We start from the raw sequence: 240,894 nt of genomic DNA, 5'->3' as shown, positions 1-240,894 counted from the left end.
CCCTGGGGGTCAGCAGGGAGGATTGGGAGGGGATGAAGGTGTTTGGTTGAGGAGAAGATTGGGCCCGGGAGCAGGAGGGAAGCAAGGGTGAGGTGGGCCCAATTCAGGCCAGGGTCCCTGGTAAGGGAGGAGCCCAGGCTGACACCCAGCCTTCCAGGGAGGGATAGGGGTTTGGGGACAGCGGTCTAGAGCTTTTGGACACGTGGAGCCCAGCAGATCTGCCTCAAGGGGCTGGGAGAGGAGGGGCTGGAGCAGGGGGCCTCCCCAGGGAGCCAGGGCTTGCTGCACCCTTCGGCCGTGAGATCCTAGGCTGGGCAGCTAGACCAGGTCTCACAGGTGATGAATGAGGCTCAGGCTGGGGCCTGGACCTGCACTTGGCCTGCTCTGTGGACAGCCTGCTTGCCTCAGTTTCCTCAGCTGAAAATGAGGGTAACACCCCTCTCTGGACAGAGGCAGGCCGTCCAGGAGCAGGGGCAGGCCCGTGGCCGGCACACGTGCACACAGTGCGTGCACAGCTGCCCTCACCAGGTGTCACCTCTCTCCCTGCCCCCACCGCTCTGTCTACCGTGAGGCCGATGCCCAGGTAGAAAGGCCCCTCTGGACACCCGGAGCAGGGAAGACATGGCACTCCAAGCATCACGGCCGGCAGCTGGGAGCGTCCATGTGGGCGCTGTGCAGAGGGGCCTAGACAGCTGCGGTGATTTCTCTGTTACCTCCCAGGGCTGCAGGGCCCACCAGAAAGGGATCACAGAGCAGAAACGGGGAAAGCAGGGGCGAGCGGACAGGATCACGCAGGGCCAGTGTTACAGGCCTGTCTGTGCGGTGACCTCAGCTCACCTTGTTCTCCAGAGTGGGTGGGGCCTCAGAGAGGGAGGTGCAGTGTTGGAGGTCACACGCGACATCCCTGTGTCCCTCCCTTGGCCATGCCGAGACCCCGGTCAGCCCCTGAGGAAAGGCAGCGCACCCTGGGGGGATGGGAGGCCCAGCAAAGGCTGGTGGGGACCAGGCAGGCCCTCTAGCCACCAACTTGGCTCTTCTGCTCCCACAGCTTGTTGACGTCCAGGTGACCAGCCTCTGGACCTCTCTGGGCCCCTGGCCTCATCTGAAGGGCGGCGGTGAGAGCGCTCTTCCCAGGGACGAAGCTGCAGGGAGCTTAGCCCGAGGCGAGGTTTGGCTGCCTGCCCAGCCCTCATCCCCTCCTTCCAACAAGCGCACAGCGGTGCTCCTTGACAGCTCCTCCCTACCCTGCTCTCAGGCCGTGATGCAGGTAGGTCGCCCCCATCCCTGAATCCCAGAGTTCAGACCTGGTCAATCAGAGCCTGGCACGTACCCCGGTCAGCCTATGAGATTCCGTGAACTTTGCCAGACTGTCAGGGAGAGGAGCTGTCTTTCATCTGGGGCTAGGCAGACAGGCCCAAAGCCAAGGCTGCTGGTGGCCACTAGGGGAGGAGGGGAGCAGAACCAAGGTGGAGAGGCTCCATCCTCGCGACATAGCTGGAGCTCTTGATCCGACTGCACCTGAAGGCAACGCCGCCTCTGGACTTTTTAGCTACTTGAGCCTCTAAGTTACTTCCTTGTTTCTCACTTTCCACCCTCCCTTCCTTTCCTCTCTTCTGGCTCTTTCTTTTTTTTATTCTCAGTTTCATTTGAGTCGGGTTTTTGTCCCTTGCAGCCAAAACAGTCCTGAAAATACCCATCGTATGATTTCAGGCAACAGTGCCAGGTGACTAGACTATTACTCTCTGCGACCCTCTCACCCAGGTCCAGCATCTTAGCTACAGAACCAGAGTGCGAGAGCCAGGCCCTGCTTCCTCCCCAGCCCAGCAAGTCCCCAACCCTTACCCCAGCATGAGAGGACACTTTCATGGGTGTCTCTAAGTCCCAGACACCCCAGGCCCCACAGCCTGGGCATGATGAACACATCATCACCCCACCCACTGGGAAGCCCCCCAACTCTACACCCACCCCACTGGGGAAAGAACAGCACAGACACGTGGAGAAATTCTGAAATAAGCTTCTGGGTTTTATTCAAAACAGCACTGGTGGCGGCTGCCGCTTGGTTTCTCTATCCCGGGCCATCTGGGCCAGCAGGTACCAGCGCCATCAGCAACTAGGAGGGAAGTTTATTCACACCATAGAAACTGTACAGCGACTGGGAGTGCGATAGTCACAGCAGCAGGGCTGGGTCGAGGGCTTCCAGGAGGAGGTGGCCTCTGTCTCCTCCCTAAACCCCAGCACGGCCCGGGCTCTGCCAGGAACACTGATTATTGCGCAGAGACAAAAAGAGTATGTGTACCTGGGCTAAACAGCGGCTTCTAAGAACCCAAGCCCTTACACAGCGCAGCAAAGGGGGCCAGAGGTGGCCCTGGAAACAGAAAGCTCCAGTGGGAAGATTTGGGGGGAAGACAGGCAGACAGGCTGGTACTGTGCACACTTCGTCCACTTTTAGGGGGCTGCCTGGTGCAGGAGGAGGCCCGGCAGGGGACAGGAAAAGGGTTTGGCTGGGTAGACTATGCCCCATCTGGTCTTGGGTCCCTTTGTACAGGTGTTGAGGGGCCCACCAGCCACCACACTGCAGAAGCCTGCAAACAGACAGCTTGGGGTGTCCAGCACCAGGGTCCTCACTCTCCGCAGGGCCAGGCCATGTGGGTTAGGGTAGGTTTGTGCTTTTGTGATGGACAGGCCACAGGATCAGGGAGGGCCGAGGGGCTATTCACCCAACCCTTAGCCATTTGGGTTTTTCCTGGCCAGTCACAGCTTCCCTGGTCCCCCATCGCCTGTAGCTCCCAGGAAAAAGGCCAAGTGCCTGGGGTCAGCATTTGGGACCCTCCAGGAGCCAGCCCCATCTCCCACAACTCCCTCAGGCAAAACTTCTATGCATCGTGTTCAGCTATGCCCACCTCCAGACATACCCTGCTCTGTCCAGCCCTCACACCATCGCTCAGGCGATGCCTGGGTCACTCTTCCCACGTGTCTGCTGGTTCTGGGGTCACTCAGTTCAGGGTAAAAGGATGGCTCTATGTCAGACTCGCCCGGGATGTGTTCCCTGCCCAGCCACTTATAACCCGGTGACACCAAGAAAGTCACTTCCCTGGTCTGTGCATGGAGCAGCAGTGCACACGGCTCAGGGCCACCATGCAGAGTAAACAGGATGACACCTGAGCCCAGAAGACGGAAGCCGCTGACCAGTGTCAGATGCCATCCCCTTGGACGCCAACCCATCCTCCACACGGTCCTCTCAGGTCCCACTGGCCACCTTCCGGCCCCCAGCACACACGTCCCTCCAGGAACACGCTGCCGTGCGCAGCCACTGTGTGCGTGACCTCCCCTCCGCCTCGATGGCTGGCGCCAGCATGGCGCTGGGAGGGAGGGCGAGGCAGAGCCGGGCAGGCTGCCCGAGCCCTCCTCTTCCCCAGACGAGCGAGCGCCCCACCCCGTGATGAAGCCGTGGGCGTGGCAAAGGCAGCCAGCGCAAGGCTCTCTGGGGCAGGCAGGCGGCTTGGGACTCGGGCCCGGCCTCCCTCACCAGCCAACAGGCCACTGGGGGCGGGAGGGGACGCGACCCCAGGCCCAGCCAGCCTCCCACCCTGGAGGCTCCTGTCCTGGGAGGGAGCACAGCGTCTGGGCATCGCCTTGTGTGTCCTCATAGCGACCCCTCGACGAGGACTGCCCACCACGCCCTTCTGGGCGAGGGGGGGGGGCTCCAGAAGCTCAGGGGCAAAGCCAGGTCTCAACGCGCCCCCCCTGCAAGAGGCCCGCGGCCAGGCTATGGTTTCTGAGTCCACCTGCTCTGAAACTCAGGGTCACTGTTGCACGTTCCAGGCTCAGGTGCCCGAGGCCCCGGGGGATCCTGGGGTGGCCCCTTCACCTCCCTGGGCCTTGGTTTCCTCAGGTGTAAAGTGGGCCTGGCAACCCTTCCCCCCAGCAGCTCTGGGGGAAAGGCTCTGCAGGCCACATTGCCCTCTCCCTGTGCACGATGCCCAGGCCCCAGGGGGCCCTACGCTGCCCAGAAGACACCCAGAGCCCGTCAAGCAGACCCTCCCCACAGCTTGCAGCCCAGCCCAAAGCCAGGTCAGGGTTTGGGAACAAGGTCAAGGGCTCCTCAGCGGGGCCCAGCTGAAGCCACTGAGACGATCTCACACAGGCAAAGGGCCTGGTTATTCCTGAAGCACAGTGGGTCCCAACTTGCAGCCTTTCCCACCCCATGACCCCTGCGTGTCCGCAGACCATTCCACCACCACTTCCCAACCTTCTTCAGACTGACTTCAAGTCCGTTCACTGCTCAGAAACTAGCCTTGACCTCAGCAATATGTCTGTGAAATCATGGGGTCAGTGTACTGTTTTTTTTCTAATAAATACTAAAATAAATGCATAACTAGTCAAATAAAAAGTACCCGTCCGTGACCCATTTGGGAAGCACTGCAGCTTTGGGAAAGTGGGGCTGATGGGTATGAGACAGAGACCCAGAGACAAGCAGCGGGAGTGGGGGGGATGTGGTCTCCAGGTGTCAGGCTGGGCGTCACCCCTGCCTAGAATCCTGTCAGATCTGCTTCACCCTGAACTCCATGGAGGGTGGGGAGAGGGGCAGCAGAGCAGCTCAGGGGACAGGGGGTTGTGAGGGGAGGGGGCGGTACAACCTCCTGGAATGGCCGTGGCTCAGGGACCACCTGGGGGATAAAAGGCAATAAGTAACCAGCCACTGACTGCCCGAGCCCAGGAGCCCCAGGGGCAGCCCGACCAGCACAGACCAGGTGGCTTCCCTTGACCTTCAAGCATCTCATCTGCTTAATGCCTCCACCTTTCCTCTCCCTCCTGCAGCCTTGCTGCCCTCAGCCTCCTTGGGGCAAAGCCACCCGGGCCAAGGACCTCACCTGAGGCAGAGGCCCCTGCCCAGCCTTGGAGACGCCCTTCCCCCCACCCCTGCCCTAAAAAAATACGACTACTCGCCCCTGGTTTTTCTGAAGAAAGACACCTAACTGGTTGACTAAGAGAGTTTGTGTGTTCTGGGGCATCTACAAAAGACTGTCACAACAACTAGACGCTCGGGAACAAGACAGACACCCCAACACGTGGACGGGCAGGATCTTAGCAGCGTTTCTTCTTTAAAGGAAAAAAATGCACCCTGAATCCCACCTCTTCTTCTGGGCCTGTCTCCCTGGCCACGGGGCCCTCGGAGGCCTGAGAGCCCTCTCCAAGCTACTCTCGGCCCAGGGGAGACGCCAGAAATCACGGCTGCCGACGCCCCGGCAGGACCTTCTGCCCTGGAGTGGGTCTGGCCTGGGCCCCGTCTGTGGGTCAGGCGAAAGCCCCGTCTGGGCCCGGACCCGCACTCCCCACCTTCAGCACTTTCTGGAAGTCATAAGCTCTCAGTAGAAAAAATAAATAAATATATATGTCTGTCTCTATGTATATGAATATGTATACACGTATATGCACGGGCAGGACCACGCTGAGCCCATCTGAGCCTCGGCAGCCCGGACCCTGCTCCTCCCCCAGCCCCGGCGGCTCGGCGCGGCGGCCAGGTCGCGGACGAAGTATTGCTGTCTGCCCCTGGCTCCTGAGGTAAAGAAGGTGAGACGGGGCGGGCGGGCGGCGGCCCTCATCTCCTGCCCTGGCTCGCGGCGTCCCCGGGCTGTGGCTCCCCCGGCGGCGGCTGCGGCTCGGGCGCCCAGGGGCCCCGGGCGGCGGCCGGATCGGCCTGGCACGGCGGGTCCTTGCGGCGATCGGCGGCCCAGGAGGGGCTGCGGGCCAGGCCTTGGGGCCGGGCGGCGGCGCGGGGATGGCCGGGGCCGGCGGTCAGGCTGCTGGTACTGCTGAACCTGCGCGCGGGCGGGAGGCCGGGCGGCGGGGGCGGCGGCCCGAAGAGGGAGGTGAGCGAAAGGCTGCTGAGCGTCTCCGAGTGCTCGCTGCCCGCGCCCCCGCCGGCCCGGCCGCCCGCGCCCTCCTCGTCCGACGGGTCCATGGAGTCGTGCTGGGTGCAGCCCGGGCTGGTGGAGCCCCCGCTGCTGTGGCTGCGCTGATGCGCCCGCAGCCCGCTCAGGCTGAACTGGCCCCGGCCCCGCAGGCTCGGGCGACGGCGGGCGGCTGGCGACGGGCCGGCGCGGAGCCCCGGGGCGGGCGCGGGCGGCCCCAGGGCGCGTCGCGGGCTGTCGCTCAGGGTCAGGCTGTCCTCCAGCGTGGTCTGCAGGCTGCCCGCCGAGCTGCTGCGGCTGCCCTCCAGCGACGTGTTGCTCCCCGTAGCCTGCGGGGAGGTCACAGGGGATGGGGGGCCGCCCGGTGTCCCGCAGCCCGCCCCTCCCGGTGACACGCGAGCACGCCCAGTCCTCCTTCCAAGCCCTCAGGAACTCCCTCGGATCACACGCGGCATCCCAGGCTTCCCCTTCGCCCAACCACCACCTGTCTGAGCTCCTGGGTGGCCCTCCGACGCGGCCCCCTGCCCCACCCCACTCCCCGACCCTTGGGGGACAGTCGGCGTCATCCTTCTCGGACCCCATCAGACCCTGGCCCCCCCGCGGGTGGCGTAGGCTCCGGGCTCACAGGGGGTAAAAGCCCTTGGGCCCCACCCCACCCCTCTGGGACCTCACTTCCCACCACCCTCCCCCTTGCTAACCGGGATCCTCCCGGCCCCACCCCACTGCCCTACCCCCACCCGCACCTCTGCTCTGGCTGCCGCCTGGAAAGTTCTTCCCGGCTGATACCCACCTGCTTTACCCCTCACAGCCTTCCCAGCCCCTCCGCGCCCCGGCTCCCCGCACAGCCCCCTTCCCTGTGCAGCGTTCTCCCTGGCCCGTATCACTATCAAACAGACTGTACTTTCCATGCATTTCTTTCGGTGTATCTTCTCTCCTCTCACATCCCTGCAACACACTAAACACTAAACTGTAAACCCCAGGAGGCAGGGACTCTGTCATCGTGCCGCCCACTGCAGCCTGCAAGCCTAGCACCAGCCAGGCACGCAGCTGGGCTCAGGAGTCACCGAGGGAGCAAACGACTACCTGCCGGGGCCCTGGGCCCCGCCCTCCCTCCACCCTCCCTCCGCCGCAGGGTGCCTCTCCCGGGGACCTGGTCCCTTCCCCCAGCACCCGCCCACAGAAGAGGGATGTCACGTCCGCAGACCCTTCTGCTCTGTGCTCTGGGCCCTGTGGGTGCCCAGGTGGTGGCCCTGACCAATCCAATACAGGTGGCCCTGCAGACCAAGACCTGCCATCGCCCAGACCTGCCCCCCATCTCCATTCCTAGTAATCACACCCCAACCCCCTCAGAGCTCCACCACCCCCTGCAAAGCCTCCCAACGCCCCCTCCTCCCCATCCCCTCAAGCTACACCCCATGACCATCCTTCAGGGCCCCGCCCCCCCCACCTCCGGGCCTGCCCCACCCTCTTCTGTCCCCAGATGCCCTGGGACCCGGCTCTGCCCATTTTATCAGCCTCTAGGGCCACCTCCTCCCTCAAGTCTCAGCACTACCCCCTCACTTTCCCAAGTGCTCCCAGCACTGCCGTGCCCTGTGCCTTCGGCTGGGCCCACCCCCTCCTCCTCCACCTTGGACTTAAGGGCCCCTCAGATGTCCCCTGACAGGAGAGCTCTCAGAGCTGGGAGTGCCATACCTGCTGGCGGAGGGTGCAGTTGACGCTTGGCAACCGCAGGGAGGCCCAGGAGCCCTGCAGGGCAATCTTGGGGAGGGTCCCGGCACCAGCGGCCTTCTCCTGTCCTTTCTGGCTGGCGGCCACAGCAGGGTGGAAGAACTCGGCCGGCATGGGCAGGAGTGGGTTGGAGGCATCCGGGGAGAAGGGGCTCGGGGGCGCTGCTGGGGAGGGAGAAGAGGGAGCTGGGGAGCAGGCTCAGGCCCCTGAGGCGGGTTGGCAGGAAAGGGCCACTTAACAAACTGGCTGTGAGACCGCGGGCTCCCTCTCTGAGCCTCGGTGTCCCCTTTGTGAAAGCAAGAGAGGAACACCGAGCCTGCCCGTGTGAGTCCTGGGAGGATGGGCACTTGGCAAAGGCACAGTTTCTGGAGCCAGGCAGACCCAGGCTCAAGGCCCCCTGGGTTCCTTCCTCTGTGAAATGGGGACCAGCTGCCCACCTCGAGGAGTGGAGAGAAGGCTATAAGAGCAGGAGGCAGCTGTGGAGCTCCCAGCCCCGTGCAGAGCACTGCTCACTGTGACAGTCACCCCCCAGGTCCTGACACCCAGGAGGTCTGGCCAGGCCTGGGGGCCCCCCTAGGACAGCAGGCAGGATGGCAGACCAGACAGAGTGCTGGGGATGGGGAGGGGCAAGGAGAGGGCGAGGGGGAAATGAGAGCTGGGGCCGGTCTTCGGGGGCAACCTCTGTCCACGGTCCCCTCAGTGCCTTCCAGGATGAAGATGGAAGCCTGAGTGTCCCCAGGTAGGGGGATTCCTAATCTATGTCTTATTATGTAAGAAAAATGCTAATGAACGGTTAGGTAAAGAAGATGGGATTTCGTTGGATCAGAAAGGCTCTTGGGTCCTGTGCCCCAACTTTTGGTTCGGGAAGTCTGGGGTCTTGGCCCCTCAGCCATGATGTCCAGTCCAGAGGCCGTCAGCTTTAGGGAAGGTCCTCGGAAGTCACTCCACCCCCAGCTCCTGGAAAGCGCTCAGGGCCAGGCCTCCCAGAATAGCACTTGGGGTGAGCTCAGGATCTGGGGGCCCCTCTTCTGCTGAGCTCACCCCTCTGCCCCCTTCCCCAGCCAGTGCTGTGAAGCCAGATCCCATCACCCTCCAACGGGACTGGAAGTGAAGGTAAGTCCGTGATGGACCAGTCAACTGAGTCCTCCGTCCTCTCGCCCAGAACCCAGCCACAAGCCCAAAGCGCAAACAGAGGATGCTGAGGGTGGGGCTTTGTACGAAAGGGCTGTTGAGGACAACAGGCTTTCTGTTGTTCAGCATCACCTCGTGTGACGATCTGTGGGATAAACACCTCTCGAATTCAGCTCTAGAAAAACCCTTCAATAATTAGGCAGCTTTCATTCTGCTTGACGAGCTCTGTGTGCCAACGTGTTTCCTCTTTCACCACAGCTCCTAGGACACTCAGCATGAATCTTCCACTAGCCTAGACTTCTGGTATAATTATGATCTCATTTCTATCAGGCCTGAGATTCCTATCTTTTATTATCAGTTATCCATCTCGTTCTTTCTGGACTCAATATAATAGTCTAGGCAAAAACACCAAGGAAAAAACTCAGCCCGCCCCCTCTGAAGCCAACACCCGAGATCAGGGCTGTGGGGAGCTGACGGGGCTCCCACCCCTCACCTTGGTTGCTCTCGTGTTTCAGCCAGGACCGGACGGGGTTGAATGGGATCGACTCCATCTCACACAGGAAGTTCTCCGGATCCGACGAGACAGCCGTGTTGGATAAGGGGAAGAAGCATTCACCCAGGTCCCCTACCCGCATCGGCTCAGGCGGGTCCGGCTCACCCTACAGGAAAAGGGAGGTGAAAGGGGCAGGATGGTGGAGGGGGGACAGCCTGCCACAGCTGCTTTCATGCCCTTGCTCTTCAGCCCTTTGCTTGGTCGCTCTCACTGCCTGGGATGGCCTTCTCGCCTCGGCTACCTGGCCAGCAATCATCATCTTCCAAATCCCGGGTGAAAGGGCCCCGCCTCCAGGAAGCCCTCTCTGATGTCCCAGGCAGGTAGCAGTTTCCCAGTCACTCCCCTCATGACTCTGAGATCCTTGAGGGTCTTCCTTGTCTCTGTAGCCAAGTGCCTAGTTCAGACCCTGGTCAGTAAAAAAGCCAAGTCTAGGCGGGTGAAGGCACCAGAAGCCTGGCCAAGCGGCTGCAGGGCCTCCCTGTGAGCATGACCCTGGGCAGGTCCCTTCCTGTGGCTGAGTCTCCGTTCTTACAGCCATAAACGAGAGAGTAACCCCTCCTTCTGGGGCCTGGCACCCAGAAGCTGCCAGCCTTCCTTCCTGGCACTCCCTGGGCCCTAACCCTTCTCAACCCTGCAGCCCAAGGCGACCTCTGCACAGTAAGCTCCTCAAAAGCTGCCTCAATGTCCCCTCCAAGGCAGATGAGCCCCTACGAACTGTCCTTTGAGTCCTAATAAAACAGCACCCATCTAAGCCCAACGAGGCCCTAGAAACTGTGCACCCCAACATACTGTGTGGAAAACAGTGCAGGGGTGCAGGAGATACAGGAAGGAGCTGTAGGAGCTGTCAGCTGTCAGGGAGGGGATGGGGGGCAGGGAGGGGCTGGGAAGATCCACTCCCCCCATCCCAGCCTTTCTGGAGCTGATGGAGGACAGCCCTGGGGGGCAGTGGTGCCAAACCCAGGCTGCCCCAGGAGTCAGGGGTCAGGGGGACCGAGGCTCTCTTAGGGCAGGGCCACTGCACCCCAACCTCAGGCCAGGGGCTCCCTCTCTCATCCCTGAGCTGGGGCAAGAACGACTTGGCCTTGAGGTCACAAGCCAGGTGGCACACCTCCCCTGCCCGAGTCTGCAGGATCAACATAGTGGCCCTTCCAGCCCTCCTGGCCTCCTCAGACTGACCGCCTCTAGGGCAGAGGTTGGGGACCAGCCCCAGGGCTGGCTTCCCTGCTCTGCCTTGCCCGGCTGTGTGACAGGACAAGCTAACTCACTTCTCAGAGCTCTCATGTCCTCACATGTGAAATGGAGCCACATTATCGCTGCCACACAGAGCTGGGGAATGGACACACTGAGTGCAAGTAAAGTCTGGCGCACAGTAGGTGCTTGCGCCTGTTTCAACTCTTCAGCCTTAAGGCCCCCTTGTAAGTTTGGCCCGCCAGGGACAACTCCCATTAAATGGATCAAAAACATCCAAGCTACAGTGAGTGGCCAAGGCCACTTGGATGCTGTGATTGGAGCCCTGGCTGGCCTCGTTGCTGTGTGGCTTCAGGTAAATCACTCTGCCTCTCTGTTCCCAGCCCTCATCTGATCAACAGGAGACGAGGGCCCAGCACACAGTGGGTGCCACTTAAGTGGTGAGCCAGGAAGGAACAGTGTTCCGGCACAGCAGGCAGAGGCCAGGCTCAAGGACAGACCCGCCTGCCCAGGAGCCCACTGGGCGCTCACCTTGCTGTCTCTGGGGCCAGGTGGGCAGGCTGCGGGGTCCTCCAGACTCAGGTCATCGCCAAGCAGGATGGACGAGGACCTGTCTGAGTTCAGGGAGAAGGCCTCTGTCTCGGCCAGCTGCACCTGCAGGGAGAGGCGGCAGCGTCGGGTCCCCCCTGGGGCTGGGATGGGGCAGTCCGGTCCTCCAGAAAGATGCAGGGCAGTGGTCAGAGAGGACCAGAGATCTGAGCACAGACAGCATGTCCACCTTGTGCAGGAACCCAGCCTGGGCAGGGGGTGGGAGATGACACGAGGGTGTCACAGCCTGCAGAGTGCCACGCCTGGGCTGGGCTGGAGGGCAGGTGAGCTGCCGTGAGCTGTGAACCAAAGCTGGTCTGCTTGCCCCCAGGCCAAGTGCCACTCGAGGCTGGCTGGGTCTAACTCACCCGTGGCCCTGTGCAGGCTACCCGCACGCGCAGAGGTGTTTGCAAGCCCGGAGGACCCTGGGGAATTTGAAGCCACTTCAGGTTAGGGGGGTTCCCAGGGGCCGGAACACCCCTGGGGACGAGCTCAGGGCCCCACTGGGGAGAGGGGAGAGGGCCCGCCTGAGCCTGCACAAGACAGGCCCAAGGCCACTGGACGCCCTGGGATGCCCATCCGGGAAACTCCACCTGGAGTTTGTCACAGAAAAGGCAAACTGCACCAGAGGTGACACACGGGCTTCCTGCTGGCCCCAGCAGCCCATCACCAAGGTGGGCCCTTTCTGAGCACCCACTGTGTACAGACACAGAGTGGGGCCTCGCAGCTCCTGAGGCCACGCCACAGGCCTGCACTGAGCCGACGGACAGGCCAGCCCGGGCTCGGGGAGGCAGGTCTGCCACAGCCCCCGGGCAGCATCGGCCAAGTCGGCCCAGCCAGGCCTCCGCCCAGAGCCGCTCTCCCCTCCGGCTGGTCCCCCACCCCGAGGCCCCAGCTCCCTCCGGGGCTGCCACTACCTCCTGCTTGTCATGGTGACACTTCTCGCAGCTGGCCGGGGAGGAGTAGTGGTGGAAGATGGAGCCGGACAGGTTGTCGATGATGGTCAGCTCCCCCTCCAAGGAGTCCTTGATGATTAAAGAGACGCTGTCCAGCCACAGGTTCTCCTAGGCGGACGGGGACGGGGTGGGGACAGGCGGGATTATCGGCCGGGTCGGGACGGCGGGGCGGGTGGGCACAGCTGCCCTCCTGGTTCTCTGCCCGTGGCCTGGGCCCGACCCCTCATCACAGGGTCGCCCCTTCAGTGGAGCCGAGCAAGTGGGGCCCGAAACGACAGAGCTTTCTGCCCGAGGCCCCCGCCCAGCTGCCCTCCCAGCCCTCTGCGACCCCGCTGCCCTCTCCGGGCCCCGCCCACCTGGGCTGGCGAATAGCAGTTTCGGATCAGGTGGCCCTCGGCGTCGCCCGCGCTACCCGCCCCTCCTGGCCCGCGGCCAGGCACGTGTGCCCCCGGGGAGCCGGCAGGTGGCCGCGGGCCGGGGCCCAGGCCGTAGGCAATCTCCAGCTCCAGCTCAGCGTCCATCTCAGCGTCCTCCTGGGCCTCCTTGTTGCTGTCGTCCAGGTGCTTCATGAGCACGGCCACCACCACGTTGATGAGCACGAACTGGGCCGTGAGCACGAAGCTGACGAAGTACAGCGGCGACACGAACTGCAGGCTGCTCAGGCAGCTGCGCTCGTCATGGGTGCAGTCCCGCAGGGTGTCCTGCACCCGGCGGGGCGGGGAGGCAGTGGTGAGGCCCGGGGGCCTCCAGGCGCAGGCCTCATCTCTGTCCTCACGAGCCCCTCCCCACCCAGTCCAGGCCAGACCGCGGGCCAGGGCCGAGGAGCCTGCGCTGGGTGATGGGCAGTGAGGCCAACGCCGAGCGCCTGACACCCGGAGGAGTGGTGCCCGGAGCCCCTGGCCCTGGTCGTGGGCCCCCAGGACCCTCTGGCCCTGGGCAGAGTCCTGTCCCCTAGAATCTGAGCACTGACCCCAGAGCAGCACTTAGGGGCAGACAGAGACCCTGGCCTCATCTCCACCTCACTGTGCTTCAGGGTCCCGGGCAGGTCCCTCTGCTTCTCTGTGCCCTGCACCCCCCTCCCGCTGGGCAGGCAGAGGGCCCGGGAGCCCTGGCTGTCAGGACCCGGAACCCAGCCCAACTCTCCCTCCCCAGCCCACCCACGTGTACCTTCATGATCCCGTTCCAGTTGTCGCCAGTGGAGACCTGGAAGAGCGTGAGGAAGGCCATGCCGAAGTTCTCGAAGGTGGCGTGCCGGCTCATGCCCTCACACGGGTTCTCGTCATTGCAGACTGGAAGGAGAGTGGGGTCAGCCCGGGCCGCCCTGCACTGCTGCCTCGGCCTCATCTCAGAATCCCACGACAACCTCAGAGGTGCGTGCAGACTGTGCCCAGCCCACAGATGGAGAAACTGAGGCTCAAGGAGGTGCCACACAAGGTGGGACTCAAATTCCGGTGAGCCTGGCTCCTCCCTCCACCCAGGTATCAATTCCTGAGAGAGACGATGGGGTGGGTAAGGACCAATGCCCAAGGGAGCCCCACTTTCTGGAGCCAGCCCTGTGCAGGGCTGGGCTGGATGTGGGCTGTGTTGCCCTTGGTCTGTGCCCTGGCCACTCTGCCTGCTGGGGCGGCACTGGCTCTGGATGGGCACCGGCAGGTGGAGCCAGAAGGGGTATCCCTGAGAGGCCAGACAGTTGGGGGGCCCCAAGTCGGCGGTCCACTGCACAGGCCTGGGTGTGCCTGCGGACCCAGGCTAGCGTCTCTCAAAAGCTGCTATTCACACTGGGAGGGGCACGTGGATGGCTGAGGGTCGCCCATCCATCCCCCCCCAGGCCTGCTCTGGGGGCATCTCCCCAATACAAAGACCTTGACGGCACAGTCTGGTGGGGGAGTGTGTCTCAGGCCTCCCCACCCCTGCCGAGGCCCTCCACCAGACCTGTTCCACGAAGCCCCCAAGCCCAGGCCTGCTTCAGGCGTCACGCACCCAGCTTCCCGAAGAGCTCCACTCCCAGGGCAGCGTAGATGAAGAAGAGCAGCATGAAGAGGAGGCCCAGGTTGCCCACCTGTGGGGACAGCAGGTGGGACTCGGCAGGGCCTGGGGAGGTGGCGGGCGGCAGGCTCCAGGCAAAGGACCAGCCTGAGGCTCGGGGCAGCTGTAACATTTCACCAGGCTCTGTGTCCGTGTCTGCCACCCGTGCACGACCTCCTGGAGGGCAGGCCAGGTCCGGCACAGAGCACAGGACAATAATAAACACGTGTGGAGCCTTTGCTGTGAGAGGCCCAGTTTCAAGCACTCCACGTTCATTACTGCACACAGGGATCTATGAACTCTCTTTTACCCGCATTCTTCAGGGGAAGAAACAGATGTACCGAGAGGTGAAGTACTTGCCCAGGGCCACATCGCTAATAAGTGGCAAGACTGGGATCAAGCCTAGCAGGCTGGCCCCAGGGTCCATGCACACAGTCGCTACACCTGTGTGTGGTTAGTACCATCCCACAGACGAATGGAGAGAGAGAGGAAAGGAAGGTGCAGCAATAATGCCACCTCCTCCACGAAGCCCGCCTGGATTCCTTCAGGCAGACCAGGATGCAGTCTGACAGCATGAGAGTAACTGGTGTGTCCCTGTCACTGTCTCTGCCAGTCTGGGAAGTCCTTGAGAGCAGAGACATGGCTGGATTAATTCAGATCTGCTTCCTCAGGCCAGCATGGGCCCCGGCCACAGAGCGGAGTGAACATAGGAATCATGCAAGACTGGGGGCCCCGGAAGCCTCCTGCAAACGCAGCCACCCCCATCCCACAGCTCCTGTGGGAGAAAAACATCGCAGATTCCAAACCTATTTCAAATCTATCCATAGTCCAGAGACCGCCTTTAATTCGTGTTATGGATGAGATAAGGGTCAAAAACGTTCCTGCCCTAGAAATGAAGTATCTCTAAGAACCCTCAGAAGACCCGCGTGAATAGAACCCGAGGATGTCTGCGTTAATTGCTGAAAAATAAACCACGTTAATCACAGACTCTTAATGCTTCTCTGCTGCAGACAAGGGTTTCCTTCCAATCTGTGCTACAATCACACCAACAGTGTCTAATTAAATGATTCTCATTCATTAATGAAACAAGCACTTATTGAGTACCTCTGACGCCAGACGTGAGGCCCCGACTGCCGGAAGGAATCCGGCAGGGCCTGAGCCTCAGCGCAGCTTCCCACCCTGTGCGGGCCCAGGTCAGCATTTCTTCAACCTCACCTTTCCTACCAGCTCCCCCTCTTCCCTGCCCTCAGCATCTCCGAGTCTGCACGGCTACAGCAGCCTCCTCAACGGCCTCCCTCCCTCCAGCCTCTCCCTCAATCCATTCTCCTCACGGTCACCAGAGCAACCTTCTTAAAGGCAGCTCTGCTTGAGGCCTCCCTTATCCAGACCCTCCCGTGGCTCTCATTGCCCACGGGACAAAGCCCAGGCCTGCTGTCTTGACATCTAAGGTCTGTGTGATCCAGCCCTGCGGACCCCCTCCCAGCCTGATTCTCCACCCCGACTCCAACCACACAGAAAACAGACCCCATTTGCATATTCTGTTTCCTCTGCAGGGAAGACCCTCTCTCTGTCTTTGCCTGTTAAATGCCTCCTCCCCACCCCCAATACCCAGATCATGGGTCACCTCCTCTGAGAAGCCTTCCCTGATGCCTCCTCCCTCTGAGTGCCTGAGGCAAAGCCTGGAAGGATGGGGCTGAAGTTTCATTTTCGTATCACTTTACACAGAACCCAGGAAATGTCCAGGGTCAGCTAGCAGATGCTGAGGGGTAAGCCCCTCACCCCAATACCGCATGGTTCTTGGCACACGCATCTCTTAAAGTATAATTACTGTCACGTGTCTCCTACTCGAGGCTGGGACCTCCTAGGCATCTCCACGTGCCCTATGCCAACTCAGTGCTGGCCTGGGAGCCACCCTAGCATGGCCAGGGGTCAGAACAAGGGGAAAGGGGTAGGGGAAGGGGCAAGGAGGCCAGGCAGGCTGGGGGCACACTCGCCACCGCCGTTTTCATCCTTAGCAGACGCTTGCCTGGCGCTTCCTATGATCCAGGCACCGTTCAGGGCTTTTTAAGTTTGAACCATTTTAAACCTCACAACACGCCTTTGAGGTCAGCGCTGATACCATCCCCCATTTCACAGGCAAGAAAACCAAGGCACGAGAGGTTGAGTCACACACCCAGGCTCTCACCGGGGATGAGGCTTTGACCACAGGTCAAAAGGGCTTGAGTCTGGGCTCCAACCCACTTCCTGTCTACACCCTAACCCCCCAGCCCAGCACTCACCCCCCATCTCCCATGAGACAAATTCCTCTGAAGGGATTTCATGTTAGGAAAGACCACAGCTCTCTGAACGAAGGCCCTTGCTTTCCACCCAGACCTGCTGTAAGCCGTGTCACTTTCCCTTTGCAGCTAGGCTGCTGGGAAGCTCACACCAAACTCAAGAACGGAACTCATTAACATCCCTAGCCCAGGTTCCTGAGAGGGTTAGCTTTGCTTTCACCTGCCCTGGGCTGTTAATCTTTTATCCTCATTTTTAGCATGCTGTATCCGTGCCTTTTACTTTAAGACACTTAAAGTTCCTTAAGACTAGGTGAGTCATAATGAATAAATGAATGCATATGAGGTTCACCTCAGAGTGAGGTGAGACCACACTGAGGGGAGGGGGAGCTGGGACTGCAGAATTCCGAGGAGGACGAAAGATGCATCCTCTGTGGCCCTGACCCATCTCCCCTCCGGTCACCAATGTGGGGGGCTTTCCTAACTTCCCAGGGTTCTCACCCAGGTCAGGGTTTCATGCTGTCCCCTCCTAGAATGTCATATCTGTCACCTCTCCATCCACATCACCACCTCTCCTACCAAGCCACCTTACAAGGTCAAGCTCAAAGTGCCCTGACGCCTTCCCTGATTCCCCAGTGTGAGGGCCTCTCCCCACACCGCCCTGAGGCCTCTGTCTTCCCCTCCAGGCTGGTGACTCCTCAGGGCAGAACATGGGCGCTCAGCGGCAGCCCAGGGTCCGGTACACAGCAGGCGTGGGCAAGCGCTTGGCGAGTCAGGGAAAAAGAAGCAGAGGGGACCCCGCCCATCTCACAGCCCCTGGCTCACATTTGCTTCTCTGGAGGTGGGACTCTGCCCTGGCTCCGGGCAGCTCTGGAGAGAAGGGAAGTCAGGGCCCATGCGCCCCAGGGCCCCAGAGAGGGGCCACAGGAGCAGCTCTTACCTGGGGCAGGGCTTGCACCACGGTGTCCAGCAGGGCCCGCATCCCCGTGGCCATCTTCAGCAGCTTCAGCACTGTGGGCGACACCCAGCCCGGCCCACTCAGCCCGGGCCAGTGGGGACAGGCGTGTGCACGTATGTGCTCGTGTGTGAATGCAGGAGAGTGAGCAAGTGGAGGAGCGTGAAATCAAGGACGACAGCTCTGCGATGCCGTACTACAAGCACGTGGGTTCAGCTGAACAGGGCAGTGAGGCCACAATGACCGACGCGTGAGTGGCCCTGGGGTCTCTCCCTTTCCCTCTGGCTGGAGAGGGCCCCAGTATTACTGCTGAGTTTCTCCACCTGCCCCCTCACCACTTCAGAATCTGGGGGCAACATGCAGGGCAGGTGGAAGGGTGAGCATTGAGGCAGGAGGCTTTTGAAAGAAGTGTGAGGACAGCCTTGGGGAGAAAGGGAGGCTTCTGGGAGAAGGAAGAGGATTTCAAGGACAGCGCGTCCCAGGCAGTGCTGGAGAAATGCTGGTGAGGACCCAGTGTCTTCCCAGCTGCACTGGGTTCCTTTCAACCGAACCTGAGACTGGACCACAAGGACCAGGGTGTTATATGGAGGGGGTGTGCGGGGTGCAGTACAGAGCTGTCAGGACAAGGGTGCGTGTGTGCCCACGGGACGGTTGGTTGAGTGTGTGTCAAGTATGGGCTCCTCCTGGCTCCTGTTCCCCTGCTCAGCAGGAGGCCCGTGCTGCCCCGCAGCCCTCCCCCACGGGTCCCTCACCCCGGGCGATGCGCAGGACCCGCATGATACGGATGATGGTGGGGTTGATGGGCAGCGCCGCGTTGATCTCGATCTCCTCCAGCGTGATGCCCATCACCGACAGCAGCACGATGGCCAGGTCCAGCTGGTTCCACCTTCGCGGCCGGGCAGAGGAGGTCAGGAGTGAGAAGCAGGGTGAGGGGCACTCGAGGTTAGATACGCCCCAGCTGGGAGGAACTTCCCAGCTCTCCACCCTCCTGCCGTGGCCCAAGGGGATCCCTAACAGCCCCTCCAGATCCCAATGGTTCCAGCTCCTTCTCTGCCCCCCACAGCCTCTGATCCCTCAAGCAAGAGGCTGACCAGGCTAAATGAACATCTCTGGCCTCTGCGGGGAAAGAGGAATGGGCTCTGACTCCTAGGTCTGAATCTTGAGCCAGATGCTCCCCCTGTGTGGCCTTGGGCTAGTCCATCAACCTCTCTGAGCCCAATGTGTTCCCTCTGAAAAGGACTAGCATGAGATATGGCCGGCTCTGCCTGTGGGGTATGGAAGATCCACAAGAGATGGGCTGAGGAGGGCTTGGCAGAATGCCCTGCACCCATCAGGGCTGTAGGCAGCACACACCTGGGGTCCCTGGCCATCAGTGGCCAGACACTTATTGGTTCCCCTCCTCCAGCTGCTCCAGGCTTCCCCAGAGGTCAGGACTGCTTCCCCATCCTGCAGCCCACTCTCTGCTGCCCCAGCCCAGCTGCTCACCGGTCCTTGAAGAAGCGCCTCAGACCAAATGCCACCAGCTTCAGCACAGCCTCCAGCACAAAGACAGTGGTGAACATGTAGTTGCAGTACTTGAGGGCTGTCTCCAGAGACTGCAGGGGCAGCAAAGAGAAGCATGATCCAGGCCCCATGACCTGTCCCCCACCTTATTCCAGCCAGAAAATCTCTGCCTTTTAAGGGGAAAATTTACTCCATTCACATTTAATGCAATGATTTACATATCTACTTTCATGCTTTCCACCTTACTTAATGTGTACGATTTACTTTACATTGCTGTTTTCTTTTCCTTATTTCTGCTGGCTTGGTCCAATTGCCACTCTATGGAGGCAGTATGGGGTAATGGTTAAGGGTTGTGGTTAAGAACCAGACTGCCTAGATTTGAATCCAGACTCAGCACTTACTCCTTATTCACTGTGTAACCTTAGCAAGTCACTTGACCTCTCTGGGACTTAGTTTTCTGATCTATGAATTGGGGATGATAATAGCACCCCCCTCAGAAAGTTGCTATAAAAATTAAATGAGGTAATAGCCCAACACCGGACAGAATAAATACTTGGTAAATGTGAACTATTACTATTCTATTTCTTCATGTTAATTTAGAAGTTCTACAATTACTGTTCCATTCCACCAGTGGTTGCCTTCCTTTTCCCTGCACTTATAATATTCCTCTCCTACCATTTAAAATAAGATACTAATTCTTCATCTGAAGGCTCTGCTCTCCCCTCCTTCCCCCACTCCAGTAAGTCTTTAAGAAGACTTGCCCCTACGTACCCCTCACGTGTCCCTCACGCATACCGCCTGCAACTAGCTGGGAACTGGTCACCTCTCCTACCGCAGTGTTTGCCCCCAGCGGTCCTGCCCCTCCCCCAGGCTCCACATGCCCCGTAGTGGTGGAGCCAGCTGGCAGGCCCTGAATGCAAAGCAAAGCTCCAGTCCTGCCTCCACCGCTCACTGGCTGAGTAACTTGAGCACATTTTATCTCTCTGAGCCTCGGTTTCCTCATCTACAAAAGCCTCCCCCAGGCACACCTTAGGATTGCTGTGAGGATTAGAGAGTTAATATCTGCAGCGTGCCCTGCAGAGTCACACTGAACATACCACAGCTACCGTCACCCATGTTCAAGCCTGGGTCCAAATGCCATCCCTCCTGCCCTCCCCCCCGCCCCGCCCCGCTCACCAGGATCGAGTGACCTCTCCCTCCCACTCCTCTGTCCTACCAGGCCCTGCGCCTCCTGAGCACAGGACCCCCGGTGGGGACGGTTCAGCCCCTGGGGTGGGGCCTTGCTGAGGACCCAGCCCCACCACGTGGCCTTGGGCCAGAGGCCGGGCTCACCGTGGGCTGGTTGTAGTGCTCCAGGGACATGGTGACCACGTTGAGGCAGATGATGCAGGTGATGAAGATGTCCAGGTAGTGGCTGGTGCACATGGAGTGGATGAGCAGCCGTGTGGGACAGTAGGTGGCATAGTAGGGCAGCCGCTGGGCCTCTGCAGGGGGTGTGGGGCGGCAGGGGGAGAGCGGCACAGACCACAGAGGGTTGGGGCCACGGTGGAGGCAGAGCACACGGAGCGCGAGGTGGAGGGGCAGGAGGAAGCCAGGGGGAGAGGTGCCAGTCTGCCCCAGGCCCTGGGAATCAGAGTTAGGTCTCTTCCCCCAAGCCAGGGCGCCTTGAGGGAAAGGGGTAGGACGTGAGGGAAGGTGGCAGAGAGGGCGCTGATTCTCCCCATCGTGCCCACGTGGGGGGTCCGGTCTGCTGGGGGCGGGGCATCAAGGCTCTGCCCTTGCCCTCTTCCTGGACTGAGCTGCCAGGGTCTCGTGCAGGTGGGCAGTGGGGTCACCATCAGACTCTGGGCGGACACCGAGAGGAGTCAGGTCACCTGGACAGGTGGATGCTGGGGGAAGGGCAAGGCCAGGGGCCTGGGGGCCATATTCTCTGTTCCCTTCTGGCTGCAAAGGCCCAGTGGCCGGGGTCACGCCCTGGCCTTGGCCCCTGAGCCCCGCCCCCCGCGTCACCCACTCACTCCGGCGTTTCTTCTCCAGGCGCCGCAGCCGCTTCTCCTCGCGCCGCCGCGCCTCCTCGGCCTCCTGGTGCTGCCGGCACTTGTGGAAGTTCTCCACCACGACGCCCACGAACATGTTGAGCACGAAGAAGCTGACGATGAGCAGGAAGGAGATGAAGTAGAGCAGCATCCAGGGGTTGTGGTTGGGCACCGGCTGCGGGGACCAGATGGGGCTGAGGGAGGCTGCTCGGGCCGCGGGGGGCCCACCGTGCAGGGCGCGCCCCACCTCGCCGAGCCTCCGTGCGGTGGGGGCACCGGCCGCAGCCTCCTGGGCAGCTGGGAGATTTGAAGGAGGCAGAGGTAGGAAGTGCCCACCCTGCTTGGCACAAGTATGGTGCTCAGCAAAGAGAGCCCTCCCCTTCCCCGCCATCTGTCTTCTTCCTCTCACCCACCATCCATCCGTCCCCCATCCACTTATTCATCCGTCCACTCATCATCCGTCCATTTACCCACCCACCCACCTCTCCATCCATACACTCATTCCTCCATCTACCCATCCATCCACTCACCATCCGTCCATTTATCCAACCATTCACCCATTTATTCATCCATCTAGAAACAAGGCAGGAAGCAAAGCAGCCAGCAGAGGAGAGAGCGCAACCCTGATGGAGTCTGTGTGTGTGTGCGCGCGCGCGCGCGTGTGTGTGTGTGTGTGCGTGTGTGTGTGTGTTGGTAGGGGTGGCAGGCAGGAGGGTACAGACTAAAAAGTGGAGGAGGATGTCTCCACGTGCTCTATTCCCCCCACATCCCCAAGTCCCACCTCTACCTCCAGCTCTAGAGTCTACGGGGTGAGGCCCGAGAGGCCAAGAGCCCGAGCCTGCTTACAGGCCTAGGCGCTGCCCCCAGCCCCGATTCCTTCACTGAATGGGCCCTGTCGTGACCAAGACAATCTCCCTGCTCCTTCTCCCGTGGCCCCCACAGCCATGACACTGCCAACCCTGGTCAGCCGCGTGTCTTGCCTAAAGTCCCAGCCTAGCCCCAGAGGGGATCCCCACTCTCAGGGGGATCTTGGGAGCGAGGGCTCAGGCCTCCTCTCGGGCCCAGCCTCCTCCCTGACCCCTTCCACCTCCCACTCCTAAATCCATCCTCACCCAGCAGCCCCGCGAAGCTCCCGCAAGCTCACCTCGCTCTAACCCCTTCACTGACACCCACTGCGCTCAGCTACGCTCCACCCCCGGAGGCGTGCACAGGTCTTCCTGACCTTCCCACCCTGCTTCCCCGCGCCAGCTGCCTCCTCCCACACCCTCAGTTCTCCACACACGGGCTCTGCAGCCCTCCTGGCGGGGCCAGCTCGCAGCGCTCGCCCTGCACAGAGCAAGGCAGACAGAGCAGTGACTTACACCAGCCAGGGAGCGGCCCTCGTGGGGCAGGGTGCAGGCCAGGACGAGGAGGGGCGGGCTGTGGCTGACAGTGGGAAACCCCAGCTTCAGATCCCGGGGCCCCAAAGACACCGTGTCCCTCCCCGACTGCCCGGGCCGGACCTGGCCCAGCCACGCCCACCTGCTGGTCCACAGCAACAGCGTCCAGTCCATTGTACATGATGTTCACCCAGCCGTCCTTGGAGGCCAGCACAAAGAGGGACATCAGGGCCTGGAACCCGGGAGGAAAGGGTACAGGGGCAATGGGCGCAGGCAGTTCGGGCTGCGTCTGCCCCCTCCACAGCTCTGGGAGGCAGAGGGACAAGACCTTCCCCAAGTCCAGGGCAGAGCTGTGTCCTCAACCAACAAACCTTCTCTGAGGGTGCCCTGCGGGCCTGCCATAAGCCCTGCAGGCACTGCAAGAGAGTGAGACTGGGCCGGGAGTCCTGGGCTCCAGTCTCAGCTCTGAAATTAACTGCACAGGAAAATTCACGAGGCCTTTTCCTCTCACCCACGGAACGGCGCTAACACTTCAGTGACTGCCTGCCATGCTGGCTGGGAGGGTCAGCGGAGACTTTAAACTGGAAGGTTCCTGACAAACATGTGGGACCCTGCCACCATCACGCCAAGCTTGCCTCTGGCACCTGAAAACAGGAGCTCGTGAGAGAAATCAGGACCAGCCCAAGCTCGGCCACTCACTGGCTGTGTGACTTAATGTCTCTGGGCCCCGGCTTCTTCGCCTGTAAATGGCAATAATTGCTCCAACTAACAGATTTTAGAAACAGAGGTGATGCCCAGGAGACAGCCAGCCAAGGCTCCTACACAGACGGCAGGCCGAAGCATCCTCAGGATAGGTCTCCTGCCCTGAACTGGCCCCTCCTTCCGGCCCACCCAGGGCACAGACCCATCCTCTTCCCTTCCAGGCGGGAATGGTGCTGAGGGCTGCCCGGAAAGGGCTCAGGCCCAGGAGGAGGGCAGGGCAGGGAACAAAGAGGGAGCCCTCCCTGCCAGGGAGGTACACGGAGCCCTCACACACCAAGGGGCAAATGTCCCCGTGAGCCCCTGGATCACAGAGGCCTGAAGTACAGACGGCCTGGGACCTTGGAATCACAGACCAGCTGTCACTGATCCCAATTTACAGATGAGGGCACTGAAGCACAGAGAGGGTCAATACTGGCCTGAGGACACACAGCTGATAAATGGCCCCACAAGGGATCCAAGGTTTCGGGCCATGCCATAACCTCCCACGTGGCTCTGCAGGCTGAGAACACCCTACTCAGGGGTCCCCAGGCATCAGCCTGGCATCAAGCATGCCCAGAACGGGAAAGAGCTGGGGATGCTCCGTAGCGGCCCGGCCTGGGCCTGGCGCTGAGGTCAGGGAGTCAGGAGCACGATCATAAAGGGCCCCCAGTGGCTTTCCCTCAGCTCCTGGAACATCTCTTTTAAAACATTGTCTCGGGACTTCCCTGGCAGTCCAGTGGTTAAGACTCCGCGTTTCCAATTCAGGGGGCGCGTGTTCAATCCTTGGTCGGGGAACTAAGATCCCACATACTGTGTGGGGAGGCCAAATGAATAATTAACACTTAGAACAAAATAAAAATCTTTTAAATTAAAAAAATAAAACATTGTCTTACCAACCACTGAGTTGTTAAGAACTTGAAAATGTACTACTTCTGGAGAATCTGGAGGGGTGGGGTCACTGGGACCCAGTTCCTGACTCCGTTTCCCGGCCACTCACTGCCCCTCTGAGGCCCCACAGCTCCTTTCCCAGGGGCCCCGGGGAGTGGAATCCCTGGGGATAAGCGCTTCCGTGGATACAGTTGGACGGTCCTCAGCAGAGAGGCCCGGGCCCTGGGCCACCCAGAGTTGGATCCTTGCTCCCTTCCTGTGTGACTGGGGAAGGCACTCCCAGGCTGGTCATACCCAGTCACCTAGGTGGGCCCTCAAGAAACAGGAGCAGTTTGGGGGTGGGGGGAGCTCTTTGGAGGCAGCCAGCGGGGGGCTCTCATCTGGGACACGACTCAGATGGCCGAGCCTGGAAGGCCCCCAGGAGAGGGGACCAAGGGCAAAGCAGGAACTGGGCAGGGGCCTGCCTGCCAGCTGGAGCAGGGACCAGAGGAGATGGGTGATGGGAGAAGAAACCCACCCTGGGCCAGAAGCTTGATACACTTTAGTCTCTGCCACAGCCTGTATGGTGGCCTGTAACATTCCCATTTTACCAACAGGGAAACTGAGGCTCAGAGAGGCCACACCTACAGTAAGTGGCAGAGCCAGGATTCACACCTGGTCTGGCTGACTCCAAAAATGCCTGTCTGGGCACCCCCCCCCGGCAGGGGGTGGGGGCCAGGAACCAATGTCCACTAAAGCACTTCCTAAATGCCAGGCACCTGCTGGACACTCTGTATTCACGGTCCCTCAGCCTCACGCTACCTGCCAAGTGAGTTCTACCCCTACCCATTCTGCAGAAAAGGAAATCAAGGCTCGCAAAGCAGAAGCCCTGGCAGGGGGGGGACTGGAGCCTGGTCTGTAATCCCAGGGCTGTCGGCACCAAAGAGCTGTCACCCCAGCCACCGGGGATGGGTCCGGTCAAGAGCAGAAGGAGGCACTCACCTGGCCCAGATTGTCGAAGTTGTACTTGTGGTGGACCCAGCGGTAGTTGGCGGCCACGCAGTCGGAGCGGTTGGTGATGTTGCGGGTGTCTATGCCCAGACAGTGGTAGAACTTGCCCTTGAAGAGCTGGGGGCAGGGACACGGGTCACAGGGTTAGTGACCATCTTGCCAGTGCTCCCAGGGGGTGGGGGGGGAGTGCAAATCAGAAGAGGGCCCCGCCCCTCGGGGTCACTTCCTCCTTGTACGGCCTGAGCCAACCACTCCATCCCACCGTCTCTCCAAGTCCCCCAGCAGGAAGCGGGGCTGCTCGCATCCCATCTAACGAGTGAGGAAACTGAGGCCCGGTGGTGTCAGGAGATTTTCCCAAAGTCATTTGAGGTTTAAGAAGGGGCAGAGCCAAGCTTCACACCCTGGTCTGTCTGATTCTTACTCTTCCACAGACCCCAGAGATCAGACACCAGTACCCACACTGGGGATTCGGGCAGTGACTCCATGCGAGGAAGTTGCCTGTACACCCCCGAGAGACAGAGCGACGTAAAGGGACGCTCTCTAGGGACCCAAGCCCTCTCCATGTCAACTGCCTGGAAGGGACAAGGCCACTGTCCACACAGGGTCCACACCAAGCCCGTTCTGCCCAGGAAGCCACGCTGTGAATCTCTCAGCAACCCCAAAGGACACCTGTGCACGGGGTTCCTCCAAACCTACAGCCCCAGACACAGGACCAGGTGGGGAGCCTGGGGGCCTCAGCACAGGGTTCAGACCCTCAAGAGATAGGGTCTCAGCAGCAGCTCAGACCGCAGAAGGCCCAGGTCACTCTGCCACCCCCCAGCACACACTCTGTTATCTGCCCCACTACTCGCTGTCCCCCCCGAGGCCTCATTCTACACCCGGGCTAGGCCCCAACCCCAAATCTGAGTCAGCTCAAGGCCCTGCCTGGGTCAGAGACCCTCCATGACCCCTACCCCAGAGGAGCCAAGCCCCAGCTCCTTAGCTGCCATTCCAGGTCTCTCCCCACTCGGCCCGGCTCATCTCTCCATGCCAGCCGTAGCCCCGGGGCTCTCTCTCCACACGTGCCCTGCTTGGTCCCGCCTCCCCACACGTTGCCCATCTGCCCCTGACACACCTTCCCCCCGCCGTGACCTGCCCAAACCTCCTGTCTTTCAAGGCCCAGTGCCAAGGCCACCTCCTTCAGGCGTTTTCCCCACTGTCCCCAGCCCACCCCTGGGCTGCCATTTACCCAGCCTGCCTTGCAGTCAGCCATCTGGGCCGTGTCTGTCTCCCTCCCTGGAATGGGAGCTAACTGCTGGCAGGGACCATGGCTGCTCCACTAGGGCCACCTGGCACAAGGTCTGGAGAGCTGGGCAGGAGTGTGGAGCCTCTTCCCCGACTGCAGAGCCCACCCCATGCCCTGCCCCGCCTGGGTGCCCCTCACCTGCACCCCCAGGATGCCGAAGATGATGAAGAAGGCACAGCAGATGAGGACGATGTTGCCGATGGGCTTGAGGGAAGAGATGAGCGTCTCCACCACCAGCTTCAGGCCAGGCGCCCGGCTGATGACACTGCAGGCAAGAAGGGGTCAAGGGTACCGTTAGCCGTCAGCCAGGCCTGAAGACAGCCCCTGCTAGGCCCAGAGTCACCAGAGCAGAGGCTCCCAGGCTCCAGATCTATATGAACAGCAAGGCACTGTGCTTTCACCCCAACCCCTTGGGATCCACACCACACCCTCCTCTAGATATTAACGCCCAGAGATGGCAGTGAGCCACGAAGGACTCACAGGGAGTGGGTAGCAGCCCTGGGGGCCACATTCAGCCCCCGCCTTCCAGCACCTGCTCCAGGCTCCTTCCCCAGGAGCGGGGCCCACAGGTGTGACCCTGGCCCTGCTCAGCTGGTGCTGGGCACAGGCTATGGAGGACTGAGTGGGTGTGGGTGGCCAGACTGAGGGGTTCACCTAGACCCTGGGGGCCTCCCTGGACAGTGCAGGGTGCCCCCATCCTCGGGTGCGAGGGTCCTCACCGCAGGGGTCGCAGGGTGCGCAGCAGCCTCAGGACCCGGAGGACCCCCAGGATCTTGGCTCCCCCGGCCGAGGCCAGGGACACCACAATGTCGATGATTGACACGAAGACAAGGAAGCCATCCAGCACATTCCAGCTGCTGCGCAGGTACGCCTGCTCACCGAAGTACAGGCCCAGCGAGACCACCTGGGGGAGGGGCGAGGGGCGGGGTCAGTCAGACTCCTCGGGAGGGTGGAGCGAGATCAGACGGGCGAGGGGCAGAGCCAGGTAGGCATGGGAGAGCCGGGAGCAGTGGGCTGGAGCAGACACGTGCCCTGCCGCCCCCTCTGAAGGCGGGCTGTAGGTCTCCCTCTACCCAGGGAGCCACTCCCTGAAGCACCCCATTCCCTTCTCCCTGCACATCTGGTTAACCCAACTTGAAGCCATGTGCTCTGGGAAGCATCCTAGACAGAACCCTACCGCTGTGCCCTGCACCTCCAGCAGGTACCTCCACGACACTGGAAATGGGCTGTGAGCTCCTGGGCAGCGGGCACGAAGCTGACCGCATCCCGCCTTCCCCAGTCCTAGGAGCCCAACCCAGTGGCTGGGACCAAGTCGGGGTGAGCCTCCAAGGCCACCTGTGGAATGCTGTTGAGGGGCAGGTGAGTGACAAGCGGAGCGGGGCTGGGCCAGGGGGAGGAGAGGTCCCAGGTGAAGCCAGGTACCTTCAGTGTCATCTCGCCCACAAAGATGGCTGTGAAGATGTAGTTGGACACAGTGAGGAAGATGCGTTCCTGAAAGAACCAGGAGATGCCATGGATCCAGGGTCTCCCGGGATTGGTCTGCCTTCAGCCGAGGGGCACCCAGGAGACGCCGCCGCTTCACAGTCCAAGGAGGCGGCCCCTCTCCAGAGGCAAGCTCCCGGCCACATCCCCCTCCATGGCATCCCCCTCCATGGCATCCCCCTCCATGGCTCTCCATGGAGAGCATCGCTGGGCTCTCCAACCCTCCCAGCCCAGCATGCTGTCCCTCAGCAGGCCCTGGGGACCTGTCCCTCTGCCGCGCTCCTTCCACCGCCCGAAAGCCCCAGCCACTCACGGTGCTGCCGGCCTCAATCTGGGGCCGCTCCAGGGCGATGGTGATGCAGTTGAGGAAGATGAAGGCCAGGACGACATAGTCGAAGAGCTTGTGGGCGATGATGGTCTGACACAGGACGCGGAACCTGGGCAGGGTGGGCAGGGGGCCACGTGAGTGTCAGTTTGCCCCTTACCCTGGCCAGGAGGAAGGCCCCAGGAACACATGAGAACCAGGGTGGCCTGGAGGAAGCTGACCCTTCTTTTCTCTGGCCACACAACAGGGGGCGGCTTTAGGTCTCTGCTCAGGATGCCCACCTGAAGCCACCTCTGCTGACCACACTGCAAGTTCCTGGCACCCGCCTAGCCCTGGCAAAGCTTTCCAAACACTGGCCCGAATCTCTAAGCCTTGTCCTCCGGCTGCATGGACACATTGTCTGATAGCCTCAGCTTCTGCCCCCAGGCCTTCCCTCGGGCTGCTGCCTCCACCTGGACCAGCCTCCCCCTCCTTACCACCCCTTCTTCATCTACAGAACGCTGTCTGCCTCCAAAGCCCAGCACAAAGGCCTCCTCCCCCAGGAAGCCTTCGGATGCCCCCCTCCAGATGGAAGCACCCCAGGTTACCGGAAGATTTATCCAACCTGGTGCCCAGCACAGGATGGCCTAGACTAGAGGAGATGCCCAGGAAAGCCCCCACACGAACCCCTTCCTCCCCAGCAGACCCCCCACTACAGGGCCGGAAGGCCCGCCCCCTACCTCCCCACCGCGCCCTGCCAATGGCCCTGCTTGGCTTGCCAGAAATCTCTCCCTCCCAAACCTGTCAACCCCCTACTCTAACGCCACCCTGAGCCTGGCCCTGCCCACCTGTTCTCGGGGGAGAAGAGGTAGACAGACCAGTCCTCGCGGACTTCGCACCAGTCAGGCTTGTAGACATCAATCATCTTGCGGACGCGGAAGCACAGAGTCTGGCAAGGGGAGGACGGGGTGCTGGCGGGTCAGCGCTGCCCAGAGCCGCTCATATCCACCCACCCTGCCCATCCAGCAAAGTGGGGCCGCTGGATGACCTCCGAACTCTCCCAGCAAGACCAGAACCCTCACCCCACCCAGGGCGGTCAGGGAGGGCTTCTCTCCCAGGGGCGGGCCCAGCTCAGAGGTGTTCCGGCCCCGCCCCCTCTTCACCCACCTGAAGCCCTCTCCCCATGGCCAGGGTCCCCCTTAGGCGGGACCCCTGTCGGTCCCTCCCACTCCAGCGCCACCTCTCGACCACTCCCCGTTGCGTCCCAGCTGACCTCCTCGTGGTACCCTCCGTGGCCCCCAGAGCCTCGCGCACTCACGTAGTCCATCTCCTCTTCGTCCTCCCCGGGATCCCGGCGGTCGTCCATCTTGGTGAAGACGTCCTTGGCGATGCTGGGCATCCTGCCATTGCAGTCCTCGTGCCCGGGGACCGGGCCTGCCGCCCTCCAGGCAGTCCGTGGGTGGGTGCCCACGGCGGGCACCAGCTCGGCCAGGTCCACCGAATCTCTGGTGTCGAGGGACAGCGTCCGGCGGTGGTGGCAGTGACGGTGCGCCAGGTGGGGACCATGCTGCGCTTGGTGGGCGTGCGGGGTGTGCGGGGCGTGCAGGGCGTGCGGGGGCGCGGCCCGCAGCGGCCCCTCCTCCCGGGCACCTTCGCAGGCCCGGGCACCGCCGCTGCGCTCTGCCGCTGAGAGCAGGGACTCGTGCTCCGCCGATGGGGGCTTGTGCTTGAGGCTGTTCCAGCTGGAGCGACGGCTGGCCCAGGCCCCACTGCGGCCCCACGGCCCGTGATAGGAGCTCCGAGAGCTGGACTGGGAGGAAGCCCGGGGCTCCGGTCAGCGCCACCACACACACCCACGGTTGTGACTGAAGGGAGCCTGCACACCTGCTGAGGCCCAAAGAGGGCTGCCCACCTGGCCAGTGGGGGACAGAAGGGGCTAGACCCCAGAGGTCCTCTCCTTGCTCTGCCTCTCACTCCATCCACATCTACAGACACATGGGCACCTCCCCTGTGTGGCTATGTCCCTCCTGCCACCTCCCTTCCCTTGATAACAGTACAGTAAGTCAGGGCATCTTCCCATTTTATAGGAAGGGAAACTGAGGCTCAAGAAGGGCTGTAACTTGGTCATGGTTACAAAGTTTGGCAGTGGCAGAGGCCAGATACAAGCTCAGGTCTGCCCAACCCCAAGGCCCGGCTCTTAACCCTACACATTGCTGCTAAAACAAAAACCCACCTCTCTACACCAGACCCACAGGCACTATTCGTTCATTCACTCACTCATTCCTTGTTGCCAGGTCCTGCTCTGTCCCTGGGCACCCAGGAAAGCAACAGACATGGTCCCTGCCTGTTTCTGGCTGGGCAGTCTGGTGCCCTAAGCCTAGGTACCAGTCTGAGGCTGGACTGGCAGACACTTCTCAGGGTCCCTCAGCACACACCCAGCAGGGAGTAGCCAACCAGAGCACCCCACGAGGACTCACCAGGGAGCGCTGGTCGTAGCTCACCCTCCCCAGTGACATGACACTGCTCTTGCGGGAGCCCAAGGCCATTAGCACGGGGTCTGGCTGCAGTGAGAGGCGGGGGGCGGATGCTGCAGCCCCAGTGGGGCCCAGATGTCCACCCAGTGGGAGATTGGGGTCCAGGTGCCCATTGGGGGTCATGGGGATTGGGCAGAGCTTGGGATCTGGAGGGTTCAGATAGAGACAGAGGGAGGAGCAGACAAGAGGACAGAACAAGAGCAAAAGAAGCCATGAGACAAAGAAACAGACAGGGACAGTAACAGAAATGAAGAGTTTTTCTGGAGAGACCTCCTCCACCAGGAAGTCCTCCTGCTTGGACCCCATCACATGTGCCTCCCCTCTGCCCCATTTGCAAGGCTCTCAGCTTTATTTTTGGATGAGTGGATCCCTTGCCTTCTGTGTTCAGGGCCAGCTCCGAGCTTCACCCAACATAGGAACCTCACTCCCATGCCCAGCGCAGGAAGAAGGCAGAGCCTGCTTAGCCCGGTTACTGAGAAGGACACAGCCTGGGCTGGGAGGTTTCTTCCAAGCTGTGCAGTGGTGCTAAACAAAACCCAGGCACCCTGAGGCCCAAGGCTCTTCGCTACAGGCCAGCTGCATGGAGGGGTGAGGGTGGGCTGCAGCCACCCCTGTGGCTGGAATTCAGGAGAGCCATGAATGCCACTGACCTTTGGAGATTTAGCAATTCTTTCAATTATAAATGTAACCAGCAAACCATAGAGAATTAGCAGTCCCGAGCCTTGGCTTGAGGGGAAACCAGATGCTGTGCCCTCTGCCCAACTAGATCTGGGGAAGAGTCCTGGCCTCCTAGGTGACGAGTGGAGGTCCGTTTACCTCCGCCACTGTCCAGGCCCTCCTGGAGCTTGTCAAACTCCTCCATGTTGGATGAGCTCTGGTCCTCGTCCGAGTAGGAGCGATTGGCGTCGCCCTGGGAGACCGTCCCTCACATTGGAACAAAAGTCAGCTTAGCCCTTCCCTCCCTCCTGAATTTTTCAATGGGTGTTTTCACCCCCCCCCACATTTTACAGATGGGGAAACTGAGGCTCAGAAAATGGAAGCGAGAAGCTAACGAGGACCTAGGCCACAAACCCACATCTGCCTGATTGTAAGTGTCCCCAAAGCCTCAGAAAATGAAGGAGGCAGGATCCAGAATCCCAGATCTTGGGGACTTTAGGATCTCAGAGATGGAGAAGCCTAGGCCTACACCCCTGGGGGAGAGGCAGGGATCCTAGATGCAGATCTCCCCCCACTTGCATGCCTCCTGTGATGGGAAGCTCATCACCTCACTGGCAACCCCCTCCTCTGGAGACCTGTTGCCTGCTAGATGTTTGAATCGCAGTCCTCCTCCATCCAGACCACCCCCCGCCCAGTCTCGTGCAGGCCCCAAAGGGGTGCTTCCTCCACCAGGGCCACAGTCACCTCCGCCTGGAAGCCCTCCACCAGGATGGCCACCAGCAGGTTGAAGAGCACATAGTTGCCGAAGGTCATGAGGGCAACGAAGTAGAGGGAGGCCCAGGGGGAGGTGGAGGCCATGCCATTGTAGAGGACGACGTTCCAGTCCTCCTGGGTAAGGATCTGTGCGGGGAAGGGGGAGGACAGCTCAGGCCCCCCAGCCCACTGGGTGTCCTAGGTGCAGGCACGTCGCAGCCCGTGAGCACCTACAGCATCCGCTCACACACGCTCGGGCACACCCAGGGTCCTCGAAAACCACGGCCCTAGCTGGGGGCAGAGCCGCAGAATCGTGCACGTGCATGTGTGTGTGTGCGCGCACGCACACACACGCACACGCACACCTCTTCCTGCTGCCCGGCCCGCCCACACCCTCGAGGCCTACGTCACACACTCCTGCCCTGACACGTGCGCCCCACGGACCGGTGCTCCCTCCTGGCTGCTCCCCAGCCCCACCCTCTCAGCACCGTATCCCACCACCCAGGGCACAAGCCCACACTGCCTTCTCCCCTTGTTCCTTCTGCCCCCACCGCACCTGTGTGTACACACCCACTCAACCATGGCCACAGTACACATGAGGAAACAGCCTCGGGGAAGAATCCTAACCCCACAGTCTCAGGGCAGGAGCGAGGGGGCGGGGACGGGCAGCGGGCAGTCAGTCCAGCTCCCAGAGCCAGCGCTGCGCCAGCCTGGCCACCGGAGGCCGGGGTTGAGGGGCCTCCTTGTCAGGCCACTGCTCTCCCCTGGATTCTCTGAGGCTGGGGGCACCTCCAAAAGGTGATCCTGGGAGAACTCCCTTCCCCAGACACCCATGGACGCATGCTGGGGCTCACCTGGAACACCGTGACAATGGCCCAGAGCAGGGAGTCGAAGTTCTTCCGGTCGGGGACGGTGTCTCCCGTGTCCGTGCGGAGGCTGAACTTGCAGCCAAAGATATGCATTCCAAGGATGCTGGGGGAGAGGCAGAGGAGGCTCAGGGGACTCACACACACAGAGCTCTCTGCCCACCCACCTTGTTTCATTCTCAGAACCACCCACTAAGATGGGAGGGGCCAGTGTGGGTCCCATTTTACAGACGTGAACACAGAGGCTCAGAGGGGCAGTACTCGCCCGGAGCCATAGGGGATTAAGTGATGGTGCCAGGATTCGTATCCAGGCCTGGGGTGTTGCCTGGAGAAGCTCAACCAGCCACACTCCCCCAGGTTTCTGCCCATGGGCCTGGCAGGCCCCGCAGGTGTGGCCCCAGGGTGGGCGGGACTCACCTGAAGATGAAGATGAAAAGCATGAGCAGCATGCAGAAGGTGGCCACGTTGTCCATGGTCTTCATGAGCACCACGAGCTGCCGCCGCAGCGCGGGCATGAAGCGCACCAGCTTCAGCACCCGCAGCAGCCGGAAGGTCCGCAGCACCGACAGCCCGCCGTCCGCCTGCCCCACAATCTCCCAGATGCTGCAGCCCGCCGGGCAGGGGTGGGGAGGGGAGAGAGGCAGGAAGGGTCAGAGGGAGGCCGGGAGGAGACGAGGGCAAAGGAAGAAGGAGAGGCCAGGTGGGCGGAGAGATGGACAGCTTCCCTTCCTTCACTCATTCATCCAATGGGTATTGTTTGACAGGTCACTGCGCCTCGTGGCACCCTGAAGCCAGGGCTCTGAGCCTGGATTCCACGGACCACCCCCCGCAAGAAGTCTATGGCCCGTAAATACCACTGACCTCTGTTTGAGATTTAACATTCTTTTGATTATGAACGTCAACAACAAACAGCAGAGAATAGCACTTCCTGCGACCTCGTGGCCGATCGAAATCACTGATACTTTTCTATCACATGACAGCCGATACAGGTGTTTCCAGATATTACTTATCCTCATCCTTTCTTTGGAATGATCGTAGTCACGGACCCACTGCTGTATCTTGCTATTTAATGAATTAATCCAGAAGTGCATACACTGCTATATCACAAATTTTCAAATATTTTGATAACTGTATTTCAGTGTAATTAGCTTCCTTTGATCTTATGTACTTCATTTACTGGCTGGGGTCAGTGCATTAAATCCCCCTCCCACCCCGTTCTGTTTCTAGGCCCACAGGCTAGGGGCGGGATTGGGGGGGGGAGGTCGGCACCTGATGATGACAATGATGCTGTCGAAGATGTTGTAGGGGTTCCGCAGGTAGTCAAAGAGCCCGAAGGCGGCCAGCTTCAGCAGCATCTCCAGGGCAAACATGCTGGTGAAGACCACGTTGCAGATCTCCAGGATGTTGGTCAGCTCCTCGGGCTATGGGGGTGTTGGGGAAGGGAACGGGGACCCGGTCAGGCCAGAGGGCTGCCGGGATACCCATCAGCTCTAGAACCTCCGGGAAGGCCCGGCTCTGCCACCCCGGCTCCACGACCTGCAGGTCAGTGTCCTTGCCGGAGCTCCATCCTCCCCCTGCACTTGGCCTCAAGAAACCTACAGCTCTGCCTCATCTCTGCTGTCTTGAGAGGTCCACTGAGATGGGAACACATGGGGCTAACCTTCCACCAAGTTGGCAATGATGCTGGTAGTGCACACTAAGGGCCACATTATGATACCCATTTTACAGATAAGGAAACTAAGGCTCAGAAACAAGCCAGAGGTTACACGGCTAGACACAGAGCAAGACAAGAAGGCAAACCAGTGGCTGCGGAAACCCCGTTTGCCCACGACCCTAACCCGTTTTGGGAGCACGTGCAGGACCTGCCCTGTGCACTTCATAGGCGTCATGTAACTTAGTCCCTCACGAGAGCCCATTATGCATATGAAGAAGCAGGTTCAGAGAAGGCCAGTCCCCTGCCTGAGACTGCACAGTTAGTAAGGGGCAGAGCCAGGGTTTGAACCCAGGCAGCCTGGCTCCAAGTCTCCACCCTTAACCCCTGCCTGTGCAGACCTCCCTACACAGCCTTCCCCTCGCCTCCTTCCTTCCTTAGCAATGGCCATCTCAGGATTGTGGGTGGCTGGAGACCATCTGCCCTGGGAAGGGAGGACAGAGACCGCGTACCTACTGTGTGCCACCACGGCTCTCAATCCACCTGACCACCTGGTCAGTGGGGCTTACTTCTCCCGCTTCTCAGAGGAGGACACGAAGGCCCAGAGAGGTTAAGGGTCAAAGTCACCAGCTGCTCAGAGGGAGACTGGCCCCTCTGGCCGCAGATCCAACCTCTGCCCCTGGAGCTGTTTACTTGCTGGTTATTAGCAGTAGGTGACACCCCTGCAAGTGGGACCACGCAAGGAACCCCAGTGTATGAAACAGGCCACCCTGTTGGCCACGACTGGGGGTGGGGTTCCAGGTCCTCCCCCCAACAGCCCGGGCCTCAGTTTCCTCATCCATAAATCGAGGGAATGGAGTAAGATGAGGGCCGTACAAGGCTCCAGTCCCTTCTCTCCCTGCCCCTCCCCCAGCCCTGGCCCCTCCGCCTGAATCACGGAGAAGGGAAGGGCCATTTGTTAGGCCTGAACACGTGCCCGTGTTGAGCTCAACCCCAGCACAGTTACTGACAGTCAATCTGTGAGGCCACTGTTAGCAGCTCCATTTTACAGATGAGGAAACTGAGGCTCAGAGAAGGGAACTGCCTTGCTCAGAGCCACCCGGCAAGGCTGTGGCAGAGCCAAGTCAGACTCCGAACTGCTCTCCCGGTGTCCACACCCACACCTCCCCGAACCCGTCCATCCATCATCCACTTGTTCATCACTGCGTGCACTCCACAGGTCTCCCAAGCATCGTCAGGGGCTGGGCTTGTGCTACCCGGGGTGGGTGGTGGTGAATGAATCAGCACATTCTTCCTGCCCTTGAGCAGCGCAGGCTCCGCTGGCAAAGCCCATCCGCAAGTTAACAAACCACTCGGCGGGGATGAAAACAGAGGGACCTTGAGGGTGGTTTGGGGGAACAGGGCAGTGCAGTCAGGAGCAGCTTCCTATAGAAAGTGACATCTCAGGGACACCTCAAAGCTGAGAGGGGGAGTGGGTGACAGGGAGAAGAGAAGGTTGTCCAGGCGAAGAGACCAGCCCGAACTCTGGGCTGGGAGGCGGGAGAGTTCCCAGCATCAGCACCGCCCACCCCAGCCCAGCCACCCTCCCCCCAACGCCCCACCCCCCCACCCCGCACCGAGCAACAGGGCCTCAGGCACCTGACTTTGATTCCACTTGGGCCAAAAGGAGAAGAGAAAAAAATATCAACCCAGCCCTCCCGCTTCCCGCCTGGTGCCTGGGAAATCTAATAATACTGCCGGCTCCTCTCAAGGCCAGATAAAAGGAGAAGGCACCATTTCCATCTGTAATTACATCTGACTCACAGAATGGTCCCAAAAGGGGAGTGGGTCCCTGAGAGAGGCCCCCAGTGGGGGAGGGGCGGGGGCCCGGCATCCCTAGTTGAGCCAGGGCCCAGATGCTACTCAGAGCCACCAATTTCCTAGGCCCCCAAAACAGAGGTGAAAGATTTGGACGCTGACGGCAGTCACCCTGCTCTGGGCCACATGCACTGCACACACACTCCCGCCCACCTGAAACAGATGCGGAGCCTGCAGCTCTGCTCTCCCCGAAAGGTAGGTCACCCACTTGCTCCCCTCCTCCCTCGCAAGAGCTGTTTCTCTAGTCGAGCGCACACCTGTTAATCTTTTTCTAATGGACCATCCATCACTCCTACGAGCATTTTTCTGAGAGAGACAGCGAGCGGGAGAGAGAGATTGACAAATACACAGTGAGTGAGAGACCAAAGGGGGTGGTAGGTGGAGAGGGACAGGGCAGCCACGAGAGAGATGGAGAAAGACTCGAAAGAGAGGTGGACTGATAGACAGACAAATATAGACCCAGGGAGTGAGAAGCAAATGCAGGGTGTGGAGAGACAAGACAGAGAGAGAAAAACAGAGACAAACACATAATGAAAGACCAAGATCATGGCACTGTGAGTCAGAGACAGAGCCAGAAAGTGAGAGAGAGCAGGCAGACAGACAGACAGGCAGAGACTGCAGAGAGGTGGCTGGAGATGGCAAAGGCCCACCCCATGGAAGAGGAGGTGCCGAAGGGCAGAAAAACCAGGTTAAGCCAGAGGCAGGAGGATAGAGGGCCGCTGAGGAGGGGCTGCAACCTGAAGGTGAGGCCAGAAGCAGAGGGAGACGGGGCAGGGGCAGGGCCAGCTCATCCCTGCTGGACGCCAGGCTTGGGAGGCCCAGCTGCCCAGCCTCTGGCCACTTCTGCAGGGCCAGATAAGGGCCCAGCTGGACAGGGGTCTCTAAGCTGCCCCCAGGGACCCCTTGAGCCCAACATCGTCCTCGTGATAACAACGGCAGCCAGTGTTGAAACATCTCCCATGTGCCAGGCGGTGCTGAGCACTTTCTACGGGTTATCCTGTCTAAGCTCAAACATTACCCTATAGCATCCACATTTTACAGCCAGGAAACCTGAGGCTCAGAGAGAAGTGACTGTCCCTGGCCACAGCCAGGCAGTGGTAAAATCCGATCTCAAACCCAGGTGTCCTCCCTCTGGCCCGCCCCACCTCCCCGTGGCCCAGGTGCCCTCACCTGCACCACTCTTCTGACCTCAGGCTCCAGTTCAGCACGGACAGGTCACTGCCCTGCTTACAAGCCTTCCATGGCTCCCCACTGCCCTAAGGATAGAGCCAGTCTCAAGACCCTTCATGGATTGACAGCCCCTGGCCTCTTGGGCTGTCTGCCCTGCCCCATGGGCACATCCTCCTTGAGGGCTCAGGGTCTTTCGTAGGAATGCCCATGCTCCTGCGTCTGTTCCTCCTTTGTCTAATGAAATCCCAGTCATCCTTTAGGATCCATCTCCAGTGCCATCGCCTCCAGGAAGTCTTCCCCAACTGCAGTTCACGTTGGTGTCTCTCTCCCCTAAGTCCTCACAGAGCTGGAACGTCAGGTACTGAGCCACTCCATCTTCCTCTTCCCAGAGTCACCCCAGATCTGGCTTGGCAGTGACTTGCTGAGACTGCTGAAAAGAGAATAAAGCCTGATCCTCTCTTTGTTGTCCGACGTGGTAAGCATCCTCTAGCTCCAGGACAGCCTGGTGCAGCTCCGGAGGAGTCATGGGCCGGGACGGGCGAATGCTGGGAGAGGGAGGGGCTGAGAGAGCCTGCTCCCAGGAGCAGTGCCTCCCCACCCCTTGCCGTCGGCCTCCTGGAACCTCCAATTCAACCTCAGCATCTCAGCTTCTCACCGCATCACGCTGGGCAAGGCAGTCCACCTCTCTGAGCCTCGGTTTCCCCATCTGCCCAGTGGGGACAAGACACTCACCCCGCCTGCCCTGGGGGCTGCCGAGGGGATCACACCGGGAAGATATGTGACAGCAAATGATGACAGAGAAATCTGGCTGCCCAAGCCGACCCCGCCCACCTGCCTGTCACGCAGCCTCAGTCACAGACTGTTCCGGGCCCACTCCCCTCCAGGGCTATGCCGACTTCTGCACCATCTGGGTCCACCTCATGGGTCACACACAGGTCACTGCCTGGCTGACCCCCACTTTCCCCTGTCACCTCCTCCTAGGCCAGTCCCTGCAAGGAGTAGCTGTGGCCATGAGGAACCTGGTGACACTCCCTTGTGATTTTAGCAGCAGTGGCCACCTAAAAACCACGGGCACCCACAGTCTCACCTCATTCGAGCACCTGTGACCACAGAGGCCGGGGTGGCCCCACTTCACAGATGGAGCCGGAAAGCAAAGCCCAGGCTCTGTCCTGCCCTCACCACCGGCCCCCCTGGGCCCCCACCCGGTGGCCACACCAACCTCCCTGCCGGCAGGGGCCGCCACGATGCCTCCCTCTGCAGTCACTTGCTTTGCGGGAGAGGGGCTGCGAGCTTTCACCAGCCTCTCCTCCAGCTGCCCCCTTTCTCCCTGACCCCTGGCAGCCCTGGGCCGCCTCTCTCTGCAGGCAGCACCTCAGGGGCTGCTCAGAACAACCTCAGGGGCGGAGGGCTTCCTGCCAGCAGTGTCTGGGAGCCAGGGGTGTGGAGCAGAACTTCTCGCGCCCCCCACAAGCAGGCTCTGCGCAGAGCTTGGCCAAACAATGGCTGCCGCTCGGAGCTGCTTTAAAGAGAGTATTTTTTAAATCCTCCCTCCCCCTCACTTTTTCCTTAATTAATAATTTTTTGAGGCTCCAGACACCAGCTGGTAAACTTACCCCGAGGGTGGTGGGGTAACGCTCCAATAAGTATCACAAATCTTTCCTAACGAGTGCGCACCTACTGTGCGCCAGGCTTCTTAACGCATCGAACCCTCCCAGCTACTCCGGGAGTAGGGGGTTTCTGTGCCCATTTCCAGATGGGGGACACTGGCCGCAGGAGGCCAAGTGACTTGCCCAAGGCCACCCTACCAGTCGACAGCAGAAGCAGGGATGGAGCCCAGACCTGGAGCGGCAAATTGCAGCTCTCTGGCGGTGGTCTTCAGGTGCGGCCGGGATTGGCGGGGGGGGGGGCGGGGGGTGGGCAGAGGAGGGTTGTTAAGACCTGTCTTGAGGATGGTTGTGAGGACTCAATACACCAGGCTGGCTCGCGGCCTGGCACTTGGTGCCAGGGAGCCAATCCCTATGACGGAAAGGGCACGAAGTTAGGGCACCTGCTTGTGGATGAGAAAGCCAGGGAGGATCCTTTGAAGGGGCAGAGAGCACCTGCTGAGGGCAACCCAGTGGGGGGACCAAGAGGGGTCCTACGGTGCCAGAGAGAAGAGGCTCCCCCGTCTGGAGGCTAGAAAGTTTGCCCTCTTCCCTGGTGGTGCAGTGGTTGAGAGTCCACCTGCCAATGCAGGGGACACAGGTTCGTGCCCCGGTCCGGGAAGATCCCACATGCCGTGGAACGGCTGGGCCCGTGAGCCATGGCTGCTGAGCCTGTGCATCCGGAGCCTGTGCCCCGCAACGGGAGAGGTCACAGCAGCGAGAGGCCCGCGTACCGCCAAAAAAAACAAAAGAAAGTTTGCCCAAAAGGACGTGGCAGAAGAAGTGAGGGGGGACAGGCCAGGCAGGAAGACCCTGAGGAGGCTTGGGCAGGGACCATAGCCTGGCCTGAGGCTGGGGCTGCGGAGAGAGGGAGAAGCTGGACCCAGAGGATGGAGCCACCCTGGCCACCGTGTCTGGCCGTGAAGGGGTGGCTGGGAAGGCAGGAACCAGTAGTACACTGGCAAACGGGCCTCTGAAAAATATCGCCCTGATTGGCAGCGTATGTCAATTTCCATGGTGTAAATACTCCCACCATGGCCAGTTTCAAGCTACCAACTGTTTATAACGACGGGCTTGCAAAATCCTTGAGTATGAGAAAACTGGCTCTTGCGAGCTGGTTCCACAAGCCACCGGCAGGGATGGTGCTCAGGCCCTGGTGTAGCAGGACTGCGACAGGCGCCCTTGGCGCTGCCCCACCCAGAAGCTAGAGCCAGCACCCCAACAGTGCAGGTTCCCTGTGGGGCCTTCCCCGGGGAGGCTGGGCCAGGCAAAGGCCAGAAGGCCGGACCCTAGGCGAGGGGGTCCAGCCTGCCTGTCTCACCAGCTTTACCCTGCAGACAGCCTCCCCAGCCCTCCCCAGAGACACTTAGTTAAGCCGGAATAACTGGCAGACAGGCAGCCCCGCGCAGAGCGTGGCGGCAGCCCCAGGGGCCGCATCTAAGTAAATTGAATGAAGACAGCGCCTGGTGAGCGAATGAAGAGGGAAACGAGAGTGTGGCCCCCCCACGGGGCACAGCGGGGGAGAGGGGGCCTGCAGAAAGAGGGCCACGGGGAAGCCAAGGAGGCGTCAAAACCCTAAACCCTGCGGTGGTGTCAGTCTTGCCACACAAAGATGTGGGTTCAAATTCGGCCCCTGACTGGCTATGGGACCTTGGGCCAGTGACATCCCCTCCCTGGGCCTCAGGGTCGCCAACTGCCAGACGGAGTGCCTCATAGGAAAGGGGTGCAGCTTAAGGGAGGGACCCCACCTAGCAGCTGGGGGACAGTGGGAGGCAGAAAATGATGTTTTTCCAAATGGATCCAGGGCTGGACTTGTCCGGGCTGTCACCCGGGGTGTGACCTATGGATTGGGGACATCTGTGCGAACCCCCCAGAGCCGTCCATCCTGTGTCCCCACAAAGACCCTCTTGTACACATCCTGCCTGTGCTCCTGCTACTTCCCAGAAGCCATGCCCTCCTCCATGTGCTGTCCCCCATTGGGGACCCTTTCTCTGAACTCATCTCACCTGTGAACCCCCAGCAGTACCCCCGATGGCCTAGGGGGCCTGGGACACACCAATCAACGCAGCCAACACCCTCCCTGCGCCCCACGCACCCAGAGCTGAAGACAGAAGAAACCACAGGTTTGGCCGAGAAGGGAGATGGGGGACAGCCTCCGCAGGGCACCCCTGGGGCCCCTCAGTGCCGTGGGGCTGTGGTGAGGCGGGGAGTAAGTGGGGGACGTGAGGGGCAGGAGGGCGTCCCACCTGCGGAAGGTATCAATATGCCGCAGATGGAGCACAAAGGGCCTTGAATATCAGGGGAAAGGTCTGAATTTTCTGCCAAGGTCAGCGGGCGCTCTGGAAGTTTGGGGACAGGGGCGCTCCCAGTCTCTGGAAAGACCACTCCAGCCGTTTTGGAGAGAAGAGACGGGAGGGTCACATGGAGAGGCGACAAATGGAAGTTAGGAGTCTGCAGGGACTGGCGGGGGATGGGTTGTGGGGGACCTGGTGTCCACGCTGGGAGGCTCAGAGGGAAAGGAACCACATCCCCCTGTCCACACCCCAAGGGGCCATTCGGTCACTTGTTGACCCTGAGCTCCACCCCCTCTGTGCCTGGCCCTGGGCTGGGCACTGAGGTCACGTGGCTGAAGGGGACGCAGGTCAGGGGAAGACAGACAGACGGCGGGCGTTCGACAGGCCCCGCGGGCCCCGCCTCCCGACACTCGCCTGCTGGTGGTGCTCAATGCCCATGCTGACGGTGTTGACCAGGATGGCCATCATGATGCCCCGGTTGAAGTACTTGCTCTCCACGATGCCCCGCAGCTTGGCTCGTGTCTCCCGCCACACGTCTCCGCACAGCCAGGCAGCCCCATCCTCCTGCCCCTCCTCGTCCTCCTTCTCCAGCTCCAAGGAGGCCCCGTCCTCACCGTTCCGGGCTCCGGGCTCGCCGGCCTCGTCCTCGCCGCCGCCCGAGCCCCCGGAGCCTGAGCCCTCCTGGCCCGAGTTGCTGCTGCCCAGGCCTGAGGGCGGCCGGCCCGCCTCGTGCTGGCAGCGGGGGCAGCTGGCGGGGTCGGAGGCCAGAATGGCAGAGACGGGCTGCACCGGCGTGTGGAGCGTCGAGTCCGGGGGGCTGTGTCGGGGGCACAGCTCTGGAAAAGAAGCCGAGGCCGGGGTTGGTGCCTTGGGTCCCGCAGGAGGCGGCCCCCGCGCGCACTAGGCCCGGCCCAACCTGGGTTACCACTCGTGTGTGCCCACAGGGTCTGCCTGGAAGCCGCCAGCCCTGCCTGGAGGCCAAGGGGCTCGTGGGTCCTGGGGAAACAGCTTCACCCTCTGGGCTTCGTTGGCCCCCGAGGAAAAGCTGGCACCAGGAACACCCACACACCGGGGCCACGGGGCGGATCCTGTGGTTAATACGCGGGATGAGCCCAGAGTCGTGTTCTGCCCTGTCACTTCCCGCCCCGTGGCCCCAGTCTGGTCACTGAAAGACCCTTCAGAAACCCCAGCCCCTCCCCACCGTCCTCTTCATGATATCATGGAGCTTGGAAAACGGCTGAAAAGGCCATTGTGGAGGGTAGACACCCCTCAGAGGAAGCCAAGGTGGCCTCGGCATTCCTCAATTCTCCCGCCCGTGTGGGGGGCCTATCACCAAGGAGGAAGCGTGGAGCCGGGGCAGGGGCAGGCCCTTGCTCTAGAAGCACCACCCCTACGACTCCCCCCGACACAGCTGAGTCGGGGTTAACCCTGGGAGGGGGCAGGAGCTGTCATCCCCCCAGCTGCCCAGGGAGAGTGCGAGAAGCTGGGCCGGTCTTGGACCCACGTTCTGTGATCCGTGAACCATTTCAAAGGGGTGTCAGAGGGGCTCTTTCTGGATAGTTTGGTTCCTTCTTTATATTTGTCTGTGTTTTCCTAGAATACACAGGTTTGGCTTGAGGAGCAAAATATAAATAAATGACGTTAAAGGGAAAGAAAAACCTGTAATGTCTACCGTCCATTTCCACACTTGCTTCCAAACACCTCCCTGTGTCTGGACAAGGCTCTCTGACTCAGTCACCCTCTAGACCGGTGGGGCAGCCGGAAGCCCAAGGGTGGGCCACGTCAGTGCTGGAGGTCACGGCAAAGCCCTTCCCAGCCCAACTGTACATGGGGCTGGGCCCCCTGACACTTGTTTCCCAAGGAAGGGAGATGGGGGAGGCACGAAGGCCCAGGGCAGGGGGCACGGCCTCCCTCTAGAAGCCTGTCTAGGGCTTCTCTCCACGAGGTTTCCACGGAGAGGGCGATGGGCGGCAGCAGGAAGCCCTGAGCTGTAAACACCCCTCCCCGCGTCATCCAGGAACGCGGGGTGCCAGCCTTGCCCGCCCCCAGCTCCCCTGTCCACGTGCTGGGCCAGCCCACGGGCCACCTGGAGCCTCCAAGACCACGCCTGGACGGCTGGCCGCCAGCTTGCCTCCGAGAACCTCAGGTTCCCAGAACGTGAGACCTGCAGGGGCAGGGCCTGGGGGTGGCCGGCTCCCACAGCGCACGGCCTCATCCTCACTCCACGGCGGGGAGCCGGGCCGTCCACCGTCACAGCTGCGCCTACTCTGGGCTGACACCGGCTGACTTCCTTGTGGGCACTGCCTGGGGGCAGGACTGGGCCTGGGGTGGGGCCCACCTCCTGTTCCTGTGGCCCTTTGCCTCCTCCTACGGGAGCGGTTCACGTCCCGTGAGAGGTGGGCTCAGCAGAGCCTGCAACTCTGACGTCCCCAATGCCGAGCTTTGGTCACTGACACTGTGACCTTAAGGGACCCCCTTCATCCCTCTGGACGTTAGTTTTCCCATCTGAACACTGAGGCTAATACTACTCACTCTGCTCCCTTCGCAGGACTGTTTTCTAGAACAGATGAGGAAACAAATGGAAACCCCTTTTTAAGTCTACGCAGCTAACTCTCTGGAACCGTCTACAGTGGAGAAGGAGAAATGGCCCCAAGGCAGGAGCAGATCACAGTGTTCGTGTGTCCCCAGCATGCCCCGCCTCTCCCTGCAGGGCTGGCCACGGCCCTTTCATTCCAGGTGCCTGACATGCTGCTCAGGTGTGCTAGCGAGCCGGCAGGCGGCCACAGGAACCCATGGGGGATCAGCGGGGTGAGAACGGAGACAGGCTACAGTGGTGGAGGGATTTTATAGTTTCACAAGACTAAGGACAGGCTATTGTTCATTCTTTCAAGCGTGGTTCCCAGGGCGGAGGTTGAGTCTCTGTGCACACGTGGGATCCGAAGAAAATTCCTCCAGGGCAGGGCTAGGTCCCCCAAGCGCAGGGCTAGCCCAGGCCAGGCACCAGCAGGTGGTCAGGAAAGGGGGCAGGGAACCCGGGAGTGTGGACTGGAGCTACCAGGGGAAGGTCCGGGTTCTGAACTTGCTGGATGCCTCTGCTTGTGCTGGGAAGGCAGGGCACGTTTGCAAACAGTGCTCTTTCTGAGTCCCCAGCTAGAGGCACACGAGGCCTGCACAGGGCACCCTGGAGGTCAGGGGAGGTGGGCCACTTACTGTAGTGCCTGGGCTCCTTGACGTGGGGCTTGGGCTTGGTGGAGCCGGGTGCCCCCGGGGCCTGGCGCCGCCTCTGCAGGGCCTGGTAGAGGCCCAGGGCCCGGCGCTTGGCCTTGCGCAGGATGTGGCAGACGTACTGGAAGATCTCCTCGTAGCAGTCGCCGGGCTCGGCATAGCTGGCCACCGTGCTGGAGGACAGGTCACGCTGCCGCTGCTCCAACATCAGCCGGTGTTCCCGCTGCTTGGTCTCCGAGAACTGGGTCGCTATGACAACGAGGCACAGGTTGATCATGAAGAAGGAGCCCACCTGTGACCAACGGGAGGAGAGGACAGGGACAGAGGGGACGGTGGGGTGAGAGGAGGTGGGAGCAGGGGCGGGAGGGTGGGAGAGGGAGACGGAGAAGGAGAAAGAGAGACGGGGAGACGGCGATGGAGACGGGGAGACGGCGATGGAGACGGGGAGACGGCAACGGAGACGGGGAGACGGGGAGACGGCGACGGAGACGGGGAGACGGCGACGGAGACGGGGAGACGGTGATGGAGACGGGGAGACGGCGATGGAGATGGAGGGACGGAGGCAGGGCGAGAAGCAGAGGGATACAGAGGCCGAAAGGAAGACCGGAGGAGGGGCAGGGGCGGATCCCAGACATGGAACAGGGAAAGAGACAGCCAGAGACAGGGGGGTACAGACAGACAAGGGCAAGGAGGGACACCAGGGGAGAGTGAGACAGGCTCAGAGAGGACAGAAACGGAGGGTGTGGGAAGCACAAAGTGACGGGCGGGTGGGGACAGGGAGAGAGGAGGGGAGGGCGGAGCGCCCAGAGAGACGGAGAGGCACGGGCACAGATAGGGACAGGAAAAGAGCGCTGAGGCCTTGCTCTGGGAGGAGGCCGGGGCTCAGGACAGCGGTGGCCCAGGCAGCTCCCCAGGCCCCCCTGAGGCCTGCTTCCAAGCCCTCTCCCCTCAGGCCCCTAGGCCTTGGCCACGGCTGCCCTCCCACCTGGGACATCAGCGCTGAGGGCAGGGAGGGAGGCACAGCCCCCCTCAGGCTACCCGGGCCCTGAGTCGCACCCCAGCCCTGCCTTCACTACGGCCCTGACTTTGGGCCTCCAGACAAGAAAAGACAAGCTTCCCTCAGAAAGGGCTTAGCTGGGCATCTTTATCTGGGCTTGGATGGGGAAAGGCTACCTGGCTAGTGCTAGGAATCTGCCACCTCAAGTCCCAGGGCCCAGCTCCAGGGGCCACCGCAGGCAGAAGAGCCCCAGTTTCCAGAGGCAGGCGCCTCCCAGGCACATGCTAAGCCTTTGAACAGACTCAGCGGCAGACTCGCACCTGCCAGAGGGAGGGGGCAGTGTGCGTTTCACCCTTCTCCAGGCTGCCTGCCAGAAGGTTCCTGTAGGCCGCAGCCCCAGTCACTGATCCCCCTTCCTTCCTCTCCCCCACAGCATAGCTGGGGAGCTGGGGCTCAGGAGGGGTTGCGGGAGCGGGGGGGCTTCCTGGCCCAGAGGACTCTGAGAAAACCCCCTGCCTCTAGAGTAAGAAGATGCCTCACTCATTTGCTCTCTCCGCATTTCCTGGAGACCTGCTCAGCAGGCCTGTGTGAGGGGCGCGGACCCACCCCGTCCGCTGGGAGCTCACACCTGGCAGCCTCTACCCAGCCCGCCTCTGTGGCTGCTGTCCCTGGGTGACCCGGCAGCTCCCCATTCCCTCTGGACCTCCATTTCCCCATCAAAAACATAAGGCTCGGATGAGCTTAGGACTTCTGCACTCAGGAGTCCTGGGGACCTGCGTGCAAAGGCTGAGGACCCCTCACCGGCTGTGTGGCCCAGGCCAGACACCTCACCTCTCTGGGGCTCAGGGTCCACAGCTGGGAAACAAGCAGGTGGCCCTGCGTGGCCAGGGTTGTGAGGGTAAAAGAACGGCACAGTCGCTCAGCCTCTGCTCGCTGGATGCTGGAAAACTCAGCCTCCCCAGCCTCCTACCAGCACCCTTTCTCCCGTGACAGGGCCCCCCGGGCCCAGTAGTCGCAGCAATCATAGCAGCAGGACACGTTTATTGAGCATGTACTGTGTGCCAGGGGCTGTGCAGCCGCAGGCTCTGTCTCCTCTAACCCTCCCCAGGGCCCATGAGCCAGGTGCCATCACTGTGAGCTCAGGGGGCTAAGGGTCCTGCCCAGGGTCATGCTGGGAGTTACCAACCCCAGACTCCACCCCTAAATCCATGAGGAGAAGCCGATGAAGCGTCCTCCAGCCTCTCTCTGGAACTCAAGGCTCCTCTCGCAACCTCAGTGGTTCACAGTCCCCCCACTGCAGGATTCCGTCTGGCCTCAGGGTCTCTGTGAGGCGCCCCCTGCCCAGAAGGCTCTTCCTCTGGCTCTTCCCCCTCCAGCCTTTAAGGCTCAATTCTGCCATCACCTCCTCCAGGAAGCCTCTCCCTTTCCCTATCCCTCCTCCAAGCCGGGTGAGAGGCCTCCTGTGGGCTCCCTCAGCCTCTTGGGCTTCCTTCGGTGGTGGCTCCTAAGATGCAGGCTGGTACCTGTCTGCTGTAGCCCATCTTCCCCCACAAGGCTGTGAGCTCCCAGGGGACAGGGAGGGCCTGACTCACTGCTCAGTACCCAGCACTCGGCTCAGGGCCTGGCGCAGAGCAGGCTTCCCCGAATGTGCTAGGGAATGAACAAGCCAGTGGATGGACGGCAATGCTGAACAAAGCCTGGGCCCCTCTCTTTCTCTCTAGGGCGTCTCCTCATGGGTCCAAGGCCCCAGCACCCCCAGGAAGGCATCAAAGCTAAGCCAACAGTGGGGGTGTCTCAGGTTGGCTTCTGAGCCCCCGGGTCAAAGTCCCAGCAGCCCAGGATGGGCTGCTGCCCTGGAGTCCCAAGCGCGCTCTCTCCCACGGCCAGGAAACCAGAGATCCCAGCCCTGCAGCAGCAGGGGGCCAGCAGCGACTCTCCCAGGAGGGAATCACCTTGACATCTGGGGACTGCGCTGTGGCTGAAGCTGCGCCCGGGCGTGACAAGGTGGATGAGCTCGTTCTGGGGAGACCATGCAGGGGAAGGCGGGAGGGGCCGGCCAGACAGCGGGCCCTCTCTGGGGGCAGAGAGAACACCCCTTCCTCTCCAGGTCTCCCCCACAAGACAGAGCTGCCCGAGAGCTGGGAGTCCCTCCGAGAATTTCAGGGAGTTCTACCAGTTCACAACCAGGCTCAGCCGCCCCTCCAGACCCTGCCCGGGAACCAGCCCCGGGCTTCCGTTTCACAGCATCTCATCTTCCCACCCCAGGAAACGAGGGAGGTGCTGGAGCCCTTGAGACGCTCCCATCCTGAGGCTGCATCCCTACTATGGTCATAAAAGGATGTATTCCCAAAGACTACGAGGCAGAGAAACACAGGCAGGAGCAGCGGGTGGACTTAAATGCCCAGAAATGAGAAGAGAAGGCAATCGGAAGTGATGGATGCCTCCACGGCCACCCCGACGAGCTCCCTCAGCCACCCGCTGCTCGGCTGCATTTACAAACCGCCCCTCCTGCTCTCTCCCACTCAGCACTCGGGCTCTGCAGGGGCACCCTGGGGACTCCCAAAGAGCCCCGCCCCCACTCTGGGGTCCCCTGGCCCATGGGTCCCTGAGCTTTTGCCCAGAGAGCCCCAGCTCCCCTGACACTTACTATGATCAGCAGGATAAAATAGATGAAGTTGTAGAAGGAGTGCGCGTCCATCACGTAGTACATGATCTCCACCCAGCCCTCCAGGGTAATCACCTGCAGCCAGGACGGAGCAGAAGAGGAGAGCGAGAGCCTGAGACGGCTGAGCCTCCAGGAAGGCGGGCAGCAAAGGGGAAGCTGCCCCAGACAGAAGCCCCGCTGCGTGCCGGGACACTCGACACGTGTCCCCCCTCATACTTCTCCCAAGGGCTCCACGGGGCAGCCATCCCCATCCCCAACATGCAAGTGAGGAAACGGAGGCTCAGAAGGGTAGGACACTCGCCCAATGTCACACAGCCAGGAAGGAGTGGACGAGGGACTTAACCTGGTGCCTCTCGCTCCAGAGCCCCCCACCTTCCAGTCTTCCACACCAAGGCAGAAGGACTGGAAGCAGGGGGCCCTGGGCTGCGGCGCCAGCTCACCCCCTGGGCCACTCTCTGAGCCTCGGCTGCTTCTTCAGTGTGTGGGATCAACAGAGCCCACCTGGCAGGGTCAGGGCGCAGCTCAGGTGAGCCCGGGACGGGGGCTGTGAGAAGCCTGGAGTGACTCTGTCGCCCATGCGCTTTCCCAGAGAGGAAAGCAGAGGAGCCTTGGGCGAGACGAACGCCCAGCGCCCCCAGCACCGCGGTCTTGTTCGCTTCTGGCAAACGCACAGAGCGTTTGCCAGGTCACTGCCACCCACCCTCTCGGGGCCGAAGGGACCCAAAACGCAGCTGCTGGGCTGTGATCACATCACACCTTGCAGCTCTGAATTCTGTGATCCTGTTGCTCCCCAGAGCGAAGCGTGCCAAGCAGACCCCTCAGCGGCTTCTCAGCCACCACCCTCTGCACCTGCCCCATCCTTCCTTCTGACGACAGCAGGAAGGCAACCTTGACTGAGCACTCACTGCACACCAGGCTCGGCTGGCATCATCTGGTTTATTCTTCTCAGCCACTCAAGGTCGGGGGGCAGCTGTTATTACCCCCATTTTAGAGATAAGAAAACTGAGGCACAGAGGCATCAGGCAATACACCCGAGGGCCTACAGCCCTTTCTTCGAACCTCAGTTGCTCTGTCTGCAACATGGGCTGATAGTGCCTGTTGTGCCAGCAGGACGGGTAGGTTTCAATGACACGGGTGGCAAACCCCCAGCACAGAGCCCCGCCTGCCAGGTGAAGCTGCTCACCCCACCCAGCATGGGGGCCGGCGCCAGGCCCGAGGGCCCCACCTGGAAGATGACGATCCAGGCGTAGCCGATGTTGTCAAAGTTGATGGCGCCCTTGTGGGGGTTGGCGCTGCCTGTGCGGCACACATTGTAGTAGCGGTTCCAGTTGACACAGAGCCCACTGGCGTTGAGGTCCTGGCGCCCCGCCCCAAAGTCATAGACGTCATCCTTGGACAGGCAGCACTCGCGGCCCTGCTCCTTGAGCGGGGGAATCTCGTGGCAGCCCATGATGCCGTTGTCCCCCGACAGGGAGCAGATGAAGGGCATCTCGTCGTCCTCCTCCGGCTGGTAGTAGGGGGGCAGGGCCACATCCCCTTGTCTGTCCACAGGTGATGGTGGGGAAAGAGGAGAAGGGGAGGGGTCACTGCCACACAGCATGGCAAGACTGGCCCAACATGCCATCATCGCCTCCAGGCCTTCGCACATGCTGTTCCCCCTGCCTGGGACACCCTTCCCCCCCTCTGCCATGGTCACCAAAACTCCCACCTGCCCACTGTGGGCAGTTCCGGGGTCCCCCCCCAACACCAAGAGGGAGCCTTCCCTGGGGGAGCCTCAGGGAAGACTGGGCCCTGCACTCACCCCCGTTATTGCTCTTGGGGAAAAATGCACCCAACTCCCCTGGGCGGCTGGAGCTCTTTTAGGGAAAGGACTGGGTCTCAGCATCCCTAGTACCCACACACTGTGGTCGGAGCAGAGTAGGTGCTTAATATACAAATGCTGAATTTTGCTGATTCAACAGATGAAGGTAAGATACCTTCCTGCCCCACCCTCTCCCATCTATGTGACCTTGGGCTGGTCACTTCCCCTCTCTGGACCTCAATTTCTTCATCTGTAAAACAGAGATGACAATGCCTGCCCTGCCCATCCTGTAGAGCTAATCTATGATTCACTGCAATCCCAATCAAAATCTCAACATGATTTTGTCTATGAAACCTGGCCAGATGGTTCTAGGATTTATATGAACGGGAGAGCAGTCAATACAATTTTTTAAAAGAATAAAGATGAGTGGAGCGCAGTCCTCCAGGAGAACAAAATACTCTACAAGTATGATTATTATTAGAGTGTGGTATTGCAACAGGAACAGAAAGAATTGTGGAACATCACAGAGCACAGGGACAAACCCAGGTATAAAAGACAACTTAGTATATTATAGAGACACCTTTTGAGGTCCATGGGGAATGGAAGGACTAGTCAGTAAATGGTGTTAAGACATTTTCTATCCATGTGGAAAATAAAAAAGTTAGATCCTGGGCTTCCCTGGTGGCGCAGTAGTTGAGAGTCCGCCTGCCGATGCAGGGGACACGAGTTCGTGCCCCTGTCCGGGAAGATCCCACATGCCGCGGAGCGACTGGGCCCGTGAGCCATGGCCGCTGAGCCCGCGTGTCCGGAGCCTGTGCTCCGCAATGGGAGAGGCCACAACAGTGAGAGGCCCGCGTACCGCAAAAAAATAAAAATAAAAAAAAAAATAACAGTGAGATCATTTTACATCCATCCAAACAGCAAACATTTCAGGGCTGATAATATTGAGTATGGGAAGAGTGCAAACACGCTAATACACTATTGGTGGGAGTGTAAGTTGACATGACCTTTTTAGAGGGCAATTTGGCAACAACACCCATTAACAATTAACATGTAGACATCCAACCCAAATACATATGGTCCCCAGACAGTTTAATAAAGGCACTACTGCAGTTCAGTGGAGAAAGGATGGACTTCTTCATCAGTGGTGCTGGGACAATCGGTCATCCATATAAAAAATGAATCTTGACCCCAACCACAGGTCGTACTAAAAATTATTTGAAATGGAATATAGACCTAAATGTGAAAGATAAAAACAAGAAAGCTTCTAAAAGAAAACACTGGAGGACAGTTGGTAACCTTGGGTTAGGAAAAGATTTCTTAAACTGGATACAAAAAGCATACTAGGAAAATGATTGCTATCTGGTCTTCATTACAACTGAGAGCTGCTGCTTGTCAATCAAATGACACCATTAAGAGAGTGAAAGCAGAAAAAGAACAAAAAGAAAAAATTTTTAAAAGGAAAAGAAAAAACAGAAAAAATATAAAGGAACAAAATTTTCTAAAGAAATAAAAAAAATATTTTAAAAAGGAAAAACAGAGTGAAAACAGAAGAAAAACAAAAAGAAAAAAGAAAAAAATTTTAAAGACAATAAAAGAAAAACAGAAAAAATATATAAAGGAACAAAAAGAACTTTTTATTTAAAAAGAAATAAAAAGGAGAAAGAAAAAAATTTGAAAGAAAAATAACAAAATTTAAAATATTTTTTAAAAAAAAGAGTGAAAACAGAAAACTTAGACTGGAATCAAATATTTGCAATATATATATATCCACCAAAGGACTCAAATCCAGGATATAAAGGTCTGCTACAAGTTTATAAGAAAAAGAAAGGCAATCCAACTTTAACATGGCAAAAGACCATACAAACACTTCACAAGGAGATACACCAATGGCTGATAAACACACGGAAAGGTGCTTATTACCACTAGTCATCAGGGAAATTCAAATTAAAACCACAATAAGGCACCTCTGCACTCTCACTAGAATAGTAAAAATTAAAGGACTGACAATTCCACATGTTGCTGAAGGATGTAGGGCAACTGGAACTCTTAGACTTTGCTAGCGAACGTTTAGTGCAACCATCCTGGAAAACAGTTTGGCAAAATCTACTAAAGCCGGGCTTCCCTGGTGGCGCAGTGGTTGAGAGTCCGCCTGCTGACGCAGGGGACACGGGTTCGTGCCCCGGTCCGAGAAGATCCCACATGCCGCGGAGCGGCCGGGCCCGTGAGCCATGGCCGCTGAGCCTGCGCGTCCAGAGCCTGTGCTCTGCAACGGGAGAGGCCACAACAGTGAGAGGCCCGCGTACCGCAAAAAAAAAAAAAATCTACTAAAGCCAATAAACATATGCACTCCCTTAACCCAGCAATTCTACCCCTGAGAATTTACCCAAGAGAAGGAATGGCCATATCCACCCAAAGACATGGACAAGAGTATTCATCAGTCATAGAGCCAAAGAACCAGAAACCGCCCAGATCAACGGGAGAATGGAAAAACACATAGTGGTATATTCACTCGGCAGAATCCTCACAGCAGTGAAAAAGAAGGAGGGACTTCTCTGGTGGTCCAGTGGGTAAGACTCCACGCTCCCAAAGCATGGGGCCGGGTTTGACCCCTGATCAAGGAACTAGATCCTGCATGCATGCTGCAACTAAGAGTCTGCATGCCACAACAAAGATCCCCCATGCCACAACTAAGACCCGGCACAGCCTAAATAAATAAATAAATAAATATTTTTTTAAAAAAATAAGTAATCTAGAGATGATTTTTTTTAAAAACATGAAAAAGGAAATACACAAGCAACAGCTTGGATGAACCTCACAGACACTGAGACAAAGATGCAGACACAAAAGGTAACGGCCTATATGATTCCATCTAAAGAAACCTCAGAAACAGGCAAAGGGAATCTATGGTGATAGAGGTCAGAATAGCTGCTACTTTGGGGTGAGGGGGAAGGTGACTGGGAAAGGGCAGGAGGGAGCCTTGCTGGGGACAGTGAGTTTCTCAGGGTAGATTTACAGTGATGTGCAACCCAGGTTAAAACCTCACTGAGCACTTAATAGCTGTGCCTGCTACTGAGTGTAATTTATACCTTAACCAAAAAAAGTATTTTAAAAAAATGGACACAGGGGCATACCTCGGTTTTTTTGAGTTTTCCTTTATTGCACTTCTTACAAATTGAAGGTTTGTGGCAACCCTGTATCGAGCACGTCTGTCGGCGCCATTGTTCCAACAGCATTTGCTCACTTTGTGTCTCTGTCACGTTTTGATTATTCTTGTAATATTTCAAACTTTTATTATTATTATATTTGTCGTGGTGATCTGTGATCAGTGATCTTTGCTGTTACTATTACAACTCACGGAAGACTCAGATGACGGCTAGCATCTTTTGGTAATGAAGTACTTTTTAATTGGGGTATGCTCTCTTTTTAATATTATTGCACAATCAATAGACTACAGTATAGTGTGAACATAATATGCACTGAGAAACCAAGAAAGTCGTATGACTCGCTTTACTGTGGTGGTCTGGAGCCAAACCCGCAATATCTCTGATTTGACTAGACATTATGAGTCTAGCCATTGATCACAAAGATCGCAAGCATACACGATGCTCCCTGCAGGCTTGTATGTAAGAGCAAAAACTTGGAAACCTCGCAAGGTCCATCAACAGAAGCTGGCTCGCCAGCTTCTTATTCATTCGTGGAATAAGAAACACTGATGAAAAACACACTCAAGACACGCTGCCAGAGCCATTCTCAGTTTTAAAACCTGTCTGGGGTGTAAATAGTCGTGTGTGTGCATTAATGCCTAGACAGAATCGGCAAGAAGGGACCAGATGCTTTGCAGAGGACACCAGACCAGGGCTCAGATTCCGGGCCCTGCCACTTCCTAGCTGGGTGACATCGTCCTGATTCTGTGCTCATCAAGAACACTCCGAATGACCACCTGGGGTCTCCTGAGGGGCTCATGTGCCTGGAGGGATGCTTCGCGCACACTCCCCGCGGGGCAGTCACAGCGGGCTTTAGAGTCAGGGGAACCCAGGTTCTAATTCTATCTCTCACTTCGCCAAGCTGGGTGCCCTGGAGCAAGATTCTCCTCTCTCAGCCTCCGTTTCCTGGTCTCCACAAGGGATCAAAAGTCAAGCATCACCTCCACGGCCCCTGTCACACAGAAGCGCTTCATCCTTGCTAACCAAGTAAATAAACTGGTCTAGAGATACCCAACAACCAAGAAAATAAACGCACAAGTGACATAATTGCAGACAGAGATAGTGCCAAGAAAATCAAGCAGGATAAGGCAATAGAGGGTCTGGGGGAGGGGGATGGTGAGGGAAGGCCTCCAGGACAAGGCGACATCAGGGCTGAGCTGGGATAATGAGAAAGCGGCCATGTTGGAATGACCTAGAGAAAGATCCATATGGCACGGAGGGGCCTGGATGAGACCTGAACCCAAAGCTGAGAGCTCATACCTACCCGTCTCCATCTTTGAAGGCCAGACCAGGAGAAGCAGGGTCCTCCTCTCCTGCTGCCCCAGGCCCTGACTCAGGGCCCACCTCTTCCAAATGACTCACACAGTGAGGGCACCCCTGCCCCCCACAGGGCTCTTACCCACAAGGATGCCCCGTCCCTGATCTACCCAGGTACCCTACTGTTCCCCCACAGTGATGGGCGGGTCAGTCCCCTTCCCCAGGCTTCCCCCTGGCTCTCCAGCTTAGCTCCATCCTCACAACCAACAATCAGGCCAAGAGGGAGGTCCAGCCCATGCCCGTGCAGTGTCCCCAGGGACAAGAACCGTCCCTCCTGCAGTCCTCGCTCCCCAGGGGCAGGAACTCCACCTTCTGCTGTGTCCTCGGCCCGAGCACGGGCTGGGCAAGAGCTGCCACTTGGATGAGTTTGTCGAGTGACAGGATGAATGAAAACGCTTTTTTACTTCAGTCTCCCTGGGGCCTGGCACACAGCAGGAGTGCACTAACGCCTATCAGTGAAACAAAGTGAAAGTATAGCCCTGTCCAAACACATATGGGCATGTATGTACACTCAGAGACGCTGCTTATCCCTCGTCGCTGAGATTCAGTAGATGTCACATTTCTCAGATAACTCAACGCAACTCCTCCAAGAGCGAAAGCTTGATTTCTGTTTACACAGCTTTGGACAATCATCTCTCGGAGGAGTTGCTCACCCCACTGCTTTTAGACACAAGTGGGCCGAATGCGAGCTGACCTTTCCCTGATGACTCAGTCCCCGATAGGAACGTCTGTGCTGTAATTAGAAAGCCAGTTTCCATGTCTGCTTTGAAGGTTTTCTGTCTCTATTCCTTGTTGTCCCCACTTCTGCTTGGATCTTAACCGCCCTCTTTCCTCTTACCCAACCTCCTTCTCGTTTGCTGCTTCCACTCTTTTGGTCCCAAGTCCCAAGTAAGTTAAAACTATGTGTTAAGTAAGAGTCACTAGGTACTGAATTAGCATCTAAGGGCCTATCTTGGGCTGGGGCTTTTTGATACCAATTCTGAGAGCCCAGAGGACTTCTGTGCTCATTCTGGTGTCCAGCCATTCATGAGAGACCTACCACCAACGCACCTGGGCACATCCCTTAATCTCCCTGCACCACTGGAAATAAGGATCGGGACCAGGTCTCAATGTGGAGACCTTCCTAGCCCTGAAACATTCAGTGCCACTGATGCCCCAGCTAAAGCTGGCCAGGAGCCCGGGGCAGGCGGGTACAGGGTGGGGGTGGGACTGCACTCACATTGTGAAGTTCTCCTCCAGGAAGCAGCGGTTGCGCAGCAGGCCCGCCCAGAGCTGCACGCCGATGATGCCAAAGATGAAGAAGACAAAGAAGCAGAGCAGGAGGACATTCCCCAGCATGGGCAGCGTGTCCAGGAGCAGGTTCACCAGGATCCGCATACCTGAGAGAGGGAAGGGTGGAGGGATGGGCAGACAGGGGCAGAGGTCCCAGAGAGGACAGAGGGAGAGCAGGGTTAGAGGAACAGAGAGGGGGCAGTGAAAGGAGAGGTGGGACATGTGGGCAGGGGCTCCTTACTGTCCTCAGCCTGCTCAGTGGCCACCAGACAGACTTCCTCCTTGGTACCTGCCCCTCCTCCCAGAGGCCACGGAAATGGCTCTGGGCCCCACGACACTTACACTAGATTCTGGGTGAAGAGGCAGGCATTTGTGGAGCACCTTTTATGTGCCAAGCGCCCTTCTGGGTAATGCACAAATATGATCTATGTGCCAAGCGCCCTTCTGGGTAATGCACAAATATGATCTCCTTCGTGAGGGTGGTAATATTATCCCTATTTTATAGAAGAGGCAACTGGAGGTTCCTAGAACTGAAGCTGCTCGCCCAAGGTCACACAGATAGGAAGCAGCAGGGTCTGGATTTAAACCAGGTGTCCTGACACCAAGTTAGCACTCTTTCCACAACCCTCAAGTACCCGGAGGCCTAGGACTGAGGCCAGCTCATCTCCCTATGCCCAGAATGGGCACAGTAGGAGCCTAATAAGTGTCCTTCATCTCCGGGGCAGTCAGTGGTTCCCTGACCTTGCCAGGACACATCAGTACCAGCCAAAACCACCCTGCTGACCCGCCCACTGCATGATGGAACCGGGCAGACCTCTCAGAGCCACCTACAGAAGAACCCTGGCCAGCCGAGGGACTCAGACCTGGCCTGATGCCAGAGGAAGAGGACTCTTCCTTTCCTAAGAAAAGGCTGCAATGAACAACCCAAGGCAGAGGCAAAACAGAAGGTGGGGAAGTGGGAGTGGAGACAGACATCCCCAGGGAGGGCGACGCGTGACCTGAAGCGGGCTTCAGGCAGGCATGGGAAGGGGGCAGAACGTGTGCTCCTGGGGAGGTCTGACATCCTGAAATGCCTCAGGTAGGGAAAGCCTGTGGAAAGCACATAGAGCTTTAGAGAGATTTACAGAGATTTAGAGAGATTCGGGTTCAAATCCTCACCCTGCTAGCCTCTGGGACCTGTGGGACCTGAACCAGTCCCTTCCCCTCTTGGAGGATAAGGTCCCTCAGCAGACGGGCCCAAGAAGACAGCAACCACTCTGCAAAGATTCCCCAGCTCAGGGCCCACAGCCAACTCTCAGCAAACTCCGGGGCTCCCGCCCCACAGAGGAAGTGGAGATGCTCAGCTTCCGGCACTGCTCCACACACTTACCACCCTTCACGTCTGTCTCCCCATCCTTCCCTTCTGCCCCTCCTGCCCTGGGCTGACCCATCTGCACCCTCCGTGCCCTCTCTCTCCCCGCGGGCTCAGTACCCCGGCTGTGAAAAGGACCCAGCTCTCCCAAGTCTGGGTGACATCATCCGCACAGCTTCAGTAACTGTCTGCATGTCACCCACTCCCTCCTGACTCCTCAGGAGTCACTGGAGAATCCGCAGGAATGCAAGCCCCAGACAGGTGGGTCACCTCTGTAGTTTTGCCCAGCTCCCTTTCCCAGTCCTATGAAAACAGCACCGATTCCCCCATTCCAGTCCTGTGGTTTGGGTGGGCTGACATGGAGATCACATGACCTAGGCCTGGCCAATCAGCATAGCCTGTTCCTCTAGCCTCAATGATTGGTCCAGGATGGGCACGTGACTCCATCCAGGACCAATGAGAGTCTGCACTGAGACTTCTGCTGGAACTACAGGAAAAGAGATGCTCTCTTTCTGCAGAGGTTACAAGCTGGGAGGAGTTAAGCCTGGAGCTGCTGGGGCCATTTGCCTCCCGGGAATAATGCCTGCCTGGGGTTGAAGCCAGCCCAAGGAAGGCAGAGCCCAGGACAGAGAGGGAGTGATTCCTGATAACACACTCTACAACACAAATCTGGGCACGTCATCATTATGTATGAAAAGTGCTGGCATTCTTATCAGTTACAGAAGCTGTGGTTTGTGGACCCCTGGCAGGTTGGGGGAGGTCCATGGAAGGACTACGGAAGGTCCATGAACCTTATGGAATTGCTGTAAAGTATGCAAGTATGATGCCATGAATTTTTCTGGGAAGAAGGTCCACGCAAGTGTCTGTGGCCCCAAAGAGTGTCAAGAGCTGGTGGGTCACCCTTGAGCGCACCCCCCCCCAAGATCCTGTGATTCCTGTGAACCCTGCCTACCTCTGTAGCCTCATCTTCCTCTCTGCCTCCCTCCGTCCCCAGTGTGCATGCTATGTCTAGCAATATCAAATTATTTAAAGTTCCATAAAGCTACCATGGGATTTCACACCTCCATGCTTTTTTATTCATGCTGTCCCCTCTTTCTAGAACACTCTTCTGCCTCTCTTGTGCCTGGCAAACCTCTATTCAGCCACCACATCTCAGTTAAGGATCTGCTTTCTCTCTGTGAAGACTTCCCATACCCTTTCTAAGCCCCTCTCCCGCTCTTCTGTTCTGGGCAGCCTCAGCATCTCTGACCCAGCCTAGGATGGACAGTTGGGCAGGTTGCACAACCTTGGAGGTACCGTTTACATCAACATCCAATCTTCTTCTAACCCTAGTGTGTAGTCATCTGTTTACCCTCCTGTCTCTTCCACTTGGCTCTAACCTCCTGGGGGCAGGGCCTGTGTCTATGTCACCTCAGTGTTCTTGGAACCCAGCAGGTCCTGGCCCAGAGCAGAGGCTCAGCCAACATTTATTGAATGACTGCTTGTGAATGAATGATGTGCTAAGTCATAGGGAGGGAGTGGAATATTGGAGAGGGGAGGATGGAAGGATGGTGACAAGGAGAACAGTGGCCCTGTCCAGATTTTTATTTATTCCAGGAGTGATGGCTGAGGTAGTTTTTTTTTTGTTTTTTGGGGTTTTTTTTTTTTTTTTTGCAGTACGCGGGCCTCTCACTGTTGTGGCCTCTCCCGTTGCGGAGCACAGGCTCCGGACGCGCAGGCTCAGCAGCCATGGCTCACGGGCCCAGCCGCTCCGCGGCATGTGGGATCCTCCCGGACCGGGGAACGAACCCGCGTCCCCTGCATCGGCAGGCGGACTCTCAACCACTGCGCCACCAGGGAAGCCCCTGAGGTGGTTATTCATGAGGGTAGTTATTTGGGATTTGCATCACAAGCTCTGTATGGAGTGATTTCCAATCAATAATTAATGCCCACCCCCATCCTCCCTCCCCACAAAACTAGGTCAGCCTCCTCTTGGGAAAGGCAGTGGGGCTCCTTTGTAAGCTCCTGCTCTCCAATTGAGAGCAAGCCAGGGTGAGTGAAGGCTCAATACCCCACCTCGCCACGTCTGCCCCCCGCCACTGCACGGTAGCCAGGGGGTGTGCAGAAGAGGGAAGCGAGAAAACAGAGCAAGCACCCTGCAGTCCATCCAAATGTTAATTCAGTTGCAGGCCTTTCTGATGCCCCATCATTCATTCACTCATCAAACACTTATAAATACTGTTGCATACGAGGCACGGTGCTGGGCACATGGGGAAACCAAAATCCTCATTTTTTTACGCCCTCATTTTTTACCCCTGCTGGTAGAGCTTGCAGTCTACCAGCAGGGGGTCAGGGGACCACAGTGTTGGGGAAACGGACCATGCCTGGGCAGTGAGGGCAGCTCCAGGCCCATTCCTGGAGGGGCTGACTCGAGCTGGGCCCTGCAGGATGCCGGGAGCTGTGGCAAAGTCGCAGAGGGGTGACCGTTCAGAGAGGGCATCCAGACTGTGCTTGGGGGGTCTAAGGAGGGCAGGGCTCTCTGTTAGGTGGCTGGTCAGGGTGGTCCATGGGCAGATTTCTAAACAGGGCGAGCGCTTGGTCAGCTCTGGGCTTTAAAGGGGAAGGAGTAATCCTGGAGGACAGGACAGAGGCAGGAGGCAAGCACGGAGGGCCAGGTGGCAGCTGTGAGAAGGGGTGAGATCAGAAAGGCCTGGAGGAGGCAGCTCCTCACCATCCCAGCCCCGCTTCTCCATGTCTGCTCCCCGGGCCCAGCCTGTGTTGCTCAGTTAATTACATTTCTCAGTTCTCCAGGACATTGAAATTCTGAAACGCTCCTGAGAACCTGCCAGGCTGGCTTCCCTGAATGGCAGCCCGGTCCCTCCTCCCCTCCTGCCACCCTCTGCTGAGCTGGGCCGCAGCTCACTTCACAGCCCCCCTGGGGCCCGGGGAGTCCCAGGGCCACAGAGCCACCACATAATTAGCTAATTAGGGGCTCAGAACGAGTTCATCACTTCCGTGCCAGGAAACAGGGGCTATGCGATTAGGGAGCCCGGGAGGACCCCGTGAGAGCCCAGCTAATCCTCCTTTTATGCCCATGGTCAAGTAAGTAATTAGCTAAGGCAAATCCGATGGTTCCACTCTGCCCTCATTTCCCCTGGCACTGTGTACAGGAGAGAGAGAGAGACAGACAGAAAGTGAAACAGAGAGAGAACTGTAGACAGAACAGAGATGGAGAGAAAGAGAGACAGAGAGAGACTGCCTTTAAGACCCATCACCATCTGCCTCGGACCATCCTTCCTGCTCGTCTCCCTCCAAACCGTCCCCCAGCCAAAGCCTCCTCCTCCAGGCAGTCTTCTCTGATTCTCACTCCCAGATACTTAGGAAGGCTTCCTGCATCTAGTTCCCCCATGGCTCTCCTTTTTCCTCTCTCAGGATGAGCTTGCCTGGTTCTGCTCTCTTAGTGTGACTTTTGAGGCCTTCAGCCTGGGGTGGGGACCAGGTGTGCCTGGGTGAGGGCAGGCTGCAGGCGACCCACGAGCGTGGTTGAGGGCCCTACTTCCCTAGTTAAGAAGGGAAAGAGGACCCCGGAGTCCTCAGAACATTCAATGTAGCCCCTGCCCTGATGAGCACGCAGGGCATCAACCCACAGCAGGACATCTGGGCCCCAGTCCTGGCTGGGCGTCCTTGAAACAGTTTGCCCTCTCTGGGGCCCAGAGGCCTCATCTACACAAGAGGATGGGGGTTCCTGTCCAGCCTCAGAAACACCCCAAGGCCAGGACACCTCCGAGTGGGGTGCCCCCAAAGTTAGAAGCGTCCAGCAGCCCAGCCACCCCCGTGGGGAAAGTGTACATCTTCATCCCAACTGCCCCCCATCCCCCCTTCGCAGGCCCCCACAGCCTGGCTCCAGTCTATCTCCCAAGCCTCGCCCCCCACGCCCTCCACACCACACCTGAACCCGCTGCTCCAGCCAGACAGCAGACGCGCCTGGCACCCTGACTCCCCACCTCCGCACACTCTGCCCCCACTCACACCGCCCCCCACTCTCTGCCACAAGGGGTCCTTTGCTATTGTGTTGCCGGGGGCAACGCCAGGGGCACTTCCCACGGCAGGACGGGGTCCATGCTGGAGCCAGACTGACCCACTTCCAGTCCCTGGAAAGCCCAGGTTCTGGGTCACCGCCGGGCCCTCAAAGTCGCCCAGAAGTCCATCTCTCCTCCATTTTTAAAACTCAGCTGCGTGATCGCCTCTTCTGGTCCCCAGGCTGAGCTCGTGCTCCCGCAATGAGCTGCCACAGCCCCGTCCTCCCTCCGTCACAGCACTTGTTACGCTGTCGGCCTTCATCGCAGCTCTGCCCTCCTCTCCCCGCCGGAAACCAGGAGCGCAAGGCCCACCGGGGTGTTCCGCATCCTCCGACCCAGCCCAGGGCCTGGCACAGAGCGGCCCCTCCAAGGAGGGCAGCTTGAACGAATGTAGGAGCGATGGCCGAGTGGATGGATCATTTCAACAAGTGTTTAGTGAGGGCCGACTACGTGCCAGGCACTGTTTTAAGCTCTAAGGATGCATCCGTTTAAAAAAACACACAAAAGGGACTTCCCTGGAAGTCCAGTGGTTAAGACTCCTAGCTTCCACTGCAGGGGGCAAGGGTTCCACCCCTGGTCCTGGAACTAGGATCCCACACACCACACGGCACGGCCTAAAACACAGAAACACACACACACACACACACACACATGCACACACCCCCCAAATCCCCTGCCCTTGTGAAGCACACATTCTAGGTAGGGGTAGGGAGAGACAGAGAAACAGCAAACGTAATAAGTAAGTACATTTCCTCATTTGTTGGGTGGTAAGTGCTACGAACACAAAAAGTAGAATGGGGGAGGAGATGGGGAGGGCCAGGCTGGGGCCGGGGGTCAGGCTGGTATAAAATGGGGGCCAGGAAAGGCCACACCAGCAAGATGCATAGAGCAGCTGTGCGCACAGCTGGGGGAAGAGCTCTCCAGGCAGAGGGAAGAGCCAGGGCAAAGACGCGAGGGAAACGGGGCTGCCTGCAAGTGAATGTGAAACTCTGGCTTCGACTCACTCTGAGTGTTGTGGGCAGAAGAGACACATGGTCTCCCAGCTGCTGGGGAGAAAATGGACGGTGTGGGCCAGGGAGGAGGAAGGAGGCCCGTTAGGAGGCGCCAGCCTGCAAGATGGTCTACAAACACACCTGTGTGACCCTGGCACATGCGGACGCATCTCTGGAAAGGGTACCGGGCCTGTGGGCTGCATGGCCAGGAGGGTGACAGTGGCCACATGGTGGCTGCTTCCCGAGGGCAGCCCCTGCCTTCCCCTGGGACAGAAATAGGGAGCACTGAGGGGGCGCCCAGGAGAGATGCGGCCTCTGCCCGGTGCCCTCCCTGCTGAGATTGCCTGGGCCAGACGCTGGGCTTCCTCCGTGACTCTCCAGGGTGGGGACCAGGGCTTCTGCCCACCTGTCCTCTCCACCCTGCCCGGCCCGGCCCAGCCACTGCTCACCTGCCATCCTGATGAAGCAGAAGTGGCTGGTCCTGACGTGGCAGTGGAGGGGGTCATGGCTGGGCTCAGGAGACCTCTTGAAGGTTGAGTCGAGGGTGGGATGTGGATGCGGGCGGTGGAGAGGAACCCAGGCATCTCCGAGGCTGGGGGCCTGAGACTAGAGGCACGGAGCAGCCCTCAGTAAAGATGGGGGTCCGCGGGGATGGGTGGGGTCTGGGGTGCGTGGTGTACACCCATGTGAAGTTGCTTCGTAAGATCTCAGGGTCTGGGGTTCAGGAGAGAGAAGTATGGCCTGGAGCGTCACGTGGGTGGCATCAGGGTAGAAATGGTCTCTAGGTGGCATTTAAAGCCAGGAGCTGGGGGAGATGGATGACAGATGGGCAAACTGATGGAACTGCTCAACCTTTTCACCCCTTCTCGCCGGGGACCCCCCAGACCAGACCCTCCGCCCTAAGGAAAGCTGGGCAGCAGCGAGGCAGAGGGCCCTGGTGGCCGTAGGGGGCCAGGAGGAAGACGGGGGTGTGCTTCCTGACAGGCATCTCCCCTGGGGGTCCGGGGTGCTCTCTGCAGACAGGAACTGTCAGCCCACATTAGCGGGGCCGCTCTGCCAGGCCCGGGACAAGGGGCGCCGAGGCTGTGCTCGGCCTGGGGGCTCCCCTCTCTCCCTGGTCTGGCCAGGTCAGCGGAGGGCACTGAGCAGCCGGGAGAGGCCGTGTGCTGCCCGTGCCGTGGCCGGTGCCAACTAATCAGGGGCACAGTGGGCACCGGGAGGCCGGGCCAGGCAGCATACGGCTGGGCTGCCGAGGACACAGCTACTGGCCCCAGCCCAGCCTGGGAGGGGCCTGTGGGCTGAAGAGGGCCCTCAGTGCCCACTCCTGAGATAAGAGACAATCCCCAGCAAGGAGTCTGCAGCCCTGCACCCTCCACCTCAGGGGAGGCCTTGGTTTCCTCCCCAAGGCTGTCAGGGCTCACTCCCTAGAGGGTGGGCCTGGTCCTGTGCCGCTGAAGGTACCCCCCCACTGGGTACCTTCCTGCCCTTTTACTCCTTCTTCAAACGTCCTGCGCCCCCTTCTGTCTGAAGCCTCCTCAAAATACGTCGTTAGTGGCCCTTCCCCTCGGCCCTGATGCTTCCATTAGAGCACACGTCCCCCGCCCAGAGCTCCTGGCTTGAGTGTCTGCCTACAGAGACGGGGCTGCATCTGAGTCTTCTCTGTGACCCCACAGCTGACCCAAGGCCCGGCCCCATTGCCCCTTAGTGGATGCTACTTTGGGTGAACGGATGAATGGATGAATGAATGCATACACAGTGCCTCTCTCCCTTCATCTTGTGTCCTGTCCACGAATCACTCCTTCCTGATTTGCAGAACAGAACTTGACCCCGGCGGAGGAGGTGGCGGTAGGGTGCGGGGGGCGGGGGGTACCTTCACCCCACCCCCACCCCAAGCATCTCTCCTCTCACAGTCCCGGCTGCTCTTTACTGTTCGCAAGCCAGGTTCTCATCAGATGTTCTGGCCAGATGCTCTCCCGCCCACCCCCACCTCTTCTGAAAGGCAGCAGCCCTGGGGAAATCGGGCCCCTCCACTGCCTCTTCTCTCTTCTCTCCCCACCTTCCTCCTCCCTTCCCTTCCTTCCTTGGGGGCTTCCAGACCTTTCTTCCTCAGGGCAGCTGGGGGACTCTTGTGGGATCCAAGGACAGACAGTCTGAAGTCCAAGGTCCTGCACCCCAAGTCCCATTAAACACACGTACAGAGTGGAAGTGCTGAGATTCTCAGTCAAGCTCTGTTTCAAGGTCCCCCAGCCCCACCGCCAATAGATGCGGAGTATGAGACCCCCACGTGATCAACGTACGGTGTTTGCACCTTCCCTGGGCACCTTCTAGGAGCAGATGTCATAAGGATGTTTTGCTGCCCCACAGCCTAGCGAGGAAGGGCTGGGACCCCATTTTATGGATGGAGAAACTGAGGTCCGAGAGGTGGAGCCACTGGCCAAGATCCCAGGCACAAACGCTGGTCTAACTGCTCTGGATGCAGCGGTCTGTAGCCTCAACACTGGGACCCTCCCTCTGTGAAAAGGGCAGGGATGGGGCAGTTCACAGGGCACATGTTCCACACCTGGCACTGCAGATTAACCCACATGATGGTGCTGTGTGCCATCCCCCTTGTGCAGACAGGGGTCCGAAACAAAAGAAGAATCTTCCCCCAGGTCCTGCAGCTAATTAACACAGGACCAAGCTTTGAATGCTGGCAGGGTGACTCAGACACCACGCTCTGCACTAACCATTGCGCCATCCTCCTTCCTGCCCTGACTCATCCCCCTCGGGCTGCTTGGGGCCTGGCACCACGAGAACTCTGCACCCTGACAGTGAAAGGCGTTCGGAGGTCTGGGGCACACCAAACTTGGGGGTAGATGGGAAGAGAAGGGGCCTTGAGGGCATTACTTCAGCCCACGGGGCCTTTCTACTTTGACCTTGGATGTGGGCAGGGGTCTTTCCTGATGCCCTGCAGATGGAGTGGGCGGCTGAGATGGCTACACACTAAAAGGAAGGGAAGGAGGTTGTGAAAAGGAGCAAAAAGCTCTGGCCAGCTGTGTGGCCTTGGGCAGGTTACTCAACCTCTCTCTGACTCAGTTTCCCCATTTGTAAAGTGGGCATCACAATGGGACCAACATCCTAGGGCTGTTATGAAGGTGAAATGATACAGCCCATGTAAAGCACCTGATAAATTTTAGCCATTTATCATTAATAGGAAATCCCTAGAAGATGTGGAATGCTCACCTTCCACCTCCCCATGACACGCAGTCCTCTGCCCAGCCCCACTGTTCCCAGGACAGCTCCTGCTCTCCACCTTGGCACATGCAATTCCACTCCGTCTGCAGGGACCACCCTCCCCAGCCCTCTGTGTCCTTGTTGAGCATCTTCCAAAACCAGCCTCTGCAAAGAGATCCTGACGCCCCCACCTTCCACCCCCAATGCTCCCAGCACCTTCTTCATAATAGTAGCACCTGTTGGCCACTTACTGCATACAGGGCTCCGTGCTAAGCTCTCTACACACCTGAGGGCATTTCATCCTTACAAAACCATATGGAAATTGCTATTATTAACCCCATCTTATCGTTGGAGAAATAGAGGCCCAGCGTCCCACAACAGGCAGGAGAAAGAACTAGAACCGGGGCCTGTCAGCACAGAGTAAGTCTCCAGTCCTGCCTGCAGCTGGGGCCGGACAGAAGCCTCACCCACAGCACTGTCAGCTCTGCCTCCCTGTCCCTGGGCCCTGCCCAGCCCAGCCCCATCCCAGAGGCCCCTGCACAGAGGTGGCTTCTTGCTGACCCAGGGGTTGTTAGTTGGACTGGGCTCCAGGAAGGGGGCAGGGGCCCAGGCGAGGATCAGCATCCCCAGCAGCTGCCTCTGCGCTCCCCAGGCCTCCCTCCCAACCCCCTGCACAGGCTGGGCAGGGTGTGCAGTGGCAGGGTACAGATGTGGGCCAGCAGCTCAGACTCAGCCGGCTCAGGCTTTAGCAGAACTGCCCTAGTTTCTTACTGGAGAAAAAAGCATTTTCATATTTAAATGGCTTGGCCAATGGGCTTTGGGAGGCACTGCAGCTGATTGGGGGGTGTATAGGCTGGGTGAGGCCTGGAGTCCGCTGGTGCCAGGAGGGGGCGCTTTCAGAGATAATCCAGCCCCATCTTGCCAAGGCCCAGAAAGGGATAGCAACTTATGAAAGGTCACACAGCGAGGAACCAGAACCCAGCCTCCTGACTGGCAGTCTAGTGCTTCTTCTCTCCCTCCCTAACCTCCTCCCATGCACTATCTCCTGCCCTTTATCCACCAACGGTTCAGTGGCCAGGACAGACCTGGCAGGAGTAGAGTGGAGGGACATATTTTTAACGAGGTTCTGTAAAGAGCACCACGACTCCCAGGTGCCCCAACCATCCTGGACAAAGTCAGAACCACACATCTAATCAGTTCCTCCTCCTCCTTTGTGCAAATAGGGAAACTGAGGCCCAGAGACACCCAGGGGCTTCCCAGGTCACACAGCAGGCTCCCTGCAGAGCTAAGAAGTAGAAATTACATTCCCTGACAACCCAACTCAGTCTTCCTCGTTGGTCGTGTTTTTAAACTACAGGCAGCCGCCCCCCTCTCCACAGCTTTGCAATTAATAACCCATAATTTCACTTTGCCCAGTCCCAATTCTCTAGCCTGCCATCTAGTGGCCACATGGAAAGCTACAGGCTATTGTTGAAAAGAAGACGTCCCAGGGCAGAAGGGCTCTAAAGATAAGTAAATGGGAGGACCTGGAATGTTCATGGAAACATCTAAGAAAAAAGAAGGCAACCAACCAAACTTCTCGAAGAGACACTTCTCAGACTCTGTGCCCCGCCCCCCATGCCACTCATTCCCCAGTGACCCTGGGCAGAGCTCCTGGCACCTGGGAAGGACGCTGCCCCTTCTGTAAATGAGGGTCTGGATCAGAGGACCTGCTCCAACAGCCTGAGGCTCCTGTTAATCAAGTTGCTCATGAAGATGGATTTATCTTAAGGTCCCTTTCCAGGGGGGCGCATCGGTTCTATTTTGGATCCTGGAGCGCTGTGCCTCCAGGTTCTGAGAAAGCAAGATTCGAGATTCGTCTGTCAGCTGAGAGGCAGAATCAGCTCGGAGTGGAAACAGAACTGCCCACCTCAGGCCACCCTGGGCCTCCCAGCGAAGCCTATTAGAAGGAAAGAGGCCCCTAAGGAAAGAGCCGAGCTCCTCTCTGGGCCCTTGGGGCTACCCAGCCTCCAAAACCGGAACCTCCAGGAGCGCAGGGCCCAGCCCCGCCCTTCTCCAGAGAAGTGAACGGACTGGCTCTGGGGACCTGGAAGTGACCCCTACAGCCGGGAGCTGCAAATGAGCTCCTCACGCGGGCAGCGAGAGAGGGCGAAAAGGGCAGGGAGGAGAGGCACGTGGGCCCACACCCCGCACACGTGCACACACATATACATACAGCACATGGTCTCTCATAGATACAGAGACCCTCACACCCACACGCGCGCACACACGCGCACAGGTGTACAGAAACCCACCCGGAGAGAGAGGCCCATACCCTGTGTGTGTATCCTGTCTGCCCCCACCCAGACCATCTCTTCTGAAATGTGCTGTCACGTCGCTGCTCCCATGCCTGTCAGATCCCGAGACCTGACGGGGGACGCAGAATGCAGGATCGTGTACAAACGCCCCTGTGTGACCCCGGCACAGGCACCCGCATCTCTGGAAAGGGTACCGGGCCTGTGGGCTGCATGGCTAGGAGCGTGACAGTGGCCACACGGTGGCTGCTTCCTGAGGGCAACCCCTGCCTTCCCCTGGAACAGAAATGGGGAGCACAAAGGGGGCGCCCAGGAAAGATGCGGCCCCTGCCCTGTGCCTTCCCTGCTGAGGTTGCCCAGGCCAGACGCTGGGCTTCCTCCGTGACTCTCCAGGGTGGGGACCAGGGCTTCTGCCCACCTGCTCCTCTCCACCCTGCCTGGCCCGGGCACGGCTCACCCACACTACCAGAGCAATCCGCTGTGTCCACTCCACTCTGCCAGGCGTTTCTAAAACACTCCCTTGCCAGGTCAATCCCCACGCTCCGCTGGGTCACAGCTGACTCCACCTCAGACCCCCAGTGCCCCCCACTCTGCCCCTCCCTGCACCCCCATAAGCTCCACATGCCTGGCACCCCTCCGTCTGAGCACTGACTGCACAGAACAGCTACTCGATAAACTTGGCCAGCGGGTCCACTTCACACCTATTTACTGAGCGCTTTCCACACACCAGGCATAGTTCTGGGCGCTGAGGGAACAAAGTCTGCCTTGTGGTCAGTTTCCCAGTAGGAGGTGGCGCCTGAGAGAGAGGAACATGCACCCCTGGGCAAGGTGGGCTGGTTAGAAACAGGCTCCAGTTTAGTCCCTCCCACTAACCTGCTGTGTGACCTTGGGCTGGTCATGGCCCTCTCTGGGTCTCATTCTCCACACTTGTTAAAAGGGGTAAAGATGGTTTTGAACAAGTTAATCTTTAAGGAGACTTCTAGGCTTGGTGGCAAGTGGGAAGGACAGAGACAGTCTGCCACCTAGGGTGGCCTCTCTGGATGTCCCTTCCCTGCCCCCGAGGGAGTCTCCCCAGGACAGTGGGAGGGACAAAGGTGATATAGCTGAACTGCCCCTCCCCCCCCACAGCTTTGGTTCTCACCGCTCACCCCCAGCCCCACCCCCATCTCTCAACCCGCCCCTCAGGACCTTCACAGCAACTCTCAGGGGCCCCTGGAGTTTCCCATCATGTCAAGGCTCATGTGTGGGGAGGTGACCTTGTATATGCGACCTTGAGACTCCAGCACTCCAGGACCCCCTATGTAATTCACACAACCTGTGCCAACCTGCCCTCCCAGGTCACCTTGCTCCACAAATATCCCAGAGCACAGCCTCCACTGCCCAGCCAGGCCTGTCCGGGCTGACCAACACGCTCTGTGAGCCCAGAGTCAGGCTGGCCCCACAGGCACTCACAGCGGACGGCTGCAGAGAGGCGGGCAGGGCGAGTGGCAGGGACCCCCAAGGCCCCAAGCCTGGGTATTGGCAGAGTGGGGTCAGTGGTGACTGTGGAGGAGGACGAGGTGCCAGGAGCCCTCTCACCTTCTGCAGATTGGGAAACTGAGGCTCAGGCAGGGAAGAGAAGCAAGGGGTCAGACAGAGCCAGGGAAAGAGCTGGGCTTAGGACAGACATAACTCTGCTCAGATCCCTGCCTTGCCCCTGAATTGCTGTGTGACCTTATGCAAGCCACTTAACCTCTCTGAGCCTCACATAGGTTGTTCAGAGGGTTAAGTCAGCCAGCGGCATGTCAAGAGCCTGGCACACAGGAGGTGAGTAGATGCTCATAAAAGTTCCTGACCTTCCCCATCAGGCCTGAAGCCCCCTGCAGGCAGGGCCCTCCCCCTCTCCTTCCCTAGATCCCCATCCCATTCGAGACACAGGGCAGTGGAAAGAGTCAGGAGACCTCCTGGGCAAGTAACCTCAAGTCTCCAAGTCTCAGTTTTTTCATCTCAGTTTTTCATGAGACTAACCCACCTCCCGCCAGGGGGACTGCAAGGCTCCGAAGAAATCACAGAGATGAAAAGCGTTGAAAGCTGGATGATTCTGGGCAGGTGTCAGGGGTTTTTGTTATCAGATAACCTCTCTCAATACTAGGTGGGCGGACAGATGGACGGGCAGCCGGTCAGATGGGGGAGTGGGTGGATGGACCTGTGGGGGATGAACCTATGGAGGGGGTCAGTGGATGGGTCGGGAGCTCGAGCTCCAAGTCAGCACAAGTGGGGGGTCTGGGAGCCCCTCCCCAGTGGAATGCTGCACAACGCCCTCCCTCAAACCAAGCACCTTCTTTTCACACACCTGCCACCTTCACAGTCCCCCCACAAGGAACCTTGTCCCCAAAAAGCCAGTATTTGCTGCAGTCTGAGTCCTTTTGGGACCCAGAGGCACCAGGGCCACCTTCCAGCATCTTCAGGCCCAAATAGTGCCCCGTGAACCCCTGGCAGCAGGGCCCACATCTGTCCAGTCACTGAAGGATCCCGTGCCCAGCACAGGCCTGGCATGGGGAGATGCCGGTCAGTCTCTGCTGAGTGAGTGAGTGCCCTGGGGCAGGGCAGGGGACACCAACTCACTGGGCACACGGTTGATGGCTTTGAGGGGCCTCAGGACACGCACGGTGCGGATGGCCGACAGGTTGATGTTCTGGAGGTCCAGGGAGTACTCAACCATCCTGCGAAGAGAGGGGAGAAGAGTGAGGCCCAGAGCACGGGAACAACAGGGCCACGGCCGGGCCAGCCACGCCCACGCCTGCCTGGACAGGGTAAGAAAAGTGGTCAGAAACCCGGCTAAGCCCCAGTCAGCCCTCTGGCCTTGGGCTGTCTCCTTGGGCCCGTCTCCTTCTCTGTAAGCCGCGCAGGTGACATCCACCTCGTGGACTGCCCTGAGGGTCCCGGTAGATGCGGCCAGGGGCAGAGGGAATGGAGGGGCAGAGACCCTGCGGCCCCACCGCGTACCCAGCACTGTGTCAGGCGGCTCCTGCCCGCGCTTCCAGGGCAGCCTCTGAAACAGGGAGGATTCGCCCCATTCCTCAGAGGGGAGCACGGAGGAACTGCCGAGAGGCCCCCAGGCTGAGCCCAGACGGTGACTGGACATCACAGTCACAGCAGCAGCAGCGTCTGCGAAGATTTTGCTGAGGGCAGAGGCCGGAGTGGAGCCCCAGTCCCTCCGTCTCCCCAAGCCCCCAGGGGCCCCCCAAGCCAGGGTTAGACGCCCAGATTTATGAAGAGATGAGGCTGTAAGAGAGGTGACATCACGTGTCCCAGGTCACCCAGCAAACGGGTAGAGGCTCAAGCCAGGAGTCACACCAGTTCTGCCCCCCTCCACCCCCTCACACCCATCCCCCACTCCCCAACTCCCAGCTCAACGAGGCCAGGCGCAAACTGTACTTGGTCTGCAGGAATAACCCCTCTCCTGGGCACGCAAGGCGGCCGGCTCCAGCCTCGCAGGGCCCACTCCCGGCCTTTCTCCCACTGTCCCTTCTGCCTGCAACACCTCCATCATCTCTGTCCATTGAAACCTTCCTCAGGTTCTGTGCAGATGCCCCTGGAGTCCTGGAAGTTTCTCCACACCTGTGTCCATGATGAACCAGGCCAGTCTAGGTGCTGACTCAGACCGGCCCCTACCCTCAGGCGTCCGCACTCAGGCAGCGGAGAGACCGAAAAGCAAAGACAGCACTGGAGCCCTCACCACTGCCTCAGTTCTCATCCTCGGGGCCTCACCAAACAGGTCCCCCTCCCCTTCCAGTCTGCCTCCTCCAGGAGGCCTCCCCAGATCTCCAGGGGAGGCAGATCTCCGGTGTCCCCTCTATAGTTTCCTGCACGTCCGTCAGACCCTTCCTGCTCAGTTGCTTCTTGCCCCCCGTCTCCCCCTCTGAAAGACAGGCCCCAGGGGCCTGCAGCCCCAGCCTGACCCCAGACATCCCAGTCACCGGACCTGGGCCCCCCACCCTGAGACTCCGGCACTGCTGCCAGCTCCACCTGTTGCCGCCATCAGCGGGAAGTGAAGGCTTTTCCTACACACCCTGCAAACCTGTCCGACTGTTGCGGAGCCATCGCCCCCTCCCGCTGCTTGAAGAGTAATTGAGTGAAAGCTCTGTCTCCCTGAAATGCCTCCATCCATCATCTCCCGGCTTTCTGGGGCACAGGCTCCGGCTCCCATGCTTGTGTGCTCTCTCTCTCTCCTTTTTCACACACACACACACACACACACACACACACACACACACACAAATGCAACACGGAATCAAACGTCTGCACACAACCATTGGTGCGCACACACGTACACACTCACTCCTTGGACACCCTCAGCCACACTCACTCCTACCAGGGCCCAAATTCAGATGAAGGGACATGACAAAAAAAGTGACAGAGACCTAAGAACTGGAGACGGAGACCAGGGGTCCCGAGGAGGGGGCAGGAGGGGGGTCAGTGGGGGCAGCAGCTAGGCAGAGAGGGTGAGGGCTGAGGCGCCCAGGGGTAGTGGGTGATCTGGGAAGGGGGCGCCGAAGGCGTGGGGCGGCGTAAGGATTCCGCGCGTGGGTGAGCCACACCGTCATGTTCGTATTTGGTGGAAAGAGCTCTCCAGGCAGCCCGGGAGATGTGTGTGATAGAAGCACTGCGGGGGCAGCACACACGGGCACACAAACAGGCTCTCACACTGGCGCGCACACGCGCACGCGCGCACGCACACACACACCAGGCCTAGGAGAGCCACCCCATGGCAGGCAGCCCCTCCCCCAGGCCCCAGCCTCTCAAACTCAGACCCTCTTCCTTCTCTGCCGGGTTCTCTCCCTCCTGCCAGTGGGCTCGCTTTATGCTTTGCTGGGTGTGCAGGAGGTGGGAGATCCCAGCCCACGCCAGACTGAACCCACCCAGGTACTGCGTCCCAGGAGCCCCTGAGCACACCTGCCGAGACCCAGCAAATCCCAGCCCAGGATTTCTTCCCATCCCGTGAAGTCTCACCACAGAGACAAACAGGTGCCTCACAGACGATGGGTAGACAGAAAAGCGAATGGTTTTTGAGGGCCTCCTGTGTGTGTTACCTGCGTTAGCCTGCTCGAGCCCCCTCTACATTTCTCAGATCCCACCTCATCCCTCTCTCTGCTGCCCTGGACCAGGCCGGGCCCACGGCTACAAGCCACACCAGGGCCTGCCTGCCGCAGGAGCCCTCAGGACACTCCTGCCTGGTCCCTGACTCTCCCGCCCCACGCAGCCACACGGGCTCTGTGCCCCTCCATCCCCCCTCAAGGAACCCATAGCCCACCGTCTGGGACTACTGGTTCTTAATTAAGTTGGGGGCACCCACCATGGCCCCTGCCCCAGGATAGGCTGGGAGGCAAGAACGGGAAATTACAGATGCGCTGTGTAGTCAGGTCCCATGGTGAGGATTCAGGTTCACCTTCCTTTCTCTAAAATAAGTGGGGCGGGGGGCCGGCCTCTGGGTCCTGAGTGAGATACAACTTATGGCTGGGTGTCACCGAGGCCCACAGTTACCCAGAGTTAGTAAGCTTTAGGGTCTGAACGCCTCCTAGATCCCACCTCATGGGAGGCTGATCTGACTCTTGTCCCCATCTCTGAAGGGGACGAAGCAGCCACAGCCTGACAGACCCAGAGCGACACAGTGACCCAGTCCCTTCCCTTCACCTCTGACCCGATCCTCTACTACAAAAATTCCCCTAAGAATTAATCAGCCCTCAGGGTCCCCACTGAAAAGCCCTCAAGAGAAATTTCTGGGAGAATTTAGTGTCAAGATCTTAGCTCTGAGCTTCCTGGCAGTTGAGTCAAAAAGAGAAATGTGATGAGTCACTAAGTTCTCAGCAGCAGGAACGGTCTTGGCTTTGGGGGGTTTTGTTTGTTTGTTTGTTTTTTGGCTGCACCAGGCGGCTGGCAGGATCTCAGTTCCTAAACGTTTCTCCCAGGTCCTAACTCTCTCTTCTATACTTCATAAACCTATCTGGGTGGTGGGGGAGGGTGTCCTGCTGCAGCCGCATCTCCCGTCTGGGGGAGCGAGACCAGCTGTAAATACTTTTGGTGATAAAGAGCAAATAGGGGTTTCCCTGGTGGCGCAGTGGTTGAGAGTCTGCCTGCCGATGTAGGGGACACGGGTTCGTGCCCCGGTCCGGGAAGATCCCACATGCCGCGGAGCGGCTGGGCCCGTGAGCCATGGCCGCTGAGCCTGCGCGTCCGGAGCCTGTGCTCCGCAACGGGAGAGGCCACAGCAGTGAGAGGCCCACGTACCAGATAGCAGGTGCGCAGTGAGGAATCCAGTAGTTCTCGTTCCCTGAGAGGAAGAGGATAGAAAGCTGGACATTGGACAAGGCCGGGGAGAGAGGAGCTGAGCGAGTAGCCGGGAGGTAGGAACTGCAGGTTTAAGTCTCTGCCCTGGGATCACGCTGTCCTGACGGTGACTGTGCACCGACAAGCCCAACGCGGGACAGTCACTGACAGCTCCAGCACCCAGCCCTCTCTGCTGACAGCTGCAGCAGCCCCCTGCTTCCTCTCCACACGGCCCATCCTCCGTTAGTCCAAACCTCCTAAAACGCGAATCTAGGGACTTCCCTGGTGGTGCACTGGTTAAGAATCCGCCTGCCAATCCAGGGGACACAGATTCGAGCCCTGGTCCTGGAAGATCCCACGTGCCGCGGAGCAACTAAGCCCGTGCGCCACAACTACTGAGCCCAAGCTCTAGAGCCCGTGCTCCACAAGAGAAGCCACCGCAATGAGAAGCCCACGCACCACAATGAAGAGTAGCCCCCGCTCGCCACAACTAGAGAAAGCCCGCGCGCAGCAATGAAGACCCAATGCAGCCAAAAAAACCCTCGAATCTAGCTGTGTCACTCCTGGCCTTAAACCCTCAATGGCTCCCCATTGCCCTTCAAGGCCCTGCAGTCTGGCCTCGGCCCCCTCCCCCCACCCCTTGCCCCTACTCCATGCACCTCGGGCACCAGGCCAGGCCCGCCGAGCTCAGCAAACACGCGATTCTCTGCCCCCTTTGCTTTGCGCGTTGCCTGTTCTCCTCGCTCTCATCCTTCAAGACGCCCTCCTCCATGAAGCCCTGCTCACGCCCTCCCTGCACGGCAGGCTGAATCCAACCCTCTCTGCTCTGGCTCCTTCCACACTCTGTTCACACCTCCTGTCTAGTTTGGGTTCCCCCAAAGCAGACTCAGCCAGGGGCTTGGGAGCAGCCGCTTATTCGGGGGTGATCCCAGGAGGCACAGAGAGAGAGAGCGGAGAGGGAACAGCCAGCGAGGGGCTGGTCATGGGCAGGTTACCCTGCAACTGGGCCGCAGTCCCAGCAGGGGCCCCCGGCGAGGGCGGGGCTGCAGCATTAGCCATCGCCTGATCGGCTGGATGCTGGACGCTGGCCGGCTCCTCTCTCCTCAGACGCACCCCGCTCCAGCCCCGCCACGCAGAGCCGGCGCCCCGGGAATCTATGCAGCATGAAGAACGCCTGTGACAGAAGCAGCCACCTTCCACCTCCTTCCTCCTCCTCCCCGCTGGATGAAAGCTAAGGGAGCATCCCCCACCTCCAAAAAAAAAAAGAGAGTGAAGAGGGCCGCTCTGCGGGTGAATAACCACCCGGCTGACTTCCCTTAGGCCCCAAGTAAGACATCACTTGCGGGAGCGAGAAATTAACCCTAATTACACAGTTACTTTATGGTGCAGCGTCAGTGCTAAAAGTCTAAAAACAAAATCAACAAAAACCCCCACTGCCTCCTGCCAGCTCCCAAGTGCCTAATTAGGTAAGTAATTTTGCTTTAAAGCGAGCACTTTCGTCCTGACATCACCCCAGGAGGAGGCTGACTGCACCCAGCTCCCGGGTGGCATGTCATCTGGAGAGGGGGGCTCGGATGTGGCCGTGCTGAGGTGGGGACCGTGCCAGGGTGGGCAGGCAGGGCGGACATCTGCTCTCCAGGGACGTCCCCATGGATTCCTGCTGAGAGTCCACCCTGCCCCACTGCCAGCTCCCCTGGCTCCCGGGACAGGCCCGGAGACCCAGGCCTGGTCAACCAGTGGACAACCATTCCCCGGCCACCACGACTGGCTCAGGATGGGCCATGAGGGGCAGCCAGTCCTTGAGCTGGGACTGCAGGGAAGAGGTGCTCTTCCTGGCTAAGCCACCGCCAGGAAACCCGGAGGCACTAATGACCATCTTGCCTCCGTGGTGGCCCGAGAGTTTTGCCAACACAAAGGAAGGCCGAGGCCAGAACTGGAGAGAAGCAGGATCCTGACCATACGGTTCGAGCACTCCCTGCAGCTGCACCCGGATCCAAGAGCTGCCCTCTATTCTTCCCAGGCACGTGAGCCAGGACCTGCCCTCTGGGCCTTGGGGGTCATTTGAGTTGGGTTTCTCTCACTGGCAACTCAGAGTCCTGCCGATTCAGAGGGGTTTCTAGAGCACTCGCCATGTGCCAAGCACTTCACACCCCTTCCCACGGTGGGAGGACGGCGCCCAATGCAGATGAGGAAGCTGAGGCTCAGACAGAACCCAGGTCACCCAGCTGAGTAGTGGGGGGACCCAAGAGCTCTGCATGACCCCTCCCCACCTCATCAGTCATCAGGCCAGGCGTGAGCACCTCCCACAGCTGGCCAGGTGGCCAGTAAGTACCAGTAAACTGGATCAGCAGCACGTGGAGTGGAGCCAACAGCCATGGGGCAGTGCTGCCCCATGGTTAGAGCATCGAGCCTGGCTTCCGATCCCAGCTCTGCTGCTAGCGCACCATGTGACCTTGGGCAAGTCACTGAATTGACCTCATGGGGGTGTGGGGAGGGTGAAATGCGTTCACATACGGGTTCAGTGCCTGGGACAGGGCCTGGCACAAGAAAGAGCCAACTATTATTATATCACAGCCTCATTTGCTGCTTCGGTCCACACTGGCCCACGAATCACATGATGCCTGCTTAAACCCTTCCCTGGATCCCACCTCCTGCCGGGGAAAGCCCAGGCAGGAAGGGCCTCCGGAAGTTCTCTGACCGTGACCCCAGCACTGCCCACCGTTTGCCCTGCAGTCCAGAGACACCCACCATCTCAGTTTCCCAGAGTGCACCATGCTGTTTCCAGCTGACACGCCTTTTCACTCGCCAGTCCCTCTACCTGGAGTGCCCTTCCCGGCTGTCCAGATCCCACCCCCAGGCAGAACTGAACTGTCCTGCTCTGTGGCCCACTGTGCCTCTACTAGGGCAGCTCTGGCCCTGAGGGGTGCTGTCGTTGCCCCTGTTTCTCAGGGGCAGCTCAGAGTCCTAGCCGAGTCCCCAGCCCCCCGCCCAGGGCCTGGCTTGGAGGCGGCTCCCTCGCCAGCTTGTCAAACAAATAACTTGAGGGACAAGATCAGAAAAGAAAAAAAGAAGCTTGGAGCTGACAAGAAGCACCATAAAATGACTGAGACTTAACATATTTCCAGGAAATACCCCTCCCAGGAGATGATTCTTATGTGTTGCTGATAAAAATAGGGTGTTTCCTCAATCTTTACAAGGGACCCACAGGGGCTTTCTTAAAATGTAACGTAAGATGTAGCTAATGGAAAGGAAGCTGAGATGCTGGAAATGGCAGATCATCTGTCAGGAGGCAGTTCTGTGATGACTCAGGCCTGTGTTGCTTGATAACTAGACCACCAGCCTATGCTACTGTGCTGGTACCCAGCACATAGTAGGTGTTCAGTGGAGGGAGAGAGGAAGGAAATAATGGAAAGAGAGAATTAGGGAGTGATAACATTAACCCTTGACTTTGGCCAGCGTGTGATGATTTATGGGTCATTTTTACCATATATCCTCACACGAATCCTATGAGACCAGAAGAACAGGGTTGCTTTAGCCCCTGGACAAAGAAACTGATGCACTGAAACCAACTCAGGCCAAGTTCAGAGTAAAGGGGGAACTGGGGGCCACAAAGGAATCTGGGGACCTCAGCAGTAGGAGACCCTGGACCATCTCTCGACAAGGCTCCACTCAGGTGGCAACACTCCAGTGACTTTATCTCTGGGTAGAATTGCCAGATACATACAGGATGCCCAGTTAAGTCTGAACTTCAGGCAAACAACGATATATAATTTTTTAGCACACATCCCAAATATGCCTCCCGCAAAATTCAGCTCCCTTACTCCAGGGTAGTCTTGGCACCACGGTAGTTGGGCACAGCCGCTGGAAACCAGACAGAGATTCTTTCGGCTCTACCACAGCTTGAGGGAAAGGTCCCTCTTCCGAGACTCACCCCACATCCTTCTGAGAGTCCTCCAGGGGAGATCAACTAGAATATTTTGGCCTCTGAAAAGGTAAAACCCTTCGTATTGTGAGTGAGCGTGGGCTCTGGGGACGATTGTACCTGAGCACATCCCAGATCTGGTCCATACGGGCTGTGTGACCTGAGGCAGGCTGTTAATCTCTCTGAGCCTCCATTTCCCCATCTGGGAAATGAGGTTAACAACCCCAAGTTCTCTGGACTGTGGGGATGTAAGAGAGCCCAGCCTAGTCAGGAAACTTTAGTTCTGGTAACCTACCTAAGCAGCAGTGGCTTGTGCCTACCTAGAGCACCCTTCTCTGCTTGTAGGGTAACAGTCCTGGGATTTTCCAAGTCCATCCTCCCCACTCTTAGGCCACGTGGTATGAGAGACGTCGACCCCACACCCAGCGCCAGGGGATGGGTCTTGACCTAGGTCTGGCCAATCAGAGTGCGGCCGCATTTAGGCTACAGTGATTGGTTCAGGGATCCAAGCCAAGGAGGCTCTGTTCCGCCCTCGTTGGAGTGGCTGAGAAAGCAAAGGTGTCTTTCTGTTGAACCAGAGGGAGGAGGCTGGGCACTCAGGGCTGTCCGCCGCCATCCCCCCACTGAGAGGAAAGCTGCCAGGGATGGAGGTCAACACAGAGGAATGAGAAGAGCTGTGAGACGGGAGGACACGCTGCCTGGTGACATCTTTCAGGATTCTGGATTAAGCGTGCCCTGAAGTCAGAGACCCCTCGACTTTCAGTAAAGGAGATGATAAGCTCCCTTAAACAAGGTTCGGCAGGCTCCTGTCCATATAACTGAGAGAATTCTGAATGATATATGATCGACTGGTGTCTGGCTTGTCAACCTGTAGCCTGAGAATCTCTGGTGATTTACCCCCTACCCCGCCCCCCATGACATCTAGCATCCTGTTTCCATGGAAACGGACCAGAGCAGTGATCATCACTCTCTCCCTCCCTCCCACTTTTCTCCATATGCAGATGAAAAAGCATCCACACCAGGATTCTCCCTGGAACCTTCCCAGGTCCACACCCACCCAAGGGCCATTTCGGCTACAAGAAAATGACCCCAGATCCCCCAGCTCTGCAGCGACTGGACACAAAGATACAAAACAAACATGTCATGGAGCCTCTCCGCCACGCTGGCTCAGGGCCAGGCTCCAGGGACTCCAGGTCAATGGCTCAGCCTCAGCCCTGCCCCACAGCATGCAGGCCTTGGAGCAGACAGACCTGTAGAGCCCAGGATAAAGCAGGGTGTAAAGTCAGCAGCAGAGCCAGGAGGATGCCCTAGGCCTGCTGGCACATGGAGTGCTTCCCTGACCCAGAGATCACGCACACAGAGCCATGCAGGAGGGAGGCCGGCAGCAAAGGCTTCTGGAAACAGCCCAGTGGTGACTCTCTGATGCTGGTAACCACAGCGGGTCTGCTGGTGGGCGTGGGCCTCTGTGGAGCTTACACAGGTTGGTAATTGACTTTAGATTTCTCAACAGATCATGTGCACCCAGGTAGTGCTCCCAAGGCTCCAACCAGGACTTGGAGACATGGTGGGGCCACAGCTTTGGCCAAGAGCAGACAAAGAAACTCAGGCCCTAGGAGAGGCGTGTGGCAGACCCGGAGAGCTGCCCACCCAATACGCTTTCTCTCGTCTTCCAATCTTGCCTGGCCCCAGGGAACGATTCTTGGTTGACTTACCCAAATTCAATGATGTTTTCTATTTTCCTAGCTTCCCTTGCAGCTAAGGATGGCCATGAGATCCAGTTCTGGCCAAGCATGCTGGGACAGGGGAAGGATCTAGATCTAGATCTAGATCTAGATCTAGATCTGCAGAAAAGAAAATGCTGTTTTCCAGATCCAAGTAGACAGGTGCGGCTGGCATAGCCCTGTCTCCCTTCATCCTTTCTGCCTTCAGTGCAGACACGATGCCCACAGCTTCAACAGCCACCTTGTGACCATGAGAGGAAGACCTGGAAAATCACAAGGACATCAGCCCCCACATCACAGAGCCATCACTGGTAACCACTGACCTCAGAACATCATGTTATGTCAGACAAAACACCCCAGGATTTGCACAAGTCACTGTTGGTCATATGTTCTGTTACTTGCAGCCAAATGCATCCCTGACAAATACAGCCAGCAAGTTACACAGAACCAGGATTTGGTCCCAGCCCATGGAGCCAAGCTGCCTGGATTCAACTCCTGACTCTGCTCCTTACCAGTCCATGACCTCGGGCAGGTCACTCCCTGTCCCTGTGCCTCATCTGTGAAATGGAACTGACCACAGTCCCTCCCTCGCAGAGCTGGTCTGAAGATGAAGCCAGATAATGCAGAGCATCAGGCCCAAGCTGAGTGCTCAGCAAACAGTAGATGCCCTTATTTTTATCACCTGGATAATGCCTAAGAGGATTCAATTCCCTTTGCTTTTTAAAGTCCCACTGATGGGGCACTTTGGACAATAGGAACTCTCAGCAAGCAGTCACAGAGGGGACACGTCTGCCTGATCTTCCTAGAAAGCTCTAGTCCAGGGATAAGGAACAATCCTTACTGACATTTTGTTTCCCGAGAGCCTGGAAGAGTCAGGCTGGAGAAACTGTTCCCCACGCACTCTCGGGAGAAGCTGTTTCCAGGGTGGGATAGATCCTGGTCCAGCCTCTCCTTCTCCCTCCCTGGCCAAGGTGCAGAGTTCCAGACATTACTGCTATTTGTGTTAATATTATTCACGATGATAGAAAGTCTTACAAGGAGTCCCCACTGTTCCGTTGACACAGCACATCTGCTTGTCATGAGCATTAATTCAGATCCTGGACACAGATCAGAGATGGAGCCCTCCCCATGCCTCTCCTCGTTCCTGCGGCTTCCAGAAGTGGGAGTCATGCTCTCCACTTGAAGCACTCCCAATGAGGGGCTCTGTGAGGGTCAAATGAACTAGACCCACTTGCATCAGGGCCACCTGGGCATTTGCGTATAATGCAGATTCCTAGGCCCTCCGTACCTGCTGGGTCTAGATCCCTTGGGTGAGGCCCAAGAATCTATATTTTAACATGTGCCCCAGTAATCCTGTCACTCTCTGAATTTTGAGGAGCGCTAAGAAGGGGTCCAAGGCTGAACGTATGTTTGAGGACTGGGGAGGGTGCACATCCCTCGGCTGCTCCATTTTCTACACCGAGGTCCTTTCCAGGATACCATCATAGTCAGAAGCTTTCAAGGGACATCAGACTCAAGGCCATTACTGTGCCCTGCACTCTTCCAAGGCGGGGCCCACACCAGCCATGCCCTTGGCAAGGGCTCTGGCTCAGCCTCATTCTGGAAAGGTCCCTACAGCCCAGCCCTAGAGCCCTGGCTCAACCCCACCACAGACACCAGTCATCAGAATTCTTGGGGAAGGTTTTAACAGACGCACCCAGGCCCCTCCCCACAGACGTCAACGGCCACTTCATGTTGTTGCTTAGGGGAGGCGGTAGTATTACCAGCTTGACGCAGCAAGGGAGATATACAGATAAAGAAAACCTCAAGTTCAACAAGAACGTCATTGAATATTTCCCTGCCTCCTCATGGACTATAATGCAGAAAAGCGTAGCTTAAACAAGACAGTGAGGTAGGTTCCCCTATTACCCATGGATTAGTGGGACTTTGTCACACACTGGAAGAGAGTCTCTAGTGAGGTGCCACAGGGCTCACTGTCCTGGGCTGATCAAACACAGGAAATAAATGTAGTGAGTGACTGAATCAAGACTCCAAGATATCACTATAAGGTGAAATTAATAACAATAAATGCAAAGTTTGGTATTTGTGGTTTAAAAAAAAGATCAACTGTGTTTAGCTCCAGGGTGGGAGAGACCTGGCTTGGAAAGTGAGCACGACCCAGGGGTGGTAGGTAGCACAGCCCCTCACAGGTCACCATGATCCCACATGACCCTGGGGCAAGGGCAGTCCCTTCTCTCCCCCCATAAGTCATCATTGGAAAGTTGGGGTCCTGCTCCCCAGCCAGGGACCAAGACAGCCTGAAGTATGTCCAGCAGGTGAGGCCACCCACCTGTCCTTTGACACATGATGGGAGATGCTGGGGAGACTCAGGGAGGATATGAGCTGCTTTCCAATTAGTGAAGGCTGCCATGAGTCTGCGGGGAGGCACCTGCCCACGCGCTCCAGGCCCCTCTGTGTGATCAGGCCACTGCCCCCGTCTCTGGCTTCATCTCTCAGCACCCACCCATGCCCCAGATTCCTGGGCTCTGACAGACACCCTCCCCCACCCCCTGCCTGGTCAGCTCTTGCACACACCCCTCCCCACCCCGCCCCCGGCCCAGCCTCTCTTCCTCAGGAAGCCGTATACTAACCCTCCCCCGCCATCTAAATCAGGCCCCCATTCCACACCCTCATGGCCCTTCTATACTTCTTTGCAACAACATTGGTCCCAATTTCGAAGTTATTTAGAACTTTATTATCTGTTTTGTATCCATTTTCTAAATCGGGAGCTCCATGAAATCACAGCAGCATCTGTCTTGTTCCTCTCGTGTCCCCGCTGCACAGCACCTGGCGTGTAGTAGGTGCTCAATAAATGCTGATTTTGTGAATGAGTAAGTGAATGAATGGTCCCATCAGGTGGGAGCTACCGGAAGACAAATTTCAGCTTCGTGAAAGAACTTCCTAGCACATTAGGCTGTCCCAGTTTGCAATCGGCTGCCTTGTGAGTTGCCCCCAGTGGCAGCACACAAGCAGGGGCCGAATGGACGTGGAGGTGAAGGCTCTGACCTCTAAGGAACCTTCCAGTACAGGGGTACAGAACCTCCATCGCTTGAAGAGGGAGCCAGTAATTTGGGGAAGAGGAGGAGCAGGAAGGAAGAAATCAGCCTCGGGATGACAGGCCGGTTACTCGGGAAACAGGACATTTATAGCTGCGAGCTTGGGTGGGACTGGGGGGGCGGGGTTGGGCTCTGGAGTCCAGGCTTGCGGCTTCCCATCCTGCCCTCTGCACCCACACCATCCCTAGGCACAAAGGACAGGAAGGACCCAGGACAGGGGTAGGTCTGGGTCACCAGAGCTCCCAGCATCCCACACGGGGCTGTTCGTGACTCACAAAATGTCTTCATTGAACCCGCCCCCTAAGCCAGGACTGGCTACGTAATTTGCAGGGCCCAGTGCTAAGCGAAAACGTAGGGCCGCTTGTTCAAAACGTATTAAGAGTTTCAAAATGGTGAAAGCAGAGCATTAAAGCAAGCATGGGGCCCTAGGGGACTCCATATGCACCCAGCCCTCCCTGACTCTCAGGAGGATACTGGCCAGTGGACCCCACCCCAAGGACCAAGAGAAGACATCAAACGGAGACCTCGCCACAGTGCTGAAGCCAGGCCAGCTCCTCACTCTGCCCAGCTTAGATCTTCCTTGTCTTTATTTATAAATATGAGCAGACGGCGAGGGGGAGTCACTAAGCAATAGAGGAGACTCTTCAAGTCAAAAGGGCGGAGTGGGGGCACCTCCTTGGCGGTCCAATGGTTAAGAATCTGCCTTCCAACGCAGGGGACGCCGGTTCAATTCCTGGTCCGGGAAGATCCCACATGCTGCGGGGCAACTGAGCCCAAGCTCTAGAGCCCACAAGCCACAATTACTGAGCCCATGCGCCGCAACTACTGAAGCCAATGTGCTCTGGGGCCCGTGTGCCACAACTACTGAGCCCACAGGCTGCAATACTGAAGCCCGTGTGCCTAGAGCCCGTGCTCCGCAACAAGAGAAGCCACCGCAATGAGAAGCCTGCGCACCGCGAAGGAGAGTAGCCCCTGCTCACTGCAACTAGAGAAAGCCCGTGCACAGCAACGAAGACCCAGCACAGCCAAAATAAATAAATAAATAAATCATGCAGTACTGACTTAAAAAAAAAAGACTTCCCTGAAACAGGAGTTAAGAAAAATTATCCTAAAACATGGAAATACAGCAAAGGGAGGGCAGTATTTCTCACAGTGTCATTTAGAGCATTATTTAACAGACCTATCTAAGGATTATTTCATCATCTAGGGGAATATACCTTTGTTTGATTCACTCTTTACCATTAATTAACAATTTGGCTGCTGTGCAATTACATGTAAACTCAGAAATATTTGTAAGTGATTTCTGAGAGGGAAGACAGCAGAAGCAAGAAGAACTACAATCCTGCAGACTGTGGAACAAAAACCACATTCACAGAAAGACAGACAAGATGAAAAGGCAGAGGGCTATGTACCAGATGAAGGAACAAGATAAAACCCCAAAAAACAACTAAATGAAGTGGAGATAGGCAACCTTCCAGAAAAAGAATTCAGAATAATGATAGTGAAGATGATCCAGGACCTCAGAAAAAGAATAGAGGCAAAGATCGAGAAGATGCAAGAAATGTTTAACAAACACCTAGAAGAATTAAAGAACAAACAAACAGAGATGAACAATACAATAACTGAAATGAAAACTACACTAGAAGGAATCAATAGCAGAATAACTGAGGCAGAAGAATGGGTAAGTGACCTGGAAGACAGAATGGTGGAATTCACTGCTGCGGAAGAGAATAAAGAAAAAAGAATGAAAAGAAATGAAGACAGCCTAAGAGACCTCTGGGACAACATTAAACGCAACAACGTTTGCATTATAGGGGTCCCAGAAGGAGAGAGAGAGAGAAAGGACGAGAGAAAATATTTGAAGAGATTATATTCAAAAACTTCCCTAACGTGGAAAAGGAAATAGCCACCCAAGTCCAGGAAGCGCAGCGAGTCCCATACAGGATAAACCCAAGGAGAAACACGCCGAGACACATAGTAATCAAACTGGCGAAAATTAAAGACAAAGTATTGAAAGCAGCAAGGGAAAAACGACAAATAACATACAAGGGAACTCCCATAAGGTTAACAGCTGATTTCTCAGCAGAAACTCTACAAGCCAGAAGGGAGTGACATGATATACTTAAAGTGATGAAAGGGAAGAACCTACAACCAAGATTACTCTACCTGGCAAGGATCTCATTCAGATTCAATGGAGAAATCAAAAGCTTTACAGACAAGCAGAAGCTAAGAGAATTCAGCACCACCAAACCAGCTCTACAGCAAATGCTAAAGGAACTTCTCTAAGTGGGAAACACAAGAGAAGCAAAGGACCTACAAAAACAAGTCCAAAACAATTAAGAAAATGGTCATAGGAACATACATATTGATAATTACCTTAAACGTGAATGGATTAAATGCTCCAACCAAAAGACACAGGCTTGCTGAATGGATACAAAAATAAGATTCGTATATATGCTGTCTACAAGAAACCCACTTCAGACCTAGGGACACATACAGACTGAAAGTGAGGGGATGGAAAAAGATATTCCATGCAAATGGAAATCAAAAGAAAGCTGGAGTAGCAATACTCATATCAGATAAAATAGACTTTAAAATAAAGAATGTTACAAGAGACAAGGAAGGACACTACATAATGATCAAGGGATCGATCCAAGAAGAAGATAAAACAATTATAAATATATATGCACCCAACATAGTAGCACCTCAATACATAAGGCAACTGCTAGCAGCTATAAAAGAGGAAATTGACAGTAACACAATAATAGTGGGGGACTTTAACACCTCACTTACCCCAATGGACAGATCATCCAAAATGAAAATAAATAAGGAAACAGAAGCTTTAAATGACACGATAGACCAGATAGATTTAATTGATATTTATGGGACATTCCAATCCAAAAACAGCAGATTACACTTTCTTCTCAAACGTGCACAGAACATTCTCCAGGATAGATCACATCTTGGGTCACAAATCAAGCCTCAGTAAATTTAAGAAAATTGAAATCATATCAAGCATCTTTTCTGGCCACAACGCTATGAGATCAGAAATGAATTACAGAGAAAAAAATGTAAAAAACACAAACACATGGAGGCTAAACAATACGTTACTAAATAACCAAGAGATCACTGAAGAAATCAAAGAGGAAGTCAAAAACTACCTAGAGACAAATGACAATGAAAACATGATGATCCAAAACCTATGGGATGCAGCAAAAGCAGTTCTAAGAGGGAAGTTTATAGCTATACAAGCCTACCTCAAGAAACAAGAAAAATCTCAAATAAACAATCTAACCTTACACCTAAAGGAACTAGAGAAAGAAGAACAAACAAAACCCAAAGTTAGCAGAAGGAAAGAAATCATAAAGATCAGAGCAGAAATAAATGAAATAGAAACAAAGAAAACAATAGCAAAGATCAATAAAACTAAAAGCTGGTTCTTTGAGAAGATAAACAAAATTGATAAACCATTTGCCAGACTCATCAAGAAAAAGATGGAGAGGACTCAAATCAATAAACTTAGAAATGAAAAAGGAGAAGTTACAACAGACACCGCAGAAATACAAAGCATCCTAAGAGACTGCTACAAGCAACTCTATGCCAATAAAATGGAAAACCTGGAAGAATTGGACAAATTCTTAGAAAGGTATAACCTTCCAAGACTGAACCAGGAAGAAATAGAAAATATGAACAGACCAATCACAAGTAATGAAATTGAAACTGTGATTAAAAATCTTCCAACAAACAAAAGTCCAGGACCAGATAGCTTCACAGGTGAATTCTATCAAACATGTAAGTGATTTCTGCCCAATATGAAAGATAACCCCAAAGGTTATGTTTTATGACCTTATAAGGCTGTTAGCCAGCTTTGATTCTAACTGCCTCTTATTCCCACATTTTTTCTCCAGTGCCTGTCTTCCTAATTCTGCTGATTACCATCCTGCTTGTTCCTCATTAATGAGTTGGATAAATCTGTGATACAGGTTCCTTCTAAGATTTGTGTGAGGGTAATTTTTTTTTTAACTTTTTGGAAATTACACTTTGACTTTAGGATCAGGAAAGGACTTTTAAGAAGGCTGGCTTGTATCTATAAAGAGATACGAGCGAATAATGCATCCATTAAAATAAGCTGCTCTGAAAAATAAATTCAAGAGCCAGAAGCAATCCTGGGAATTAAAAAGACACAGAGGAGAGGAACGCTTCCATTAGGGGCAGTAAATGGAGAAAAGGACATCGTTAGTGATTCAGAAGGCCGAGTCAAGGAATTCTCTCCAAGTACAGATGAAATCTGTGAGAGAAATGAGGAAAAATGCAGAGAATAGAGGAGGGAAATAATCGCTTACTGGGAATTCCAGGAGAGAGCAGAGAAGGATGGGCAATCACCAAAGAAGATACAGAAGACTTTTTTTTCTGACTTGAAGGAATACAAGAGTCTTGAGTTCCAAAAGGCCCCACAGGGAGCAGTTCTTCACTTACACCTGCCCTTGTGAAATCTCTGAATTCTGAAGGTGAGGAGAAAACCTACAAGCTTCTAGCAAGGAAAAAGCAGGCTGTCTCCCAAGAAAAAAGAACCAGATCTATAGTGGCCTCAGCTGCAATACTATGGTGTTGATTGCTGGTATCATGGGCAGGGTTCTGAGGGAGAAAAACTATGACTCTAGAACAGTACAGACAAAAACTGCCCTTCACCCACAAAGATCAAAGGAATATATGTTTGGACAGGCAAGACTGAAAGACGGCACTATCAAACACCTTTTCTTTTTAAAAAAAACTACTTAAGGATGTCCTCCAGCCAAACCAAAATGAGAATGAAGAATTTGACAAACGGGTGACACATCTCCCAGCATAGGAATCCCAGCATTAACCTCTAGTTTGGTCTAAATCATCGCTGATAATGTGGTTGTGAAACTGAATACAGCTCTGAGGAAAGGATACTCAGAAGAGCTGCCACATTCTAAAGAACACCAGTGAGTGAACCGCTGCCCTTCAGGACTCATCTGTGGAATTCAGCATATACTTGGTGATAGCAATTCCCCATCTCAGCCATGTGCCTGGCCACCCTCCCTGCCCCTTCTCAAGGGCATCACACACGTATGCTGGCATGCACACATATGCAAATGTACATGCTCTCACAGATACTGACACGTGTATACATTCACACACACACTCGTGGGCCTCCAGCCTTTTTGTCTCCCCCCTTCTCACCTCTGCCATATTGACCATTACTGGGCATGGTTAACACCTGCTCATCCTTCAGCTCTTATGTGTGTGTCACCTCCTCAGGCAAGTCCTCAAGCTCCCGAGCCTGCAGCCTGGCCCAGAAATGCTCTCAGAAAATCATAACATTTTCCCAGAGCTCTGGTCTCAGCGTGCGGCACGTTCACCCATGTGGCTGCTGGATGCCTCTTTCCAGACGGTAGTTGGGAAGGACAAGGCCTATGTCTGGGTTTGCCATCCTCCATACCCCACATCAAGGACAGTGCTGACCCTTAGTAGGAGCTCAGTCAACCCCTGGCTGTTGGATGAATGTGTGAATGGGCCACCAGCCTGGTTTGACCCAGGAAAGCAAGGACAAGGCACAGAGCAGAGTCCAAAATGCTCCAAACAAGCTGAGTTGTCACCTGGCCTCTCTCTGACTGTAGCTTAAGTCTTGGCAGAAATAACCACAGTTTGGAGTCAGACAGTACTTGAGTCTGTGCTGGATCTCTGACTTGCCGAGTGATCTAGATTGATATAATAATAATAATAGCTGCGATTTCCCTGGTGGTCCAGTGGTTAAGACTCCATGCTCCCAGTGCAGGGGGCCCAGGTTCGATCCCTGGTAAGGGAACTAGAACCCGCATGCCGCAACTAAAGATCCCGCATGCCTCAACTAAAGATCCTGCACGCGGCAACGGAGCTCCCGTGTGCACAGCCAAAAAAACAAATAAATATTTTAAGTAATAATAGCTAACATTTATTGGGTGTTCACTTTGATGTAGCTACTATTCATTATATTATCTCCATTTCACAGATGAGGAAACTGAGGCTTAGAGAGGTTAAGTGGCTTTCTCAAGGTCGTAGTTAGTATAAAACAGACCCAGTATCAGCTGACAGTGCAGGAAGACACATGATTTACCCGAATGGGGAGGTATGAATGTCTGTCTGTCCAGGCCATTCAGGGAAGGGACATAATTCCTTTCTTTGCAGGCATCCAGGAAGGACCCAGACAATACCACACAGCTTCATCAATATTACCAAGAAGCCCCAGGGATTATTCAAATTATGTCTGGCATGTACCAGAGGCTAGGACCTACCCTGCCATGACAATGAAGAAATCCAGTCGGTTCCATGTGTCCCCAAGGTAGCACTTCTTGCCAAAAATGCCCAGGGCCACCATCTTGAGCACCATTTCCATGGCAAAGAAGACAAAGATGAAGTCATCAAAGACCTGCAGGGGCAGGAGGAAGGGAAGAAGCAAGGGACAGCATGAGGCTCTGGAGCAGGACCCAGGGTCAGAGCCATGCTGCGAGGTGTGAACGTGGGCACGGACACGAGGGGCCAGGGAAAGACCTGGAAACTTCTTCTCCGAGGCAGGGAGAGAACCTCAGAGATCCTCATCCAATGGAGTCATTTCACAGACGAGGAGACTGAGGCCCAGAATGGGGAATGAGCTTGCCCAGGGTCATCCAGCCCACTCTATTTGTTCCCTAAACGCAAGCGTAATGACAAGGGACCCAGATGGGAGTGGGGCAAAGGGGGTCTACCTGATAATCGCCATGCCCTGGGCTAGACACTTGACCTCTTCGATTCTCACAATGACCCCATGAATGCTCCCATTTTACAGATGAGGAAACTGGAGGCCAGATTGTTTAAGTGACTTGCCACAGGTCACACAGCAGTGAATGGCAGACCAGAAATGACACTCGGGTCTATCTGACTCCAAAACCTACATGGAAGGAGCTTTCTCAAGACAGGCCTGACACCCCAGTGGGCACAGGTCTCAGTGCTGCCTTCATCCCCTCAGAAAGGAGGCTCCCAGTATGTCCCTAGTCATGGGCTCAGGTGAGTGTATATTTCCTGAGGACGGGGCCTAGGTGGACTTCCTCTTCCCAAGATCAATGAGGGCTACAGTCAATTCAACAAGTGGGTGCTGAGCACCTTCTGTGGGCAGCACACAGGCTGGGTGCTGGGGACACAGAGGCGAGTGCTCGGTAAACTCACCACCTGGTAGGGAAGCCAGCCTAGTATCCACCGAGGCTAACTGGTTCTCACTCTACCCAGGGCCCTGGGGCTCGCTGAGGAGCATGTTACCCACTTGGACCCCAGACCCACCCCAGAGATTCTAATTCTACCGGTTTGGGATGGGTCAGGGGTCTGGATCTTTGACTAGTGCCCCAAGGGAACCTGAGGCTTTGGGCTGCTTGGAAACTGCTGAGTCCTGTGGGAACACAGGAAGCAGAGGGCAATTCCTCCCAGGAGGAATCTGACTTTCTCAGGGAGACAGAATTGGATGTTTACACATCTGTAAAATGGGTATAAACCTAACACCCTGCACTATGGGTGTACGTGTGCCACAGGGGCCAAACGTCAGGCCTCCATCTGGAACCTCGGTGAGATGAGAACAGGAGAGGTCCAGGAGGCCACTCCTAAAGGCATAGACAGAGTTATGGAGCTTGGCCTTTATTCCATGAGCACTGGGAGCAAAGGGCAGGCTTTCTGCAGGGAGAGTCCAGTCACTTGTGCTTTACTGGATGGGGGGTAGGGGTGGGGAGAACAGGAGGAAGCTGACGGTGGGAGATAAAGGGCGCGTGGACTAGGGCAGAGACCTCGAGATAGAGAGGATGGAAGGGAAACGGGTAAGACCAGCTGGGAGTGAGGAGGAAGAGGACAAGAGAGAGGGCAGGCCACGTGGTGAAGATGTGGCTGGGCAGGGTGGGGCGGGGCATGGCGAGAATGGGCGGGGCATGGTGAGAATGGGCGGGGCATGGCAGGAGGGGTGGGGCATGGCAGCCGGCCTCACCTGTAGGATCTTGCAGCGTTCTGACAGGCAGTCCATGTCGTCGCACGGCTGGTACATGCCAAGTGTCACGCAGTTCAGCAGGATCACCAGCATGCTGATACATTCAAACCACGTGCGCACAAGTCAAGGACAAAACCGCTGGGGGACCGTGTGCACCACCCACCACAAACACAGGGCCACCCCATTTCCCTACAGGTGCCTCCCCTGATGGGTCAACGCCCACATTTTCAAAGACCTTGGAGGCCTTGGAGCCGGCCCACCCCTCTCACAACAGACAGGGCCACACGTGCCAAATCCGCCAGGGAACCCAAACCCCACCAAGCCACCGCCTGCCAGGACGCCCCACCGCCTTGCCCCAGCCTGGGAGTTCCCCTCAGACCCAGAAAGGGAGAGGTCCCCAGAGGCCCAGCTGGCGAGCCATCTCCGGACCACCCCAGCCGCCCTGTCTCTGACCACCTCCCTCTGACTGTCTTTGCCTCCCTTCTCTGACCGTCCTTCGTCTCCACAACCCACGGCCCCGCCATCTCTGCCCGACCCCTGGAGCTGAAGCCTGCAGAGGGCCCGCCCAGTGTGGCTGAGATTGGCTGGACACCCTGTCCTTCTCTCCTCTCCTGTGGCTGCGTTACAACTCATGACCAGACTCAGGCACGTCTGTGCCTAGGCCCTCCCCAGTCCCTGCACCAGGCGGGGTGGGGCTCAGCCGCCTCGGGCCTGTCCAGGCAGAAGGTCTCCTGCAGCCACCAGCCTTGGGCAGGGCCTCAGGGGCACGTGCTTGGACCCAGACGAGTGGGCTCCCCAGGCCAGGCCGCTCTCCTCACTAACACCCTCCTCCTTCCTGACTGGCTCCTGCCCAGTCTTAGAACACAGCCCACTGATGTTCAGCCCCACCCCTCCCAATCCACCTAGAGTCCTAGAACCGGGGTTGGGGGGGGGGGGCAGAGCTCGAAGGGACCTGAGGGCCTGGGTCATTCATAAGTTATCTTGCTGATATGCTCATGGTCTTTATCGACTACTAGAACCGACATTCCAGGGGGCCGGGGGGTTACATTCACAGCCCTGACAGGGACAGGCATCTAGGAGGAGTTCAGTAAATGTCTGTTGTGATTCAGTCAATCTCTCTAGGCGCTGCCCACTCTGACGCCCAAGATTCTTGAGTGTCCTCAAATGAAAGCCCTGGACCATCAATTTCAAAGCCCTTGCCCTGAGCTCAGATGTAGCTATGGAGGCCAGACCCCTAGCCAGACCCCATCCAGTGCAGGGGGCGGGGCGTACCTCTTGCCTGATGGAAGACTGACCTGGTTTCCTTGGCAACGAACTCCCTCCCATCCCCGGCCCTTGCTCACCTTGGGATGCTGCCTTCCCTCCCGCCTTCCCCTCAGACCCTCCTCGCCCCAGCCCTGCTCCTTCCTGCCCCCCCCCAAACCTCTGTCACTCTCCTGCCACAGCCTGTAATTAACGTCAGTCGCTGCCAGGGCCCCCTTCTAGCCTGAGCATCGCTCCAGCAGCAGCTTCATCATTAATTAAGTTTTTTGAAGTTCAAAAGTTCTAATTACCAGCGAACGTCCCCCACCCCCTTGCCTTTCCCCCCTGCCTGTTGTGCTCGCTCTCCTTCCAGCCACCTCTTCTGCTCCCTCTGCCCTTCCCGCCAGTTTCATGTTCAAAGTGCACTTGGCAGGTGTCTTCCTGGCACTCCCACTTCTTCCTCACCAAGGCCCTGAGCAGTGGAGGTCAGCAGGCCCATTTTACAGATGAGGAAAACTGAGACTTAGAGAAACAAGGGGCCTCTCCTAGGTCACACAGCTGGAAAGCACTGGTGCTGAGGTTCACACCAGGCCTGCTCTCCTCTGTAACGGAGGGCCCATCTCTGCCTGTGTCTTCACCACCCCTCCCTGAGGCCCCAGCCCATCCTCAGCGTCTCTCACCTGGACCCTGCACAGTCTCCCCGATAGCTTCCAGCTCTGGTCTCTGCCCCTCCAATCTGCCCTGCACACAATCCCCAGGCGCTTGCTGTGTGGCCAACACTATCCGAGCTCTTTGCAAGTGTCACTTCATTTAATCCTCCAGCACTGTTATAAGCCCCATTTACAAGTGAGGAAACTGAGTCACAAAAGGGAACACAATTTGCCCAAGGACCCCAGCTGGGAAAAGGCAGAGCTGGGATACAAAACCAGAGCCTGCTTTCCTTGCCCCCAAGCTATTTCATCTCCGCCAGATTCATGTGTCTGAAGCACAGCTCTGAGGCTACCTCTCCCCTGTTCAGAAAGCTTCCATGGCTCTCCATCACCTTCCCTGGTCTGACACTCAAGGCCTCCTGCTTTCTGACCTCACTGAACTCTTCTGGCCTTACCTCCCACCAGCCTTCGCATGCATTGCACTTCTTGCTGTCCCCAAGCATACGCTTTGCATGTATTTTCTTCTACCATCTTTACTAGGCAAACTCCTACTCATCCTTCAGGTGACAGCCCAGGTCATTTGTCACCTCTTCTTGAAGCTGCCCTTGAAGCACCTTTCCCCACGCACAGAGCGGTGGCTCAGCGCCCTCTCCGGAAGTGCTCACACCCACCTGGTCTAGCTCGTATCACAGTAATGAACTTGGCACTGATCACGACTACTGTATGCCAGGCCCCTAGGGGCATGGCCCCAACGCTCATCACAGCCCACTGGGGCAGGTGGAGAAACAGTCTGGAGAGCTGGAGTGACCTGTCCAAGGTCACACAGTCAGTAAGGTCTGACTTAGTGGTGCGGGAGCCGCCGCCACGGGGGTGCCTCTGTGGCTCATCCCTCGAAGGGGCTTCACCTCCAGATTGCTCAGCTTCAGACACTCAGAGACGGACAGTCTCAGCCCTGCCCCGAGGCGCTGGGGGAAATCCCAGGTGGCACAGCCTGGGCCCTTTCCAGGAGCCCATGAGGCTCAGAAGTCAGGCCAGAGCTGGCATCGCTGCCCGTGGTTCCTGACACGCTCGCCACTGGCTTGGGGATCAAAGGCACCAGCCCTCCTTGAAGTTAAACCAGACCGCATGGTGCGGGGTCGGAGAGCGTCAGAGGGAGTAAAGGTCGCGGGCTGAGCAACGTGGTGGCCTGGCCCAACGCCCAGTGCTGCCATCATTAGTCACAAGCACGGAGGAGCTCCAAAAGCCATCAGGCAAAGCTCCGGGGCTCTGGGACAATGTGAGGGAGGACAGAGGCCCAGAGAGGGCGGTAAGGGATTCCGGGGAACAGCGCAGGCAGGGGGCCTGAGTGCCAGCTCCACGAGGGCAGTGGCTTGCTTGTCAACGGCCCTGCGTTACCTCCCACAGCGAGGCTCAGGGCCCCTGTCTGGCACCTGAGGCTCTGCAGTTAGGACCCTGCCCCCTCGCCCACTTCGTCACCCAGACTTGCATCCCTCTCTGGGTGACCTTTGTCACAGAACAACCCCATCCAGGTCCTCAGAGAGCCCCTGACCCCATCCCCCACTGCACAGAGGGGACACAGAGGGGCAGAGAGCATCCAGCAACACGGCGAGCCTGGATCAGAAGTGACCCTCTGACAAGAGACTCCCCGCCCGCAGGGGTCCGTGAGTCACGGCTGGATTCCAAACCCTACCCAAAAATCTGCGTGTGTAGCAGCCACTAGGCACAGGTCCCCACTCCCCTCCCAGCTCCACCCCTGCCCCCATCTCAGCCCCACCTCCTGCCAGCCCCGCCTTAGGACCAGGCCCATCTCCCCGCACCCCCTGCTCTGCTCTCAGTGCCTCCTATGGCCCTCAGAACTGGGGCCTCAGAGCCCAGCAGTGAATTAATGCGCACCTACTGAGCCCCTGCTGTGTGCCCAGCACCAGGTTAACGACAGGATCATGGTAACGATGGCAAACACATCTCAAGTGCTCTTGAGTGTTTGTCTGCCAAGGAGCTTTCTCATCAAACAGCACGTATTATCTCATTTAAACCTTACATGCCAGTCCAGGCCCTCTTCCCAGGGCCCCAGAACACAGAGCCCATGTAGCCATGGACTGAGGCCCGGGGCTTGTCATCTGTGTGCAACAGGGGAAGGCCCGGTCCTTGTCAACCTCTTCTAGAACAGGGTCCAGAGTTTCCCATTCTTTGGCTTTGGGGGGAAAATAAAAAAGCCACCTCACCAGCAAAGGACTGAAAATCCCCGGCTGCTGTTATCTGCAGTTTACTTAACATGACCTTGAGTAAGAATAAGAGATTCCTTCACAAACCCTTTAGACAATGGCTGTCTTCCAAGTGCTGAACGTTCGCTCACAGCCTTTAAATACAATCAATCAATTCAGGCCTGGCAACGCAGAGAGTCGCCCTGCAACTTCAGCCAACTCCCCCCAGCTGGCAGGTACGACTGTTACCCCCATTTTACAGATAAGGAAACTGAGGCACCAGTGCTGGCTCCAGGGCTCCAGCCACAGCCACCCAGGGTCACATGGCTGGTACGTGGCAAGGGCAGGATTTGAACCTGCTTCTGTTGACTCCAAACCCCCTGTTCTCGGCCACATGCTCTCTGGCCCCAAGCACAGGGCCTGGACTGGCATGGGCTCTGTGGAGTATTTGCTTTTCCCTTCTCGCCCACACTGGCTTCTCCCGACTGGGCCTGGGTCAGCAGTGCGGGGTCAGGAAGGGGGACAGTCCACCCCCGCCATGGCTGGGAAGGAAGGACCTGTGTGCAGGAGATGGCAGGAGGGGAAGCCAGTGAGGAGAGGGTGCTGGCCTCAAGGCCCCCAGTAAGAGCCGAGCTAGATCAGTACCATCTCCACCCCATGCCTGGCTGCTGTCTTAAGAAGGCCGGGGTGTGATCTGGGAGGACAGGGTCACCAGGGAAGCCACAATGCCGGGGGCCCCCTCAAACCTGCCACTTCCCAAAGAGAAGAACGACCAGCTGGGCAGTGTCCAAAGCCCCAGCAGGCCCCTCAGGGCAGCCTCCCTCTCCAGGAGCCAGAGCCAAGGCCTGCACAGTTACCATGGCAACCACCACCCTCCATCCTGTAGGCCCAGCTGACAGTCATGGTTTCCGTAATCTGGGGGGCTCTGGGAAGGTGGGTGGGGGGTGGGAGTGCTGGGTTTGGCTGGGGCAGCCAAGTTTGTTTTAATTTTTGTCAAATCTGAAATCAGATCCATTTCCCAGGGTGCACCTCAGTTGTCTAAATAAATCAAGTGGAGGAAGGGGGCCGGGAGCTGCATCCTCGTGGGCCAGCCCTTATACAGGATCCCTCCCATATACATCCCCAGGGAGTCCAGGGATGGGCACGCAGACCTCGGCCCTTCATAGACCTGAGGTTCCAGATCCCTGTTCCCGGGCCAGCTCTTTGGTCCTCCGAGGCCAGGTTCACAAGCATCCATGGAGCGCCTGCTGTATACCTGGCCTGTGCATCACTGTACTGAGATGAGCCAGGCTCACTCCTGCCCGGGAGATGTCCAGAGTGCGTCCATGTTCCAGGACCCGCTGTGGTGTGAGGCCACGTCGTAAAAGTGGGTACCATTTTGAATGTCAACTATGCTCCAGGTCCTGGGCTTTAAAGAGGATATCCATTCACTCATTCGTTCATTCATTCGACTGGTCTTTATGAGCAGCAACCACTCTGGAAAGCTGCTTGGCAGCATTTATTAAAACTAAACATTGGGGGCTTCCCTGGTGGTGCAGTGGTTGAGAGTCCGCCTGCCGATGCAGGGTACACGGGTTCGTGCCCCGGTCCGGGAGGATCCCACATGCCGCGGAGCGGCTGGGCCCGTGAGCCATGGCCGCTGGGCCTGCGCTTCCGGAGCCTGTGCTCCGCAATGGGAGAGGCCACAACAGTGAGAGGCCCGCGTACTGCAAAAAAAAAAAACTAAACATAAGCCTATGCTAGTATCCAGCTGTACCACTCCTCGGTCCATACCCCAGAGAAATGCCCAAATAAGTCCACAAAAAGGCACGTGCGATTCTTAACAGCCCCAACCTGGGAACAACCCAAGTGTCCGTCAAGAGGAGAATGAGTCGGCAGGAGATTTCAACTGGGGATGATTTTGGCCCCCAGTGGACATGTGGCCATGTCTGGAGACATTTGTGGTTGTCACAACTGGGGTTTAAAGGATGCTCTTGGCACCCGGTGGGTGGATTCCAGGAATGCTGCTCAAAACCCTACAATGCACAGGGCAGCCCCACTGCAAAGAATTATCCAGCCCAAAATGTCAACTGTGCCGAGGCTGAGAAACTCTGTGGTACGTCCTTGTGATGGAATACTACTCAGTGATGAAAAAGAACAAACTGCTGCAGCAGCACGGATGGAGCTGCCAGGTGTAACGCTGGCACCGGGAGCCAGATGCCAAAGAGCAGAGCGTGTCCGAATCCAATTACACGAAGTGAAAACCCAGGCAAAGCAAACCGGTAGGGAAGGAGGTCAGAACGGCGGTAACTCTGGGGGAGAGTCCGTCGCAGGTGGGGGTGAGGGAGCTTGCGGGGCTGGAGATGTTCTTCTTGGCCTGAGTGGGGTCACAGGAGTGTGTGTATATGGAAAAATGCCTTGAGCTGGACGTTAAGATTTGTGAGCTCTACTGCAAGCACACTTTATCTCAATAAAAAGTGTAACAAAAAGTAATAATGAATCACAGCTATAAGGAAAAATAAAATGCAACAATTAAAAAAACACAAGCACCCGCTGGGGCACCACAGCCCTGCAAGAGAAGGGTACCATCCTTGTTTCACAGACTTGCCCAAGGCCACAACAAGGGACAGAACCAGATTTGAACCTCACTCCATTCCATCTTTGTTTAAAGATTTGTTCTGTCCAAATCCACGGCAGCCTTGGGAGACAGGCACGGCAAACATCAACACACCCACTTAACAGATATGAAAATGAAGGTCCAGAGACTGCAGGACTTGCCCAAGGTGTCACAGTTGTTGAGCTGAGGCAGAAAATTGTTCCACAAAGCGAAGAGACCCGCTGGGCAGATGGTCCTAGGCCTCTCTCCACTTACATGCCTCTAGCAACAGGGAGCTCCCCACATGACACACAGCCCTGCCCAGGCTGATTGGTTCTGGTTATAAGCTATGGAGTCTCAGTGGGCTGAGATCCCTTAGAAGGAATGAGCTCTCCCTTCCTTGTCCCTGTCCCCAAGCCCACTTCTTAGAGTCCCTGTAATTTGACAACTCATTGAATTTGGCCAAAGTCTCTGATTCCCAGATGCCCAGCAGGCCTCCGTGCCCAGTGCAGACAGCTGGAGTGGGGGAGGCAATGGTGAGGGAACTGGGACCGTCAGCTTGGAAGGAAACCTGGGATGGATGGTCCACAGCAAAGAAGCTCCAGCCAAGTACCCTCACCAGACGCCACACCTCAGCCATCGCTGAAGAGAAGGGCAGGGAAGGCCCCTGGGGGTCCAGGGTCCCGCTGTCTGTGAGCTGCCCCAGCCTCAGGAGCCCATCCACAAAGAAGGTGCACTGCCGGGGAGCCTCCTGGAGTCCTAGGCAGTGGGCGTGGATGCCTCCCCTGGGCCCTCCCGGCAGCTTGGATGTCCCCCTGATGACGGTGTGGTCTGTCCTAGCCTCCCGCCCCCAACCAGGCTGTGCTCTCCAAGGGCAGAGCATATCCGACCCTCTCTGTGCCCAGAGGCCCACCTGGAGCAGCAGCTCAGGGGTGTCTGCAGCATCAGGAGGGAGTGAGGTCCCCGTCACTTGGAGGCATCAAGGAGGCTAAGGAGGGACTTCTACACCAGAGGGATCTGCAGCCTCCCTCCCCACCCTGAACTCCCCCTCCTCTCCTTTCTAACATCCATTACTCACTATTCATATATTCAGCCCCTCTTCACTGAGGGTCCCCTCTGTCTGGCCCACAGGGGCTCCGGGAACCCCAAAGAAGACACGGTCCCTGCCCTCCAGAAACCATGAGCAAACACTCCGTGGAGACACAGACGGAGAAGGTGAGGGCTGGACAGAGGGTGATGACAATCTCCCTCAGCCTCCTGGGGGCTTGTCCCCACCACACATCTCCCCTGCCTGCCCCTGACCACCCACGTGCACACGTTCACGTGTGCACTCCCATGGAGCCCTGGAGCCCCTCCCTCGCATGCACACCATCCTCCACGCCCCCAAGGCCACAGCCCTGGGCACCGCGACCTACTCTCTCCCTGGAGAAGCTCATGAGCCCTTTCTCAGAATAATGTTTTTAAGTGCAAAATTGTTCTTAAAAGAATGCTTAGTATTAGAAAGGAAGGAAGCCAGCTCTGTTAAAATAGTTGTCAAAATATTTTTTAGAAAAACAAATTTGTGATGGGGGTGTGTTTCGTTATCAACACAACGGATAAACAGAGCTGGGGCGGGTCTGATGCCGTCTGCCTGGGAAGCAGGGATGAATGTCAATGACATTCCGAGAGCTCTACAACGACCAGGATGTGGCACGGGAACATTAAATACCGGTGACTGCTACCGGTGACAGTCGCAGGAACTGCCAGTAACCCCACCGTGCTTGGTTGTCTCCATTCATAATAGATAGAAATGCTCCATTTCATTCAGAAGTCAGTGAACGCAAACATGCAACTTGTCCCCATCCAAGTTCACAAACCTTAGTTTAAGACCCTCGTTCTAGAAACTCTCTCCTCCTGGGCGCTGGGGACACCACAAGCCCCTGAGCAGATGCCCTTCCTGCTTCATGGGCTCCACCCCTTGATAGCTGGCCCTTCTCAGGCTCCCCAGTCCCCGATGTCCCTTCTCCATCCTCTGACCCCACACCCTCTCCCAGAGCCTTGACAACCGTCCCTGGGCTGACCAGGTCCTGTCTGGTCCTGGTCAGGGACCCTGACAGGGTCAGGGTCAACCCTCAACACAGGGTTGAGCTGGGGATCCAGCACCTGCCAAACAAGTGAATGGATGGATGGGTGAATGGGGGACAGATGGGTAGGTGGGAGGGTGGGGGTGCGGCCTTTGGGTAGCTGGACGAATGGATGATTGAATGAGTAGATGGTTGGGAAGATGGGTGAATGAATGCACGGATGTAAGAGTTGGATGGATAGGTGGGTGGGTGGGCAGATAAATGGATGCAGAGATGAAAAGATGGATGGATGGATGGATGGATGGATGGGTGGATGGATGGATGGATGGATGAAGTAAAGAAAGGTGCGAGGGGAGATGGGTGGGTGGGTGCACGGGTGAATGGGGGACAGATGGATGGGTGGGCATATGGGAGGGTGACTGGGAATGGGACTCTTTAGTAAATGGCAGCTCCAGGACTCAAACCCACGTCTACGGGACCACGGGAAACCCTTCCGGTTGGGACTCATCCTCCACTCCTCTTTGAGGGATTCCCACCCTCAGTCTCAGCCCTCCTCCTCACAAGACCCTCAGCTCCGTTCTTTCCTGGAGCTTCAGGAGATCTCAGGGACCACCTAGGCCAGCGCTTCGGAGCCCCAGCATTATTGACATTTGGGGCTGGATAGCTCTCTGCTGCGGGAGGCGGTCCTGTGCGTTGTAGGATGTTTGACCTTTATCCACTGGAAATCAGTAGCACACCCTCCCCAAGCCGTGACAGCCAAAGGCATCTCCAGACATTGCCAAATGTGGCCCGAGGGCAAAATCACTCCCGATTGAAAAATCACAGTTGATACAGCTCCACCTTCCCTCACCAACAATTTTAGGGATGAGAAAACTGAGACGCAGACAGGAGTGGCCGGCCTGAGGTCACGGGGCTTGCACGTGGGCTCGGCCTCTCTCCCGAGCCCAGCGCCTCCACATTCACACAGCACTTCACCATCAGCCGAGCCTTCTCCTCCTGCTTTCTCATCTAGATGAGCCAGATGGAAACCGGAGCCCAGAGAGGTCCAGTTGTTTGCTCAGCATCACACAGCAGTAAGCACCAGTGTCAGGATTTGAACTTGGGGAGAGACGAGGGAGACGGGGCGGGGGAGCAGAGCACAGCTCCACAGGGCAGCTGGGGGCGGACATGTGGAAGGCAGCCCTATAGGAGGGCTGGAGGGAGCTGAGCAGGAAGACATTCTGGCTGATTAAAAAGACATATCGATTTCTCTCCAAGGGAAACAAACAGGGCCATTTGTCTCCCCACGGGACCATGACGCGGTCTGAGGGAGGCGACAGGTCAAAGTTGGCTTCTGACACGAAGCTGCAGCCCAGGCAGGACGGACGAGTAAAAATCCAATCACGTTTTAAATGCCCCAGGAGGGGGCTGACTCTGCATCAGCTGGCCCTCTTTCCAATCCTGCTGTGCATCAGTCGCAAGGAGGCTTCCCCTGGTCTGGGCTCTCGGGCTTCACGGGGCCGGCGCACAGGCTGCCCCCCAACCCGCCTCCGCCACCGCCAGCCTGGGTGGCCCGCACGAGCTGGCCTCGACTAGCAAACGGGCGATCTCGAGGAGGGCACTGAGCTGCACCCAGCACGGGGGAGGCCCTTAGGGGACGCAGCGCCCGCTCCAGCACAGCCTTCCTGAAGCGTCCTTGCACGCTCAGCCTCCACTCCTGTCTGCTCCCTACCCACACCCCAGGCTATAACAGCAGCCCTGGCGACCCCAGCTTGGCTTGGAGCCTTTGACCAGGCTGTTTCCTCAACTGGGCTGCCATGCCCCTCTGCCCGCTTCCCATCAAAGTCTCTCCTGCCCTGCTTTTTCTCCACTGACAGCACCTGCCGCATCTCCGGTCAGGACGGGCTGACCACTGCAGCCTCCTGGTGCCCTCAGACCCTCAGGGTCCCTCTGCCCGGTCTTTACCTCATTTTTCTTCACTGGAGTATGATTCGGGTGTGGCTCTGCCTCCCCCATCAGGCCGGGGACTCCTAGGGGTCACTGCTGGGTTCCAGGCCTGGTACACCGTGGTCCCCCCCAACATGGCTGAACAGCCCTGGGGGCACCTCTGCTCCAGTCTGGAACAGTGTCCAACACTACTGAAGCTGGGCTTCGATAAACACTTGTTGAATCAATCAATCAATCAATCTTCATTATAGGTGCCTCCTGCTTGGTCTGCAGACCTTAGTCTCTCTCCCTCAAGCATCCTCCATTCTGCTCCAGGAGGGACCATTCTAATACATGAAATGACTCATGTCCTGTCCCTCCTGGACCCCCTTAAATGGCTCCCCAGTGCCCACAAGACGGAGAGCAAGCTCTAACCTGACACTTCATACCCGGCTATCCAGCCCCTGCCTCACACTGTTACAGCCACACTAAACTCCTCACTGTTCTCTACACTATTCCCTCTGCCTAAAATACCATCCCTCAACTGTTCTCCTGGAAAACTCCTACTCATGCAGCAAGACCCAGGCCAAATGTCCCCCCTCCAGGTAGACTTCACTAATGCTCCCAGCCTGGGTCAGGGGCAGCTTCTGCACCTGTAGCTCTCTTTCTTTTTTTTTTTTTTTTTTTTTGGCTGCATTGGGTCTTCGTTGCTGCTCACAGGCTTTCTCTAGTTGCGGTGAGCGGAGGCTACTCTTCATTGCGGTGCGTGAGGTTGTCATTGCAGTGGCTTCTCTTGTTGCAGAGCACAGACTCTAGGCTCGTGGGCTTCAGTAGTTGTGGCACGTAGGCTCAGTAGTTGTGGCTCGCGGGCTCTAGAGCACAGGCTCAGCAGTTGTGGCGCACGGGCTTAGTTGCTCCGTGGCATGTGGGATCTTCCCGGACCAGGACCATTTCCCCTGCACTGGCAGGCGTATTCTTAACCACTGCGCCACCAGGGAAGCCCCCTGTAGCTCTCTTTATATATGAATCTCCAGGTGACAGTACCTGAGATTGCCCTGTGAGTCAGGCTCTCCCTGACCCAGCCAGGCTCCTCTAACTGGCCGTCCAGTCTACCCTGCGGACCAATGAGCGTGCAGCATCCACTCTGACTACCGTGAACATCCCCAGGGCATAATTTGATGCTGACTTTTAGTTCTGAGAAAAACAACCTTCTCTACACCAGATGGAGGGAAACGGACAATTTCCCAGACATGTGTTGCTTCTTCCAGCAACACTTGCCGTCTGTCTGGGCATTCCGCTTGGGCCAGGGCTGAAGGAGAAGGGGACACCTTCTCCGAAAGAACCCCTTCCCTGGCGGCGAGCAGCCCCTGGCCTGAGAGTCCTGGGCTCCGGTCTGCCCTGGCTTTGCCGACTACTCAACATGTGACCTTGGGCAGTTCACGCTCCCTTCCTTGGCCTCAGTCTCCCCAGCTGTAGAATGGGGAGTTAGCACACTCCCAGCCCTGCCACTGCATGGGAGGAGCTGAGAGTATCTGAGAGGTCATGGCGAGTGGGAAAGTACCTTGTAAACTGGAAAGTGATGAGCAAGCCCATCTGTGCCAGGCCTGGGCATTGGAGGCACAGAGTAAAGTGAGAGCCACAGGTCCAGCCCTCTGGGGCCTCACGCCTGGAGGAGGAGACAAGGCCAGCAACAAACAATTCCCTGAGGCAGGAGGAAACTAAGATAGGGAAGGACTGATAAAAGGCTAAGGGAGCCTAGAGAGGAAAAAGCTGAGATCCAGGAAAACTTCCTGTAGGTGGCGGCCAGGAAGCTGGGGCTGGCAGGATTTGGCACCATGGAGATGGGGGAGAGGGCATTGTGGGGGCAGACTCAGCAGAAGCAAAGTCAGGGAAGCAGGGATGTCAGGAAACACCAGCAGCTTGTTTGGGCTTCAGAGCAGAGTGCGTGAAGGGAAATAGCAGAAAGGCAGCTGGAGGCCAACCAGGTGGATCATGGAAGGCCCTGAATCCAAGCTAAGTGAAACTATTCTGGGGGTGACAGGGAGCTGCTGAAGATTTTTGAGTGAGGAAGGAATAAGCAAACAAATGGAAGCAGGCAGGCGGGGAGGGAGGAAACAGTACCTGACAAATGACAAGCCGCTTCCATGCTGGGAGCCCCAGGACCCCCTGATGGTGAAGGCGAGTGGGGAGGAGAGAGGGGGTCCAGGGGGGAGGCTCTCATCCGAGGTTGCCGAGCTTTAGGCTCCCGGATGGGTGCTCTTTCCACTGTGCAGGGAAGAAAAGGGAGGGTGACGCCAGCTGTCAGTGGGGCAGGAGGGGTGAGATCCCCGGAGCCGCCTGCTTAGACAGGAAGAGGTGGAGGAACGCAAGGCCAGACTTCCCAAGGGCCCAGACACCAGGAAAGGGCTCAGGACAGGAGGGGTGGCGGTTAGATTAAGGAGGACTTCCTGATAGTCAAGAGCCCTCAGAGGCCCTAAAGGTCCTTATCAGGAGGCCCAAGGCCCCGTCTGGTGCAGCAGGACTGAGAGGCAGCCCACCAGAGGCAGAGGGATGGACTAAATGACCAGGGCAGGGGAGCAGGGCGATGGGAGAGGGGACTTCCTGCTGGTGACTGGCCCATTTCTCTCCCCATGGTTAGGGCTTTGCAGGTTTTCCCCCCTCTCACTCCCCAGCCATCATGCCCTCTCCCCACCTCAACCCTGCAGGAACCCACACATTCCCACCCCCGCCGCTCTCCCTGGCGGCCCAGCCCACAAACTTCTCAGACCATCATCAAAGACGCAGGGCCCAGGTCCCCGCCAGACTTCAGGACGCTTGTCCTGAGCCAGGGCACCCAAGCCACCCTAACTGTGAATGCTCCATCATCAGCTCCAGTGTGCACAGAGCTGTCACTCTGCACTTAACAGTTTGCCCGGTCGGTCAATGCTTGCCCTGGAGTTCTCAGTGGACCCCCTGACATTCCCAACTGGTGGGGGGGGCGGGGGGGTGTCACAGAGGCTCCCATTTCACAGATGAGCAAACAGAGGGTCAGCAAAGACAAAGGCCTCTCGGCCAAGGAGCCAGGAGCAGGTCATCATTCACACTGAACCAAGCCACAGTCCCGGCGGTCACCTCAAAGTCCTCTCCTTCCAACACCAACCCCAAAGCAGCCACACCTCCACTCGGACCCCGCTCTCCAGGCCCTACCAGCACCCTGGGCCACCATCATCCCTTGTCACCATCCCACAGGTCCCCTCCAATGATGGTCTCCTGGCTGATGTCTCTCCAAGGGAGCCAGAGTGACCCTCTCCTGCCCCAAATGGCCACAGCTGTCCTCTGCACGTGCCTGGTACACGGCACACACTCAGTAAAGGCTTGTTGACCGAGTTCATGAATGCGTGAGTGAAGGCTGGATGAACAAGATCCCTTTCACCCCCAGAACCAACACACTGAACCCTCACAATGAACAGCACAAGGCTTGGCACCGCAGGGCTATGATGAGACCCTGGGCCCTGCCCTCTTCCTGCCCAGTGATGACCCAGGTCAGAGGGTCTGCAAGGCGGGGGTCTCAGCCAGGTGGACTTCAAAGCAAGAGCACCCACAGACCCCATCCTAGCAGCAGAGGGTCCCCCGGCAGGGGACCAGAAGCAAACAGAAGTGGGACAGAGCGGCAGATGAGAATCAGGACCACAGCCGTGAAAGCACAGAGCGATGGAGCCCACCCACAAGGAACACGGAGCCCCGCCCCCACAGACACCACTGCGCTGCTTCCTGACAAAGGCGGCAGGGAAATGGGCACCCCAGGCAGCCTCTCCTGACTTCACTGCCCAAGTATCCCCAACCTGCAGACAGGGAGACTGAGGGCAAGAGAGGGGAAGTGACTTATCCAAAGTCACTGGCAGCTGGCGGCTCCTTGCTCCCAGCCCAGGCTGGCGCCCTCCCCATGCCCAGCAGAGAGGCAGCCTTCACAGCCCGCCGGCTTCCACCGTGCATGGCTGGTTCGCGCCTCAGCAGAAGCGCTGACTCAGCGCTGGCTGGCGCTGGGGAGACAGCAGCCAGGAGCATGCTGGAAGGCAGGGGGCTGTGAACTCCCCCAGGGGGCAGCCCCTGGCAGGGCACAGTGAGTGGCTCCCGAAGGTAGACACTGGAACCCAGGAAGACCCTTGCCCGGCCACCTGGGACTGCAAAGCAAACGTCCCTGCTCCGGTGGAGTGGGGAGAACCCCGTCTCCAGGCTCCGCAGGGGGCAGCCGTGTCCTGGATAAAAGCTGAGCCTGAGAATTCAGAGAAATTGAGGATTTCACGCCAGCTTTACCACATCCTGGCTGCACAACCTGGAGAAAAGTTACTCAGCCTCGGGCTTCCCTGGTGGCGCAGTGGTTGAGAATCTGCCTGCTAATGCAGGGGACACGGGTTCGAGCCCTGGTCTGGGAGGATCCCACATGCCGCGGAGCAGCTAGCCCTGTGAGCCATAACTACTGAGCCTGCGCGTCTGGAGCCTGTGCTCCGCAACAAGAGAGGCCGCGATAGTGAGAGGCCCGTGTACCGCGATGAAGAGTGGCCCCCGCTTGCCACAACTAGAGAAAGCCCTCGCACAGAAACGAAGACCCAACACAGCCATAAATAAATAAAGTTACTCAGCCTCTCTGAGCCTCTGACAGCACCTACCTCTTGAGGTGGTTATAAGGGTTAAAAGGTGATACTTCAGGCAAAGCGTTCAGCACAGTGAGCACCAGCTCTTGTTATTATCGTTCCTGAGCCCTCCTCTGTGCTGGACACATGGCTGGGTGCTTTGCAGGAATCAGCTCTAATCATCTTTAATCGTCCCATTATAGAGATGAGAAAACTAAAGCTCGGGGAAGGGAAACTAGAGTGAGTACAGCCCACCACTGGCCCTTCTCCCACATGCAGCCAGTTACACGCCTAAGAAAGGCTCTCAAAGTCTAATCTAGGGTGGAAAATAGGTTTCCAACTGATTCGTCATGCTGCCACGGGTGCCCTGCTGGAGGATGCTGTTATCGATTAGCAATGTCTGCATGGATGAGGGCATGGGTACTAGCAGTGTAACTGGCACAAATGTTCCTAAATCACAGAGATAGAATCTGATTTTCCCTGGAACAACGTCCTCTGAAGGCATCATGTTCTACCTAAAGACTTGATGCCCAATGTCTTATTGAATCTACCACGAGCAGTATTTACTCAGCTGTATGCGAGGGCTCTGTTCACCTTTTGCGCACAGGTAATAAGAGTGATAACCACACGTGTGGCAGTTTTTCGAGTTTACAAAGATCCATTTTCGCATTACGTACTGCTTTGGTCTGCAGTGCAATCCTGTGAAATGGGTAAATACCACCGCCGTTTGACAGGTGGAGAAACTGGGGATCAGTGAGGCTAAGAAACTGGCTTATGGTCACACAGCAAACAACAGGCAGAACCAGCCCATGGGTCTGTCTCACCCTGGTTCCCAATGCTTTCCACATGCCACCTACCCATGAGTCAGCACCACGGGAAAAAAAAACAAAGAGCACCATGGACCCCTTGACATTTCAGACCCAGTTTCCTCCCTGCTGAAACCCTGCTGACAGTGCAATGCTCAAGGGCCAGGCCGGGCAGGCAGGGAGTGGTGCAGACATTTGGGTGAGCGGACCTTTCCCACCCCAGCTCACCAGGTGGTGGAGGGTCCCAGCAGCCTCCTGGCTCTCCAGGGAGTCAGGTGGTGACTCAGGGCCTACCTCTGAGCCAGGGCCCCTCAGCTCCAGGGACACTGGCGCTCAGGACAGTCTGTCTGGGGCAGACCTCCCACACTGCCCTGCCCCCTCCCAGGCCTGCTGGTCCTGGTAGCCATTCCCGCTGACCTGACCCCGATGCCTACATGTCCACCCATGTTCCTTCGGGTTCTTGATGGGGAGGAGAATCCTGCAACATCTGGAAATGCGAAGGGTCATTTTTGGTTGTCACAATGATTGAGGGCCACTACCTACCAATATTTAGGGACCAGGACAGAACACCAAGTGTCCTGTACTGTGCAAGACAGCTCAGACCACAAAACACTGTCACACCCAAAGTGCCAACCGTGCTCGCATTGAGGATCACTACTGCCCCCTCCCTGAGCTCCCTCCCAAGGACGAGGGGCGGGAGGGAGGTTTCTGGCCAAGGAAGAATCCTGGAACCCTCAGCACCTGATCAATGACATCCCCCTCCCCCCCACCCCAAGACCCGAAAGCCCAGCCTGAGTGCCCCATGATTAAGCCTCCGCTCCATTCACTACTGGAGACCCAGTGAGGACCCTGCCAACACGCCCCCAGCGAACACTACAGGAGCACCCGTGGTGCGCCAGGCACTGTGCTGGGTGCTGGGGTCCCGCAATGAACAAGACAGGCTCGGTCTGTGTCCTGGTCACCGGATAGCACCCTGGAGGAGGCAAGTGTTAGATTCAGAATCACATACTGGCTAATAAAACGGAGGGGCTAAGGGGGAATCACAGAGGGCTGCCCTGAGGAGGTGGCACTTAACTGTGATTTGAAGGATGCAACAAAGGACCTAGCCAGGTGAAGAGGAAAGGAAAGCATTTCGAGAGGAAGAGCATGTGAGAAGGCCCTGAGGCCTGGAAGAGCTCGGGAAGCAGAGTGAGGTAAGCGAGGCCGTGCTTAGGGGGCTGGTTAGGACTTTGCTCTGCTCCTGCAGGGCAATGGAAACAGGAAAGGGTCTTGAGCAGGAGTGACCCGAGCAGACGAGAGGCAGCAGGTGGATGCAGGAAGAACTGTTGGAGGCAAGGTGGGTGGAGCCTCGCCCTGCGTGCTGGGGTCAACTGTCTCCCGTCCAGGTCCCTGGGCTCCCCATCAGGCTCTCATAACCCCTGTAGTCGCCACCCACCAAATGGCTCAGGTCACGGGCCAGGGTCTGACTAAACTCTGCCTCCTCAGTCACGGCGCAGACCTGAGATTCACACCTGAGGGCTTCCTGAGCCAGCGAGACACTGCACTGACCCCCACGGTCATCAGCAACTTCCAGAACATTCACATCAGCAGGACGCCAGGTCCTCACCCATCCGAGCTCCACGGCCTGAGCAGGGTGTCCCCTGACCCAGCACGAGAGTTGGCTCACCACCACCAGAGCCCTGCAGCCTCAGGCCTCCTGACCAGAGGGAACAGCGGGGCCCCGGGCAGGACCCAGACGAACCCAGGCCGTACAAAGGATATGGGTTGCACACCAGCTTGATGCACCAGTTCCGGGGGCTGGTGGTCTGTCGCAGGCAGAAGAAGGCAACGGGCGCCAGGTCTGGGCGAGGGACGTCTGCATCGACTCCGTCCAGGGGCTCCTCCGGGCCTGGAGGGGAGGCAGGGGGGCTCTGGGGCCCGGGCTGCTCCGTGACTCCTGGCTCAGCTGCCGGGGCTGCGGCAGGGGAGGAGGGCAGTGGGGAGCTCTCGGCCATGTCGGCACTGAGCAGGGAGTCCTGCGGAAGAAAAAGAGACGGCGCTTGGCGGGGGACAAGCTCGGCACCCATTCCGCGACCCGCCTCCCCCTACAGGGGGACACGGCTCAGACAGCCCCGCCTCAGGCCCCTCGGCCTCACTCTGGCTGTGAGGATAGGAAAGAGCTGGTGGTCCTGGGGCAGGTCTGGTCAACCTTGCTGAGCCTCAGTTTGGGGAGATGAAAAGTGGGGAGAACAAAACATTCTTAGAGTATACTTGTGATATTGTTGGGAGTTGTGGGTCGGTTGGTTGGTTTTTTTCAATGAGACTAGAGTTGTGTATTTATTGCATCATCAAAGTAAAGAAAACTTGCAGGAAAAAGGTGAAAGTGATCGTAAAGACAGACATTACTGCCAGGATGATGTATGTTACAAAAAGGAGGTTGAGGTGCCGTGGGACCAGATACCAGCGTACCTGGGCAAGCCAGGATGGAATCAGGGCAGACTTCCCCGAGGAAGTGACATCTGAGACGAGACTTACAGCTGAGCCCAGAGGCGCCCCCACCCACTGCCCCACAAAGTTGAGAACCCAGAGCCCTCACACGCCAACCTCTCTGCTTTACAGACGGAGAAGCTGAGGCTCAGAGAAGGGACAGGATGGACACACAGCCGGGTAACCGCAGAGACAGAGCTCCACCAGGGCTGGATTCCTGGATCCAGCCCACGGCAGCACTCAGAAGGTCCCTGTGCTTGGTTTAAAGCCCAGCTGTCACCAACTTGAAATCCTTAATACTTTTTGACCGAGGGTCCCACATTCTCATTTTGCGCCGGGCCCTGCAAATCACATGGCTGGTCGTGACTTGAACACAGAGGTACTCTTGACATCCGGGCCTCGTCTAATGCTCACTACAACCCCAGAAGCCTTATTAGGCCCATTTAGCAGATGGAGAAACTGAGAAGGGAGGGGCATGCCAAGGCTGCACACTGAACTACAGCTTGTCTAGGGGCCGGAGCCCAGCACCAGCTCACCAGATTCAGTGATGACCGACTGTGGCCTTGCTTAGCCCCCTCCTCAGCCAGCCAACGGCAGGGCCCGCCCCTCCGTACCTCACCCAAGAGGTTACCAATCCCTGAATCCTCACCCACTGGGGTCTCCTGGGCCCTGGCACCCTGGCAGTGCCAGGCTGGGCACTAAGAGTAAGAGATCCCTGGCACCCACCCGGCTGCTGCCCGCGGCCGCTGGGCAGTCAGCTGAGCCGCCCAGAGCTGATACATTTGGACATTTCTCTGGCTCCTGGGGGCAACAGGCGGGAGCTGGTGCCTCCTGCCACTTCGCCCGGCTGGTCAGACAGGCAGAGTTTTCTCCTGAGCTCAGGGCTTTGCTCTTGGTTCTAGAAAAACAGCCAAGGGCCTTACATAAGCTCCCAGGCACCCCGGCCCTCCACGTGCCAACCACTAGGAGGGAAAACATCCTCCCCGGAACGGCTGCAGGTCTGCTCACCGCTGTGCCAGCCCAAGTCCACCGCTCCCCGCACCGGCCCTCGCTCCCGCCAAGCTCCACCTCGTCAGGTCCCGGGGCAGTGGCTGCCTCCCCTAGGTCTCTGCTCGCACGGCTCCCTCTGCCGGGAGCACCCTCTCCCCATCTCCCATCCACCGTTCTCCCGGGCCCTGACGATTCATTCATTTGTCCAACAATTATTTCCTGAGCACCTACTGTGCGCAGGCACTGTGAGGGCTCTGGGGTTAGGCTGGTGAAGAAGCCAGACTGGGCGCCAGCCCTCATTCAGCCTTCACTCCAGCAAGGGAAAGAGGCACACGGGTCAATTCATTTTTCTCTCTGGGTTTCCATAGCTCTTATCACCACCGAACATGCCGTATAATTTATGTATTTATGATTCAGTGTCTGTCTCCCGACCTGAAAGGAGGCTGTAAGAGAGCAGGGACTGTGGTCTGCTTCATTCACTGCTGTATCCCCCAGAGCCTGAAACAGTGCCTGGAACGTACTAGGTGCTCAATAAATATTTGGTGAATTAATAAAAAGTGCTGGGAAGTAAATAAACAAGGAAGAAAGATGGGAGTGGGGAGAACCCACCTCGCCCTCTCTAAAGAAAGACCTTTTAAGATAAAAACAAGAATCAGCAGTCACCAGCCATGGGTGGTCTCGGGCAAGAGCCCTCCAGGTACCAGGAACGGCTGGGAGGCTGGAACGTTCAGTGCATTTAAGGAACGGAAACGAGACCAGTGTGGCTGAGCAAGGGGCAAGCAGGGGGATGAAACTGAAGAGTTCGGCAGGGCCCACTGTGAGCCCACGGAAGGAGCTCGGGTTTTAGTCCAAGCGCAACAGGAAGCCACAGAAGGGTTTTTACTCAGGGAGTGCTTTGCTCTGGTCTCTGTTTTTAAGCCGTCCCTCTGTGGGCTGAAGGGAGACAGGGTGGAGGGGCAGGGCTGGAGCAAGGATGGCTGGAAGGAGACCGGAGAGATGGGCTGGGCTGGCCTGGGATGCTGGTGGAGGTGAAAGGAAGGCGGTGGATTTGAGGTATGTTTTACAGGCAGAAGAGCCTGGCCTCGCCTGGGCCCCCGTGCCACCGCACCTAGCTCTGCCGAAGTCCTGCCTGCAACCGCAGAGGTGGAAAGAGCTGCCGTGGCCTCTGGGACCACACAGAGCCGCTTTCTCTCCTCCCTCTACGCTCCATCCACGTTGTACTATCTTGCTCTTTGCCTCGCTCGGCCCCGTTTAAAGCTGTCACACTGTGTTGTCCTTTGCCCTCACACCTCTCCCCACACGCTGCAGGGCTCCTAGAGACCACGACTGCCAAAGCCATTCCCCAGGGCCCAGCCAGCCTCTACCACTGACCTGCTCCCTCGCAGCTGCCCAGGCGACAGCCTTCGGCCTGCTCCCCATTCCCAGTTCCCTCTGCTCCACGCCTGCAGCCCAGCTCCTGGCCCAGTGCCCATGTGCCTACAGCGGAAGGCCCTTGGGCCTTTGGCAGCTGGGGCCCCCTGGGCTCCAACCTGTCTGCAGATGGAGCCTCAGGGAGAGCAGAGGACGTGCCTTAGGTGGCAGCATTGGTGGCTTCCAACTCAGGCCCATCTGGCCCCAGAGTCTCAGCTGCTTCCACAGCCAGAGCCTCCTCCCTCTAGATGGTCCCAGGGGGGCCCCGCAGGCAGTGGTGTCGTAACTCGACTGGCCTCCACGAGCAGGGACAGGACCCCACTGTGTCTAGAACACCCGGCCCCACTCCTGACCCCACTGGCCTCCTGGAGCCTCAGCCTTCCTCTCCTGCCTCCCTCTGCAGGGCCCTGTGAAGAGGTGACGTAACCTCGATGGAAAGGCTCTCTAGGACCCACGAAGGTGGCTGTCCAAGCGTGTATGGGGCCAGCTGTGCCATCCCCAGGGGCTGCCACCCAGCCCTCTCTTTGCTATCACCACCGTCACCGCCACCAGAACCGCCATCACCACCGTCACCATCATCTCCACCATCACCACCACCGCCACCGTCATCACAGCATCACAGAGGCTCTGACTGAGTCTGACCCTGTACCAGGCAATGGGCAGAGGGCTTTCTATGCATTGTTCATGTCGATTCCCAACACAGTCCCATGACGTACAGACCATGCTTATTCCTACTTCATGGAGGAGACTGGGGACCAGGGAAGTCCGGCAGTGCCCGAGACCATGCAACTAGTATAGGGCAGGGTCAGGGTCCCAGTCCAGGTCTGCAGCCCCTGAGCCCAAGCGCTGAACCATCACAGGCACCACTGTGGGACAAGGAAAGGTGCCCTGAAACCAGTCCTTCCCTCCCACTTAAGTCACCAGGCAGTGCAGATATAGCTGCTGGTCCAGCCAAGACCCCCAGTGTGGGCAAAGCCCCTCCAAGTCTTCCCAAGTCTATGGGGAAATCTGCCTCCCAGAGCTTTCCAGAGCCTTTAGAGCGTGGTATGGGGAAGGCTTGTGTCTGCTGAGGCCTGGCCTGGTCACCCCAGGCCGTGTGCGTGTGTGTGCGTGTGTGTGTGTTCACAGGTGCACACAGGCAATAAGCAACTTGTTTATCCCTTTGTCAACAACCACACATCAGCTAATGTCACAGCTCGAAGAACAAGCTACACATTCAATCCGGGAATTCTAGAATCCAGGAATCTCAGAATCAGAATATCTTAGAATCACCCAGGACCTTAGCGGCCCAAGATATTAATTACGGTCACCTGACACTCTATAGTGTATGTTTCAGAGCACAGGCACTGGAAGCCGAGACCTGTGTCAGAGTCCCGGCTCTGACACCAGCCCACCTTGGCACATGGCTCAGCCTGGCAGGGACCTCGGATACCCTGTCTATAAAATGAGGGTGGCGGCTGTCCCGTGGCAGGCTCGCTGGGAGGATGAACTGGGGTAACACATCAGCACCTGACCACGCCACCAGCCACTAGGCCAGCATACAATGAGCCCGTGATGGTCCCTCACGCTTGTGAGCGCCGTCAGCCACAGAATTCCAGAACCCTGGAACGTAGGCATCCCAGAAACACAGAGTCTGGTTTTAGACCCTGTGGGCTCCAGATCTTTACACAGGGAATCTCTGAAAAGACTGGGACCCCTGAAGTGGCCTAATCATCACCAGCGCAAAGATCACACAGTCACACTCACACACACCTTCACACACACAAGCACACACAGAGACATACATACAATTACACACTCACACGACACCCAGTCACACAGACATCCATCTTACTATCACACTCACAGACAGACACGATCAAACTCACACGCAGACACACACAATGACACACACTCACAATGACACACACTCACACACACACACGTTTACTCACATAGATATGCACTCACACACCTCACACGCTCATTATCACAGACACACAGACACACACCACAGCACCCACTCACACGCCACACACACCAATGCAGAGCCTGCATCTAGAGGCCTGGAGAAAAGTCTCTATGAGGCTGCAGGAAACCTGCCTCCCAGAATCTTCCAGCCGGTGTCTCAGAGCCCCTGGAACCCTCTGTCTGCTCCCTCTTCTGCATGACAGCCCTGCAGATGCGTGACGACAGCCCGCCCACCCCCAAGCCTCATCTGCCCCAGGCCTCTTGCCACCAGCTCCCTCATCCACTCCTTGGGTGGCAATTTCCAGATCATCTGCTCGTTGGGGCCTCTCCCCAGTCATGTGCAAGTTTGCCTTCTTACCTCCGCAAGGACTGGGACAGGTTTGCACCAAGTCACCCAGAGTAGAGCAGACAGGTCACCTGCCTGATTCTGCAGGGACAGGGATGGATCTCTCTTGATGCAGTCTGGGAGCCCCAGAGCCCAGCTGGCATCCCAGTCAGACTGAAGCAACTATGGGGCATGTGGTCCACTGGTCCCCTCTGATCTTCTTCAGAGGAGCTGCGGCCAAGTCAAGGCTCCTCTAGCCTAAAGAGGAATGGCTGAAATCTGGCCTCTAAGTGCAGAACCCGACACAAAACTTGCTCTGGTCTGGCCAGCTAAGCCTGTCCACATATTGCAGCCACCAGGGTTCTGTCACCAAAATCAACAGCTCACCCTCCCAGCTTTGCTGTGTTAAATGAATTGGATCAGCAGCCCCTCCCATGATGGCTCCCATTATTTGTTGAGCACTTACTATGTGCCAGGCACCTCATTACAACCCAGTGAAGTAAGCACTTTTGCCCTTTCCGATTTATAGGTGAAGAAACTGAGGCACAGAGAGATTAAGGGATTTTCCCAAGGTCAAGAGCTACTTAGTCAAAGAGCTGGGGTTTGGATCTGGGAGGTCCAAATCCAGGTTCCCTGTTAAAGGGTTGTCCAGGCCGGGCTGTATACAGAAGGTTGCAGCCCCCTCCCCCTCCTCCAGTACCTGTCCATGTGTCTGTCACTAGACATCATCATTTGTTTGTTGGCCCTCCGCCTCGTGACAAGTACCAGCAAGTGAGGCTGTGTCTGAATCTTGATCAGTGTGTTTGAAAATTTCCCAGCAGGTGACTCTGATCATTTTTCACTCGCTCTGCAGTAATTAGGACCTTGGGTCTTACTTCAGCGAACAAATCAGGGTGAACATGGCCCCTGATGGAGGGAGAGTATTCTAGCAGGAAGAGCACTGGGTCAGGAGCCTCAGGGCCCAGGTTCGAGTCCCAGCTCTACCCTCTCTGCATCGTATAGTCTCAGGAAGCTTCATTTCCTCTTGTATAAAATGCAGAACAGGATTCTTTCTCTACCTCACAAAAGGGACAGCAGATGGGAAAAGAGATTCAGAAAGTACCTTAATGAAAGAAAAACGGCCTCCCTGTACCAGGCCCCATGCTAGGCACTGCAGAGACATTTCTAAGCCTCACAAAAATCCCTTAAGGTGCAAGTTATTATCCCAATTTTACGAGAAGCCGATGCTCCCCTGATGCTAAGTGCCTTGCCCCTCGGGGCCAGGCCTGTGACCATGGACTGGCTCATGTGTCTCCCGGCCAGGACAAGAGCTGAGTGATCCAGGGTGGAGGCCTAAGTCCCTGGACCAACGATGAGTGAAACACAGCCCTGACTGCTCATCAGGGCCGGTGGTCAGGGGTGAGGAGAGGGAAAACCCTGAGGCTCTTCTCAAATAGCATCATCAGTGAGACTGCCCAGGCCAGAGTGCAGGAAAGGCGGATTTGGTAGAGGGAGGGCCTCCACGTTGAAAGAAGAAGGTCTGCAAGGCAGGGCCAGGCCTGTGCTGACCTTGGCCCCAAAAGACTGTGGCTTCCACCCTGGAGAAACCACTTCCCTCTCATCCTCTCCCGCACAAGGAGCCCCAGAAGCTCCCAGCACTTGCTCCAAGGGTATCCAAATACCTCGTGCTTCCACACATGCATGCTCCCCACATGCATCAAGCACAGCCCTGGTTCTCCTTTCTGAGAGCACAAGAAGAAATCAGGCCCTATGGCCATGTGCCCACACGGCACCTGGCACAGGGGATACCCCAGGCCGCTCCCAGGGGCACAGAAGCACCAAGACTTTGTCTGTTCCCTTCTGTTCACTGCTGTGTCCCCCAGGGACCAGAACAGAGCTTGGCACATAGTAGGTGCTTAACAAATACAAAAGAGAAAGAGAGAGAAGGGAATCAGGAAAGCAGATTTGTTTTCTTCCCTCCTTAGACTGGCAGCCATGAGGGGGAGAGACTCAGCCCACATCTTTCTGGATATCAGGAGCCACAGACCCACGAACCTACGCCCACAGACCCATGAATCCACACACCCACAGGTTCACAGAAACATATACCCACAGATCTATAGATCCACAGACCCACGGACCTAAAGACTCCCAGACCTACACACTCACACATTCAGAGATGCACAGACCACGGAGCATGGAGCATGGGCCCACAGACCATGCTCCCAGCTCCCTGGGCTGTCTCTGAGCCCCCAGCCCAGCCGTAGCACTCCTGGGGGCATAAGGATTGAGGGCACAAGGCAAGAGCACATCCTGGGAACGTGAGGGAAGAAAACATTCTGCAGCAAAGAACGAGAGAGAGCGGAGGGGCCGGAAAGGAGCAAGGGGAAGGGAGGACAGAAGAGAAGAGGGGGAGAGCCAGAAGAGGGGGAGAGAGGATGGGGGAGAGGGGAGGAGGGCGCTGCTCCCCCTGCAGCCCCAACCCAGCCCAGCAGCCTCTCTTTCCAGACATGGTTTTTGAGCACCCTGAGCTGGGGGTTGGGCGCCCAGAGAACAAGGCAGCCGAGAGGGAGACAGGCGCCACTCAAGGAGCCCCTCAAGAGCCTGCTACTACCTTGGACCATGTTCAGAAGCTGCTGGGGGTGGGACAGAGCGGTGCCCAGAAGCAGACTTTCCTGGGGAGCCCCACTCGGGGCACAGGGTGAGGGTGGCAGAGATGGCAGTGGAGGGGGACAAGGGCAGGAGAGTCGGAGGCGACCCCCCACGGGGTCAGGATGTGGGTCTGGGTCCAGGACCACAGGGAGGCTGCAGCCATTCCGGTCCTTGAAGCTGCTCCCAGCTTGGCTGCGGGCTCACGAGGGTCAGGCTGTCTGGAGCCAGCGACGGCGAGTGGGAGAGGAGGGCTTCTGGCAGCCACCTCCCCACCCAAGGTCAAGGGGAGTCAGGGCACAGGGATACGGAACTGCTGCTTGGTGCCCCCTGGTGGGCCTAGAAGATGCCCTCTCAGAAGCGCCTGGAATGGGGGTGGGGGGGAGGGGCAGAGGTAGCCCCTCCCCCAAGCTGCCCTCCTCAGTGCTCCAGAAGCAGGCCTGGGCGGCTCTGAGAAGCCAGGCACGGAGCTCAGAGGTCCTGGTGTGGTACCCAGGCCCCCGGGGTGGGGGGGGGGGGGGGGCGGTGTTGGGGAGGGCGGGAGCGAGTTTGGTGCCAGCCAGCTCAGCAATCCCCCCAGGATGTGCTCTTCCCTTTTCCTCTTCCTCCCCACCAGACTGCAGCCCCAGAATCCGTCCCACTCAGTGCCACCTGCCCTGACACCTACTGGGTCCTCTCCCTCTGGTCTCAGCACGGATGGTGGAGGTGGAAAGGGGACAGGGAGGTCTCTAGACTCCCCCACCCAGTCCCCCCCCATCCCAGGCCGGGGTCCTGGAGCCTGAACAGAAAGTTTGTCCTCAAGGGTGGACAAGAGTTTCCAAAGCCAGTCCTTGGGGCTGAGGGGAAACACTGATCCGAGAGGCGGTCTCACAGCACGGGCAGGGCCTGAGGATTGAGACGGTGGGGAAGCAGGCCCAAACTCCTCAGCAAGACCCTCTCCCGCGGGGCCTAGCCCACGGACCCACAGCTCCATCTGCACAGCACCCTAGCCCTAGGCAGTGCCAGCATCTGCTGGGTAAATCCCACAGGCGGCGAGAGACAGAAGGACAGACTGGGTCCCTGGTCAGGCCAGCCTGAGCACCCCAGCCCCTAGGACGCTGCTCACATGGCGTGTCAGACCCCATCACACTGCACGGCAGACGCAAGCCAGCTTCCTATCTCCCTCTCTCCCTCCCTCTCTCTCTCTCTCCCTCCCTCTCTTTCTCATACACACACACACACACACACACACACACACACACACACACACACACACGCAAATAGGGACACACGCACACATGCATACACCTGGGCCCAGAACATAGACTCCTAGGGCCAGAATACGGCTCAGGGTTCTCTCCAAATGCCAGTCTCATCCATGGCTCAGGAGCCCCCAGGACCCTAAAGGGAAAGAAAGACACAAGCAGAGCAGCTGACTGACGCCTCCGCCTGGGCCCATCCAAGAGCCCCTCCCCCAGGCATCATGACCTCCCCCAGAGGCCCTCCCACTCCCTGCCAAGGCCTCTTGCCCCCCGCATCCCACACACACACCACCCAGCAGACAGTTAAAACCCGATCATCATGAACACTCATTATATAACCAGCCCCGACCTGCTGAGGATTCCTTTTACCCCCTAGAGTCCCAGCTCCAACCCCCCTCCTGGCTTCCTACAGCGAGGAATTGGGCACCCCCTGGGTGCTGACCAGAGAGGGGGCCGGCTCTCCCCTCTACCCGGGCCTCGAGGAAAGTTAAAGGCTGCCTGGGATTTCCCCCATTCCATCCCCTGCTGCGGCTCTCCCTCCACCAGCACTCCCAGCTCAGCCCCCTGGACACTGGCACCAGCTATAGTCCCGCTGGCCGCAGAGCCGCAGCAGCTTAGGGGCAGCGGAACTGACAGCCCCCGGCCGGCAGCCTGACTTGTTGAATAAATTTCTGCAGCGCTGGCTCAGCCGGCTTCAGCATTGGCACCGAGAGAACTTTCGTGGCCTTGGAGAAGGGACCGGTCAAAGTTTCCCGTCCTTCCTCCCAAGGCACCTACCCCGAAGGTACAGGGTGGGGGGCCGGCCTGATGGGCACGCGCGGGTGGGGGACCGGTCCCCAGAAATAAATAAATAAACGCCTCAATAAAGAAAGAACCCGACGCGCCAAGAAACTGGCACGGAGCGGAGCCCCCCTTTGCTTCCCCTTCCCCCCATCCCCACCCCCACCCCACCTACCTTGGCATGGACTTGGCCGGGCAGCGGGGGGTCGTCCACGTTAGAGCCGCAGGGGCGACGCGGCCCCCCGAAGCCAGAAATCGAGGGGGACCTGCAGCCCCGCCAGCTTCCCCCCGCCAATTCAGGATCAGCTGAGCCCCCGGGGCGCGAGGGGCGGCGGGCAGTGGGCGGCGGGCCCAGGGGCCCGGGCCATGGCGGGAGGAGGCGGCGGGCTGGCTGGAGTGTCGCGCGGCTCCGGCGAGCGGCGAGAAGCCGGCAGCGCGGACGAGCCGCGGACCGAGCCGGAGTTGGAGCGCGCGGCAGGCGGCGGGCGGGCGGGCGGGCGGGAGCGCGGCGCTCCGGGGCCGGGGCCGGGGCCGGGGGCGGGGGCGGGGGCGCTGTGGGGACCGAGCGGCGGGCAAGTGCCCGAGGGGAGCCGCGCGGGCGGCGGCTCAGGGCCGGGGCGCGGGGTTCGCCCGGCTCGGCTGGGCTCGCGCCTCCGGCCCCGGGCTCGAGGCGCGGGGTCTGCGCGCGGCGGGGGCTGCGGAGGAGCCCGAGCGCCCGGCGGTGCGGGGACGTGCGGCAGCGGCGAGACCGAGCCGCGTCGCGTGCGAGGCAAAGCCGTCCTTATACTGACACCAAATGTCTTCGGGGAAAGCTGCAGGCGCGGGACGCTGGAGGGGGGAGGCGTGGAGGCGACAGACAGACTGACGGCGACGGCTGGTGAGTCCCCACTTCTCCCAAGCGGACAGGTAGCCCCCAGCCTTGAGGCTACCTCCTTAAAATTCAGGGTCGTGCCCGGGGGAGGGTCCTATCCCCTCAACATGGGGGCTGCGTCATGCATAAAAAGGGAGGGACCCTATTACCGACCACTCCCAAGTCCCAGGTGCCTGGTTTGGCCACATTACAGTCCGGATTCTCACCGAGATGCTGTGAGAAGGGTGGGGAGAGGGTCCTTCACTGCCCCAGTGAGGGGCTGCCCATCTAAGACCACCAGCTTTTACAAGGTGGAGCCTGGCTAGAACTCAGCTCCAAAGGTCACTCCACAGCCCAGGCAGCCTCCCCTCTTCTCATCCACATCCAGGTTCTTCCCACCCTTCAAGGCTTGGCTGAAAAGCCACCTCCTCCAGGAAGGCTTCCAAGAGGGCTCCCAAGTGGAACAGATGCCTCTCTCCAACTGCAAATGCCCCAGCCTTGCCAATTCCCCTGGGCAGCCCAGGCCACAGGAGCCTGAGGGGTCAGGAACCTCAGCTCAGCTCTCCCACCCCCACTTCATCTTCTTGGAGGTTGGTGGGTGGGGGCATCCTGCTGAGCTGGGGGCTGTGGTGGGGGGATACTGAAGCCTGCCCTGGAACCACTTGGTCTGGCAGATGGACAGAATGTTGGGGGAAGGTGCCTTCAGGCTTGATCCCAGCTTGGCCCCTTCCTGACTGAGGGCCTTGGGCAAGCCCCTTAAGGTCTCTGAGCCTCAGGTTCCTCATCTGTGAAATGGGGGTAAAAGTTTACACTTTGCAGAATGAGAGGAGTCTAAAAAGGTTTTAGCGCCGTGCCTGGCGCACAGTAGGTGCTCAACAAATATTCACCGCTTCTTACCTTTTCGTCTGTCCAGGGAAACAAGACAAACCTTTGTCACCAGACCACAGTGCAAGGTCTTACAAGCACACATCAGGGTAGGCGGTGTCTCACAGGCATGAACTGAGCAGGCCAGAAGGTGTCCACCGGTGGGACGGATTTATTTCAGAATAGAGTGGGCTTCAGATCAGGAGTCTCAGGGAAGACCTCATCAAAGGCCAGAGGCTTGCACCGGGCCTCGAAGGCTTGTGCAGGATTGAGATAAGAGGAGACGGGGTGGGTGGAGAAATGGCATCGAGAAGGGAGAAAGGACATGCGCAAAGACATGGAGGTGGGAATGAGGTGGCGAGAGCAGGCACTCCATGCCCTGACCAGCTGAGTGCCCAGCTGGACAGCCCCAGGCCTGGGAGAGGGAAAGAGATCAGGCAGCAGGGCAGGGAGAAGATGCCTACTGTTGCTCGCTTCCTCTCCATTCTCCTCTGGCAACACTTACATTAAGTTCAAAGGCTGGACGGGACCCTGAGAAGCCACCAGATGGTGAGTTCTCAGGACTGGGGCTTTTCAGTCACAGTCTCCCAAAGTGACTGCTCAGCTGCCCCCACCCCAGTTGCATACCTGGAGTGACATAAATCTCACCATCTCGTGGGGCAGCTCCTTTGTTCTCTGTGCATCTCTGATCATTCAAGTTCTGTTTCAGATTTAAGGAGAAATTTGTGCCCCCCTCCATGATCCAAGTCCCTTTCCTGTCCCGACAGGACTAGCAACCCCTCCCAGCCTCCTTCAAGCATCCACACTGGCAGGAAGTCCTGCTTTATGTCCAACCTAAATGCTTTATGCTTCAACTGAAACCTTCATTGTCCAGTCCTTCACTCTTCTGCCCACCCCACCTCTCACCACTGGGATGGGCTCTGTGGACATGGAGGGCGCACAGACTAAAGGTCATGGAAGGACTGTTGACGAGGGGCGACCCTCAAAGCTGCTGGTGAACGGGAGTGCAATTCCAGGCCTCCGCAAGAAGCAAGGCTGTGGCCGTCTCTCCTGGAGGCCCTCGCTGGCTGCAGGAGCTTCATTTATTCATTATTGCTATTTATATTGGGCCTGGTATTTGCAGAAGGCTGCAGCAGCCGTGCACACTCATTAGGCCCCGCCGTGCCCTGGGAGCGGGAGCCTGCCAGGGCCCTGCCAGGAGGTAGGTGTGATGGGCCCCAGCCCGGAGTCCCCTAGTGCACCCACCTGACAGCTGGGCCAGGCTCCCTATCCCCTCCCCCAGGGACAAGACCCAATCCTTGTTGGACCCTCACTCCCTATTCCAGCAGCTGCTGGGCTTCTCTGCCCGTCCCCGAGGAGAACTTTCTAGCAATTTTAGCGGCTGGAAGGGTAGGGAACACCTGTCAATGGGGGTAAGCAAGCTGGGACTAAAGGAAGCTGGGGCAGGATTCCTGCCCTAGGACATGAGATAGGTCCCTTCCAGGCCTAAAGATCCGAAGAGTACAGAGACAGAGATTCCAGTATCCTCAGAATCCACACGGATTTATTTCTCAAACACCTACAAAGCACTTTTCTGTGCCAGGCCCTGGTCTAAGCCCTTGACAAATATTATTAACGCGTTTAATCCTTTCCGCAGTCTTGTAAATTGTCACTACTATTTTACAGATGAGGAACCAGTGGCAGAGAGAAGTTAGGTGACTTGCTCAAGGTCACACAGCTAATAAATGGCAGAGCTGGTATTTGAATTCAGGGGACCAGGCTCCAGAGTCTGTGCTCTTAACGAGGATTCTGGATTCTAAGATTCAAAAACTCTGAGGCTTCCCTGGTGACGCAGTGGTTAAGAATCCGCCTGCCGATGCAGGAGACACGGGTTCGAGCCCTGGTCCAGGAAGATTCCCACATGCCGCGGAGCAACTAAGCCCGTGTGCCACAACTACTGAGCCTGCGCTCTAAAGCCAGTGAGCCACAACTACTGAGCCCACGTGCCACAACTACTGAAGCCCACGCGCCTAGAGCCCGTGCTCTGCAACAAGAGGAGCCACCGCAATGAGAAGCCCGTGCACCGCAACGAAGAGTAGCCCCCGCTCACCACAGCTAGAGAAAGCCTGCGTGCAGCAACGAAGACCCAACACAGCCAAAAATAAATAAATTTAATTAATTAATTAAAAAAAAAAAGGTTCAAAAACTCTAAGAGTCAAGGTTTCCAGGATTCCCAACAGGCAGAATAACCCCACCTACTAGAGCAGGGAGGGGACGGCCTGAGATACCCTCACATGGGCCACCCCGTGCCGCTTCGAGCACATTCCGCCGGGGCGTGGAGAGGGACTGCTCTCAGCCCAGTACCCTGGATGGCTAAGAACCAGGCCCTGGGAGCAGCCCACCATGATCAGAGCTAGGGATAGAAGAAAACCAATGGCAGAAAACGAACGTCAACATTCCAAGAGCGTTTATTAAGCATCTACTGGGTACCGGGCCTGTGCCAGGGCTGAAGGACGTGACAAGATAGAAGGGTGACAGAAATGCTGACTGCGGATGAAACAGGGTGGAGATCTGGAGTCAGACTCAGAGGGAAGGTGGGCCAAAGCTGGTCCCCCCAGAGGCAGGTGCTTGATGGGTTCAGAGAGGCCAAGATGGACCCAGAGCTCAGTCTGGAGGGTCGTGGCTGGATTGGTCAGGGGAGAGAAGAACCGGAAGTTTCAGAGGGGAAAGGGCAGAGAGTGAAGGGAGAGGAGAGAAGATGAGAAGCCTGGGCCACAGGGAAGGAGAGCCCCTGGGAGGGGCCCCCAGAGAGGAGGACCCCGATGTGCCCATCCCCTCTCCCAACAAGCCCCCAGAAAGTTGCTAGATGCACACAGGCCTTGTGAGAGTGGGGTTTTCAGTGTGGGAATGTCAAGAAAGGATGAAACCCCCTGGGAGCTGCTGTGCACAAGGCCAGCCCTGGGCACGTCAGCCAGTTCATCCGCCAACTGGACGAAGCTGACGGAAGCAAAGGTCAGAGCCAGAGGGGCCCAAGAGGACACTGGCATCCCTTCAGGGTCGCTGCAGCCACAGGAATCCTTCCCAGGCTGGAAGGGTGGTGGTCCAGCATCTCACCCAGCTGAGGAGAGGCAGCCCCCTCCCCCAGACAGGTGCCCATATCCTCTATCACCCCACTTAACCCGGCAAGAGGGATCATGGAGCCCATTTTACAGATGAGAGAACCAAGATCCAGAGAAATGAAGTCAATTGCCCAGGGTCACATAGCTAGTGAGCGGCAGAAACAGGATTCTACGCCACAGTGAGTGAGTGAGCGAGTGTGTGTGTGTGTGTGAGAGAGAGAGAGACAAGAAGAGGGAGGAGAGGGATCCATCTCCAACTGCCCAGGAAGGAGGCTGAAGGTGGCAGAGGGAGAGGGGCCAGATCTCAGGACCCCCAGCTTCCTGCCGGGTGGGAGAGCCCTGACTCACAGCCAAAAGAAGCCTTTGTTGCCCTAGAAGCTTCCCAGATGGGGCTTGAAGAAGCTAGTCTGGGCGCAGCGGACAGGGCTGCCGTACGCCCCAGACGTCTGCAGTGGGTGGGGACAGGGCAGGGGCAAGGAGAGGCGGCAGCTTCATTCCAGGGTGAACGGCAGCCCTGCCCAGACCCCCAGCCCAGACAGGACACCAGAAACCCCCTAACGTCCGACTAGCGCGTGACCATTGGCAAATCACCCCCTCTGTGCCTCACAGCATCGGGCGCGCGTAACCGGCAGGCAGTAGGTGGTCAGTATTTGCTCAGTGCGTTCCTTGAATGCCAGCACTCAAACAGTCATTTCCAGGTCCATGTTACTGATCAGGGAATTGCGGTGACGTGGCATGCGGACAGTCACTCCAGGTGGTTGTCAGTGACATTTATGAACCACCTACTCTGTGTCAGGTATTGGATGTATGGAGACGAATGAAACCCAGCCCAGCAGGGGGATGGCCATGTTCAGATAACCGGTGGTAAGCGCAGTGGAGAAGGGGGCCCACAAGGAAACCGTCTTTTCTGGGGGGGAGGGTCAAAGCAGGCTTCACATGCAGAGCAACCCTCTGAAGGCTTGGGGGGGGCGCAGCGGGCAGCGGGTGGGCAAGGGCTTTCCTGGCAGAACATTGCAGGAAGGTCATCTCAGGCAGGGGTCAGGAGGAGAAAGGCCTGGGGCTATGAAGGAGCAGAGCTCGTTTTGGGAAAAACCCTGCTTTGAATGCCAGGCCAAGGGGGTGCAAGGGGGGAGTGGCAAGGTCAGGTTTGTTGTGGAAGCCCGGACCTGGGTGCCATGTGACAGCCCATCGTAGGAGGCAGGATGAGGGCCCGGAGGCCTAACTAGCCTGGGCTGTATGGCTGACAGGAGGGGTGGGGACAGACTTGAGGGATGCTTTGGAGGCAGAGGGACAGGACTTAGAAACTTAAGGAGGGAGGGCCCTGGTCTCTGGTCCTTCCCCAGGTGGACGGTGGTGCCTGACATCCCCCCCAGCCTGGGAAGGCAGACAGTGGGATGGGGGGTGAGACGGGCACAGTGAGGGAGACACAGCAAACGAGAGAGATGGGAGAGTATGAGATAAAGGACATGGGAAGAGAGAGATGAAGGGAGAGACCAGAGACACAGTGGAGCCGGAGGGGAGAGCGACGGGAGGAACCAAGGGGAATCAGCCTCTGCTTTCTTCTCTCTGTCTCTGTCTCTGTGGGAGCGCTTCTCCTTTTTCCTGTTCCTCTTTCCCATCTCCCTTCCTCCTTTCTCTGACTCTGTCCATCTTTCTCCCTCCATCCCCCTCTGTCCATGTCCACCTCTCCTCCCAGTATTCCCCTGTCTCCCTAACTCGGGGGGCCACTCCCTCTCCATCTGTCTTCATCCTCTGTGTGTAAGTCTCCCTGCACACGTGCTCTCACTGTCTTTTTCTCTCTGCCCTTCCTGCTGTTTGGAGAAAGAATAATGGAGCAGGCATCTCTTCCCTTTATCCTCCGCTGGACAAACAAATGCTGGCACCCCTGCAGTCAGGCCTCCGGGAAGCCACCTTCAATGTCGCCCTCAAGGAGAGATGATTGGGGGCTGTGCGGGCGGGAGAGGGGCCCTGGGCTGCAGAGGCTACTCCAGGTTGCCCTCAGTCCTCACCCTGCAACCCCGGGACCCCTGCTGGCTCAGGATAGGCATTCGACGGAGCAGCTCCTGGAGCTCCCTGTGTGGTCGAAATTCTTCCTTTCCTTTAAGGGTCTGATCTTTGTTAAAACTGGAACCCACCTCACCCCACCTCCCACTCCCCTACCCGCCCCACCCCTGGCCCCGGGAAGAATCATGGAGCCCAGTTCCCCAGCCCTGGGGCCAGGTCCGTACCTATGCCAGCTCTGGGTTTTGGAGAATAATCCCCAGTCCTGCCCTCTGTTCGGCCTTGGTCTTGGGGGTTGGGAGGAGGGGATGAAAAGCCATGATCAAATGTCTCCACCTAAAGAGTGCCTTTGCGTCCTCAAGGCCAGCTCAGTCTCTTCCCCCCATCACACCAGACGAGCGTGGTCCTCACCCCTCACCCCCACCCTGAATTGATGGCCTAGCACTCTGTCCTGCCCCTGCCAGACTGGGACCCCTGCAAAGAAGGGCAGAGCTGGGCATAGAGCAGGTGGCAGGGGCTTGCTGAATGAATGAATGGATGAATGAATGAATGATTATCACACAGGAGGGTGTAACAGGGCCACTTTGTCCGTTTAGCAGCTCCTCTCGGAGCCCCAACTATGTGCCAGGCACAGTTTTAGGCCCTGGGGGTAGAGCAATGAACAAAATGAAGTCCTTGCCCTGTCACGGAGCTTACATTGTAGTCAACGAGTCAGAAAATACGTAAGATAAAAGCGTGCAATATATAGTACATCAGATGTGATCAGCCTGTAGAGAAAAATAAAGCTGGGGAGGAAGATAGACAGCGACGATGGAGGGGCCATTTTAAGCGAGGTAGTCAGGGACATGATCAGACTCAGATCCTAAAAGATCATCCTGGCTGCTGCATAGCGACCAGGCTGGGAGGGGGCATTGCTCGTCGGTCCCCGCACGCTCTAGGGCCAGAGGACTGATGCTTTCTCAGCAGGTCCCTGGTCCCTGATGCAAATGGCCCCTGACACCTGGGCCCACCTACCCAGCTGAGGGCCCAGACTCTTACTTCTCCCTGTGGGTGAGCAGAGCCTGGGGCTCAAGCTGCCCCACTTTATCTCAGCCCCTCCGTCCATCTCTCATCTCCCATTCTCTTCCACCATCCCTAGGGCACACACATTCCCTTTATAAAAGCTTTCCAGGAATCCTTCCATCTAGGGCGGAGACACAGACCATGGTCAGGGTGTTTGAGGGGTCCCCGGGGGAATGGAGGACACAGATGCACATCCTCAGTGGAGATCTGGAAGGCTTCCTGCAGAGGGTGGCTTTCAAGATGCACCTTGAAGGTGAGAGTAGCCATCCACAGATTAAGATGGGGGGACACTTCCAGTGGGGGCCGGGGGGGTCGCGGAATCCAGCCTCCAATTCTATTTGAATGTCAAGTTATAAATACACAGTTGGGGAAGCAGTATGAGCTAACCCACTGAGGCAGAAAAGCGCACACCTGCTGGAGAGGCCTCAGGTGTTCTGGTAACCAGCATGACCTCACCACCTCCACATCCGTGAATTCCCTTGCTCCCTACCCCCAGCTTTTCAAGGTGAGCAGGGTCATCATGTTCCTCTAGCAGATGCAGAAGCAAGGACCAGAGAGGCCAACAGACTGGCCGAGGTCACACAGCAGAAAGCAACAGAGCTCAAAAGCCCAGCCTGGGTCCACTCTCTAGATAGTCTGGGGCTTGTGGCCACCCTGCTCCCAGTCTTTGGGGACCTTGACATCCCCCCACACCCCAAGCCTCTGGATAAAACTGGAGAGGGGTTCTCCACTACTTTCACTTCCGGGGTATAGAGCTGCACGCCCCCAGAGAAGAAGAAACACACAGAGACACACAATCCCCACACTCCTGTGTGTACACCACAAACACCACAGACAGCCTCACACATACACCCAAACAGATAGAATTTTTATTAAATACACCCTCACAGCAAGACACAGATTCGCACAGATACGTTCACACTCCCTCTCAAGTACACACAGCCACTTGAGCGTTACTGTTATTAGGTTCACACAAACACAAACACAGAGCAAAAATACCCTTTCTCAAAGGCACTCATGAAGGGAGAAAGGCATAGTTAGGTGTTAGAGAGACAGAGGGAAAGGGAAGGACGAGAAAGAGGAGGAAGGTGGAAAAATCGAGGGAGAGAGAGAGAGTGAGGGAACGGGCAGATCAGGGAGGGAGCGAGTTTAGAACATCCAGGAGGAGAGAGATTTAGGGAGAAAGATAGGAGAGGAGAGGGGAATGTTGGGGAGGAAAAATAAGGAGACAAGGAGTCAGTAAGGGGACGGAGGATGAAGACGGGAAAGAGGGAGAGGGAGCCTGTGATTGGAGCCTAACTTTAGCTGCAGCAGCGCTGATGACTCACACTGGGGGGGGGGGCGGGTGGAGCGTTGGGTTGGCTCCAGGCTTCTGTTTATATACCTCGATGAGCTAAATATACAGGCTAAGGGGTTCTTCTGTTCTGGTCCAGCAGCTCCTCTGCATTCTTCCTCCCGCCTCACCTCCCCTCCCCAGCACACACAGGCGCACACACGCGCGCGCGCGCGCGCGCGCGCGCGCACACACACACACACTCAGAGCCCCTGCCTCTCCCTCCCCCAAGCCCACAGGGCCCTGCCTGTGCCCTCCTGCAGCCACCAGCACACATCCTGCCCTTGCCTACAGCTCTCCCCACCAGTGTATTGGCTGCCAGGAGCTGACCATGGAGCTTGGCTCCAAGCTCAGGAATGACATGGTCCAAACTGCCCCTTTCTGATTTCAGGAGGTCAGGTGGGAGGGGTTGACACTTGTCCAAGGTCACACAGCATGCAAGTAGATGAGCCCCACCAGAGCCTCCTGTGACTGCCAAGCCAGAAGCTCCTGCAGGAGACAGAGGTGAGGGCCTGAGGTGGTGGGACTGAGTGCCCAGGGGCAGGCAGGCTGGGGCCTGGAGAAGGGAGCGTGGAGCTTGGAGGGAGAGAAAGCGCGAGCCAAATTCTGCAGAACACGGAAGAAATGGAACTGGGGCTGATGGTAGGGGGTGGTGACTGAGGGTCTTGGGAGAGAAGGAGAAAGAGAATTCCATTGGCGAAATCATCTCTGGACCCACAGGGAGCTCTTCTGTCATCATCAGCCCCCAACCCCGCTCCCTGCACCCAGACCTCCTGAGTTCGCGTGCATGGCTAGCCCACCACCCCGGTCATAAGCCTGTAGAGTCCCGTCCTGTAGATCGTGGGCCGTGTCGCTGTCCGTGGTGCTGAACCTCTCCAGGGCCTCTCCCAGGCCTGGACAGGGTCCATTCCCACCCAAACCTCTCCCAGCAGTTCAGCAGGGTTGAGGGATGAGATAGTGGTGGGAAGGAAGGGGGAGATGGAGACAAAGGACAGGGATTGTGAAGGAGGTGGCCTCAGCCAAAGGTTTTCAGGGAGAGAGAGCGATTTCTCCTTTGACATAATTTTCAAATAACCACAGTGACCAGGAACACCACAGCAAAGATGGCTGACGAGTCGCGGAACCAAGGCAGAGTGAGACGTCTGCAAATCTGGGCGAGTGTTGACACGCACAAACGAATCCAGGCCGGAGGGCGGAAACTGGGCAGCCTGAGGGTAACGTCCTCAGCAGACTTGAACCAAAACGCTTCTAGTTTTCCTGTGTTTTTATTACCCATCTTGATGAAAAGATTGTGCGTTTTCACACTGTCACAGAGCAAACAGAGCCGTGACTTCCGTTTCCCAGGGTACGTGGCTGGTTCATGGACTCCTCACAGCTCCATCACATTCCTGACAGTTTCGAAAATTTTTGTTTTCCTCTGGGAACATAGAAGCATGCTAACCCTCCCTTTCCCCGTCACACGCCAGGCTCAGGAGCCCCGTTCCCTGGCACACACCTGCCCCCCCCTGCAATGCTCTAATTACACTTGCCCCCTCCCTATGCTGTCTTATGCCTCCAGGGCCTTTGCACATGCTGTTCCCACTCACACACCTGAAGTGCCTTCCTTCCCCCTTTTCTCCTTCTAGGCCTAGCTTCTCTGTCTCCTCTGCCGGACTCTGCAGGGCAGGAAGTACCACACTCATCTCAGTATCCCCAGCAGCCAGCATAGGGGCTGTCATACCCACTTACTGGGTTTCCCTTCCATTTAGATGAGTGAGCTGAACTGAAGAAACACTTGACTAAATATTCTAGGATTGGGGAGGAGGGGTGCAAATTGACTTTTCTAGCAAGGAGATTGGTGCAGGTGTTCAAAGGGAGAGGTCTCCACATTCTTAGACAGAAACTTACTGCATAAAGCAACCTTAAGGGAAGTTTAATACAATCCTCCCTCCCTGCTTTGTCTCATTTTGCAGATGAGAAAACTGAGGCTGAGAGAGGAAGGGCCTTGGTGCACAGTTGTCCAGGGAGATAGTGAGCATCCCGAAGCTGCCCGAGACGACAGGGATGCCCTTCTGAATGGAGAAGGTGGGGAGGGGGCTGGCTCTCTCTTCCAGGCCCCTGGGCCCCAGCTTGACCATACATATCCCTTAGGAGAGAATCTATCAGCCCTGGCAGAAAGATGGCCCCACCCCCTCTCCTCCACCACCCCACCTGCCAGAGAATCCCAGCCTTCAAATAATGAACGATTCCTAATTTAATTACATCTTTAATTCATTTGGGTCTCTGAGGAGCTTTGAGCTGGAGTCTGAGGAAATGCTCAATAGTTTCTGAGAGGGAGGGAGGATTTCCTTTCCTGTTTCAGAGAAGGGAGAAAGAGAGGCCGTAGTCCCCTTTTCCTCTGGGACTGTGTGTGCCCCCTACTTTCCCTGAAGGGAATCCCTCCATCAGACTTGGACTTTGAGACAAACAAGGTGCTGGCAGAGGGCAGGGTAGCAGCTGGTGGAGGAAGCAGGGGGTATTGGGGACCCCCCCACTATTTTAAAAGACACAGTGCTCGCTCACACAGCAGGGAACTGGTTGTGGACTCCCTTCCGTGTGCTGGGGCATCATAATCACTGCAATCATTTCTTGAGGGTCTTCTGTTGTCAGGCCCTGCATCCAACTTAACGTTTACCTCTCAATATTACCATCTGCGTTTTGCAAAAGAGGAAACCAAGGCTCCAAGGAGAGGAAATGACTTGCCCAAGACCATAAGGTAGGTAAGAGGCACAACCAGGACTCAACAGTTTTCTTTCTGGCTCGAAGCCGCTGCCCATAAACTCTACCTCCACCCCCACCCCCACCTGCCGCATCTCGGACAAGGAATCCCAGGAGATGTCTAATCCAAGGATGCTGACACTCCAGGGATGAACCTCTTGGAAGTATTTGGGAAATCTTGTGCCTATTGCAAATTTCATCAACATAATAATAAGGGCAGACACTTATACAGTCTTTACTGTGAGCTAGGCACTGTTCTAAGCACTTTCACGTATTACCTCATTTAACCTTCACATCAGTCCTATGAGGCAGGTGCTAGGATTATCACCCCCATTTTACAGATGAGGAGACTGAGGCACTGAGAGGCGAGCAACCTGGCTAAAGGTCACATACCTGGGAAGTAGTGGGTTCTTAGAGTCCTGCAGAGTAGGGTTTATAATCCTGACTTTAAAGATCAGGAAACGGGCTTAGAAGGGGCAGGGCATCTCTCAAAGACACACAGGAAATGACCTAACTTAAACTCACACCAGGTCTGACCAAGTTCCAGGCTCTCCATTGCACTGAGTAGGTGGGAACCTCAATTTCCTCATTTGTCAAATAGGTCAGACATCTGTGTCACAGATTAACTGGGAGGACCAGAGGTTAACTGGGAAAGCACTCTGTAAATGGATAGGCACCAAAAACATGATAGCTACGTTCCTAAGGCACCTAGAATGTGTTCATTTAATCCTCACAACAACTTACAGGGTTGACATTATGGTTAAGCACAATTTATGATGAGGAAACTAAAGCACAGAGAGTTTAAGTAATTTGCCTAAGGTCACACAGCCCATAGATGGTGGAGCTAAGATTTGAACCCAGGCAGCTGGTCCCAGAGTCATGCCCTTAACCACCATGCTCTGCTCCCTCCACCTGGGAGCATCAGGGAGGGTGGGGAAGGGATGGGAGCCAGTGATGAGACCTGGGAGGACACAGAAGGAGGTCATCTGGCAGAGAACAAGTGAGAGCAGAAGCAGAAGAGGGGACAATTCTGGGACCAGACCTGGGGCGGGGACACAGCCTAGCGCCCCACCCCAAGGACCGAGGGGTCTTAGGAGCCATTTGTGTAGGAGCCAAAGCCATGGTGTCCCAGGCACAAAGGTTTGTATGGTGGGGAGGGGGTGTGTTGCCAACCCAGGGGCCAGCAGATGGGGCAACAGCAGCCCTAAGGGCCACGTGGGCCACCAGCTGGACAGGCAAAAGGTGCCCAGCAACTCCTGCCACTAGGAAGCATCTGAAGGGGGACAGGCCTGGGGGCAGATGAGAGGCTGTCCAGAGGGGCTGATGACCTGGGCTGGGGCGTAGTCCTGGAGGTGGAGAGACAGGAGAGTCTGAGGTGATTTAGAAAGTTGAATGGACAGGACGGGTGACTCCTCTCATGGGGGGTAAAGGACAAGGGGAGAGTGGCACCCCAGTTTCTGGCTGACGTGAGACAGAGGAGAGGAGAAGCAGGTTTGGGGGAGGAAAGCAAACTCCAGTTGGGACAAGTTGAGGCTGAGAGGTTTATGCAACATGCAAGAGCAGAGGACACGCCCAGGAGGCCATGGAGACATGAGTCTGGGGCCCTAGAGAGAGGTCTGAGCTCATGTAGAAGCCATACAGCCTGGGGTGGCCCAGCCACGGGCTGGTGGACTCACCAGCCTCCTTTTACCTGTTTCTCAGGAGAGGAGTTGAGTGGAGCTGCCAGGACCCTCTGGGGACATCTCCTGCCCCTGTCCACGAAGCCAGGGCCCCAGTGGGGGGGCCTGGGGGGCTGTCACCCAGGACTCCCTCCTAGACTGAGGCTGCAAGTTGCGCTGTCCTCAGGCTGGGCTTTGCCTCCCGTCCAGGCAATTCAAGAGACAGGACCTCAAGCACAGACACTGGCAGACAGTGTAGGCACCAGGGGCTGACTTTACTGCAGCTTCTCCAAGTCTGAGAGCCATCCTGCCAGGGAACAGGCTGCCCACTAAGGAGTGAGCTCCCCGTGACAGGTTACAGCCACACAACTAATGAATGCTCCCTCCTCCCAACCAAGCCTTCCCACCCATCTCCCTGTCTTTGAGTCTGTGGGCACCATCTGTACCCCACCCATCACACCAGGCTCTAGCGTCTCACATTCACACTCACTCTGCTCCCCTGTCACGCTTCCTGCCTCGAACCTCGCTCATACTGAATGAGGAAACAGTTTCCGGCACATAGTAAGTGCTCAGTAATATTTTTTACCTAACAAATGGCTTGACATTCATTCATTCATTCAACAAACATCTGCCAGGCACCACTTGAGGGTCTGCGGCTACAGGCAAGAACGAGATATAAACTGTTCCCCAGACAAGCAAAAGCTAAAGGAGTTCATCACCACTAAGCCAACCTTACAAGAAATGTTAAAGGGATTCCTCTAAAAAGAAAAGAAAAGGCCATAACTAGAAATACAAATATTATGAAAGAGAAAATCTCACAGTAAAGACAAACATATAATAAAGGCAGTAGGACAACCACCTATACAGCTAGTACGAAGGTTAAAAGACAAAAGCAGTGAAACCGTCTATTCTACAATAATGAGTTAAGGGATACACAGAACAAAAAGATGTAAAATATGACGTCAAAAACATAAAATGTGGGAGGGGGAGTAAAAATGTAGCCCTTTTAGAACACACTCAAACTTAAGCGACCATCCACTTCCAAGAGACTGCCATACACATAGGTTGTTACATAAAACCTCATGGTAACCACAAACCAATAGCAGACACAAAAAATAGAGAAAGGAAGACAAACGTAACAGTAAAGAAAGTCATCAAATCACAAGGGAAGAGAGAAGAGAAGAAAGGAACAGAGAAGAACAACCAGAAGTAATTAACAAAATGGCAGTACGTGCGTTCCTATTACATTTAATAATTAATTTAAATGTAAATGGACTAAAGGCTTCAACCAAAAGACTCAGGGGAAAAAAGGGTGTATAGAAGCTCTGTGGCCCTCACATCATGATTGAGAAGACAGACAACAAACAAGAATAAGAAGTGGAAGTAGGGCTTCCCTGGTGGCGCAGTGGTTGAGAGTCCGCCTGCCGATGCAGGGAACACGGGTCCGTGCCCCGGTCCGGGAGGATCCCACGTGCCGCGGAGCGGCTGGGCCCGTGAGCCATGGCCGCTGAGCCTGCGCGTCCGGAGCCTGTGCTCCGCAACGGGAGAGGCCACAGCAGTGAGAGGCCCGCGTATTGCAAAAAAAAAAGTGGAAGGAAAATATCTGGTGGTTAGACCTTGGTAAGTGCTGTGGAGGGAACAGCAGGGAGGGGTGCGGGGAGTGGGGTGTTGGGGGGCAGGCCACGGTAATTTGAAGATCCCAGGGTGATCCACCTGTGGATCCATTACTGCCCCACGCCGGCTCGAGGCTTTACGTGCTAGGACTCCTGAGTCCTCACAGCCCTAGAAGGTGGGTGTCATTCTTTTCATTTTGCAGATGAGGAAACCGAGGCACAGGCAGGGTGGGTCTCTGGCCCCTGGTCTCACACAGGACCTGAACCAGGCTGTCTGGTTCCTGTGCTGGGAGGGTGGGGTGAGAGCGTCTTAGGAAAACCCTTCCAGGCAACCCGTGTGCCCTCACCCTCGGGAAGGGCAACATCACTGGGGTGTGACAGGTACAGTCCCACGGGGCTCCCCTCCCCCCGCCCCCGGAAGGGCCTCATGCTTAGTTTAATGCTCTGCTCTCAGCTCACCATCTCAATTATTTTTTAATAGTTATTATTTTTTTAATATTTATTTATTTAGTTAGTTAGTTATTGGGTTGTGCCGGGTCTTTAACTGTGGTACGCGGGATCTTCGTTGCGCTGTGTGGGATCTTTTAGTTGCGGCATGCGAACCCTTAGTTGCAGCACGTGGAATCTAGTTCCCTGACCAGGGATCGAGCCTGGGCCCCCTGCATTGGGAGCGTGGAGTCTTAACCACTGGACCACCAGGGAAGTTCCCCCATCTCAATTATTTTTGAACAAGGGGCCCCGCACTTTTCTTTTGCACTGGGATCCACAAATAGGTAGCCAGTCCTGCCCTCAGAGAAGAAGGCCTCTAACAGATGCTCCCCTCACTCCCAGCCCCTGTTCCTCAGGCCTGCCAGCCCTAATCACACAGCCAAGGGGCACTGTCACCCATCTTCCCCAGGCTCCTTGACAGTGGTGGGGGCAGAGCATTCCTTCTCTGTGTCTCCAAAGCCCAGCGGGCAAAAGCAGACCCTCTGGGACTGTTGGCTGAGTTGGACCAGCTGGGTTGGGATGGAGTGAACTGGCCCCTCTTGCGGGTCCTTGGTGGAGTTATTGGTGCAAATCTCTAACAAGTCCGCTTCCTTCTGGGAGATCCTGCGATTCCCCTCTGGCCACATCTGACTCCTGACGCCAGGCTCCTGACTGGGAGGCATCCTCTCAGGACACACCCAATTAGGGGCTCTGGGGTCCAGAGACGTCCCCACCACCCGCCCAGCCCCTGGCCCCTGCACCCTCAGCTCCACCTGTGTGGGGTGAAGAGAGTCAGACGTTTCACACCTTCTCTTTTCACGGGTTGGCAAAGAGGATCAAAGAGGGCTGCCTCTCCTGGGCTGAGAGCAAGGACGCACAGGAGTGCGATGAGAGCCCCAGCCTCTGACCCTTGTTCCTCTCTAAGTGCCCTCTCTGAGCATCTCAGGACGCTGGGGCCTCCTCCTCTGTGGTTGAGGAAGCCCCAGAGGCCTGGCCAAAGTCTCAGTACACCCCCAGGCCTGAAGCTCCAGCTCCAGCTTCTTCGTCCTCTGCATCCTTGAAGCCTGCGCCTGCAGGGGACCAGGGTTTTCACCACCGAGCAGACATGGGACCCTGAAGCCATGACAAAGCCTCCTCGTTCTGCCTCTGTTCATAAACCTCACATGACACTGGTCATTCCAGACCCCCAGCCTGACCTCCTGGAGGCTCCTGGGGACTGCCAGGAGGGAAACTGGGAGGTGTATTAGTCAGGATGTGACTGGCTGTGCTGTGGTAACAAATCGATCCTGAAATCTCAGAGCTATAAAAACTATAACAACAAAAGTTTATTGCTTGGGCTTCCCTGGTGGTGCAGTGGTTAAGAATCCGCCTGCCAATGCAGGCAACACGGGGTCGAGCCCTGGTCTGGGAAGATCCCACATGCCAAGCAGCAGCTAAGCCCGTGCGCCACAACTCCGAGCCCACGCTCCACAACTACTGAAGCCCGCGCGCCTAGAACCCATGCTCCACAACAAGAGAAGCCACCGCAGTGAGAAGCCTCCACACCGCAATGAAGAGTAGCCCCTGCTCACCGCAACTAGAGAAAGCCCACATGCAGCAATGAAGACCCAACGCAGCCATAAATAAGTAAATAAATTTATTAAAAAAAAAAAAAGAGTTTATTGCTTATCTGTGTCACAGTTCAACTGGACCATCCTCTGCCATCCACAGTATAATGTACCAAGGTCATGGTAGCAAGAAGCATGAGCTGAAGCTTGCAAGGGATGCTTGCAAGAGCCTGGCCAGGCCCAGAGTGGCATCATCCCCTCCACCAACACTCCATCAGCCAGAACTAATTTCCTACCCTACCTAATTGCAAAGGAAGCAGCGGTAGAGGTAGGGGAGCTGATGTAAACACCAGCACTGTCCAGTCATGACTGGTAAGAGAGTTAATGCACATTCTCTGGCCACTTCTGAGAACTGAGCCCCTGTCTTGTTCAGTATCTGGCCCCTCCAAGACCAGCCCCTAGAGCCCCACCCTTGTCCTTGCAGGGATGCAATCTTACCACTTTAGCATCAAGAACTCAAAATCAATCATCAGTCGCATTTTACAGCCGTTACTCCCCACCCCTGTCTTCCCCTCCCAGCACTTAGCATAAGGCCACAATCACCGAGAAGTTCAGGAGCTGAAAGGTTTGCACAGAACAGCCCATGCTCATTCTTTCTCTCGCTGTCATAATTGTTAATTTATCATTTATACTCTCAGCTATTTCTAAAGAGGGTTTCTTAGAAAGTGAAATAAAAGATTAGAAATCATTTAGGGAACAGGAATGAGCTAGATACATTAGAAAGTTGAAATGGACACACTACAGTTGAATAATACAGTAATGTAATACAATAATGTAATCAGTTACCTTTATTACTACAGCACAGTAATAATGCTATCCAACCGGAGCTTCCTAGCAACAGAGGCAAAAAGAGAAACAACTTCTCCCTCCATATAGGCATCCCTTCCTGCTTCTTTGGCCAGCGCTCTTTTCCCTTCCCAAAGCTCTTTCTGTTTATCCTCCCTTGTTTTCAGATCCACTGGGGATAGAGAGATCCCCCCAGCACTTTTTAGGCACCCATGTCCCCCTTGCAAGGAAAGAACAGCATAAAGTCAAATGGCTAAGGACATGGAAGCAACCTAAGTGTCTGTCGACAGATGAATGGATAAGGAAGATGTGGCACACATACACAATGGAATATTACTCAGCCATAAAAAGGAACGAAATTCAGTTATTTGTAGCGAGGTGGATGGACCTAGAGTCTGTCCTACAGAGTGAAGTAAGTCAGAAAGATAAAAACAAATACCGTATGCTAACACATATGTATGGAATCTTAAAAAAACTGGAAAAAAGGGTTCTGGGCAGGACAGGAATAAAGATGCAGACATAGAGGACACGGGGAGGGGGAAGGGTAAGCTGGGATGAAGTGAGAGAGTGGCAGGGACATATATACACTACCAAACATGAAACAGATAGCTAGTGGGAAGCAGCCGCATAGCACAGGGAGATCAGCTCGGTGCTTTGTGACCACCTAGAGGGATGGGATAGGGAGGAAGGGAGGAGGATGCAAGAGGGAGGAGATATGGGGATATATGTAGCTGATTCACTTTGTTATAAAGCAGAAACTAACACACCATTGTAAAGCAATTATACTCCAAAAAATATGTTAAAAAAAAAAAGAGTCAAATGGCTACAGTATTAGTGTAAGGGAAGCTCCAACCTGAAGAACTGAGCGTACACAGGACTTGAAGGTCACTCTGGCTCTTTTGGCTCTTGGTTAAGGGATGGAGCAGAGGCTAGAACTCCAGGGCAAGAGACACCTTATTCTTCACGGGGAGGGGTCCAGGCCATGGCTTCATCAAGTACCCTGGAACTGCATCTGGAGGGCAGACGCTCCCTTCCCTGATGTCCCACACGTTAAATCACTGAATCCCCGGGATGACCCTGCGAGAGAGGCCTATATCCCCAGTTCGCAAATGGAGCTACTAGGGCCAAGAAGGAAAATGACTTCAGCAATGTTACCCAGCTTCCCCTAAAGACCGAGCCTCAGGGCAGGAGACCCCCAAGCTGTGGATGAAATGCTCAGAGTTCTGAGAGGGGGAGGAGTGGGGTTCCCAGGCAGGCCCCAGCTTGGTCAGGAAGGTTCAGGAGATGGAGACCAGCTCCCCTCTCCCCAACCTCAGACTCCAGTTGCCATGACAACAGGGCCTCCATTCCGGGTGTTTGTTGGAAATTTGCATTTTAATGGAGATGTAATTAGAATTTAAAAGCTGAGGCTGGAAGGGACTGAATCCTTCCCAGTCCCTGGGGAGCCAGAACCCCCCCCCCCCCCCCCCCCCCCGACTACTCACCCTCTGCTCCACCCAGAGCCCTATTCTGACATTTTCACAACCACTATACTCCTGGCGTCTGTCTCCACTGCCCAGATGGGGACCCTGAGGCCCCGAGCAGAGAAGGGACTTATTCAGGATCTCACAGCGAGGACAAGTCCCCAAGGTCTGCTCTGCCCAAGGACCCCCTCCGTGGTGGTGAGGTCTCAGAGCAAGAGCTGGCTGGAGGCGGGGGTGCTGGCTTGCTGAGGGTCCCTCAAGTCCTCCCCTAACTCTTCCAGGCTCACCCTTCCTCTCCCTGTAATCTCACAACCTCTCAGCGGCCCTGGGGGCCTGGCAGGGCTGGGGGACTCCTCCCATCGCACCCCAGGGGGAACTGAGGCCCAAGGGATGTGCCACGGTCACACAGCAGCTTAGTGGCAGAGCTGTGCCTTTGGCTGGTCAGCGTTGAGCCCTTCAAAATATTCCACCCTTGACCCCCCACCCAGAGCCACTATCTGACCCCAGACCTCTGTGGAGAAATTCTAGCAGCTTCTTCCTGTGTCTTTATTAAGTTCTTAAAATCAGTCATGCCAGCAATTTTGTCTTTTCAAATCGTTGAAAAGAAGCTACTCTGCCGCTGCCTGGACACCCCCAGACAGGCTGCTGTCCCTGGGGAGTGTCTACGCGCACCACCCTAAACTCCACAAACCCTGGGGTCACAAACACAGGCCCTCAAGAGGCAGAAAAGGCTCACACCTGCCGAGAGTATAACACGAGTGTGTGAGCAGCACAGGACCCAGATCCCTTGTTCACCTAAAATCCACTTCCCTGCACATGGCCTGGCTCCTAGTATGGGCTCAGCAGATGTTTATTGAATGAATAGAAGATTAAGTGCCGGGCCTGGTGATGAGAACATGCCATGCAAACTCCCACTGCACCCTCCCCCTCCACACACCCCTGAGGGAGACACCACCAGCGCCCACAAGAGCCCTTCCCCGGGTCACACAGCTGGTAGGTGGCAAAGGCTGCATTTGAACACAGACCCGCTCACTCCAGGCTCTGGAGCATTACTCTCCCCTTGTGCTGATCACAAAAGCATGGAGGTCCAGCAGCTACATACATGTGCAGGTCACACTCACAAACGTGGACACGGGTCCCACGGGCACACTGCTGGCCCACATGGCAATCCTTTATTTTCAAACATGTCGTGCTTACTCTGTGCCCAACGTGCTGTTCCAAGTATATACTTTGTACTCAGTCCTCATAGCCACCCTGCAAGGTAGGGACCGTTATTATAATCAACATACAGATGAGGAATCCAAAGCACAGAGAGGTTATGTGACTTGCCCAAAGTCACACAGCGAGTGAATGAAAAAGCCAGAATCGGAACCTACACAGCCTGGCTCCAGAACACGTGCTCCCTCCAGACCTCAGGACCCCGGAGCCAGGAGCTCTGGGTCCCCACCACCCTCAGCCGTGGGAGGAGGACTGGACAATATTTCTCAAAGCCCAATTCACAGAGGAGGAAACAGGTCTGGAGAAAGAAGGTGGCCTGCTTTGGGGTACACAGCTGTGTGAGCCCAGGCCAGGAAGCCCAGAGCATCTGCATCAGTCCCAGCCCCCTGGGGGTTCCCCCAGCCCTGCCCATCTCCCAACCCTTCCCTCTGCCCACGGTGCCCTCCCCCACCCGGGGGGACTGAGCAGGAGTGATTGCCTGGTGACAGCCTGGTCAGGAGGAAATGAGACCTGAGGCAGGAGCATCACCTCTCAGAAAAGAAAGCTCCAGAGACCCTGAGAGGGATGTGATGAAACCAGAGGCCGAAAGGAGCCCATTCCTCGCCCATTTAGAACCAGACAGCACAGAAATGGATTTTCTCTTGAGAGCTCTTGTGAACACACTTCAAAGCCACTGATGGCAGGAGTAGGAAGTGAGAGGGAGGGAGGGAGAGGGGCCTTGGAAGTAACGCAGGGCCAGGCAGCAGAGAGAAGGGAGAGGGCCAGACGATCACCGGTCAGAAGAGGCAATTGGAAATTCCATTTGGGTTTTCAATTTGAAGGTGGAGAAAGGCCAGGAACTTGGGGGGAAGGGGTGTGGTGACTGCAGAAGAGAAGGAAAGAGTCAGAGATAAGGAGACAGAGACACACAGAAAGATGGGGAGGCAAAAGCAAATTACAAGATCCCAGGTGTCCCCCCCAACACACAATTCAAAAAGGTCACACACACACGCTCACCCACGCTATTGCTCAGGACTCAGAGACCTGGGTTCTAGTTTTCCCTCTGCTCTTGAAATACCCTGTGACCCTGCAGAAGACTCTACCTCCCTCTGAGCCTTGGGGTTCCCCCCACCAAGGCCTAGTGAGGTTAAGTTGGTTCCAGAAAGGCCAGGAAGGAGACCGGGATGGGGCACGTGGGCGACAGAGGCTAGGGAGGTGGCCACCTCACTGTGATGCTCCTTCTGTGTGGCCCAGGGCCTGGGCTGAGCAGGCACCGAGGGGCATCCAGAGAAGGGCGAGGGCCCAGCGTTCCCACGTGTAGATGAGGCTGAGGGCAGGAAAGCACCCTGAAGCCAGGCAACCAGGACAGAAACCCACCTGTGAGACCTCACGACTCCCGCCCTCCACCCCCCACAGGGACAGGGACAGAGCAGGAGGGAGCTGCCCTTTCACAGCCTGTCCCATCAGGGGTCCAAGACAGGCCTGGCACTTTTTAGGTGCCCATATGCGGGCACCTCTTTCTTGCTCAGAGTGGGGCGGACCCGTCTGTAACATCACTGACCCACCCAGTTCCTATTCGGGTAATAAGAGCTTTACCCGTATTAACTTACTTGCTCCTCACACCCACTTTATTACGGAGCTAAGTCCCATTTAACAGATGAACAAACTGAGGCACTGTCTATTAAGGGATTGAGCGAGTGAGTGCCCAGCTGTCATGTGCACACCTTTCCGGAAGAAAGCCTCATGTCCCCGCTGGGCAGCCCAGCCTGGTGGCTCTGCCTCAGCTTCCCCATTCAGTCTTGGAAGGCCGCGGGGCAGGGACAGCCGGAAGCCAGGGCCACGCAGGGCTGGCCGCAAAGAGCCAGCTGACGTCGAGGGGCGTCCAGACCCCACTCTCGGACACCCCAGCCTGGACGGCGGCGGACCAGATCACGGTGCCGCGCCGCGTGAGAAAGCTGTCCTGCGGCGCCACCTAGTGGCCAGAGTGGCCGCTCGGCCCCTCCAGAGTTTGGCAGAGACGCTGCAAGAATCTACTGCTTCGCTGGGACATTGGAACACAAAATGTCCCTCCACCCTGGGGACCGTGTTCTGACCACCCCAGGTCGGGAGGAGAAAGAGGTACGGTGGAGTTTGGTCCTTTGCCCTCCTGAGGGGCGGACTCACTCATCCCACCTGGACATCTCTGCCTTCATCTATCTGATTCGTGCATTTATGGAGCCCTTACTGTATGCCAGGCTCTGTTCCAGGCGCTGGTGAACAAAGAAAGATCCCTGCCTTTGTAGAGTTTACAGTGGAGAATGGGTGAGGAAACAGTCAATAAACAATAAATGAGTGGGACTTCCTTTGTGGGCAGTGGTTAAGACTCCATGCTCCTCGTTCAGGGGGTCCAGGTTTGATCCCTGCTCAGGGAACTAGATCCCACATGCATACCACAACTAAGAGTTCGCATGCCACAACTAAGGAGCCCTCCTGCCACAGCTAGGACTCGGTGCAACAACAAAAAAAAAAAATTAAAAACAATAAATGAAGATAATAAAAGAAATTAAAAAACAATCTGGCTATTTCAGAAGCAGGAGAGAGCCTGTCTGACAGCATCACTGAGCTCCAGGGGACCCACAACCCTCAGGGCAAATCCGTGGAGCTTGATGCCAATGAAACCATGCAGCCCTCCTTGCTCCTCTGGGGCCACTCCTGTCCCAAGGGACATGCCCTCACTACAGAATCCTCCTGCCTGAGATACTCCCCTCCCACATGGCCAGCTCCTCTTCTCCTCCAGAGTCCTCCTGACTCCCACCCAGCGCCCCTGCAATGCTCTCCTGGGTGGGTGGCACTGGGGAGCAGTGCATAACTGCTCAGGCCAGGCTGTCTGTCTTGATTCCCAGCTCTGACACCACCTTGTGACCTGGACAGGTTCCTTGGCCTCTCTGTGCCCCTTTCCTCATTTGTAAAATGGGGGAAGCAGTTGTTCCTGCTCCAGAGGAGGGGAGGGCAGTAGTGGTATAAGTGAGTTAACAAATGTGAAACACTTAAGACAGCACCTTGACACAATGTCTGTTATTATTAACATCTGTTTAGGTTTTTCCCTCCTGGACTAGCTGACGGAGGTTAGTGAGGTTCATTCACAAAGGACCAACTGAGTCACCTCCATGTCCTACACTCTACAGTGTCATGTATACAAAAGGATCTCAGAACATGTTTGTACGGTGAATTCAGTGGTTCCCCCTCATTCACCACTGATTTATTGAGTGCCTTCTGCATGCCAAGTACTGGGCTAGGAGCTGCAGATGGAGCAGTGAACAAGACAGGTTTCCTCCCCACAGCAAGAAGAGTACTAATTTCTAAGCCAGAAGTTCTCAAACTATTTTGTCTAAGAACTCTTTACTCTTAAAAAAATTCAGGATCCCAAAGAGCTTTTGTATGTGTAACTAACAAGAGTTACCATGTTAGAAACTAAAACAGAATTTTAAAAAATACTTATTAATTCATTTAAAACAACAATAACAAGCCCGCATATTAACATAAGTGACATATTTTAATGAAAACAAAACGAAATAGTGGGAAAACACTGATATTGTTTTGCATTTTTGCAAATGTCTCTAATGGAAGATAGCTGGATTCTCATGCCGAACTAGATCTGTGCGATATGTTGCTCTGGTTGAAGTATAATACTTCCAAAAATACATTCCCCTTTTTCGTAAAAATTGAGAATACTAACACTCCGTCCCGAGCCCGGCCTCGCCCACTACTGAGACGCCTGACGCGATAGGACTGACCCACCAGGCTGGGCTAGCGGTGGACGGCTTCCGGGAGAAGGCGAGGCCTGGCTCCCAAAGGGTCGGTGGGGTTGCGATTGGACGACAAATGCGTCCTTCGGCGCGTTGGCCCCGCCTCCAGATCCCGCCCAGTGATAAACCTAACGCCTGCGTCCTAAGGAAGGTGGGCACTTCCGCCCGCCCATTGCGGAACCTTTTGTTCTAGCTCGCGTTTCCACCGAAACGACAAGGGCGGCCAAGACGGAAGTAGTTGAGGCGTGTGGGCGGAGCTAAGCGCCGCTATGTCGGTTTCCTTGCTGCGGCGAGGTTTGGAGCTTTTGGGGGTGCCTGAGGGTGAGGAGCTTCTTCCCAGAGACGTCCAGCCTGGGCGGGAAGGCGGCAGGGGCTGGGGGCAGGAGCCCCGAGGGTGCGAACGATCCAGACCGGGCTTAGCCTCGGTGAATGGGAACCCTGAGCGCCCTCCGAACCGAGTCGGTTCCTCTCTTCCCCTACAGCCCCCAGGGACGCGCCAGGCCAAACCAAGACGAGCGAGGCTCCGATGAAGCGGACGCGGAAGGCAAAGGCGGCCCAGGCCCAGAAACTGCGGAACTCGGCCAAGGGAAAGGTGCCCAAATCGGCGCTGGGTGAGCTCGGGAAGGGGCTGGACGCGCTGCTCCCGGGGTCGGGGGGCGGTGCCGGGGAGGAAGGGGCGCTAGAGTGAGGGCTTGAAATGTTACCCAGGAGTTTCTAGAATACTTGCTGTGCGACGGGCGTGGGGCGGGACCCTGGGAACACGGAGGTGAACGAATCACATTGTCCCGCCCTGCAAGGTCTACAGCCCTAGTAGGGAGAGAAGCATCGAAGAGTTTCAAAATCAGCGTATGGTTGCTGTGATAGGGTCTATGCATTAAGACTGTGGTGCTCTGAGAGGGACTTAGAATGAAAGGCCAAATCGGGCTTCTCTGAGGAAGCAACAGTTAAGCCCAGACCCGATGGAAGTATACGAGTGAACCGGGGGAAGAGTATTCTAGAGAGAATGGCATATGCGGAGTCAGAAAGAAGTTTATTGCCTTTGAAATCTTGAAAAAAAAGAAGCCTGGTCAAAGTGACATACAGGGAACGAGGGTCAGAGACGGAGCATTAAATAAAATTAATACTCCGTGTGCCAGGTGCTGTTCTAAGCCTCGTACAAATGTTTGCTCATGTAATTGCTCCCAGCAACCCTGTGAGGTCGGCACTATCATCACCTCCATTTTACAGAAGCAGAAACAGGCCCCTGCCCAGATAGTACAGGTAGAAACCAGGCAGATTGTCTCCAGAGCCCTGATCCCACCTACTGCTTCAAGATGCTATGGCCTGGGCGGTGGTGATGGTGCGGAGATGAGAGAATTGTGCAGGTGGAAGATGCGGTGAGGAGGGGGCATTGATGGCTTCAGTGGTGAATTGGCTGTGAGGATGGAGGCAGAGAGAGTCAGCGAGTACGGAATGTCTTGGGGGATGTGGCGCCACTTAACGAGACCTACAGACTTGAGGAGCTGGAGTGGGCAGGAATGCAGGGTGTTTTTGACCTGTGGCAGGACTTGGTGAGCTCCTAGTGTGTCTTTGAATCCCCAGGGCCTCGTGCATAAAAGGTGTTCAAGTTGTTTGTTAAAAGAACTATGAATTCCGAGGAAATACAGCATGAGCAAAAGTGTGGAGGCAGGAAAGTGAGCCTGGGTTGAGCCACAGTGGTGCTGGAGTGGAACAGGCACACAAGGGGCCCGAGGGAGGTCACTCCTCCATCCCAGCCCCCGCCCCACCACCCTGTCATGGTACATGACTGAGGACTGAGGGGACTCTCTCAACCCTCAGTGGCCAACCTAAAGAACACCTCTGTGGCTGCCACCTTGGTCTGAGCTACACACCATCTCTTGCCTGGATTGTTGCAGAAGCCTCCTAACTGGTCTCCCTTCCACTGCCCCCTCCCCCAGTAATCTTGTTCTCACCATAGCAGCCGAAGTGATCCCGTAAAATCCTGAGTCAGACCTGTCTCTCCTCTGCCCTGCACCCACCAGGGTGAGAGCCTGAGTCTGTCGGTGCCTGCTCAGGCCCCACATGATCTGCTCCTTCCAGCTTCGTCTCCTCGGCTTCTCCCCTCTCTGTCCAACCACTTTCTGTTCTTCAAGCACATTAATCACACTTCTGCTTCAGAGCCTTTGCACTGGCTGTTCCCTCTACCCAGAATGCTCTTCTCCCACAGTGTCACACTCTCTCCCTCCAGTCTTTGCTCAGAATTCATTTCAGTGAGGCCTTCTCAGAGCCTCCTGTTTGGAATTGCAACCCTCCCCCCAGCATCTCTCATTTCTGTTTACTATTCTCTTTTTCTCCATAAAATGATCACCCTCTGAAGTACCGTTTACCTTGTGTACCATCCCTCTTCCCACGGAATGGAAGTTCCATGAGGGCAGGACTTTTTGTCTGTTCTGTTTCCTGCTCTGTGCTCTTGCACCTAGAACAGTGGCTGACACACACACAGTAAGTGCCCAGGCCACCTTTGTTGAGTAAATCACTTGAGCAGGTGGAACCAAGGGGGACTTTGAGCAGGGTCTGTGTGGGGTGTGGTTTTGACAGAAGAGCCCAGGCTGTTGCAGCAGCCTGGGGAAGGGACGACAGGGCCTTTGGTAGGGCCATGGGAGGGGGGAGTGGAGTGGGGAGATGTCAGGAGGGGACCCAGAAGGCTTCCAGGGAGTGAATCTGAAATGATGCCATCCACAGCTGAGTTCCAGAAGCGAGAGCGTCGAGGTTACCTTGGAGTAAACCTGAGGTTTATGACTAGTGCAAGAAGCACAGTGGCCGAATCCGTCACCCAGCAGGTTCGTCAGGGGGATGGGCTGTGGGAAGGAACCTGGGGGGTGAGAACTGAGGCTGTTCCTGGGATCTGTGGGAGTCTCAGCCCTGAGCATAGGCTGGAGGGTGGAGGCCCCTCCAGGCTCCTAAGAGCTGGACACCCCGCTGTGCTGCGAGGGGCCTCCCCCTGGAGGGCCGAGAGCAGTGTGGGGAAGGTGGGAGGCTGGGCCTGGCCTTGCTCCCCTGGGACCCCTGTGGGCCTCCGCTGGCTCCTCTGTAAATGGAAACCACATGCCCTGCCTCCCGGGACGGTGTGAGGGCCAGGTGAGAGGGTGGCACTTGGTCGGCTGCACCAGGTTGTGTGGCTGCAAGTGGCTGGGAGTCCCCACCCAGGGCTCCTGACTCTCACACCCCCCAAGATTGTGCGCCAGGACCGGGGCCGCAAGGCCTGTGACCGGCCTGTGGGCAAGACTAAGAAGAAGAAGAAGGCCGAGGGCACCGTGTTCACCGAGGAAGACTTCCAGAAGTTCCAGCAGGAGTACTTCGGCAGTTAGGCTCCCGGGAGGGCACAGCCGCCTCGGACCTCTCAGCCTGGCTCAGGAAAGCCGTGGAGTGGAGGCTGGCACGGAGCTGGCGAGCTGGAAGCCCAGGGGAGGACCTTCGCTCAGACCCGAACTGACATCTGCAGGCTCGAGAGGTACCACCTGCCTGCTGGAAGGGAACACATTGGACTGTTTTGTCTGCTTTAGCCCAGGGAGGGCCTCGGGGCTGTTTGCTGTGGAGAGGCCTGTCACTGGGCCCTTGGGGACCACACCTCTGATAGGACGAGGGCCGCTGGGTGGGCTTCCAGGTTCTAATAAACGTGGCCCAGGGGCCGTGTGTGCTGCTCTAACAGGGTGTCTCCCGCCGCCTCTGGCACCAAGGAGCCTTCCCTCCCTCCCCCACCTCCCGGCTGGTTCTTAGGGCTCCAGGTGAGAAGTCCTGCAGCCCAGCCCCGGCGCAGGTACCACCAGAGAGCAGTTCACCCATCCGCAGACCCCGCAGGCCTCCTCTCCCTGGGGTGGCAGCCCCAGCTGAGAAGGCAGCTCTTGAGGAAGCTGAGGGAGGGAGCATGGCTGCCTCAGCCTAGTGCCCAGGGCTTGTGCCCTTGTGTGTTTTTTTTTGGGGGGGGCAGGATGAAAGGCCACTTTTTGTTTCTCTGACCTCTGTCACAGGAGGTGGGGACTAGTGGGGCGACTCAGGAGGTGAGCTCAAGAAACAGGGTTTTACACGCAGGTCTGCCGAGCAGAAGGGTGGTGCTGGGCCCAGAGCTGCACCACCAGGGGAAGGTGGAGGCCGGGCCACGTCCGGCGGGGGCAGCGCAGGGCAGGTGCTGTTGAGCAGATGCCCGAGTGAGCGGGTGGTGCTGCCCAGCTGGGTCTTCAGTGTGGCACTGATGACAAGTCCTAGAAGCCCAGGGGTCCCTTCTGGGGAGGGGGCCCTGGAGGCCTCCAGGCTGCTCGTCTGGCTCGCCGAGTGCCACCCCCCGCACGCCTAAAGGCTCCCTGGGACACGTGTTGTCTGGTAGGGGACTTCTGAAGGGACCCTGCCGTGGGTTCTTCTGTGCAAGAGAAGGGGAAGTTTTACCCCTCACACAGCCAGACCCCGGCAGGGCTGTTCCTGGTTGCTATCCAGCTTTCCATCCCAAGTGGGGACAGGAGGGGACCACAGAATTGCCTGAGGCAGAGTTGGCGCCTGTCCTGTCTGCAGTGCAGGTGGCCTCCGAGACTGGGAAGCATACCAGCCATCCAGGAAGTCAAGGTGGGCAGAAGAGGTGTCGTGACTCCAAACCGGTATTGCGCCACCGTCCTCAGATGGCTTGTTCCAAGAAGGGAGAGGGGGTGTTTTCCCAAGCTCTCCTCCTGCCTGCTGAGCTTCACTGACCCCTGTGAGGAGAGACACTCCGGTGTCCTTGGAGGCTCATTCCCTTCCTCTGTTAAGCAGCTTAGCAAGCAGCAGCCTCAGCTTCTTGCTTTCTCTCACCAGTTCTCTGAAGAACCGGCTGACCCAGGGCCCCTTGCTAACGGGCACGCACCTGCTGTTACGTCATCACGAACAGGTTCCTGCCCCCTCCCCAGGTGTAGAATGAGGGGCCTGCCTCTGCGGGAGGGTGAGAGCAGGGGTCCTGCGCTTCTCTGCTTGTGAGTTTCCAGTGTCTTAATGTTTGTGCTGAGTAGCACCAGTGGGTGTGTGTCCGTGACCCCAAGGCATGACTGACGTTAGCGTTCACCCGAGACACTGGTCCTATGGGTCGGGGTGGGGCCCCACAATCTGCTGTTAACAGTCACCCTGGACGGCTCCGTTGCAGGTGGTGAGAAGGCAGCAGGTGGGGGCCCTGGGGAGGCGGGTGCTGGCGATGGAGGAAGGATGTGCCACCGGGGAGGGGTGCCGGTGCAAGAGCCACACGTGGGGGTGCTGACCATGAGCCGCGGACCGGGTGACTGACAATCTTTTGGGAAAGGGACAGGAACCAAGTAAGAGGACACTGTGGTGCCACATTGAGGGCTGGGAGGAAGAGGCCTTCCCCGATGGAGCGGCTCTATCACTGGTGGTTTGGAGGAGCTGACACATTTGCCTAGAGGAGACCCAGGAGGGCAGGACTGCCACGTGGGACCTCCGCCAGGGTGTGTGTATGAGGCTTAAGTTCCTGCAGGAGCTGGGCGGGTCCCCATCAGGTGACATCTGACACAGCTGGGGCCAGGGAGCCCCCCAGAGAGGGGGTGGGACCGTGTGCCCATTCCTCCGAGGCTTTTTCTCAGGGTGCTCTCCCCATTCTACGTCCACAACTTTCCCTGTCCTTCGAAGCCCAGCTCGGGGCAGTTAAGACCTCGATCACCAGGTCCAAGGTCCACATGTGACACCTCCCTTGGTGCCTTGGGGAAGCATTCCCATCCGGGCCACCACCATTACTTCTCCCACATTACCCTGTTAGGCATCAGGAAGCAGGTGAGAGAAGTATCAGCCCCACCACAGGAGGCAAGACAGGCAAACACCCATAACCCTGGGTTCAAATAGGCTCTACAACTCCTCCAAACGCCCTCTACCGTAGGACCTGTGTGCCTGGTGCCCCATCTGCATCACCCTCATCCCAGCCACTCTTCTACACTGTCTTTCACAATGGAAAGATGGTCCTCCCTCAGCAGGCCCTAAAGGACCCAAGGAGAGAAGAAACCTGCGCCGGCTGGGCTCAGACTCTTGTACTCAACAAAAGATGACATCTCCCTTATCTTGCAATAAAATAAGTTACCAGCCAGGACTGCAGGGCCCTTTCATCCCGACATCAGGGATGGCAGGCCTTCCAGCTTGCCGAAGGTGCCAGCCAGGGAAGCAGCCAGCCTTTCGGCCCTGCTCTTCCGTTTGTTCCAGCAAGAACCGAGAAGCCGTCTTTCCCTGAATAGACCCTCCTGGGAAGGCCTCTACAGAACTGCAGCAGCTTATCAGTGAAACCGAATCCCCTTGTGCCCAGCTCAGACTGTGGGGCCTTATCTGGGTACTTACTGTTGGCACAAAGCAACAATCATGCGGGAACAGGGGGAGCCCAGGCTCCACTTCTCTGCCACCCTGCTCCTTACTAAAATTCCCCAGCCTCACTCGCACCCAAGGGTGCTTAACATCGAGTCAAACAGTTTTTGGTTCTGGGGAAATCACCCAGCCACCTACTGGGGGGGGTATCTAGCCCAACTCCATCTCAGGGGTCCAACTGGTCATCAGTGACCCTGACATACAGCCCAACAGTGTCAGAAAAAAAAAAAAATCTCACTCTGGGCTTAAATTCCAAGTCCCGATAGCCAACCCCAAACTGGTGCTTCTGGGGATTGACTGGGCTCTCTACCAGAGGCAAGAAACCAGACGCAGCAGTCTGCGGAAGTACTTTCACTACAAAATAATTTATTAAAACACACAGCTTCAGCACTAGCCTATGTACAAACACACACCCTCCTGACTACCCTACAGCTAGGGGGTCCTCTTCTTCCCCCTTGCCTTGCGGACCTCTTCTATTAAATCTTTCAGATACTGGATCTCCTTGGCCAAGGAATCTGCCTTCTCTTTCAGAGCCTCATTCTTCTTTTCTAGCTCTTTACATTCACCAGTGAGGGCCTCCTGCTCTGCCCTCTTCTTCTGGCGGTACCTAGTAGCTGCTGTCTTGTTCTGCTCCATTTTCTTCAGTTTCTTATCTAGTTTCTCACCCTTTACTTTCGCTGCTATCATCTTCTCTCCAGGAGGGTCATAGGGCTTGGGGCGGGCAGAGCCACCAGGGGCACCTGGAGATAGCAGGCTTCTATTTGGAGAACCCCTGGAGGTAGGGGGGCTATGCTGGGGAGAGCCCAGATAGGAGTCAGGGCTCATACAGATGCCACTATCATTATCTGAGGGGGCATCCTCTTCCTTTACGCACGGAGGGACCAGCATAAGGTAAGCAGTGGAGTCTGGCTTCCTATCTTCTTCAGACATCACTTCACTGCATAGCTCTAAAGTAAAAGAATGATCTGGAGTGGAGAACAGGGCCCCTGGGGAGAGGGGAAGAGGCTGCAAGAAAGTGAAAGGGGCACCCTGGTCAGTTGTTGGCAAACTTTCTGGAAGATGGCCTATTGGGTTCACAAGCTGGGGGGGCTCCTTAGTAGCCTCCTGGAGTAGGGGGTCAAAGAGATCACACGTGTCATCCAACGAGGCCAAAAGCTCATCTGGCATGGTTTCCAGATCATCTATACCCAACAGAGCATTAAAATCAAACTCCTTCAGATCCATTTTCTCCACCATCCAATCTGTCCCAGAGAACGCATCCTCTGCAAAAAATTAAAGAGAGTTGGAACCAGTGAGTCAAACGTACAGGACTATCACCAGATCCCCACCAGCAGATAAAAGCAGCCCACTCACCCTTGCCGTTATCTGAGGCACTGACCAACCCATCCATAGCCAGCCATTCGGAGAAGCCCGCCTTAGCCTTGTCGCCAGAGAACCCATGAGGTTTGAAGTGCTTGGCCACCTCCAGGTAGTCATCTAGGAGACCCAGGCTCTCTTCAGCCCCCAAACCCGACTGGTCGAAGGGGGACATGAAGTCCACCACCAACACCTCGCTGCTCAGGAAGCTCTTCTCGGTCATGTCGCGAGGTTTTGGTGGAATCGAGGAATGTGCTTAACTCGAAGGTGTCTTTGTCGGTTACAGCAACGCTGCTGCTGAATGCCTTGAAAAGCCTGAAGACAAATCAGAAACCAAGTCCCATTAAAGATCAGCTGGCCTGAGAATTTCATCTTTTCATCCATGAGACAAGATGGCCAAAATAGAACTCCATTCGGTGTTGAGAATCGGTACCACGTGGCCCCAGGGCCATCGCGTCACCGCCGCGTCCCTCAGGCTGCACAAAATGGACGCCCGGCCGTTCCCCCACCGGCCAGAACAGGAAGCCGCCCCACCCGCACGTCCAAATCCGCCTCTGGACGCCCGGCCCCGCCCACGCCCCCCGTGACTCACGCGGCGGCCGCCGCCGCCCTACCACGCCGCCATCTTGGCTGCTGCCACGTTTCGCGGGGCACCAGGTGGAAGCCGGCGGATTCGGGGGGCCGGGGCTGCCGGGGGCTCCCGACCCAAGGGCGCCGGAGTTTTGGGGACACCCAAGCAGGGGCCACGCGTTATGGGCGCTCGTAAAACCACTCCCGCCTCCGCGAAGCCGCCCAGCCGCCGGCCGCTCCCAAGCAGGCAGAAACCCCTCACCGACCCAGGGGTGCACGGCCAGAGCAGCGCAGGCCCAGTACTTACGCCATGGCTTAAGCCGCTGGGGGGTGCCGCTGCAGAGCCTGGTGCTGCTGCCGCCGCTGCAAAAGCCAATGCTGCCGCAGGCACTGCTGCCTCTAATACGCCATGGTGGCCGCGGACGCTACGGGAGCGGAGAAAAGAAGGCACGCACTCGCACGGAGAAATCACATATACACACAGAAGGAGAAAAAATGGCGGCGAGACGCCGAGCTCGGGGCCTTTATAAACTCTGCTCCCTGTGAGGACGCATCACAGACCATATCCTTCCGCCGCGGTCACGTGACTCGCGCCTCCCACCCACGCATTGCCATCTATTCGACGGCCCTATCGTTTCCAATCTCCGACTTTTAAGCCTAGGGCGTAGCTGTGAAGAGAGAATGAATTGTTTTTATTTACGGCCTCAAGAAAAAGACGCACTACTTTACAAGGATTTTAAGATGAAAGGGTCACTCCCGTCCGCCGCCGGGGAGCGCGGAGGGATTCGCCACACTCATTTCCGGCGTTAGTCCGAAGGGCGGAGAGAGAAGTCTTTCATCCCAAGAAAGGTTTTTACTGTGAAGTACGAGGTCTCCTAGTTCTCGCGCGATATGCTGGAGGAGAGCGCGCATCAAGATGATTGGTCAGACATGGTGAGTCATATATATCTCGAGTTTCTATTGGCTCAGGCCGCTGATCTGCGCGGGAAGGGGCGGAGCGGCCGACGGTTCCCTCCGTCTGGTTCTGCGGTTTCTCCAGTTTTCTCTGTGACGGCGCTTTGCAGTGGCTTCCTCAGCCCTGCCCACCCGCAGCCGGTCAGGATTGCCCCGGGCAGCCCGGGCCCAGTGCGTCCCAGATAGTGGCGTTAGGCCCCGCCCCTTGCAGTCCTTTCCTGCCGTCCTCAGTGAAGCGCCAAAGTAGCGACCAGGTTCAGGCCCAAAGATGAAACTAGGCAAAAGGAAATGTCATTTCGTGTGCGTTTTCACACACAAACACTTGCAAAATACTGAGGACGTGCAAGCCCTTCAGTAGTTGAAAGGGGAGGCTGATGACCTCAGTCGAGATCACCCGATCTATGCGCACCTACCATCAAAGGCGAGTCGGGGAAATGCGTAATCCTATAGTCTATCGTATTTTTACATATCCGTTTAGCTAAAATATGTTTGCTATTTTATTGAAGAATGCAGCCTATCACAGGGGAACTTCTTTCAGTTCATGTAGTTTCAGTTCCTCTAAGAAGAAAGAGATTTTATTCAGCTGCTCTCTCTCACTCTAGGGTAGTTTCAATTAGCTCCCAACGCTGTACAACTCCCAGGCATAACCACTTCCCAGCAAGTCCTCCTAATGCCCAATTGCCGGAGTTTGTGTATTCGGAGGCCGCAGTCCAGGTCAGGCCAACAACTTGCTCTCTCTACTGGGGAACTGTTAAGAGCAACAAGAAAGCCCTCCCCCACCCTCCAGCCCTCTCGTCAGACACTGCGGGGGCGGAAACCTTGAGTTTCTGCTTCCATTCCTTTCAGTAAGCCCTACAAATATTATTTCTGAGGACTGATGTCAAAAATTTGGGAAGGACTGTCCTACATTACTGACCATTCATTGACTTGATTCAGTCTAGCCCAGCAATTTTACAATGGTAAACTGAGGACTAAAGGGATGAAGGGTCTTGCCCAGTGAAGGCAGTATGGGGTAGGAGTTAGAAGAGATTTTAGGGGCAAACCCCGCAAACTTGGCTCTTCCATTTATTAGCGGAGACATTTTGGTTGAGTGACTTATCCTCGCTGAGTCTCAGTTTCCTGAGCTGTAAAATGAAGCTAATGGTGAGTATCCTTGCACTTAGAATGAAGATAATATAAGAGGCACTGAGCTTAGCGCCTGGTATCTGATAAGTGCTGGATAAATGGTTGCTATTACTACTATTATTAGAACTCAGGTCTCTGACACACCTCGCAAGGCCCCCTCCCCATCTTCATTACATCATCCTGCTTCCTCAGAGGACTATTAACTGAAATCAACAACTATAAACAACTGGTATATGCAAAGCATACTGGATGCTTGATGTGGTTTTTCTCCCCTTGGGGAATCACGAGTATCTAGATATATATAAAGCATCTAGTCTTTCAGTGCAAAGGCAGTAAGAATCCCTGAGCTACTACTCAAATCTTAAAAAGGACCCTCGGGGCATGTCCTCCTTTCGCTGTCAGATGACCATGCAGATGGCCGAGAATTAAAAGTAATGCTGCCCCAGGCTGACACTGCAGAGGGGTGGGAGAATGACTCCAGTGGCACCTTGTCCCATCCTTTCTATTATGGTGACCCAGATCAGGCACTTCAAAGGTTCTCCTAGCTGCAAATGGAGAACCAGTCCCACTCCTGTAGGAAAATGTTTCATACCACACACACAAGTCAAAGCTGTTGGAAAGGAGACTTTAATTTTCTTCTTCCCATGCTGTGGAAGGACAGCATGTTCCCCAGCTTTATTTCCTCCCTCAAGGAGAAAAAGGACAGTAGTTTTCTGGGTCTCAGGGCTAAGCTGCTTCTATATGGACCTAGCCAAGACAGGACAGAAAGACTGGTGACTGATTCCAAATCTATCAGCTAAACACATCAACTGCTTATTGAAGGGCAAGCAAGTGACTGGAAGGCAGGTTGTGGACTTGGCCTCAGGGGCCAAGCACAGAGAGCATAACGTGATCAGAATGAAAAGGTAAACACCACGCTATATGCAGTTAACCCCAGAACTCACATCCCTGGTATTTTGGCCGCTTAGAATCAGCTAAGCGTATCTACAAGGGCTACAGCTCACAGCTCTAGTCCTAAGTCCTCTTTGGCCTTGAGCTTCAGCACGAAGAGCAGGGTTCTCACAAATCCTGTGAGAGCAGAGCCTCTGGACACATGCAGGGATCCCAGGCCCCCCGGCTCCTCTCCAGGACCTTTTGATCCTGAAGCTGATTCCTTGTCAAAACCATTTGAGCTCTCAACTTGAGTGGAGTAGAAAGGGGCAAAATCAGCTAATCTGGAGTGTGAACAGGACCACCAAGGGCTGAGCCTAGGAGGAAAGACTGTAGGCCTCACAACAGTTTTTCCAAACATGAGCTTCAATTATTTTTTTATTTGAAAAAAAAAGTCACAACCAAGCATATAAAGAAAAATACTGTTGTCCTGAACTCACGTTTTAGGAAGGGGCAACAGGGAAAAGCAAAATACACTTTGGAATTGATTGGGTTTTCAAGATGATGAGTCTTTCTTCAAGCATTAGGCTAACTATGTGCTTTGCTAACCTAGATGGTGCAAAAAAACTTCCAGATGGAGAAGTAGGAGCAGATGCTGTTACTTCAGGCAAACGTGGGAGTTACTGAGTAGAAAGGCAGAAAAGCAGGAAAAGGCCCTACATATTTCCCCAAAGATTAAAAAAAAAAAACAATGTGTGTGTGTGTTGGGGTGGGGGGTATTCCCCTCCTCTAACCAAGAATCTCAAAGCACTGGACTGTCGTCCAGGTATTACGATGAGACTTGCCCCATCTCAGTCAGCAAACCCACCAGGACCTGAGCCAAGGATTCCCACCACTTCTAGTTCTGAGGACTTCTAAGAGGTTCTTGCTTGTGAAATGGCAGTTATGGTTTTTGGTTTTGTGAAACATAGGTAAGAGACAGAGCTGCCCTTAGAAAGATGCTCTTTAAGAGGAGATAAACTCAAATCACCATTACACTTGGCTTTGATAATTTGGGATTTGATCTTTAAAATCTTTTCTTTTTTGAGCTCTCCTTCCAATGTTTTATATGGAATTTGGTCAGACTCCAGCTTGGGAAAATTATAGGTTTTATAATATTCACATTGGGAAAACCAAATCCTTTATCTGAATGAAGACAAACCCATGCTTTTCCAACACATTCAGCCCTCCCCTCTCCCTTCCTTCCAGTGACACCAAATGGGCGCAATGGAACCGTCAGTGCCAGGCTCCACCCTCTGTGGACATCCTCTACACCAATCCCCCAGGGTAGCACTCAGGCATATGGAGTGTTTCATAAACTCCAAGTTGATTGTGATGAACAGCCAGGATGGAGACTCTCTCAGGGCTCTGGGCTTGCTATTTTTCATTCTCTCTCAATGTCTTCACACAAATGAAACAACTGAACCATTTTAGGGAAGCTTCGCATGTATATGAGAGAAGAGGCAGGAAGAGTCTCCAAATATAGCCAAGGTTAACCCTAGTTCTCAACCTCCTAATCCAGGACAAAAAAGGGGACAAGAAGCTCTACCTTAAATTCAAAGGGAAGCTAAGGTTTCAATGCTATTTAAAGAGTCATTTCATGTCGCGGTCATTGGGAAGGAATGAGACAGCTGCAGAGAGCTTCACCAGAAACTCACTGATGGAGAGGTAGTAAGAATAAAAATAATAATAGGATTTGATGGGAGGAGAACAAAATACTGGATGGGCAGATCAGAAACAGAATTATCATCAGCCTCTTGGCACAAACAGGAAAAAATAAACACAGAACAAGAAGATGCACTGACATTGTATATTAAACTTTCCTCCCCACTCTCAGGATACTTTTTACATTGCAATAAATAGTGCAACTCTAGCAGCGGGAAACAAGAAGGAACGTGGCAAGTACCCACCTCCCTCTCAGATGTGTTTTAGCCATACGCTCTCTTCCTAGGTAGCACCGGTTTCCCAGGTGCTGGGTGAGAGACAGGACAGGGGGAAGAGGTCTGTGCATATGTGCCTGCCCTCTGGCCTCTGGAGGTACCTGGAGAGCTCAGCAAACACCCCCATCACGTTCCTGTGACAGACACTGGGGAGCGGAGGGCTGGCTGCTGGGCCCGTTCTTCCTCTAAGGCAACATCCTAGAAAGGCAGGGCCTGACGTGGGAGAAACATGGTCACTGACGTTCAGCCGCCTGTCTAGCTGAACCTCTAGCACTAAGACTGTGTCCTTGAAGGCCTTGTCCTAATTGGCAAGAAGGTGGGGAAGGAGCAAACAACAGCCCCTTCCCTCCCAGTCTTTGTCTGACTCCCGCACGCAGTGGTGCCGGGCTGGACCAGCCACAGATGAGGCACAGACATCAGGCACGCAGACCCTCTCCACCACCTCCAGGTTCCCCCACTCTACTCTCTCACTGATGGCCACTAAGAAACACAGTCTCCGAATAACTACGCATCCAGTTTATCTTGAGCCCTCGCTCCCGTGTGCGGCAACAACAGTGCTCCCATGAGAGACCTTCTTAGCACTTCCGGATATGAGCTGGTCAAGAGGTTGGTGGGGGGGGGGATGGACTTCTTTTCCAGGAACCTGGGTCAAAGGCCAGCTTTTCCACCAGCTTTACCCCTAGAAACCCTAAATACTGTCTGGGCGCTCTCTGCAGAGTTCAGTTTGAAACATGCAATCATAACTTCAGTGACAGTCAACTACAAGGCAGCATCTTGATTAGGCAGATGTCCAGAAAAAAAAGCAAAACAGGTGTGAACAGGTGGAAAAAGAAGACACTGAAAAGGGGCAGGTGGCAGGGCAGACACAGCAGACCTGTGCCGAAATGCAAAACACCAAGTGGTCTCCACAGCTCAGGCCACTGCTCCACCTTCTCAATTCATTCCAAGAACAACTAGCCTGGAGCAAGGGGGAGGGGAAAAGTAGGGAGCACAGTGTTTGGTAACAAAAATAGAAATGGTTGGTGATTAAAGAGGAGAGAGAGATACCTTTCTAATCAGCATGAAATGCCCAGGGCGATGACCAGCAAAGACGGGAGGCACCTAGGGACCCCGTGAGGCATCAACTATGGAACCAAGTGTTTCTAACAGAGAATCCAGGGCCTGACCGCTCGACACCTGCCTTCACCTGCCCTACGTCTGCAGCAGCACCTCTGGCTCAGACAGTGAGCAATAGAGAGTGTATCCCAATTCGTCTATTTCCTCAGGGGTAAGCTCTGCAAATAAGTTCACCTTGGGGTTTAGGGCACTGGGCAGAACTCCGGCCTCCAAGTAGCTGATGAGTCCCCGCAAGGCCTGCAGGAATCGGTCAGCCAGCACGTCGGGAGACCAGTCAGCCTCCTCCTGGGCCACGTGGAGGATGACGTTGGTGAGCTGGCTGGCAGTGAGGTGACCCAGGGCCGGGGTGGACTTGCACACGGCCTTGAGGATCTTGAGGCACAGAGAGCGGCAGCCAGAGTCGGCCTGGTCCAGAGCCCGCAAGCGCGCCGTCTCGGCAGGACGCAGGCTCAGCCGCCACAGGTTGTCATACTGGGCTAGCCGGTGTGGTTTGGCCACCAAGACAGTGTCACCAAGGGTCACCGACGGCAGGAAGTCAATGACGAGATGCCTGTCGCGCTCATACTGCACTTCCAGAGTCAGAGCCTCCGGGGGTGGGGCCGGTCGAATCACATAGTCCAAGAGGGACCCGATGGCCGGCCAGTTGATGGAGCCAGCCACCACCTTTTCGAACGTGTCTGCCACTGTCTTTGGAGAGAGGTAGCCCCCTACTACACAGCGGTCCCAGTAACTACTACCACGAGGAAAGTACTCTGGGTTCTCCCGGCGAACCAGGAAGAAGCCGGGGACGTTCATGATGGTGTCCTCTCCGGGGATACACGACCACAGGTTCTGCTCCAGCACAAGGGGCACGATGAGTTGGATGTGGTCGGCTGTCACCACCTGGTGGAGAAGAATTAAAAAGGTTTTGAGGGATTTAATCTTGAGCTCAAGAGCCAAGTTTCCCCAAACACGGGTCCCACCATCTTATATCCCCCCCGCAACAAAAAGGGGAACTAAGAATTCTTCCACGTGACCATATCAATTCAGAGTGTGGATTTCAACCCAGGTCAGTCGGACACTGGCGCCCGTGCTCATTCCACACACCACGTTGCCTCTGGACACAGAAGTACACATGACATCCCCCAGGCCTTGACGGCTCAAAGGAAAGCCAGAAAGGAAAGATAGGGACAAGAATATAGGAAGGAGGAGGCCTCTGACAGCTTCCTAGAAGTTGTGAGTATGACTAAAAAACAAAAAACGTTAAAGGCAAGGATCTCCAAATGCTACCACAGTATGTGGAATTCAGACGCAGTAGGACTAACCTTTCTGGCAAGCCTGTACCAACAGCCCTACTGAGAAGCATCCTGGTCAGTACAACCCTGCCCTTCGTAAGAACCCCCTGCTTACCTGCAGGTCATCATAGAGGCTGCCACTCAGGTACATGTCCCGAAGTGGCATGTCAGGCAACTTGGCCCGCAGGAAGCTCCGGAGCTCGGCACATATGTCCACGGCAGCTTGCTTGGCCCGAGCCTGCTCGCCAGCAGGGATGGCCGCCCGGTTCCGGTAGTAAGTAAGAAGTTTCTCCTGCAGGGACATGCGGAGTCGTGACTTCTTCAAGTCTACCTGGCCCTTCCTGGCCAATGGCTTGGGCCGGGGCGGGCAGAATGTATCTGCCAAGGCAAGAGAGAGAGGCACGTGAGCTCTTCCCGTGCTTGCTCATCCACGGCTGCCTCAGCCCCAAAGGAGGCGGGCTTGGCACAAACGGCTAGCATGGTGCCTGGCACGTACGTCCCTAAGAAATGTGCTGAATGCATGAGTAGCACTGAGAGCCCCGAGGTCAGTCCCAGAAGGGGTACCAGCCTTCCTCACCTGTGTCAAAGGCCGAGGAGCCTGTGGGAAGGGCCTGTAGGGACCTGCTCAGGCCTGTCTTCATGTCCTTGTTGAGCAATCGGGGGGAGCCCATCCAGTTTGGTTCTTCCCAGCTCCTTTTCCCTGAATGGCTCAGGCGGGTGGGGCTGGTAGGGGCACTGATTGCCCTATCATACATCTGAAACAGCAGAGAGGACCCAGCACATGACCTTCTTTCCTGTTTCCCTCCTTCCCAGCAGCTTTGCCTTAATGAGTTCAGCTACTATTTTTCAATAACTTTGTTTTATTCTAGATTATGGAATACTTTGCTCCACACAGAAAATCTCAGGAAATACTAAATGATATAAATAAGAAACAGATTTATCGATAATGTCATAACCCAGAGATAATGGTTAATATTTTGGTATATTTCTTTCTGAAAATATATATTTGTGTAATTAGGATCCTCCTCTATATATACTGTTGAAAACTGATTTTTTTTACGTATCATTTTTATCACTCCCCCATATCACTAAAAATGAATCAGTGTTGAACATTATGGTACAATTTCTAACTATACAACACTGTACTTTATGAATGTACTGTAATGTCAAACACTGATCCATTTAACAATACATCACTGAATGGCTGCTCTGTGCCAGGAGCTGTTCTAGGTGCACAGAATAAAGCAGTAATCCAGAGACCCAATCCCTGCCCTCGTGGAGTGTGCAGTTTAGCAGAGGGATACAGGCAATACATAATCCAAGCTAAACCATGCAGATATAGGTGTTAAGGAAAGTAAAGTAGGAAGGAGAAATAGGAAAAATGTGTGGTGGGAGTCCTGCTATTTTAAACAAGGTAGTCAAGGAAGGCTATTTTGATTATTTGCAATTTTTCACTCGCTGGGATAAACTTTTTATTTGTATCTCCAACAGTTTCTTTAGGGCGGAGTCCTAAGAAGCAGATTTACTGAATCCTCTTAAGGTCTCGTCTAATAATGCCAAATTACCAAGTTACATTTCCATTAGCAGTAGCAAAGTCTTATTCTAAGTCAGCTCCACTCGGCAGCCTCACCACCTCTCCAACCCCTGGCTGAGTGTACTTACCCGCTTAACCGCCAGTGTAGCAATGCCCAGCATGGCTGCTCCACCCACCCCCAGCACCAGCCGGGCATTGGAGAGCACAAAATCAATGGCCGTCCCGATGCCATTATCATCCTTCTTGCTTTTGCGCTCACCAGCGCCTGCCATTGCTCACCTGAGAAGGAAGGCAGAACACAGCCATCACCACCTTGGACCTTGGGAAGCAGCCCTCCTCCTCCCTCCCCCATCAGGCCAGTCCCCAACAATTTCAGGGTACTCTGTGAGTTCCAGGAACCCAAATCCTCCGGCCTCTAGCACTCCATGTTCTAGGGTCAGGAGCGAGGTATCGTGTCCCTTGATGTATCTGGATGCGAGGCAGAGGAAATGATCATGCTAGTCATGGGAAAGCCTCCCCACCAATCTATTGAGATTACAGAGAGCGATAATAAGCTCACTGTCAACCCTTTCTCGTATGAGAGTGAAGTACCCCGCCCCCACGCAATACCACCCTCCGGACCCCTTCCCAACATTACAATGCAGATCATATTTTGATCCTCTGACCACTGCTTATGGAAGGTTAGACCTGAGAAGGTGTAAATTAATTAGAGACCCATCTAATCCCATCACATCACTTCACATGTAGGGAGGTGACTTGCCAGAGGTCCCAGAGAGAAGGAATGACAAAGCCATATGCAAACTCAGGCCGCCTCTCAACTCCTAGCATGACGGTTTTTCTACTGTATCATGTTTCCCCTCACCCAAGTCAAACTGTTCCTATTCTATGTATTTCCTGCGAAAAATAATAATAACAACAACAACACAGACTAAATACCCTGGCACACGGAGACAAAACTACAAGTCCACATGTGAGAAAGATCCAGAGAAGAAGAGAACTCTGTGGACAGGCCCACTTGACAAATGCTTTGTTTCTTGGGGCAAGTGTGCAGGGGCACCACAAGAAGCTCAGGTGAGCCTGGCACTGTGACAGAGACTGAGAATAAACAAAACGGTCACTGCAGACTCAGCTGTTAACTGGAAAACAAAATATCCACCCGCTCAAGTGTGCTTGGAAAATGAACTAAAAATGTGGTCACCTAAGTGGAGATCAGGGCACAAGGCAGAAGAGGCTGGCCTCCGTACAGTGCTGGAGCGAGGCGAGCACGCCTTTGCTCCCTGGCAACGACGGGGTCATCCTGACTGAAGTTCCCCTGGTCTCCCAGTAAGCGCACTTCCCATGCAGTTAGAACCCTGGGCCTGACCCAGATAAAGGATGGCAAAGTGGCTCAAATCTGAGCACTGCTTTTAACACTGCTACCCCTCCTACCTCCCGTGTCCTGTACGCCAGGAACCACGTAGGGAAAAACAGTTGTTTACCATTCACCAATATACCTAGAACGGGAGGACAGAGAGGGACAAGATCACTGGTGCATCTTCCAGTGCGAAGTAGCATTCTTTCTAATACCCTTACAACTGGATATTGCTAGTGTCGCATGTCATGCCCCTGGCCTCCCCTGTCAACAAGAGAGAAATATTTCTGCCTCTACTTATTCCAGCAATTGAGTTAACTAAGAGTCGCTGTCGATCCCAAAATTATTGTTTCCCAACTAGAGTTCACAACCATGGCACTTTTCTCTTCTCCACCTTTTACCTTCGACAGGAGCTTCAGGTTTAGGGACGTAATGAGAAACTGCTTGGCCAAATGAAGTATACTCCCACTTCAAATGCAGAGCAAACAAGGCTGAGGAGAAGAGTTAAACTCTGCATTTACAGGTGGGGTCAGGCAAGAACTCTAGTCATCCTCCCTCCAGTGGCCACTGAGACAGAGATGGGACATAAACTCATCTGAGGCAGAGTAATCCAATCAGGACAAAGGTGATCATTACACAGTTCCCGATACAAAACCATGACCACCGTTTTATTGCTTTTAAAACAAAAGAACCTTTAGAGATGTATTTACAATAGGGAGGACCACCCTCTAAATCAGGGGACCCCAACCCCCCGGCCGGTAGTGGTCCACAGCCTTAGGAACCAGGCCACACAGCAGGAGGTGGGTGGTGGGTGAGGAAAAGCTTCATCTGCCGCTCCCCATCGCTCCCATCACCGCCTGAGCCATCATCCCCCGCCCCCGCCCGGGCCCGGGGAAAAATTGTCTTCCAACCGGTCCCTGGTGCCAAAAAGGTTGGGGACCCTGCTCTAAATGATCCTTGCATGTGATGCAGCAGAGCAAGAAGGGCACATTCTCCCTCCACGCAGAAGCCGGAAGGAGCCTCTCTGGCTCCTTGGCCCCTCGGCCCCTCTGAGCCTGTGTTTTAGAGTCGGAAATCTTGAGACTGAGTACTTGCCTTTGAGCCCTGACTAATTAGCTGGGTGCCCTCAAATGAGTTAACCCCTCAGCTATGTAATGGGGAGAATGATGCCTGCATGGCCTAAATCATAGGGTTGTAGTGAGGAAAACATATCTACTAAAATACCGTATGTGAACACTTTATACACCGTAAAAGGACTCTACAAATGTGGGTCATCATTAAGTCTTTTAAGATCTCCATCCACAGGACAAAAGGTCAGCTTCCAGAAGGCAGTCAGCAATCCAGACTGTCCTGTGAGTTACATCTTACCTTCTGAGACTGAGCCAGGAAAGGCCTATGAAACCCAAGCTGATGCTATCCTGGGCTTGAGACCAAAACTATGAAGTTGAGCAGGCTTGGGAAAAGGCTTTTCTACTCTAGCGCAATATACTCCCCGCCCCATCCAAGGACCAGGTGATGTCAAAGATCTGGTGACCTGGAAGAGGAAAGAACACCCACAGCTCCCACAGGGAGATCAAAGTTTCTATTCTAAAACTGAACTCAATCTGTTCCAGTTGAAACTACTTAACCACAGTCTACCCTCCACTCAGGCTCTGCCGCACTACCTGGGAGCCTGCAGGAGGTGGGAGCTCTGCCTGGCAAGGAGAAGGGCCTGGAGGAGCCCTGTTGTTTAATGCATTTAGTTCCAGTTTTACAAGATGAAAAAGTTCTGGAGATCTCTTGTGCAACAATATGAATATCCTTTTTTTGTTGTTTTTAATTAATTTATTTTTGGCTGCGTTGGGTCTTCGTTGCTGCGCGCGAGCTTTCTCTAGTTGTGGCGAGCGGGGTCTACTCTGTTTTGCGGTGCGCAGGCTTCTCATTGCTGTGGCTTCCCTTGTTGCGGAGCATGGGCTCCAGGCACGCAGGCTTCAGCAGTTGTGGCACGTGGTCTCAATAGTTGTGGCTCGCGGGCTTTAGAGCACAGGCTCAGTAGCTGTGGCGCACGGGCTTAGTTGCTCCATGGCATGTGGGATCTTCCCGGACCAGGGCTCGAACCCGTGTTCCTGCATTGGCAGGTGGATTCTTAACCACTGTGCCACCAGGGAAGTCCCCACAATATGAATATTCTTAACACCACTGAACTGTACACTTACAAACAGTTAAAATATTGAAAAAAAAAAAAAAGAGGAGGCAGAACACTGACCTGGTGGGCAGGGCTGAGGATGGGGAATGTGAACTCTAGGAACATCTCAGACAAGTTGTTTAACCTGTCTCCTTAGATACAAAAGTGGGAATAGAAATACTCATCACCCCATTACAGTGGGAATGATGAGTAATGGAGGCCCTGTATCTTCCTAGGATGACAGCACAGAACTGTGAAAATTCCAACTTATTCTCCTTGAAAAGGGCATATGACTTAAACGTCTGGCTTGAGTACACTTGAGAAGAGCTAACATATACTGAGCGTGTACCGTGTGCTGGGCATTTTACACCTATTAGTTCCCTTAGTTCCAACAATCCCAAGAGATCAGTCACATTGTTACCTCCAACTTACAGATGAAGAAACTGAGGCAGAGGTAAAGTGGTGGCCCCAGGTCACCGTGTCAGAAAGTTGTGCAGCCAAGAGTTGAACCTGGAGCTCACGGGGCTGGGGAGTAGCTTACAGGGGTCCAAGTAGCCTGCAGCCCCTCCTCGTACACGTCTCCTCTCTGCTGACCACTCGGACTCGGCCGTACGCTTCCCAGGGGCATTTTGGCTCATTCCCTGCTGTGTCCTCAGGGCCAGCAGTATTTGACACATAGCAAATATCTGTTGCATGAATGAGCTACTGATTCTATGGATTTTTTTTTTTCTGGGTGGGGGGGGCGGGCAGTGAGGAGGTGGTAGCAGCACCTGTAACCCAACTCAGTCAAGATATTAGGAACACAAAGCCTTCAGTGTTCACTTCCACTCTCCCTGGGCAGGCAGGCCCTTGTGGGCATCATCTCTCACCTGGCCCTTTACTCCCCAAAGCCAGTCTGCCCAGCAACCTGAGTGGCCGAGGAGGACCCAAAGCCATTATGTCAGGCTCCTCCTCCTGCTTTCCCTCTGTTAAAGACAGCGCCACCCACCCAGCTGGCACGCCTAACACCTCCCGGTGCTCGCTCCCCTCTCCTCCTGCTGCAGCCAGCGTCCGCCTGATGAAGTCCGCTGCCGCGCACAGTGTGCTCACGGGCCACCCGGCCGCCACAGTCCCTCCAGCTCACCTGGTCGGAGCCGCGGCCTCTGGTATCCCCTACCAATGTATTCTCCATGCCGCCACTGCCACGATCCCTCATCCACGCCATTCCCCTGCTGACAAAGCTCTGATGGTCTCCCTCTGTCAGATATCACAACCTCCTCAACAGGGGATTCGATGTCCTTCCAGACCTGGTCCAGCCTCAACTCTGGTCACCTGCTTTACAGGTGCACCACTCGAGCCACTCTGGACTCGGGTTTCCAGACTATAAAATGTGAGTCTCTGTTTCCAACTCCACACTTGCTTATTGCCCGTCTGCCCAGCAAGCTTCTATTTCTCACTTGAGGCAGACCTCAAATGTCCTCTTTTCTATAGCCACCTGTGATTCCTCCACTGCCACCCCGCCCCCAAGGCACAGTTCTGGCGTCACCCCTGTCTCCAAGCTCTTTACCTGACCTCTAGCACAGAGCTGTTCACCCTGGAATTACCTCCCGTCGATCTCCAGGAGACCCGTCCCTTGATGGGCCACATCATTCACCTCAACCTCAGAGCCTACTAGAATGCCAGGGCCAGAGAAGGCCCTCTGGGAAGTTGCTGAATTAAACACAATCATTTGGTTACAGTGGGACTATCACACTGGCATGGGAACTAAACAGAACTAACATACCACTGGCCAAGAACCATTCCAAGTACTTTGTGTGCATTATCTCTTTTTTCTTTTTTGGCCGCGCTGTGCGGCCCTCAGGATCTTAGTACCCAGACCAGGGACTGAACCTGGGCCCTCAGCAGTGAAAGCGCAGAGTCCTAACCACTGGACCGCCTGGGAATTCCCGAGTTGTCTCATTTAATTCTTGCAATAAGCTGAAGAGGTAGGTACTGTTATTTTACAAATGAGGGAATGGAGGCCTAGACAGATTTAGTGATTTACCCTAAATCCCACAGTTGTCAGTAGCAGTGTCAGGAAGGCACCGTCCTCCGAGGTCTGTACACTGTGCTTGCTTTAGAGACTGTTGCAACAGAGTCTAGTTATGTTTGGGGAAACATGATCTTGCCCTCAATAGAAGTGAATCTACCAAAGAATGAGGCAGCCAGGAACTGAGCTCTAATAGTTTTAACCAATGTCTTTTCTAGCATTTTCATATGTTAAATGTTTTATGAAACAAAATGGTCTCCTGGTGGGGCCTGAAACTCAGGGCCTTTTTGTTCTTAACAAGGGAACATACTGCTGTTAATATGTTTGTATTTCCTCCATTGATTTATGACTAAAGGACTCTGGTCACTAAAGGAAAGGTTCTCCCTCTCCTGGACCCCTGCAACAGAAAAAATGAAACCTACAGGAACAAGGGCCTACCTACCTGAGGCTTCTTACCGCATCTGTGAGGTGGAGGTGGGAGAGAGGCAGGCGTGTCTATGGAAGGCACTTTTGTCCTCTTTCCCTTGGAATTAGGATGGGAGGGGAAAGGAGAGGATCCTAAATAATCCCTCCCAGTTTGCTGTGGAGGAATACCAGGCCCTTTTCCAGCTGCCTCTCCCGGGCCTCAGGATCCTCTAGCTTCTGATTTTTCCGGAACTCACGGCGGATGGAGGCAAAGTAGAAGTCTCGGTCAGTGTAGCGAAGCTCTCGGCCTTGGCGCAGCAGAGCCCGGTAGAGACTCAGCACCGCCTCTCGGCTCCATGGGGCCATGGGGGACTGACAGGGGCTGGGCGTCAGGCTATACGCAGAAGGGAAGAAAGAGAAGCCTAGAATCAGAATTAATGATGGAAGGGCCTGTGGAGACTATCTAATTCAGTAGTTCTTAATCTAGGTCTTAGAGACCCCCCCCAAGGTCACAATATGACTTAGTGGCGGGGCTGGGACTGTATCCCAGCCTACCGCCTCCTGCTCGTGGGAAACTACCAGTTTCGCTGAAAGGCCAGGGCTTGGAAGCTGGGCTGCGTGTGCTTGAATCTTGGCTCTGCCACTTATCTGCCACATAGCTTGGGGCAAAGTACATAACCTGTCTGAGCATCAGCTTCCTCACTCTTAAAGTACAGATAATGCTACCTACATTTACATACTGCTATGTGTCAATAGGACATATGCTAACAGTACTTACCACATAGGGTTATTTTGAGAATTGCCTGAGATATCACTGAAGTTCACCACAAGGGGTGGTCTAGAGCCGTTGGAGAAGAGGGGTCTCGGTCACACTTGAATCCTGGCACCACCGCTTATGAGCTCATTCATTACCTTGGGCAAGTTTCTTAACCTCTCTGGGCTTACCTTAGTTCCTCATCTGTAAAATGAGGATTAAAATTGTATTTTCCATATGGTTTATATGAGGATTAAATGAGTTAATGTATGTAAACGTGGCTAGAATAGCACTCGGCATATACTAAGCAGTCTATCAGGGACAGGTGTCAATATTATTAACGCTACCTACCCTCGTTGGTAAGTGCTCAGTAAGTATTAGACACACATAAACTGTCACCATCTTCCTCTGTAACAATGAAGCCTTCCACAATCACAGAGAGTTACCCTCTGTAAAGTGCTTTGTCATCCATTATCACATTTAAACCGAGGCATTTATGAAGTAGTCAAGGTTCCTAACAAGAAGTGTTAACGCTTAGGGAGTGTTTACTATGTAGCACGCATGGGCTAAGCAGATCCCACGTGACAACTCTTCTCATTCCATCAACAATCCCAGCGTCGTCAGTATCCCCATTTTAAGTGGAGGAAACTGACGCTCCCAGAGAGAAGTCACTTGCCCACAGGGGCACCCAGCTATAAAGGGGCGGGGGGGGGGGCACTCCCGACCCCAACTCTGACTGCCTGTGTAATGATAACTCCTATTTGCTGGGATCTTACCATGTGTACAGCACTTCCAGGTGCTTTACAAACTTTCCCAGCACACCGCCTGGCACATACCAAGGGCTCAAAAAAGAAGCTGAACGAAAGAGGGAACCCTCACAACGTCCCTGTGTGGAAAAAAGCATCGTCCCTCTTTATGAAATAAAGAACTGAGACTGAGTGGAAGAGGTATCTGACTGGTAAAAAGGTCTGGACTTTGGGCCCAAAGTCGGCTAGCCATCAGCCTCCGGCCTTCATAACTTGCTGCGCGAGCTCGAGGAAGCCAGTGTCCGCGTCCCTTTTTCCTCAGCTGTAGAAGAGCGCCCCTCGGCCCCAAGGGCCTCCCGGAGTGGGAGATGAATCCAGAAATCAACAGGAAAAATGCTTTATGAAGTAGGAGGCGACTGTCACGCGAGGGCTGTTACTACAAGGTCGATCGGCGAGTGCACCGCTGGGCCCCGTCAGGTCCCCAGGTCCTCCCCCTACCCTGCGGGGCGTCGCACCTAGCCGGGGTGGAGAGACCCCGAGGCTGGGGCAGGCCGGCTCAGGGGCCCCGGGAGGGCTCCGGAGGCTGAGGCGGAGCCCCGGGGCGGCCTCCAGGGGAAAGCCCAGGGCGGGCTGGGGCGAGACCCCCGACGACCAGACCGGTAGCCCGGGCCCGGGCCGGATGGGGGGGCCCAGACAGAGGCCCTGAGAGAAGGCGTGGCGAGCCCCCGACCCCGGCCCTCACTCCACCCCTCACTCACCTGCGGACCGCGCACGCTTCCACTCCTCGGGATTCGCCTCTCGCCCGGTATCTCTCCTGGGGTCACCCACCAACATGGCCCCTTCACTTCCGGGACACGACCTTGCGCACGGAGCTGAGGAGTGGGACCGAAGGGAGCCTGGAGGAAGGCGGGGGCTGGAGGACTTCCGGTCTTCCAGGCCTATGCTTCTCTAGGGGTGGGGCCAGGAGCCGCGTCAGGCTACGCCCCTTGCGCGGCTCCGCCCCACAGGCCGGAGTCCCGCCTCCATGCGTGACGTCACCTAAGGACGGGCCGGCCGAGGCCATTCAGGCCCCGCCCACCCATTCGGGCCCCGCCCAGTCGGGGGGCGGAGGAGCGGGAGTCCGGGTTGGGCAGAGCAGGGGGAGGCGGGGTGCAGACGTTGTGCGGCGTAATCCCCCAACCTGCTGCCAGCTCTGTAGCCTGTGTGGCCCCAGCACTGTCTGCTGATCTCGGGCTGGAGCCATGGGGGTGCCTGCGGGAGGTTTAACACTAAGAGTATTCCGTATCGTGGCTTTTAAAGGTCTTCCATTTTCTCAGATTGCTTTCTTTTCATCCCTCCGTGCTGTTCCCGCACCCCTGGCAAGGACCTACCTTTCAAGGTCCCCCTCAAATGTCCCCCTCTAGAAGTCTTTTAGATACCCTTCCTCGCCCCTCATCCAACACACTTAGGTGTCTCCTTTGGGCCCCACAGAAATGTCTGCACACCGCCGTTAGGGCTTCGCTCCTTCAACAGCAAAACGTGTTTATTGGCGCCTGTTATTTGCCAGGCACTGTTTTTTAATTTCTGCATTAGTTTCTGTCTCTCATCAGATTTGAGGGCAGGAGCCATGTCATTATGGAATCCACAGAGGGAGAGGGGAAGAGGCAGGCTTTGGAATCAGGCCCAGGCGGCTCCAGATGCAGCTCCACCACTTAAGGACAGCTGCCTGCCCTCTGACAACTTTCCTAACCTCCTCAGCACCTCTCAGCTTTTGTGAGGATTTAAAAGGCATCTATCAGAAAGGGGTGGGCACTTACACAGAGCAGTTGCCCACCCATCCATTGATTCTTGCACAGATCCTTGTTTGGGGTGTCTAATGTGCAAAGCACTGCCACAGGCATTGCAGGGAACAGAAATCTAGTCCTCATGCCTTTTTTTTTTTTTTTTTTTTTTGCGGTACGCGGGCCTCTCACTGTTGCGGCTTCTCCCGTTGCGGAGCACAGGCTCCGGACACGCAGGCTCAGCGGCCACGGCTCACGGGTCCAGCCGCTCCGCGGCATGTGGGATCTTCCCGGACCGGGGCAGGAACTCGCGTCCCCTGCATCGGCAGGCGGACTCTCAACCACTGCGCCACCAGGGAAGCCCAGGAGTTGCTTTTTTACTTGGAGTGTTGCTGGAAGGCCTGTCTGATAAGGGGACTTGAGTAGGACCTTCAGGAAGGGCATTCCACGTGTTGGCCCTCAGGTGGGCCCTCAGGCTGTCCTAGGAGCAACAGGGAGGAGGCCAGTGCATGGGGAATAGTGTGAGAGCGTGAGCAAGGGCTAGGGGGGTGGGGGGTGGGAAGAGGCAGGACAGGGGGTCCTTATCAGGGGCAGGGGAGGGGAAATCTTGCTGGGACAGGGGTCACCAGAGAGTCTGGAGCAAAGGAGTGATGGGACCTGACTTCCATTTGTTTGTTTGTTTCTGGTGAAAACATGTATGTTTAGAGTTAGCCAGCTGGATGCGGTTTAGATGATCCCAACTTTCTTGGCACCACCAAAGCATCATAGTCAGGGCCTTGAACATATACCTTCTTCTTTCCGTCAGACCCCATCAGGGTGTTGGCCTTGGCTATGCGATGTCATAAAAGTGTCTTCCCAGCCTGTCTGATACATGTTGATGGCCTTGACCTCCACAGCGAACACAAGTGTGTTGCTCTCTTCTTCACGGCAGACTCAGTGGTCTGGGGAACGTGGTGTCGGTGTAGTGGTCAAGCTTGTTTCTCCTGGGGGCGCATATCCGAGGATATTTAGGCTGCCATTGGAGCCGCTGTGTCTTTTGTGTGTGTGTCTGTGGATCCACTTCAGCACCGCCTTCTCGGCCTTCAGAGTCTTTGCTTTGGCTTCAGCTTTGGGAGGACAGGGGCTTCCTTCTTCACTTTCGGTGCCATCTTTGTGAAAAGGGTCCCTGACTTCCATTTTTCACAGGATCAGTCTGGCTTTGAGACTAACGGAAGGATGTAAGGGCTAAAGCAGGGAGACTGGTCAAGAGGCTGCTGCAAAGCCCCAGGGGAGAGAGGACAGGGGTTCAGACCAGGAGGTGGCAGTGTGGAGGGGGGTGGTCAGATCCAGGAAGTATGTGGAGGTGGAGCCCCAGAAGTTGCTGATGTGGGGGTGGGATAGAAGGGTCAACCGTGGCTTCAGCGTCCTGCCTGAGCAATTGCCCTGCTGCCTCTCTGCTCCAGCCTAACCAGGAGCATCTTCCAGGCCTCCCAAACTGCTAAAAGAAGGCGGTTGTCCAGGGCCCTAGGGTCCCCACTCAGGTAAAGGAAGACTTTCCATGGCAAATGGAGCCCCATCAATACTGGGGAGATCGTGGACCCCTGGAACTTCTAGGAAAGGGAGGGGCCCAGATGGGGGCCTTGAGGAGGCCTAAGGTTTAAGAGCAATAATGCGCGTGGCCTCTGGGATCTCAGGCGTCATTCTCCCAGGGCTGGCTTGGTGTGGGAAAAACACGCACACTGCGGTGGCACCAGCCGCTACATCTGCTTTTATGAAGCGTCTCTTGTGTGTCAGACACCGGATTGAGTAGTTTACAAATGTTGTATTATGTCTAATCCCAACATCCCCGTTTGGTCAGCATGATTATCCTGATGATGAAAACCAAAGCAGAGAAAGGTTCAGGCATTTCTCGAAGACACTGAGCCAGGCAGACAAAAAGCTCGCTGTGGAGCCCAGGTCTGTCTCACTCCAAAATGTGTGTCCTTTCCGCTCTTCGAGGCTGCCCTACTTTGCCCTTTAAAGAAATAATTTTGTGACGCAAATAAATCTAATTGGTGACATTCCCAGCTGGAAGACCAGGGGACCTTTTATGTCTCTCCTAATCCCCCTGTCCTACAGAACATTATTTTTAGGAGGGAAGGAGGGAGGTCCCTTGGCGGGGAGGGGTCTGCCCTTCAGATCAGCTCCCCCGGACTCTTCTTACTCTTCAGGGTCTTCTCTTTATTTCCAGACTCACAAGGCTCCTCCCTGCCCCCCCCCCATGCTCCCGTGGCAACGGAGATGGGGCAGCGGGGCAGGCATCTGGCACCCACATGCCTCCGTGGTCCCGAAATCTCAGGGCTCTACCTGGTTCGACAGGACGGGAAGGCTGAGACCTGCAGGAGATCAGTCCCCAGGCCACTGTGGTGTCCCTCGAAGGGGTCATCAGTGGGCAGTAAGAGTGAAGAGTTCCTGAGCTTTCCGCCTGTGCCAAGACACACGCACCAACCCCCACCTGCCATCAGAGTCCTGTGAGGATAAGACTGTCATTGTCCCATCTGCATCCGAGGAGACGGAATCTCGAAGAGCCATAAGCGGTGGGACTAGGGTCTGAGCTCCAAACCACCCCAGGGCTACATGAAATCACTCAGGACCAGGGTGGAGGCAGGGGAAAAGGAGGAGCAGCCCTGGCGACACCCATCGGAAGCAAAGGATGCTGGAGAGGACCAGTCAGAAGACAGGAGTGTCCTGCAGGCCTGGGGGGAGGAGGGTGTGTTCACAGAGGCCAGCGCCCCAGCCAGTCCCATATCATCCTTCCCCTGTTAGGAGCTGGTCTCTGACTGACTGGCTCAGCAAGAGGTGGGGGCAGAGGCCCAGGGGCTGAAGAGTAAATGGAAAGTAGAGAGAGACACAGTGATTTTGCTGAGAAGGTAAAGAGCAAGATGAGAGGACAGTTAGAGGGGAAGAAAAGCAGATTGGGTTGGGTGGGCTTGGGCTTGGGGTTGGCTGGTGCCCCTTCTAGCCTCAAGCCGGGGAGGGAAGGAGCCAGTAGAGGGAGAGAAGCTGAAAATGCCATCGTGAGTAAGCCCTCCCTGGAGGGATGTCACAGAGGGGCAGGAGGGGAGAGTGAGAGCGGGCCAGGTACCCCTTTACCTGCAGGAGGAGAGGCTCAGCGCAGCCCCAGGCTTCCCTAAGAAGGCAGAGAGAGTGAGAACCCTGAGGCCTGGGTCTTTCCAGTCTCATTCCCTTTACTTTGCCCGGGAGGATGCCTTATAAAATTGAGATGCTCTGTAAGTGCTTGGTGCTCTGAAGTGGAGGGAAATTGCTATTGGATGACAAGACAGAAGGCTCAGTCCAGCCCACCAGCCCTCCGCAGCCCTCCCAGGGGAACCCAGGGTGGAGTGAAGGTGCAGATGCTCTTATCACCCAGGATGACGGAGATGTTGGCCGTAGCCAGATCAATGAGGCTCTGGAGTTTCACCAGCCAGGGACCTGGAAATCATTCTCAGAGAGCCACCCCCCTCCTAACGGGCTTTGCTGTCCTCAGATGTCATTGAGCCTGTGTTCACCAAACTAAAACCTGATATCCCTGGACAGGAGTGAGGTTCCCCCATTGTCCTGTGAAATCTCTGCTGCCCACGTTGTGCCAGGTACTGTTGCAATGGGCAAAGGGAACGTAGGCTTGTTCACAGAATACCTCCCTTTGGCAGGCAGCAGGAGTGGGTGGCCAGGGCGGCAGGTGTGTGGGCTCGGAGCCCAGATCCCATCTCCCCAGTTCCCACCTGTGCACCTCTGCACAGGGAATTTCAGGGCTTAGGAGAAGGATCGTGCCCAGCCCAGAGCAATCGCTCAATGAATGCTAGTTGGTTTCCCTTTATATCCTTCATCCCCATGGATCACTACTACAGCCTGCAAGGGCTGTGTATCAATGTGCCCATCTTACAGATGAGGCAGCACCACTCAGGCTGACTATAGCTTCCACCTCCTCAAGGGGCAAACTGGAGGTCCACGTGCTGGACTGGACTGAGAAGTGTTCTTCTTGCTCCACAAAGAACTATGTAAGATGCAGACAATTATAAAAGACAGCTTTCCAGGTTTGCTTGAATGTTTTTGTTTTTTTTAAATTTATTTTAAATTTATTTTATTTTTGGCTGCGTTGGGTCTTTTTTGCTGCGCGCGGGCTTTCTCTGGTTGTGGTGAGTGGGGACTACTCTTCATTGTGGTATGTGGGCTTCTCATTGTGGTGGCTTCTCTTGTTGCGGAGCACGGGCTCTAGGCGCATGGGTTTCAGTAGTTGTGGCGCGCGGGTTCTAGAGCACAGGCTCAGTAGTTGTGGCACACGGGCTTAGTTGCTCCGCGACATGTGGGATCTTCCCGGACCAGGGCTCAAACCCGTGTCCCCTGCATTGGCAGGCGGATTCTTAACCACTGCGCCACCAGGGAAGTCCTGCTTGAATGTTTAGGAGATCTGGAAGCACTGGACTCCCCACCTGTGCTGAGGAGCAGCCGCCACCTTTGGACAGAGTATGAGCTCCCCAGCTTACCCCAATCCCCGCCGCTCCCTCTCGTCTCCTCCATGGGTGTTCACTCATTTGCATGACCCGTTGGGCTCCTCTAGTCTGCTGAGTCTGCCAAGGCCTCATGAGCATTTTTCATATGATATGGGAAGGAAAGGGATTCGGAGAGAAAGCCTGACTGCCCACCAGAGTCAGGATGAATACCCTCTCTGACATGTCTTCCCAGCTCCAATCACAAAGCACCAAACCTGGGTTTCCCTGGTGGCGCAGTGGTTGAGAGTCCGCCTGCCGATGCAGGGGACACGGGTTCGTGCCCCAGTCTGGGAGGATCCCACATGCCGCGGAGCGGCTGGGCCCGTGAGCCATGGCCGCTGAGCCTGCGCGTCCAGAGCCTGTGCTCCGCAACGGGAGAGGCCACAACAGTGAGAGGCCTGCATACAGCAAAAAAAAAAAAAAAAAAAAAAAAAGCACCAAACCTTAAAATACAGCACAAGGAAACCAAAACAGCACAGCTGTGCTCAAGTCCAAGGTAAATACTTCCACAGCCCGGAAAGGAACTGAAGCAGAAGGCCTGGGTGCAGCCTGGGAGGTGGGCTCCCGAGGGATGCTGGGACCTGCAGGGCTCCCACACCCAGGGGCTAGGATTGCCAGAGAGCTGAGAATATTTCAGTCAAGGAGAAAGTGTTACAGGAGGCAGATGGGTGTGGTGGGCAGATGGGTGTGGTGGGCTTAGAGTTGGGGTGAAATGAATGAATGGCAGCTTTCACCGTTGTTAGACCTGGGAGTTTATCCAGCTCAATCCTCCCTACTGACCGCCGCCCCCCACAAACACACTCAACTGTACAGCCACCCAGAGACAGAAAATACTGGCCAAATTGTACTTTTTAAAATGTTTATATCTGTGGTGTATTCATCTGGAATTCACTAAAATGTTTATATCTGTGGTGTATTCATCTGGAATTCACTTTGGTGTAAGGAGTGAGGGAGGGATCGTAATTAGCCTTTTTTTCTAAATGGCTGTCAGATATTTATGAAATAATCCTTCTTTCCCCCAGTGCCACCTTTATCATATATTAAATTCGCGTGTGTATGTAAGCACCCCATCTCCAGTTCTTCAGAATATTGTGACAACTTCACATTTCCCAACTTCCGGGTGAGCGTGTCCTCCGCAAGGCTCCCTGGAGCCGCATCAGGAACTTTGACTTGGCACGGTAGGTTACGAGGAGCTATAGACTATATTTAAGTTGGGAAGGGGTGCTAATAGAATCAGATCTAGAATGTAGAGGCAGGGCTGCTGGGTGTGGTTGTTCAGGTTACGTACTGCACAAGGACACCACATGCAAGGAGCGCCTGTCACATCTTAGACCTTGTAGAGTTGTGTGTTTCTTATGACGTTTCTTTAGCAGAAGGCAGTGATTTGTCTCATTCTAATGAAATCGGTACATCATGGCAATTTCCCAATAGATGGAAGTAAAATGTCTTGAGGAAGAGATGCCCTTCCCAGTTTTGCACAAAAGCCTGTATGGGCTGGCAGCAGCCCTACGTGGAGAATGGATTAGGAGGGGGAGACTGGAAGAGGGAAAAGGAAGAACAATGAATGATTTCTGCATTTCCAGGTCAAGGTCTGGGGTGTATGACAAGGCCAGTAATTGAGTCCTTGGGGCCTGACTGGGGACACGCCGGTGGAGCAGATAGCAACATCTACTACTACTAATTCTAACGCCAGTTAGAGGCCTGCGAGACGAGTCACCCAAGGAAGGGTGAGTTACTACGTGCATCTTGGGTCAGTAGAATTCGGCAAGGATTTAGTGAGCGTGGCCAGGCCCTGGGCAGAGTGCTGGAGACCCAGAAGTGAGGCCCAGCCCTGCTGGGTAGACAAGACAAATGCTCCAGAGGTGTGTCCTCCACCAGTGTTCCTCCTCAGAGCTCTGACACCTCCCGTGCAAGTTCTGGAAACTTCATTTCCTCTGTAAAAGGGGAGAAAAGGATCCCTTTCCTCTGTCTGCCTCTAGCACTTTGACATTCCCCCAGCACTGCCTTCAGCGTTTTGAGTTATATCCTAGGTTTGGTTTTCTTTTATCATTATCATTTTCCACGGTTCTGATTTTTATACATTTGCTTTTCCATTCTGTGGCCTGTATTTGTATAATCTACCTCATATCCTGGGTGGTGTCCAGTGAGACGGAAGAAAGAGGAAGGAAAGGAGAGAAGGGAAGCCAGCGCCGCGGGTCACGGACATGCCCGGCTCTCCCACCAGGTGGCAGTGCTGCACCACGAGAAGGCTGGTGGAACCCTGGTCCTAAATCCCAGCTGGGAAGCTGTGTGCCATTGAGCAAATTCTACCCTTAATGTCCCTAAATCCTAGGCTCCCCACCTCCAATCTCGTAGGCTGGAAAGTGGGAGGAACCCCCCCCCCCAAATACTATTCAGATTACAGGAGATCGCATATGCAAAGGGCCTGGCGTGGACACAGCAGATGCTCAGTGGCTGGGTGCTCCTGCTTACCTCTAACAATGTCTGGAGACATGTTTGGTTGTCACACTTGGGGGAGTGGATTCTACTGGCGTCTAGTGGGTAGAGCTCAGGGATGCTGCTAAACTCTGCAATGCACAGGACAGCGCCCCCAGCAAAGAACGACCTGGCCCACCATGTTGGTAGCGGTGAGGTCGGGAAACCCCGGTCTACTCCCCATCGATTTTGAGCTCCTGGAAGGCAGAAAATGTGTCTTGTCCTTTCTGTATCTTCCTCAGGGCCTGTCACACAGCAGTCTGTCACTGAATGGAGGGTCAAGTTGAAAGGCAAGTAGTGGCCCGGATATGGTGGTAGGACCAGCGGGCGTCAGACCAGAGGACTGATGGTCATGGTGCAGGGCCACGTGCCTGACTGCATCAGCAGTGGGGCTTCCTGAGGGCTGAACGGGATTTGCAAGAACGTAACTGCTTCCTAAGCGCGTTAGTCAGATTGCTTCAAATGCTAACGATCAAGGGGCCTCTTTGAAAATTTTATTGAATTGAGCACCCCCCGCAGAGCCTTCTGTCCCAAGAAGTGGTCTCATTAACTGGAACGGGTGAATCAGGGAACTCTCTGCCTCGTACAAATCTCAAGAATGTCGTGTCTTGTTCCTCCCACCCCTCAACCTACGCCCCAGGCCTTGACCAATGTTTGTGGAACCAAATGCAAGAACGTCTAGAAGTCCCGTTCCTGGAAGGGCAAGGGAGCGGCGGGCAGAGCAGATCACGGGAGGGAGAGGATTGTTACTTTTGCCTCCTTGATGGACTGTCACGTGGATGAGGGCCTGGCTTTGTCCTGTGTGACCCTCTAGAAGGCAGAGCCCCCTAAAGGGGGGCTTGTGTGAGGCAGGCTGGGTCTTCAGAGAGGCAGCCTGGCAGGACAGGCGGGAGGTTCTAATTACACCACAGAGGCCGATCCAGTGTGATATTCAATAGAAGTGGCGAGTCTGGGCCAGGCTGGGTGGATAACTGCGGGGCAGCCGATCCCTCGGGTGGGCAGGGAGGGTGTCTGTGACAGAACGTCAGCCCTTGGGCTGGCAGAGTGGGGTGACCAAGGAGCTGGGGGTCAGGGAAGTGGGGGTATCAGACAGCACTGGAGACAGTCCCGGGTTCAAATCCTGGCGCCTCCACTGTTTCGTGGCGTTGAGTTGTTTAGTCATTCATTCCTCTGATAGCCATTGAGTTGTGCCAGAACTGTTTCTGGGAGACAAACACAAAAGCAGACAATTCTAAGTCCGTGTGGAAAGGGCATCATTGGAGACATTCAGGCAGAACGGGAGCCCAGAAGGTCAGCACCTAACCCGGGTGTGGAGAACCTGACACCGGAGTGGAGCCCAAAGGAGCGAACAAGTTGGGTGCAAAATGGTGGCAGAAGGTTCTGGGAGGAGAGAATAGTGGGTACGAACTGGCAGAGGAGTGATGAGTTCCATCAGATGAGTTCAAATGTTTTTGGCTGTGAGTAGCAGAAAACCCAACTCAAAGTGTCTTTATTTTTTATCTTTTTAAAAATATTTATTTATTCCACTTTCTTTATGGCCGCATCGGGTTTGAGTTGCGGCACGCAGGATCATTGTTGTGGCATGTGGGATCTTTCGTTGCGGCGCGCAGGCTCTTCATTGCAGCTCATAGGCTTCTTTCTAGTTGAGGCACTCAATAGTTGTGGCGCGAGGGCCCAGCTGCCCCGTGGCGTGTGGGATGCTACCTCCCTGATCAGGGATCGAACCCGCGTCCCCAGCATTGGAAAGGGGACTCTTTACCACTGGACCACCAGGGAAGTCCCTCAAAGTGTCTTTAACAAAGGGGAATTTATGGGCTCACATAGCTGAGAAGTCCTAGCTGTGGGTTTTAGCAGAGGCTCCACACAGCAGCCAGTGCTATAAGCTATATGCTCTACACACACCCCTGTATTTTTTCTGGTAGTGGAAGGGGGGTATTTCCTTTTCTATTATTCTTGAAGAAGAAAGAAGAACTTCTTTTCTAGGAGCTTCTGGCAATTTCTACTATATCACTAGCCTGAATTGGTCCACTTGTCCATCCCTGAAGCAATCGCCCTGACCTGGCAGCGGATGTCACTAATTGGCTTAGCCATGCAGGGCTACCTCAGGAGCTGGTGTGTGCATGTGTGTGTGCACATGTGCTTGTGTGTCAACCTTGCCAAAATGCATGGTTAAATTCTGGGAGGAAGATCAGGAAACTTGCACAAGCCTCTTAGATAGCCTCATCCATCAGAGGGCAGACAGCAGAAGCAAGAAGAACTACAGTCCTGCAGCCTGTGGAACAAAAACCACATTCACAGAAAGATAGACAAGATGAAAAGGCAGAGGGCTATGTACCAGATGGAGGAACAAGATAAAACCCCAGAAAAACAACTAAATGAAGTGGAGATAGGCAACCTTCCAGAAAAAGAATTCAGAATAATGATAGTGAAGATTCTATCTTCACCACTATCTTCACTCTCACCACTATTATTCAACACGGTTTTGGAAGTCCTAGCCACAGCAATCAGAGAAGAAAAAGAAATAAAAGGAATACAAATTGGAAAAGAAGAAGTAAAACTGTCACTGTCTGCAGATGACATGATACTATACATAGAGAATCCTAAAGATGCCACCAGAAAACTACTAGAACTAATCAATGAATTTGGTAAAGTTGCAGGATACAAAATTAATGCACAGAAATCTCTTGCATTCCTATACACTAATGATGAAAAACCTGAAAGAGAAATTAAGGAAACACTCCCATTTACCACTGCAACAAAAAGAATAAAATACCTAGGAATAAACCTACCTAGGGAGACAAAAGACCTGTATGCAGAAAACTGTAAGACACTGATGAAAGAAATCAAAGATGATACCAACATACCATGTTCTTGGATTGGAAGAATCAATATTGTGAAAATGACTATACTACCCAAAGCAATCTACACATTCAATGCATCCCTATCAAATTACCAATGGCACTTTTTACGGAACTAGAACAAAAAAATCTTAAAATTTGTATGGAGACACAAAAGACCCCGAATACTGAAAGCAGTCTTGAGGGGAAAAAAATGGAGCTGGAGGAATCAGACTCCCCGACTTCAGACTATACTACAAAGCTACAGTAATCAAGACAATATGGTACGGGCACAAAAACAGAAACATAGATCAATGGAACAAGATAGAAAGCCCAGAGATAAACCCACACACCTATGGTCAACTAATCTATGACAAAGGAGGCAAGGATATACAATGGAGAAAAGACAGTCTCTTCAATAAGTGGTGTTGGGAAAACTGGACAGCTACATGTAAAAGAATGAAATTAGAACACTTCCTAACACCATACACAAAAATAAACTCAAAATAGATTAGAGACCTAAATGTAAGACCGGACACTATAAAACTCTTAGAGGAAAACATAGGAAGAACACTCTTTGACATAAATCACAGCAAGATCTTTTTTGATCCACCTCCTAGAGTAATGGAAATAAAAACAAAAATAAACAAGTGGGACCTAATGAAACTTAAAAGCTTTTACACAGCAAAGGAGACCATAAACAAGATGAAAAGACAATCCTCAGAATGGGAGAAAATATTTGCAAATGAATCAATGGACAAAGGATTAATCTCCAAAATATATAAACAGCTCATGCAGCTCAATATTAAAGAAACAAACAACCCAATCAAAAAATGGGCAGAAGACCTAAATAGACATTTCTCGAAAGAAGACATACAGATGGCCAGGAAGCACATGAAAAGCTGCTCAACAACACTAATTATTAGAGAAATGCAAATCAAAACTACAATGAGGTATCACCTCACACCAGGCAGAATGGCCATCATCAGAAAATCTACAAACAACAAATGCTGGAGAGGGTGTGGAGAAAAGGGAACCCTCTTGCACTGTTGGTGGGAATGTTAATTGATACAGCCACTAGGGAGAACAGTATGGAGGTTCCTTAAAAAACTAAAAATAGAATTACCATATGATCCAGCAATCCCACTACTGGGCATATACCCAGAGAAAACCATAATTCAAAAAGACACATGCACCCCAATATTCATTGCAGCACTATTTACAATAGCCAGGTCATGGAATCAACCTAAATGCCCAATGACAGACGAATAGATAAAGAAGATGTGGTACATATAAACAGTGGAATATTACTCAGCCATGAAAAGGAACGAAATTGGGTCATTTGTTGAGACGTGGATGGATCTAGAGACTGTCATACAGAGTGAAGTAAGTCAGAAAGCGAAAAACAAATATCGTATATTACGCATGTATGTGGAACCTAGAAAAATGGTACAGGTGAACCAGTTTGCAGGGCAGAAGTTGAGACACAGATGTAGAGAACAAACGTATGGACACCAAAGGGGGAAAGCCGCGGGGGGTTGGGGATGGTGGTGTGATGAATTGGGCGATTGGGATTGACATGTATACACTGATGTGTATAAAATTGATGACTAATAAGAACCTGCTGTATAAAAATATAAATTAAATAAAATTCAAAAAAAAATTCTGGGAGGAAGAGATATGGGAAAGAGCAAGTGCAGATGCCCACGGCAGGTAGCACTGCCTGAGTGCCTACTGGGTGCCCAGCTCTGTGTCAGCTGCTTCACAGGCATCATTTAATACCCACGACAACCCACGCTTTGAGTTGTCATCTCTACTTTTAAAAAAAAAAAATTTATGTATTTATTTATTTTTGGCTGCGTTGGGTCTTTTGCTGTGCACGGCTTTCTCTAGTTGCGGCGAGTGGGGACTACTCTTCATTGTGGTGGCTTCTCTTGTTGCGGAGCACGGTCTCTAAGCACGCAGGTCAGTAGCTGTGGCTCATGGGCTCTAGAGTTGCAAGCTCAGTAGTTGTGGCGCACGGGCTTAGTTGCTCCACAGCATGTGGGATCTTCCCAGACCAGGGCTCGAACCCTTGTTCCCTGCATTGGCAGGCAGACTCTTAACCACTGTGCCACCAGGGAAGCCCAGTCATCTCTACTTTACAAATGCTGAGATGAACACATCTAGGGTCATGTGATTAGCAAGTGGGAATCTGGGATTTGGACCCTGCATGGTTACATCATAACACAGTCCCTGGTATACAGCAGGTACTCAATAAATGGTAGCTACTATTAGGGAGAATTCAAGAATGACTCTCAGATTTCCAGCTGTTGTGTTTGGGAAGATGAAGGGTCATCAATGGGATGGAAAGTACAGAACAGGAGGAAGAGCCTGTGGGGAAGCTGAGTTCCATGTGGCTCCTTGGTGTTTGAGGTGACCTTGACACCTTGGGGACTCATCTAACAGTGGGTTCCATGGACCAGATGCTCAGGAGACAGGACTCCCTGGAGAGAGTGAGCTGACGCCACCTTGACTAGAGTCATATACTGTAAGCAGAGCAGTGGGCCCAGGACTAAGCCATGGGGAGCCCCCTTATTGAAGGGGTGCATGGCGTAAAAGGAGCCCAGAAAGGCAACCAAGGAGGAATGTCAGGGAGGAGGAAGAAGTAGTCACAGAGGCTAAGGGAAGGGGTGTTGAGACAGGCTGTGTGATCGTGTGTCAGATGCACCACGTGAGGAAGTGGAGCGGGAGAACGTAGTCATGACGATGATAGCTCACACTTATGGCACTCTCACAGTGCCCCAGGCTTTGTCCCAAGCTCTGAGCATCTTCACAACCACTCTGGAAGTCTGTCCTATGAAGAGCCTCATTTCCCAGATGATCCAGGAGAGGGAGTTTACCAAGGGCTGGTAAAAGGCCTGATGGAGGAAGTTGAGGTTGTACCAATGGTGACATCTTTGCACCCACTTTGGGGGGACCATCCCCCCTCCTTTTCAATAAGGCGATCAGTATATTCCAACCCCCCTCTAGTCTCAGTGCTCAAGGCATGATCACATGACCACATCCGAGTCAGTGAGATCCAGGCATAGGACTTTTAGGGGGAGGAGCTCTACTTCTGTGCTGAGTACGCAAGATGAGATGGTGTGAGACCTGGAGCTGCTAAGCCATCTTGCAGGCATGGGGTTAACCCATCTGAGAATAAGGACAACACAGGTTGGGATGTGGAACTGAGCTGAGCCACAGAGAGAGCTGGATGACAATGTGACACTGAGCTCTGCCTCAAGCTGGATCCAAAGCCTTTGCCATTACTGAACTTTACCCCCTGCAAGCCAATAAATTCCTTCTCTGCTTTTCTAGTTTGAGTTGGCTTTTCTGTCATTAACTGAAAACAAACTATCAGTTATGTAGAGCCACAACTAGCTGTGTAACAAATCACCCCACAGCTTAGTGGCTGAAGCAGTTCAGCTGAGACTGGATTGATCTTTAGGTTGGACTTGACTGGGAAATTCTCTGGCCTTGACCAGTTGGGATGACGGGGACAACCAGGCCACATGTCGAGGCCACGCTGGTAATGATCTGTGTCACTGTTGATGTTTTGTCTCTGGAAGCTTTCAGTAGTCTAGGATAGGTGCTTCAAAGATGGTCTGTGAACTGCTGAGCCTGCACTCTAGAGCCCACAAGCCACAACTACTGAAGCCCGTGCACCAAGAGCCCGTGCTCCACAACAAGAGAAGCCACCGCAATGAGAAGCCCGCGTACCACAACAAAGAGTAGCCCCCTCTTGCCGCAACTAGAGAAAGCCTGCGTGCAGCCAAAAATAAATAAATAAACAAACAAACAAATAAATAAATAAATATATATATATATATATATATATATATATATATAAAGATGGTCTGTGATACTGATACAGGGTTGGGCTTTTCTCGCAAATACTGCAGCACAGGGTTGCAGGCGATAAGGGGGGTATATATATGAAGGGCCATTTTCTGTGTAGATTGTTCCTTAATGTGGGTTTGTGTGATGCTCCTTGGGATCGTCAGGCAATGGCTTTTTGGCAGTAGACCTCGTGGGTGATGTGGGGTCCTTCTCAGAGCGTCTTCTCAGTGGGTCCTCAGTGGGAGTCCTGTCTGTGCATGTGATGGCTGACTGGCTGACAGGCTCATTCTTTTGTGCGTTATCCCTTCCTTTGTCACCAACAGTGTAGGTCAGGTCTGAGCAGGTGGGTGCGTCCCTATAGCAGCTGCCCGCCCGCTGCTGAGCAGAAGAACCGTTCGGCTGAACCCAGCCTGAATGGTAGAACTGTGAGCAGATAGATTGTTGTTTTATTTACTAAATTTCAGGGTGGTTTGTGTTACAGCAATAAATAAGCAATAGAGTAAGAAAAAAAAACTATTAAAAGACTATATGAATTTGAAAGAGTTAGTTTCCTGCAATAACGGAGTCTCTGGAAATTCACTAGAACAGCAGGCGAGGGGCCAAGGATGCTGGCCCGAAGACTGGCCCTGGGCAAGGCCTTTCTCTCCTTTGAGCTTTAACCGGAGATTTGTGGATGTTTCATGATTTGGGGCACACGGGTGGGGACTTCCAATGGGCTCCAGGATGATGGGCCTTCGGGATTTGGGGGTTTTATGTGCACACAGCTGAAGCTCCAACTTGCAAAGCGAACTGGGCAGGGCGGTGGTTAATGACTGGTGTTGACTGTAGTCGTCACTTTTGCTCTTGTCTCTTCCATCCTGATGGCGCTTAACAGGTTGCCATGCATTTCCCTTTATTTCATTTTACCCTCTATGCGCAGTAAAGCTTTCTATGGGCCATTTTTACAGAGAGAAGACTGAGTCTGGAAGGGAATACGCGTCCCTCCCAAGGTCATGGAGCCTGTCAGCACCCCACACCCTCCTGGACAGCCAGCGGAGGGGGAGTGCTGTACCTGATGCTCACGGACAGAGCACCATGCCGGTTCCTGGGCTCTGAGGACTCTGCGCCAGCCTCACCTCACCGTCCTGAGGTCGTGCTTACCTGTCTGTGTTCCCCCACTGACTGTGGTCCTTCTGTGAACAGGGACTGTCCTCGCTCTCAGTGTCCGGTGACCCAGCACTGTGCCTGGCTCAGTTAGGAGCCTGGATGATATCTGAACATTGACGCAGGCATCACTGCCATCCTGTCCTCACCTCTTCTCCCCTTCCTCCTCCCCGAGTGGATGCTGATAGAGGGAGTGCGCTTTGGCAGTTAAGAGCTCAGCTTCTGGGTTTAGGCAAACTCTGACTCTGCCATTCACTGCCTATTTAATATGTCCAAGCCTCACTTTCCACATCTGTAAAATGGGAATGATGGGGAGGGAACACTCTTAGCCCAGAGTTTGGCACAAAATAGGCATTTAATAAATAATGTCTGTAAATGTTTATGATGGTCGTGATTCACTCTCAGACTTTTTTTCTTTTTCGGCCTCGCCGCCCCGGCAGTGCGAACGCCAAGTCCTAAACACTGGACTGCCAGGGAATTCCCTCAGGTGTGATTTAAGGGCTGTAAGCTTATCTTAAGTGGCAAGTGGGTCACCACCGCTCTCTTCCAGATAGATGCGACATCTACATCTCTTCCACTCTCGCTCAATCCTGCACCTGTGGACGCCTTCCTGGGCTTTGGGGGTGTGGCCGGGAGTCCAGGCATCAGATTTACGTGTGTACAGCGCCTGGCAATTTGCAGGGGCTCAGGAGGCATTAGCCCCTGCTCCAGCCACCAACACTGCTGTCACTCCTCTTCCTATCCCCAGCCTCAGTCTCCCCACAGACAGTTGCTTCACAGCCACCCCATGAGGTACCAAGGCAGAGTTCAAAGTGTGTCCGCTCCCACCATCTCTGACACTGTCCTTAGAATATACCCAGAGGCTCCCCTCCCCAGGACAATGCCAGGATCCAGAAGGCCTAGAGGAAGCTGTCGGGGAAGTCCCCACATTCCACAGCCCAGACACCATCACAGCACAAGTCCAGATTAGCTCCATAGGGGAGATGACCCATCCTGGAGGCTGCCGCCCTTACCTGCCCCGGAGGGCTGGTGACAGGACTAGTCCTGGGAATTCAGATCTGGCCCTGGTCTGCCACCAAGTGGCTGTGTGGCCTTAGGACCCCCGACAGGCGTAGGGAGGAAGACCGCTGAGAGCACAATTGCGGGAGAATCGCTCCACTCTCACTAGAGGCACAAAAGTCTTCATCTAGATCCCCAAAGGGGTCCCCACCCACCTCAGGAGGGTGGGTATAGCCAGACCAGGTCCTTCTGTGAAGGACTGTTAGCGCCTCCCTTTCCAGGCCCGTTTCCACCGATGAGAGGGACAGATGCTCCCTTGGTCGGGGCAAGGGAAGGGGGTAACTGCATGTCTAAATGAAGATGCTCAGAACGGCCCCGCCCTCACCGCTGTCCAGTCCTCAGGAAGGCTCACACCCCACCGACCCAGCAAGACCAGAGCTACCCACTCGCACCCCTCCCTGCCCCAGAGCACCCCCAAACTGGCCACTCAAGCACACACTGCAGACTTTGTAGCTGTTTTTATTATTAATATTATCTTCTCCTTTAAGCATCCCTTTAAGGGTGAAATGAAATCCAACCATTTACAGAGAAAATGATTTCAGAATGTACATATTGATTTTCCCTTACAAAAAAAATAATACTATTATTATTATTGGTGTCCTTAAATTACACATTTCCCAGGACCCTGCCCGCTGCTTGGGCAAGTCCTGTCTCCCCACACTGTCACCTTTGTCCCCAAAGCTCTTCCACGCCTGCCCATGGGAACCAACATGATCCGAGGTGTGCTGGGCCTCCTTGAGTCTGGAGGCCATAGGGCGGGTGGTTCCCAGAGAAAGCAAGCTGGCTACGGCGCCAGGGCCAGCAGTGCACTGGCGCTCACATTCACAGTTTGGTTTCCCTTCATACTGGGGGAGTGGCCCAGGGCTCCCCTGCCCCCGAAATTCCCAGTGTCTGACGTGCCTATAAGTGAAACTCTTCAACCCCACGCCTTGGCCCCCACAGCCCGCTGGAAGCCGTGCGCTCCGCTCCGTGGCCAGGCCTCCACTTGGCGGTGACCGTGAATGTGCCCGGCCCTCCTGGGTCTGAGAGGGAAGGTGGGGTCTAGCAGGTCTGAGCTCCTCCCCTCTGCCTCCCCCTGCCCCTGAGCTGGTGAACTGGAGGCCAGGGACCCCTGACAGCCTGGACAGGGGCATCCCTTCAGCAGCAGAGGGTGCCAGGGGCATAGGATGAGGAAGCTGTCAAGGAGGGGGGCCCTGGGCTGGGGCTCAGGCACGAGTCAGAAGCCCCCAGAGACTGCCCGCCCGGCAGGGAGCAGAGGTGGCTGGAGGTGAGGTCAGGTCACCCTGGCCTGGGTGACCCAGAGCCACAGGGACACCTTGACCTCTTGAGCCCCTTAGCTGCAAGAGGGGCCAGAGAGAAGGGGGCTGCTCTACCTCCAAGGGAAGGGTTCCCTCGGGACACCCCCTCAATGGGAGGGACAGTGGGGGCAACAGAGACCCCCATACCTGCTTCACACCCGCCCGCCCGAAGCTGCTCTGCGGCCAGCTCCCCGAGCCGCACCCACGCCGGGCGCCTCCCCAGGCAGAGATATGGCAAATGAGACGCCCTCCTCTCCCGACCCATCAGGAAAGCCCCAATAAGACACCCCAAGAAAGTCCCGGCTGGAGGCTGGAGGGGCTGGGATGGAGGGAAGGGGCCGGGGGGTCGTGGTGGGCTCTCAGCCCTACAGCACTCTGGTCGGGAGGATTCTCATTCCTTGGACTGAAAGACAGACAGACAGACGGACGGACCCAACATCCCCTTTAGCCTGGCTTTCCAGTCTCCCCAGCTTGCTTTCTGCCTCAGTCATTTCGGGAAGTTGCAGGAGGTGTGGCCCCAGGCTCCAGGTCTCGGGAAGGGTGGCCTGGGCTCTGCTTCCACATCCACACACAAGCATATATGTACAGGGACGCACCAACACAGTCACGTACAAGTATACAGCAAGCATGCACCCATGCCCATAAATACACACACACACACACACACACACACACACACTCACGCACAAACACGTACAGTTCCACAGGCAGGCTCTGCGATCCGGCATCACTGGGTAAACATCTGAGGGGGCCTCGGGGAGGGGGCGTCTCTCCCGGCCCACAGCGGCAGGCTCTCACTGCACCCCAGCCCTGGGCTGGCAGTGAGGGGGCAGGGGCAGGTTTCAGGAGCTCTGAACATGCGAGCAGGATCTACAACTACAACAGTCATTTCCACCCTCTCCCCTCCTCCCCTTGTGCCAGAGATGCTCCTGTACCCATATCCATCCTCTCCTCCTCCTTCCTTTAATAAATGAGCAGGGCAGCCCAGCTGAAAACTACTTTTCCCGCTTCCCTTGCAGCTACCTGTGGCCATGTGACTAAGTCCTGGCCAGTGAGACGCCATCGGAAGTGACTGTGCCACCTCTGGCTCATGCTCTTAACAGGAAGGGTGTGCACTTCCATGCCTTTTTCTGGTTGCCTCAGACACGGATGCACATGTGATGGTGGGAGCTCGAGCAACCACTCTACCCAGAATTGGAAAGTGTGATGAAGGAAAGCAGAGCTGCCCTACCAGATCCAGACAACCTCCCTCCGGAGAGTTAAGTTAGAAACAAGCTTCTGTCTGCTTGAACCACTGTATTTGTGGGTCTCTTAATTACAGCAGCGTAGAATCTACTCTAACAATACATCCCCCTCCCCCACGAGGCAACTAAGGAATGAGATAACATACAACTGGCCTTAATGTCCCTCTTGGGCCCAGGGCAACCTCATGGCCCCTTCCTGGCCCCTAGCCAGCCCCAAGGAGGGGCACATGGGTGACTCCATCTGAGATGGTGGAGAGCTGGGGCTGTGGGTTCCAGTGGGAAGGGGTGATGGGGGAGGAGGAGGCTCCTCCCCCAGGGCTGACTTACTAGGCTGGCTGACAGTCCCATCCCACCCTGAGAACTGGACTCCTGGTCTTGCAAGGACTGGGTGGGCAGCCCACAAGACAGCGACATCAAAAGTAAGAAGGAATGTCAAGGCCAGGTTTGGAACCAAAAGGAAGACTTCCCAGGCTTCCCCAGGCCCCACACCTGTGTCAGGTCCGGAGGGGCTGGGGGCACAGGGCCATCCGTGCAGTGTGTCCTGTGGGGCAGCAGGGTGGAGGTCCCTGCTCCCTCTGGCCCAGCACTCCTGAGGACACTACAAAGCATCCACCCGGGCTTCCTTCCAGCTGCCACTTCTCATCCCCTCCGACCTTGGTGTCCCTTCTTCCTCCTGGGCCCAAATGCATCTATTTACAGAGCCCTGGGATCTCCCGGCATCCCCCTTTCCCACTGCAGGTCCAAAGCCCCAGGAGGCCGAATGGTGGGCTTCTCCCCGGAGGGGACCGTAGCTCCCACTTGGCTGCCCTAGGGAGTTCCTGCAGGCTCCCTTCCCCACCCTCCCCCGCTCCCCAGTAACCACCGTGCACTCTCCGTTGGCACCTCCGGGCTGCAGCACTCTTGGAGGGGTGAAAGGGCCTGCTCTCCTCTCCTGATGAGGAAGGATGTTTTCTGAGCTCACGGGCCTGACCCTGGATTCACAAGGGCTTGAGTAGGAAAGACTCCCCCACCTATCCACTCCTGGTTCTCTTAAGAGCCACCCAGACGGCGGAAGGAGACAGGAAGGTAACAGGGCGGCAGCCGCCCACCCCCCTACCCTGGCCACCGGCCCTATAAGATCATGCAGCCTTAGCCTTCAACCACGTCCAATTTGCTCCTGGCGGGCGGCCTTCCCTCCGGACGCTTGCTCCGCCGCCCACCGTCTGCTGTGCTCTTGGGCTCCTGATAGGGGTTGTCCAGCAGGTAGCGGAACTGGTGGTAGTTCTTGAGCAGGTACTTAGGGGCATACATGTGTTCGCTGGGGTCGGCCGGCGGGTACTCCTGCTGCGTGCCGTCGAACCAGCCCCCTGTGCGGATCAAGCTCCGGATGTAATTGAGGTCCCGCTTGTCCTCGTAGTCACCCCAGCGGGGGAAGTCGCCGTTCTGGGCGGACACCAGCTTGAAGTAGATGCCCTCAGGCGTGAAGCACCAGGAACAGTGCCAGCCGGCGAAGTGCAGGGGGCTGCCCAGCGACCACTGCACCAGGATGTGGCCCGTGCGGTTCTCGTACTGGCGGAAGTTGGGCATGGTGTAGTACTGGCGGCGGCGCAGGCGGATGCCGTCCAGCCCGTACACCGTCTGCAGCATGTCCACCGTGCAGCCCGACACCACCTCTAGGGTGCCCGGCTGCTTCCAGAAGAAGCCGTACAGTGACTTGCGCATATGGAAGGCGAAGGGCTCCGTCCAGCCGTCGTAGAGCTTGAGAAAGAGCACGCCGTCGCGAGCAGGGATCTCGTCGGCGTCGTCGATGATGAAGACGTCATCGGGCCGCAGGTTGCGCAGCCGCGACACGCCATCCTGCGTCAGGAAGGTGCGCAAGTAGTCGTCGGCGATCCAGCCGTCCTGCCGCCCGCCCAGCGGGAAGTGGTCCAGGAAGACGTAGAGCACCTTGTGCCGGATGTACTCGAAGGTGCCGTTGGTCAGCATCTCGCGGAACTTGAGCGGCCGCGGCTCCCCGTAGGCCGTGAAGTTGGACTCGCACACCACGAAGGCGTCCACCACGTCGCCCAGCTCGTGGAAGCGCACGTCCAGCAGGTCGAACTCATGGTTGATGTTGATGGCGTTGATGACCCTCCGTGGCACCTCCCGGGGCACCAGGCGCTCCTTGGTGGGCAGGTTGGAGTACTGCACCACGGTGGGCACGCCGCAGCTCGGCCCGTGCCAGCCCGGGAGGCACACGCACTCCACCCACTTGCGCCGCGCGCCGCGCCCCCCCGGCCGCTCCCGGGCGCTCAGCAGCTGCCGGCCCGGGCCCCGCGCCGACGCGCCTTCGCCCGCCTCTGCCTTCTCCTCTGGCCGCCCTGATGGCGGCTTCTCCAGCGTCTTGGTACCTGGCTTGAAGCAGACGCCCCCGGCTTTGGTGCGGAGGAAGTACTCGGTGGTGTCCTCGGGCAGCACGAAGTCCATCCGGTGGATTTCCTCCGTGGCCTTGCTTGGCGACAGCGGCTGGAGCAGGGGCGAGTGGGAATAGAGCGGGGTACGCAGCAGGTCGGGGCTGCCCGGCTCGGGGCTGGCCTGGGGCGTGACCGGGGCATTGTTCCAGAAGAAGCTGGACACCAGGTTAGGGCTGAGGGAGGCCAGTTCTCGGGGGAAGGTGACATAGGACAGGGTCTTAAAGAAGTGCAGGAAGGAGATGAGGCACAGGCCGGCCATACAGAACATGAGAAAGAGCTTGTAGCGTCTCATCTTCATCCTGCGGGAAACAGGGAGACAGCAGATGGGTCAGGGGTCTGCAGACCCGGGCAAGGGGAGCCTGAGGCTCTTCTCCTAAGGGAGGGAACAGGGAGGGGCTTTGTTGCCATCGTGTTTGTGCATGTCCTGACCAGCGCCTGGTGACCCTGCAGGAAGTCACCTCCAGGCGACTCCCCTAGAAGTCAAGCCTGTGAGTCCAACTCACTGCACCAAGGACCCCTGGAAGCCCCAGCATCAAGGAAACCCCACCAGGCTCAGGACCCCTCCACTCCCACAACCTCTCCCCTCCAAGCCCACCAGGTCACCACACATACCCCTGGCAACCTGCCCGCCCCACCCTGACTGTACCAGCTGCATTGCTAGGCTTTGCCCCAGGAACAAGATGCATCCTGGGAAAAGCGCAACCCTGCAGTGCAGAACCTGCCCCAGGGGGCTTCCAGGCCCCAAGGGAGGGGGAGAGTGGGTCGCAGGCTGCGGAGGTGGGGTCCCTTCCCTGCACCACCCACAGTGCTTTCTCGTTCTATCTGTCCATCTCTCTGTCTCTTTATCTATCTTTTCTGTGGCTATATTTACAAACCTTTTGCACTGAAAAAATTCCCAGGTCTCAAGGGAACACTTCTAATTCTAACATATTTAAAGAACCAAATTAAGTAAAAGTTCCCCTTCATTACCCCTTGCCAGGCAGCAGATTGATATCCAGCCATAAACAGTTCATGTGTTTGAGGTGTATCACCGGTCTTACATGCAATTTTTCTGTTCTCAGTTTTTTATAATTATTATCATACTTGGTCGGGATGACCTACAGAGTCACGGGAGGGGCTGGGACAGAAACCGGCCTTTGGCACCTGGTGTTTTCATGTCCCCTTCCATAGATCCCTGTGTAGGGGACGCTGTCCCTTCCCTTAAAATGTTCCTTTCTGTGGCTTCCCCTTAACGTCTCTGGTTCTTCCTCTGGGTCATTTGGGTGCCTTCCTGCCATACCCTCCCCTCCATATCCTAACCTAAGCAAGGCTCCTCCCCATTCTGAACCTCAGTTTCTACATCTGTGAAATGGGCACAGAGTTCCTGCTGTGCAGCAGGTGCTCAATAAACTTTCGCTTCTTTCAAAGCTCGAGGCTGGAAGACTCCAACATAAATTTTCTCTAAGCTACATGGTCATAAGGCACAAAATCATGAAATGTTGGACCCAGGACAAAACTTTAAGGACCACCTCCACCAACCCTTTCATTCTGTGGAGGAGGCCCGCCTTCCCCGGCCTCACCCTGGTGAGGAGTCCTGAGTACGCTAGTGAGAAGCAGTCGAGTCGCCGATCCCGCTGGCCAGGGAGGTACTTGTGCTCTCAGGACCCAGATGTCCCCCCTCCTCCAGTTTAAATGCTGACGCCCTGGAGCCTGCCATCGGGGGGCCAGCACAGCTGACTATAGGAGGCAGGACAATCAGGGGTGAGGGCCTGACCTCTGCTAAATGTCAGCTGCCCCAGGGGCAGAGGGGGGACAGGTCTCCACTGGGAGGCAGGAGGGAGGGCTGCTCCTTGGCAACGTTTTGAAGTGTGTCTTCCAGGTTCCTCTCCCCACCATGGGTTCCAGCCCTGCTCTGGCAAAGCGAGACCAGGCAGGCCAGGCCAGCAGGGCGAGTGGAGGGGCAAAGGGCTGAGGCCCAACAGAGGCAGGCGGATAGGAGGTCTTGCTGGGGTAGGGACTAGGTACAAGGCGACACTGCAGAAGCCTCCAGAGTGACCCACCCGAGGGCTTGTAGGACCTGGCAAGGCAGCCCTGATTCTTCTGGCGGATTATTTGTCCCCACTTGGGGCGTGTCTCTGTGGGGCACCCCAATCCCAGCCCTTGCTGGACTGAACTGGCCGTGAGCTGTGAAGGGCAAGGCCGGGGCTGCCGCTCAGACTAAATTCCCTGGCGGCAGTGAACAAAGGCCTTAGGAAGGTCAGTGAAACTCAGGGAGGCAAGTGAACGCCCTGCTTAGAGCAAAGGGGCCCCTACAGCCCTGCTGAGGTCACACTGACCCAGCTGCCCCTTGGCTCCCTGGTCAGGTTGGCTTTCAGGATCTAGTTACACCTGGCCAGCTGTGCGCTTCAGAGGACAGACTCACCAGTGCTTGGGATCCCCCTCTTAATCACTGGGGTCTTCAGGGTGAGGCCGTTTGATAAGGCCCCAGCCTGGCTTGCTGCCAAGAATCATGGAACCGAGTGTGTCTCCCTCATCGCTCGGGCCGCTAGGAGGCTAACAGACACACGGTGGTTGGCCCAGAGCAAGTCAGTGCGTCACAGGCCAAGTTTTCCAGGACACTTTCACACACAGCTGCCTGTGTTTTTTAAACTTATTCTTCTTGGCCCGATCCCTTTTTATCTTATCTTCAAGTATTTTGATAAGTGCTTCAGATACATTTTTTAGACTGAATGGCATATTAATAGGAAAACAAATAAATTAATAAGCATTGGCACCCGGGGTCTCACGTAAGTCTCACCACCCCTGGGAGACTGAGGACTGTGAACGCCCCATTTTTACAGGTGGGGAAATTGAGACTCAGAAAGATGATGAGACTTTCCCCAAAGAACCTTAAGAAGGTGACTGAACAGGACCTGAACATAAGTTCTGTTCCCGAGCCAGCCTCTCCCTCCTGACAGCTGAGACCGTAGCCCTCCCTGGAGCAGCTGGCCTGGCTGTGGGCTGAAGCCATGGGACCAAATTTGGCCCCAGCTCCAGCATTTCTACCTCTGTCATAAAGCTTCATCCAGAACCATCAGGTGTCACAATAAAGCTGATGATTGCTGACCCTTACAGGCCAGCTACTGTCCTGAGCACATTACACGCATGTCCTCGCTGGAGTCCCCCAACACGCAGCAGGTACCCTTGTCCTCTCCATCATACGGACGAGGAGACCGAGGCCAGAGAGATGGTATAACTTGTTCAGGGACACACAATTAGTAAGGGTCAGACTCGATTCTGTGGGGTCAATAATGGGATTTCATCCAGTGGTAAAGCTGTCCTGGGTCCCTTCCATCTGCCAAGATCAACCCCAGTGGGGTGATAAGGGTCCCGCGGAGAGTCCCCCAGTGACCAGGGAACACAACCCAGTGGATGGAACAGACACAATTGCATTTGACCCACACGACCCCCCGCGGGGTGTCACCCAACCTGTCTCCTCCATTCACTCAGCGACTACTTACTGAGAGCCCACTGGGTGCCAGGCGCTGTGCTGGCCCTGGGAGCACAGGGGACGCGGGTGACAAGAACCCCTGCCCCGTGGAGCGGGCACGGGCGTGCGCAGGGCAAGGGACCGCTGCAAATCATATGGTATGTTACAAAGAGTCGTGCTCTGGAGAAAACTGAAACAGGGTAAAGGACAGGAAGGGGGCAGGTTCAGTGGTCATCAGGTGGCCAGGGAGGGCCTCACGGAGAAGAGTGAGGCCAGAGGACGAGGGTGCAGGGACAGTGGGCTCTGGGCAACAGAACAGCCAGCGCCCAGGAGAGCGTCTGCCGCCCATGAGCGAGGAAACACACGGAGGGCAGAGCGGAGGGAGGTGGACAGGCCGGATCACACGGGGCCCGGGGCCGCGGCCGGAAGTGCGGCTTTCACGGGAGGATTCTGAGCAGAGCCTCCAGCCTGAACAGCCTCACTTGGGCTGCCTGGCCGACAGCAGACTGTTGCCTTGAGGGCAGAGCAGGGAGAGTGGCGAGGAGGACACTGCACTGTCTGGGCAAGAGGCGGGGCTGCAGGAAGCGGTTAGATTCTGCTGGATTGCCGATGACCTGGATGTGAAGTGTGAGCGAGGAGTCGCATTCGGTGGATCCAGGACCTGCAGGATGGACCAGCTTTTGACTGGGGCGGAGGCTACCCCATGGCGGAGGCCACCATGAAGATGGGCAATGGCAGAGCTGGGGCTGGAGGCAGCTCTCTCTGCAGGGTCCTCTCTCTAAGCGCTGCCCTGCCCACTTCAAATGAGACACCAAATCGGAGAGACCAATGCACAGCCCAACCCCTGCCCCTTTCCCAGCGCTCGCCATGCTCAGCCCATCTCCGCGGATGTCTGTCTCCCCAGGTGGACACGAGCCCCGGAGGCCGCCGTCTCCAGAGCCGCCTCCACGCGCTCAGCCACTGGCGCGCGCACAGACTCTAGAATCAGACTGCCCAGCTCCAGTCCCGGCCCTGCCATTTCCTATCTGTGTGGCCTGGAGCAGGTGAATCACATTCCTCCTTTGGCTCATCTAGGAAATGAGGGTCGAATAATAACCCATGTAGAGTGCCTAGCACATAGTAAGAGCCCAGTAAGCTTCAGTTCTTCTTATCATTAGTGTTATTCTTATTATTAGTGTTATTAGAGAGGGACTTCAGGCGGGGGCGCGCAGCTGGTGCAAAGGCTCGGAGCCGAGCCCCTGGCAGGGCCTGGGCCCTGGCGGGTGCTGCCTTGTTTAAGAGCAGCAAGGAGCAGAGTGGGAGCCCAAGTGGAGCCCGGACAGAACCTGAGCCTGACAGGCGGTGGGCTGGGAAACGAGTGACCCGCGTCCTGAGGCTCCAAGGAAAGGAGGGAAGAACTGTGAGGCTCTCTGGGAGCCTCCCTAGAAGAGCCCACACACACATACACACGCTCCGTGAGTTGCTCCCAGCCCCAGCGGCCTGGGTTTCCGGCGTGAAGGGGATGGGGGATGGGCCAGGTGCTTCCTGGTAGCTAGATAATCATGGATGCAGGAGGCTGACCCAGACCCAGCATAGTGGCAGGACCAGCCCACCCTGGGCCTCCTCTTTCTGTACTGACTTGCAGCCGTGCCCATGCCCAGAAGGTTCTAGCTGGGCAGATTTTCTTCCTTCCCTCCCGCTTCCCACTTCTCCCTTCTCCTTGTGGCCTCTTTCCTTGGGCTCTGCTTGATACGATTATGAGGTGAGACGGAGCAGATGAGCCTCACCCCACGACCCAGTCACTACCTTGGGGTCTGGGCTCAGGCTGAGTCCGGTGGGGGCTCCTGGCCAGAGAGAAGACAGGTGCTCCCTGGAGGCCACAGGCTGTGACTTTGGGGCTAGCCAGGTGGGCAGCAGCCTCCCGGGTACAGACGCACCCTGACAGCTGTCACCGGGTGACAGGAAGCTCCTGTGGAGCTCTCCGTGGTCCTGAGCTCACATGCGCTGACCAGGGTCCTAGCTCGGCCCTGGGATGCCTTTGGCCAGCGTCACCCTGGCCCCTGCCAGCCTCCCCTGTGGTTCAGCAGCTTCTGTCCTAATGGCCACTTCCCCTGTCTGCCACCCTCTGGCCCCCTTCCCCACCTGCCTTACAACACCCTGGTGACAGCTGTGATCCCTGGGTCCTCAGCTCTGGGAGATCCGCAGGGCACTCAACTCCTCCAATTGGGAGAACGGGCCAGCAGGGAACAGGTCCGACACCTAGTAGGTGCTCAGGGTGCTCCTGGAATGTCCATGGGGGGATCCTGGAGGTCGCACAGCCCACCCTCAGCCTCCACTCCTGGCAGGAATTGGCCCATCTACAACCCCCAGCCTAAAAGTACCTTCAGATGGACCCTCACCACCACCCATCTGCTTCAAAGGGCATCTTGACTCTGAGCTGAAGGCTGGCTTCCATCCAATCCCAGTTCTGCCCCACGTTACCAAAGGGCTCTGCCAGCTCCGTGTGCCAGGCCTTGCTCCTGGCCAGCTCTGTTAAAGGGCTGGGCCAACTGGGGGGCTGCTTACTACTGACGGGCCCCCAGCACCCTGCAGGGCATTCTCAGTGACTCATCTGGCTTTCAGAACCAAGGCCAGAACTGGGAAATCTGGAGCCCCATGGAGGGTCCAGACTCCTCTCCCAAGGTCTGAAGGACCCTGGAAAAAGAATATTGCCCAAACCTTCACCCTAGGCCAGTGTCCCTGCCAAGTGCCCATCTGGCCTCTGCTTGTCCAATCCTTAGTACCGCCCATCCCAGGCCATTTGAGCTGCTAGAAATCGTTCTTCCTATTGGCCTAAATCAGCCTCCCTGGAACTTCTGCTACCACTTCTGGGTTCTTCCTTGGAGCTAAGCAGAAGCAATCAGTATCTCAGGGATCAGAAGACGGCAACCACCACCCGACTCTGAAACGAAATAAAGGTCTTTCCAACGTGAGGTCCCATAATCCCACACGGAGAAGACACGCAGAGGAGGTGGCTATAGAATATGATAGATTCCAGGGTTCTGGCAAGATGGGAGAAACAGCTGACGCTGTGTTTATTCCTTCGTCTCTCCTTGTTTTATTCATTCCCTTGGTTCATATCCATCAGGCAGGCGCCACAAAAAACAAGCCTACACCAGCACATCATCCAGGCTGCTGGCGGACATTTACCAAGAACCTGCCGTGAGCCAGGCACTGCCGACGCAAGGGCTGGAGAGAAATCAGGGGCACATTCATGCGGCCAACCCTGAAGGAAGGTATATGTGTGTCTCCGTTTTGCAGATGAGGAAATGGAGGCTTCAAGAAGCTAAGCTGGGGCTTCCCTGGTGGTGCAGTTTTTGAGAATCCGCCTGCCAATGCAGGGGACATGGGTTTGAGTCCTGGTCCGGGAAGATCCCACATGCCGTGGAGCAACTAAGCCCGTGTGCCACAACTACTGAGCCTGCGCTCTAGAGCCCGCGAGCCACGACTACTGAAGCCCGTGCACCTAGAGCCTGTGCTCCGCAACAAGAGAAGCCACCGGAATGAGAAGCCCACGCGCCGCAACGAAGAGTAGCCCCCGCTCGCCGCAACTAGAGAAAAGCCCGCACGCAGCAACGGAGACCCAACACAGCCATAAATAAATAAATAAAAGGCTAAGCTACTTGCTCAGCCAGCCAGGGCTTGTGGGAATGAAGCAGCTGGAAACTGAGACTCCCCGAGCATCCTGCACCTGCCAACAGGTAGACCTGGAGCCAGTGGGGCCGCAGATTTGGGAGTCTTGTCCCAGGCTAAGCATGGATGTCTTGGCCAACGGAGGGTCTGGTGTATCATGACCCTCAGTCCCCAGGAATTCTGCTCCCCTGGCGCTCCCCGGAGAGAGGGAATCGGCTCAAGGGGCCAGCCCTAGCCAAGAACTCCCTCTGCCCAGGTGACCAGAATGTGCTGGAAAACCTGTTTACCATGGGCTGGGGTGGGCGCAGCTGCTGCTCTTCCCATCCACAGATGAGGACACCAAAGCCGAGAGGGGCGAGGCAGAGCCGTACTGGGAGCCAGTTCTTGGACTAGCCGGACGGGGCACCCAGGCCACTTCCCTGGGCACAAGGGTCTGGGCCCCACTCTCTCTGCTGGCTCGGCTCCAGGGTGGGCGCCTGGCTGAAGGCTCAGTCCCATGCCCATGCTGAAGCCCACCCCCTTCCTGCTACTCCACAGCAAGCTTCTGTGCACCCTGGCCCTCTCTCTCCTTCCTCCAAACCCCTCCCCACTCCGCCTGACCCCAGCCCCTGCAGGTGCCTGAGGACTTTCCCACAGAGTGGCTAGCACGTGCCTGGGAAAGTTAGTCTCCAAGACTGGGACCCGCCCTCGACTCCCTGGGGCTTCCTCCCCTCTTCCCACCGGTCACTGGCCCACCCAGGACATCAGCCTCTGGTCCCCAAAAGCCCATGGGTGGTGAAGATATAGAACATTTCTACCATCCCAGAATGTCCTATTGGACAGCACTGGAGGCTAAACAGATGAGTCATCCTCAGGCACCAGCCAGTGGGGCGTTTGTGTTCAGAAGCCTGCAGTGGCTCCCACCATCCAGAACCGAAGTTCACAGCTGTTGTGACCCCTGTCTTGAACACTGCCTCCGCCTTGCCTTATTCATGTTAACTCGATGGTCACCACCTAGCACGTGCTTAAACCTGTGCCAGCTGTCAGCTGGGGGCTTTACTTACACTTGACCCTCACAACCATCTTGGGAGGTAGGAATCATTGTCCCCATTTTACAGATGAGGAAACTGAGGCTCAGAGGGTAAATCAACTTGTAGAGCACTCCTCTGCTCATCTGTGCAACCCCAGTGCTCTCCAGGGTCTGAGACCCACACAGCCTCCACTTTTAAAGGGGGCAGGGGGAGGTGACACTGGCCTGAGCCCCAGGCCACTGAAGGCTCTGAGTGGAGCGACCCCAACAGCCTGTGCCTCAGGGCGACCAATCTGTTTGCTTCCAGAGCTGTCCAACAGCACAGTCTGCAGTGGTGGAAACGTCTAGGCCTGGGCTGTCCATGCACCATCCACTAGCCACGTGTGGCTACTGAGCCCTTGAAATTGACAGGGGAGACTGAGGAACTAATTAAAATTTTAATTTAATTTTCAGTTTTAATAGCCACGTGTGCTAGTCGCTACTCCATTGGACCGCCCAGCATTAGACAGACTGTGGAGGAGCTGAGGCAGGGAGGACACACAGCAGGACAGCCGCGGTGCTGAAGCGAGGGGGCAGTGGTGAGCTGCTGATGAGGTACCTGCTAAATACTAGGTGACTGAGGGAGGGAGCGGGAGGGATGCGGGCCCGGGGGCACTGGGGCCAGACATCCTGGGACCGAGCCTGGGGGCTGGAGGCGGGACCTGGGGAAAGTCTGGGAAGGAAGAAGAGTAGCAGAGCCGTGGAGGACAGGCAGGTGCCGGTGGTCAGTGCGAGGCCGGGACACACGCCGCCCCAAGCCTGGGGGCGGGGCCTAGGCCTGGATCTGCACAGAGGCCACCTGAGGCAGTGTCCAGACCCTGCAGCCAGACGGCAGGGCCTCGCCATTTCCCTGGGCCTCGGCTTCCTCATCAGTGTAATGGGGCTATAATGGCGTCCACGTCACAGGGCTGTGGTGAGCGGTCCGCGTATCTAAAGTGCCTGGAACAGGAAGTGTGCGTGAAACAGCAGCTGGTGAGGGGCACACGGTGAACGTTTGTCACAGGAGGAGGGAGACCAAGGCCTCTGAGGTGGAAGCAGGGACTCCTGGGCGGCCTTGGGGACAAGGAGAGGGGCTAGACGCAGAGACATACAAACACCCCACAGAAAGGGCTCTGTGGGCGCTGAGAACAGGTGTTCCCAAATCCGGCACCCCTCCAAGGTGCCCCAGCCCTAGCCCTAACCCTAACCCCCCCTCCATGTGACCGGGCACCACCGGACCGCCTCCTCCAGCCCCTGCTTCTGCCCTGTCACGGCAAACCTCAGCAGCAACTGGGCTGGTCCCCTGCCTCGCCAGCCTCTGCTCCCACACTGTGAATTCTCTAAGCCAGGTGGGGCCCACGCTCCCCACGCCCGGCTCGGGGCCCAGACAGACAGACGTTCAGTGAGTGTCCGGGACAAGCCAGAGCAAGGAGCACTACCGCGGAACTTCAGGCACGGGGATCTGGGGGCGCCGGGCCAGGCTGGAGGGAAGCCACCCTGGGGCTGTGAGAGGGCCTTGCGGGCATATGAGGACCGAGGTCGGGCCGCCGGTGCATCTGCCTTGTCCTGGGGTGGGTGGAGAGAGCAGACTGGCCCCGGGCGTGGAGCTGGGGGTGCAGCAGGAGCAAGATGGAGGTCCTCACAGAGCTCAGTCCAGTGGGGGACAGAGGACAAATGAGAGAACCGGCCAACAGAGCACGCCAGGCATCAGGGAGGGCTTCCCGAGGAGAGGACACTTCAGCCGAGACCCAAGGTCAAGAGGGAGCCACCGCGCAGAGTGGGGACAGTGGCCCAGGCATTGGGCCTGTGTGTCGGGAACCCCAGTGCAGCGGCAGCAAAGCAGGGGCCCCAAGTCTTGTGAGGGGGTGTAGGGCCTCGAGGAGTGGCAAGGACACTCCCCACACTTCAGGGGCTCCTTAGGCAGAAGCCCGGGCACCCCATCTTGGTCAGCAAGACCAAGGCTGCTGCGAAAGATTTTCATCTAAAATAGAACCAGAGGATGTAAAAGGGAGTCTCACGCATGTGCCCTCAGGGAGACGAAACTTAAAGACCAGGAGACTTGATTTCCGTAAATGCCGGATTTCCAGAAAACTGAGAGCGATGGGGTTTTCTTGGATTGGAGGGTTGATCAGAGGTTGCCTCCTAAAACCCTTGGAAAGTTTTGCCAGAGGCAGAATGGGAGATGACCCAGGTCGAGTTGGTCTCACAAAGTGGACCAGATGAGCTTTGTTTGTTTTTTTTTATGCGGTACGCGGGCCTCTCACTGTTGTAGCCTCTCCCGTTGCGGAGCACAGGCTCGGGACGCGCAGGCTCAGCGGCCATGGCTCACGGGCCCAACCTCCCCGCGGCAGGTGGGATCTTCCCGGACCGGGTCACGAACCCGTATCCCCTGCATCGGCAGGCGGACTCTCAACCACTGCGCCACCAGGGAAGCCCTGAGCTTTGTTTGTGTGACTAGACTGGTCCTGTCTGCTCAAGAAGTTTTTAAGGCTGGTCTCCTTTTGTTTCTGATTTTAACAAACTCTCCCTGAACTCTCCCCTCTACAGTCCCTGCCCGTAAATACGACCTGCCCCAAACCCTCCACAGACTCGCTCATAGTTGGCTCCAGTTTGCTTGTCCCAAACTGCAAGTCCTCACCTTTTTGAGCTGGCCTCAGTTTACCTCTTTACTGAGGTCAACACAGCTACACCCTCTAGCTGGGCAGGGCTGGGCAGGGCTGGAGAGCAGCAAGCCTGGAACATTCCTCCCAGGAGAGGGCGCGTCCATCACCACCGCCTTCTTCAGGGCAGCTGGAACTTACTGAGTGCCGCGGGTGCCGGCCGCTGCGTGAGCTGGCCTTACTCCATTATCCTCAAGGCAACTGGGCAGGAGGAGAGGGGCACAGGGGCTGAGGGACCTGCCTGAGACTCAGCTGGCAGCAGCAGGACTCACACCCACACGCCACTGCTACGGCTTCTCATTCAGGCTTTCCCGCACAAAGTCTAGGCTGCTGCCTTGAGCCTAGCCCGGGTCAAAGGCCCCTGCACGTCTGCCCCGGCCCCCAGCAGGAGCCCGTGGGCCTGCGTTTGTGGGTCACAGTCCTCCCTGGCTCTGGCATGCGCCCAGACCAGCCACCAGAGCCCCGTGCCCAGGACAGCTGCACCCTCCCAAAACCCCTCTGCCGGCAGCTTCCCCGCCCCACCCCACCCCCGACTCCCCCTGGAACAGTGTGAGCGCCCTCTTCCCCCGTGGCACTCTCAAGGCTGGGCTGCATTGACTTAAAACCGCATGTCAGGGTTTCCCTGGTGGCGCAGTGGTTGAGAGTCCGCCTGCCGATGCAGGGGACGCGGGTTCGTGCCCAGGTCTGGGAAGATCCCATATGCCACGGAGCGGCTGGGCCCGTGAGCCATGGCCGCTGAGCCTGCGCGTCCAGAGCCTGTGCTCCGCAAGGGGAGAGGTCACAACAGTGAGAGGCCCGCCTACCGCAAAAACAAACAAACAAACAAAAAAAACGCATTTCACAAAACCCAGGGTTCCCTGAAAGGCTGAAGGAGCCCCAGAGCCCTTTCCCATCCCCTACCAACTCCAATGGGAACAGATCAACCTGGACAGGGTCCCGTGTCGGGGTCTCCAGTAGCCTGAAGGGGTCTGGTGCTCTAAGAAGTCGAGAAACTTCTGAGGCCAGGCCTGGACTTCAGGAGCTCTGGCGGCCTGAAGCTCCTTAGGGGACCTGACTCCTGCAGACCCCTGCCAGGGGTTGTTGCCTGCCCATGTGTACTGCCCTCCTGCCCACACCCTCCCTCTCTTCAACTTCTATCCCCACCTTGCCCTTTACTTTTTCCCTAGCCCTGCTGGCCTGGAGCTCAGAGACAGTGAGGGAGGGCCCCACACCGACTGCACCCACCACTCAGGGGTTTCTGTTTGCTTGCAGTTTGCCAGCTGGGCCTGGCCGTATGGCCTGGGGACACACAGACCCCCGCGCCCGTGGCCACCCCTACCAGCCTGTCACCGTATGGGGGGAAGAAGAGCGCCCACCTGAGGCCTATCCCAGAGCCACTCTCTGGCAGGGGCACTAAGTGTTTTAGCTCTAATCTGATCCTTCCATTAGCCCCCATCACCGTCACAGGCGAGGAGAGGGGTTCAGAGTCTGAGTGACCAGCCTGACTCACCCTCTAGGCGGCAGCAGAGTGGCCGACCAGCCCCTGGGCCCTCGCGGTACCCACCACCCCACCCTGATCTCTGCCTGGCACCTCCCTGGAACCCCCAGGCCCACCTCCCCTCACCTGACCCAGTACCTGCCTCGGGTCCGGCGTGGCACGCCACAGGTAAGGCAGTGTCCCATCCCGGCGGCTGCACCGTGCTTCCCGACCCCCTCCCGGCCTATATGGCTTGTTTCTCCCTGGAGGCTGTCCCCCCACCCCCAAGCTGAGCGCAGGCAGCAGCAGTTAGGTGGCAATGCGGTGAGCCAACTCTGGCCTGGCCTGACACCAGCTCTGCCCTTCATCAGGGCTGGTTTCCTGGCTCCACCTCTTCCCAGCCGGGTGGCCTCACCTCTATCCACGAGGTACAAACACTAACCGAGCGGCAGGGCAAGGCAGCCTCCCGCTGTGGGAGCCGCTCCCCGGAGCCAGGAGCCAAGAAGGTGAGGGCACCCGGCGTTTCCGTGTCACAGGTGAGGGGCCTGTCGGTGCCCTGCGCTCAGTAGACCGCGAGCCCAACTCCTCTTGGAGTCTCTCCCTGCTCGCTCTCTGGGCAGAAGTTCACCGTGACCTGTGCCCTGACTCCCAAGGTGCTGCTGGGCACGTCCAGTGGGACGCGGATGGGACACGGAGGTCCACGCAGAAGAGCTCAGAAGAAAACTCGCTCCACTGGTGGGACCCAGTGGCTCAAACAAAGCGGGGGCTGGGGGCGGGGAGAGGAGCTGGGGGACCCGGGTCTGAATCCGACTCTGCCCACTAGGAGAACCTGGGCCGTTCACCCGCACGGGGGCCCAGCTCTCCGGGGGTGGGAAAAGAGGCTGGCCAGGGATGAGAAATCAGAGGGCTCAGAGGAGACCCCCAAACGGCTACCGTACTGCCTGGCTCCACGTCCAAGTCCACCACTGGCAAGGCATTAGTTCTCTGTGTTAGGAATGGCCCTCTCCAGGGTCCTCCCCAGAGGGTGAAGCCGTAAATTGGGCCCTGGCGCAGAAGGGGGCTGGCCGGCAGAGCTGCCAGCATTCGTGCTGCTGGAGGGTGGGATGCATCAGAGGCCTTTAAACACACTGCTCCACACCCCTGGGACTCCTCCTCCCCCCTCCTCCCCCCTCCTCACAATGCAGCTTAGCCCTCGCCTCCCGGGGGCGCGCGCTGCAGGGGCGCCTCCACCCAGCTTGCTCGGGAGAGAAACTTCCTGTTGGTCTATCTGCCTGCCCTGCAGCCCCCCTGTGCCTCAGTGTCTCCCTCTGTCACATAGGATCAGCCCCACCCAGTAGGGTGGCTGGAGGCCCGAGTGAGGAGAGTTGAGAGGACACCCCCAAGTAGGGGGACGTCCCAAGGGCCCAGGGGCTGGGTCATCTCTGCAGGGAAAGGGCTGGGAGAGGCGGGGCGGCGTGTGGTGCCGGTGCGGAAGGGAGAGAAAGGAGGAAGGGAGAGGAGGCCAGGGTCCAGCCGAGGTGGAGCCGAGGCAGCAGGAGGCTGCAGTGATGACTTGGGCAGACTATTACTCATTAATAGAGCTTCTGATTGAAGGACTGAGAAGAACCCGGCTTCTTCCAGTTCATGACAGTAACACGCTGCCAGTCCTTCAGCGAATGTGGACGGAGCCCCGCCCCACGCAGGCCTATGGCTCACATCCTTACGTAGCCCACTGAGGCCAGTGGGGAGGAAACCCCCCCAGAGACCCCTGCACCTCAGGCTTGCAGCTCCTGGCCCACCTCCCAGCCACTCGGCCTTCCAGACCCAAATGATCCACCCTGGCCCGTCAGGAAGAGAGGGCGGCCAGAGCAGACAAGTCCAGGGGCCGAGGCCAGCCCTGCCCTGCCTCAGTCTCCACATCTGTGGAATGGAAATCAGAACACCCACACCTCCCAGACTCACAGTGAGGAAAAACAAGGCCAGTCAGGCCGGGGCTGAGCACTTTGTGCCTCTACAAGAACTCATTTCTGGGCCCGGCACGATGTGAGCTGCCCCCAGCCCCATCTCTCAGGAGCGAGAGGCCTCAATGACAGAGCAGTGGGGCAGCAGCTCCCTGGAATCCAAACTCCAGCGGAACTGTACTCAAATCCGGCCCCTGCGCCTTCTCGACCCTGTGTGATCCTGGCAGGTCACTCAATATCCCTGGAGCTCGGAGTCCCCGTCTACAACGTGGGATCATCCCAGCCCCTCACCTCAGGAGAATTAAACGGGGTAACGGCCAGAGCACCTTGAAAGAGACCAGTCCTCTGATCTCCGAGGCTGAGCTCATGCCGGCTCTCCACACAGCCTCACCACGTGCCTGGATGGCCCGGCTGGGGCGCTGCTAGGCCTACTGGCACCTCCCTCCAAAATGCCTCTACTCCTCCTCACCGGCCCCGCCTTCCCTTTATTTTCTGTCTTGAAATTCTTAATTTTTGAACAAGGGGCCCTGCATTTTCATTTGGCACTGAGCCCACCAATTCTGTCACTGCGACTCCCCATCAGGCCACATCCCTCTGCGCAGACCCCTCATCACACTCAGAATAAAATCCAAACTCCTTTCTGCACCCACAGGCCCAGTCCCTGCATCTTTGCTGACCTCGCCTCCCTTGTCCACTTGACTCCAGCCACAGTCCCTGCCTTCCCAGCCCTTCCACACCCCAGGCTCACCTGTCTCAGGGTCCTCGCACTGGCTGTTCCCTCCGCCTGGAATGCCCTTCCCTCAGATCTCCACATGCCAGCCGCCTGCTCAGAGGGGCCTTCCTGACCAGCCAGCTAAAGGGGCCGTCCCCTCCCAGGTCATCTGCTCCACAACACTCCTCACTGCTAAAGCTATCTGTCTCCTTGTTTATGTGTTAGTGGTCTGTCTCCCCCACCCACACCCTGCTCGCTTGGAATGTCAACAACATGAGAGCAGGGTCACCATGGGCCCCAGTCATCGGTCACTGCTACTCCCCACCCCCTAGGACAAAGCCTGGCCCAGAGCAGGAGCTCCATAAACAGTTGTTGAATGAGGATGGAACTCATATGAGAAGTGATGCTAGACCCCTTGTGGCAAGTATCATCTGGTTTGGGGGTGCCTGAGGCAGCAGGCCCGCCAGTGCACACCCACACCTAGCAGGGCTCCCTCCACTGCTCCAGAGGAAGCCCCCCCAGCCCTGCTGAGATCAGCGCCGTCCTGCCCAGGCAGCCCCAGCAGTGCCAGCCCCTCCTGCCAGGCTCGCCCATCCTCCAGGGACAATGTACAAAGGGCCACTTCAGTTCGGAGCCTCAGCTCCATCTCCAGCCCAGCAGGCCTGAGTGTGGGGGAAGAGAGGGGAGGGCACACCCCACCCCTCCTCTGTCCTCGTGGAGCTTTCTCTAGCGCAGGCAGGATGCAGGGTGGGCGACAGAATCAAGCGATAGCTGGAGAGACTGTGTCCCATGTGCTGCCCCCTGGGGGGCAGGGGTAGGTGAGTGCCCACGTGGGGGGCGGAGCGGTGCCCATGCCCAGGGTGGAGGCAGAGGTTGGCCCCCGTGTTCCTAGGCAGTAGGAGTGGAAGGACTCCCACGGGCACCTCCCCACATGTACAGGGCGGCAGGTGGTGGGTACACCTGTGCATGCGGGAGGCCCGAGTGCTGGCTGGGTAAGGGAAGAGAAGAGCAGAGCCAGTGGGATCTGGGCCAGGCTGCAGGGAGGGTGGGGACCTGGGCTTTAGAGTCAGTTCCCATCATGCCTGGAACCCTCCACTGCAAGACAGGGCGCAAGGGACTTCCCTGGTGGTGCAGTGGTTAAGAATCCGCCTGCCAATGCAGGGGACACGAGTTCAAGACCTGGTCCTGGGAGATCCACATGTCGCAGAGCAACTAAGCCCGTGCACCACAACTACTGAGCCCGCGTGCCACAACTATGAAGCCGGCGCGCCTAGAGCCCGTGCTCCGCAACAAGAGAAGCCACTGCAATGAGAAGCCCGCGCACTGCAATGAAGAGTAGCCCCCGCTCGCCGCAAACAGAGAAAGCCCGTGCGCAGGAACAAAGACCCAATGCAGTCAAAAATCAATCAATCAATCAATATTAAAAAAGGGGGGGGCTTCCCTGGTGGCGCAGTGGTTGAGAGTCCGCCTGCCGATGCAGGGGACACGGTTTTGTGCCCCAGTCCGGGAGAATCCCACATGCCGTGGAGCGGCTGGGCCCGTGAGCCATGGCCGCTGAGCCTGTGCTCCGCGGCAGGAGAGGCCACAGCAGTGAGAGGCCCGCATACCGCAAAAAAAAAAAAAAAAAAAAAAAAAAAAAGACAGGGCGCAAAGAACTTGCTCAGTTGTTCCAACAACCTGAGCTGATAACCTGTGACCTGAGCCTGGCACCCAGGATGCTTGTACAGCTTCGGGCATTACCAACTTTCCTCCTTCTGGAACCCGTCAGGGGTGCAACCATCCACCTAGCCGCCCACGCCAGGAGCCCAGGAACCACCCTAAATCCTCCCTCACTGACCCCGCATGACTAGGCCTGTCTATTCCATGCCCCAATACCTCACAAGCCCCACCCTTTTCCCTGTGCCACTGTTCCACATTGGTGGTACCACCACCAATGCTCACCTGCACAACAGGAGTGGCCTTCCCAAGGGGACTCCAGCCAGGTGCCTGTGAGCCAAGCAAAAGCCCCATCTGGCACTGCCCCTCCTAGCTGAGAACCGTGTCCTCAGGATAAAGTCCAGATCTTCCAGGAGGCTCAACGTTTCTGTGTAATCTTACACTCCCTCTCCCCATGCCGGTCTGGGGAGGGTTCAGCTGAACTAGACTTCCTCCAGGTCTCCCTGACCCCAGGCTATGGAAAGAGCCGAGCTGTTTCAACCCTGGCCTGCCCCCCACTCCCCTGGTCCCCAGCTCCAGCACAGCGCCTGACACAGAGGTTTGCTGAATGAATGAAAGACCTTCCTCCCACATCCACACACCTGCACTTTTCAGTCAATACCGCCGGGCTCTCAGGCCTGGTCTGGGGCCTGGAAAAGTGCCTGCAGGTCCCAGTCCTGCCTGCCACGTGACCTCGGGCTCAGCACGCCCCAGGGAAGCAGCGCATCTACGTGAATTCGAAGGGTCCCTTCCAACGGGCTGGTGGTGCTGAAGGGAACGGTTCCGTCCTCAGTCCTCAGCAACGTGATGGCTGATGGTTGGGAGGCAGTACGGGAAGGAAGAAGGTGGAAAATGAAGCAATGGCTTCGAGCAGGTTAGGATCCTCCCCACCAAGGCTCACCGCTGTGTGCTCAGTGCCCAGAGCCAGGCCTGGCCTCGAGCAGCCGCTGCTGAATGAAGAAATGGGCTTGAACCCTGGCTCTGCCACCCACAGCTCTGTGGCCCCAAGCAGAAGTCCTACCCTCTCCAGGCCTGTCTGCTGAGCCATTAAAGGGAGGCTGGTAACACCACCTGCAGGGTCCTCGGAGGGATGTGGGGCTGCACCTGGCCCAGAGCCTGTGGCTCCCGCAACCTGGGAACCTGAGCACAATTAACCTCCTGCTGGGAGTGGCTCTGACGGAGCAGGTGCACAGCTGGTTGGCTCTGCGGCTCTGGGCACCCAGTGAGCCTCCTCAAGGCTGAACAATGAGGCTTTTCTCTTTTCCCTTCCCGATTACTCTCTGTCCGCCCCTGCCTGCGAGGGGCCATAGCCTCCTTGGGTCAGTCCCCACCAGGGACTCTCAGTGAGCCCTCACCAAATGGCAGGGGGCCATCGCGCAGGGCTGCAGGCACTGGGCCCCACTCCTTAATTTCATGGAAGCCGCCAATCCCTTCTTGCTTCTTTAATTACTTAGTCCTTCCCACCGCTGGATCCAAGAGAGCATTCTGGAACAGGCCTGCAAGTGCTCAAACTTCCCACTGACGGTGGGGCAGCAGTGACAGAAGCATCACCACAGGTGCGAAGGTCATTCCAGGGGTCAGGTGGCTGGGGTCCCAGTCTCAGCAATTGCTAACCTCCCAGGAGACCCTGGGCGCCCAGAGCAGCGCCCCCTTCCCAGGTGATGCGCTTCATCTCAGCTCATCTTCGCGAGCCCACCTCACAGATGGGGACCGGGGCTTAGAGAGGGGACATACCTTGTCCAAGGTCAGGTACCAGCAGGCCATGGGAAGGGCCTGGCTCAGCAGAGACCACGTGCATGCCCACTGCTGCTCACCAAGGTGCAGGACCGCCCCATCCTCTCTGGACCTCAGTTTCCCACTGACCCCCGGGGGCACGGACTTGACCTTCCAGCTCTGACTGATATCAGTGCTCCGCGTTCCAGGCCACATTCTAGGTTTGCTGCTCCATTTCCCCCCTCCAATTCCATAATCCAGTTTCTCTCTTCTGAATTGAGGGGTTCTACTTCTAGATGCTGTGTTCTGGGGTCTGGTCCCGAGGTTCTCTCATGGAAAGTTCTGCAGCCCTGGCTCTCCAGCCCACATGCTACTTCTTCAGGGCACTGTACTCTCCTCCCTGCACTGGCAGCGGGGCTCACAACCCACAATTCCGTGTTCCAGCGCCATCGGCCTTCAGGAGCACTTCAGAGCAGTGAAACCAGCAAGGAGGGTCAGCTTGGGGTCCCAGGGCCATCGGGGGATCGCAGAGCACACCCACAGCTGGGCAGGAGTGCCCCTCCTCACCCTTCTCCCCGTCCTTCCAGGATGCCATCCTGCCCATCCCCACCCCTGCTGGCCACCGTCCCCACCAGTCTGCACGGGGATGGCCTGACAAGATGGGCACTTCCCAAGAGCAGAGACCTTGGGACACTCATCTTCAGGGTCATGGCCTGGCACCCCCGTGTGGGCACTCAATAAACGCTTGCTGAATGAATTAGCTAGGCATGATCAAGACTGGCACGGTTACACACGGGCACAGACTGAGGGACACGCATTCATATGACAGAGTTGCTCCTGCTGTGTGCATGCGCTGGTGACGCACACACACACACAAATGCACAAAAACAGACACGCTCACACCCTGCGGTCGGCAGATCTGTGCCCTGGCACCTAGCCCAGCCCCTGGCACATAGTAGGCACCGGTGATTAAGTGCTGAATGAATGAATGAGTGCTTTGTACCAGGGACAGAGCCAGGGGCCATGGAGGAGTCAGAGATTGAGTCCCCACCCGGCCTCAGGGCTGAGCTGTGATTAGGAATACTATTACCACAGGGGAGAACTTGACCACGTTGCAGGACTGCGGAAAGGCACTTCGAGGCAGGAGTCCGTCAGGAGGGCAGTCAACGGCGATGCACACCCACTGGGCACAGGGGTGTGGGGGTAAAGCCAACAGCTCTGGGGTCACCCCTGGCTGGAAGGGGCAGGAATGGCTTCCTGGGTGGGTGGCAGCACCTGGGGTGGAGTGGGTTGGCTTTCCAGGTGGACGGTCCAGCATAGCAACAGCCCCGAGGCTGGAAAGTGGGGTACATGGGAGAAGAGGAGCGAAGGCCGGACTGGTGCCATAGGAAGTCAGAGGTTGGGGCGGAATTCTCGGGGCGCTGCATCCCAGTAGCCCCAGGCCTGGACCCTCACTGACCCGATTTCCAGGAATGAGAGAGACGCAAGCTGTTTGCCACGGGTGCACATGTTCTGGGGTATGTGCCTGGGACGGGCCAACTCCCACCCTGAGACCCCACAGCCAGTCCCCCTGGAGGCTGCCCACAGGCAGTGACCCCAGAATCCAAAATATGGGGAGGTGGCTGTTCTCACGGCACCTTTTCTTTTTTTTTTATTTTAAATTAGTTAATTTATTTATTTTTGGCTGCGTTAGGTCTTCATTGCTGTGCGCGGGCTTTCTCTAGTTGTGGCGAGCGGGGGCTACTCTTTGTTGCGGTGCACAGGCTTCTCATTGCAGTGGCTTCTCTCGTTGCAGAGCATGGGCTCTAGGTGCATGGGCTTCAGTAGTTGTGGCACGTGGGCTCAGTAGTTGTGGCGTACAGGCTTAGTTGCTCTGTGGCATGTGGTATCTTCCCGGACCAGGGCTCGAACCCGTGTCCCCTGCATTGGCAGGCGGATTCTTAACCACTGCGCCACCAGGGAAGCCCACGACACCTTTTCTTACCTCTTTCCTTTAGAATATTACTTCATCTCTCCAGTTATAAAGGTTTCTCATACATTCTAGGGAATCTGGACGTCACAGCGAAAGAAACAGGATGATACCACCCACCATCCCACCACCCCCTGGGCTAACATTTTGGCTTAAGTTCTTACGGAGTTTTTTCCTGTGCACATTTTTGCTGGAATGAGCTATTGACATGGATTTCCCGCCAGCTTTGGGGCAACACACATTTTTCCTAAGGAGCTTTGTCTCCCACACCGGAGGACCAGAGGGCAGACCTGAGCCCTGGGGATGCTGCTCTCCTTGACTCCTTCTCATCCACTCCCTAACCTGGACCCCATTGAGAAACACCCCTCGGGTGTGGGGTGCAGCCCCACAGTCCTGGGCTCTCCTCCTACAGACCACAAAGGTCTGGGTCAGTGCCAAGCACCCCGGGATCCAATCTTCCCTCTGGGAAATGAGCCGGTTCAGCTCCCCGGTGGCCCCAAGCTCCCCAGTATGGCCCCCTCTCTGGACTGAGGTGACAGTCACCGACTGGGCTGCACTTTCCAGTTGCCTTCAGGAGCTGCGCTGGGAGGTCCCTTGGTCTTTCCCAGAATCCCCTCCCTTTGCCACCTAGACACAAGGAACAGCAAAGCAACCCCACTGCTGTCCCTTGGTGACCTGCACACGAGTCCCCTGACCCAGTCCTCTCTGTTCACTCCACTGGCATCCCTGCCAGACCCTCGATAGACCTGTCCTGCACACGGGTCTCATCCCATGGGGACGGACAGGCAGAAATCCCTAGCGAGGAGGATCAGCCTTGCCATTGGGGTAGGGGTGTGGCGTGGCTTCCTGAAGGAGTCTTAAAGGATGGGTCAGGAGAGGAGGGGAAGGGCATTCTGGACAGAGGGACAGCAGCAGAAAAGGCTTGAGAGGAAAGCTGGAAGCTGGATTTCTAGTCTGGCTGGGGGAGCTGGTGCATCGCTCCTGAGGTATTGAAATGAAATCACGCAAGAAAGCGCCAGCATCTCGTTCCCATTTCTGCCGTAAATATGAGTTACAACCATTAACATTCACAGTCCTGGGCGATGGGTCGAGAAGGCACCTTCTCTATCTTTCACCTAAACCAGCCAATCTGCCTTGTTTCCGGAAGTGGCCCTCATCTTCCACTCTCAAAATTACCATTCAACAAGTACTAAAGAAATACTTCTCGGGCTTCCCTGGTGGCACAGTGGTTAAGAATCTGCCTGACAATGCAGGGGACAAGGGTTCAAGCCCTGGTCCGGGAAGTTCCCACATGCCACGGAGCAAGGAAGCTCATGCGCCACAACTACTGAGCCTGTGCTCTAGAGCCCGCGAGCCACAACTACGGAAGCCCACGTGCCACAACTACGGAAGCCCGCGCGCCTAGAGCCCGTGCTCCGCAACGAGAGAAGCCACCGCAATGAGAAGCCCACGCACAGCAACAAAGAGTAGCTCCCACTCGCCGCAACTAGAGAAAGCCCGCACGCAGCAATGAAGACCCAACACAGCCAAAAATAAATTAATTAACTAAATAAATAAATTAAAAAAAAAAAAGAAATACTTCTCGAGTGCCTTCTCTGTGTGAGGCATGGTGTCAGCCCCCAGGGAGTGCCTGTGTGCCCAGCCCAGGAACGAGTCCCCCGCCTTAATGGGCAGCTCTCCCTGGTCCCCCTTCCCTGGCCACCACGGTTCACCCAGACTGTGTGCTGGTCCCCAGTAACAAGAGGAGAGTGGTGACGAGGGATTTGTCCAAAGTACTAAGCAAGCTCTGGGGGTTCCACAGCCAGCCCAGGACCTGTTCCCTGGAGGAAGCAGCAGTAGCAGGTGCTGGGATAAAAGCAATGGGCAGGGGGAGGGGAGGAGCGGGCAGGGGGCACGGCATAGTGTGTGCAGAGCTGGGTTGAGGCTGGGGGTGGAGCGGAGGCCGAGAACACAGGAGGGGGCTGAGTCATAGGGATCTGGGTCCCAGAGGGCGGGGGTCTCATCCTGGAATTCATGGGGCTAAGCAGTGGTTCTTGGAGTCCACAGGCCTCTGAATCCCCAGGGGATTCAAATCTGGGTTTCCAGCCCTCCCTCCCATGGTGTGATTCTGACTCAGCAGGGCAGGGTGAGGCCCGGGAAATACATACTTTCCCCAAGCTGCCCAGGTGAGGCAGGGCCCCGGGACTACGGCAAGGAAGGAAGTAGCACCAGGACCCTGAAGCGGGTGGCCTGGAGGCCAGGACACGGGTGAGGCAGCTGTCTCAGGCACCCAAGCCTCAGACAGCAGCCACCTCTGGGTGATTGAGGGGGCCTAGACAGGCAGCCCCATGAAGCTATGGGGTCCTACAGGCTAGATATAACCCTAGCCCTGCCACTTCCCGTCCCTGGGCCCCAGGCCGCCTCAAACTGCCAAATGGGATAATAATATTGGTAGCTCCTGCCTCGAGGGAAGTTAGAGGCATCTCTGAAGCAGACAAAGTGCTTTGGCCCAGTGCCCAGCACACAGTAAGTGCTTGATAAATAACAGCAAATTATTATGACTGGAAAGTCCTCCATCATGGGTCTCTCAACCAGAGTCTCAGAGACTGCCTCTGGCCACCCTCCCTCAACCAGACGCTGTCTGGCCTGCTCCTTCTGGGAAGTTCCTGGCCTGCCTAGAGAGGTAGCCAGAGGCTGGGCCCTCAGGAGGCCCCAGTGTCCACACAGACTCCTACCTTCTATCCTGGACTTCACCCTGCACCCCATCCCACCCCAAGGAGTCCCACTTCAGTGGGAACCAAAGTCTTAGCCAAACAAGCTCTAAATTCATGAAACAACAGAGTAATTAGGTGTGTGAATGATTCTTATTGTTCCAGTTTTATTTTTATGGAAAAGATGAAAATAAGTGAGCCAACGGGGGAATTTCAGCACTGCAAGGAAAAGCATTTGGGGCTCTGTTAACTTCTTGGATTATGGGCAAAACCTTGGGCCCCCTTGTCAGCCCATTCTAGACCACAGGACCGTGGGCCACTACCCTTCCACCCCCCCACCCCCCAGGCCCGCTTCCAGCCCTTGGGAAGTTCCCACCCGCTCCTGAAGCCTCTCTTTCCCCTTCTGGAAGATGGGCACAAGCAAGGTCCCTGTGACCACTCTGCTGCAAGTGAGGCTGCCCTGTGGAGGGTCAGCGTCCTCCATCAGGGATGGAGAAGGGGGAGGAATGGGTGGAAGGAAGAGCAGGGCCGTTCCCCTGGGCTGAGAACCATTTACACCCCAGCTCATTCGAGACCCAGTTGCCAGCATACCACTGCACCCTGCTCAAGCAGTGGGTACAGAAAGGCAGGCTTTGGCCCATGGGGACTCACAGACAGAGGGGAAGAGAACGCGGAAGTGGACGACACATCTACTGGGGCAGGCTGTGTAGTCTCTGAGGAAGCAGGGGAGAAGAGGGAGACTCATTCAGGGAGGGGGGCAGCGAATGCCCAATGGAAACGGAACCAGGCTGTTCAAATAGCAGTAATGTGCGTCATCCCCATTTTAGAGACAAGGAAACTGAGGCACAGGGAGGCAGAGTGACTAGTACACTGTCACACGGTAAGAAGTGACAGGATCGGGATTCGAACCTGGGCCACTGGATCTGGAATCCTTGCTTTTTAACTTCTGCACTTGGCTGCCTCATGGCACAATTATTGAGACTCTCCCCCTACCCCCAAGCAGCCAGCACAGAGCTAGGCAGACCATGGGTGCCCAGGGATATCTGCTGGCCAACTAGATTCCAATCTCCGGGGGGCAAGGCCTGTGTCCTCTCCACCTGGCTGCCCGGCACAGTGCCCCTCACAGGAGGACATCATGTTTGTTGATCAGAATATCTGAAGAAACTTCTGGAAGGGAGCCCTGGTCCCCATGTGGTAGACTAGAGCTAGCTGGGAGTGGGGTGCACCATGCGGTGTGGGGAACAAAGAGGCTTTGGCCTTGGGGAGCAGAGCAGAGCCCCCTGATGGGCATGGCTGGGGGCCAGAAGGTGATGGGTGCCCACGAGGGCAAGAGGAGGCCGTCTATGCAGACCACCCTGTCCCTGGTCACTCCTCACTGCTCCTCCTAGAAGGAGGACATGGACATACAGCTCCCCCAGGCCTCGGCTACCTCCTAGTCACATCCAGCCCTCACGGGATCCTCACCGTCACCCATGAAGTGGACGTGGCCCGCCAGCTGGTATCCATGTCCCTGTTTTACACGTAAAAATACGGATGCAGCAGCCAGCGCTTCCCGAGTGCTTCTCAGGTGCGGCATGCGGCATCTCATGCAGTCCTCACCACAACTCTGTGGAGGATTCTCCCCATGTGACAGATGTGGAAACTGAGGTTCTGAAAGCTGCCCAGCTGGAGGTGGTCCAGCTTCCACAGTAAAAGGGATCACCAGTGTGGGTCAAGCAGCCCTGACCACATCAAGGGCACTGGGCAGACCCTCGGAAGGGGGGCAGCTGAGCCAGATGGCGCTATCCCAGTCAAGTCACCCCTCACTGTGCTGTCCTCGTGCCAGCTCCCTGGTGTGACCCGCCATCTCGCCTCCACCTGGCCCTCCTTCCCTCCAGCCCTGGCTCCCCCTCTTCATCTGACTTCTGATTTTGGCCTGACGCAGTGCTTGACCATTCCCCCACCTCCATCTCCCAGCACATACTCACATCTCTGAGCCTTTGCTCATGCCATCCTTCCTCCCAGAATGCCCTTCCCACTTTCTCCACCAACAAACCCTTCCAGCTTCCTTTTATGTTTCCCAGCAAGTTCTCTCTCCCCCTTGGACTGGCAGCCCCTTTTTCAAACTTTCCTAGGACCCTGTGCCTATCTCTTTAGCACTGATAACCCCACAGAACTCCCAGCTCCTCCAGGTGGGGGGTGGGGGGGCACTTGTCTTCTTCCCTCCATCCTCAGGCTTGGCCCATTGCCTGGATTTTTAGTAACTGCCCAGGAGGTGACACAACAGTGCCCGCAACTCCCCCATCAAGGAAGGTCTGGCCTGGTGGCCCAGGAGTGAAGAGGAGTGCTCTGGGGTGGAGAGTGGCAGTGCTGGGGGACCCTGGAGAGAGCTCATTGAGGTAGTGTCCCTGCCCACGCCCCTTCTAGGAAGTCTTCTAGAGCCTAGACAGTCACCCGACCTCAGGTCACCAGGGTTGACTGAGACCCATCTCTGCCTCTCTGGCACCCCAGCTCAGGCACACCCCCCCCACTATAACCCAGGTGCACTCCCCTCCCCACCCCGGTTTCAGAACTCATTATTTGCAGATATTTATAGCGCCCTCCCCCAGCCTGGTTGCCTCCCCCGCCCTGGGCAGTGAAGTGGAAAGAGCGGGAGCCCCCTCAGCAGGAAGGGTTGGGGTTCTTCCCCCACTCCCCTCTGCCTGGTCCCGGCCTCCGCACCCGCCCAGCACCCAGACAGCGCCTGGGCCCCTGCCGCTGCCGCCGCCGCCGCCGCCGCCGCCGCCGCCGCCGCAACCCGGGGTGGGGGGAGGTGGATGGGGGAAGGCGGGCGCTGAGGCCTCCCACCCCCAGTCCCGCGCCGCGCGGGAGGTTTGTCGGGGGCGAAGCGCACAAAGCCTGGCTCCAGCCCCGAGGCTCGGGGACGCCCTCAGCCCAGGCCGGGGGTGGGGGGTCGAGGGGATGAGGCTTTGCCCTCCCGGGCCACGGAAAGCTCCGCTGAGCAGCCGGGTTGGGGGAGGGGGCGCCAGAACTGAGTAGCCGCCTCTGCATCCGCCCGTCATCTCGGCCCCCCACCCCGGCCCCCCAGCGTAGTTCTCCCGCCCCCGCCCCCAAAGGTCACGCTCAGGGAGAGGGTCTGTGGGAGCTGTGACTGGGGGCGCAGCGAGCGCGGAGGAGGAGGCGCGGAGATGGAGGCGGAGGGCCGGAGTGCAGGGATGGAGGGGGCTGCGGCTCGGGCCCCCAGGACGCCAGGGTCAACTCACCCATCGCCCGCCGGGTCTCAGCAGCGGCGGCATCAGCGGCGGCGGCGGCTCCGCGGCCCCCGGGGCCCCCGGCGGGGAGATGCTGGCGTCCGCCGCAACCTCTCGCCCCATCCCGGGCTCCGGCGGCGGCGGCTGCGGCGGGCGCCCGGCATCGCAGGCGGCGCGGCCCCGGCCCGGCCTCGATCCCCGCCCCCACCTCCACCCCGTCCCGCGGGCCAGGCGCGGCCGCCTGCCTGCACCACGGGGCCGCGGCGGGGGCCCGACGAGCAGACCGGCGCCGGGGAGGGCCCCACGGGAGGCGCGCGGGGGGTGCGGAGCCGAGGCCCGAGCGCCGAGCGCAGAGGTGCCGCTCCCTCCGGGCTCGGGCGGCTCCGGCCCCCGCCCCGCCCCCACCGGCGCCCCCTCCCCTCCGCCGCCAGCCGGGCTCCGCTCGCAGCGCCGGGACTGGGGGTGCCTCGGACCGCAGTCTCGGGCCGCCGCCGCTCCGCGCCTCCCGCGCGTGCGATCAAATTGTGTGTGTGTGTGTCTGTGTGTGTGTGTGTGTGTGTGTGTGTGTGTGTGCGCGCGTGCGCGCGCGCGCCCCTGCCTGTGACCGTGCGTGCGCCGGCCCACGGCCCGGTGCGTCCTGTGCGGTTGTGTGTGTGCGATGGGAGGCGGAGCGGGTCGGAGAGTATGTGTGTCTGGCATGTGCATGCGTCTGCGTGTCCGGTTCTGTGTGCGCCTGGATGCGTGTGTCTGTTTTGCAGTGTGAATGGGTCTGTGTGGCCTGCAGCGTGTACCCGGCTCTGTTCCCGTGTGTGCATGGGCGTGGATCCCTGGGGCTGTGCCTGTGTGTACCTGGATCGTGATTGTGTGCACACATCTGTGACCGTGTGCAGAGAGGCCTCTAGGTCTTGTACTGTGTGCCTGCCAGGCCCTGGGCGTCTGCGATGATGTATATACGCATTTGCGACCACCGTGGGCAGAGGCCTGGTTTTGTATTGTGGTGCGCGCATAGCGCTGGGCCTGTTACTGCGTCTACACAGGTCTGTGTGTTGGTGAAGATCCCCGATGTACAGTGGCCTGTGGGCCTTGGGCCTTGGCTTACTTGTATCCTTCTGACCCCCTCCATCCATGCATATGACCAACACAACTGTGTGCTCCCTCTCCCCCAGGCATGGCCCACTGCCTCCGGGCGGAAACTTCCCCTCCCCCCGCAGCGGGCACTCAAAGCCCACTGGCCCTGCCCACGTTTTGGGCGTCCTCTCCTGCTACGCGGCCAGCATTAGCTCTCCAAGCGCCCACCATTTCACACCTTGGCCCCTAACGCTCTTGCTCCGGGCTCGAGGCACCCTCCATGTGCTTCCTGCCCTTCCGGGGCGGTGGGCTTCAAGCTTCCGCTCTGGGGGTCCCGTTGAGCATTCACTTCCACCCGTGTGTGCAAGGCATCTTGGGTATGCAGCAGCACCACTGTAGACCATCGGCAAAGGGGAGCAGGGCAGGGCGGGGAGATGCCTCAAGGCTAGGTCCCAGCACATGTTCCCAAGGGCAGCCCCACGGACCTCTGGAGCCACCTCCTGCTGGTCTTCCTACTCCAGGTGCTCCGGGCCCACCTTTATCCATTCTTGCTAAGCAGCCAGGTGGCCCCTTCTTCAACATTCATTCGAGCAGGTCACTCTCCTCCCTGAGCCCCAGATGGCTCCCACTTGCTCTCAGCTTAAGCTCAGTTCTTGGGCAGGGAAGAAGGAGGCCCCGGTGGCCTGGACCCATCCAGTTTTTCAGCATCACCTGCTACTGTTCTTCTCTGCCTGAAAGTTCCCTCTAAGCCGAAGATGAGCAAACTATTGTCTGTAAGATCCAGATAGTAAATATTTTCAGCTTTGCTGCTCATAGGGTCTCTGTCTCAACTACTCAACTCTGCCATTGTAGCATAAAATCAACCACAGATATTGTGTAAAGGAATGAGCATGGCTGTGTTCCAATAAAACTTTATTTATGACCACTCAAGGTAAACCATTATTCTTCTTTCGATTGTTTTTTTCCACTTGAAAATGTAAAAACCATTCCTAGCTGGCACTGCTCTAGGTATATAGATCCCTGAGCCCTATGTACCATCCCCATGACTCACCTGCTTCAGGTACTCTGTCACGCCCCCCAAATCCCATCGATTCTACCCTGAAAATGTCAGCCTCCTCTTCTCCCCCACCTGCCTCTCTAGCAGACTCTCTGCCCTTGTCTCTCCACCCCCGCGGAATCCTCACTACTGCTCACACACACTCACCTCCACCTCGCCATGCCCCTCCCTGTGCCTCTGCCTGGGGATTCCTGCCACCTGGAAAGGGTGCTCGCAGAGACACTTTCCTTGCCCCCCACGTCCCCGGGAGAATCTCGTCCCGCGGCCTCCCACAGTAGCTTGGGCATCCCTCGGCCCAGAAGTGGAGCAGTTTCAGGTCTGGCTTCCCCAGCAGACTTGTTCTGGGCATCTAAGAAACCTGGACACCGGCCCAGCACCAAGCTGGGCACAAAATATCGTATCCCTCGGTCTTCACAGCTTCCGGCAAAGGGGAGGTGGTGAAATGACATGCCCTGGGCTCGAGTTCAAGTTTGTGGGGCTTTCTCGGTCCTCACTCTCTGCCAGGATGCTCATGGTGGGTGGTCCACAGTATTCATCTGTCACTTCGTGTGTGCTCTTTCTGCCCCTGACAAGCTCTGGCTCCCCCCTAGACTACGAGCCCCGCAGGTCCAGATCAAGGCCTGAGCCACAAGTATGCCTTTTTGTCCTTTGAAATTTTTTAATTGACTTGAATGAAGAGAGAATAGCTGCACACAGGGCAAATTTGAAAATTATTGAAGGGTGGCAGGTGGAAAGCATGCTTCCCTCTATGTAAGGATTTTACCCTTATGACATCTTTTGTGATGCAGCTCGTTTGATGTGAAGCCATTTTGTTGTGACCTAAAAACCAATCCATTCCACTTATAGCCTGACTCTCTTTTGGTTTTTTTAATAAGGTGCAAAATAGATGTGGTCACCTGTCGCTGAGCCCCCAGGCCCTGCCCATGGAGCCGAGTGAGAGGTAAGGCTTGTGGGCAGGTCACTTTGCACGGTGGTAACTGGGTTCAGGAACCAGAGACATCTGGCTTCGGTCTGGGTTTTTGTGCAAATGACTTAATCCTCAGTTTCCTTGTCTGTAAAATGGGGATAAGGAAGCCTCCCTCATAAGGCTGCTCAGAGGGTGAAATGGGTCCCTGTACACGAGGCCCTCCTCGGGGCCTGCCATCCAGTCTCTATCTTAGCTTCGGGGCTGCCTTCTCCTGAGCCCTGAGTACAGGGCTTGACATGCAGGAGGCACTCAGTCAACACTTGCAGAGAAAAAAAAATGAGTTCATGCTGTGTGCATGTTGCTTGTCATTAAAAAAAACAGTGATTGGCCATTTTGACCTGTCTGAAAATGGCCACTTGGGAAAGCTGTGTCCCCAGTGTCCTGCTTCAGGGGGCTATACCCTGCATCCCTCACTGGGGCACCTGCACCCACATGTGGGTGCTTTTAGGCCCATGCACTGGAGAGGGACCTAAAGGCAGGCACCCCCCAGGGAGGGCAGTTATGTGGAGGAACAAGAGTGGGATTGGCCTGCCCTGCCCGGAGCTGGCCGGGTCAGGGAGACTCTGGGGACCTGCTCAAGCATGCTGTGTCCTCTCCCCACTTGGGTCCTTGTTCTCTGGAACTTTCCAGATTCCCAAGCTTCTTGGGAGACCACAGGGGAGTCAGACTTGGTTGGGGCCACACCAAAGTCGGCCTCCATCTGCCCATTGTGTTGGGGACTGCACGTGGCAAATGCCTGCCACCCACCCCAACAGAGATGACAGGTGACTTGCCCAGTCACACACAACCTGCCCAGGCCCCACCTCTCCACCCTCCCTGTACAGGCCCTGCAGCGCCAGGAGCCCACCTCTGAGATAGCTGCCAGGAGGGAAACAACCCCCAGTTCCTTCCTCCCCAGTCTCTTCCCCTCCAGCTTTTATAGAGGGAGGTCCACCAGTAGGTGCTCGACAGGGAGAGAAGCCAAGTACTGTCGTGATTAAGACCTGGGTTCTAGGGGCTTGTCTGGTGGCACAGTGGTTAAGAATCCGCCTGCCAATGCAGGTGACACGGGTTCTAGCCCTGATCTGGGAAAATCCCACATGCCGCAGAGCAGCTAAGCCCATGAGCCACAACTACTGAGCCTGCGTGTCTGGAGCCTGTGCTCCGCAACGGGAGAGGCCACGACAGTGAGAGGCCCGCGCACTGCAATGAAGAGTGGCCCCCGCTCGCCGCAACTAGAGAAAGCCCTCGCACAGAAACGAAGACCCAACACAGCCAAAAATAAAAATTAATTAATTAAAAAAAAAAAGAACAGTTTTTTTTTTTAAAAAAGAATCCGCCTGCTAATGCAGGGGACACAGGTTCGAGCCCTGGTCCGGGAAGATCCCACATGCCACGGAGCGGCTAGGCCCGTGAGCCATGGCCGCTGAGCCTGCGCTCTAGAGCCCGTGAGCCACAGCTAATGAAGCCGATGCCCCGCGACAAGAGAAGCCACCACAATGAGGAGCCTGTGCGCAGCAGCAAAGACCCAACACGGCCAAAAGTAAGTAAATAAATAAATTTATTTTAAAAAATCTTGTAATACGCAGCAGCAAAGACCCAACACGGCCAAAAGTAAATAAATACATCTTGTAATAACCTATAATGGAAAAGAATCTAAAAAAGTATATATATATATATATATATCTGAATCACTTTGCTGTACACCTGAAACTAACACAACATCACAACATTGTAAATCAACTATATTTCAATAAAATTAAAAATTAAAAAAAAAGACCTGGGTTCTAATGCACTTCCACTGCCTGTTCCAGTCATTTCACTGTGCTAAGCCTCCGCTTCCCCATCTGGAAAATGGGGATGATCCCTGCCCAGTCATCACGTTGATATTAGTGTGGAACCTGGGCGCCCCCATCCTCTCCCTTCCCCTCACTCACTCCCCGCCGTGTCTCCAGGCCATCAGAGGGATGTGGGGAGGCAGAGGCTCAGTAGGTGGTCCTCCCTCTCCACTCCTCCTCTGGGGCCAGGCTGCCTGACAAGGAGGCTGTGGGAGGCTGGAGCTGAGAGAGGCCAGATACAAGATTAGCCACCCCAAGGCAGGTGTTGCCTTACAGATCTGCTGTCCCCTTTCCCCCGGGACCTGTTTGGTTCTGGGAACAATCGCTGGGTCTGTTATCCCTTTTGGCAGCTGCCGCCTGGCCTGTGGGAACTACATTCTCCCCTCCCTGGGTCATCTCACGCCTGGCCCTGGGTCTCCAGGACCCGTGATGAGGGCCAAGCACCTGTCCTGCCAAGGCTCCTTGGGGGCCAGGAGCACGGCAGCACCACGGGCGGAGTGAGCTGGCTCAAAGCTTTGCCTTCGGGACTTCCCAGGCGGTCCAGTGGTTAGGACTCTGCGCTTTCACTGCCGAGGGCACTGTTTCCATCCCTGGTCAGGGAACTAAGATCCCGCATGCCGCCTGGTGGTGTGGCAAAAAATAAATAAATAAATAAAGCTTTGGCTTCTTCATCTGCAGAATGGACATGAGGTGACTGCCTGACAGCGTGTGGGCTGGCAGCAGAAGGATTCCATAAATGTTAGTCCCCTTCCTTCCTCATCACCTGCCAGATGAAGTCACCAAACTTGGCATCCTCTCCTACCCTCCCCCACATGCTCTCCATTCATTCATTCATTCATTCATCCATTCCATCATTACTGAGCCCCTCCCCAAAGCGTACAGCAAGCAGCCCTCTGAAAAGCTTGTAGTTTCTCCAACTTTTCTTACCTCTGTGCCTTGGCATATATTAGCCCTGCCCAGAGATCCTTTCTGGAAAAACTCCTACTCATCCTTCAAGACCCAACCCACATATCCCCTACCCTTGAAGGCCACTCTGGTTCCCAGAGGCCTTGCTCATGCCCTATGTGGAGAGTTCCCACCTCAAGGCCTTTGCTGCTACTGAGGGTCCATGGCTGTTATCGGATTCTCAAAGGGTGGGGGACCAAGCTGAGGGACTCCTGGGCTCTCCTGGCTTTTCAGAGGCCCCTCCCCCAATTCTTCCACTCTCCTCCCACGGTGGAGGATCCTGCGGGCTCCCACATTGCCCTCTCACCCCTCCATGGCTCTCACCTGCATTCTTGCCGTAGCTTTTCCACCGGTGCTTCTGCTCCTGCCTCATAGAACAGTCAGTGTGTTTCTGGAAGGCACAAGTCCGACCCCCTCCCTCCTCTGCTCAAACCCTGCTGTGGCTCCCATCTCACCCAGCGTGAGGAGCCACAAGGGCCCGCCCGGTCTGAGCTGCTGCCCCCTCAGCGCTCCCTGAGCTCATCTACTTCCTTCGGGCTGGCTGTTCCCTCCTCTGGAATGCTCTTCCCCAGGTGCTGCACGGTTCCTCCTCTTCCCAGTCTCAGTGCAAATGCGGGGACTCCCCAAGCACCCTGTTAGGTGCAGGCTTCCTAATCGCTCTGCCTGCTCTTCTTTTTTCTTAGCACTTTTTGTTTTTTTAACATCTTTATTGGAGTATAATTACTTTACAATGGTGTGTTAGTTTCTGCTTTATAACAAAGTGAATCAGCTATACATATACATATATCCCCATATCTCCTCCCTCTGCGTCTCCCTCCCACCCTCCCTATCCCACCCCTCTAGGTGGTCACAAAGCACCGAGCTGATCTCCCTGTGCTATGCGGCTGCTTCCCACTAGCTATCTGTTTTACATTTGGTAGTGTATGTATGTCCACGCCACTCTCTCACTTTGTCCCAGCTTACCCTTCCCCCTCCCCGTGTCCTCAAGTCCATTCTCTACGTCTGCGTCTTTATTCCTGTCCTGCCCCTACGTTCTTCAGAACCATTTCTTTTAGATTCCATATATATGTGTTAGCATACGGTATTTGTCTTTCTCTTTCTGACTTACTTCACTCTGTATGACAGTCTCTAGGTCCATCCACCTCCCTACAAGTAACTCAATTTCGTTTCTTTTTATGGCTGAGTAACATTCCATTGTGTGTATGTGCCACACCTTCTTTATCCATTCCTCTGTTGATGGACACTTAGGTTGCTTCCATGTCCTGGCTATTGTAAACAGAGCTGCAGTGAACATTGTGGGACACGACTCTGTTTGAATTATGGTTTTCTCAGGGTACATGCCCAGTAGTTCACCTTCTGGCACACTAGGTAATTTCTTATTTTTCTTTCTTTCTTTCCTCCTTTCTTTCTCTTTCTTCCTTCCTTCCTTCCTTCCTTCCTTTGCTGTGCTGCACGGCTTGCAAAATCTCAGTTCCCTGAACAGGGACTGAACCCAGGCCACGGCAGTGAAAGCCCAGAATCCTGAACACCAGGCCACCAGGGAACGCCCCCTCCTATGTTTCTTGTTTTTTGCTTGTCTCCCCACTAAATATAACCCCTAGCAAGGCAGCGACCTTTATCCTGACCCCGCTGTTGTCTCCCCAGTACCCACTAGCCTGCTGTGGCACACAGCAGCCGCTCAGTAAGCTCTGTTCCGTAGGAAGGACGCCTCAGCCCCGTGTGGGTTTGGGGGACATCCCTCAGCTGTAAGTGTCTTCTGTGTGGGGCTTGAGGGCTGGTGGGAGCCTAGAGAGGGAAGTGTCAGCCTTCCGGAGGGAGCGGGGCGAGGGAGACCTTCGGACGGAAGAGTCCTCCCATCAGGGCCAGGGCGGCGGTGTGGTTGTAAACGGATGTGACCCAGGAAGCCAGTCGCTTTTTGTACCATGAGCTGCACACTTAGTTGGGCCCCAGCAACCTCTCCTAGAAACTCGGGAGCCTGTTCCATCTCCACCCCGCTGCCTTCCCCGGAGCCCCCCCAAGCCTCACACACTGGAACCCCAGGTGAGGAAACTGATTGACAGAGCCCACCCGACAGCTGAGGGCAGAGCCAGGACTCAGACTCCAGAGCCAGTGCTCCAGCCACCAGGGGCGGGTCCCCCCGCAAGTTCTCTCATCCACATCTGCAGACCCCATTGAGAGAGGAAGGAGAGTACATCTGGGCGGGGCTGAGGTTACATCTATTCATTGATTGAGCACCTACCGTATGCCAGGCCCTGGGCTAGACGAATCAGACTCTTTCCTGCCCCCAGGAGAACCTGGGACATGGGGAGCAGGGTATGAGACAGAAACACAACAGGAGGCAGCCCTGCCATCCCCCTGCGGGGCTGGGAAGGTAGAAGCAGCATCTCAGCCAGGCCTCAAAGGGGGGGGGCAGATTCGCAAACTAGCAAAAGAGGGGAGAGGGCATCCAGGCTGAGGGTGGACAGGGAAGGGACTGGTTAGAGGCAGAAAGTGTGCAGGGGACACAGAGGGAGGGATTCAGCCTGAGGACCCCCACAAGCTCCAAGGACACCAAAGGTACTGAGAGCTGGACTGTCACCAGCTGAGCTAGTGCCCCCACTGTGGCAGATGCCAGCCAGGAAGGGGGCCTGCTGGAGTGAGGCTCGGGAGCCGGGTCGCCAAGGGGAACGCGCTGGGTCACACCAGTGGTCGTGCCCACAGAGAGAAGTACACACAACCACACCTGCGTGTCTATGCCTGGCACATGCACGGAACAGGTGTGCCCACTGGAGACTCCCCACCCTAGTGTCACTCACACACTCACACATACACACCCAGCCTTGTACACAGAGACCCACAGACACACCCCATGTGCACACACACAGGATACACACCCTGTACCCACAAAACACTGCTGGGCACTCCCCACAGACTCACCCGACAACATTCCTGTGGGCCACAGATGGGAGGGCAGGGCTGGGCCCCGCCCACCCAGAGCCCCCTCCTCCTGCAGCCTCGGCTCCCATCCATACCACCAGCACCTGCCCTGGCAAAGGCGCCTTGAAACGCCATGAACAGAGGTAGGGGCACAAACCCACGATGTCCACCCGATGGCAGCTTGCGCTCCTGGGGCCCATCAGCGAGGTTCCATCCTCACAGCTGCTGAGCCAGGACCTTGCCCACAGCCCCTCGGTCACATCTCCCATGCCTGGAAGGCGACCTTTGGAACGTCCAGACTGTTTTCACTTGTCTGAGCCTGAAAGCCCCGGGCCCAGAGGTGGCCCTCCAGGGGTCTCAGAGGTCCTTTGGCTCAGCAGGCGCTCTGAGCCTGTAAATAATGAGGTGCTGCGGGGAGCCCTGGCTGTCCAGCTGGAGCTGGGCGGATGGGTGGGAGTGGAAGAAAAGAGGAGTTCACCCCGAAATCTGTTCTGTGGGTCGGCCACAGAGAAAGGCCCTGGGCGGGGCTGGGTCTCCACCTGGGGGCCCAAGCTGGCAGCAGGGGTCAGCTGGTAACCTCTCACCCATGTGCACCCCAAGGCTACTGTGGCTGCGCAGATGTGGCTCAACTGAGCCTCACGCTCAAGGTCAACTCCTCCGACCCCCGTCCCAGGCAGCTCTGCTTACATGCTTCTTGCGACATGGCGCTCACTCTCTCCCACAGCAGCTCTTTATTGTGGGACAGATTTGGCTGTTAGAAATCCTAGATCCCGCCACCTGGAACTGGTTAGAGCAAGTCAGTTTCTTCATGAATGCCACAGTCCTTCAGAAATTTGGCAAGAGTCCCTGTACCACTTCTCCTCCCAGGTTCTTCAGCAGCTACTCTTACGACAGGGTTTCTAGAAATTTCCATTCCAGCCACTCTCCCACTTGCCCCTGTCCTTCCCCAGCTGCAGCCTGACTAGTACAAAGGCCGAGGGCCTCTCCCCTCCCCCTACGGGCCGACCCTCCGGTTTACACCACCTGCCTTTGCGGTCAGGTTTCTGACCACTCTTGTACACTTCCTGCCAGCTGCTACCTGAAGTTCAGGGACTTGGCACTTGGAAAGGCTCAGGTGCTCATAAAAATTCTGGTTTAAAAAAAAAACCTCAGCCACATTATGGTATAGGATCGTGGGTTAGAACATGGGTCAACAAGGCAGGCTTTGAATTTTGCTATTGTTGCACTTTTGGGCCAGTCATTGAACCTCTCTGTGCCTCAGTTTCCTCTTTTGTAAATTATCAGTAGGAATAAGAATTGTATCTACTGGGAATTCCCTGGTGGTCCAGTGGTTAGGACTCTGCGCTTCCACTGCAAGGAGCATGGGTTCGATCCCTGGTCGGGGAAATAAGATCCCGCATGCCACGGGGTGCAGCCAAAAAAAAAAAAAAAAGAATCGTATCTACTGCATAAGGTTGTTGTAAAGATGAAACAAGTTTACACGTGTCAGAATGCTTGGAACAGGGTTTCCCTGGTGGCGCAGTGGTTGAGAGTCCGCCTGCCGATGTAGGGGACACGGGTTCGTGCCCCGGTCTGGGAAGATCCCACGTGCCGCGGAGCGGCTGGGCCCGTGAGCCATGGCTGCTGAGCCTGCGCGTCCAGAGCCTGTGCCCCGCAGCGGGAGAGGCCACAACAGTGAGAGGCCCGCGTACCACAAAAAAAAAAAAAAAAAAAATGCTTGGAACATAGCAAGGGCCGTTATTACTACTACTTGTAGCTGGTTACTGTCCAGAAACTCCAGCCACTCAGAGCCCCCCTGACTTCTCCCTTTCTGAAAGTTTAGGGTCATGGAATGGTTCCAGCCTACCCCCCATTACACCAGTGAGGAGACAGGGCTCAGAGAGAGGATGGGGCCTGAGACCATACGAAGCTGCGAGGACAAGACCCCATAACCATGGCCTTCAATCTACAGCATGTATGTGGCCCCAAGGCTCTGAAGCCCAGACCACTCCCCTGGGCTCTGCGCTGCCACCTTCAGAATGTTTGGCCCCTGCCTCCCGCCAGGACTGGGGCCTATGCAGAAGAGACACCCTGTTTCTGGCACCTTCTATGGGGCTGGGGCTGCGGAGGTTGGGGTGGTAGGACCCGAAGAGGCCTCGCCAGGACTGGGGCCTGTGCAGAAGAAACACCCTGTTTCTGGCACCTTCTCTGGAGGGCAGAGCACCCACCCTCAGCCTGGGACCAGGGCCTTCGATGAGTCCAGACTTTCGGGGGCCCGCTGGCCTTACACCTCTTGGGAGGATGCTGGTAGCCTGGGCAGTGTGTAGAGAAAGCCAGGGTGGGAGCCAGGAGCCAGGGCTCTAGAAGAGCCACACCCCTTGACTCACCACCAGACACCCGCACAGTGAGGGCCTTGGCCTTGGCAGCTCCTCAAAGGAGCTCTGCATCTCCCGGGTCACAAAGCCAATTCTCAGGCTTGTCCCTACAAGGGCGAGGAGGTAACCGAGGCTGGGGAAGGGGGATGACAGGGTAAGGGGATGCAGCAGGGCAGGGCGAGGCCTGGTTGAGCAGGGACCCTCCTGCCCCAGGGTCTGACTGCCCCATGGCCTTAAGCCTGCCAGCGTCTCCCACGTGGGCCCCTCTCATTCCCTCTGCCCTGGGGCAGCCTGGTCTGGCAGAGAGGGGTCAGGAAAGGTCAGAGCCAGAGGACTGAGCCCAGAGCTCAGTGTCCACAGATGGGGATGTTGGCAGGACAGGCTTTCTGGTGCCCACCAGGATGGCCAGCATCACTGCCCCTCCCCACATGCCCCTCACTCAGGAGCTGCTGGACAGTCTCTGCCAGCTTCTTACCTGGCCCTGCCAGGGCTGCCAGCATTCCCTGGGCTTGGAGTCACACTTGGGTGAAAGAAGGAACCCTTGTGTTTTGCTGGTGGGAATGTAAAATGGTGCAGCCACTGTGGAAAACAGTACAGCACTTCCTCAAAAAATTCAACATAGAATTAGCCTGTGATCCAGCAATGTTACTTCTGGGTATATACCCAAAAGAACGGAAAGCGCGGACTTGAACAGGTAGTTATGCATCCGTGTTCACAGCCTCTTTAATCACAATAGCCAAATGTAGAAGCGACCCACGTGTCCATTGATGAATAAATGGATAAGCAAAATGTGGTGTCAATATGCAACAGAATATTATTCGGCCTTAAAAAAGAAGGAAATTCTGACAGATGCTACAACATGGGTGAAACTTGAAGGCATTATAAATGAAATAAGCGAGTCACAAAAGGACAAATAGTGTATGATTCCAGTTCCATGAGGTACCCAGAGAAGCCAAATTCATAGAGACAGGACGGTGGTTGACAGGAAATGGGGGGTTATTGGGTTTTTTTTTTTTCCGGCTGCACAGCATACAGGATCTTAGTTCCCCAACCAGGGCTTGAACCCGTGCCCCCTGCAGTGGAAGTGCAGTCTTAACCACTGGACCACCAGGGAAGTCCTGGGGAATTATTGTTTAATGGGTAGTTTCACTTTGGGAAGATGAAAAGAGTTCTGGAAATGGATGGTGGTCATGGTTTTACACCAATGTGAATGGACTTAATGCCACTGAATTATACATTTAAAAGTGGTTAAAATGGTAAATTTTATGTTATGTATATTTTACCAAAAAAAAAAAAAAAAAAAGGAAGGAACTAGGAGATGGGGAGCAGACGCTGCAGGAGTGGATGGAGCATAGGCTCCGGAATGATGACTAACTGTGTGAGCCCAGGCTAGTTACTTGACCTCTCTGTGCTTTCATCTCCTCATCTGTAAAGTGAGACTAATAACAGAGCCCCCTGCCCCTAGCCCACATAGAGTTTTGGGGAGGATTAAATGAGCTGCTAGATGTAAACTGCTGAGTACAGGGCCTGCACAGAGTGGTTACATTTGCCCTCTCTTCTCCCCATTTTTTAGATGAGGCAACTGAGGCACAGAGAGGTAACTTTCCCAAGATGGTACAGCTAAGAGTGGCAGAGCCAGGACTGAATCCAAGTTTCTGAGGTCCTCAGAGGCTGGAGGTGGGGGAAGGGTTCGCATGGTCTCCTCCCCACTGGCCCCCTCATGAACATCACTATCTAGGACTGCATTTACTCAGAACCTGTGAGGCTAGGGTGGGGCCGAGGTGGCACTGCTGGACGGAAGTTTCTCAGTATCAGGGAGGACCGATCAGGGCAGGGCCGGTGGCAGGCAAGGCCACAGCATCTCTCCCTGCCAGCGAGGCACCCCCAGCAAAGCCGAGGCAGGGAGTTTTAAGAGTGCTGTCATCAACAGGAAGAGCAGGCCCGGCCTCATTCCCCACTGGGGCTCGCTGTCTCACTCCTGGGGGGCGGGGGCGCAGGGAGCAGGGCCGCTGGGCCTTAGGAGGGGGAAAGACCCAGGAGACTGGAGAGAGAGGGCTCTGAGACCTTGGGTCCCCTTGGACCTGGCCAGAACTGGTCTACCCTTCTGCAGCTGGGCCTCTGAGCTTCCTGGGCGCTCCCTCCTCTGCATTCTCATGAGCCACCATCCACTCTCCCACATGCCGCAAAGCAACTAAGCCCGTGCGCCACAACTACTAAGCCTGCGCTCTAGAGCCCGCGAGCCACAACTACTGAGGCCGTGTGCCACAACTACTGAACCCCGTGGGCCCTAGAGCCTGTGCTCCACAACAAGAGAAGCCACCACAATGAGAAGCCTGAGCACCGCAACAAAGAGTAGCCCTTGCTCGCCACAACTAGAGAAAGCCCACGCGCAGCAACTAAGACCCAACAAGGAAGACCCAACACAGCCTAAATAAATAAATAAATTTATTTAAAAAGTTCTCCAGGACTGGATCAGGCAGACCCCTCTCAAGCTGGCCAAAGTCTCCTGGGACCCGGAGATACCAAGATGCTCTCCAGGGCTGTTGCCACAGGAACCTACTAGCTGCCATGTCCGCACAGGAACACCACCCCTTCTGAGCCTCCGACCGTCCTGGGAGACGTATGATGGAGCTCCAAGTGACAGAAGGGGAGGGTGAGGCCAAAAGACAAAGTGACTCCCCGACACCACCTAGGCCTGTGTCTCCACGCCTGTCCACCTTCCCCTCCACCTCCACCCTTTCCTGCTCTGGGGAAGACAGAGACGTGCCAGTGGCCCCAGCCAGGCTACTCAGGGGCAGCAGACGGCCGTCCACTGCCACACCTCTGTCAGTCCCACCAAGCCCCTGCGGTACCGGGGTCCCTCTTGCGGGGCCAGGTGTGGAAGGGCCAGGCTGAAAGGGCCCTTGAAGGGCCTTGAGTCCACACAGAAAGAGAGCAGCAGCTTGGCCCACGCGCTCCCCCGGAGGGCCGCATTCCTCCCTCCGCCCACCATCCCATTTCTGGCTCTCCTGTTTGAGAAATCGATGGAAAGAAGGGCACTCAGTCTGCCCCAGACAGACTGTAGGGCCACGTTTCTACACAGGAGAGGCTTGTGCAAGGGGGAATCTTGAGGAAGAGCTGTGTCTTCAGCTGCTCCCCAAAGCAAGCACGTCTACTTGGGGCTGATGGAGTTTGGGGGTTGCCAAGACAACCGTGGGGCCACCTGTCTGTATGTGTCTGTCCCCCAGCCGGGGGTCCACTTGCACCCCTGTGCCCAGCTTTGCCCTCCCCCATCCCCCACCCTCCTTCCTGTGGGCCTGGACACACGCACTGCTCACTGCCCCCTGTCTCCTGAAAGCCGTGTCTCCACACTCCTGCCACTTTATCTTGTGGGTCATCTCTGTGCAGGAAGGAGCCTGGGTGGGTGCCAGGGCCGCCTAAGCAGACCTTGCCATTCGCCCCAGGCGGGGGTGGGGAGGGTGTCCAAAGCAGCTGGGTCCCGGGGCTAGCCCCTAGGGGGCCAACCCTCGCTACCTTCAAGACCAGCCCCCAAAGAGAAAGCAGAGGCCCAGAGAGGGGGAGTGACCTGCCCACACCACACAGCAGGAAAGAGGCAGAGCTGGGCCTGGCCCTGCACCCAGACCCCAGCTTCCCGATTGAATTCTCCGCAGCTCACGGGAAATGGCTCCTCTGCGGCTGAAGGGAGGACTAAGGTGACCCCAGATCCCCCCACCCCATTTCCTGTGACCAACACTCCACTGCCACCAAGATGATCACCAACTTAAAAACGCTCGTTCCTGGGACTTCCCTGGTGGCGCAGAGGTTAAGAATCCGCCTGCCAATGCAGGGGACACAGATTCGAGCCCTGGTCCGGGAAGATCCCACATGCCGCGGAGCAACTAAGCTCGTGCGCCACAACTACTGAGGCTGCGCTCTAGAGCCCGCGAGCCACAACTACTGAAGCCCGTGCGCCTAGAGCCCGTGCTCTGCAACAAGAGAAGCCACCGCAATGAGAAGCCCGCGCACTGCAACGAAGAGTAGACCCCGCTTGCCACAGCTAGAGAAAGCCTGCGCGCAGCAACGAAGACCGAATGCAGCCATAAATAAATTAAAAACAACAAAAAAAGCTCGTTCCTAGTAGAGGATGGTTTACCTATCATGATCTACTCTTCCTACTACCTCGGGAGGGACCATCTTCACTTTATAGACATGGAAACTGAGGCTGGGAGAGGTTTGGAAGTCCCAGGGCTCGCGGTGCGGAGCAAGCCCTGAACTCAGAGTTGTTAGGGGGGCTTTAGAGCTCCTGCTTTCCCAACCGGTTTCCTCCACCTCCCAGGCTTATCAGTACTTGGGCCCTGGGGGTAGGAGGAGGCGTTGATGGTCACATGGCAGACTCTGAGGCTGCTGGTGGGGGCGTCTGTTACCTGGACTCCTGGCCCACAGGGCGATCTGATGGGAGCCGGGAGTCTGCCAGGCCTCCTACATCTGTCTTTGCAGACAGCCTTGAGATTCCGGTGTCTCCAGCCCTGGAGCCAGGAGAGGGGCTGCTGTAAATGAGGCTGGGATGACAGCCACTCCTCCCTCCCTGGGCTGCTCCTCTTCAACCTCCCTGGAGGATTCCAGGCCCTGCTGATCCCTGCAGTGTCTCTGCCTACCATTCCATGCCCATCCTACAGGTGGAGAAGCTGAGGCTCGGAGTTGGAAGGTAACATGCCCAACGTCACACAGCCACACCATGTAATGTGATGGCCAAGTGGGGTCAGGCCTGGGCCCAGCCCCAGGAGCACACCCCCTAAGCTGCACTGCCTTGGACATGTCGCTTCCCTGAGGCCCCCTTTCCTGAGGCCACACCAAGGCGGCTTTCTCACCACTTGTGACTGGGGCACTCACCGGGGCCGCCAGGCTACGTGATCAGATCCTCCAGGAGCGGGGGCTGGATCACGGCAGGCATCCCCGGAGGGGCCCGGAGGCGCGTACCCACCTGAGGACCCAGGGAAGGTATCACGGCACCCCTCCCCCGATTCCTTTTGTTTTCCTCCCGCTCTTGCGGCGCTTGCTGTCATATGTCACTTACATTTCCTTGTTCGTTGTCTGTCTCCCACTGGGCAGGGCCTTTGCTTGGTTCCTAATCGGTGCTGCCCTGGTCAGTGCATGTTTACTGAGTGAATGAGTGAAGGCCTGCTGGACGCAGTACATCCCTTACTGGCAGGGGAGGCTATAGGTGCAGGGATGTAGGGAAGAAGTGATGGTGGCTGGGCCAGGTGAGGTGGCGCTGAGAGAGGAGGTGAGACCAACAGGACAGGGTAATGTCCGGGGTAGGGGGAGGAGAGAGCTGCGGGGTGTCTGAGGGGGAAGGCTGGTCTCTTGGCCGCCCACCCCTGACAGTCGGGCAAAGCAGGGGCTTGTTTGGATGCCCTGACACCCTCTGGGCTGGGGCGGGTGCCTCCCCCCGAGATGGGCCCTTCCCCAGCCCCATCTTCTACTCCTCAAACTCCCTCTTCAAGACCCAGGATGCAGCCCCACCCCAGCCTTCCCTGAGTCTCCAGCTCCGCTGCCTCGCTGGCCCAGCCTGGACGCTGGCCCTGCAGGGACACAGAGATGACTGTGCTTCAAGGGAAACAGACCCAGAAGCCAAAGCACAGCGTTACCCCAACATCCAAGCAATGCCGTGTGGACACTCTCTTAAAGAAAAAAATTAGTTCCGGGACCCTGGGGCTGTCTTCGATGGTTTTTATTACAGTGTTTCTTACTACACACAGACTCAGAGCCAGGTATAAACCTCTTGTGCTTACGTTTGCCTCCCACATTAAAACCAAAGCAAATGTACAAACAAATATAAAGAATATTAGCAGAACCAATAAAAGTACAAGGTGACAGGGGAATTCCCTGGTGGTCCAGTGGTTAGGACTCTGTGCGTCCACTGCAGGGGGCAGGGGTTCGATCCCTGGTCAGGGAACTAAGATCCCACATGGTGTAACCAAACAAACAAACAAACAAACAAACAAGTTGACCACAGGAACGGACCTTGCCAGCTCTCACCACAGAAGGTCTGCAGTCCAGGGGACACAACGAAGAGCCGGTTCTCTGGGGCCGGGGGGCCTTGGCCACAGTGTGGGCCCTCCCCGCTCCTTGCACCACCTCCGTCCTCTCCCACCCAGCCTGCGAGGCCCCAGCAGGGACAGTGCCGGGACAGCTCCTGGCCGTCCTGGGCAGCCAGGCAGGCCTCGCTGGGCACGAAGTCTCCCCGCATCTTTTCTCATTAACCACCAGAGACTGTAAACTCTCAACTGCCCTGGTCAGCACCCACCCAACACACTGAGGGGCAGGACCTATTTTTTTAAATTGTGGTAAAATATACATAACATAAAATCTACCATTTGAGCCACTTTTAAGTGTACAATTAAGTACATTCACATCGTTGCAGAGCCACCACCATCCACCTCCTGCACTTTCTCATCTTCCCAAACTGAAACTCCGTCCCTATGAAACACCAACTCCCCATCCCCGCCTCCCCCACGCCACAGCACCCACCCTTCTACCTTCTGTCTCCATGAATTTGACTCCTAAGTACGGCATAGGAGTGAGACACACAGTATTTGTCTTTGTGGCTGGCTTATTTCTCTTTAGTGTAATCCTCAAGGTTCCTGTGTTGTAGCCTGTGTCAGAATTTCCTTCCTTTTTACAGTTGAATAATATCCCACTGTGTGGATACATTTCACTTATCCATTCATCGTCAATAGGCATTTTATCCATCAATGGGTTGTTTCCACCTTTTCCCGACTGTGAATAATGCTGCCATGGACGTTGGTGTATAAATAATTGTTCAAGTCCCTGCTTTCTCTTCTCCTGGGTGTGTACCCAGAAACGGATTTGCTGGATCATGTGGTAATTCTATGTTTGATTTAGGACTTATTTTTAGGTGATTGCTCAGATGATCCTAAATAGGATTATCGTCCATTTGTTTTTAATTCATAGTTTTTTTTTAAATTAATTAATTTATTGTTGGCTGCGTTGGGGCTTCGTTTCGGTGCGTGGGCTTCTCATTGTGGTGGCTTCTGTTGTTGCGGAGCACGGGCTCTAGACGCGCGCAGGCTTCAGTAGTTGTAGCTCACGGGCTCTAGAGCGCAGGCTCAGTAGTTGTGGCACACGGGCTTAGTTGCTCCGCGGCATGTGGGATCTTCCTGGACCAGGGATCGAACCCGTGTCCCCTGCATTGGCAGGTGGATTCTTAACCACTGCGCCACTAGGGAAGTCCCTAATTCACAGTTTTAATTTGAAAACTCTCATACTCTGCAAATTATGTCCCGAGACTCTAGTTTGAGACTCTCTAGAGCTACGCCGTCCTATTGGGGTGACCATGTGCCACGAGTGGCTATGAAGTGCAGGAACTCGGCCAGCCTTCCTGTACTTGAGATGCTCTGTGTGGGTAAAGGCACCCGTGTTTCAAAGACTTAGCATGAAAGAACCATCTCATTAGTAGTTTTTATATTGATTGCATGTTGAAATGATAATATTTTGGCTATGCTGGGTTAAAGGAAGTAGAGTACTAAAATTAATTTGGAAACCCCAGCAATGCGTCTTGGGGGCTCCAAGGAGCTCTGGTTCTTTATGTCTCGGGGCAGAAAGAATTCAGCAAGAGGCAAAGTGATAGATAAGAAGTGACTTATTAGAATAGAATGTGTGAGGCTTACAAGCGGGTGGGCCAGAGGGTGCCACGCCCCGAGAACTTAGTGGGCTACAGTTTTATAATCAAAGGAAAAGTGAGGAGAGAAGACCACCTTCTTCCTCACTCTTGAGTAGATGTCAAGCTTCCATCATCAGTTCCTCCTCCACGTCAGGTGGGGGAGTTTTCTTGTCCCTCCATGGTCAAGCTGGGATTGTCATGGTGCAACAGAAATGAGCAAAAAGGTAGTAACATATACTAAAATATGGTAAATCATCTCAGGTTTCAGTATAATGTCACCCTTATATTTTTGTTAGCGCACACAGAGGAGTGTGTCCTGGGAATCATTAACTTACTGAGCTCACTGGGCAGGATGTGGGTCTCCTGCCACCATTGTTTTATTGTCTTGGGGGTGTGTCTCATGCTTCTGTTGCATGGTTTTGTTGCTAAGCAAACCTGCTTGGTTTTGTGGTTAAGCAAACCTGCTTTCTTGAGTTATCATTAACTTACAGGGGTCTCCCACACTTCTTTTCTTTACTTACAGTCCCCTATTGGGATTAACTATTTAATCACCTACTTTGTCCCTTTACTCTGTCCTTATCAATTTCACTTGTATCTTTTCACTTTTTGAGCGTGACCACTACGGAATCCAGCATGGCGTTTGTGGTTTGAATTCTCTCTCTGTTGGAAACATAACCCTCGCGGGTTAATCCAGGTGCTTTGCAAGTCTAGAGGAGGCATTTGGAGCTCAGAAGCCTTGGCCGGTTCTCTTGTTTGTTTTTAATTCAGATAAAGTTCACATAACATACACTCAACCATGTGAAAGTGTACCATTCTATGTGGTCCCTGGGGTGTTTACGACATTGGACAACCACCACCTCTCTCTAGTTTCAGACTTTCTCATCACCCCAGAAAAACACGGCGTATCCACTGAGCAATCAGGCCCATTCCTTCCTCCCCCAGCCCCTGGCAACCACTAATCTGCTGTCTGTCTCTACGGATTTGCCTATTCCGGACATTTCATATAAATGGAATTATGTAATACATGACCTTTCGTGTCTATCTTCTTTCACTGGGCATATTGTTTTCAAGGGTCATCCATTTTATAGAATCTATGAGGGCTTCGTTGCTTTTTATGGCTGAATAATATTCCATTGTACGCACAGACCACCATTAGCTTATCCATTCACCCACTGAGGGATGTTTGGGTTGTTTCTGCCTTTTGGCTGTTATAAGCAATGGCGCTATGAACATTTGTGTATAGATTCTGTGTGGACATGTTTCCATATCCGGGGAGTGGAATTGCTCGGTCATATGGTAAAGGCTGCTTCTGTTTGTCTTTTTTACCTTATCTACCAGAGTCCTAGATACACTTTGTCGAAGAGACGGCTGCTCCCTCAGGGTGTGTTAGGACAGACACTTGATCTTGCTGAAAGGAGGCTTGGGGGGCACTTGCTGGGGATTCCCCCCCATGTCAGTATTTTTGGGACTTTGTTCTTGGGAGGATTCGAATCTCCAGAGAGCACCTTCAGTGTCCTGCCTGGAGGGTAAAGGCCTGGCTGTCGCTGGGAGCAGGACAGGAGACAAGGGTGGGACCCCAGACTCAGAAGCCCCTGACTCTCAGCTCCCTGTTTTCAGTACAATGCCCCTATCCCCAGGCCAGGGACCCCTGGTTTACCGTTGCCAGAGAATGCCTCTGGTTTCCTGCTGGGGTGGGGGAGGGTGACTACCTAGCAGCTCTGGGAGGGGATTTGGGGGTCTGACTGCTCCTTATTTCACCCCCATCCACTACCCCCACTTGGGGCTGCCAGCTCAGGCTGAGCCCTTGGCGGTCCTGTGGGGTAAATCATGCTGGGGCTTAGCTGCCACCCTGCTTGGCTGGCATGTGGCTTTTCTGAGTCCTTTTTTTTTGCGGTACGTGGGCCTCTCACCGCCGTGGCCTCTCCCGTTGCGGAGCACGGGCTCCGGACGCGCAGGCTCAGCGGCCGTGGCTCACGGGCCTAGCCGTTCCGCGGCATGTGGGATCTTCCCGGACCGAGGCACGAACCCGTGTCCCCTGCATCGGCAGGCGGACTCTCAACCACCGCGCCGCCAGGGAAGCCCGAGTCCGTTAAGTCAGCCGTCACTCTACGTTTACTTTCCAGCTTCAAAATTGTACTCATTTGCCTCCTGTCCTGCTTGCCCCATCCTCATGGGTTTATACTTTTTTCTTCTTTTCCGGCTGTGCCACACGTCTTGTGGGACCTTAGTCCCCAACTAGGGATTGAACCCAGGTCCTCTGCTTTCAAGCGCGGAGTCCTAACCACTGGACCGCCAGGGAATCCTATACCTTAAAACTGGACCGCCAGGAAATCCTATACCTTAAAAAAAAGAAAAAGAGAATCAATTCCTTTCTGTAGTCTTCACAGGGCTTTAGGAGCAGAAGACGTTTGGCGTATGTGTTTAGTCTGCCACCTTTAGGGAGGTTGTCAGGATACGACTAGCCTGAAGCCCATATCCTTCACAAGTACGCCAGCCCCGACTCCAGGGAGCTTCTGAACCCATCAGCCGGAAGCGGTCCCCAGCTCAGCCTGGGTCTCGGGGCCTATTCGGGCTGGAGCTCCAGGTGCTGCTTTATCTTCTCTCCAGGGCAGGAGTCTTAACTGGGTCATTTGACTCCCTCCTCTCTCCACCCTCCCACCCACACCCTCTGGCTCAGGGCTGCACAGAGATGGCACTAGGCGTGTTTTGTCGCTAGACAGAGGAGAAAGGGAAGGGCACACGGGGAAGAAGACACAGCTGGGCAAAGGCCTGGAGCCGCCGAGCGCCGAGTGTGAGGGGACATCCCTCTGCCTTCAGCTCCTGACCTCCCCCTACCTGCTCTTGAACCCTTCTTGGATCTTCTTCCTGGGCCTGAGACCCCAGGAGTGCTTGGAAGTTCAGGAAGGCTGGGGCCAGGACCTCAACTGCAGGCCACCCACTAAAGGGAACTGAAGCCCTGCTGGTCCCTGCGAGGCAGGGCCGACCTCATTAGGTGCTACAGACACAGAGCCTCAGGGGTTGGGACCTCCTGGGAAGGACTGGCGCCAGCAACACTGCCCCTCACTCCCTGCCGCCCCACCACTGCCTGCCTCTCCTCCCAGATCCCTGTCACCTGCTCTGTCAGCCCAGCACCCCCGCTCCCCGCTAAAACGTGCACTGTCTCCTCCAGGACTCTCGAGAAAGAATGGCCTGACCCCCACGGCGTCCCCAGGCCCCCTGCGGCCGCCCCGCCAGGCCCTCCACACCCTAGGCCTGTGCTCCTGCCTTCTCTCCCTTCCTCCCCCAGCTGATCACTACTGCTCCATCAAGATGCAAGCCCACTTCCTCCAGGCAGCCTTCCAGGAGCCCCTGAGTCTTGGTCAGGGGTAGCCCCAGCCTGTGAGCTCTGCCAGGACAGGGCTGTGGCTGATTCCCGCCTGGTCTGAAGTTGAGGGCCAAGTCCCAGTGCTGGGAAAGGCTTGGTACCTCTTTTGTCCCCAATCCAGCAGACAAGTTTGACCAGGTGACAATATTCCAGTGTGACCTTTGATCTCAGAGGGTCCTTGTGAAAGTTTCCCTCCTACACCCAGGAGAGTGTGTTAAACTAGCATGGAGAGATTGCCGTCAAATCCCAGCTCTCAGGCCTGGAAGGGCCTTCGAAAATCATGAGGAAACACTGTGGGGCACAGAGAAAAGTCCCGACTTCAAATTCCTGCTCCTGTGTGATCCTGGGCACCTGGCTTATTTTCTCCGAGTCTTGGCTTCCTTACGTCTATAGTGGGATCACTGACATCTGCTCCTTGCAGAGTTAACTATCCCGTGAGATCACGTCAGGTACATGCCTGGCACATGGTTACAACTCATTAAATGATAGGCGTGGGGCTTTGTTTTCACAAAAAGCTGAACTGTAAACCTTCATTTTGAGATGAGACAGGGATCAGAGAGCTTTTGGGCCTCATCCAAGGCCACTCAGGGACACACAGACGTAGGACTCACAGAAGCACCAAATCACGGAAGGGCACACGGAGCGGGCAGGAGGGCAGAAGCCATTCAGCCCGGCCTTTAGTCAGGAACTCCAGGAGCACGTGGTCTTGTGAGATTCCAGACTCGGGGGCCTCCCTCTGGAGGCTGTGATTTGTGAGTCCAGGATAGGGCCAAGGAATCTGTAATTTTCAACAACTACCCCCCACCCCCACTGGCACACAGCTCTGACGTGCACTCAGGCTGGGCCTGCAGCTCAACGCTTCTGGCTCCATCAGATGCTGTGGGTGCAGCTCTGCTCACACGCCGTAAAGATCGGAATCTCCCACCTCCCATAGGCAGCCCCTTCCGACGTTTAACAACTCACACGCCATTAGAAAGTTCTTTCCGATCCTGAGCAGAAATCTGTCTCCTGGTCGCTCCGCGCAAACTCCTTCACCTGTCTGTGCTTTATTTCCTCATCTCCAAAGTGGGAACTAACAATAGGACCCAGTGAACCTTCAGACACAAATCCCTGCCTGGTGGCACTGGGGGGCATGTGGGGGGCGACCACCGTGAGGGCCTCTCAGGAGTTAATGCCTCGCAAGTTCCCATCTGGCACGTAGCAGTTAGCGGGTGTTATAGGGTCACCTGGGCCCCTCCACCTGGGTCCTGCTGGGTTCCCTGCGATGGGCTGAGACCTACAAACCTATAGGACTGACGTGGAGCACTTCCTGAAGCGTCAATTTACTTGACAATAAGTAATTTTAAATATTATTTTTGAAAAAAATGTTGCTTTTGTACTAAAACAACCGTGAGATTATCGTGGGTTTGCTTGCAGAATTCACCTCGATATTCAAAGTAAGGAGACATCTAACTGCTTACACACTTCCAAACTCGGGGGGTACTAGGGTGGGAGTTTTCTACAGGGTAAAGATGTTTCCTGTAGGAAAGTTCCAGAAGTTCTTCTCTGGGCAGTGCACCTACCATCGTTCACCTGACATTTCTTCGACCTGCCCAGGGGCTGTGCAGGGTCCAGGGTGGAGGGGCGGGGGGAGAGGGGTAAGCACACGAAGGACTCCAATGCAGCAGGTGCCTCGAGGCAGGACGCAGGAGCTCTGGAAGGTTCTTGAGCTCAGCACCATCTGGGCAAAGGGCAGGCTTTGCTGAAGTGACAATTGCAAGAGGGTGCAGAAACAGGCGGGGGCCCTGAGGCCCACCCTGGCCCTGGCCCACCGAGGGACCTGGGAGAACGGGGCAAGAAGGGGCTGGATGAGCCGGCTGGTCCACACAGCCTGAAGGCAGGGGTGTCTCGGAGGCAGGAATGGAGTCCCTGAGCTGGTGTCGAAACTCCTCAAAGCCGGCTGCCAGACACTGTGTCCCTCCTTGAGGAGGCTGCACGCCCAGAGGCTCATGGAAATGCCCTTCTTTGCTCCGGGCTGACATCACCTCTGCGTGGGAACAAAGCGCGTGCTCGTGCCGAGCCCGTCAGGATTGGCAGGAATCTGTGTCCTTGTTTGGCTTCAAAGCAGGGGGCCCAGAAAGAAGAATCATGAAAGATGCCCTTGCTGGAGGAAACGTCCGGGAGCCCGGTTGACAGCCTCCCTCTAGGCTTCGCTGAGAAGAGGCAATAACCACACCCACGGCCCAGCGTCTGG

At 56.2% G+C, this 240,894-nt stretch overlaps 6 protein-coding genes and 1 long non-coding RNA gene across 11 annotated transcripts; 2 read left to right on the top strand and 5 right to left on the bottom strand.

Moving 5' to 3' along the window:
• Nucleotides 1-2,009: 2,009 nt before the first annotated feature.
• Nucleotides 2,010-108,825, bottom strand: CACNA1I (calcium voltage-gated channel subunit alpha1 I). Its single transcript, XM_060023965.2, has 36 exons — nucleotides 108,593-108,825; nucleotides 90,780-90,891; nucleotides 89,074-89,207; nucleotides 70,338-70,435; nucleotides 55,773-55,932; nucleotides 49,455-49,770; nucleotides 48,212-48,304; nucleotides 44,553-44,859; nucleotides 41,757-42,178; nucleotides 33,997-34,148; nucleotides 33,145-33,330; nucleotides 32,716-32,833; nucleotides 31,853-32,008; nucleotides 31,268-31,361; nucleotides 30,395-30,597; nucleotides 29,236-29,727; nucleotides 28,766-28,866; nucleotides 27,927-28,050; nucleotides 27,554-27,622; nucleotides 26,851-27,035; nucleotides 26,270-26,396; nucleotides 24,838-24,963; nucleotides 22,370-22,459; nucleotides 20,831-21,023; nucleotides 20,145-20,296; nucleotides 18,795-18,904; nucleotides 18,062-18,195; nucleotides 17,295-17,365; nucleotides 14,037-14,115; nucleotides 13,224-13,345; nucleotides 12,413-12,757; nucleotides 12,018-12,164; nucleotides 11,044-11,166; nucleotides 9,265-9,430; nucleotides 7,605-7,801; nucleotides 2,010-6,241 (listed from the first exon to the last, which is right to left on the bottom strand). The coding sequence occupies exons 1-36, from the start codon at nucleotides 108,823-108,825 to the stop codon at nucleotides 5,600-5,602; spliced, it is 6,579 nt and encodes a 2,192-aa protein (XP_059879948.1). The 3' UTR covers nucleotides 2,010-5,599.
• Nucleotides 108,826-119,208: 10,383 nt separating this feature from the next.
• On the top strand, nucleotides 119,209-122,459 carry LOC138414223 (uncharacterized). The gene is made up of 3 exons (XR_011246666.1): nucleotides 119,209-119,498; nucleotides 119,860-120,061; nucleotides 122,001-122,459. It is a non-coding gene; the product is annotated as an uncharacterized lncRNA (long non-coding RNA).
• A 20,890-nt stretch (nucleotides 122,460-143,349) lies between these two features.
• RPS19BP1 (ribosomal protein S19 binding protein 1) lies at nucleotides 143,350-146,827 on the top strand. Its single transcript, XM_060023964.1, has 4 exons — nucleotides 143,350-143,463; nucleotides 143,625-143,753; nucleotides 145,864-145,961; nucleotides 146,355-146,827. The coding sequence occupies exons 1-4, from the start codon at nucleotides 143,412-143,414 to the stop codon at nucleotides 146,487-146,489; spliced, it is 414 nt and encodes a 137-aa protein (XP_059879947.1). The 5' UTR covers nucleotides 143,350-143,411; the 3' UTR covers nucleotides 146,490-146,827.
• A 3,015-nt stretch (nucleotides 146,828-149,842) lies between these two features.
• ATF4 (activating transcription factor 4) lies at nucleotides 149,843-151,929 on the bottom strand. 2 transcript variants are annotated; one of them, XM_060025697.1, is made up of 3 exons: nucleotides 151,730-151,929; nucleotides 150,850-151,167; nucleotides 149,843-150,758 (listed from the first exon to the last, which is right to left on the bottom strand). In XM_060025697.1, exons 2-3 carry the CDS (start codon nucleotides 151,073-151,075, stop codon nucleotides 149,929-149,931), a joined length of 1,056 nt encoding a protein of 351 aa, XP_059881680.1. In that variant the 5' UTR covers nucleotides 151,076-151,167; nucleotides 151,730-151,929; the 3' UTR covers nucleotides 149,843-149,928. The 2 variants fall into 2 exon arrangements, with proteins under 2 accessions (XP_059881680.1, XP_059881681.1); XM_060025698.1 differs by lacking the exon at nucleotides 151,730-151,929 and having other exon boundaries at nucleotides 150,875-151,043.
• Nucleotides 151,930-154,175: 2,246 nt separating this feature from the next.
• Nucleotides 154,176-166,362, bottom strand: MIEF1 (mitochondrial elongation factor 1). 4 transcript variants are annotated; one of them, XM_069541211.1, is made up of 6 exons: nucleotides 166,240-166,362; nucleotides 160,403-160,553; nucleotides 159,318-159,495; nucleotides 158,856-159,118; nucleotides 157,641-158,348; nucleotides 154,176-156,651 (listed from the first exon to the last, which is right to left on the bottom strand). In XM_069541211.1, exons 2-6 carry the CDS (start codon nucleotides 160,544-160,546, stop codon nucleotides 156,358-156,360), a joined length of 1,587 nt encoding a protein of 528 aa, XP_069397312.1. In that variant the 5' UTR covers nucleotides 160,547-160,553; nucleotides 166,240-166,362; the 3' UTR covers nucleotides 154,176-156,357. The 4 variants fall into 4 exon arrangements, with proteins under 4 accessions (XP_069397312.1, XP_059881674.1, XP_059881675.1 ...); XM_060025691.2 differs by having other exon boundaries at nucleotides 156,513-158,348; XM_060025692.2 differs by having other exon boundaries at nucleotides 156,513-158,348; nucleotides 166,254-166,356.
• MIURF (mitochondrial elongation factor 1 upstream open reading frame) lies at nucleotides 166,345-168,576 on the bottom strand. Its single transcript, XM_060025699.1, has 2 exons — nucleotides 168,461-168,576; nucleotides 166,345-166,596 (listed from the first exon to the last, which is right to left on the bottom strand). Exon 2 carries the CDS (start codon nucleotides 166,566-166,568, stop codon nucleotides 166,356-166,358), a length of 213 nt encoding a protein of 70 aa, XP_059881682.1. The 5' UTR covers nucleotides 166,569-166,596; nucleotides 168,461-168,576; the 3' UTR covers nucleotides 166,345-166,355.
• A 20,168-nt stretch (nucleotides 168,577-188,744) lies between these two features.
• On the bottom strand, nucleotides 188,745-216,670 carry MGAT3 (beta-1,4-mannosyl-glycoprotein 4-beta-N-acetylglucosaminyltransferase). Its single transcript, XM_060023963.1, has 2 exons — nucleotides 216,523-216,670; nucleotides 188,745-190,618 (listed from the first exon to the last, which is right to left on the bottom strand). The coding sequence occupies exon 2, from the start codon at nucleotides 190,615-190,617 to the stop codon at nucleotides 189,016-189,018; it is 1,602 nt and encodes a 533-aa protein (XP_059879946.1). The 5' UTR covers nucleotide 190,618; nucleotides 216,523-216,670; the 3' UTR covers nucleotides 188,745-189,015.
• Between the last annotated feature and the right edge of the window lie 24,224 nt (nucleotides 216,671-240,894).

This window comes from Delphinus delphis, chromosome 11 (assembly GCF_949987515.2).
Source record: "Delphinus delphis chromosome 11, mDelDel1.2, whole genome shotgun sequence".
Taxonomy (NCBI): Eukaryota; Metazoa; Chordata; class Mammalia; order Artiodactyla; family Delphinidae; genus Delphinus; species Delphinus delphis.
The sequence above is the reverse complement of the archived record's forward strand: the minus strand, read 5'-3'. Positions and strand labels throughout refer to the sequence as shown.

Coding starts and splice junctions, on each gene's coding strand:
- CACNA1I (XM_060023965.2), bottom strand. CDS start 108,825: ATGGCCGAGAGCTCCCCACTGCCCTCCTCCCCTGCCGCAGCCCCGGCA. Junction 33,331..33,996: donor AGCATCATTGTCATCATCAG/GTGCCGACCTCC, acceptor GGCGGGCTGCAG/CATCTGGGAGATTGTGGGGC. Junction 14,116..17,294: donor TGGTGCAAGCCCTGCCCCAG/GTAAGAGCTGCT, acceptor CTGTCCCCACAG/GTGGGCAACCTGGGCCTCCT.
- MGAT3 (XM_060023963.1), bottom strand. CDS start 190,617: ATGAAGATGAGACGCTACAAGCTCTTTCTCATGTTCTGTATGGCCGGC.
- ATF4 (XM_060025697.1), bottom strand. CDS start 151,075: ATGACCGAGAAGAGCTTCCTGAGCAGCGAGGTGTTGGTGGTGGACTTC. Junction 150,759..150,849: donor TGCCTCAGATAACGGCAAGG/GTGAGTGGGCTG, acceptor AATTTTTTGCAG/AGGATGCGTTCTCTGGGACA.
- RPS19BP1 (XM_060023964.1), top strand. CDS start 143,412: ATGTCGGTTTCCTTGCTGCGGCGAGGTTTGGAGCTTTTGGGGGTGCCT. Junction 143,464..143,624: donor GCTTTTGGGGGTGCCTGAGG/GTGAGGAGCTTC, acceptor CTTCCCCTACAG/CCCCCAGGGACGCGCCAGGC. Junction 145,962..146,354: donor CCGAATCCGTCACCCAGCAG/GTTCGTCAGGGG, acceptor ACACCCCCCAAG/ATTGTGCGCCAGGACCGGGG.
- MIEF1 (XM_069541211.1), bottom strand. CDS start 160,546: ATGGCAGGCGCTGGTGAGCGCAAAAGCAAGAAGGATGATAATGGCATC. Junction 159,496..160,402: donor CTACACTGGCGGTTAAGCGG/GTAAGTACACTC, acceptor CTGCTGTTTCAG/ATGTATGATAGGGCAATCAG. Junction 159,119..159,317: donor CTCCTCGGCCTTTGACACAG/GTGAGGAAGGCT, acceptor TTGCCTTGGCAG/ATACATTCTGCCCGCCCCGG.
- MIURF (XM_060025699.1), bottom strand. CDS start 166,568: ATGGCCCCATGGAGCCGAGAGGCGGTGCTGAGTCTCTACCGGGCTCTG.